This window comes from Sminthopsis crassicaudata, chromosome 2 (assembly GCF_048593235.1).
Source record: "Sminthopsis crassicaudata isolate SCR6 chromosome 2, ASM4859323v1, whole genome shotgun sequence".
Taxonomy (NCBI): domain Eukaryota; kingdom Metazoa; phylum Chordata; class Mammalia; order Dasyuromorphia; family Dasyuridae; genus Sminthopsis; species Sminthopsis crassicaudata.
The window spans coordinates 474169966-474400545 of NC_133618.1; the positions used below are offsets into that span (position 1 = coordinate 474169966).

At 38.5% G+C, this 230580-nt stretch overlaps 1 protein-coding gene and 1 non-coding gene across 4 annotated transcripts; both read right to left on the bottom strand.

The window, feature by feature from the left end:
• Positions 1–65007: 65007 nt before the first annotated feature.
• On the bottom strand, positions 65008–65081 carry TRNAT-AGU (transfer RNA threonine (anticodon AGU)). Its single transcript has one exon. It is a non-coding gene; the product is annotated as a tRNA-Thr (tRNA).
• Positions 65082–89602: 24521 nt separating this feature from the next.
• WDR88 (WD repeat domain 88) lies at positions 89603–230321 on the bottom strand. 3 transcript variants are annotated; one of them, XM_074293229.1, is made up of 11 exons: positions 230067–230321; positions 228929–229039; positions 212181–212269; positions 209441–209504; positions 207902–208040; positions 196506–196635; positions 111362–111549; positions 107929–108011; positions 99940–100008; positions 92895–92987; positions 89603–89925 (listed from the first exon to the last, which is right to left on the bottom strand). In XM_074293229.1, the coding sequence occupies exons 1-11, from the start codon at positions 230208–230210 to the stop codon at positions 89800–89802; spliced, it is 1236 nt and encodes a 411-aa protein (XP_074149330.1). In that variant the 5' UTR covers positions 230211–230321; the 3' UTR covers positions 89603–89799. The 3 variants fall into 3 exon arrangements, with proteins under 3 accessions (XP_074149330.1, XP_074149329.1, XP_074149331.1); XM_074293228.1 differs by having other exon boundaries at positions 212181–212332; positions 228914–229039; XM_074293230.1 differs by lacking the exon at positions 228929–229039.
• Between the last annotated feature and the right edge of the window lie 259 nt (positions 230322–230580).

Consider the following 230580-nt stretch of genomic DNA (forward strand, 5'->3'; position numbering starts at 1 on the left):
ATACTAATCTGAATGGTTTCTGCTAAATATGGCACCTAACAAACAAATCACATGGCTATTAACCAAACAGGGTTGAGAAAAGGTAAAAGAAATGGAAAACGATTCAGTACTATTAAGATATAACTGTTTAGCTAATCTGTGTTGGTTAAGATCAGAAAGCTTTATTCTAAATAAGTTCATGTTTCTAGGTTTCATACTTTTACTTTTGGTACTTCAAAACAATTATACTGAAATACGATGTTTTTTTTTTTTTTTTCTCAGATATGGCTGAACCTAAGGGAGATTGTCAAATGAAAAAGTTAGACTAGATAAACTCTGGAGTCCCTTCCAGCTCTAAACCTATGATTCTCTGGTTCATTTTCCCACATACTAGTTGTTAATAACATGATCAACCACCTTTCATATCTGAGTATAATGGTAGCAACCAGCTAAAGAAATAAAAAAGAAACAACAGATCTGATGCAGAAAAAAAAAGGAAATCCAGGAATGACATTCTCGCCTATATATCTTTTGCAGCAGAAATGTTTGCTTGTATTTTGATTTTCCATAGACAAGGCTGTTCTTCTATAGATTTGAATCATCTTAGGTTGGGAATCAATGAAGTAGCAAGTTTCTTGACTCCTTCCAAACCTTCTACCCTCAAAGAGTTACTCTTTGCTATTTAAGAATCATGATTATGGCAAGAAAGTAGATTGATTGCATGCATACAGCATGAGGCAAGCCATAGGCTATGGCAAAAGTTTGCAATTCACAAGAAACTTAGGAGCAGGAACTCAATATATCCATAAGAACTGAATCCACATACCACAACAATGGACATTATAGATATTTTAACATTACTCCTTACTGACCATGCACCTAATTAAGCCTGGACTCATGGCAACTCCATTTGGCAAGTCATTTTACCAGAGATATGCCAGAAGCTGGACACCCAAATAATATTCAACTCTGCTGCTACCTTAGCTTTGTGGCTGAACTAATTGCCAGAGAGTCTCTCTGCCAAACATTCTAAGGCACATAAGTTCTTTCCCCTGCTTCTCTGTTCCTGGCCCCATCTGCTGAATGCTATCCAGGGGACATACTTGCCAAAATTTGTTCACCTAACTGCTTTATAACATCCTATTTCAACTTTTTTTTTTCTATTTCAGTTTCTCAAAAGTTCTAGACTTGCCTGAGCCAAGAAGTTTTATTTAGATACAGACCATTTTCTAAAATACAATAGGCCTAAATTTGTTTATCAATGGGCTTATAAATCTATCTCTCCAATAGCACTTGTCTAGAAATCCTATCTCCAGAGTACCATGTAGCAAAATTTGGTCATTTGAAGGTCACTAGGAATTACTTCATTAGCTGTACAGAGAATCCTTGAAAATCAGCATGGGGAAAGAAAAAAGGAAACATAGTTTCTCAGGGAAAAGACCCAAGAAGAATTGTATAAACAGATGCAGGGTGAAATAAGCAGAATCAGGAAAACAATTTATACAATAACAAAACTATTGTAAATATAATCAATTTTGAAAGACTTAGGATTTTTTTTTATTTTTATTTTTTTTGCTGAGGCTATTGGGGTTAAGTGACTCACTCAGGGTCTCATAGCTAGGAAGTATTAAGTGTCTGAGGCCAAATTTGAACTCAGGTCCTGCTGACTTCAGGGCTAATGCTCTTCCACTATGAAATCTACCTGTCCCTAGACTTAGGAATTCTGATCAACATAAAGATCAGCCACAATTCCAAAGGACTTAGGATAAACCATCTTCAGACAAGATCTGATAGAGACAGAGTACAGATTGAAGCGTGATTTCTTAAATTTACTTCTCTTTTGGGGAGGAGGATTAGGGGATATGGCTAATATAGGAAGTTGTTTGGCATGATTATACATATTTTTAATAGTACACTTTAGAAAACTGGGAAACAGTTTTTACAGTGTTTCTGATAAAGGCCTTATTTCTAAAATATACAGAACTGAGTCAATAAAAAGTCATCCCTCAAAGTTGTTTTAATTTTCATTTCTCTAATCAATCTCATACCTAGCAGATTTACTAAGATGATGGGGAAAATGTTGGAGGGGACATGGGATTCAGCAGTGTCACTTCTGGATCTCTATGCCAAAGAAATCATAAAAGAGGTGAAAGGACAAAATGTGCAAAAATGTTTGCAACAGCTCTTTTTGTGGTGGGAAGGAATTGGAAATCAAGAAGATGCTGACCAATTTGGGAAATGACTGAATAAGTTATTCATATATCTATAGATAGCTTTAAGTTCTTTATCTGAAAATTGTCTGTTCATAACCATTGACCATTTATCAGTTGAGGAGTGATTTATATTTTTATGTTTGACTCCATATATTTTAGAAGTAAGGCCTTTATCAGAAATACTTGCTATAAAAATTGTTTCCCAGATTTCTGCTTCCCTTCTAATCTTGGATGCATTGATTTTGTTCATACAAAACCTTTTTAAATTTAATGTAATCAAAATTATTCATTTTGCATTTCATTATATTCTCTGTTTTATGTTTGGTCATTAATTCCTCCTTTCTCCAAAGATATGACAGATAAACTATGCCTTGCTTTTCTAATTTGCTTTACTATAAATATTATTCATGGATTTTGGTTTTTCTTGTTTTCTCAATGGATAGAAAAGGGGAAGAGACAGAATTCAGATTTTTAAAAAAAAAATTTTAAATAAAGAAAAGAGAAAAAGAATAAAGATACAATATAAAACTACACCCTCCTCCCTATTCTCCATGAATGGCTAGACCCACAAGGAAATATGAAGTTTCAAGTAGAGGCCTCATGGATATATTCCTAAGAACCAAGGAAATAGCATTTGCCCTTCTTCCCACAACTACCAAAATGACTGCAAGCCTAGCCTCTAGAGACTTCATCTAGGTAAAGAAATCTTTGTGAATACTATTAAATGCTTCTGAAAGTGCTACAATCCCTATTTCCTCAGGAACCACAACTACTAAATACCCAAAAAGGAAAGTTCTCATCGTTATAAGTCTTTGGCATTGTCAACTTGTTCAAAATCAGGAAGGAAAAAGACATGATTTTTCTCAAGGGAAACAACTTTAAAGAAGAAATATTATAATTTGCTTTGTCACTGCACCTTCAGGACTACCAAATGAGTTGCAACTGAAACATGGTATATGCATTGTCTTCCTTTCATGAATGTGAAATTCTAGAGTATGAACCGTCTGGATTTTCTATTTATATCTCCAGCACTAAACTTAGTGCTCTGCATATAGTAGTCACTTAAAAATGCCTTTTCATTCATTAATTCATTCACTCATCAATCTTTGCTTCTGCAATGTTTAAGTTTCTCAGCAATAATTTGTATAAAGGACATAAACATCAAACTAGAATATTGAACTAGAACAAATAAAATTTATTAGTGATAAATGTAGTCTAACATGAGTTCAAAAATCAACTTTACAAATAAAATGAGAGATACATAGCTAGTCAACAGTTCATATGGAAAAAATTCTAAGGGTAGTAGACTGAAAACTCAACATGAATCAACAATGCTATGTGGCAGTCCAAAAAGCTAATGTAATCTTAGGCTACATTAAGAAAAAAAAAGGTTGATTCATCAATCAGATTAGGTACACAACATACAGAAGTAAAGAAGTATAGTAATCTACTTTTGGATAAATCCAAAGATCCTAGCCACTGGGATAAGAACTCATTATTCAATAAAAATTGATGATAAAGCTACAAAGAAATCTGGCAGAAACTAGATACAGACCAACATTCTTCCACCATATATCAAAATAAGCTCCAAATGGATTCATGACATAAAAATAAAGGATGAAAATCATTTTTAAAAAATTAGAGGAGCGAAGAAGAAATAACCTGTCAGATCTCTGGATAGGGGGAAAATTAATTACCAAATAAACCACAGAGAAGATCGCAGATGGTTAAAAATGTATTTTGATCACATAACATTAAACATTTTTGCACAAACAAAACTAGTAGAGCTAAATTTAAAAGGGAAACAAGTTAATAATAAAAAAAATCTTTTAGCAATTTTCTCTAATAAGGTTTTCATTACTGATATGTATGTGTGTAACTGATTAAAATTTATGAAAGTAACAGCCATTTCCTAAGTGATAAATTGTAGAAAGATAAGAACAAGCAGTTTTCAGAGGAAGAAATCCAAACAAAAGCCAAATGAAAAAAAATGTTCCAAATCACTAATAATTAGAGAAATGAAAATTAAAACAAGTTTCAGGTTTCATTGCAAAGTAAATGTTGGCGGGACTATGGCAGAGGCAGGGAACCTTTTTTCTGCCAAAGGCCATTTGAATATTTATAACATCATTTGCAAACCATACAAAATTATCAACTTATAGAACTCAAGCAGTAGGAGTTAGTTGTGCCTACCTTTCAGTTCATCATCACTTGTGATTGCCTTAGCACATGATTTCACAAGCCCTATGTAGTCCACAGGCTGGACATTCCCCATCCCTGGACTATGGGAAAAGAGATACATTCATACACTATTGATGGAGCTGTGAACGGATCCAGCCATTCTGAAATAACAATTTGGAACTGTGATCCAAAAAACTATTAAATTGTGCATATCATTTGATCCAGAGATACTAGATCAACTACTAGGATTATACACCAAAGAGCTAAATCAACTGCTGAGTCAAAAGGTATGTATGCACAGTTTAATAGCCCTTTGGGCATAGTTGCAGATTGCTCTCCAGAATGGTTGGATCATTTCACAACTCTACCAACAATGCATTAGTGTCCCAGTTTTCCCACATCTCCTCCAATACTTATCTTTATCTTTTCCTGTCATTTTAGACAATCTGAGAGGTGTGAGGTGGTACTTCAGAGTTATTTTAATTTGCATTTTTCCAATCAATAGTGATTTAGAGCATTTTTCCATATAATTATAAATAGCTTTAATTTCATCATCTGAAAATTGTTCTTATCCTTTGACCATTTATCAATTGGGGAATTACTTGTTTTCTTATAAATTTGACATAGTTCTTTATATATTTTATAAATTTTAAAGATATTTATCAGAAATACAAGCTATAAAGATTTTTCCCAGCTTCATCTTTACTCTCTTTGTTATTAGTTATTATTTATTATTTATCCTGAATATCGTTTGTTTATATATATTTCTTTGTACAGTTTTGCTTGCTTTCTGTCTCTTCCATTAGATTGCAAGCTTCTTGAGGGCAGGGACTGCTTTTGTATATACCCAGTACATAGCATAATGGCATATAATAGGCATTTTATAAATTGACTAACTTGTTCTACTTAATCCCAGAGAGAAAAAACTGGAAGTAGTGAGTGGACGTTACAAAGATACAAATTAGGCATAATGGAAGGGGAAAATGTTCTAATATTCCTTGTGGAATGGCCTGTCTTGGAAGAAGTCATAGGGAGATCTTCGAGCAAAAGCTCAATGATTCTTACTCAGGTGTAAGTATAAATAGATAATCTCTGAAACACTTTCCAATTCTATGATTCCATTATTACATGAGGGAATGGAGATAGAAAAAGTATGGAAGTTGTCACTCAGAAGCTCCATAGATATTTGCTAATAACATTCCCAAACCATCTGATCTCCCCCACCAAAATATTCCTCCCAGTTGCTTATATCAAACACTATGATTTCCATGAAATAGTGCCATTGCTATGGAAGTAATGTGATAATAAAATTTTTTTCCTTGTACTGATGCTATTGTTCCCCTAATACATCATAGTAGACTCAAATATTAGATGCAAAAGAACAATAGGAATAGCTCAAGTAGAAATGTAATGCTTTTTCTCAATGTCAAAATATCAAAAATAAGTTGAGATCTTAAAGTTTTTAGTAACTAGTTAAGCATTAGTGAGAAGTATAAGAAGTTGGGTTTCAGATCCTGTTAGAACAGGATAAAGGGAAGGAGAGGTGAATTGTTAAACCGAAGAATTGAAGAATTGGTTAGACAACTAAGTTCTTAACAAAGGGGACTTAGAGTAAACTGGCCCAAACCAGCTATAGTCAATAATAAGGCATAAGACTTTTTGAGGGAACTGTAATCCAACTTAATTGCTATTCAGGATGGTGAATCTTACCAATTGTAACTTCGATTTTATTCAAACTAATTACTGTTAGGTACTATTAGCAAATTCAACCAATTGTAACCAATCCTTACTAAGTCTGACCAATCTAAAATGAAGGGAGGGATAAAGAACCAAGCTACTAGTATAAAGTTTGCTTCTTCAAAATACTCAGTGTGTCTCATCTATGAGTACACCTGCTTCTCATGAGAATTGCTGAGAAAAGGATTCTTCTCTCATTCTAAAGAGCCCTGATTATAACACTACTTCTAGACAGTTTGCAGTTGCAAGTGGGCAGTGACAGTTCATCCCAAAGGACGGAGTCCTTTGATAATCCATTCATTCAACAAGTATTTCTGAAGTATTTATTATGTGTCAGACCCTGTGTTTGACGCAGAGGGTATAAAGGCAAAAAACAAAATAGTACTCAAGAAGCTTGCATTCTATAATGCAATCTCCCAAAACACTAGAGAGGATGAAATACATAGGAAGAGGTTGTTAATGGCGTCAAATGCTGTGTTGAAGTCGAAAAGGATGAGGTTCAAAAACATCTTCATATTTGAAAATTAAGAAATCATTGAGGTATGGGATAAACTGAGTGAAGATTCTCTCATAAGGATGTGGCTTCAGGGCAGCTAGGTTGTACAATGGATAGAGCACTAACTCTGAATTCAGGAGGACCTGAGTTCAAATCTGGCCTCAGACACTTAATACTTCCTAGCTGTGTGACTGTGGGCAAGTCACTTAACCCCAATTGCCTCAGTTTAAAAAAAAAAAAAAGAAAAAAGGATGCTCTTAATTATGACTTGAGTGCTTTGTTTCTGACCACCCTCTCCCCACTTCTATCACTCACCCCTCTTCCTGGTATACATTTCCCCTCCTACTTTACTACAGAATAAGACATATTTCTATACCCATATTGAATGTTTGTTATTTCTTCTTTGAGTCAATTCTGATAAGAGTAAGATTCATTCACTCCCCCTTCCCTCCACTATAAAAGCTTTTTCTTGTCTCTTTTATGGCAGATAATTTACTTTAATCCTCCTCTTTCTCCTTTCCTTTTCTACCAGTACAATCCTTTCTCATCTCTTAATTTTATTTTTTTAGATATCATCCCTTCAAAAGGGACCTGTATGTGCCAAAATGTTTGTGGCAGCCCTTTTTGTAGTGGCTAGAAACTGGAAAATGAATGGATGCCCATCAATTGGAGAATGGTTGGGTAAATTATGGTATATGAATGTTATGGAATATTATTGTTCTGTGAGAAATGACCAGCAGGATGAATATAGAGAAGCTTGGAGAGACTTACATGAACTGATGCTGAGTGAAATGAGCAGAACCAGGAGATCATTATACACTTCAACAATGATACTGTATGAGGATGTATTCTGATGGAAGTAGATATTTTCAATATAGAGAAGAGCTAATTCAATTCCAATTGATCAATGATGGACAGAATCAGCTACACCCAGAAAAGGAACACTGGGAAATGAGTGTAAACTGTTAGCATTTTTTGTTTTTCTCCCCAGGTTATTTTTACCTTCCAAATCCAATTCTTCCTTTGCAAAAACAACAACAATAACATTCGGTTCTGTACATATATATATTGTATCTAGGTTATACTATAACATATTTAATATTTATAGGAAAGCCTGCCATCTAGGGGAGGGGCTGGAGGGAAAGAGGGGAAAATTCAGAACAGAAGGGAGTACACGGGATAATGTTGTAAAAAATTACCTATGCATATGTACTGTCAAAAAATGTTATAATTATAAAATTAATTTAAAAACTTAAAAAAAAGATATCATCCCTTCATATTCAACTCACAACTGTGCCTTCTGTCTATACACACACACACACACACACACACACACACACACACACACACACACACACACACACACACATTCCTTCTAACTGCCATAATAAAGAGAAAATTCTTATGAGTTACAGGTATTATCTTCCCATGTAGGAATATAAACAAATAAATTGTAAGTCATTATGGGGACTTCTATGGTCAGTATTTTCTTCTGTTGTTTGCTCATTTTCTCAACCTATTACTTGGCTTTTAACTTTGTTAAAGTAGTTAACTTTGTTAAACTATTTCCAGGGTGAAGAGTGAAATGTCCCAAGCTTCAGAGCTTTTGTGAGGCTGTTTTCAGAGATACATCTGGGGACTTTACTGTGAGCCAGCACTGTTACCCAGATCTGAATATGGGATAAGCAACAGAGTTGTTTTCTCAGGGTCAGCAAAGAAGCCCCTGCAATCTCCCTCTGACTAGCCGTTTGGCCTTTCCCTATCTATGGGCTAAAATCTCTGGAAGTAGCTACTGCTGTTGCTCCTTTTTCAGTGGCTCCCAAAGCCTGCCCCTGGTTTGCTGGAGTTCCCCTCATACCCTAATGTGACAAACTTTTCCTGCCAACCTTCCAAGTTGTCCTTGGAGAACATCTATATAAATGGTCATTTCAGTACTTTCTGAGTTTAGACAAAGAAAATATTCATGAAACACAAGTCTAATTCTACTAACAGAATGGAGAATAGGAGATCAACTGAGTTACATTTGGGAAATTGTATCATATTTTCAATGATACCAAACTATTTGTAACTGTAAGAACTTGTAGCTAATATGAGCGTTCTCTAGGCAATGTTATATTGTAAGGGCCCTTTAAATGGGCGGACACAGTGCATCAGGAGATTGAGGCCCAGAAATAATTTCTGTGGATATTAGGACTGCCCTTGGGCGGGATCCTGGCCATATTGAGATAGCTTTGTAATGGGTGACTCTCTCGCTGATTGGCTGTGTGTGTGACCTCACAGGCCCTATGTAAGCCCACTGCAGGCAGCAACCGCCCTCTTTAACCTCGTGCTGTTCACCCTGGCTCCTAGCCTGGGTGGCCAAGCCAAGATGGGTAGCCGAAAGAGGTAAGGATTTTGGTAGTGAACACGTGGGTCTTCTGACCAGGTGTTCACTTGGGAACCAACAAGTCAGGGCATCAGTTAGGGCATTATGTGAGTAGGTATAATAAAGGCTTTTAAGATTACACGTGGTTGTTCTTGAGTGCGCTACCGGTTACTAAGCTATAGATTCAAGAGATTGTGGCCAGAGACCTTAGAAGGCCTCAGAGGAGGCGAGCCGGGTAGAGCTCACACTGCAAAGGACAGTGGTCAAAGGTACTCTGGTGGGTCTAGGACAGACTAGTAATTGTAACTGCCAGGAGAGCACGTTACAAAATATGGCTACAAATCAAGAAATGCTATGATCTCTGAAGAATCAGAATTACAAATGATCCTGAGAGCAACTAAAAGATACATGGTAGGCACATTGGCTACAGCATAATACCCAATATGATGTGAGAATTGTCATAAAAAAGACATTATTGAGGATATTTTCACCCAACAGTTAACTGGGTCAGTCATGGAGTGAAAATGAGAGAAAATAGATATAAATTCCATATGCCACATTGGCACCCTAGAGATATGAAAAGATTGAGAAGAAGGCCTTCAGCACATTAGATCTATTCTCTATGTAAGGTTTATGAAAGCACATGGACAAAAATCACACAAGATAAGAAGGCATAGAGGGGTAGCGATCTTTACCTATGATAGTAGCAACTACATGGATAAGTTCAGAATCTCATCAGTGTATCAAAGTTAATCATCTGGGTAACCAATGAGACTAAATCCCGTATTGCTGGGACTTCTGGAGCTGAATCTAATGGAAGAGAGTTTTGTAACTAAGTGGATAAAGGAATAAAAAGGAAAATTAGGAAAGAAAGAGAGATAATCAAAGACATAGAAACAGAGGAGCCATGTGAGGAAACAGAACAGGGCTTCAGATGAAAAATATCTTAAGTTCCCCTATCACCATAAAAGAATAAAATAAACTTTTTAAAAAAGCATATAGTTGTAGATTTTCAATGCCATGTTAGACTAAAGATGCGTGTCAGGCAAATTTTTAATGGCTTGTTCCCACCCTAATACAAAAAATCTACCTTTCTCATCTATGCAGTACTTCAGTAGTTTACTCACAGGAGTATAGCATAATTCTATACAGTTCTTGATTCATAATAAAAGAAAAGAAACTAAAATTCCCAAAAGTATTCAGCATGTAGTAGGTGCCTAAAGCTATTTTCCAGACCAAGCAACTACCCCCGCCTTGATTCAGCAAGCAAACCAAAACTCAAGAGTAGGAATAAACATAATGATGGTACTCATATTCAAAACTCCACCATCAACTTCTACATAGAATCATACAATTTTAAAGTCACAGGGGACTTCAGAAGCTATCTAGTCCATCCTGTATCCAAAAATACTACTACTACAACATAAGTGGTCAAGTTTTTTGCTTAAAGACCTCCATAGAGGGGAAATACACTACCATCCATGGAAACCTATCTAATTTGGGGGGACTTTATCATGAAGTAATCCTAGATTCCAGACTGCAGTATTTCCATAAGACAGAATGATACCAGATGTTAGCATGAGGGAGAGAGTTAATATGAGTGACTGGGAAAGGAAAGACTTTCTTCCATCCTGCCTTGAGAGATTTCCAGAAGAAATCCAAAGAGATTAAAAAAAAAAAAACCTCTGGGAAGTGTCAGGCACATAGAGCAGCTAGTGCCTCAACGTGTCCTTGATTTCCAACTTGCCTTCATAAAGACTTAAGGGAATTTTCCCCTTGGGTGTAATCAAGGGAGTTTCACTTGGTTGAGCAAAAGTATCTTCTCCCCAGAGGAAAGGTTCAATCTCTCTATGTTTTTTGGAATATTCTTAACAGTGTAACTTCTCTGATTTCTGTTTGCTAACTGCGTAGATAAATGAGCTATTTGCTATACATAGCTTGTGATAGCTTTTTTATATAACTAGTATTTGATAAAAAGGTACAAGGACTGATGGCATAAGCTTTGCACATTCCTTTTCTTTTAAGGATTAGTGATTAGGAAAGTGTCTTGTTCCCAAAAATTATTATTCTGGACTAGCAATATTTAGGGGAGCAGATAATAACAATTCTAGTCTGGTCCTTCCTAGAACAGAGAAATTAGCCTTGTGGCCCCTTCTCCTGCTATCTTCCAAGAAGAAATCAGTCTGCTATGCAAAGGGGTGGACAAGGTTCCTACAATATCTATCAAAGCCTCCAGTGAGTCCATTCAAACATAATTCACTTCCATGTCTAATCTTTTTTAAGCTAAACCCCAGTTCTTTCAACCAATCATCATGACATGGACTTGTTTGTTCACCATCCTGTTGTGCTTTGTTGTTGTTCTTTGAATATACTCCAGCTCATTAACATCTTTTTAAAGGATAGTGCCAAGAACTAAAAAAAATTTTCTGATCAGGTCAAAAAATTGCTTAGAAATGCTTCACCCATTCATTGGATCTCCAAATTGAGCTGAATGCTGAAGATGCTGGCTAGCTCCTTCCTTTTTTATTTCTCCTCTAGATTTTTGCTTTGTTATGGTCATGTAGCATCTTGTTTTTTCATACAACATATATGCACTGCATACTCTTGAGTCTCTTCATGCCCAAAGAATTTGGCTTCACAGTTAAGATTTTATTTTATTTTACCTTTCCAGAAAGGATTTCAGGGAGAGGAGCAGCAAAAAAAAGTCAGCTGGTTCTGTTTTCCCTCATCCCTCTGTGTTCTTTCTCATTAAAAAGTATCTCCAATATCCTATAATCACTTGCTGCTTTGAGCATTACCTCTCTCAGGAAGTATAGTCATAGCTAACCCCAATATAATGAAACTTCTTTTTAATTAAATTTTATTTTACTTTCAGGTCTGCATTCTCTCAATCTCCCTTCCCATTTCCACCCCCAATTTAAAAAGCAAGACAAACAAAACCCTGTTATAAATATGTATAATCAAACAAAATGAATTTCCACATTGACCAATTCCATAAAACAATATGTCTTTTTCCATACTCTGAGACCATCACTTCCCTATCAGAAGGTGAGCAGCTTATTTCATCTGAATTCTCTGAAATTGTGATTGGTCATTTGATGATCATAATTCACAAATCTTTCAGAGCTATTTATCTTTAAAAATATTGTTCTTATTATACAGATTGTTGTCCTGGTTCAGCTCATATAATTTTCTGTCAGTTTATATAAGTCTTCTCTTGTTTTTATATAACCATCTTCACTATTTTATAGCAATATAGTATATAAAATGAAACTTCTTGAGGCCAACAATACAAGTGCCTGTCTTCCTATCTATAGAAAGTTCTCCTAAAACTCTACTCTGAACAAATAGATTTCTATATTTGGTTTCAGGGTAAAGAGTAAGACAGAGTAGAAGACAAGAGCATCACTAATCACTAGATAAAAGATGCCTCGTTTCATAAAAAGTCCAAAAGAGTCCCTGAGAGAAAAGGGAGTCTTGAGCAGAAAGCCTTGCTAGAACCACAAGGGACTGGAAAGTTAGGACTCCTTGTTGTTTTTTAAAGCATTGATTCATCTTGGGGGGGGGTGGGAATTAAGTTCAGTAAATGATAATGCATTTCAAAGCAGACACATTTTTCTTAATCTAACTAGCTAGTTTTTTTTCTAGCTAGTTCTTAAAATGTTAATGGGCCAATAGCTGTAAAATCATTTTCCTTTAGGTTTTAAGCTGTAATCTTTAAATTATAGGCCTAGTACAGCAATAATGGAGTATGTGATAAAAATACCATCCCTCTTCAAGACTATTATTGTACTAAAAAGATATGTGATATGTCACCTCTACAGACTGCATTAACCCTTTAAATGTAATTACTGGGCAATGAATACTTCCAGTTTGGTTCAAAAACATCTTTCCGTCATGTACTGAAGCAAGATATAATAAAATATATGAAGATTGAAATAATAATTATCTATTGATTTTAAGAGAATCAGTCTAGATTACTAAATTAAGACAATATGTAAAAGCAATTGGTGAAATCATGGATTCTGAGATATAGATGCAACGCAAAGACAAAAACCAAGGATAATGAAATTAAAGATTGCCACTCATTAAATCCTAGCACTATAAATTCCAATTCTTTTGAGCAATCATACATCTTTTCCATAGTACTTTATAGGGGGGAACTTGAAGAACGTTGGGTCCAGGACCAGCTGCTTTATTACCAACAGAAAATCCATATGGAGTAGATATTGATCAAACTTTAAAGACTGAAATATATTTCCTCAAGGTCTTAAAAACCATAATCTTTAGAACTGGAAATGAAAGGAAGAAGTAAAAGTCAAAAGTTTCTCCCTTCAGGGAGAAAGAAGTAGAAGAGAAGAAAAGGAGGAGGAGGGACAAAATTCTTGCTCAATTAGGCTGTACAACTAGCTTGTGCCAGGGTACTAGAGACATAGAATTTTTCCTCAAAACTCTTACAACTCACTGCTTTGTTTTGTTCTTGAATCCCTTTGCTGTCATATTACATTCATTTCCAAATATATCCTTCCCCTTTCACTTAAAAAAGAACTATTCATTGTTACAAAGAATTTAAAATGGAAGCAGAAAAAAGTAGTTCAGTAGGACCAACCAACACATTTCTTTGCAATATTCCACATCCATAACCCTCAAGGTTTGTGATAAAGGAAAATTGATACATTTTCTCAACTCTTCTTCAGGGTTAAATTTGGTCATTAAATTACACAGTGTTCAGGTTATGGTTATTGTTGTTATGATTCTGTTATCATTTTTCTAGGTATTATGTTTAATGTTTTCCTGAATCTGCTTACTTCCTTTTGCATCAGTCCATGTAAGATTTCCCATGATTTGAAATTTTTATACTAATCATTTCTTATAGCATAGTATTATTCCATTACATTAATGTACTATGATTTGTTCAGCCATTACCAAATCAATGGTTCTCTACTTAATGTCCAGTTCTTTGCTATCACAAAATGTGCTACCTCATAACTCTTTGCTTCTATGACCTTTTAAAATTCTTCTTGATATTATAGCTTTCTGTGTGATGCATGTAAACTTCTGTAATCTCTCCAGAAGAAAGTTGGAAGGGAGAAGATAAAAATAAATCCAAAAAAGTTTATGCAAGTCTGCTTACTCACTTTTATAGGCCAGCACAAAGGACAGTTGCTCCTGAAAGAATCCATCTTCTTAAGAATCTAAATCAACCAACCTGAGGGTAGTCCTGATCATTGAAACTCTCTGTTAGAAAGTATCAAGAGACAGTTCCAACCAACAGATTCTTTTTAGGGAAATGTCAGTCCCTGGGACTTAATCAGAATTTAACTTTTGTTCTATAATGAAATGTCATTGAATATGGCCATACCCAATGACTCACCTCTCAATGAGCTTATCAAATTGATTAGGAAACTCCCTTGACCAATACTCCTTAACCTTGAACATATTCATTATTCATATAAGACTGTAACCTTCTTGAAAGCAAAGACTGGGTCCTATTCATCTTTGTTTTTCAGCATCACCAAATACCAAGCTTTGTTCATAGTAGGCTATCAGCAAATCTTTATTGATGAATGGATGAATGAGTTATGGGTTGACCTCTCTTGAATGACTGTTTTCCTTCAGCAGTTCTAAACCTACCTAAGGACTAAGAATAAAAGAATTTTTCTGTAGACCAGGATTTTTTAATCTATTCTGTGTTACTTGGTGTTTTGTGAGCTTTGGTAATCTAGAGAAATCTATGGATTCCTTCTTAAGATAATGTACTTATTTTTAAAATTCATAATTGAAATAAATGTTAAATTTTAGTTAGAAGTTAGTGAAAATAAAGATGTGCTATTTTTTCCCATCCTGGTTTACAGATCTGTTGAAATTTATCTACCAACCCTCAGGTTTAAGCCTTTTTCCTTGCTAAAGTATTTAGCAATATTGACCCAAAATAGAATGTTGCCATTCTTTTTTATCCATGTTTCTTACACACACACAAAAAAAATCACTCCAAAAGAGACAGGGATGAAAAATTTTACAGAAGCATGTCTGAAATAATTTGGGTAAGGTTTCTTTTATCCTCCATCTAATTTTCCTGTGAACTACCTTTGTTGCTCAAACCAGATCAAAATTTCTCTATGTAATCCTGTTTCAACCCATGAAATCTCTGCTTTTAAATTCAGCCAAGTTTTCTAATAGTAAGAATCACTCCCATTTATGTAATCCTGTAATACTTGCAAAATGATTTAGCACATTATGCCATTTGAGTCCCATGACAACCCTGTGAAATAGGTCCATTTTACATATAAAGATACAAAATTTTGGAGAAGGCCAAGTCAACAAGCATTTAAGCACCTTTAATGTGACAACATTCTGCTAAGTTCTGGGGTTACAAAGAAAGGCAAAAGAAGATTAGAAGGGAAGCAGAAAGCTGGGAAAGAATTTTTACAGCAGGTGCTACTGATAAAGATTTAAGTCAAATTTGTAAGAATACAAGTCATTCCCCAGTTGATAAATGGTCTAAGGATATGAACAGACAATTTTCAGATGAAGAAATCTATAGTCATATAAAAAATGCTCTAATTCAATATTGATTAATGAAATGAAAACCAAAACACCTTTGAGATACCACCTCACACTTATCAGTTTGGCTAAGATGACAGGAAAATATAATGATAAATGTTGAAGGGGATGTGGGAAAACTGGGATAGTAATGTATCCATTGTTGGTGGAGATGTGAATTGATCCAGTCATTCTGAAGAGCAATTTGGAACTTATACCCAAAGGGCTATTAAACTATGCAAACCTTTTGATTCATCAGTATCACTACTGAGTTTGTATCCCAAAGAGATCATAAAAAAGGGGAAAGGATCCACATGTGCAGAAATGTTTGTAGCAGTTCTTTTTGTGGTGGCAAGGAATTGGAAATCGAATGGATATTCATCAGTTGGGGAATGACTGAATCAGAAAAGCGTGGAAAAACTTATATGAACTGACACTGAGTGAGGTAAGCAGAATCAGGATAATAACAAGTATAATAATAAGATTATGTGATGATCAACTATGATAGACTTAACTCTTCTCAACAATATAGTGATCCAAGACAATTCTAATAGACTTGGAATAAAAAAGATACCATCTATATCCAGGGAAATAACTGGGGATACTGAATGCAGACCACAGCCTACTATTTTCATGGTTTTTTTTTTCTTTGTTTTTTTCTTTCTTGTGTACATGTATAACCTATATCAGATTGCTTGCTGTATTGCAAGAGGTTAAGGGAAGGAAAGAGAAAAATTTGAAACTCAAAATTTCACAAAAATGAATCATCTTTACATGTAATTGGAAAAATAAAATACTACTGAATTATAACAACTAAAAAAAACAAACAAAGAAAAAACAGTTCCTGTTCTCAAGGAGCTCACAGTCTAATGCAGGAGACAATATGCAAATAAATATGTACAAACCAGATATACAGGGGACAAATTGGAGTCAATTTCAGAGGAAAGACATTAGTATTAATGCTCGATAACTTCCCAGATAGCCTTTTCCCGTGATAGTGCAATGAGCCTGGAGTCAGGAAGACATTCTAACTTCACCTGTGTTGTCTATGATTTGGGGGAAATCATTTAACCTGTCTGTTTTCTCAACTGTATAGTGCCAGGCACCTAGTAGACACTATTCAAATACCTAATCGGGGCAGTTATATGGTATTATGCTATATGGTACTATACTATATTATATGGTACTAGGATTGAAGTAAGGAAGACCTGAGTTCAAATTCAGATTCAGAAACTTCTTATTTATGTAACTTTGCAAGTCACTTAATCTCTGTTTGCCACTGGAGAAGGATATGGCAAACCACTTCACTATCTTTGTCAAGAAAACTCCACGGACAAAAGTCCACAGGGTCATAGAGAGTTGGACATGACCAAAACTCCTGAACAGAAACAAAAATGCCTATTTCCTCCCCTCTTTCAGTATTATATAGGTAGTAATTGAAGAAAGATTTAAAGCTAGATATTCCTGGCTTCAAGTCCAATGTGAATTGTTCCTTCACCGGCTTAAATCACAATCTTCCTATGACCAAGTGACTATAGCAAAAAAAAAAAAAAAATATATATATATATATATATATATATATATATATATATATATATATATATAATAAATTCATAACCCTCGTACTGACCTGATGGTCAGTCTCTCCAGATTTAGTCAAGAAAACAGACATAAGACAACAGACATAAAATCTGTCAAGGGACTTTTGAGCAAGAGCTTTCTACCTTATTAGGAAAAAAACCCTCAAAACTCTGGTTCACCTTCATAACTTGATAAAATATCAGAATAAGTTTTTAATGGAGAAGTCTGGATGCTAGACTTGATTTAGTAAAGCCTAAACAAGAATTAGCTTCTTTTGCAAGTCAAAGTACTCATTCATATTAAGCTCAATGCATTAAATGCACTAAAAGGCCAGATCTTTTTTTTTCTTTTTTTGTATGGATAACACAGTGCTTAGCCCAATATCTGACATATAGTTTGTCCACTAATTGACATAAACACAACATCCCATCCTGCATTTCTTTTTGTTGGATATTTTGAACCTAAACTCACAATTTCACATTTATCCTGGTCCAATTTTAGCACATTTTATTCAGTCCATTATCATTGGATCTACTGAAATCTTTCTAGATTCTGACTCTATCCCTCAATATATTGGCTATCCTTTCTGGCTTCCAATCTTCCTTAAATCTGATAAGAATGTCTTCTCATTGCCTCAATGCCTTGTACCCATCAATATAGTGAAGGTGCCTCAGAGTTCTCCCTTTAGTCAAAGGTTTACAGTATAGCTTGTAGATTCATATATGACTCAGTTGAACTCATCAGTGCCAGGTTGCTTATATGTTTCCTTCCAGCTCCCATTTCTGAAAGAAAAAAAGTCAGTTACCTGACCCCAGATTTGCAAATTCAAATAGCCCCATAGAATCAGGTAATGAAAAGTTGGCACTTAACATCTGTTGCAATGCAAAACAAATTATGTTTCATGAGGAGATTTCAGAAGAATTTGAGAGACACAAATAAGATCAATTATCAATGAAAATTTTGTGCAAAGAACAACAGTTAATTGGTTACTCCGAAGAGGTAACTAAAGGCAACTCAATGGATAGTGCTGGATGTGGAGTGAAGAAGACCGCAATTCAAATCTGGCTTTAGACATTTACTAATTGTGTGATCCTGAGCAAGACACTTAACCTTGGAAGTAGTGAACCACCGCAGTATCTTTGCCAAGAAAATCCCATGGACAATATGATCCACATGGTCACAAAGAATAGGATTCTGAACAACACAAAAAGAACTAGGGAAGGGTGATTAGAATTTTGATCCAGAGCATCGACAGCACTTGTAGTTATTCAATAGTGTAAAAGCAACTATAAGAATAATTAGTTAAAATAGGAAACTACCAGATGGTTCAACTCCTCTCCCTTGCAACTCTACCTGAAGTGAAATATTTTCCAGCCTGCTTCTGCCTACCTCTTCCTTATATCCTCTTAAAAGTCTCTTATTTTTATTTTTTAAATGCAATCTAATTTTTTTCAATGAACAAAAATCTATTTTCTCTTCCTCCATCCCCTCTCCTATTAGAAAACAAAACCAAAAACTGTACCACAAATATGCATAATCAAATACAATAAAATCCTTCATTTGTCATGTCTAAAAATGTATGTTTCACTATGCCTCTTGAATCCATCATCTCTCTGACAAGAAATGGATTAACACAATTCATCTTTGATCCTCTGGATGAATATACTCTTAGATTCCAAGTTCTTTGCTAATACAAAAAGGGCTGCCAAAAGCATTTTTAAACACAAACATTTATTTTTAGTGGTCTTTTTGAGATTTAGACCTAGTAATGCTATTACTTGATCAAAGGGCATGCACAGTTTACTTACTGTGCATATATCAATTAAACAGTGGCCATAATGGAAATACTTGATTTACCCTTAATCTTTCTAGAAATATCTCTATTTTATCTCACTATAAAATGTGTCTCTATATCTTAGATAGATATTACCTATATTTAGGAAAGATCTATTTATAACCATGATCTCCAGTGTTTTTAATAGGAATGAGTTTTTCATCTTGTCAAAAGCTTTTTCTGCATCTATATAATCATATGATCGATGTTATTATTAACATAGTTTACTATGCTTATAGCTTTCATAATATTGACCAGCTCTTTATTCCTGCAATAAATCCAACCTTGTCATAGTATACAATCTTTTGATATTTTGCTGTATCTCCTTATTAATACTTTATTTAAAATGTATGCATCAATGTTTACTAGGGATATTGGTCTATAGTTTTTCTTCTCTATTTTGACTCTCTTTGGTATCAAGACCATATTTGTATCATAAAAGAATTTGGCAGGATTCCTTCATTTTCTAATTCTGTAACAGTTTATATAATATTAAAATTAACTGTACTTTGAAGGTTTGTCAAATTCACTTATAAATCCATCTAGTCCCAGGGTTTTGTCTTCCCCCTTTGGGAGTTCATGTACAATTTATCCAATTGCCTTTTCTGATATCAGATTACTTTAAATCTCTATTTCTTGTTCTATTAATCTGAATATTTCATATTTTTATAAATATTCATCTATTTCATTTAGGTTATCAACTTTATTAGCATGTATAGGGAAAAATAGATTCCAATTATTTTATTATTTCTTCATTTGTTACAAATTCACTTCTTCTGGTTTATCTGTTTTAAAAATCAAATTAGGTTAAGGCTACTTATTTTATTTTCAAAAATAAAAACCCTGTTATGCTTTTTTAAAAAATGCTCCTAGTTATATATATTAGTTTAATAGAGGTTTTGTTAATCTCTACTTTGATTTCTAACATCTCTACTTTGGCATTTAATTGGGGTTTTTAAGTAGTTAGTTTTCTAGTTTCAATTTGTCTTACAAAGTTGGCATGTTTGTGGCACTTGGCACCAAAATTTGAGGCTATCCTCATGGAAGAAGAGCCAGAAATTTCTCCCTAGAGAACCTTATTAGATTCTATGGACTGAGGATACCATTTAATTTTAAGGGAATGTTAACTTTGAGAGCAAAATTAAAAGTCTAATTTAATCCCTCAGTATGGTCTCAAGTGGGTACAAAATATCAAGACAAGAATAATAATAACTCATATTTACATGTCTAGCATTTTAAAGTTTGCAAGGTACTTGACATATATTATCCCATTTAAGCTTTACATCAATCCTGGAAGATATGTATTACAGATGTTATAGTCCCTATCTTTATGAAAAAACTGAAATTGAAAAAGATTAAATGACTAGCTTATGATTACACAGTTATCAAGTGTTAGGGGCAAGATTTGAATTGAAGTATTACTGACTCCAAAAACATTATATATACCATGGCAAGAAACTGGGATACAAGAAGAGGGAAAAGAATCAGTAGATATTCTTTCTAGTACAATTCCCACATAAAGAAATATATCCACTTTTAAAAAATAAACTTAATTCAAATAAAATTTAACAAAAAGCAAAGTAACATGGTGAATTTGCTCTAACTGACAGTAAATGCAAGGCAAAGATTTTCAATACCATATGATCAAATGAGGTCAAATTTGAGGTGAGGCATGTCAAATTTCAAAAGGCTTGATTTGTCACCTTCTCCCTAAATTGTTATAGGCTCTTGACCCAGATAAGTTGTCATGTTGTTTACGAAGCATGTAAACTGAAAGTTAAGTGATCTTTATTTGGAAATTTTAAAAACCACAATATCTGATATATTTCTTAAAGTCATTTTGGTAAGTTGAATATAAAAAGTTAGTTTTAAAATCTGAAATTTTAAAGAAATGGCATAATTCCCAAATAGTAAAGACATACAAATTATAAAGAATTTTATAAATAGACATCTGTTTTGCATTATTTTATGGTATTTTAAGATTCATGTTATTATAAAAATTATAAATTATTTTATTTGGATAAAATATGAACTAAGAAAATAATTTGCATGTATTATATGAAAATGTATGGAAGAATCAGAAAATTTTTAAAGATCATCATTGCATAAAGTTTGAAAGCCACTGTTCTTCTCAACTGCCTCTTTGTCAGAAGGAAGTTATAAATAAATCTTGAAACCTTCAAAATGAACAGGGTCAATGGAAAACCCTCAAAAAACCAAATGTCACTTCTACTTCCTATGAGTCATAAAAATGACAAAAGCATTATCATCACCATTACATTTGGACCTATTTCATCCATCTTACCCTGTAATTCATTTACCTAGTGACCTATCCCTTATAAAAAAAAAGAGAGAAAAAAGCAGTTCAACAAGACCACTCAACACAACAATCATGTTTGATTGAGTATGCAGTAGTCCATATCTATGGTCCCTAATTTCCACCCCCCCCCAAAAAAAAAGACTTCAACTCTTAGCTGGGCTCAAACTTGGTCATACTAAATGAGTTCTTAATTGCTGAATCCAATGGCCTTTTCTAAGTCTTCATCCTTCTTGCTATCTCTACAACAGACTATTTTATGGAGAATTCACACAGCACAATACTTAAAAGATGGTGAGAAAAAACTATACAAGAACACTCTCAAATTCTCTCTTAAGGACTTTAGAATTGATTGTATGATGTGGGAGACACTGGCACAGGACTGCCCAGCATATCATGCATGCCCTCATCAGAGAAGGCTCTATGAACAAAGCAATATTAAATTAGTTCAGAAAAAAACTCAAAATGCATAAAATTAGAGAATCCACCCCAAATGTTCATAGGGACTATTTGTGCCCAACCTATGGCAGAGCATTCTGAGCTCATATTGGTCTGATCACAGTCTGACTTACTAACTTGATTCGTTTACACAGTGATGTCATTTGGTCCTCTTTGAGAACAAAGGATAACAACCAACCAACCACTGCTTACTACATTCTTCTGGCTATTCTTTGAGTTTTGCTGACATTGCTCCCTCTCGTTTTTCCTTCTATCTAGCTGGCAGATGAGTGTCAGTCTCCTTTATTGGATCATAATTCATATCTCACTTTCTAAATGTACATGTCCCAAGGCCCTGTGTTGATATCTTCCCTGAATCTATAGGCAGCTCAAACTCAACATGTCCTATATAGAATATATTCACTTTCTCCCCAAATTCACTTCCCTTTTAATGTCTCCATTTCTGTCCAGGTGACCATCATCCTTCCAATCACTCAAATTCCCAAATTCAGAGTAATACTTGGCTTTTCACTCTCCCTCACCCCTAATATCCAATTTGAACTGATAAATCTTGTCCATTATATCCCTACAACATCCCTCAAATCCCTCCCTTTCTCTCCACTAAAATAGCAAACACAATAGTTCAGACTCATATCACCTCTCATCTGAACTATGAAAACAGCTTTCAAATTGGTCTTCCTTCTCCCAATTTAATCTCTACTGCACACAATTACTAAAGTGATATTCCTATTGGGCAGAGCCCAACTCTTATTATATCACTCACCTAACGAAAAATCTCTAGGAGCTTTCTATTGTTCCTAGGATCAAACATAAATACATCTTTTTGGATTATATTGTACTGCTAGGGAATTAGAAGAGACCGCAAAAGTTTTTTAATTAAAACTCTTTTACTTTACAAATGAGGAAACTGAGGGACATGGAGGTTAAATGATTTATCTAAGATCAATCAAGTAATATCAAATGTAATACATCAAGGTCCTCTGACTCCAGGCTCAGTGCTCTTTTCTTTCTATCATTCTATCTCTCTTTCCATTGCCAGAACAACTACAAGGATCATAATGAAAGTTGAAAGGAATTCATCTTCTCTAGCCTATGAAGGTAGGAGCTAGGTGACATAATGGATCAAGTGGTGGATTGGAAGTCAGAGAGACTCATCTTCATGAATTCAAATCCGTCCTCAGAGATTTACTGACTGTATGACTCTGGGCAAGTCACTCATCTCTGCCTCAGTTTCCTTTTCTGTAAAATGAGCTAGAATAGGAAATGGCAAACTACTCCAGTATCTTTGCCAAGAAAACCTCAAATAGGATCACAAACAGTCAGAAACACTTGAAATGACTCAACAACTTATTAAAAGTTTGAGGATGAGTATCTTGAAATGAAGTAAAGTAGAGGGAAAGGTCCTGATAATTGCTTGTTGGACATTGTGCATATGTGTGTGTGTATGCACACACATGTGTGTTATCTAGGTTATTAGTTGTGGATCTGACTACCAAAGACCTTAAATTAGTGGTTAGCCTTCAGGCAGGATTGTCCTTTCCTTCTTTTTTGTATGAGAGTCATGTACTAACAGGAGGCTTTGTCTAGAATGGTTGTCCAATGATATTTCCTGGACAAATAGAGAGAAATTGATAGGACCAAAAAAAAAGGCCAATTTTTGAAAAGGAAACTCTTGAGTGACAGAGGAAACAGAAAAATCCATAGTTGTTCTTACAGTAAGCTATTTTCAGTCAACATTGCATTGCAGTAAGAAGCCTTCTCCCAGTCTAAAATTCAAGAAACTGACCTTTGAAAATGTTTCTCACTAATTCCAGAGAAATACTAATAATAGTTAACATTTAAGGTTTACAAAACATGTATGTGTATGTGTGTGTGTGTGTGTGTGTGTGTGTGTGTGTAATTTTACTTGCTTTTATCATCCCAAGAACCTCATGAGATGCTATTACAATTCTCATTTTATAGCTAGGAAAACAGAATAAGAAATTACTTACCCACATGCAGCCAGTGACTGAGGCAGAATTCAAACTCAAGTCTCCTAGACCCTAGGTCAGGCATTCTATCCATGATCCCACCTAGTTGTCTACTACCCTGGGCACCATCTTTAGAAGCCACATTATTAGATCAGGAACCAAGAACCAATAAAGACCTGACTTTATCTTCCCCATAGTTTAACTGAGATCCCATCAGGATAAAGTTGGATGAGAAGCTGGTGGTAAGACAGGTGCACTACCTGTGACACACAAAATAGTATTCCCCAAATCCTGTACAACTGCACAGAAGTGGTACAGCACAACACTCAGAAGCATGTTGGTCCGCACAAGAAGCTCAAAAAAATCCAGTATCTTATGATTTTGTTTCTCTGAGGAATGGATGGCATGACCATAAATTACCATTTGCTGCACTTACACCCTGGGTACTATGAATGACTATACTTGGTCTCTTCAGCTGTCAACCATTAATATGGTAATGATCATTCATTCATTCAACAAACATGGATTAAGCACTCCCTTTGTAATGAGTACTCCTCTAAGCAATGGAGAAAAGTACAAAGATTAGATGAGACACAGTTCCTGTCTCTCATAGTTAGACCAATAAGCATGTGAGACCAAAGAAATGACCCATGAAAAACCATAGAGAAAATGAATGACTTTATGTCCTCGAGAGAGAATAACTCCTAGAATGAAAATATATGAGGGTTTGTCAAAGGATCATAGCTGGCTGTGACCTTCCTGCAGGGCTAAAGTACAGGATAAAAGAAGTTTGATTCAGCATATATGGAGGGACTGCAATATATTAACTATCTAAAGAAGTCTTCCCACAATCAAATTTCTGGATTTCAGGAATCAAATAGAAACTGATGTAGAAAGAAAAAGATGATTCCAAGATGCAGCCTGTCTACCGAAATCAATGAGTCTCCAATAAAGCTATCTAATGTCTAAGCATATATGACTATATTTTCCAAGGAAAGAATTATGGCTTACTTTGACAATGCTTCTATTTTAGAGGGATGTCCATTTGTTAAGTTATTTACAATCACGAAAATGATTGTCTTCCTTCATCAAAACCTACCAGACTTTATAAATCAGCTATTAACCTTGGGTAGAGGCATTCAGAAATGATGTGATCCAAAGAAATGGCCACATCTCTATCAACTCAATTAACATAAGACTGATGCACTTGAATTTCATAATAAACATAAATGGAACTTTGAACAAAGCCTTCTCACCAATGAAAGTCAAAAATCTAGTGTATTCCTTATTCTAAGAATAGAGACAGGGACTGCACTTCTGATTTCAATGTTATACAGAGCTCCTGAAAGAAAAAATTCTCTCCATTGATGCACACTGCCCCTTCTCTGCAACATATAATTGTAGAGAGTTTCCTCTTAAAGCACTGAAAACTTAGGTGACTCACCCAGGGTTGCACAGCCACTAAGTTTTGCAATGCTTGGAATCCAAGTCTTTCTGGCTCCACTCTAGCTACTATGCCACTTCTTGTCACACTGTCTGTAAGATCTTTAAAAAAAGAAAAAGAAAAAGAAATCTTGCAAAACAGCCCTAAAAGGCTTTAGTACAAATTAAACCATAAAATGCTCAAACAATACCACTTTTCTATCTCCATTTTCAAAGTGATAGAAAAGCTCAAGCCAGAGAATCAAGAAATATACACTTGCTCTAACATGGCCCACAAAATGTAGGTGTCTTCATCTGCCTCAGGAGCCATCCTCAACAATACGTTCCCATCGATTAGTGTCCAAATGGCCTTTGCTGAAGCATGTTTTTTTCTTAGAGCATCTTTCGATGTTAGCTCAATTTCTAAAAGGTGCTGACAAACCATGTATTAAATGCATGTAAAGTTTCAAGGACAAGACAATTGCATGCATTTCATTTGCATTTGCTTTATTTTTCAGAATCACTTAGCCTATCCATATTGCCAAATGCAGAGTACTGAATTTGTTACTGCTGCTTCTAAAAGGCTGCTTTTAGCATGTCAATCGTTATTGTTTTAAAGACTTGTGCCATAACTAAGAGGTTAGCTAAAATCACATAGGAGATGCTGCCCTAATGTATATATACATTTCACTTTTTTGTGATTTTATGAAAGTTTCTTGAAGCCCAGCATGAAGTTTACATCCCTAGGGGGGTTGGAATGAGGAGGGTGAGAAAGGAGAATATACATGTTTATAAATCCAACATATGCTAATGACATGCTTGTTAATTTTAGAAAGTCAAGGATGGAGACTATTATGGTAATTACAGATTTCTTCATTAATCTAACTGAAATAACAGGCTTCAGCTTCTATTATGAAATGCTACAATCTAAAATGAATTTTTGGTTCAATAATAAGCATATTTTATAAACTTAAAAAATGTGGTCTAAGGAGACATTCATGTATTGAGATTGCTTTCCATTAGTCTATTTCTGTGCCACATTTTGTAGCAATCATAAACAAAATGCTATGCAAGTTCTTTATCCAGAGAATTCTGGGAAGAATGTAAACCAACCTTGCCCAGTCATCCATACAAAGGATCTAGATCATTCTTAGCAGCTAGACCCTTGCCAGTCTTTTATCTCACACAGCTATGGATTTCCTGAAAGTAATCCCATTTAGAAAATATTCCAGTCAAGTTACCCCTAGTGCAGTATCTACATGTAGCTCTATATCACTCCAGTGAACACATTGACAGTTCGCCCAATGCACTCTAGTATGAAATGTCTCTCTTGATAGACAACCCACAAACTCTAAAAACACAGAACTCATTAATAGAAAGTTCTCAAACTTTATTCATGCTACACAGTTCTGGTCAAAGGAAAGAGAGCATTTGACACATGATAACATAAGAAATCTAGCAGAAATACTTTTTATTTGATGGTTGTGAAGCATGCTGTTGTATTATATATTTCTTTCTTTCTTTCTTTCTTTTAATTTAATTTAATTTAATTTTTTTTTTTTTTGCTGAGGCAATTGGGGTTAAGTGACTTGCCCAGGGTCACACAGCTAGGAAGTGTTAAGTGTCTGAGATCACATTTGAACTCAGGTCCTGCTGACTTCAGGGCTGGTGCTCTATCTACTGCGCCACCTAGCTGCCCCTGTATTATATATATTTTTTCAAATCTTTTAAAATCATCTTTTCCATGTGACTAATAGTTGGCTTAAGGAAGTAAGTGGCAAAGGAAATTGCTCCCAGGATGAGAGGGCAACCAAAAACTAGCAACAGCATGTAGGTGCTAACATTTAAATATCCTTTTTTGCTCTCCAATTCTAAATTTTTTTAATATCCCCCATGTGTTCAAAGGCCACAAGAATACTTTTTTAATAACCAGCTGTTTTGTATCTTTGGGTTCAAAGATCATTGCAAACAATAACTAAAGCCATGAGCTTAAAAAACACTAGATCTTTGACGAGAAAGCTACAGAAAATCTGGACAACAAATCAAAAAGCAGAGACATCACTTTGCTGACAAAGGTCTATATAGTCAAAGCTATGGTTTTTCCCATAATATATGTCTGCAAGAATTAGACTATAAGAAAATCTGTGTGCCATAAAATTGACACTTTTAAGCTGTGGTGCTAGAGTTACTTTTTTTTCTTAATTACATAAAAATTTTTTAACATTTATTCTTAAAATTGTGATTTCCAGATTTTCTCTCTCTCCCTTCTCTCTTCCCTGAGACAATAAGCAATTTAATATAGCTTATACATGTGCAATCATGCAAAATATATCTCCATATTAGTTATGTTATGAAAGAAAATATAGATTGAAAAAACATAAAAAATAAAGTGAAAAATAGTATGCTTTGATCTACATTTCAACACCAGAGAAGACATTTTAGAATCCCTTGGAAAGCAAGGAGATCAAATCAGTCAATACTTAAAGAAATAATTCAGACTACTCACTGAAGGGTCAAACACTGAAGCTAAAACTTAAATACACATAATGAGAAGATGGAACTCATTAGAAAAGACCTGGTGTTGGGAAAGATTGAAGACAAAAAGAAAGGGAGATGGCAGAGAATGAGATAAATAGCTAGTGTCATGGAAGCAATGAACATGAGCTTGAACAGACTTTGGGAGACAGTAGAGGATAGAAAAGCCTGGTGTGCTATATAGTCTATGATGTCATAAAGAGTCAGACATAACTGAATGACTAAACAATAACAACCTTAGCCATTCACTTCTAGAAGGAAGAATAGTGCCAACAGAGATAAGTTAACTCACTGACTTGTAGGAAAGTTCCTTTGCTTAATATATGCCCATTGTCAACAAAACTATTACCAAGTTGACTCCCAACTCAGGCTTCCATCAAACTGAGAGAAATTGATTTGCTCAACTCTTCTTTCATTTCATTCTTTCATTCTCTCTCAGGGACATAAAGACATTGATTTTCTTTACCATCGCTCATAGGTTATTTCTTTAGTCTTCTATGCTGTTTGATCAAACTCTGAGAGTAAGAACCATTGCTCATCTAAATTTTGTCTTTTCTTCCAGTGTTGCTAGAAGTACTCAGCACAAACAAATGCTTAATACATGTTTGGTGAATGAATGAATGAATGAATGACCATCACCATATTGATTTTTACAACTGAAGAAAGCTGGTACAGTTATTTAAAAATCCCAGAGTGTAAATACAGCAAATGGTAATTTATGGTCATGTCATTTATTCAAAAGAAAAGCAACATTTTAAACTGCCTTAACTTTATTTTTTCTTGGGTTCTCCTTCCTATATGACTGCTCTCTCTCTGTCTCCTTTACGGTTTCATTGTCCTTCCCCTATCCCCTAAGAGTAGCTATCCCCCATGGCTCTGTCTTAATCTCTCTAGTCTGTTTCTGTTTCTCTGTTTGTCTGTCAGTCTCTATCTCTTACCTTCTTCACTTTCCCTCTCTCCTGTCTTCTCTTTCTCCTTCCCTCCCTTCTTCTCTCTCTCCTGTCTTCTATCTCTCTCTCTCTCTCTCTCTTTCTCTCTCTCTCTCTTTCTCTCTCTCTCTCTCTCTCTCTCTCTCTTTCTCTGTCTCTCTCTCTCTTTCTCTCTCTCTGTCTCTTTCTCTCTGTCTCTTCTCTTTCTCCCCCCTCTTCTTTCTTTCACTTGTGTCCCTCTCCCCTTTCCTACCTCCTGTCTCAATCTCTATTTAATTCAATTTTATTCTCTCTAGACAAATGATTCTCAAAACTATATATCCAGCCCTAACCTTTCCCCTTTCCTACAAGTCCATCCTCTATGCATAATCTTAACATCTTCTTCATTGCTACCTGTAAAAATCTACCTGGCAAGACTTTTTCAAAGCTCAGCTCAAGAGTCAACTTGTCTATACAGCCATTGATACTTTCAAATGATGTGTTCTCTCCTCCTCAAAGATTACCAGGTCGTTGTCTGAATCTTTTCTTTAACCCCATCATCCTCAATTTATCTATACAAGCATTATGCTTCACTGTCTCCCATTCCTGATAGAACAAAGTCTCATTGAGAGCAAGGACTATCTTTATGTCCCTAGCACAGAGAATGACACTTTATTTTTTCTCAGTAGTTTTTTATTTTTCCAAATACTTGTAAAGATGGTTTTCAGCATTCATTTTTGTAAGACGTTATGTTACTAATTTTTCTCTTCCTTTCTTATATTCCCTTCCTCAATCTGATATAGATTAAATATGTATAACTCTTTAAACCTATTTCCACATTTTTCATGTTGTGCAAGAAAAATCAGACCAAAGTGGGGAAAAAATACAAGAAAAAAAAGCTGAAAATACTATTTTTCAATTCATATTCAGCTTCCATAGTTCTCTAGCTGGATGCAATTGACATTTTCCATCCCAGTCTATTAGAATTGTCTACAATATTGAGAAGAACCAAGTCCATCACAGCTGTTCACATAATCTTCTTGTTACTATTTACAGTGTTCTCTTAGTTCTGCTCACTTCACTCAGTATCAGTTTGTTTAGGTCTTTCCATGCTTTTCTAGAACCATCCTGTTCATCATTTCTTGTAGAACAATAATGATCCATTACATTCATATACCATAATTTAATTCAACTATTCTCCAATTGATAAGTACCCACTCAACTTACAATTCATTGCCAATACAAAAAGAGATGCTAAAAATATTTTTGCACATATTGGTTCTTTTTCTATGATAAGAATTCTCTCTTTGGAATACAAACCTAGTAGTGAGACTGCTGGATCAAAGGATATACATAGTTTTATAGCCCTTTATTCTCCAAAATGGTTGAATCATTTCACAACAAAATGAGCAGAACCAGGAGATCATTATACACTTCAACAATGCTGTATGAAGATGTATTCTGATTGAAGTGGATATCTTCAACATAAAGAAGATCCAATTCACTTCCAGTTGATCAATGATGGATAGAAACAACTACACCCAGAGAAGGAACACTGGGAAATGAATGTAAACTGTTTGCACTACTGTCTTTCTACCAAGGTTACGTATACCTTTGGAATCCAATTCTTACCGTGCAACAAGAAAATTGGATTTACACACATATATTGTATTTAGGTTATACTGTAACACATTTAATATGTATGGGATTGCCTGTTATCTAGGGGAGGGAGTAAAAGTAGGGAGGGGAAAATTTGGAAAAATGAATACAAGGGATAATGTTGTAAAAAAAAATACTCATGTATATGTACTGTCAAAAAATTATAATTATAAAATTAATAATAAAAAGAATCATTTCACAACCCTACTAACAATGTATAAACATTCCATTTTTCCCACATCCCCTCCAAGAGGGATTAACACTTTAAAAAAAAATAGAACCCTTGATTCCACTGGCATAAGAAATTCCTGATGAGAGACTCCATCTACCAATGAAGATCTATAATTTAAAATCTTAGAGAGCTGCCCAAAGCACTGAGAAATTAAGTAATTGGGCCCTTAATATTTGTGGAATTGTTCTGAATTAGATGGCAGCGATTGCTTCTCTCTAGTCCACCCTCCATAAATTTGTCAGATTGATATTCCTAAAACATCTGTCCATGTCTCCCCCCTACTCAAAATTCTCAATCATTCCTTCTAGTCTCCAAGATAAAACACAAAATTCTTGACTTGACATTTATTAACTACTACCACCACTAAATCTAGATCCCATATGCCTTCTGAGTCTGATTTTGTATTACTCCTCTCAACTCATTCAACATTCTAGTCAATAGCCAGCTGGCTCTTCCCCAGAAAGGACATTCTAACTCCTGGCTCTGTTGAATGCACTTCCATCTCAGCTTCCCTTCATAGAATCCTCAATTTCCTTAAAAGCCCAACACATATGCCACTTCTTAAATGAAGTCATCCTTGATCCTTCCTCCCTGCCCCTCCTCAATTGTTAAATGTTTTCCTGTATATAGTATAGTTTGCATGTGCTGATCTATGTCTCCATACCAGAAAATAAGATCTTTGATATCAGGAATGATTTCCTTTTTCTCTATATATCCACAGCATTTAATATTGTGCATTGAACAAAGTAGTCGCTTAATAAATATGTGTTGGCATGTGCAAAAATGTTTGTGGCAGCTCTTTTTGTAATGTCAGCTAACTGGAAGCTGAGTGGATGCCCATCAGTTGATAATGGTTGAATAAGTTGTGGTATATGAATATTATGGAATATTATTGTTCTATAAGAGATGACCAGCAAGATGAATATCAAGAGGCTTGGAGAGACTTACATGAACTGATGCTGAGTGAAATGAGCAGAACCAGGAGATCATTGTACATGGCAATAACAAGATTATACAATGATCAATTCTGATGTACGTGGCTCTCTTCAGAAATGAGATGATTCAGTTCCAATGGTCGTGTGATGGAGAAAGCCATCTACACCCAGAGAGAGGACTGTGGGAACTGAGTGTGGTTCACAACACAGCATTTTCACTCTTTTTTTGTTTGCTTGCATTTTATTTTCTTTCTCATTTTTTCCTGTTTGATTTCATTTTCCTTGTGCAGCAAGATAATTGTATAAATATGTATACATATATTGGATTTAATATGTATTTCTACCATGTTTTATATATATATTGGATTACTTGCCATATATGGGAGAAGATAGGAGGAGGAGGGAAAATTGGAACACAAGGTTTTGCAAGGGCTAATGTTGAAAAACTATCCATGCATATGTTTTGAAAATAAAAAGCTTTAATAAAAAAAAATAATAAATGTGTTGGATTAGTTGGAAGTGAATGTTGACTTAATTGATGCTTCCAAAACAACTTTTCTACTATACTTTAAGGCAGCACTAACAAGTTCTAATATCTCCCTGGATGCTCTGTAGTCTCTTTAAAAATTAAAAAAAAAAGAAGACACCTAATTCTCATTGATGTTCCAATCCTAGCTTTGCCACTAAATAATTGGGTGAACCTACGAGTGAACTGCCCTTTCTGAACTTGTTTTCTTGTTGACAAAATGAGTATATGTAAGAATAGCTGCATCACCCTCACTGGTTTCAAGTGTCAAGGATCTGGGATTTGATTTTTCTAGTGCTATGATAAAGAAGAAATGAGAGAAGAAAATTAAACGAGCTTTAAAAATAAAACAAGTTTTGTAAATGTAAGGTAATTTATGTTGAAAGGCCATCAGGACTGTGCTAAAATATATGATGATACAAAGAAGTTCAGAAAGATATAAATGAATTAATGCAAAAAGAAGGAAACAATATATACAATGATTATAACAATGTAAATAGGAAGAACATCCACAAAACAAATACAAATGTTACAAAATGACAAAGAACAACCGTGTCTCAAAAGAAGAGATATGAGAAGACACCTCTACCCAACACCACTGCAGAGATATTGTTATATATTGGCCTATAATTGTTATATATTGGATATCTTTTTGATGTGATCAGTAATGCTGTTTTTTTCCTTCAGGTTTTTTCTTTTTCTTTTCATTTTTCTTCTTCTTCTTTTTTTTTTTTTGAGCTTTAAAGAATATCAGTTGTTATATGGAATGGCTCTCTGGAAGGGATAATGGGGGATATTATGGTGATATAAAAATAATGAAATACATTAATAAAAATATGTTTTTAATGAAAAATCATCAGGGAGACAGGGTCGTACAATAGAAAGAGCACTGACTTTGTAGACAGAGGGACCTTCCTTTGATTCTTATTACCTGTGTAACACTAAAGTCACAAACTCTTTAAGTTTCAATTTCATAATCTATAAATTCAAGAGAATCCATCAGATAGCCTTGGTGATCCCTTCTAGCACTACAGCAATGAACTGTTTGTTATTCATGCCATTTGGGCTTCCTTCCTGCTTTCCTTTATTTTTTCTCTCTTTCTTTACCTCTCTTTCTTTTTCTTCCTTTCTTCATTTCTTTCTTCCTTCTTCCCTCCCTCCTTCTGTCTCTTTTTTCTTTCTCTTCTTTCTTTTTCTTCCTTCCTTCCTTTCTTTTGTTCTTTCTTCCTTTCTAAATACAAAAAGCAAAAAAAATGATCTGCCTGCCTGCTTTGTTTCTCTAACGTAGAAGCTGTGGCTCTTCCAGACTGAGCCAAATCAACACAGTGGGTGGAACTTATTTTTCCTGACTGTTGTCATCTTCTCCCTCACCCCAGTCATTCTAAGAGACCCTATCATCAGCAGCAGTTTCCCTGGCTACAGATGCTTTCAGCAGGAGATAACCCTGAGGGCCCAATCCTGCAGTCTCTGAGCAGGCACATCTCCCAGCCCACGCAATCAGCCCAGAAACAGGGGCTGGTGCAAATCTCTGGGTGAACTAGAGATCATAGACTGTGAGATGGAAAAGCTCTCAAAGGTTGTCTGCTCCAGCCCCCTCATTTCACAGACATGAAAACTATGACCCAGAAAAGTAAAAAGACTTCTCTTAGGATAACAAGTAGCAGAGTCCACATTGGAACCCGGGTTCTCTGGATATAGATTCAATGCCCCATAGGGCCTCTCCTAAAAATCATCCCCTCAGCCTATTGATTACATTCAACCACTTTATCTTGCAAACAACTACCTAATGCACAAATCAGAATGTCTATGAGCTCTTTGGTTGGGCAATGGAACAGGCTTCTTGTGTTGGGTGAGAAGAAAAATCTGAAAAACAACACTTAATGTAGCTGAGTAATGAAATGAATCCCAATCATTCTCAGGGTGGAAGAAGCTGTTTTTCAAAATTGTAATTGTATTTTTATTGATATTTTTTGTTTTTATATTACTCCAATTTCCAAATAGATTTCTCCCCTCTCTCCTTCCAAGCAAACTATCCTTTATAACCAAAAGTAGAGAAGAGGGAAGGGGAGAAGAAATCAGTTCAGCAAAACTGACCAACACTCCAGTCTGCCAGTGTATGAGATGTTCCATACACATAGGTCCCCATCTCTCCAAAAGAGGAAGGGAAAGAATGCCACTGTTTTCACATTTTACAAAACAAAAATATCATTTAAAAATGGAGGCTTCTGGTCTGTAAATGTGTACCATACACAGAGCCTTAGTCCCTTGGCAGAATGGAAAGAGTGCTGGGCCTGGAGTCAGAAGACTTAAATCCAAATCTGACCTCAGATACTAACTACCTGTGTGACCCTGGGCAAATTACTTAACCCAATTTGCTTCAATATCCTCATCTGTAAAATGAGCCAGAGAAGGAATTGGAGAACCATTTCAGTATCTTTGCCAAGAAAACCCCAAATGGGATCACAGAGTCAGACTCAACTGAAATGACTGCTAAAGCCAATATAACCTGGGACTACATCGAGCTTACTACCATGAGAGTCACAGAACCAGAAACATGAGTTATTTTTTTCCACCAAAGCCCCTTCTGTGGTCTCTATGACAGTGAGTAAATGAGAAAAGAATGAAAGACTAAGCAAAATTTGTACACAAGGAGTGTACACACATTCCCTACTATTAAAGGCTATCAGGCCATACTGTTCTCTCTTGAAAATCCTCTCCAAGGAAAATATATGCAGGGACCATATAGGGAGAAGCTGGCTCTTGAGGCATTTTTGTTCAGTACAATTTGTGAGTGGGAGAAAAGAGAGAAAGAGAAGATTAAATGGAGGGAAGTATTATATTTAAGAATATCCGGGAACTAGATGTGCTCAGCTCAATGCTGAGAGGCAATTGTCACAGAATTGAGAAATACTTTTTAAATCATACTGCTACTTAAAACAGACACCATGCAGAGCAAACTAAATATTCATTTATTTCTGACCCTATGCAATCTGGGGGAAGGAGACTGACAAATAACTAAATAAAGCAGGACAGTTCCTGAGAATCTCATTTCCTGAAGTTCTCACACTGTTTCCCAGGCCCTATTCTAGCTGAGTTCTGCCCTTGGATACATGAACAGACACTCAAACATACACATACCACTTAAAGAACCATCTGTCCTCTTTTCTCACAGAATCTCAGATTCAGAAGCTGATGCCACCTAGCTGGGTGAACAGTAGCTATAATATTAAATTCGAAGTCAAGAAGAATGGAGTTCAAATCCTCCCACACATACTTACTAGCTAGGTGATTCTGGAGAAATTACATTATCTTCTCCCATTCTCAATTCTCTTTATCTATAAAACGAAGATAATAATAGCATCTACATCACAGGATTGTAAGGATTAGAATCAATGAAATGTGTAAAGCACTTTGCAAACCTCAGAGCATTCTATCACTGCTAGCTATGAGATCTGGATTCTACCTTAGACATTTACAAGGAACAAATCACTTCATTTCTCTCAATTCTTGTTTCCTTGTGTCTGAAATGAGGGAAGTGTATTCATTGACCTCTGAGGTTCATTTCATTCTAACTCAATGATCCTACGAATCTCCAGAAATGATCCAATCTCACACATATAAGAACAGGAGCAAAAAAAAATCCTTGAAAATTGGTAATCCAGTTTCCCCTGAAAGATTCCCAGCTAAACTGAACCCATTTTTCCATTAGCAAGTCCGTTCTAGAAGTCAACTTCTCTGAATATGTGTATCTTATAGGAACATTGCAATCAAATACCACAATCTAACTTTCTATTTTATATATACACATATATGTATTTATGTATACATACACACACATACTTTAAACATACCTGTGATTTCATTGACATATACAACAAATGATTGTGTTTTTTAAAGCACCTACTATGTGCCAGGCACTATGTTAACTTTACCAAAAAAGTACTTTACAAACATGATCTCTTTTGATCCTCACAACAATCTTGGAATGCAGTTGCTATTGCTAGTCTCATTTTACAGATAAGGAAACTGAGGCAAATATCGGTCATGCACGTCACACAGCAAGCTTTGAAACATTGCCACTGGTCATCTTCCAGACTTGGAACATACTCACTTTTTACCTTTACCTCACAGAGTCCTCTTCCTCTAAATGGAGCTCAGATACTATCTTTTGCATGATACCTTTCCTGATCCTTTCAAATGCTGGTGCCCTCCTTCCCTAGCTAACTTCTATTTTATTACTCTGTATATTTGTATTTATCAACTTTATGCTATATATGCTTTCTATGTACACTTGTTATCTCTTCCATCAGATTGCAAATTCTTGGTGAGCAGGAATTGTTTCATTCAGCGTCTAGCACAGTGCCTGACTCATAAACATATAACAAAGACTTGTTACTTGATTTGTCAAAGGCAGGATCAGAACCCTAGTAGTCTAATTTTCTATACTATAGACCATAAACCACTAAAATGAACATGGAACATTCTGTGGTTGCACAACAATATGAGAGAATCCCCTGAAGTGACCCATAGAGAAATGGGTTACGCTAATAGAACTTTATCATTTGACCTCCTCATCCTAAAGAAAGTTAAAAGAAAAAGAAAATCAAAGATTGTTCAGGGTTCAAAACAGCTCATAATAAAAATCAGCTGAACTAAGGACCTAAAGAAAAGAGGTGGAATATAAATTCAAATAAATGCAATGCCTCTTATTACTCAATCCATCTCATAGCAGCCTTGCCTAAGCCACACAGAGAGGAAGGTTCTACTGGCCCAAAAAAGGGGGTTTCTTCAGGGTGCAAGCCTGCATTTGCTCAGCACACAAATAGAGAAGCACAGACATGGCAATACACTCTGACACCATGTCTGTTCAAACCCATCAGTCTTCGTAAATGAAGTTTATTCTCCTCACTCTCTCCCCTCCACAGGGCTCTTCTATGCTTCAAGCTCCCTCTGACTTCAAAAGCGGCTTTGAAAAAGGCAGCTTGGCTAACCACCAGTGAAAGGGGAATGGAGATTAGTTTGCCAGCTCATGGAAGGGTCGGCCAGAGGGAGGAAAGAGTGGAGGTGGGTAGATCCCTCAGGAGGTGACTATCCTAGTCTGTGGAGGTGGTAATGAGAGCCTGCTCTAGGTTCCCCCCAACACTGAGAAGTTAAAAAAAAATCTTCTGACTTTCAACTTTCTCTAGTCTGGCTTGCCTAAGGTGCTGAAAATGACTTCTATGACTATGCAGGGAGGCAGCAAGGTTTTATGTTGGAAACAGTCCAGTATACAAGCCAAGTCTTTTGTTTTTGGTAAATAGACACAATAAAGGCAGGAATGTGGGCAGGAAGGGTAGAAGGCAATTATCTTGCCTTGTTCACTTACCTGTAGCTTTGCTCACTGTCATTTGTATGCCAATCAAATAAGACAGGAAAATAACATAGACAAAGGCCTAATAACCAAAATGGAAAAGAAATGATTCAAATACAGAGTGCTTAAAGCTTAAAGCTTTCTATACTATATATCACAAGCCACAAGGATGAACTACTAAAGCTTAAATGGCATTAAGATTTTGGGGGTGCCTTGTATATATGAATAAGTCTCCCCAACAGATAAATGATCAAACAAGATGAATGGGCAATTCTCAAAAGAAAGAAATCCAAATGATCAATGGCTATGTGAACAAAAGTTCCAAATCACTAACTGTTAGGGAAATGCAAATTTATCCAACTCTGAAGTTTCTCCTTACTGGTAAAGATGGCCAAAAAAAAAAAGGGGGGGGGAATGATGAATATTGGAGGTGTTGGGAGAAATAAACAGAAAGAAGCTGCGAAATGATCCAGCCACTTTGGGTACAAAATATAAAAACAAAATTGTAGCAGCTCTTTTTGTTGTAGCAAAGAAAAAGGGATGTCCATCAACTGAGATATGAATGTACAAGAATATGTGCATGCAATGAAATATTATTACTATGCTGTAAGAAATTATTAAAAGCATAGATTCAGAGAGACTTGGAGAAGCTTGTGTAGAATGATGCAGAGTAAAGCAAGTAGAATTAGGACAACTTATATCAAAGTTGTTTTAAAGAAAGATAACTTTGAAAATTTTGAGAATTTTGATGAATTCAATGATGATGAAACTGGTGAGGTATACTACACACTTGCTAACAGAAAAGTAATAGACTCAGGATAAAGAAAGAGATATATTGTTAAACATGGCAAACTGGGGATTTGTTTTTATTTGATTAGGTATATTTGTTACAAGTTATGTCTGCTTTTTTCTATTGAAGTAGGTTAGGAGGATAGAAGCATGAACATGCGCTAGTGTTAGTTCCCCCTACCAAAAGAAAAGGTTATTGAAGCATGTTTTTAAACTCACAGAAGAGAATAGAAAGAATTTAAAGAGAAAACAGATAAGCAAGATACCTTTGGAAGTAATATGTTGATTAAAAAAAAAAAAAAAGGAAAAGGACTCATGTGTGAAAATATTTAGAGTAGTCCTTTTTGTAGTGGCAAGGAACTGGAAACTGAGTGGATAGCCAATACTTAGGGAATGAATAAATAAGTTATAGTATGTGAATGTAATGAAATATTATTGTTCTATAAAAAATGATCAGGGCAGCTAATTGGTTTAATAGATAGAGCACCAGCCCTGAAGTCAAGAAGACCTGAGTTCAAATGTGACCTCTGACACTTAACACTTCTTGACTGCATGACCCTGGGCAAGTCACTTAACCCCAATTGCCTCAGGAAAAAGAAAAAGAAAAGAAACAATCAGAAAGATAAATTCAGAAAGGCTTGGAAAGACTTACATGAATTAATACTAAGTGAGGTGAGTAGAAACAAAAGAGTATTGTACACAATAGCAAGAAGATTATGTGATGATCAACTGTGATGAACTTGGCTTTTTTCAACAGTGAGGTGATTCAGGCCAGTTCCAATAGACTTGTGATGGAGAGAGCCAACTAACTGCCAGACAAGACTGTGGGGACTGAATGTGGGTCACAACATAGTATTTTCACTTTTTATTGCTGTTGTTGTTGTTTGCTTGCTTGTTTGTTTTTCTTTCATTTTTTCCCTTTTGATTTTATTCTTCTTGTGCAGCATGATAAATGTGGAAAAATGTTAAGAAGAATTGCACATGTTTAACCTATATTGGATTACTTGCTCTCTAAGGGAGGCGGGGAATTGGGGAGGAAGGGAGAAACATTTGGAACACAAGTTTTACAAGAGTGAATGCTGAAAACTATCTTTGCATGTATTTTGAAAAATAAAAATCTGTTTTATAAGAAGAAAGTAACATGTTGAATTTATTATATGCTCCCAAAAAAAGTAAGTTATATAGAATATTTAATGATTTCACACATTATTCTCTTTTTTTGTTGTTGTTGTTTTATTTTGGATGTGGAAATGTTCTCTCTTGAATGTTCTTTTAAAAGTGATTTTTTTTTTAATTTCACAAGATTGAACCCACTCAGCCAAAATCAGAAAAATCTAGGAATTCCACTGGACACATAAATGATTTAGTCACTATGCTGCTTAGGACTCCTGCTCACCAAAGTCCCCTATATTCTTGAATTTTCAACTAACTGTTCTTCTTCCTCTTAATTTTAAAATAAACTTGGATTCCCTCCACAATGCTATGAAAACCACAGGATCAAAAGATAGTTGGAACCTTAGAAATCATCTGAGTCTAGTCTAAATCCCTCATTTCATAGAAGAGGAAACTGTTCTAGAGAAGTTAACTCAATTGTCCAAGAGCACATAAGGAATAAGAAACAGAATTATGATTCAAAGGCAGATCTCTTAACTATAGAACTAGTATCCTTTCCACTATGCCATTTTGTTTTCATATATAAAGCAGTTCTCTCCATTGGAAACCATTCTTTTCCCTATCCCTTAATATTTTCAGGACCAAAAAAAAAAAAAATAGCCATATTTCTTGTTCCCACTTTCACTTCCAGAACCTTATTCCATCTTCCAATAATCTTTCCTCTCTTGAAGTCTATTTAACCATTTTTCTTTCATCCTTACTATCATCATTTACCATCATGTACTTTCTCAAAATCTTTGGCACCTCGCTCACTCAAGGTCTTAGTTGTCATCCCAACCCATTATTCTCATGCAGGTTTCTACATTTCTGCAGATGACTCAAATAATATAATAATCACACAATTCTTCAACCCCCTTGACTCCAACAATCAACTTGTCCACCACTATATGTCAGCATGGTCACATTTTACACCATTTCAAAATTCTACTCTCAGACTGTACTCTATTATCTTTTATACTTCCCCACTCTTAGTGCCATACAAAATCTTCTCTTTACATTCATCATTACTGCTAATTCCTTGACTCTTCCCAGTTCTCCTAGTCCATCTTCCCTGGGAGGTTTCATTTGCTTCTATTAACAGTCCTGATATTTTAGTGCTTCAGTAGACACCACCCTAGTGTCTTCCCTATTAGGTAAGACTTTACCCCACGCCACATGATTAAAGGCCTCCTCTCTAGAGCAGTTCAGAAAATACTATCTCTATATCTCATGTCTCATGAAGACCACCCTGCCAGTGTTTCACAGTCTTCCTCCGGTTTGTATCACACCACATAAATGATCAGATTCTTTTGCCTGGTCCCAGCTTCAAGGTCCTGGCACTATGCAAAAAAAAAACAAAACCCACAAAACTTCACCTAATTTCACCCACAAGGTGTATTGCCATAATGAAGGCCTGCCTTCTTCCCCAAGCTGCCAAGAACAATGCCCTCTAGTAAATGAGCCTCCCCTTCTTCCAATGTATCTGAATCCAGAGTTTGATTGTTCTTTACATCATGACTACTTTCACCCATCCTAGAAACTTCCTCTATGCTCCTCATTCCCACTATTATTTGAGGACACCACTTACCTACAATTCTACCTTCTCTTACTTCCAAGTTGCTGATTCAATTCAAATCAACCAATATTAATCATTTATTAATGCAAAGTAGCTAATCAAAGGAGTTGTATGGCCTACCTGAGGAGTTTACAGGAAGATGAGACTTTGGGAAGAGCACCTTCTTGTGCAGTGTAAGGTCATGTCTTGGCACTTAATTGGGAGACCTAAGGCTATTGAATTACTCTTCAGTGACTGAAGCTATCCCCAAGATGAACTGATTGGCTGGTACAGCTATGAGATGGACATTGAGGGAGGAACAACCCTTTATGGAAGTTGCTCTATAAAAAGGAGTCTTCATGGACTCTTCCTTTTTTTGTATAGAACACAAAGGAATAATGAGTAAGGACCAGTAGCAGTTGAGGAAGATAGAGAATTCTGGATAGCCCAAGTAATTAAGGAGGAGACTCCATAATTCTAGCCTTGGAGAAATAATGGTATTTTAAAAATATTTTTATTGATGTCTTTTGGGAGTTTTTACATCACATCATCACTTCCCTATTCCCAATTCCTTCAATGAGCTATCTCGCAGAACAAATACTATTTTTTTAAGTGAGAGAGACACATACACACAGAGAATAAACCAGTAATTCATTAATACATCCAAAAAAGTTTGAAAATGTGTGCAATGAATACTTGTGGACCTCCCACTTCTATGAAGGGATGGAGTGATAGTGTCTTTACATGTCTCTTCTTTCAAGATATGCTAATGCTTTATAATTTTAAGACAAAAACTTTTTTTCTTGATTGTTCTTTTAATTGACATTGTTTTCTTGGCTATGCTCACTTTACTCTATATCACTTCATATAGATCTTTCTATGCTTCTCCATATCCATCATTTCTAACATCACAATATGTCCTCAATTCACTTCATTTCTTTAGTTTCAGATTTTTGATATCACAACGTCTTGCTATATTCTTTGTATATTTGGAAACAAACATACTAAGACACTGAGAGTGGTATTTTGGTGGAGTAGCTTCCAAAGAGTGTCCATGTGAGTTCATGTTCAGCACAGAACTGGAATGTGGATTACTTTAAGCAGCTGTGAAAGGAGCCCAAATTCTCATTTCAGAGAAATCCCCAGCATTTGATTATCTGCTAGTACTGCTGAACAACACTGTGATAGAGACCCACTCACATGCACATTGTGATAGTGAGTCACACAAAGGGCAGGCCCTTTGGGGACTCTTTTTTTACATGTGGAAGATGACTCACATACAAAAATTACAATTGTAGTCCTATTCTCAGTACAGGTACAACAATTGTTCCACTGCTGAAAACTCCCAATGGCTAATTTACCAGCCATAGTTACTTCACCAGTTATCAATGTAAGGAAAATAAAAATATCCTGCCTGCCTTGGAGGAATTGCTGACATCTACTCAAATACTGAGTCTTCCACATACTGATGTCTGGCTTCCGCCAAGATCCTAAACTCCCTCATAATGACAAAAGTCACAAAATCAAGCCATTTTCACATACCATTCCCATCCCACCAGACCCATTAATGGTCACTTTAGTTGCTACTAAGCAGTTCTTTTACTCAACTCTTATGAATTCCCTATCTCATGGTTGACAATGACTATTCCCTAACCTTTCCTCTTCTCATCCTCTTAATTTATAGAAGATAACTTTGCCTCCATTTTTCCCTAATAAGACTTAGCCTACTACTGACAAGTATTGCCTTCACTTTACTACTGGAAACTTCTCAGAAGCATCACACACTCTCTTCTTGCTTTTGATCACAAAGTAATATGTATCCCCTATTCACTAAAGAGAACTTAACTTACCCCATCCCTTCTGAATTCTTCTACTATTTTTCTCCAGATGTCACTTCTCTCTTATTTACCTTCAACCTCTTCTCTGCTAGTTCATTCTCAGCTCCCTAAAAACATATTGATTAAAGTTTTATTTAGAGGTAGCTAGTGGTACAATGGATAGAGCCCTGGACGCAGAATCAGGAAGTGTGAGTTCAAATACAATCTCAGATACTTACTAGCCATACAATTCTTTGAAAACAACTTAACCTCTATTTTTCTTCAGTTTCCTCAATTGTAAATAATAATTTCACATGGTTATGAGTGTAAAATGAGGTAATAATTCTAAGGCACTTAGTACATAGTAGGGTTATCTAAATGCATTTTCTCTCTTTATATATCTTCTCTGAGTGCTGTGCCATCCCACCCTATCCCCTTGGACTAGCAAAATGCTTTTGAAAACTGAATTGAATTATGCCAACTTCAGTTAAGTTCCTATATCCTTGAATAATTTTAAACTGTCTAAATTTCAGGCTATTAAAACAACAAAATAATATTTAAAGAGTTTCAAATCTCTTTGGAAATAGGGTTTTGTACCTGATGTGGCCTTTTGGGTTTTTTGTATATTTTTGTATTAATTATTGTTTTCTTATTAAATATAATGACAAAAACTGACAACCTTTCTCAGTTTTGTGTTGCTTTGTAGTTTATAAAGAACTTTCCCATCCATTACCTCCTTTGATTCTCACAGTAATTTTGTGAGAAAGGTTATCAAGGCAGTCACATAAATGTCATTTATTGATGAATTTGACAGATTTCTTGCATTAAAGCCTGGCCCATTTTCTAGAATCCATCCCCAACTGTGGCATCAAATTAAAATAGGTGCTTGACTTTTATTTCTACATCATTTAGCTTATTAAGCTGTATCATGGTCTTATCCATCAAATTTGGTACAATTGCATGTCTGTTTTCTGAAGAATAGCCTAGTGGAATTCATAGAGGCTTTTTGCCAGACAAGTTGTTGCTGTAACAGCCCTTGAAAACCACTCAGTAACTTGTGGAGAGATGACAACCTATACTAGGGACAGAGTACTCTCGCCAGGGAAATCATAGATTCTTGAAATACTGACATCCAATGACAATAAAGAACATAAGGTCAGGTTTTTGACTTAGAGAAGCAACTGCAGAGCTGGGGAAAGGAAAAAGAATAAAAGATAATAAGCACACAAAAAATTCACCCCTTAGATCTCTGGAATGTGTAGCTATCTCTACATTCAACCAGTCATTCAATATATTTATTAAACACTTTCTAAAATCCAGACATTGTTAAGTACTGGAAAAGCAAAGGTAAAAAACAATCTCTGTTTTCAAGGAGTCTACAATCTAACAGGAGATACAACATGTAAAAAAGTTTGTACAGATAAACCATATATATATACAAGATAAATTATCAACAGAAAAAAGGCACTAGAATTAAGGCAGATGTGAAAAGACAACCCTACCTATGCTGGCTTCCAAGGCAAAAAACAAAGTGATCAGAATCCAGTTTCTCTCCTTACAAGACCTTCCACCAGCTATAATATTTCCTGATGTAAAAATTAGTTTGCTTGCTGCATCCATAAACATACACAGACACACTTACTCCTTCCTAGTCCTGGATAATATCCCTCTCTTAATATAATCTAATACTGAATTACATGTCACAGCAGGAAGAGTTAAGTCAGATTGTGGGTACCCCAACCTTTTACACAGTCATCAAGGAACCTTCCCCTCACTTCATTCAGTTCACCTAAACTGATGGATTAAATAAGAGCCCATGTATACTCTCTGGAAATATTTCTGTCAAAACAAATGTTTGCATCTGAAAATTACATCTAATACTTTAGAAAAAGTCTACCAGAAAAGTCTTCAATCAAGTATTCTTGGTAGTCCCATAACCTTTATTAGTTTAACAGGCCCAGATGAATCCACCTTGGGTACTGAACAAACTGCTAAGTGTAACTGAGAGCCATTGTCAGTGATACCTGAAAGTTTATGGAGAAACAAGAAAGATAGCACAGGATTGGAAAAGGGCAAATGATGACCCAATTTTCCAAAGAAGAAGAAAATGGAGTCTGAAAACTATAGGCCAAGTAGCTTAACTTCTTAGGATCATAGACAGGGTCACTGATTTAGAATTAGAGGGGACCATAAGGTTCATCTACTCAAACTCCTTTATTTTACAAATAAGAAAAAAAACAGCTTCACAAATATAGGATAGTTAGCCATAAGCTAGAAGTTCATCTGAAAAATCTAGGGGTTTTAGTAGACTGAAAAGTTAAGTCAACAGGATGATATGGCAGCTAAAGAATGCTAATGTGATGTTAGGGGAGGTACAGGAGTAGGGAAGTCATATCTTGCTATACTCTGCCCCCATCAAATGACATGTAGAGTATCGTGTTCAGTTCTGGGTATCAAATTTGAAGAAAGCTATTAATAAACTGGAGAGGAAGCAGAGGAGTATGACCAAAATGGTAAAGGGCCATGAGTTCATGTCATGTGAAAATTGCTTGAAGAAACAAGGAACACTTAACCTAGAGAAGGAAAAAAGAAAACCTTAAATAGAGCATTCTAGTTGTCTTCAACATGTCTAGTTGTCTTCAATTTGGAGATTGTCATATGGAAAAAGAATTCTATTTGTTCTGCTTGACCCAGTGTCAGATTTAGGAGCAATGGGTAAAATTTAACAAGAGGCAAATTAGGCATGATATGAGGAAAAAAACATGATTGATACCATTATCCAAAAGTAAGATGGGCTAAGATGGGCTACCTCAACACCTAGCAGGTCCCACTTGCTGAACATATTTGAGCAAAGATCGGATGAACATTTGTTAAATAAGTTGGAGAGGGAATTCTTATGCAAGGATAGGTTAGATTAGATAGCTACTAAGACTCCTTCTAACTCAGACATTATGTGATTCTGCCAAAGGAACTTCAGCCTTGAGACACAATCCTTAGAATCTGCTGGGAAACCCCCTTTAGTGAAACTAAACCACAAGTCTGACATAAAGAATGAAGCAAGCTTTCAAAATCACTCACAAACAGGCATGGGATTTCACTCAAAACTTCAATGACTTCTAAAAAACCACATATAAAAACAATATTGAGAATGGAACTAGAGTATAGATTTCTGAAAACTCAGCAGACAGCAAAACTATTCATTGTTTTTGAATTGAGATCAAGTTTTCTAAACCAGAGTGTAGAGACAGAATAATGAGAGAAATACAAGAAAAAGAAATTCCAAAGAATCTTTAGCTGCATTTGTTGTTGTTATTCTGTCATTTTAGTCATGTGTGACTGTGACTCTTTTTTGGGGTTTTCTTAACAAAGATACTAGAATGGTTTTCCATTTTCTTCTCCAGCTCAATTTTACAAATGAGGAATTGAGGCAAACAAGATTAAGTGACTTGAACAGAATCACACAGCTAGTAGATCTGAACTCACAAAGATAAGTCTTCTTGACTCTAAGCTCAGCACTCTATATCCTATGCCATTAACTACTTGCGTAGTTATAGCTAGTCAAACTGAAAAAAGACCACAGATTCACTCAATAAAGTGATACTTTACAAAATCAATTAATTTCTTTATTGATTAAACAATTTTTGTTCAAAGGAAAATTTTAAAAGGCATCTAAATTTTATATATTATCGATATTATACATTGATATTATAAAGTAATAATAATCAAAATTATTTGATAGTGGCTAAAAATTGAAAAGTAGATCAATAAAAATAGATTAGATTAGCCAGAAGCAATCAAAAAAAAGTAACCCATTATTTGACAAATCCCAGAATACAAATTACTAAAAGAACAACTCCTATTTGACAGAACAGCTCAGAAAATTGAAAAACAGTTTGGCAGAAATTGAATTTAGACTAGTGTTTATACCATATACCATAATAAGTTTGAAATAGATATGCAACCTGAATGCAGATAATTACATCACAAAAAAATAATTAGAGAGGAATAGATCATAAAATCACAGACCCAGAAATGGAAAATATTTTAAGCATAGTCTTTTACAACGAGGGTTAGAAGAAAACTCTTAATCAAATAAAGAATAAAGGTGATTCTAAAAGATAAAACAAAAAAATTTAATTACATAAATGTTTTCTCACATACAAAATCAATACAAATTTTAGACTATAAATAGAAACTGATAAGTATGGGGAGGGAATCTTTCCATCAAATATTTCATCAAATATTACTGATAAAAGTCTGATATCCACGTAGTTAAGGAATTGACATAAATATTTAATATAAAGTGCCATTACTCAACAGAGACATGGTAAAAGAGCATGAGAAAAATGTTTTAAAACTTATTTTCATTGATAGCTCTTGTTTTTATATCATTGTTATTTCTAAATATAATACTATCCCAACTCTACCTAGGAATTCATCCCTTCTAATAAAAAAAATTTTAAAAAAAGAAGGAAAGAAATCATTTCAACAAAATCAACCAACACACCTATGGTGCCCCATTTCCAAAAAAGAAAACAGGAATGCATATTTTCTCATCTTTTTTCTTCACCATTAGCATTATATAGGCTTCTTTTTTATGGCTATTTAGATTTTCATCATTTTCTGCATTGTAATTCTATTTGCTTCACTCGCATTGTTCCAGGTGTCTTCACAAGCTTCTCTTTACATTGACATTATATAACATTAAATCTACATGCCACCATTTATTTAATCATTTCATCAATTGATGTAATCCTACTTTTTTTCCCTCCAGTTCTTTATTACCACACAAAGTTCTGCTCAGAATATTCTGGTATGTGAAGAATTTTTTTCTGTTTTTTTAAAATTGCATTTTACAGATTTTTTAACCTCCTAAGCTTATCTATCTAGCAGACGGATAATTACATAAAAAGCTGTGGACACTTTAGATATTTTTATTTTGCATAATTACAATTATGTACTGGTAAGACTGCACCAATCTATAGTTCCACCTGTGGTTTATTGTATACCTATCTTTCTGTAGGCCCTCCAATATTAACTATTTGCATTTTTCAACAATTTTTCCAATTTACCGGTTGTTACTTGAAACTTCAGGGTCTTTCTAATTTACATTTCCTTTATTATTCATGATTTGGAACAATTTTTCACATTATTAATATTTTGTGATTCTTACTGAAGACTACTTAGATAAGTTCTCAAAAAAAGAATTGTACATTATCAATAATAACATAAAAATATGCTCTAGATCATTGATAATAACAGAAATGCAAATTAAAATAACCCTAAGGTTTCACTTCATAGTTTGCAAATGGGTAAAAATTATTTTTAAATGGAAACAATCTACATTAGGGAGCTATGGGATGACAGGCACACTGATATTAATGAGTTATAAATTGGTCCAACTATTCCAGAAAGTAATTTGCAATTTGGAAAAGAGTGAATAACCTGTTTATTCCCTTTCATCCCATAATCACATTACTAGGCACATATTCCAATGAAATTTTTTAAAAATAGAAAATTCCAACATATACAAAAACACTCAAAGCAGCACTTTTATTGGCAGCAACAAAATGAAATAAAGACAATGTGGGTGTCCATTCATTGGAGAAGAGTTGAACAAGTTGTAGTCTATGAGTATAATTTAACAATAAGAAATGACAAGTCCTAATGGATTAGGAACCAGCTTCAGATCCACAAAGTCCTGGGTACAAGACCCAACTTCAACATATTATCTTTCTGAACCTGGGCAAGTCATTAAGCTCTCTTCATTCCCTAGGAAACACTCTTAAGACTATGGGTTGCAGAGTAGTTGTTATCTGCATTGGCTAAGTTCAATAGAAGTTGATGAATTCCATAATCAGGGATTTCCTACAACAATAAAATCTTAGGTCAAAAAAAGAAAAAAAGAAAGAAAGAAAAAATATGGGAATTCAGAGAAAAATGAGAAGATTATAGGAATTAATAGTAAAATAATCAGAAACAGAAAAATGCATTAATCAATAAACTAGCATTTGTAAAGCATTTACACTACATTAGGAGCTTAAGATACAAACACAAAGAATTAAATAATCCCTACTCACAAGGAATTTGTGTTCTAAAGAGAAATACGTGTATTAAATAAACATAAAAGATGAATATTTTAAAGTAGTTTGGATGCTAAGAAGACACATTTTCTTAAGTTCAAATTTAAGCCCAGACACTTACCTAGCCATGTAACCCTAAGCAAGTCACCTCACCTAGTTTGTCTCAGCAATTCATGGGATCATGAGGAATTAGACGCAACTGAAATTACTGAACAACAATAGATGAGAGGAGAACTTCATAATGTAGTTCTTAGGATTCATTTTCACGGAAGAGTCTAATAGGAGAAGAAAGTAAGGAATCCATTCTAAACATGGAGGAAGGTATGGAATCAGTAATGTGTGAAGAACAGAGAGACTCCTCACAACCCCATTTGGGGTTTCTTGGCAAAGACACTGGAGTGAATTTCCATTTCCTTCTCCAACTCGACTGAAGAAAACTGAGGCAGACAGTGTTAAATGACTTGCCCAGAGTCACATGGCTAGTCAGTGTCTGAGGCTGGACTGACACCTCACAGCTCTGGAAGAGGGAGATTAATCTTCATTGAATCTGGAAATATAGGTCGGAGTAGCTTGTGAAGGGTTTTTAAACCTATCCAGAGAAGCTGCTATTCTATCTTAGCAAAGGGGAGCCACTGGAGACTATTGAATAGGGGACTGACGTGATCATAAATTCTCTTAAGAAAGATCACTTTGTCAGCAGTGTGTGGGATGAATCACATTAGTGAGAGACTAAGAGGTTATTACAATCATCTAAACAAAAGTCAATGAAATGGTACCTGTGTGAGTAGAGAGAAGTGAGAAATATATTGTGGAAGAAAAAAAAGGAAAGAATTGTAAACTGAATGGATATATGGGATGAATGGGAGTGAGAGATAATGCCAAGGTTAGGAACATTAGGAAAAAATTTAAAGTCTAGAAGAGGGTTGTCTTTGGGGGGGAAAGAGAATAGTTTCATTTTAGATAGGTTGAGTTTGGAATATCACTAGAACACCCAATTTGAAGTGTTCAATAGGCAATTAGTGATGCGAGGCTGCAATTTAAGGGGAAATTGGGGCATATGCACAATAACAACAAAAATGTAACCAAGAAGGCCATTAAAAGAAACTTCTGGGTAAATGAAAAATCAATAAAGGTCTTATGGTAAACAAAATAATGAAACCCTGTTTCTTGTGTAGAATACACTTGGCAGAAAGTTGAGGACTAAAAGAACAAAATGTTTTCTGCATACACACTGCATCAGTTGTCTTTGCTTAATTGTGTGACAAAAAAAGGACTCAATTCCATAAGGAAGGGGAAAAGGAGAAGAAGATCATGGAATATATCCAAAATAATTTTTTTTAAATTTAAACAGATAAATAAGATGGATTTTGTTTCCAAATTGCTATTTTTTTTTGCCACAATATAGATAATATAGATGAGCTGGATTATACAAGACAAAGTATGTGGTTTTTCCTCCTTCCCCCTTTTTTTCAGTATATCTATAAGCATTTTGATCAACTTGTCCAACATGATAACTTACATGGCGCTAAAGTTAGAATTTTGAGTGAATGACCAAGGACATTTGGTGTCATGTAGATATTGACAGCCAACAATATGTCCAATCAGGTCAACAAGCAATTATTAAGCTCTTACTAAATACTGGGTACTGAACTAATTCCCAATAATAGAGAAAGGCAAAAATAAACCCTCCCTTAAAAAGCACACATTCTAATGGAGACAAACAAGTAAGTTGGTGAAGGATAAATTGAAGATAATTACAGAAGGCTAATCCAAGATGGTAGAGTAGCAGAAAGCAATACAATGAGTTTTCTTCTTTCCCTTCCTCAAAAGATCCAATCAGATCCATCAGATCAAATCCTGATGGGACAGATCTAAGAAAAAAATTCAGAGTGAGTGATTTTTCCAGATTGCGTCAGCATGGGAAGACAGACAGGGAAGTTTGAGAACATTGGGATTGTGATCCGGCCAGCTAGAAAACATATATATTTATATGTGTGTGTGTGTGTGTGTGTGTGTGTGTGTGTGTGTATGGCTATATATATAAGGCTACATACATAAAGCAAAAAAGGGGCACTGATCCTATGCCAGGGCACCAATAATAGGGCTCATGAACAAGTGTCAAATGGCAATTTTGTAGCTCACTACACATTTCTGGCTCACAGATCCAGGGTGGACAGAGAGGGATGGAGGTGGAGGCTGCCATTTAGGAGTATCATTGCAAGCCTTAGGCTATATACTAAGAAAATAACAAGAGCAGAAGCAAATAGCAATGATACAGCTCAGATTCTGCCTCCTTTCCACACCTAAGAACAGAACAGGTCTCAGTTCCATTTTCCAGTTCCATCTGAAGCCTGAGGCAGAATAACTAGGGAAGGAATCCCAGATGAAAGCAAAGCCTATAATTCTGTCGCTGTGAATCAACAGAGCTTTTTTGATTCCTGATTATGACTGAGTCCAGCAGCATCTCTGTTGATCTGACCCAAACCCAAGTTAGAAACTTACAGTTCTTGGATTAGGTGGAAGCAATCAGACTTTGCCACAAATCAGACCACTTTGAGAACGATAAAAATTTGCAAGTCCCCAACATGAGCTGCCCCTGCTGGAATAACAATACTCAGTACCTGAAGAAAAGCAGGACCAGCGCAGACTTTCTCTCTAGAAGTGTGCAGAGCCAGGTCTTAACAACAAGTCTGACATCAGGATATAGATTGAAAAAATTAGCAAAAAAAAAAAAAAAAAAGAACCCCATCATAAAAGGATATTATGATAAAAGGGATACTTAAAACATAAATCCAGAAGAAGAGAAAGCTTCCAAAATAACCACATAAAATTTAAAGCATAGCTTAGGCACAAATGTGGCTAGCATTCCCAGAAGAAATAAAAGTCTTTAAAACGAGATTTTAAAAAGAGATTGTGTTTTATAAGTGAAATGAGAATCCTAGAGGTAAAAATCAGGGTGGGGGAAGAGAGAAAATGAAATCTACAGAAGAATGAATTAGAAAGGCCCAGGAGAAGTTTACTATATCTTGATGATCTTGAGGAAAAAATGAAAAGAGAAGGGAAGAGAAATACACGGAGAAGGAAAGGAAAGGAATTTTAGGGGAAATTGTCTCATGATCAGAGCACACAAATAGACACCTATCTATATAAACAAGAAGAATAGAGTGGATTGGAGCAGTTGACATTTGAACTTCACTCTCATTTGAACTGGTCAAAGGAAGAAAGATTACACATACATGAACCCACATATGGCTATGTACAAAAATGTATTTCATTCAACAGGGAAATAGGAGGGGAAAGGAAGAAGACAAAGGAGCAATTGAAGGGAAGATAAATTAAGGGAAGGGCAGCTAAGTGGATAGAATGCAATGCCTGGAATAAGGAAGACTAGACTCATCTGAGTTCAAATCTAGCCTCAAACACTTACTATGTGCTTAATTTCTTGATCTATAAAATGAGTTGGAGAAGGATATGGCAAACTTTGGCAAACAGTTAACTTTGCCAAGAAAATTCGAAATGGGTCTGAAGAGTCAGAAACAACTGAACAAGATAAAGACAGGTGGGGCAGCTAGGTGATGCAGTTGATAGAGCACCAGCCCTGAAATCAGGAGGACCTGAATTCAAATCTGACCTCAGACACTTTCTAGCTGTGTGACCCTTGGCAAGTCACTTAACTCCAATTGCCTCAGGAAAATAAAAAAAAATTTTTTTAAGGCAGGGATTAGTCTAAAACAAATAAAAACCTCTAACTAAAGAAGTACAAAAATATTTATAGCTCTATTTGAAGTGACAAAGAACAAGAATCTAAAAGAGGGACCAAAAATTGAGTAATGGTTAAACAAGTTTTGGTATATAAATGTAATAAAATAAAATATTATTATACTCTAAGAAATGATGACAGGGACAGCCTCAGAGAAACTTGAGAAAATTGTATGAACTGATTCAGAATAAAATAAACAGTAGCAGAGAATAATTTATATAACAAGAGGTAAAGACAAACAACTTTGAAAGATTTAGGATCTCTGAGCAGCTTAAGTACCAATCACAACTGCACTAATAAAGAAGCATGGTACCTACTTCCTGAAAGAGAAGTAAAAGATTCAAAGCATAGAAGGACATGTGTTTTTTGCACACTGAAGAAATTAATTTTGCTTCACTATAAATGTTTGTAACAAGATTTTAATTTTGTTTTCAGAGGATGGGGTGTTAGGATAAGAAAGAAATAAGGCAGGTTTTTGATCAATGAAAACTAAAACATATTTAAAATATTTATAGCACCTCTTTTTGCAGTAGCCCAAAACTGGAAATTTAAAAGTTCATTCTCTTATTGAGGAATGATTAAACAAATGATGATACAGTAATATGATGAAAGATTATCGTGTCATAAGAAATAGTGAAATGGACAGTTTCAAAGGGAACTAATGCTGAGCAAAGGGAGCAGAACAAAGAGGAAAAAATATTAGAGAGGAAAAAAAAAAACAACTATGAAAGACTTTCAGAATTCTAATGCAGTGGTAAAGCACAGTACATACAATCCAGACAACTGAAGATGAAGATGAACTCTTGCCAGAGAAGTGATAGACTTAAAAAACAGAGAGCCATGTACAAATGTAAGCTTAGCCAATGTGGGAATTTGCTTTGCTGGACTATGCAGATTTATACTTAGGGTTTTGTTTTTCAATTTGTTGTTGTTGTTCAATGTTGTTCAATGTTCAGTGGGGAGAGGACCTGCAATAGAATAAGCAGATTACAAATGCATGTAGAAAGAAAAAAGAAATTTTTTAAAAAATTTAAAGGAAATCTAAAAATTAAACTACCCAAGGATAACATTCATGAAAAAGGTCAGGAACAGTCACTTTGGAAATCATATAAGTTTACTTCTTCCAATTCAACCTGAAAAGGCAAATGGATTTAAGACACCCCTTTCCCCACCACCACCTAAGAAAAACAAAGAAATTCTTTTTTTTTTTTTAATTGAAGCTTTTTATTTTCAAAAGATATGCAAGGATAATTTTTCAATAATTGCAAAACCTTGTGTTCCAACCCCCCCAGGTGGCAAGTAATAACAATATATGTTAAACATGGTAAAAAAAAAAAAAAAAAAAAATATATATATATATATATATATATGTAACTGCAACAATTAGCTTGCTGCACAAGAAAAATCAGATCAAAAAGGAAAAAAATGAGAAAGAAAATAAAATTCAAGCAAACAACAACAAAAAAAGTGAAAAATACTATGTTGTGATCCACACTCAGTTCCCACAGTCCTCTCTCTGGGTATAGATGGTTCTCTTCATCACAAGAGCACTGGAATTGTCCTGAATCTCATTGTTGAGAAGAGCCATGTCCATTAGAATTGATCATCATATAATCTTGTTATCATGTACAATGATCTCCTGGTTCTGCTCATTTCATTCAGTATCAGTTCAGGTTAAGTCTCTCTAGGCCTCTCTGAAATCATCCTCCTGATTGTTTCTTATAGAACAATAATTTTCCATAACATTCATATACCACAATTTATTCAGCCATTCTCCAATTGATGGGCATCCACTCAGTTTCCAGCTTCTGGCCACTACAAAGAAGGCTGCCACAAACATTTTTGCACATATGGGTCCCTTTCCCTCCTTTAAGATCTCTTTGGGATACAAACCCACTAGAAATACTGCTAGATCAAAGGATATGCAGTTTGACAAAGAAATTCTTACACATTTTTTCTTCTTCTTCTGAAGACTTACAGATCTGACTATTTTTGCTCCCCTCGGGTGATTTTTAATGTTTCATGGAGATTCTTGGAAGTGTTGCTGTGGCTCTGGCAAAACCCCAAGCTATGGAGATGTTAGCCAGAATCAATATTCATTACTGTTGTCCTTTATTCATTATTTTCTGTCAAAGAAGCAACCTGCACAGCTAAAGGATTGCAAATTTAAAGCTGGAAGGGACCTTTTTCGTTATTAGATGCCATCTAGCTCATCCTCCTTATTTTGTAGATGAAGGAACTAAACCCCAGAGAGTTTCAGTGACTTGCCCAGTGTTATACAAGCAACATTCTAAGGAAGAATTAGAACTCAAATCTCTCTGATTGTAAATCCACACTGTTCCCTAGTCCATGTTTCATCTTTTATTGCCCTAAGAAGATAAATCTGGAGCTGGATTGGCCCCTAAGCATCACTGACTTTTGACATAAAATAAAATAAACTAGTGAGTAATTTCTATTTTTTAAAAATTGATTTTCAACTGGGACACTAATGCATTGTTGGTGGAATTGTGAAAGATCTAACCATTCTAGAGAACAATTTGGAACTATGTCCAAAGGATTATCAAACAGTGCAAACCCTTCGATCCAGCAGTGTCGTTTTGGGTCTGTATTCCAAAAAGATCTTAAAAAAAGAAAAAGGACCCACATGTACAAAATATTTATAGCAAAAAACTGGAAATTGATTATCCCACAGTTAGGGAATGACTGAATAAGTTAGGGTATATGAATGTAATGGAATATTTTTGATCTATAAGAAATGATGAGCAGGCTGATATCAGAAAAGTCTGAAAAGAGATAAACTGATGCTAAGCGAAGTGAGTAGAACCAAAAGAACCCTGGACACAGGAACAAGAAGATTATGTGATGATAACTGTAATGGACTTGGTTTGTTTCAACAATGAGGTCATTCAAGCAAATTTCAATAGACTTATGATGAAAAATGCCAGAAAGAAAATTATGGAGACTGAATGTGAATGAAAACATAATATTTTCACCTTTTTGCTGTTGTTGTTTGCTTAGTGTTTTTTTTCTTGTGTGTGTGTGTGTGTGTGTGTGTGTGTGTGTGTGTGTGTGTGTTTCCTTTTGATCAGATTTTTCTTGTGTGACATGCAAATATGGAAATACAGAAAAACTGCACATGTTTAACCCATATGGGATTGCTTGCTGTGTTGGGGAGGGGGGCAGAGAAGAAGGGAGAAAAATATGGAACACAAGGTTTTGCAAAGGTAAATGTTGAAAACTATCTTTGTATGTATTTGGAAAAATAAAATACTATTGAAAATGAAAAAACTGTTTTTCATCAAATCTTCCTAAAAGCAGGCTAAAGTAATAGCTAATTTTCTCATTTTGTCTATATTTCAGAGGCTGAGAATATTTCAGGTGGGATTTGTTTATCACAGACTAGCCTACAAATCTACAAAATGCTTTTACTCTTTCCTGTCATTAGCCTCAGAGGTCTGAATGATGGAAAGTTCAAGAGAGAGTCCCTGTGACTACCTCCATATTGGCTCTGTCTATGATGGGTTTCCAAATGAAGGATATTACACTTTTATTTTGCTAGGAGATCTGTGAAGAGGGAAACACATTTCAGGAGCTCTTCCTGCTGAAACTTGCTTTTGACAATCTCATATCTAACCTTGGTAAATGACCTCTAAAGCACTCAAGAATGGATGGGGCTTAAGGCAAAGAAAGGCCAGTTGAGAGCAGAGGAATCATTTTTTCAGCCAGTGAGAAAGGGAAATAAGAGTCCAAAGGCACAGTTCTGCTTAGTGAAATCAGTTGACTAAAGAATTGCCAAATACCAAAAGTATTTTTCAATAGGAGTAAAATGAAGGATCCCTGTCATTGGCTCTTAGGCTTTGGAACTCGAGTGCAATGCACTCCATCATTTCTCTACTTAGGAACCCATGCAGCATCAATGACTTACTTCTCTTGTCTGACCTTTAACAATGAATCCTGAAAGATGAAAATTCTCCAATTTACTCAAAAAATATGACCTATTAGAGAAAACCATAATCTGAACTTGCTCTGCCTTCTTTCCTTTTGTTATCAAATCTAGTTTAACTATCATTGCTGCCTTTCTAACTGGCCAAAGCGTATTTAAATCAAAAGTCAAATCTGGTTAGTTAGCATTTATGAAGTGCTTACTATATGCCAAACACTGTACTAAGCTCAGGGGATAAAAAAGAAAGTTGAATGAGAGAAACATCAAGCAACCAACTGTATCGCAAATAAAATATTTCAGAGGGAAGGCACTAATATCAAGTTGTAAGGGAGACTTTGAAAATGTTCTCTAAGAGAGAGCATTCAAGATCTGGAGGGAAATCATTGAAAAGATATCTAAATGGATATGCCCCAAGGGTTAACAAACTGTACATATCTTTTGATCCAGCAGTATCTCTACTGGGTCTATATCCCAAAGGGATCATAAAAAAGCGAAAAGGACTTACAGGGGCAAAAATGTTTGTAGCGGCCCTTTTCATAATGGCAAGGAACTAGAAATTGAGTTGGGGAATGGCTAAATAAGTTATGGTATATGGAGGTAATGGAATATTATTTGTTCTATAAGAAATGATGGGCAGGTTAATTTCAGAAATGCATGGAAAGACTTACATAAACTGATGCTAATTGAAATGAGTAGAACCAAGAAAACTTTGTACACAGCAATAACAAAATGATGTGATGATCACCTGTGGTGGATTTGACTCTTTTCAATAATGAGGTAATCCTAGACAATTTTAAAAGACTTGTGAGGGAAAGTGCTATCTGCATCCAGAGAGAGAACTAGGAAAATTAAATGTGGATCAAAGCACAGTATTTTCACCTTTTTTTAACTGTTGTTTGCTTGTATTTTTTTCTTCTTGAGTTTTTCCTCTTTTGATCAGATCTCTCTTGTGCAGATGACAAATATGAAAATATGTTTAAAAGAATTGCACATGTTTAACTTATATTAGATATCTTGTTGTCTTGGGAAGGGGAAGGGAGAGGAAAGGGAGGGAGAAAATTTTGGAACACAAGGTTTTGCAAAGGTGAGTGATGAAAACTATCTTTGCATATATTTGGAAAAAATACTATTTATAAATTGCAAAAAAAGAATGTTAAAATTGCTTTCATATTGAATTGAAAAGATGAAATATTAAAATTTCAAAAAAATATGCAGGTAGAAAATGTAGTGTTTTATGAGAGGAACAGTGAGGAAGACATTTTCACTAAAATAAGGAATACAAAGAGGGGAGTAAGGTATAAGAAGAGTGGAAAGGTTAGAGGGATCCAAGTTATAAAAGAATTTAAAAATCAAACAGAAATTGAGTTTATTGAATAGGGAAATGACAATGTCAGACCTGAACTTTAAAAAAATCACTTTGGTAATTGAACGTAGTATAAACTGGAGTGAGGAAGAGACTTGAGCATTGAGGCTAAACAGAAAACCATTGCAATAGTTCATGTGTTAGGTGAAGAAGAGTACCACCAAGATGGCAATATATTAAAGGACAGGGAAAGAAGTTTACAAAGGTAAGGATGAAATCTAGACTATCAACCTGGAAGACTGGGGAGGATGATGAAAACTTCAACAATGGGGAAATTAGAAAGAAAAGAGAAATTTAAAGGAAGGATAATGAGTTCAGGTTTAAACTTGAAGAGTTAAAAATATATATAAACCCATCCAGTTGGAGACGTTTATTAGGATGTTGGAGATTCCAGACTTAAGTTCAAGAGAGAAGTTAGGACTGGATAATTAAATCTGAGAATCATCTGCATAGAAATGATCATTGAATCCATGGGAGCTAAGGAGATTACCGAGTAAAATAATATGTAGAGGGAAAAGGGCCCAGGACAGAGTCATGGAGACAAACATAGAGGATATGACATGAATGAAAATTCAGCTTAAGCAACCGAGAAGGTGTTCAAAAAGAAAAGGAGAAAAGCAGGTGAGAGTATTTGTCATAACCCAGAGCATGAAGCAATGCCAAGAGGTTGAGGTAGAGAGGTCAAGAAGGTTGAGGACTGAAAAAAGTGACTAGAACATTATTACACAGATCATTTCTACCCTTTCTACATATTCTACCTCAGATAAACAGATAAAAAGAGGAAAGAAACAGCTGAAATGGAGCCAATACTAAAGAAAATTCAAATAGAAAAGGGAAGAAGTCATTAAACAAAATGTTTCAAAGGATCAAAGATTAGGTCATCTATTCTAAGCCCTTCATTTTACAGGCTGAGAGAAGTTAAGTTGTCTACAGTTATGCAGGTAGTAAAGAGAAGGGATTTTAATCCAAATCAGCCACTCCAAAATCTAGCTCTCTTCCCAATGGATCAAGCTTTACTAATTTTCATATGTCAAATTTCCCTAGCAAACATCCATCTGTGATTTATTCCACAGTGTAACTTGTATAATTATTTGGAACCAATTAACACAAATAATGTTACAAACTTTTTTCAAAGAAACTGTCTCATTATCTTAGTAGCAACAGATACTAATACTGAGGGAAAACGATATCTCAATATAAATATGGAGTAGAACTGAATCTCATTTTTTGAAAAACAAAAACCAACTGCTACCTTTTCAAAAATCCTATAAAACAATCATTTTCTACACATCTGCAATGGTTTTTACTCATCCTGAATTTTAATTTGTGAACTGAACTTAACAAGGCCTATTCTTTACTTCAGCAAATGAGGTCCAAGAATAGTAATCAATTCCCCCAGGATCTCTAAAGGACTATCTAGAAAATACCATCTTCACTATACTGAATGGTCCCTAATAACCTCAAAAGAAAGAACGGCAGTTTCCAACAAAGAATAATTGGAACCTATGAATTAGTTTGCACACTAGGAGAATGATGACTTTATATAGTCCAAATGACAGACACAAGCAATTATTAGGCTCTGCCCACAGTAGTCACATCATCCTTTTAACCCTGGGCAGTGCACAAAAGGTTATGGGTCACAAAACAGACATTCTCCTCTCTTCTCCCACAAGGTAATTTCCATTTACTATATCATACTTTCATGACAAAGGATAGTTGTGTTGTATAAGGGGAAAGGAAGGTGAAGGGGAGATTATAAAAATAACCTCTAAACAATTTTACTAACTCAAAAAAAGAAAGAAAAATGATAATTTTTATAGTTGTTTGAATAATTTGTTCTTCTTCCATGGTATTCATTTCCATATCCAAGTCAGGGGATGGGGGAAGTCAGTTGTGTTATTGCTTAATTTGGTGTTACTTGAGCAAGTCCACGTGCAAAGCAATCCAGGCAACTAGCCCATTTCATCAATGAGCTGTTGTTTTTGAGAAGCACTATCTTTGAAATAAGCAGATTGTAAATCATGGTTTGTTTCCTCGCTAACGTAACAGATGTACCAAGTTCAGAGGATGGGCAAAAATAGTGTTATATCTTCTGCTTTCTGATAAAATTTACTCAGGAAACACTGAAACTTAATGAATCCAGCCAAGTCTGGCCCACACTGGTAACTGTTTGTACTCTAACCCACAGCCTCAAAAGAGCCCACCCTTTTCATACTGCTCATCTGCCAATATGTCCTTGTTGACCCTCCCTGAACCAGCCTGACCAGTTTCCTGTGCCATTCCTGTAGAGATCATAAGGGATAAAGGACCGGAAACACTTCATTAATGAGCTTTTAGAGCTCTAAAAAAACACAAAGGCCCATGCTTAAATAAAACTTAGCAAATACATAGAAAGAAAAGAGATCAGGAGGTGACACAGAATAAATAAGTTACAATTAACATCATATTAAAGCTCAAATTGTTTTATTTTATCAATATATAAATACACATTCCATTTTGCATTTTAGCCATTATTTTGTTTTCCTTTGTTGGGATTATTACTACTTATAAACTGTTTTTTTTTTTTTTTTTTTTAATCAACAATGAACTATGCTAAAGATAGAGCTGGAGTGAAAATCTGGCTCAGTCATATCTTCTTATCTTCACAAAAGGAAGAATACATACAAAGGTAAGGGTTCACAACTGGGACATTGGGCTATTGTAAACCCTCAGAGAAGCAAATATCTTGCTTCTCTTTCCCTTCTATACCCTTCCCCAAAATTATGAATATAGTCTGCTGAGGCATTGATTGTAGGCTCAACTGAAGCCCTGATGAGGATATCTTTTTTTTAAACTTTTTATTTTCAAAACATATGCACATATAATCTTCAACATTCACTCTTGCAAAACTCTGTGTTCCAAATTTTTTTTCTCCCTTCCTTCCCACCAACTCCTTCCTCAGATGGCAAGCAAAACAATATATGTTAAACATGTGCAATTCTTCAGTACATATTTCTACACAACCATCATGATGCACAAGAAAAATCAGATCAAAAAGGGAAAAATGAGAAAGAAAACAAAATGCAAGCAAAAAAAAAAAAAAGGTGAAAATACTATGTTGTGATCCATATTCAGTTCCCACAGTCCATTCTCTGGGTGTGGATGGCTCCCATCACAAGACCATTGGAACAGGTCTAAATTACTTATTGTTGAAAAGAACTATGTCCTGGATGAGGATATTCTGAGAAGAGACCATAAAAGCCTTTTTCAACTCAAAGAAGAGGGCCTCATTTTACAGAGTGGGACACTGAGACAAACGGGATTAAGTGACTTACCCATCACACAACTATTAAGTGCCTAGGGCTAGATTTGAACTCAGAAGTCTTCTTGACTGCAACCCTGACACTCTACCACCTAGCTGCCGCACATAATAGATGCCTGGTACATAGTAGGTACTTTATAAATGTTTCTTGATTAACTAAAGGTAAAACAAATATTTGCAACAGAAGATCCCCCCCAAAAAAAATCACATCTTAATGAGCCCCTTGCTAAATCAGTAGATCTTTTCCTCAAACTTTTCTGGTTTCTATTTGAACATGCCTGAAAATGAATTTAGAAGGTTGAGAAGTTCCCAGAAGTGAAAGTAATGGGAACACTGTGAAGGTGGCACCAGGCTCTTTTAAAACTACAGACCAGACTGGATTGTTTGGTGTAGCTGGAGCCACACTGGATCACCACAAGGCATCCCCATGAGAAAAAGGTCATTAGCTCACCTTAGCTGGAGGAGAACTCCTTTTCCATGTCTTGCATCTGGGGGACCTGGAGGGCATCAAGGCAAAGGAAGGCCTCCAGGTCTTGACTCTGTGTTTTTGTATCACCTGGCCATTTTCACATTTTCCTCCTCCCCTCTTTACTTATTGCTCACTTTCATCCTTTAGACCCTGGTTTCCTTCAAAAATCAATTCAACACCCCCTTCTATTTTTAACACCCCCTTCTAAAGGAATCTTTTCCTATTCCCCAAAAGAGCTAATGACTTCCTTCAAGAAAACTACTTCAAATTCATTTTGTATATAGTTACATATATATATATATATGTGTATATATATATATATATATATATATATATATATATATATATATATACATTGTCTCCCTTAAGGACAGAGTCCTGAGGACAACAACTGTTTCATTTTTATCCTTAGTGTATCTTCTAGCACAATGGCTGGAAAAAGACAAAGTAGGAGTAGCCAGGAAGTAGCTTCTGTACACAGACTACATGTCTGTGACAGAAAGGCATTTGTGGGACCCTTGGGAGAGATTGGAAAAAGGGATCCTCTTTTAGATCAGAAAAAATAAATCTTCCTGACTCAGTTACAAATTTGTCTCCGACAACCCTCAGTCACGTCAATAGCTGCATTATCCTATCAAAGAACATATCCCCAAGAGGTCCAGAAGAATAATACATTAATTAAAACATTAGCTAATAATAAAATGCATTAATTATAAATAAGCATTAATAATCACATGAATAACAAAAAGTTAGGAAAAATAGGCTGTGGTACAGATGAAAGACTATTGACTGGAGACAAAGGTACATGGTTCAAATCTTGCCTGTAACAACCTCCATTGTATTTCCTCAGGAGATGCTAACTTCCTTGAGCCTTAGTTTCTTCCTCTGAAAAATGTGGATGGCTTCTATGGCCTCTTCTGGCTCTAAGACTAAGATCTTCTAATTATCTTTAAAATTGACAAAGAAATCCCTGGAAATATAAGAGAAGGCTTTCTATGCATCAATGGGTAGATTTTAAGCTAAAAGTGTTTGATTACAACTTTGTACTATACATTTGAAATTCCAGCTTTCTCAAAAAAAAAAATCTGGGAACAATATTTCCTGATGTCTATGTGTGATATAAGAACAAACATATACACTTTCTAATTCTACTTGCCAGTGGTACAGTGGGAAGGGTTTGGCATCCAGGGACTGGGTTCAAATCCTAACTCTGTGATTTTAGGCGAGGCCCTTAATCCCTCTAGCCCTAAAAAGTAAAAGGAAGAGTTTGAACCAAATGATTCTTCCAACTCTAAGTCTGTAGTCCTTTGACTTCAGGCATAATTCTTCCCCGATATAACCTGCTTAAACAGCTTTTTAAAATAAGAGAAATCATGTATCATTTCTTAACTAATATACCATTTTCAAAACCTGATTAATCTTGTATTCACTGGAAACTAGAGGCCCCAAATAGCAGCAGCAGTTTCCTTTCAAATTAAATGAAAACACCAAAACAACTATCAATTGGTAGTTCATAGCCAAATGACAGTACATATTAAGCCTCTGAATGGCATTGAAATAGGGGCTGAACAATAGTGCCCCCAAAGAGCTAGAAACACAAAGCAGTCTACGCGGCTGTTCACGGAACAAAAAGCTTCATTTCAGTCAACTGCCCAAGGCTCCAATGCTTCTCAATTGTCAGCCATGATATGTTTAGTTAGGAAATAGATCTATAAACAGTCAAACATTGAGACGGGTGGGGTGGGGAGACAAGCTATCCTTGAGGAATTTCTACCCTTTCTCTGAGTCATTGGTTTGGGGGGATCTTCCCTGCGAGGAGTCTTATTTCAAAAGAAAACAGAAATAGCCCAGTTTTGGAGCTGCCAACGGGAATGTCAGTGCTCTGTGGGAGCGCTCTTACTGTGGGTGCTTCCCGAGCGGTGTGGGTGAGAAGCCACTAGCAGCCTGAGGCGCACCGGTCTCAAGTGCGAACCTGGCACTCCCCGGGCTCTGTTACTAATTGAGGTCATTACCGGCCACACTTCAGGAGGAAGGACGGGGGCAGCTAGCAGAGTGAGAAGGTAAACGGGTGGTTGCTGTTCCTTCCCAAGAGAACCAAAGTGACGCCCTATTCCAGGGAGGTTTGTCCTGCCGGGGCGAGGACTGGGCCGGCTGAAGGCTCTGCTGTAACGGAGCACAAATGAACAGCCTGCGTGCCGAAGGCAGGGATGGGCAGCGACGCGGCTCAGGCCCAGGGGCTGGGAGATCTCCGCGGCTCCCCGTCAGCCGCTGCAGCACACCTGGGCACAAATGCACCTTTCAAGTGCCTGCGTTGGCCAGCTCCGGGAGCTCAGTACACGAGGCGGCACTGGTCGGGGAAGAACCAAGCTCTTCCTCTGCTAAAGTACAAAAATCCACTCAGGTCAGTCAAGCAAAACAGGCCTCTCCCGCGCAGGAGCTTCTCGGGAGGCGTGGAAGTTAAAGGCGGCCCGCGAGGACCGCACAACGGCCGGTAAGGGAAAGGGGCATGCGGAGGCCCGCCCCCTCATATGCATTTCCAGCGAGCACTGCACCGCCCTTTCATTTCTCTGCAGTTCCCCAAATTACTAAACCACTGGGGAGTGAGAGCGGACTGGGGGCTAGGACCTGAGTTTGGGCTCTCCTTCACCAACTTGACACCAGTTTCTTTAAATGTAAAAGCGATGGTTTCTAAGACTGCTTGGCATCTTTCAGGGTTGCCCAGCTCTTTCCCACTCTCCCTTCCCTGTAGTTCCCGGCTCATCAGTCCCCAAATTGCCCTCAGTTCCTGTCCCAATAGCCCCGATAACCCCTGACCCTGCCGTGCATCCCACCACACACGTCTCCCGGGCAGAAGCTTCCATGTCCTGCCTTACTCGGGGTCCCAAGTGTGCTCTCCCCCGAGTCCCAAAGTCTCCTCCCTCCCAGGCTGCCTCACGCCCGAACTCCTCCCAGAGCCCCCTCCCCTGAGCCTCTGGCCCCCCATCCTCGGACGCTCCCTTTATGCCCGATGGTTCCCAGCCCCCAGACAGCTCCCCCTCAGTTCTTCCCAGGACCCCCGAGTCCTCTCCCTCATGTCACTCCTTCATCCGCACACGTTCTCGACTGTTCCCCAACACTTTGGGGGCCCAAAGACTCGTCCCTCCCCCCTGGGAAGCCCACTTTGTGCCCGTCTCTCCCCACCCACAGGGGCTCCCGCACTCCCCCTTTCCGGGCCCACCGGGGGCGCAGGTAACAGCCCTCCCCCCGCCGCCGCCGCCGCGCTGCCCTCACCTTGGCTCGGGATTTTGGACTCGGGGCGCGAAGATCCCCGTGGGCTTAAGGTTCGGGGCCCCGCTCGGACACAGGGTGCAGCGGCTAATGAGAGGGAGCGGTGCGAAAGCCGGCACCCCGACCCTAGCCCTACCTGCCCGCTCCTGCGGAGCTCCCTATCTCCGGGAGGCATAAAGCGAAGATTTTGTGTGTGTGCGTGTGTGTGCGTGTTTGTATGTACGCAGGGAGAAGAGAAAAGGAAAAAGAGAGACTACGAGGTCCTCAGGCACCGCTGGGATTCGAACCCAGGATCTCCTGTTTACTAGACAGGCGCTTTAACCAACTAAGCCACGGCGCCGCCCGCACAGGCAGCGCGAGAATCTCCTCCCCATCGCTGTTGCCCTCGCAGGGCCTCGGTCGCCCCGCCCCGCCCCGCCCCGCCTAGCCCCGCCCCGCCTCGCCTAGCCCCGCTCAACTCAGCTCTACCCAGCCCAGCCCAGCCGCTCTCCCCGCGGCCCGAGGACTAGCAGAGGAGTCTCTCACCCAGGCTGGCCTCCTGCATCCTGACCACGAGCTGAGAGCGCCGCGGAAACGAGTTCCTTTGCAACGCGGAGCAGCGCAGCCCGGGTCCTACCGTGAAAAACTTGCGAAATCGACCTCCAGGCCCAAGCGAGGGTGCATCGTGCATTCATGCGCGCATGTACGAATGGGGACTGGGGCTGTGCGGGTGTCCGGAGCTAGTCAGGCTTTACGCGAGCTGGCGGGGAGAAGAATGGCGTGGGAGGGATGCCATTCAGCACCAATTAAGCGCTTACTGTATGCCAGACTAAGTACCCGGGATACCCAGAAAGGCAAAAGTCAGTCTCTGCCCCTCAGAAGCCCACGGTCTTATGAGCATAGACAGCACACAGCCATGTACGAGCAAACTCTATACACAGGATAAATGAAAAGAGGGCACTAAGAGGGCTGGAAAAGGCTCCCTAGAGAAAGTGAGATTTTAACTTGAAGGCAGGGGAAGGTGAGATGTCCAGACCCAGGACAGCGGCTGTGAGAACTGCAGGGGAAGCAGGCCATGCACGCACTATTCGTAGCCTGAAGGATGCTCAAAAATGTGCTGCATCTATTTCTATATACACGTATCTATTCACGGCCCGTGTTCGCGGTGCGGCATGCACATGTACAGTGCGCGGCCTTGCAATGCGTGGATTTGGGGGGTGTGGGGTGCCCATCCAGAGCTGCGGCCTCAATAGGCTTAATGCAGCCCGGAAGAGTTTTTGGTGGATAAATGGGTTAAGAAAAAACAAAAAGGAATTACATGGAAGACGAGACCTCTCCCTGGGGAATCTCTCAACCTTTACAATGAACTACCATTAGATCACTTTCCTTCCTAGAATCAGTTACATATAAACTTATATCTCCTATCCCTAATCCTCCTTAGAATTTAAAGATTTTTAGACCCCTAACCTGGGTGTGATTCTCCCTCTTAGCACTTAGCACGATCCTGAATGATGTAAACAGTAAAAGGCCTTTATAAAAATTAGCTATATAACATTACATACTCAGGTTGAGGTAGCTTGGTATTTTAATTCCAAATAAACTTTAAATGGGCAAATTGTTTAGAAATAACTGAGCTGTCCTCATATATTTAAAAGTTTGCTTTTTCTATTGACTGGGAAGACCCCTGCTTGCCTTGAAAGCCTCCTCCTTCGGAAAGCAAAGCTTAGACAGATATCTCTGATTCCTTCCAACTGAAAAATCAATGATCCTAGAAGCTTAGATAGGTGTGGAGCAGCATCCTTAAAAGCGGGTCCCCTTGTGCTCAATCACGTGCCAAGCAAATCCACCAGCATCATCGCCTTAAGCACCATGTCTCCTCATATGGAGAAGAGCCCAGGCCCCTGAGTCCAATAAGTGTCCTGTTCAAACTCTGGGGCCTGCTTCCAGGCCTTGCCCCCACTGAGGGGTGGAATCATTATGGAGAAAGGGCCTATGTCTTCTTCACCACCCGCAGCAACTGCTGACCACCCGCATGCAGATAAGCGGGTGAGCCCTGAGAGCAGCAGCATCTCCCAGACATCTCGTCCTGCTTCTAGGTCAATTTCACAGCCAACCTCCTATGGAGAAGAAGCAGCTTTCCCTCCTAAGTGCTGCTCACCGGTGGGCTAACTTATCTGCTTAAAGTAGCAAGGCACCTTGGGGGAAAGATAGAAAACAACAGGTGCTGGGAAGGTCGGGTTTCCAACATCAGCACCTTGACCACCACCTTCCCTCACAGCCTTATGGAGACAGACCAGGACCCTGAACCCAAGAGCCTTGGAAATGTCAATGCTTCCTAGGCCCAATACCCACAAGCCATCATCCTGAGAAACAAACCTGTGGAAATAAAAACTGGCAACTGTTCCTACAGTCGCATCTCTTGAAGACCCAGAAAAGAAAGCTCTTGTCACCAAAGTGACAAAGGAAATGTCAGATGGCTCATCATCAGAAACTGACATATTAGTGGAAATGACATTTGCAAAAAGAGAAGCTTTATTATCTGCTTTCCCACTGAGCCCTAAAGATATGACCATTCCAATTGACACCTCCTATCTGTTGTCTCCTTCATTAGAAGGTGAGCTCCTTGAGCAGAGACTGTCTTGCTTCCCTAGCAGTGAACATCTTACTTTGCACATAGTAAACACTTAATGATTCATTCATTCGTGGTGATGATGGTGGCCATGACAGACCTTACAGGCAGGACCTTTTTTGGCCTATTCTGAAATCTGATATGCCAAGGTACTCATGTCCTGGAACTGTCTGGATAGGAGTGTTATGAAGGACAAATGGCAACAAGAGAAATGATGTGACATTTCAAAGTCATTGGTCAATAAACCAAACTACAGTTTCTGTCTCTATTCCTCTTTGTCTTTTCTCTGCCTCTGTATTTATCCCTGTATCTCTGTGTCTCTGTCCTCTGTCTCTGTCTCTCAGAAACACTCATATTTTCTCTCTCTCTCTCTCTCTCTCTCTCTCTCTCTCTCTCTCTCTCTCTCTCTCTCTCTCTCTCTCTCTCTCTCTCTCTCTCTCTTTCATCTTTTCTAGGAGCCTTAGCTCAGTCATGCTCTCCTTTAGTCATAATAGGGTTTAGAGCTGAAAAAAAAGAAAAAAGAAAAAAAAAAAAGACTTTAGAGATCAGATGAATTAACTGTGTGTGAGACTGTATGGTTTGTCCTTTGTCTCATGACATCTAGGAGGTGATGCTGTAACATTCAAGTGGAGTTGGAATTAAGCAAGAGAGGGTTATGTAAAGTCACCCACTTGATTTTCCTCTCCAGAGTCATCTGGGTCCAGTGGTAAGATACAGATCAAGATAACTGGAGATGGCTCTGAATGCAATGGGAAACCTTGGCCATTTTAAGCTAAGGTCTTCAACAGGTCTCACTGTGACCGAGGCCACACCCATTCAATGATTAAAGCTAGGTAGCAATTGAAACAAAGAATCTCCTCTTTCACCTAGTCAAAAAAATTAAATCCAAATAAATCAATTAATCTGGGTGGGGGGGAGGAAATTTCAGAGTTTCTGACCAAAGGATAAATGCTTGCTATTTACTTTTTTTTTTTTTCCTGTGTAAAATTTCAGGCTAGCTCCCTAGATGCCTCAGAATCAGCCAAAGTCAGGATAAGCAAAAGTCCTTGGTCTTTAGGGGGAGAGGTGAAGGGGATGGACAAAACTGCCACAAGCTCTCCACCAACCTCCCTTCTCCTTGTCCTCCTCCAAACTGAGTCTGACTTGTCTCACTCTACCCTCTAAATCCCTCCTACGATTATCTGTACACACCAAAAGATGGAGCCAGCACAGAACAGTGAGAAGGGCCATTTTTCCAAGCATATGATAATAGAGTTATTGTCCAATACATAATAAGCCTTAACTGTGCAGTTGTCTGATTCAAGCACACCTTTTAAGAGTTTCAGCCCTTTACATTTTGGGGTTGAGGCAGCAAAGTTTTGAATAGAGAGTTTGATTTGAATACATGTTGACCTGAGTTAATCTTTTCTCAGACACTTCAGTATATGTTAAGTCAAGAAGTCAACAAGCAATGGGAAATATAGATACAAGCAATTCTTTCTCTTAAGGAGCCTGAATTCTAAGGGAAGAACATTTTTGAAAAAGCAGGCATCCTCTGATTGTATTCATTCTGTACTGCTCTTTTAAAACATAGGGAAGTTAAAAAAAAAAAAAAGTGAGGAGGGAGAAGAAAGATGGGGGAGGGGAGTGTTTAAGGATAGTGAGATCTAGAAAGGCATTTATTTTCTTTCTATATGTGAGATTTGATAATATTTTAAGTAGAGAGGAAAGAACCAGTGGAGAGAGGGGGGAGAATAAAGATTGCCACAAAAGAGGTATGATTGAGAAAGATCCCTAGGGATATGGTTGGCAATGGGTTAGAAAGCACATACAAAATGAGGAATTAGAAATATGCCCTTCTCTTTCCCCTTCAGAGCAAGCAAGAAGATACCAAGAATTTCTGAGATAAGGGTTAATAGATTTGGGTCTGGAGGAGACCTGTATAGTCATCTAGTCCTGTATACTGGTCAGGAAACAGAGATGCAGATTAAGCAATCTGTACAAAATCAGTGGTAGAGTTGGTATTGGAACTGGGGTCATCCTTTGCTTCTAGTCTATTGCAACATGACACTGCTCAGACTGAGGTTCATAGAAAAGCTAGAATTGTATAGAATTTGCATAGAATTGTAAAGACACTAGGAAATAGCCTGTTTTCCATAACTAAGGTCCAAGAAGCAAGGTACCCAGAGTTTGGCATAACAACAATCCTTTGCATTCAGCCTCTGAATGATTTCACCCTCTGGCAAAATTACATAATTATTATATAGCTTTGATCAACATCAGGTGTTCTCTAAGCTTGGACAAGCTTGAATAAGTACCCATGTGCTAGTCATAAAGCCCTGCTATGAATCAAACTTGTTTCATTATTGCTATAACCCCTTATTGTATAGGGCTATAAGCATTGAGATCTCCCCACACTGTCTCAGATCCCCCTATATTCATGCGTCCTTGTAAGCCATTTCTCTCACTTTGAAATTAAATTTCTATTTGATTCTTGGCTCTCCTATCTCTCACCTGCTCTGTTCATAGCTCTGGCTATCCAAAGGTTAGAGGCTGGTTCAATTTGGTTGACATTTATTGGTGTCAGAAGTGGAATTGAACATGGCAATAGGACTTTTGTACCAGTGGGAATGGACAGAGATTTATTTCCTCAATCTGACCCTTCCCTCTTCTGGTGAGTCCTATCTGTGTCCTTTTCCCTGTTCCGAATCCCCAAGCTCCTGTCTTGGTTAAGTTTAGCATTTTTTGTGAAGAAAACTAGAGCCAGATCACTCTAGTAGAGATATCCTTTCTTAAATTACACACCTCTGTTAATTGGTTATTGTGCATGCCTCTGTTGTTGTGTTGTTTTTTTAAAACCGCAGATTTCAGTTTGTGTGCTACTTAAAAACCAGGAAATTTGGGATTAACTGCATGCCTTGTTAAAACTGGGTCTGCTTGTATCTGTTTTGTTTGTTTTTGTGTCTTTGTAAAATATAAAATACCTGTGTTGTATTGTTGTGAATTATATTCTGTTACCTTGAAAAATATAAAATATTGCCAACTAGAAAAACTTCTAAGGGTTATAGCCAAAGAGTTTGGAACACTGGGAAAGATCAATAAATTTTCATATTTGAAATAACAATTGTCCCAATAAGTGGGACTAACTTTCACTCTAGGCTTTCCATAGGAGATTAAATTAAAAGAAAAGAGAAAAAGAAAAAAAAATCTGTGAGACTTTTTTTTCTGACATTTAAGCTTTGGTTATGTTGGAATTACAGAAATAGAGTGAGATAATCGAAGTTTGTAGAACTACTAGAAACATTTTAGCAGATTAAGGAATTTGAAGATTAATCATATTAAGATTTCAGGAGAGAATTGCTGAGACTGAGATAATCCAAGTAACTCACTCCCTTCTGAATATTTTAGTAAGTTTTAGGGTGCCATTCTTTAGAAATTGTTTTAAAGAAAAATAAGGACTAAATTTTATATGTTTAAAAAGTAAATAGCAAGATTAATAGCTACATTGTTCTAGGGCAATGAAGGAAGGCAGTTAGTTTGGAAGTTATACCAGAGTGAAGAAAGAAAAGATTAGGTAAATGATTTGCACTTTATAGCAACTTCTTGTTAGCCCTTTCTTGAACAATTGTTTAAATCTGAAATCCTCTATGATTCCCCCAGTTCAAAGATCTCCTCTCTCTCTCTCTCTTTCTTTCTTTCTCTCTCTCCTGGTTAACCTTTCTCATCTCAAATCAGATTCCTAAGTAGAGGGATTTTTTTAAAGGCTGAAAAATACAGCGAAACTTGAATTACTTTCTGATTGTAGAAATTCATTAGCTGTGTAATCTTACACAAATTATCTTTGTCCCACTCTCCTGATTTGTGAAGAGAAAAATAATGATACCCATCCCCATGGGTATGTGTGATACCCATCACAACAATCTCCTATAGTTGTTGTGAGGATCAAAATAATATAATGATTATAAAGTGCTTAAAACACTGATTGATTTATACTGAGCAGTATATTATTATTTTGTGAGGTAATCAGGGTTAAGTGACCTGCCCAAGGTCACACAGCTAGTATCAAGCATCCGAAGTCAGGTATTCTATCTACTGCACTACTAGCTTCCTTATTATTTCTTTATTTGAATGTAATTGTCCCATGTTTGATAACTCTAAAAATGGGTTTAAATGTAAAATTATTTTTATATGGGATAATTTGGAAATGTAATTGATGTCATCTAAGATTTTTTTTCATTTCTTAATACATGATATTGCTTATGTTATTGTTGTATTTCTAAATTCTCTTATGTGATAGAGACCATTATAATAAAAATGTTGTTGCTATTTGAGGTAAAAATTTTGGGGATAATTTACTATTATTTTGAGCTCTGATTACAGGGATAATTGTTTAAATTGTCATAAAGTCAAAAGTAGAAAATGGCATGCACTGCATTCTGGAAACTGCTAGAAGCAGATGTCTGTGCCTGGAAAAATCTTTGGGAATGATTTTGGCACAGTCTATGTAGGATAATCCTAACTCTATTTCTCTATTGTGCTATTTCCTTTTTGAAAAGGAAATTTCTCCACATGGTTAATCCTGAGCCTTGCTTTTAATACCCTGTGACTACATAATTGCCTATCAAATAATTCCAGGCATGAGTCATAGCTGATAGATTCATGCTTGGAATTAAATAAAGCTAAAGGAGTTTTCTCCCTGTTGTGATATATGACATCATTATAACTATGTCCCTCTTTTTCCTGTTATAGCAAGAAGTTCTGTAAGTACAATACTAAATCTATTAAATATAGATTGATACTAAAACATCTCTGAGTTGCTATATTAGGATGCAAGTATGAATATCTTATAATTTTAACCAGTATTTGTGGTTAAATTATAATATAGGGACAATATCCTCCTAAGGGGAAAATGATTAGACAAAGTAATAAAGACAAAGATGCAATGTAAAATGTTTTCTAAACAAATGAAATCATAAATTTTGATTAAGCAACAGCATTAGACTATTTTCTTTAAGAACTACATACATATGTATTGATTGGCTTCCAAATTTATGTGTCATGGAAATTCAAAGTATGCTTTAGTAATAAATTCTTAAAATGGATTAAGATTTTACACATAAATTGTATGGATAATGGTAAAAAAAAAAAAAGTTAATTTTTCCCCATTATTTAAGTATATGGTAATTTTAAAAGACAGAAGAGCATTTTATGGTTGAAGTTTCATAAATTTTTTAAAGATTCTTATATCAAATACAGGATTTAGGTAAGCAAATGATATATAAACTGAAATTATCTGAAATTTCAAAACTGGAGAACCAATTTTAAGTGATTGTACTAAATTATAAGTCAAAATTACTTAGGAAACTCTAGATTTAGAACCAGAGAAGCAGAACTCTCTTTAGAGGAGTCTTGAGAATAAAGTATATTGTCCAAGAAAAGATATCTAAGCACCAGATAACTACATGAGACTTCTGGGATTCAAAAAATTTGATTAAATGGACTGATCAAATGGATAGTTAATTGAGAATGGATAACCAGACTACAAAAAGATTTGATATTAGTTAACGTTGGTACTAATTATTGTATTGTTTTGCATAGTTTATGTTTAAGTTTTCTTGGTTAACTTGGTGACATATAAATCTTTTTCAAAATTAGTCCTTTTGAGCCTTCTAAGTAGTTTGATTTGTTCTTGACATAATGTAATTACTCAATTATGAGAATTTTGAGAAACTTCATTGCATTGTTTGAGGCCAGCTCTGCAAAGCTGGGAAAGTGAACCATTTCTGTGTGCCTTTAATAAAGAATCTATATATGTAAGTTTATATCTTCTTTGTATTTTATAATTGTAGAGAGTTGCTAAGAGCACTGAAAGGTTAAGTAACTAGCCCAGTGTCATACAGTCAGGATATCAGATGCACATCTTGAATCCAAGTCCTCCTGACTCCAACACCAGTTCACTATCCAGTAGGCTAAAGCTTCTTCAACTCTAGATCACAACCCTATACAGGGTCACATAACTGAATGTAGGGGTTGGGGGAAAATTTGGCAATGGTAAAAGGTGTGAAATATTCTTCCAAGATTTAATTCTTTATGTAAAAATAAACAGACACATCCAGCTCATTAGTATGTAATGTTTTCATCTTTAATAAATGGTAAAATTATATGTATATCAAAGAATTGTTTTAAAATAAATTTCTTTATTAAGAAAAATAAAAGAATTTAGGTATGCTGACCAGAAACTCGTATACAAAGATTGATACAGGAGTTTTTGCATAATTATCAACCCACATATCTTCTAAAGGCCCCTATCAGGTCCTTCTGACTATACCCATACCTATCAAGCTTGTGGGTGTGTACCCCTGAATCATCTGAAGAAAGCCCTTCTCCTGTATGGAAGCCTCCAGAAACCCCAAAGTATGGACCCAGAAGCAGTTGATATTCAGATAAGAGAGCTTTCCCAAGATTCCAGGTAAGGCCGAGTATACTGTCCCAGTTTTTTTTTCCTCCTTCTTTTTGTTATGTGTCCAGCCATCAAGGCCCTGTTCAAGCATGTGTTGGTATCTTCTTCCCCTTCATTGAAGGCCCCTTTCCTTGCCTTTTACCTGGAATACATTTTCTCAATAGGAACTAATATCCTGGACATCTTGACCTGGCCTAAATGGCCTCTCATAGCATCCTGGCTTTTACTTTTTTGGCCTCTCATTTATTGACCAGAAGGGTAGGAATTCTTTCAGATTCCCTCCATTTGGCCAAAAGGAGGACATGTCAAGACAGTAGGAGACAGTGTTTTCCAGGGCGAAGCCTCAGCAAGCAAGCTCCCCTGAGCTTGCCATAACCACAATCCTTTGCACTCACCCTCTGGCAAAATCACGTAATTATTGCTTTGACCAGCACCAAATGTTCTCTGAGCTGGGACAAGCACTAGACAAGCACTGAACAAGCACCCATTTTGCAGTCATGAAGCCTGCTATGAATCAAATTTGTCTCATTATTGCTGTTAGCCCTCATTGTCAGGGCTACAATTCACTGTATAACCAATGCTAAAAGTATTGAGATGTCTCCGCTCTGTTTCAGGTCCCCTCACCTCTAGAGACAGGACCCTGGTATCTGTGTTATTGTTTGCAAACCATTTCCCTCACTTTGAAATTAAACTTTTTTGATTCCTAATTCTGTCTCTAGCCTGCTCCATTTAGCTCTGGGTCAGTTTGATCCATTGACAGAACTCAGGTCTTCCAGTTCCAAATACATGCTTTTCCTACTATTAGGTTAAAGTAGTCCCTCTTTATCCCCACAGACACATCTCAAACCCTGCCTCAATAAGGACTTTTTATCGGATCCTTCAAAAAACTCCCTTCAAAAATCAGGATCTCCTCATCTCAAGAAGCAGGTTGGTAGAGCATAAATCAGGTTAGCTTTGGGGTTGGGGCATCTGATTCAAACTTTGGTCCTATTTTACTTCCAGAGCAGTTTTGGCTGTTACAAGAAAAACTTCCCATAATCTCATTTCTGAGCAAGGTTGACTAGACCAGGGACCAAGAGTTCTTAACCTAAGACCCATAACATTGCTTTTAAAATAGTTTGATAACTTATTTCTAATTAGTTTCCTTCATAATCCTGTGCCTTTTATGCATTAAAAACACTCTTAGAAGAGGTCCATAGACTTTGCCATAAAAGAAGAGGAACAAAAGAAGACCTAAAGGAAAGGCTCTCCTGTGAACTTTGTAGACTGTCCCCAATGCATGGCTTAGGGGAGAAATGGGAAAGTATGGATGGCATTCCATCATTACTATGACAGTGAGTGCTCACCTGAGGAGATCATAGATCCATCAAAGCATCCAATGGGAAGCAGGCACAATTTGCCTGCTTTGGCTTTCTATATTTCTGTAAAACAGGGACAAGCAGAAATCTGTGTGACCCATCTGTTGCTGAAAGTTTTTCTGTTCTTTAAACACTAAAGTTGTGATACCTTGATAAGAGATCCCCCAGACAAATGCCAGAATTTCTGTGTTTCTCATGCTGTACATCCTTTCTTCACTTTTCCTCATAATAGCATTTCCTACACTGTCCTCCTCTTCATAGCCAGACCGAACCTTCCCAAAGGCATGCCTTTCTTTCCCTTACAAATTAATGTAAGCAATGTATTTTTATCTGAATCGCTGTCTTGTATAATGTCTACCATTGGAAGCCTTCCTATCTAATACTAGCCTCTTTTTCCTCAGTCTTACCTAATATTACAACCCTTCACATACTCAACCTACGCTCTCCTCCGCCATCTTTACTTCTCTTGTTCCCTTGTCCTAGTAACAATGACACGTTGACAAGCCCCAGCCCTGAATTACTCCCACTAACTGCCTCCTTCTCTACTTATGGCTGGAAAAAAAAAACTGGTGGAAATTAAGAAACTGTGTTAATTGGATGCACCACAAATTCATGATCTAATTTTGACCGGGATCTCCTTGCAACTAGATAAACATTCTAATTCTTTCAAATTGATTTTCTAACCCACTGTTTCATATCTTATATCTCCTCAAACCTAACCCCTCTAACCCTCTCAAGGAGTGTCTCCCTGTATACTTCGCTGATAAAATTGAGACCTTTCACAGAATTCCCCCTTCTATACTCCTCTTCATCTCCACATTTCACTATCCACTGTCTTCTTTCACTCTGGTCTCAGATGAAGAGGTGGCCCTTCTTGCTAAGTGTATATATATGTGTGTGTGTGTGTGTGTATGTGTGTATGTGTGTGTGTGTGTGTGTGTGTGTGTGTACTCGATCTCATTCCCTCCCAATTCTCCAACAAATTGCCCCCATTATCATCCCTCTTATCAGTCTCTTGACTCCCTGACTACTGCCTACAAACATGCCTCTATTTCTCCAACCTTGGAATCATCCTTTGATCCTACCATCCCACTGGTTATCCTATATCTTTCTTTACATTCCTTTACTGAGAAAGTCATCTACAAATGGTACTTCTTTTTCTCTCATTCTCTTCTAAATCCTCTGCAGTCTGACTTCCACCATCATCATTCAGTGGAAACCACCCTCTCCAAAAATTACCATTGATCTCTTGATTGCAAAATACAATTGCCTTTTTTCAATATTGAAATTCCTTGATCTTTCCACAGTATTTGACACTGTAAATTATTATTTCTAGATATTCTCCCCTCTCTAGATTTTCATGACACTGCTTAGTTTCCTCCTATTTGTCACACTGCTCTTTCTCCTTTACTAGATCTTCTCCAGGTCATGCCCACTAACCATGAGTGTCCTTTAAGGATCTGTCCTAGTCCCCCTTCTCTTTTTACTTTACACTATCCTACAAATCCCACAGGCTCAGATTTCTGTCGTTGATTCTTTCTACCGAGCTCCAGTCAAACTGAGGCAAATGCCTCTTTGACATCTCAAACTGAATGCTCTGGAGATATCTCAAACTTAACATATCCAAAACAAAACATATTTCCCCCCAAATCCTGCTCCCCTCTTCTGAACATTACTATTATCAAGGTCACCACTATTTTCCCAGTATCTAGGTTTACATCCTTGTTATCATGCTCAATTCTTTGTCCTTACTAACTCCATAAATTCAATCTATCACCAAATCTTGTTTCTACTTTCACAACATCTTATATCCTCTTCTCTACACTCATACACAGCCTTAGTTCTGGCTCCTATCACTTACTGAAATAGCCGCCTATAAGCTGCCTCATTTCTCTCATATTCATTTTCCACTCATCTGCCAAAGTGATTTTTCTAAAGCATGGGTCTGTTCCTATCACTTTCCTGCTCAGTAGACTCCAGTATTTCCTTATTCTCTTTTTTAGTCTTTAAAGTGCTATATAAGGTGATCCCCCTCTACCTTTTCAGACTTTTTACACTTTACAATCTAATTACACTGGTCAACTTGCTATTCACACTGGCTATTAATCCCATGCCTGGATTAGTCTGCCCTCACATCTCAGCCTTCTGGCTTCCTTGGCTTTCTTCAAGGCTCAGCTCAGTCAACTTTCTGAAGGACACCTTTCCTCTAGGAACCAAGTTCTCTACATTCTAATGCCTTCCCCTTTCCACTTACCTACCCTTATCTATTCTGAATATATTCTCTATGTATTCTCTCCAGCTGAAACTAGTCCTTGAAAGAAGAAACTTGACCTTTGAAACCCCACCCCTTACTTAGCCTAAAGGCCCACCATCAAAGGGCACATAGTAAGGGTTTCTTTCATAAATATTCACTGGCTGAACATTTCCAAGAAAACAGTACTTTCTCTCACTCTATTTATGCCCTGCCCTCTCCTGTCTACCTATGCTCTTACCATCCCCTATGACTGAAAACTCCTTTTTATCCCCATCTTCATCACTTGATGTCTCTCCCCTTCACCAAGATCCAACTTAGATGCCATTTATAATTTTCTTGAAGTCAAATCTTGGGTCCTTTTGATTTTTGTATCCCAAGCACAGCAAACTTTGGATGAATTTAGCTGAATTTCTCTACAATGTATTTTTTGACCAGCTGCTCCATTAATCTTGTTAAATCCAATTACAGCTTCATCTCAAAAAGGTCCTACCTTTAGTTATGGCTCTCAAGGGAGATGATGGATAGAATATGTCCACAGTATTGGAATATATAGCACAGGAGAAGCATATTCAACATGGACAGGAGATAGCTAAAATGTTTTTCTTGAAGAAAATGACTGTGTCTTGGCTCTTAGAATATAATGTGGTGAAGGAAAGAGGAGAAATATCGGATTTTGAATCAGCAGAGAATGCTGGGTCAAATCCTATTTGTATCACAAGTTGTATGATCTTATGTAGCTTCAGTTTTCTCAAGTGAAAACTGAGAGGAGTTGAACCAGAGGTCCCCTAAAATCCGTTCCAGCTTTGAATCTATGATCCAGTGAATACAGGATTCTTTTTACTTTCCAGTGGATAGAACACAATAGCATAATCATAGGTGGTCTACTGAGATTTGTATTGATAAAATTCACCCCTTAAATTGTCTATTATTGTTCTATAAGAAACCATTAACAGGTTGTTTTCAGAAAGGTCTTGTTTTACATTAACTGATGCTAAGTGAAGTAAGTAGAGCCAAGATTACATAGTACACAGCAACAACAAGATTATGTGATGAACTCTGATGGACTTGGCTCTTTTTAACAATGAGGTGATTCAGGTCAATTCTAATAAACTTGTAATGGGGAGAGCTGTCTGCATCCAGAGAGAGGACTATGGAGACTGAATATGAATCATAACATAGTATTTTCACCTTTTATGGTTGTTTTGCTCAGCTTATTTTTTCTTTCTCGTTTTTTCTCCTTTTGATCTGATTTTTCTTGTGCAGAATGATAAATGTAGAAACATATTTAGAAGAATTGCATACGTTTAACCTGTATTAGATTACTTACTGTCTAGGGAAGGGAGGAGAGAGAAGGAAGGGAGAAAAATTTGTAACACAGCATTTTGCAAGATTTAATGTTGAAAATTATCTTTGCAAGTATTTTGAAAAATAAAAATCTATTATAATAGCTTTTTTATTTAAAAAAGAAAAAGAAAAAAGCAGATTGCCTTACATACTTATTCCTAGAATATTTTGTCTCTGTTTGGGGTTCCTTCCAGTTCTTGTTTCAGAAGATGTCTTCCAAGAAAGAATATAAGCCCAATCTTTTCTCTATCACTGAAAAATATGCCTGCAAAGAAACAGGGAATTGAGGCTCTACTACCTCATTCATTTTTTCTGCTGTTTTCTAGATTGGCTTACTGTTTTTTATAGTACTCTGATAAGGCAAAAAGCAGGTTCTATCTAATTGATCTTTCTGAATTTAAACCCTCGTTCAGAGGAAATTTTGTGTATTTATTTTTTTTTGTGTGTGAATTTATTTATGTATGAACTAACATTACATAAATCAGGACTTCAGACAACAATGGGTTCCTGTCCTCCCGTCACTGACCCCAACAGCTCAATTCTAAGAGCATAACCAGGAGAAGAACCTGCAGCCCAGTATCAGTTATAACAATGTTCCTTGCCTCATGTCCATAACTCAAGCATCTCATGACAGATGATATCACTGTCCAAAATTGCCAAAGGTCACTGATGAGCATTATATATATTCATGCCTGCTATGGAAGGATGTTATCAACATTACATGGTTGATGTTTACCTTCAAGTTTTTAGATGAAAGTAATTAAAAATCCCTATGGAAATGTTCTATTTTCATCATTAATGGTCAAGGAGATTGAGGCCATTAGACTTCGCAATTAAGAGATCATTAGTAACTTTGAAGAGAGAAGTTTGAGTTGAAGAATAAGATAGCGAATCAGATTGAGGAAGGTTTAGAGGAGATGAGGGAGAGGAAGTGGAGGTACACAGTATAGATGACTCATTCAAAGAGTTTACCCAAGAAGGGAAAGAGGTAGATTAAGGACAAAAGCTAGTGGAGATGGTAGGCTCAAATAAAGGTTAATGATGGGTAGAAGTGGATGTTTTTGTAAAGCAGCAGGGAAGTTACCAATAGAAGGAAAAAGACCAAGAATTAGAGAAAAGGGTTAATAGAGGTGGCCATATAATAAATAAGACAGGAAGTAAGATTAATGGTACAGATTGAGAGATTGGATTTAGCAAGGAATAGAGCTACCTCTTTATCGGAGATTAAAGGAAAAGATTAATGGGGATGATGTTGGGGGAATAAGAGATAAGAATCTGAGTAGAGAGATTCTCTATAAAATGCCACTTACCTACTCAAAAAACTCTGGTCCAACTCTCTGAGATAAAATATAAATTTCTCTTCTAGGCATTTGAAGTCCTTCATAATCTAGTTCTAGCCAACCCTTCCAAGCATACAATATACTCTTCCTTCTCACCCCCAATTCAAAGCTGGCCCACTGTTTTATGTATACAGCAATCATCTCATGTCTCTTTGCCTTTGAACAAGTTGGTTCTCATACCTGTGCTAATCTTCCTCTTCACCTCCACATCTTAGAATTCTCAGCTCTCTTCAAAAGTCATTTTCATTGCCCCTGTCTATAAGAGGGCCTTTCTGAAACTCCTTACTTTGGTGCTTGTAGCAAGCTGTCGTCTCCAGAAGCTGCTGTATTGCTCTCTGGGAAGAGATCTGCTGTGTCAACTCAAATCTCTTGGACAGATTCTTCTTCCTGTAGTGAACCGTTGTCTTCAGGCACTTGCTGTTAACTCTTGTCCAGAGAAGTGACTTCCCTTCCTGCAGAGAGCCCCGTCAAGCCTGATGCAATGCAGAGTCTTCTCCTCTTCCTGGAGTGCTGTCCTCTTTATCCTCCCAGAGAATGGGCGTGGGATAATGCAAGGGCTTCTGGGAAGAACCACTTCAGCCAATGGGCTTGCTCCTTCTATCAAGTCAACCTGAGTTCTCACCTTGTAATCCTAACATCTCCCCCTTTCTTTTGATTTAGAACATAGGACAGTCATGACCTTGAAACATAAATCCATCAATATGGGAAGTATTACAGATAATTACATAAATGACCTTGAAACATAAATCCATCAATATGGGAAGTATTACAGATAATTACATAAATTACATAAGCACATAGTAACATAGTAACATAACACATGCTAGAAGTATATAACATAATCATAAATTGAAAATTTATAAATGTCCATAAGTCCATTGTCCATTAGTCTCATCTTGTGTGAGGAAGTCCAATGATTCCTGCTGGTTTTAAAGTTCTTTAACAGTCTTCTTATTATCCATGCTCTTTCAGTGTCAGATGTTTCTTAGATCTCCTTTATTTTGAGGTCTTTCTCTTTTTCTGTCTCTCTCTGATGGATAAGGCGAATATGACTCGTTGGCACCCATCTGATTCCTTTTCCTGCTGAAGAAATACAAGCAAACCCTCTCTCCCAGGCAGTTAACCTATCTAATTTCCTTCTATTTACCACTTTCTAAATCTCTTCTCATCATCTGACAATTACATTGGAGTTGTTTGCACTGGGCACAGCCCTGTTGGTTTAAAAGGCCTGTATTCTCCCCAAGTGTAATCCATTTTTTCAATCTGATTGGCTTTTGACTCACTTATCAGGTAATCCCTTTCTGCCATGTGATTGCTTTTCTGCTGGTTGATTAAATCAGAGTCCTGGCCTTCTAAAGGTTCTTTGGGTGTAACATCAGCTGCCATCATGCCCCAAGTCTTTTTTGCCTGGGGCCCTGGATCTGGGCCCCTCATCCCATTTTCCTGAATTATTCTACACTCTGATGCCCAATGGAGTCCTCTGTTGCATTTTGGACATGGGGTTTTAGGTCTTCTTTCACCCTGTCTTCTCACTGTATCTCCATACCTACACTGAGCTCTTAGATGTCCAATTTTTCCACATTGAAAACATCGCCGAGTTTCTCTAGAAGGCCCTTGCCAGGAGGGACCCTGTCTTTCCACATTCATCATTGTCCGGGTGTAAAAAGCATTTGTTCCCACTGTAGCACAGCGTCTTATGATCTCCTCTAAAGGAGCATCTTTGTCTAATCCCCATATAATTCTTTTGCAAATCTCGTTGGCATTTTCCTTAGCCAGATGTCTGGTCATTATTTCTGTAGCTGCATTTTCTCCAATAGTTCTTTTGACAGCAGTTTGCAAACGTCCCACAAAATCTGCAAAAGGTTCATTGGGACCTTGCTGTATTTTAGTGAAAGCCTCTCCACGATCTTTCTGTCCAGGAAGGACACCCCAAGCTTTTATTGCAGCCTTAGCAATTTGTTCATATATTGTCATGGTATAATTAATCTGTTCCGAATTCTCTCCATATCGACCTTCACCAGCCAAGTGCTCAAAAGTGAATTGTGTGTTAACTCCTATTTCCAAATTGCATCTGACTTGAATTTTACATAATTCATGAAATTCCGCAAGCCATAATAAATTTTCTCCAGGTTCCAGGCATATCCTTGCTATGGATTTCCAATCATTTGGGGTTAGGACTTCATAAGACAAACCATCTAGTAACATTTTAACATAAGCTGATGTAGCCCCATAAAGGGTACAACCTTTTTTCAAATCCTTAATTTTATTCAAATCTAAAGGTGCATATCTTCTCCTTTTTTTACCTACAGAGTCAGTATTTTCAATCACAGGATATGCATGTATAAAATCACTTATATCCTGTCCTTCTCTCTTAGCTTTAACCAATGCTTTTTCTAATCTTATCATAGGCTTAGGCTGCTTCACAGGCAATTCTGTTTGTGTTTCTGCCTCTTCCTCTCCTCCTTCTTGCTCCACCCATGAAGGGTTAATTGAGGGAGGAGATGGGAGGTGCTCCTGTTGCTGTTGCTCAGAATTGTACTTAACTTCATTGTTATCTGATTCATCCTTTTCACCTAGTTTAGTTGACACTTCCCCATTTTGCTCCTTCATCTCTTCCTTTAGAATAACATTTTTTAAAGCCATTTGGATTAAATTGTAGGTATGAATTGTATCTTTGGAAACTGAGTTTGGTCTGGAACCAAAGGGTAAAATGTCACAAAGGTAATTGTACTGTTCACCTAATTGCTCTCCTACTAATTTCCACTCATCTGGATCCAATTCTTCTTCCAGAGAAAAAGAAGGACATATGACCTTCACAGTTCTTAAAAGTTCAGTAATCTCCTCTAAAATTATAATCAAGCCTTGGCTTTTCATAACCTTGATGATGCTCTCTAAACATTTTCCTTGAACAGAAGGTGTTTGCCCCATTTCACTATAAGAGATTGCTGGTTTAGCCCTTAACAAGTTCCTTATTTATCTATTAGCACGCTCACTTAATCTTTAACAAAGTTTCCTCGTTACTCACGGTTCTGGGTCAGAGAGACTGAGATCTAGATTGGAAGCTTTTCCACTGGAATCAGGACTGTGTCTGTCCCTGTTCGGGCGCCAAATTGCGAAGGTCTGGTCTAGCTCCTCTTGTCAGAATAAGCAAAAGTCCTTGCCCCACGTTGGGCGCCAATTGTAGCGAGCTGTCGTCTCCAGAAGCTGCTGTATTGCTCTCTGGGAAGAGATCTGCTGTGTCAACTCAAATCTCTTGGACAGATTCTTCTTCCTGTAGTGAACCGTTGTCTTCAGGCACTTGCTGTTAACTCTTGTCCAGAGAAGTGACTTCCCTTCCTGCAGAGAGCCCCGTCAAGCCTGATGCAATGCAGAGTCTTCTCCTCTTCCTGGAGTGCTGTCCTCTTTATCCTCCCAGAGAATGGGCGTGGGATAATGCAAGGGCTTCTGGGAAGAACCACTTCAGCCAATGGGCTTGCTCCTTCTATCAAGTCAACCTGAGTTCTCACCTTGTAATCCTAACAGGTGCTAGCATCTCCTACACTTATTTTGTGTTTATTTTATAATCAGGAAGACCTGAGTTCAAATTCCACCTCATACCCTTACTAGCTATATGACCCTGGGCAAGTCAATAAACCACTTGTTTGCCTACTTTCCTCATCTATAAAAATAGCACCTACCTCACAGGGTTGTTGTAAAGATAAAATGTTATACATTTCAACAACAATACTGTATGAGGATGTATTCTGATGGAAGTGGATATCTTCAACATAGAGAAGAGCTAATCCAATTCCAATTGATCAATGATGGACAGAATTAGCTATACCCAGAAAAGGAACACTGGGAAATGAGTGTAAACTGTGAGCATTTTTTGTTTTTCTCCTAGGTTATTTTTACCTCCTGAATCCAATTCTTCCTGTGCAACAAGAAATTCGGTTCTGAACACATATATTGTATCTAGGATATGCTATAACATATTTAACATGTATAAGACTGCCTGTCATCTAGTGGAAGGGGTGGAAGGGAAAAATCGGAACAGAAGTGAGTGCAAGGGATAATCTTGTAAAAAATTACCCATGCATATATACTATCCAAAAAAAGTTATAATTATAAAATAAAAATAAAAAAATAAAAAAGATAAAATGTTATACTATTTTTAAAGTGTTTAGCAGAGTGCCTGACATAAAATGATATGATTTATTTGCCATTCTATATTTTTATTAACTATTTTATGTAATTGATATTTATTCCTATAGAAAATAAGATTTTGAAAACATTGACTATTCTGGTTTTGAATTTTTATACCTAGCCCCTCATATAGTCAGATACATGATATGTGATAAATGACTTTTCAATGAAAAAATTCAAAAAGTTAGCTAAACCAAAAATATGCACAAAGTAGGCCAAAGGCAATACAATTTTAAAGGCACTCCAAGATCAATTTCAAGGTATCTCAAAGAGGAAATTATTTCAAGAATGGCTAGGAAAGCACAGGTAATAACAATATAAAAAAATTTCCCAGAGAAATCTCATAAACTACCCAACCCATCTGCCACCTTTCTTATTTCTATAAAATCTTTATGAGAAAGTTATACTATGCACTATTAAAGAGATGAAAAGGCAACAGGTAGGCTTGTGTAACTATGGCAGACCCCATTTCCACCAGTGTTGAAAATACAAGATAAAAAGATATTGGGCTTTTTTAATTCTAAAAAAGGATTTCAGCAAATGCAGTCTTAAGAAGAAAAGTATCTTTCATGTATCTGTTAAGAATTGTTTGACAATTCTTTGACTATAAATCAAAGCAAAAAAACAAGAAAAAAAATTATGCTTGCTAAAGGTGATAGTTACTGTTATGAAAATTCAAAGAGGAAAAGATTACCCTATCAATAATGAAGAGCTCTAAGTGCTTCTATTTGTAATGAATGACATTTTGCTTATGTCAAGCTCAAGTCACAGGCCTTTCTCAATGAGATGCATGGTCATTGTCTTAGTTTTACACACAGGAAAAACAAGTGGATGAATAGTCTATAGAGCACAGGTTCTAGAATGGGCACTCCACTGAGGTGGCCCAAAGGGACTATATTAAATCTCTAATAGATACTATAGATAGATAAATTTAATGGATGCAGATTTTAAGAAGAGTAGAATGCTTCTGAGAATACTGCAACACTTTCACTAACTCCAAGTTGTTCTCTGCCAATAAAAAGTACATTAGGGGTAGCTAGGTGTCGCAGTGACTTCAGGAGGACCTGAGTTCAAATATGGTCTCAGACACTTAACACTTCCTAGCTGTGTGACCCTGGGCAAGTCACTTAACCCCAGCCTCAGGGGAAAAAAAAATTTTCCTAAAAACTAGTGACTATGAATCAAGAATATAACAATCTCTAAAATATCAAAATTATCGGTGATTCAAAGGCCAATTGAAAAATACATACTTGATACAATTATATTCAAGCATATTATAAATAATGATTTTAAAGCAAGCAATAATCTAAGCATTAAGTTGTTCATACTTTGACTTAGAAGTCTCATGGGTAGGACTAAACCCTAAGGAAATTACTGACAGAAAGAAAAATTCTACATGTTAAATGTATATACATAGCAGTATTGTTTGAAATAAAAAAGTAGAAGCAAAATGTTTGATTCAATTCAAAAAATGTTAAATGACTAATTGCAAGGCACAATACCAGTTTCTACCCTCAAAAAGCTTATATTAGCTTAAAGTGATAGAGTATATGTCCAATGATTACAGGGTGATTAAACAAAGGAGTATATGATAGAACACAAAGTTTTGCAAAGTTGAATGTTGAAAACTGTCTTTATGCGTATTTTGAAAAATAAAAAGCTATTTTTAAATTCATATTTTGTATATGAAATCTAATATAATGTTACTGAACCATCCAGAATGATAAACATGAAGAATTCTGAGAAACAAAAGAAGATTTGCATTAAATAGTATGGAGTAATGAAAGATGAGCCAGAAGAATAATTCTTATGACTATAATCCTGTAAAAAAAATTAAAAGAAAAAATAAAATTCAAGTCAAAGATAACAGCCAATGATGATACCATACCATCATCATTAATATTTTTTTAAAAAAGAGAAAAATGACATATCAGTTTTAAGCATGCAGTCAGATACCTTTTTTTAACTGTTTTGGGGAAATGTGTTCAAAGGCAATATTTAGGGGTTATGAAACATCTATTGTAAAGTCTATATTTTTTTTAAAAATTGTGATCAAAGGTACTATCTAATACAACTACCTCTAGATAAGAAGATTGGCCAACCAGAGAGCAAGATTAAGGGCTAACAGATGTATAGCTTTAGCATTGCACATTAGTGCAGTCACAAAATATTAAAAGGTCTGGAGAAAAGCCTGCAGCATGTTGTATAAATTCCCTAAAATTTATGGAAAAACAGAGACAAGAGTTACAAACGATGTAAATTCATCAGTGCACAGAAATCTCCACCAGTCGAGGGAATATCCACACTGATGAGTGGAGGGAATATCCACCCTGAGGAGATTATAAATCCATCAAATAATCAACTTCAAAATATAAGGGATAGGAAGGAGAAGCATGACTAGAAAATAATTTATTTGGGAAAGAACTGGGAGATTTAATGGATTTAGAGATCAAAATGAATTTTCAGTGTGAAATGGCAGTCAAAAAATTTAATATCTCCCCAGGATATAGTATGAGACAGGTTCCTAAGTGGTATTTTCTTTGCTGTCCAAACCACATATAAAAAAACGTGTTTGGGGCATCACATTTTAAGAAAGCCATTGATATATGTGTATCATTAGAAAGGAAACAAGGATGATGAGGGACTGAGACAATATTGTGGAAGGATTTATTAAAAAGAACTGAAAAATTAAGCCTAAAGAGATTTAAGAGAAATAGTAGTTATCTTGAAGTATTTAAAGGAATAGCAAGTAAAAGAAGAATTAAGAAGATGGATTCGTTCTTTTTAACCCTAGAGAATGGATAGATGTTTCAGAAAGGCAGATATTGATTCTATGTAAAGAAAAATTTTTTCATAATTAAAGTTATCCCAGACTAGAGTAAGCTGGCTGGGAAAGCACTGTATTCCCCACATGGATGGTGACTTTTTAGGGATGTTGGAGAAAAGATCATAGTTTGAGAATAGATGAGATTAGACTTCTGAAATGCTGTTATTCTACAAAATACCAAAATACCTAAAAGAAAGAATTTGAGGATGGGGTCAAGGCAGGAGTTTCTGTTTCTCAAAGGGGGGATGGAAATGAAAAGATCTATTTTTAACCTAAGTAATTCCATTAAACTCAGGCAAATCCATTGCCTCTGGCTAATTCAGTCTTCATACCTAATCAACCAATTTGTTTAGCAATAGTAATTTTATAAATCAGGGCTAACTTTTTATCTGGAAACCAAAAGAAAAAAAAAAAAAATACTAATCTCTTACTTCCCCATCAATACTTTCACACTAACTAAGGTAATTTTGTTCAGTCACGTCTGACTCTTTTATGATCTCATTTGGGGTTTTCTTGGCAAAGATATTAGTTTGTATTTCCTTCTCTAGCTCATTTTACAGGTGAGAAAACTAAGGCAAACAGGGTTAAATGACTTCCCCACATTGGTAATGTCAGAGGCCAGATTTGAATTCAATAAAGATAAGACTACAAACCCAGCACTTATCCACTAAACCACCTAGCTGCCCCTGAATAAGATAAGGGAGAATAATAAATAAAATTTGATCAACACAGTCACCATGTTAGGTCCATTTACTTTTAAATCATTGCCTGATTGGGATAGAATCAAGGGCTACCAAAATTGTATAGGCTGCATTAGATTGTTTGAAGACAATATACTCTGTATAATCTTACAAAACAAGGTAAATTTCTCTCTTTAGCTAAGTTAAATCTCATTCACAGTTGAGTCATAACTACATCAAATGCCGTTATCACCTGCCTCATCTTACAAAGAAAACGGCTACATTTTTATGGACTGAGGTGTCATCCTGGAATTCATCTTTTATTAGTTGATATTTCATAGTCTTATATACAGAACTATTTCCAATACTTGATTATTAGCTATATACATATAAATCTTATAACAAAAATCTTAAAGACACTATAGAGAATGGCATGTTAATCAAGTTAAACAGAAATTTTAGAAGTTATTCTTAAAAAGTAAAACATGTACCTTTCAGGTATTGAGTTCAAAATTTTCCGAAGAATTTTATTCTTTTTTTCATATTTATTTTAAGTTCCATCATGAAACTATAAACTAATATATAATGCATGCATAGAATATAACTATGTATTTCTAATTATATGTATGTTAACTGTATGCTAACTATAGTATGCACACATGCATAACACATGCATGTCTATTCTGAAACACTGGAAATTCTAGTGTACAGAATAATGAAATACATTGTGATATGGAAACATAATGAAACCTCTTATAACAATATTCACTTAAGAATAAAGTCTTATATGACGAATCACTTTATCTTTATCTAAAGAAACTTATTTATAAATATGCCCAAATACCTCATAATAATATGTCTTAATTCTAAATCAATCTCTGGATCCCAAAGGTAGCATTATGATGAACAAAGTGTCTTATGAACATTTAGGAGTATAAACCGTATGGATCTCCTAACCAAAATAATAAAATAGAATCCTTGAGCTACTCATAAAGGCAGTAACATGATTCTGCAAAAGTCCTTAGCTGTGAGGGAATTGTGAGAATTGAATGAACCACATTGACTCCATCTTGTGACTCAATTCATTTCCCTTTCTATTCAGTTACAGGTCTAATACAATTTCTATCTTATGAGAAATTTTTATTCAGTTATGGGAATTTTCAAAAAAAATATTGTTGCATTGTGTGAATCTAGCCCTACATGGCTGAGTCCTAGAACATCTCTATCTGTTGCTTAGAGACCCTTAACTACAAACCTAGGTTATATTGACCAGAAAATCAGTCAGATCTGAAGATTGATGCAGAGTTTTCTCATTGTTATATATATTGAGCAACCCATATGTCTTATCTGAAAATTAGTCTCATAATGGTCAATTATCGTTTTCATGTTCCTTTGATTGAATACAGATACTGGACTAAGATATCTCTTTTTCTGATTTCAAGAAAGTGCACCTGCTTACTCTATCACTTCCAATTTTGGAAAGCCCCTAATCTTTCCTATAATTTCCTACAATAAGAATATGTAATGTTTCATCTTGGTTGTTTTCTTTAATTAATTGGTCTTATTTGATTGTTTTAATGAATTAAAATCTGCCCCCCCTCCCTATTCAGGGTCCAGTGCCAAAGCTGTGGAGGCCTGATCCTGATTTGTTATATAATTGGCATGTGTTGCTTAATAAACCTTTATGCTTGGAAGCTCAGACCTTTGTTTCCTCAGTTATTTCATCTTTTACCGGTAATAGTTAAAATGTCCATAATCAAAATATAGTAACATTTTCAGAGTTCATATTCAATTTTTCCCTCAAAGAAATCTAGTTATTATATCTGTGCACTTAAATAAGCCATTTATTCCAGAAGAGGGTCATCACTGTTCTCTTCTGTCATTCACCCAAGACTAGCCTGTCCTGTTTACTTATTCAGGACTCATGTGGAAGCTGGGTTTTACAAATCACATGCATACCCCCAGAGTGGTACAGACAGAAACATCACATCTTTTATTTCTTCTAGACATCTTCCTCCTTTTCCTAAAGGTCAGGTGATCTTGGCAAAGAATATTTTGAAGAAGCCAATCGACAGAATACACATTGGGTTGGTGGTTCAAATTCTTCATCAGCTTGTGGGAGTGAGAAAGGCCGTTTACATTTTTCACACTGTTATAAAATATTTGAATAGTAGAGAGGACATATCAATCAGAGGTAACAAACAAGTATATCTCTTAACTGCTGAATTTGAATGTATTTTTACAATCTAATCACTTTTGGAGATCAAGTCTCAGGAGTATGCTGGAACCAGCTTGAAGAAGGCTCAAAATTCTAATTGTTAAACTTTCAGTTTAACCAACCTCAGAAACCAACAAAGAATACAAATCATGGCTTGAATTATCATTTTGTTAATTGTTTAAGCTTAAGAAATAGAAAAAGAAAACATTTATAATGTAGATTAAACTTGAACGTGTGTCATGCATACTATTTTTTTCAGAGAGCCAGTTGTTAAACATTTCCAATACACTACTGCCAGAACAATGACTTTTTGTTCCCAGATTATTAGAGCTATTAGCACTGCCCAAAACATACTAGAAAATTTCCAAGACAACCTTTATTTGGTACTGTGTGGTGTGACCCAAGACTACATGATGGGAACTGAATCTCCCATAATCCCGATTAATTTGATATTTGTGTATGGGACAATTCTACACTCTTCCAAATTGCTACTGCACCTGGAAACTACTTAATGGGCTAACATCAAAGAAACATGTCTGACTTATTCCAAATAGCCACTACTATATAATAGAAAGGGACCTCGTATGTCAATTAGGAGATGAAAATTATAATTCTGGCGCTGCCATGAATTTATAATGGAAATAGTAGCAATAACCTTGACCTACTTCACAAGTACTTCAAGGTATATACTTTTCCCCATTATAGAGCTCTGTGAGTTAAGTAGCATGGTAATATTATCCCCATTTTATGGATGAAAAAATGGGCTCAAAGAGAGAGGGTGGTTTTTTTTGTTTGTTTTTTGTTTTTTTGTTTTTGCCCAAAGTATTGAGTCAGAATTTAAACACAAGTCTTTTTATCCCAATACCTCAGCTCTTTTCAAACCATCACATACTTCCTAGACCTCAGTTTCCTCATCTGCAAAATGAAGCTAAGGCGAACTAAATAATCTATTAGATTTCTCCAGAATTCTATAATTTCCTCTTATTTTGAACTTAATTTGAATCAATTTGGGAAAATTTTTGTAGAAAATACTAGTTCTAGAGCAGGGGTTCTTAACTTTTTTTGTGCTATGAACCCCTCTGGCTATCAGTCTGGTGAAACATATGGATGGAACCCTTCTCAGGATAATATTAATTGCTATATATAGAATAACAGTTATATTGAAATAGTTATCTTTGAAAGACTTGGGAATTCCAGTCAAGACGATGGCTAATTACAATTCCAGAGGACTCATGCGGCCCACCTATGATAGGGAAGTGATATGATCAGAGTATAGATTAAGATATTTGGGGGGATATGGCCAATGCTGAAATTTATTTTGTTTGACTAGACATATGTGTAATAGGGGTTCTGTTTTTTTATAATTTCTGAGTGGAAGGGATTAGGAGGGGGTAGTGAGAGGGAAAGAAGGCAGATCTTCATTTGAAAATAAAATGTAATTAGAATTGTCCATTTTTTTTAAAGGTCATAAATGTCAGGGTAAGAACTCCAGCTTTACACAGATTTTCCTTACAATGAGTTAAATTGTGTACACTAAACTTAAGCTTTGGGTAGGTGATACCTTTTTACCTTGTAAAATTTACACATATGTGTAATAGGGGGAGGGAGAAACACACAATTATGTACACATATTGTACATAATTGTATTTCCTGGTTTTGTATTTTTCTAACTTCTACAGGCATTCATAAGAAATAAACATTTTTTCTAGCTTTAATCATTATAAACCAAGTCACACAAATATTGTTTAAACAACTTAGTCCTAGATGTGCTAGCTATCATTTCTAGCACTTTACTTCCAAATCCAAAACCCTATTCTGTCCCTATGAAAGGAAATAAACACCTAATTAACTTTCAAGAAAAACAGAGATTTGGAAACTAAGAGGCAGCTGTTCGGCATGTTGTAAAGTCTGCTCTTGGCTCCTGATCAGGAGGCCCTACTTCTGCACGGCTGGCTGGCTCTGGGATGGCAGAGGATGCCATCAGTCTTGGCTTATCAGAAGTGCTAACCAGCTGATACCAGAAATCACCAGATGGACTACTTTCTCCCTTCCACCCACACCTGAAGAGGTGCTCCAGAGAAGCAAGGTTTCATAGGAAGAGCAGATATGCATCAGTCAAGTGGTTTGGTAACTCTAATAGGTCTGGAGAGGGAAAAGGCTGCATTAAAAAAGTTTTATTGACAATGGCAAAGACACCTTTAACAGGATGTTGAAGGATCACCGACCTCAATCTCAATATGACCCTGGAGACATGACTGTGGGTGTAAATTGTCTGGTTAATTCCTTGGATGTAAACATACACACACACACACACACACTGATCCATATAATTGGAGACTGAGACTGTTTACAAGGATAATGAAGTCATAGCCTCATACAACTAGAGCTGGAAAGGACTTCTGAGGCTCTAATTCAACTCTTTCAGTCACCATATAGTAATCATGGATCAGAATTTTAATCCAGGTCCTCTGACTCCAGAACCACTGCTCTTTTTAGAGAGAAGAGAAAGAAATGTCACCTGGCAATCAGAGGGAAAACTTTTTTAAAAATCACTATAAATCAGGGAAATATGTTTTAAAGGATTGTACATATTTAACCTATATCAGATTGCTTGCTATCTTGGGGAGGAGGGAGGTGAGGGAGGGAAGGAGAAAAAACTGGAACACAAAGTCTTACAAAAATGAATGCTGAAAACTTTCTTTACATGTATTTGGAAAAATAAAATATTTAAAAAGAAAAAGAAAAAAAGAAAGAACAGAGATGTCAGCATTAAATAAATAATATCACTATAGATCTAGGTTATCCTGGTTTTTGTAAATTCTAGTTGTGCCTCTTTTTAAGATGATTTATAAAACCAAAAAATGGGAGACAACATTAGCTTCATTTCCTTTGATACTAACCTGAACTCTATAGAAACCATGGGATTTCCTATATTCCACAAACAAAGGAATATGATCAACATTTTCAATGTTCCATAGTCTTAGGCTAGCGTCCTGAAATTACAAAAACAATATTCATCACATAGCAGAAACCATCCTGTTTTAAGAAAATAAACATTTCACAGATAAAGAAAATGAGTAAGTCCCAAGAATGGTAGTAATATATCCTAGGTCACATAGATAATTACTGGTGAAACTAAGGTTAGGACCCAGTTCTTCTAACCCCTAAGCCTGTTCACTTTCACTATAGCATAGGAATTTCCAAATAATTAAAGAATGGTCAAAAGATATGGTAGGATTGCTTTTCTAGTGTACACCTGTGTGAAGACATAAGTATATACTCTGGGTACTATTCATTTTGGAAAACAGAATCATTCTATGTGAAGTTGAACACTTTGGACATCAAAGACCATGAACATGATGGTAGGGATACCTCAGGAGGTGCTATCTGTAGGGGCTGCAAGGGAAGGGGCTTTCAGTTTCCTACTTCTTTGCCATTGCCAGAAATGACTTCCAAAAGAATTTTATTGTGGTTAATTGGGGACACTTTGTGGATCCACGGTTTTGGTTGATCCAAGAATCCAAGTGACATTGATTGGATGGCACTCTAGCCAAGCTGGTATCAAAATGATGTTTTAAACTATACCTAACCTAAGGAATCCCTGCTTCTGGTGCACAGCTATATCTATGACCATACTAAAAGGTTTACTTTGGCTAACCAAGTTCTGATTCCAATTTACAGCATTCCCAACGATATATTAGATATTTAGTGTGTTACTAGTGGTGTTTGTTGTTCTCTCCAGAAAGCAATGAAGTTTTCCATAAAATTTTGGCAATAAAAATAGCCAATAACAACAAAAAGAAAGAAAAAAGAATTGTTGTTATAAGGAAATAACTTCCTAACTAAAAGTCTACTAACAAGCCAAAAAAATAATGCTACTGGCTCAAAAAGCACTTTACTGAGTTTTATCTATAGAATTATATTAAGTTCTTCAGTCTTAAGGATGAAATACTAAAAAAAATCCTCAAACCATTCTAGATTAGACTTAAATTTTATTTTTAAATTTTTTTATTATAGCCTTTTATTTACAAGATATATACATGGATAATTTTCAGCATTGACAATTACAAAACCTTTTGTTCCATTTTTTTTTTCTCCTCCTTCCTCCCACCCCCTCCCCCAGATGGCAGATTGACCAATACATGTTAAATTTGTTAAAGTATATGTTAAATACAATATATGTATACATGTCTGTACAGTTGTTTTGCTGAACAAAAAGAATCGGGCTTTGAAACAATGTACAATTAACCTGTGAAGGAAATCAAACATGCAGGTGGACAAAAATAGAGGGATTGGGAACTCTATGTAGTGATTCATAATCATCTCCCAGAGTTCTTTTGCTGGGCGTAGCTGGTTCAGTTCATTACTGCTCTATTGTAACTGATTTGGTTCATTTCATTGTTGGAGAGGGCCACATCCATCAGAACTGATCATCGTATAGTACTGTTGTTGAAGTATATAAAGATCTCCTGGTCCTGCTCATTTCACTCAGCATCAGTTCATGTAAGTCTCTCCAGGCCTTTCTGAAATCATCCTGTTTGTCATTTCTTACAGAACAATAACATTCTGTAACATTCATATACCACAATTTATTCAGCCATTCTCCAGTTGATGGGCATCCATGTAGTTTCCAGTTTCTGGCCACTACAAAGAGGGCTGCCACAAACATTTTTGTTCATGTGGGTCCCTTTCCCTTCTTTAACATCTCTTGGGATATAAGCCCAATAGTAGCACTGCTGGATCAAAGAGTATGCACAGGTTTTTTTGGTTGCTTTTTTTTCCCCCTGAGGATGGGGTTAAGTGACTTGCCCAGGGTCACACAGCTAGGAAGTGTTAAGTGACCGAGGCCAGATTTGAACTCTGGTCCTCCCGAATTCAAGGCTGGTGCTCTATCCACTGTGCCACCTAGCCGCTCTGAGTATGCAGTTTGATAACTTTTTGAGCATAGTTCCAAACTGCTCTTCAGAATGACCGGATGTATTTACACTTCCACCAACAATTTATCAGTTAGACTTAAATTTTAAGAAGAAAAAAATCCCAGAACTTGCTACATTATTGTTCATAAGTGATTCTCAGTCAACTTCTAATGATTTAATTATATCGTTATCAATTCAATTCAAACTCTCCCATCATAACCTGAGGGTTTTGCATATTGGTAAGGATGAAATAATCAGCTGTTTTTGGATAGTAAAGAAAGTCCCTTTCCCCTTGCTTCAAATCTCTGAGTGTTGCCCTGTACTAAGATGACAACTAAAAACTCTGGTCCTCTTGTTATAATTTTCTACCCCTTCATTACCATCCATCTTAGATCTACCCATCTCAATATTTTGTTCTACTCCCTTCCAAAATGCCTTATAGAAGATCTATATTGTGTTTTAACAAACTTCCTTTCATATTAGATCTCTTCCTCTCATACTCATTATATTTTCTTGTAATCTTCCTCCCACAGGAATCCTTGACTACTCTCCCTAGTTCTGGATATACTTTTTATCATGTCCATCAACACACTAAGCTAGGATGATGAGTCTTGTTTTACTTCACTAATCATTGTCATTTATATATATCCTTCCTTTGCCACATTTCTGAGTAACTTTCTGCCTATGAAGTTTATTCTAATCATCTATCTTACTCTACTGAAATCTCATTTGCTATTTTTATTGGTACCACAATCATTCTCTCTCCTTTCCCAAGGAGGTCAGCACTGGGTTCACAATCTTCCTTATCATCCCATCCCCTGCCTTTACACTTGGGTACTTCAATATGCCAAAAATATCTACTTTCCATGATCCAGAAATCTGAAATTTCTATGACTATAATCTCCTATTCATCAATCTTTCCCTCTGCTGCCCTCTTTCTCAACCTGTTCTTCAGTAGCACATCCAGTCACATTCTACCCCCTTCTCAGTCTACCACCCCCCTGTTCTATACTTACTTTTCTCTATTTATGTAGGGTATCTAAGCCCAATTATTTCTTCATTTGCCTCTAGGTTGCCTTCTTCCAGACTTCTTCATCATGGCCCTGACTGAATATCTTCCCTCCTCCCCCTCCATCTTTTTAGCTTATTTTAGCTTTATTTATTTTTTAGCTTCTAACATAAGTTCCTTGAGGGCAGGGACTATTCTTTGCTTATCTGTTTATCACAAGCACTTAGTCCAGTGCCCCAAACATAGTAGGTATTTAATAATTTTTGTTTTGTTTTGTTTTTCCCTGAGGCTGGGGTTAAGTGACTTGCCCAGGGTCACACAGCTAGGAAGTGTTAAGTGTCTGAGACCACATTTGAACTCCGGTTCTCCTGAATTCAAGGCTGGTGCCCTATCCACTGCGCCACCTAGCTGTCCCAATAAATGTTTATTGAATAATTGATTTTCCTGCCTTCAGAATCTTGACCCCACACTTAATTCAATTTTATACAGTGTTCTACCACATAAATCTTTTATTCCCTTATCCTATTGATGTTTATATTTTTCCAAACCCCAATCTTGATTACCTCTACAATCCATCTTAACATTAATTTGGATGCTAGAAAAAAATCACAAGATGAAGCTACATATTTTTATTGTCTTATTTCAATTGGACCCTCACTGATACATAGCAATCCTTTTATTCTTCCCAAATAGACTCACGTTATCCACAACAACTGTTATAAACTTCTTTTCTCCTCAAACTATCTGTGCAATTCCTTCCCATCTCTCTCTCAGCAAAGGACCTTATCGGGGAAAAAAGCCAGATAGTTTAAATTCCCTCTTCTTTCCAAAGTCTAGACCTTGAAATTCCTTTATATCATCCTTATTTCCTACTCCTTATTCCCTTGAAATATAGTTGATAATGCTCTTGCCCTTGGTAGAACTTGTTCTCTTTTAAGGTTACCAACAATCTCAATTGCTAAATCAATCAAACAAGCCTTTATTAAATGCTTACAATGTTCTGACAACTATAAAAAGCCCTAAAAAAAAGTTTTTTCTCTTCCTTGCGCTCTCTGCAGCTTTTGAGATTATTGCACATCCCTCTTAAATATTCTTTCCTTTCTTGGGTTTTATGACATCACTGTCTCTTGATCCTCTTCTTCACTGTCTGAATTCTTCTTTGTCTTCTTTGTGGAATTCTCTATCTCATTTGTGGGATTATCATCTATACCATACCTCTTAAGTTTGGGATATATGTTGTTCTATTTGAGACGTCAGTAATCTCATGAGTTCACATTGGATCAATTATCATTTCTCAGGTGATGACTCCCAAATCTACATAACCAGCTTTCCTCTGTTTCCTGAGCTCATTTTTATATGCCTGTCAGATGGCTACTAATATATACCTTATAGGCATTGCAAAATTAACATGATCAAAATGGGATTCGTTATCTTTGCTCCTCTTACCTTCCAAATTTCTCTTAAAGATATACTATCCTAGTCAACCAGAATTGCAAACTAAGAGTTATCCTTAACTCTTCCTCATTCTCTATAAGCAATAGTTGTTTATGGATTCTACCTTACAGCCTCTCCATTCATAAGAACGCCACCTTTCCTTAAGGCTCTCATCACTTCTCCCCTGAAACACTGCAGCATTCTCCTTTATTGGTCTCTTGTCTTTCAATCTTTCTCTTCTCCTTCCAACTTCCACACAATTTCACACAATTCCACACAAATCACAAAATTAAATTCCTAAAGCACAATTCTGAGCATGTCATTCCTCTATTTTTGCAGAAATTTCCCATTACTCTCTCTCATGTCTATTACATTGCAGTCAAGCTTACTTACTTGCTAATTTCTATACCCAGTATTCTATCCTTCACAAAAGATGTCTCCTGTACTAGAATGTCCCCTTCCCTTCCCTTCATCTCTTAAAAGTCAATAAACTCAGCCCACCTCCCACTGACAAACCTCATAAATCACCACAATTATTAGTGTTACTTCCCCTCTAGAAACTACTTTGCATATACTTTATATTTGGTTATGTACACGTTGTATACCTCCCAGATTGTCTTTTTTAATTGACACTATTTATAGCTATTTGATTTTGCTCTATAACTGCCTAAGTCATGATTCCTTGTCTCAGAACCTAAGTCAGAAATTTAGCTGACCTATAATGATTAAGTTTAGAAATTAAATTCTGTTAATCACTGCTCTATTCTTATGTCAGGGAAATCTGCAACCCTTGGAAGGACACAGACAAGACACCAGGGAGTATGATCGAGTATCTTTATACTAACCAAGCTACCCTTCAAAGATGTCTGGTTTGTTAATCAAAGAAATCTGGTTTACTTTCTCTGTCCTTGCATATTTAGCTGGACTCAAACAAGAAGAAAAGAAGGATGTTGTTGCTGTCCCTCATTCCCAACTTCTATTCAATCATATTTTCTCCCATCCATGATGCTATCCTTGCTGTTTTTCTATACTACCAAAAATTATAAAAGAGAGCTGTTTCCCTCATTCAGAGTCTTAGATTTGCTGGAGAAGCTGAAATTCTATTTATTGGCAAATTCTACTTTATTAAGAAATTGATCATATATTAAAGAAGGGAAAGGGACCCATATGTCAAAAATGTTTGTGGCAGCCCTTTTATAATGGCTAGAAACTGGTAATTGAATGGATGTCCATCAGTTGAAGAATGGCTGAATAAATTATGGTATATGTGTTATGGAATATTATTATTCTATAAGAAATGGCCAACAGGATGAATACAGAAAGGATTGGAGAGACATACATGAACTGATGCTGAGTGAAATGAGCAGAACCAGGAGATCATTATACATTTTAACAGCAATACTATATGATGATCAATTCTGATGGACATGGCTCTTTTCAACAATGAGAGGATCCAAATCAGTTCTAAGTGATTTGTAATGAATAGAACCAGCTATACCCAGAGAAAGAACACTGGAATATGAGTATGGACCAAAACATAACATTTATACTCTTTGTTATTGTTTGCTTACATTTTTGTTTTTTCTTCTCAGGTTATTTTTACCCTCTTTCTAAATCTGATCTTTCTTGTGCAACAACAAGATAACTGTGTAAATATGTATACATATATTGTATTTAACATATACTTTAACATATTTAACATGAATGGGATTACCTGCCATATAGGGGAGGGGTGGAGGGAAGGAAGGGAAAGATTGAACAGAAGTTTTTGCAAGGGTCAATATTGAAAAATTATCCATGTATATGCTTTGTATATAAAAAGCTATAATAAAAATAAATAAATAAATGAAAATTGATCATACTCAGAATTTTGTATCTCAGTCTATCTTAATTTTAACTGTTACAAGAGAAAAGGACTATTTTACTGCTTTTGTCTTTGTTTCCCCAGTGCCAACTCAGTACAATCCTTTGTACATAGTAAGTGTTTAATAAATACTTGCTGAGTTTAATTGAATTGAATCCTTCCTTTTGCCCTCTGTGGATTACTTTACCAAGAAGAAGAGACGATACAGAGACTAGGCTTGTTGAGTAATTAAGAAAACTACTGAATTCTCCAGAAAATGACTGAATCTTTCCAAGAATCTTTGCAATGGGGAAAATTCCAAGAAATTGATTTATGTCTGTACAAACATTTCTTTCCAAATCACTAAAGCAAAAATGACCTCTAAGTTCCTTCTTTCCTTTACTTTCTATGATTTTAAATGAAAGTATCTACATGAAAGCCAGCTAATGTCATTAATATAGCCTAAAAATGAATAAATCTGGATTGAATTTGTAGGTACAAAGAGATTTAGAGTTCTCCCCTGAATCTCTACAGTGGGTTTTCACAACCAAAAAAGCTCATTTGCTCTCTTCCCACTCATCTATATTAAAACTGACTCTCTGTATTAGTTATCCTACTTGCTATGAAAGAAATTTCCCTACACACACACACACACACACACACACACACACACACACACACACACACACACTTACTTTTGGCTAATAGAGGTTTGAAATCAATGAAATATTTGTAAATTTTACCTTTGAAGCAGAAATAATCCATTTTTGGCTTTTGCTAATTTCAACATCCATCACCCAGTCTGCATGTCCCTGCAGGAAAGTGAAACATAACTGGACCCCAAAGTAAAAATGTTCTTACTTTTATAACAGAATAAAATCAGTATCAGTAACTCTCATAATGACCTTATACTTGAAATGAAAGCAATGAATTCTACTTCTCTTGCTTAATCAAAGCTATTTTTTATGATTCAGAAACATTAAAGGCTTAAAAGAAATATTAAAATTATACTTCTTGAATTTTTTTTTGAAAATGCTACATACTAATTCTGAAAAATAGATGAAGGGGAAAGGAGTGTTTAACCAACATTTCTGTAAACCTGCCTTTTTAAAAGAAACTTGCAAAAACCCTGCAATTGTCATTCATGCTAACATTCAAATTATCTAAAGGCTGATACAGTGTAGGAGGAAAGGATTTACAATTATAATCACAGAATCTCAGAAACAGAAACCACTTAGCCCAACCAGTAGTTAAACAAGAATTTTCCTTAAACAGCCCAGATAAATGATCCTATAACCTTGGGTTGAAGACTTCCAAGGAGAGGTAATGAACCACTTCCACCAAATTAATATATTATTAGAAGTTCTTCTAGAAACAAAAGTGACTAAGACTACTTAGCCTATTAAGCTTAATACTGCACTCCTGATTTTGAAATATCCAATTCTTCATCCAACAACTTCATCCATTTTAGCTCTTAAGATTATTATATCTCAATCTTTATTTCTGCCTCACAGTTTGCTAAAAGTTCAGTTGCAAGAAGAATTTTTAGCTTGAGTTGCTAGGTATAATTAATGTTCATTTTTTAAAAATATATTTCTTATGTTTAATGTTGAAATTAAAATAGTGAAGGGAATGGTTTCAGAGAAACCTGGGAAGACTTGCATAAATTGATACAAAGTGAAGTGAGCAGAACCCGGAGAATAATTTATACAATAACATAACTATAAAGACAACTTTTGGAAAAACTTAGAAACTCTGATCAACACAATGACCAACTATGACTTCAGACAACTCAAAGTTATACATGCTACACATCTCTTGATAGAGAAGTTGTATAGTTCAATTCAACAAAATTTTTGAAACATTTATCAGATGCCAGATCCTGAAAGATGAAAGCAGATGCAAACCTTTCTCTCAAAGAAACTTACAATTTAATAGGGAAGATGTGACAAGTACACAAATAAGGTGAATTGATTTGTGTCTCCTTGATCTTTGTGGAGGGTGGGCCACCTGGCCTGGGGAAATTCTTGGAAATGATCTCCATCCACCTGAATCTCCCTTGGGAAAGCTACCTGGTTTCCCATGGGAATTTCCCATCTCCAATTGATCTGATCATTACTTTGGTCTGGGAAATAATCACCACCCTTTATTGAATTGAAAATTAGCCTTTAATCTTCCTAGCCTCAAACCTTAGAAGGCTAATAAAAAAATGACTGCATCCCAAATCTTTGCTAAAATTCCTTTCAGGGTTTGGTCCACTGAAGAAGTTATTTTTCAGTGTAAACCCATCTTTGCCAAAAATCTATCTTTGCTAAATTCCTTTTGGAAGAGCCTGCTAAGAATTTGTTTCTCAGTGTAATAAAATCATTTTTTCCCACAAATGTTGCCTACAGTTCAGGACTGCGAATTCTTTTGTAAAAAACCTGCAACACTGGTGATCTCTCACATCTCATTTATCACATTTGGTAGCCCTTACAGAAATCCCTGAAATTTTGATCAAGGTAAGCTTTCTCTTGCTGTTGTCTATTCTATAGCTGGGACACCCAAATACTCAGGAAGGTTTGGGAGCTTTACACTCAGCACACTTCCTTGACTGGGCATGCCCAGACTTGGAGTTCCTGGGTCTTTTAACAGAAGTATCCTTAATCAATCTCTCTATAGGGATACTGAGAGGATGGGGCATATAGAATCCAGGAAAATCTAAGACTTGTGGCAAAAAAAAAAAAAAAAAAAAAAAGATTCTTCCTTAAGCTGTCTCTTAAACAGAGAAAAAATTGGCTTAAAAGATCTCAAAGATAAAAAGCTTAAATTAAAACAGCACTGCACAATCCTGCTAAAATTTACTGGAGAGAAATCAAAATTAGATACTAATCTTTTAAATAACCCCCCCTTCCTACTCCTCTGGGGGACAGAGGATCCCTCTGAATCCTTTTCAAAACTACCTCCTTACCAAAGACAGGACCTTATATCCGACAATATTTCTTTAATTCTGTCCCCTCACCTCTTGAACCAGATTCTGAGATTTCCCAAGCCCCACTCCTCAATCCCTCTGATACAAGGAGTGGGACCCCTTTTTCTCCTCATCAGGATCCCAATTCAGCTATCCCTTCTAACCTCTGCCCCCTGAGAAAAGCAGCAAACTCTCAGGGAAGAACACTCAAGAGGAACCTGAGAGTACAAGTGCCTTTTTCAATGACAAATTTCTCCCAGACTAAGGGAAAACCTGGCCATTACTCTGAGGACCCCACCCAGTTTACTGAGGGGTCTAAAGCCAATGCCCTCCAATTTGATCTTTCCTGGAGAGATGTTAATATTAAACAATCTGCCCCAGATATACAGAGGAAGCTGCAGCAGCCAGCTTTGGATCCTCAAACTTTTTCAATTCAGCTGTTAGAAATAGCTTTTGGAGTCTTTATTAATAGGGACCAAACTGCAGCAGAGGAGAAGAACGCAGAGTTAAAAGCGAGAAATGGAGAACAGGCCCACATTTTAGCTGCTGTCATATCTGGGAACCATAGGAGTGTGTGCTTCAGGTCATGGACAGGGCCATCAGGCCCAAAACTCTCCTTGGAGGAAACTTCCTGGTTGTTGCCCCAAGTGCAACCAGGAGGGGCACTGGAAGAGAGACTGCCTATAAGCTGTCCCCCCAATGTCCTGCTCTCCAGCAGGATTCTGGAGCTTGGACAGGCTCCTCCACACTCCACCAGGACAGCCAAACTCCATGTATCCTTGGGTGTGTCTGGTAAGACTATGGAATTTCTTTTTGATATGGGAGCTTCTCTTTCTGCCTTGCTCTAGCACTCTGGTCTCACCCCCCCCCCCTTCTCCCCATATAATGGGCATTGAAGGGAAACTTAAGAATTGTTTTGAGACCTTCCTTCTGCCTTGCCAGTTTGGTGACCTCTTATTTAAACCCTCATTTCTTATTAATCCTTCCTATTCTGCTCCCTTATTGGGGCGTGATTTAATGGTGAAATTGGGGACCCAATTTTCTCTTCTCAGACCTCCAGGTGTCCTGCTTTCAAAGCCCTCCCATATTGCCTGTGAAATCTGGGAGAAAATAGATTCCTCTCTCTGGGACCAAGGAATCCCTGGGTGAGCTAAAGATTTAAGAGATTTGGAGCTGTTTAACAGCAGTCTCATTCAGTATGTGGGTGGTATCTTGATCTACAGCCCTACACAAGAGGCTTCCTTAGACACAGCCATAAAAACTCTTTAATTTTCTGACTTCTAGGGGCTAGAGGGTCTCTTTATCCAAAGCCCACATTGCCTACTAGTCTGTCAAATATTTGGGCCATAACCTAAGTCCTGTTCAAGGCCCTGATCAGGCCAAAGCTTTTAAGACCCTGAAAGCCAAAGCGACTTCTGCCTCTAGGCTCTACCTAATTTAGAAAAGCCTTTCAACTGTGTATATAGATGAAAGGCTGGGTCAGGCTCTAGGGGTCTTAACTCAGGTTCTTGGATCCGATCCTACTTCTCAAAGAAACTGGACTCAGTTTCCCTAAAATGGCCTTACAGCAGTGGCTGCCACAGCCATTCTAATTGAAGAAGCCTCAAAACTCACCTAGGGCACCAGAGCATTTTAGAAGCCAAAGGGCATCAGTGGCCTGCTAGTGGGAGGCTTACTAGGTATCAGGCTCTCCTACTAGACACCCCTGACCTAACTCTCCAGTGTGTCACACTCTCAATCCTGGCCCCCGGCTCCCTGATAACACTTGGTCAGGAGACATCATTCATAATTGTGAGGAAGCTTTAGATTCTGTCTACTCCAGCTGATCTGACTTGAGGAACATTTCTCTTGACAACCCAGATGGTGAATGTTTTACAGATGGGTCGAATTTTCTTGAAAACGAGGAAAGAAAGGCAGGTTATTCTGTGATAACTCTCAATGGCCCTCTAGAAGTTAAGCCACTATCTCCTGGGACTTCTGCCCAGAAAGCTGAACTCATTGCCCTGACCAGAGCTTCGGAACTGGGGAAGGGAATGAGAGTGAACATTTCTACCGACTCCAAATATGCTTTTCATATTTTGCATGCTCATGGGGCTATATGGAAAGAAAGGGGATATACCCTTTCTCCTTCGGGCTGAAGCAAGTCAGTGGAAACTTATTTTTGTTCTTCAATAAGCTACCCACTTAGGAAGAAATGCTCTTCAACTCCTTGTGAAACTCATTTTTAATGGTCACAAACTGGAAGAAATGATCAGGCAGGTCTGCCAGGCTGGCCCAGTTTGTGCCCAAGTAAATCCTGAAGGCACAGTTAAGCCTCTCCCTCCTCTGAAGCCTGTTCTGAGGAGCACATACACAGGGGAAGATTGGCAAGAAGACTTTATACATATGCCCCCTGGCAGAGCTTTCAAGTTGCTTTTGGTCTTTGTTGACACTTTTAAGCTGAGCCCCTTTGAACTCCTGTATGGGAGGCCCTTCTTAACCTCTGATATTCTTATAGATCCAGAACAGCATCTAGTCACTGAATTTGCCACACAACTTGGTGCAGTCCAGAAATACAAACAAGCATCTTCCTAAACCTACAGATATTCAATAGAAAATTAAAAGGACTGTATAAGGCCATTCTGACTACTTCAATGTCAGTCAAACTGGAAGAGTTCCCCAGCTGGACTCATATTTCTAGGAAGCTACTCTTCTACAGGACCCCTGAAAACACTCTGAAGAAAGAAGGGTGAAATTGTCTGTGTCCTTTCTTTCACTCTAGTCTTCTTTTTTTTTGCCATTTTCCACTCCAAGGATGAGAACTTTGCTCCTAGCATTTTCTCTCCAGCTTTTCTTGATGTCATTCTGTTGCCCCTGTCAATAGGGTGTTAACTCCTCCTTAGCCTTTCAGCTAGGGAGTGAGACACCAGCCTGGGAATCTCTCATCCCTCATTTCTCATACCTCAACAATACCAGTTAGAATGAAACAGAAAGATTTCAGGGCTTTGGGAAATTTTGAGCATACAGAGATCTTCCTCATCATACTACAGATGGAGACATAGTTTTTTGGTTTGGGTTTTTTTTTTTTTTTTTTTTGCATGGCCAGTCTGGAAATTTGTTTTGTTTGACCATACATGTCCTAACAGAAATTTTTCTTTTCTTTTTCTTTTTTCTTTTTTTTTTTTATTTTTATTTTTTATTTATTTTTTTTTTTTTTTGGCAAGGATGGGGAGGTAGATAAAGAGAAGAAGGTATAAGGAAGAGAAAGTAGATTTTTGGTTTTTTTATTTTTAAAAACTTTTTTTTTTTTTTTTTTTTTTTTTTTTTTTTTTTTTTTAAGGCTGGGGTTAAGTGACTTGCCCAGGGTCACACCTCTAGGAAGTGTTAAGTGTCTGAGATCAAATTTGAACTCTGGTCCTCCTGAATTCAAGGCTGGTGCTCTATCCACTGCGCCACCTAGCTGCCCCTAAAAACTAAAATTTTCCAAAAGAAGTCTTCTTCACTTATTACATTGCAGATTATTTAGAGGAAAATAGGCTATTTTTCATATCAGGTTTAAGTATTTCCTTTGCTTCTGATGGTCAGACTTTACCTATGGGTTAATAAACCATTATAAAAATATATGTAACCTATTAAACTACAGTTTTCATAATTCACAAAATCCTAGGAACACAGATTCTTAGTTGAAAGGGACCTTTATTTAGAAGAAGCTGTCTCTGTTTTTACAGATGAGGAAATTGAGGTTGAGGGGAATCAAATTCTTCGTTATCAAAGAAGATTCTCATTATTCTCTGAAAACATAGAGAGTCTAGACAGTTTGCTTTCCAATCTCTACTACATGTAACGTCTAGCTCACAAGACTTAGTTCTAATCTGAAATCAAGTTTGAGCTAAATAGAACCCACAATATACAATAAACTCCAGTTAGCTGCCATCCAGCATTTACTTTCTAAGGTACTAACAGTACAGCTTGAGTGAAGCGTACAAGTTCTGATTCTCAGAAAAGAATAAACTCTACCAGAAAAGATCATTCTCTTTACCTCTTCGGAAAAAAAAGTAGACAGTGGGACAATTATCCTGTTCTCTGAGAACCAGACTCACCTGAATAAAAGCCTAGGATTATAGTATTTAAGCAGCCTACCTCCAGTCTTCCACCATATCTCCCATTGGTCATCTACAACCAATCCAGTCTCCTCAGTTACTTTGTTGCTAGTTTGACTCTGCTCATATTATTGCCCCATCTGGAATGTCTTCTATCTTCTCCTCTGTTTAATCAAATGCTCAACATCTTTTAAATTCCAATTCAGGTCCCAGTTCTTTTATAAAACCTTACATAATAATTTCAGTGCACAATAATCTCTCTCCAACTGTTTTATTTACTTACCCTCTTTGAAATCTCTCTCCCTTCAAAACCCTGCTCATTTCATATCATTCATGATGCCTTTCCCTCCACCCTGAGCTCCAAATTGGAAAGATCTCTTCCTCCTGAAATTTTCCAAAATCCCTATGTTCTTTCCTCTTATTTCATTCTGATATCACCCTTTTTAAGATACTTGCCACATGTTTCTTATTAAACTATAAGTTCTATGAGAGAAAAGATTGCATCTGCTTTTTTATCTTTCTATCCTATTTTCAAAAAATTTGCTAAATATACTTTGAATCAGTAGTATCACTCCTGAATTTGTATCCCAAAAAGTTCATAAAAGAGGGAAAAGAATCTACATGTGCAAAACTTTTTGTAGCCATACTTTTTGTAGGGGCAAGGAACTGGAAACTGAGTGGATGCCCATCAGTTGGGAAATGGCTGAATAAGTTATGGCATATGAATGTAATGGAATATTATTGTTCTATAAGAAATGATGAGTAGACTGAGTTCAGAAAAGCCTGGATGTATATGAACTGATGCTGAGTGAAGTGAGCAGAACCAAGAAAACATTGTACACAGTAAAAAGATTATGTGATCAACTTTGATGGATTTGGCTCTTCTTAACAATGTGCTGATTCAAGGTAATTCCAATAGACTTGGGATGGGAAAATGCCATCTTCATCCAGAGAAAGAACTATGGAGATTGAATGCAGATCAAAGCATGTATTTTCACCTTTTTTGTTTGCTTGCTTTCTCTTGTGATTTTTCCTTTTTTGGTCTGATTTTTCTTGCATAACATGACAAATATGGAAATATGTTTAAAAGAATTACAATATTTAACCTGTATCAGATTGTTTGCTCTCTTGGAAAGGGAGGACAGAAGGGAGAGAGGGAGAGAAATTTGGAACACAATATCTTATAAAAATGAATGCCAAAAACTATCTTTATGTGTATTGGGGATAAATACTATTGAAATTAAAAATAATAATAAAGTTAAATAAAATAAAAAGTGTTGCTGAATTGAACCAAATCATCTATACTTCTCATCTGATGATTGCTCCTTTGTAACTCTTCATGTCCTGGCATGTTACAAAATTGATTCTTATCCTTGAATACTAGCTCAGTGAGGATTAACGATGTCTGATTCTTCTCTGTATCCCCTAGAACATTTAGCATGCAATAAATATGGTTGGCTAATTGTATGCTTAAAACCAGAAATTAGCTTGGGCAGAGTTAAACCAACTACATGTATTATAGAAAAAAGCAAGTTTACTGTAGTTCATCCCCCTCATTCTGAGATAAGGAAACTGAGTACCCAGGAGGACACAATTCAAACTGTAATGCAGTATTTCCACCCTGAAATTCTGCTTCAGTTTCTTAATCCATTATTAGTCATTTGTACAAGGCTTTTTTCTATCTCATATCAGTAAATCAATACCTTTAATGTACACTTTCTGTATCCTCCAGCCACATCCCAGACAGTAACCATTTTGTCATATGATCCAGACACAACAAGTGAAGCTGAAACACAAAATTGGAAATTCATAGGATTTTTCATGGAATCCTCCCTTCTCCAGTAAGTCAAACGAGCTGAATGACCTTTCATGACAGGCCATTATTAGTTGCACTTCAAAAAGATGTTTAAACCCCTGTCTGGTTTGGCTGAATGATTCACATCTCTATTAACATGACCACAGATGACATAATCAAAAAGTACTAGGAAGAAAGTTCTGACTTTGTGATTTAATGTCTTATTTTAAGTAGTAAAAATAGTAAACCAGTCCTTAGCTATTCTAAGACTTCCTTTTGGAAACCTAAGCCCATTTATTTGTACCTCCATTTTTTTTCATTGACAAACATTGTGCCTGTAGTGGTTGAGAATTTGTGAGTCACTGGAGCTTTTGCAGAAGCTTTATGATAATCAGTGAAAGGTTTCTTGGCCCCTAGTAAATGGGAGAAAGTCTTTCCTGAAAAGCTTTTTTAATTAGCCTCTGATCAAGAGAAACTACATCCATAAATATGAGCAAAAGAAATCTGATCGATGAGAATAACATTTAAACACTAGTTTTCAGGAAATCTCATTAAGCTATTGTTATTTCTGAGGAACTCTTTGCTTCCAAATTTATGTCCTTAGAAGTAAAAGATACATGCTATGTTACAGTAATTAGTAATGACTTTCCCTTAAATTTCACATGGCCCTTTGGTAACTCTCTAGAAGATGTATGTAAATGGTATGCATTATTGTGATCTGTATTTGTATCTCATTTTTCTTCTAGATGCTGAGTTCCATAAGATCAGGGACTGAATCTTACCTAAATTTTGCATCTTGCCAGTACCTGGCATAATATTTAATAAAGAGCAGACTTTTGATAAATGGGTATTAAATGAATGAATTCTGTTTAAGAAAACGTATTTTAAATAGTGATGTAATTACTACTGTTTCATTACTATATTACTTCCAAAATGGTAATAATGGTCTTTGGAATTCCACCTATTTGATTTAAAGACATTATTCACTCCAGAAAAAAAGCAAATTTGAGTTCTACTCTATAATCTAAGCCCAGAATTGTTTCTAAGAAGAATAATCTACAATGTGTGGAAGACATTTTGACTTAACTTCCTCATGTTATTACAGGGAAGGCAGCAGTTTTGCTGCTGGCAGAAAGGCTAGATAATGTATTGCCATCCCTTTCTGTCTTCAGTGGAGACAGGGGAATTTACAGAAGATGAAAGAATATTCTCAACTTAGCCAAATAGAAGGCTGGAGTCTGAGAATGGCTACTAAGACAGAAGCAGCCTCAAAAAGAGTCCAAAAAAATCATATTCAGTCTAACAATAACATCTTCCGTTGTCTGGCTGGAAAGGTAGGTGGTGGGCCTGATTCAAATCACAGCTGGAATAGCTCAAGAGCTTGAGGCTATGTGGCAATTGTAATTCATAAGAAGACCAGCAGGTGGAGGCTGAGAGCCACCTACTAGAACCATGCCTTTTAGATGGCCACAAGTCCAACTAGCATTCCAGCCAGTAGACTGCAGCCTCAACTCGTCACCCAAGCAGCTGGTTCCATGGGTCCAAAAGGAATGCTGGGCGTGTTTAGTGTTGGAGCAGCTGGATGGCTCAGGGGACAGAGCACTGGGTCTGGTGTCAGGAAAACCTGAGTTCAAATCCGGCCTCCAACATCCCTATGGGACTCTAGGTGAGTCACTTAACCTGCCTTTCTCTGTTCCCCATCTGCAAAAATAAAAGGATCATAATAACACTTCCTATCTCTGGAGTTTCGTAAGGCTCAAATGCGATAATAAACGCCTGCCACAGTAAGCACCATATGAATGTCAGTCCTTGTTATTATCCCCTAGCAATGTTAATTGTCTTGGGCACATGTGCTTCCAGGCCATGGTACTCTCTCCATGTGTCCTCTTCACATATATATATATTTCTTGGCCATATGTATATTCTCTATACATATTCCCTTTCTTACATATGTTCCTTGTGTGTGTGTATTCTCATCAGGGATATAGAAATCTGCAGGAGTATGTGTTTTATGGAAATTGTCCTTTTTTATATGTTAGGTTAGATGGCTTTTGCTTTGAACTACATGTTCTCTTGTTGATGTGACAGATGAATCAATACAGGCTGATAAGCTCTTGGTTTGAGTGGAGGTTGACTTGATACATATCCTGAAAGAGGGATAGCTGATAGGAGGCCCACATATGAGTCACACGATATACTGTATTTGTTAGATCATCCTCAATTAAATTAAAATTTAACAGGCATTTATGAAGCACTTTACCATATATAAAATATTGGACCAATAAGATACAAAAATAAAAGCCAAATAATCCCTACTCTTAAGGAGTTTACATTCTACTGGTGGCATGCAACAAAATCCAAATAAGGAGATATAAAGTAATTTCTAGAGAAATGGGGACACAAGCAACTGGGTAGACCAGGAGGAATCTTTTATAGGAAATGTCTCTTAAATTATGCCTGAAGAGAACTGCCTGAAGAAATCCAAGGGGAAGAGATAAAGGGGAGGAAAATTCCATAAATGGAAGAAAGTTTGTCCAAAAGACAACGGTACATGGCAGGCAACAAGTAGGCCAGTTTGACTAGGACATAGAATGTTTTGGGGAAATAATAAGCAACACATCTAGAAAAATAAATTAGGGGCAGCTAGGTAGAGCAGTGGATAGAGCACCAGCCCTGAATTCAGGAGGACCTGAGTTCAAATCCTGCCTCAGACACTCAATACTTCCTAGCTGTGTGACCCTAGGCAAGTCACTTAACCCAATTGCCTTAGCAAAAAAAAAAAAAAACAAGAGTGGAAAGGGCTTTTAATACTAATTAGATGAGTTCTTATTTTATTCTAGATGAGGAAAGGGGCCCCTGAAGTTCTTGAGCAGGGGAATAATATGGCTAGTCCTGTGGTTTAATATTAATTAGGTAACTATATGGATAATAGGTTAGAAAATGTAGAGAATAGATGCAGAGAGATAAAGTTGGAGGCTACTGCAATAGTTCAGGTGAGAAGTGGTGAGGTCCTGAACTAGATTAGTGGCCATTGGTAGAGAAAAGGGAAAGGATGAAAGAAATCAGCAGATTTTAATGATAAGATTACTATGGGGATATAACCCTTCCTCTTAGCTCCTTTGTCTCATAGTATATAGGATACTCTCTATTTTCCTTATGGGAAATCATCATCCTTGTTTATTATAGATAATAAAGTTATTGGAGATTTAGAGCCTTTCAAGGATGGGTTCACATTGTACTATGTAAAATATAATTGTACCAAAGAGATCATGTATTTATTGAATATTAAAAGAAAAAAATTTCACTCTAATATTGAATTCAAAAACATGTAAATAGCTTACCATCTCTGGTAAAAAAACAGGAACTGACAGAACCTTCATGACCTTCCATCAGAGTTACACATGCTCCCTCATTTCGAAATCCTCCTGTATTTACATCCCAGATTTTTAAGGTTTTGTCCCAAGCAGCTGTACATAAGAAATGGCCACTGAAGGTAAAACAGCAATCCGCAATAATATTGGAATGTGCACTAAAACACATGTAAAAAACACAGAGTTTTCTATTCTAGTTAAAGCTATTACATTAATGAAGATCTTCAGATAAATAGCAATGAAAAGCTGTGAAGAATAGTTACTTTCAGAACCTATTGAACTCTTCCCCTTTTTCTCTCCCTCTCTTTCAATTGTTGTGTATATGTAAATAAAAATCTTCAACATTTATTCAATATCTACTACTATATGTAAAGCAATATTCATAAGACTGAAAAAAATATAAAAATAAATAAGTCATAGTCCCTCCCTTTGGCACCTTAAATGGCTGGCAGATGGATAGCTCAATGGATAGAGATCTAATACTAAAGTCAGAAAGACCTGAACTCAAATTTAGCCTTAGAAATTTACTAGTTGTGTGAGCCTGGGCAAGTCATGAAACTGTAAAGGGCTGAAACTTTGAACTGATGCACTGAGGTTGGGCGACCGAGAAAATGGCCCTTCCCACTATTCTGTGCTGGTTCAATAATTGGTGTATACAGAGAATTGTAGGAGGGACTAAGGAGTGGAATAAGACTAGCCAGAATCACTTTCTGGATCACTTTCTGGTAGTAGAGGAAGGGAGGAGAGGTTGTGAAAATCCTGTATGCATTCCCTTCACTTCTACACCTAAAGACCAAGAATAAAGACTAAGGACTTTTGCTTATCCTGACTCCAGCTGATTCTAAGGTATCCAGGGTGCTAATTCGGTCTTCACATGAAACCTCTATTTACCTTAATCCCCTGGAGAAGGAAATGGCAAACCACTCCAGTGTCTTTGCCAAGAAAATCCCATGGACAGTATGGTCCACAAGGTTATGAAAAGTAGAACATGACTGAACAACAATAAACAAAAAATATGTTTAAGGAACATATACAGCCAGGTTCTGAATAATATGAATAATAAATTCTGCTAAATGATTGCCTTAATAAAAAATAGTAATTGGTTCCAGCCCAATGGAAATATGCAAATAAATTTTTACAATAAGTTGATTATCTGTTTATTAATGTAAAATAAGAGCAAAAGATAAGAAAAATGTATTTCTAATGTAAATTTATTACAAAGTAATAGAATACTTCCAGAAAGAAAAAATTTTAAATTAGAAATTTACTGAATATATCTAAAGATAAGCCTATACTGACAATATACGGAAAACATCATTATTGTTGTTTAAAATATTTAAGAGTGTAAATTGAATTGTCTTTCATACATATGCCAATAGGTACAAAGAGCTTTATCTCCATATCCTGGCAAATTTGCCTGTTCATTTTCTCATACAATGAACTAAGTGTAGAGAGATGACCGAAAACATTTTCTAAAATCAGTAAAGCTTTAAATATGTGATATTATTATCTTTGCAATATTTTTTAATTGCTAAATAAAACAACTTGAAAACCAGCTATAATTTCTTGATGGTTGTAGATTCTCAGTACAAAAATTTTGAGACAAATAAACAGGCATTATTTTTCATTTTAATACCATTCTATGTTGGCTCCCAATAAAAGGGTTAGCTGATTCTTAGACACCATTTAAGTTGAATTTTTTCTTATTAGAAATGTACATTCTAAAAAGTATCTTTTCCAGAATAAATTTATTCCATCCACATTAAAAATTTGTTGATCAGTAAATCTACCTTCTTTATTTTCTTCAATATGTCAGAATATTTACCTGCCATGTCTTCACAGGCACTGGTTGCCTCTATAATAATTTTAATATGATGCAATTGAACTCAAATTTTAAAGTGATTAAACCAATGAACACTTGCAGTAAAAGTTTCTCTAGCCACTTCATTTTTCTTTTTCCTTTCATTGTCTTAAATAAACTTTAAGCTATTGTTTGTAAAGAGCAATGTGTTCCCCCCCTCCCCCCCCCCCAGGCTGGGGTTAAGTGACTTGCCCAGTGTCACACAGCTAGGAAGTGTTAAGTGCCTGAGATCAGATTTGAACTCTAGTCCTCCTTCATTCAAGGCTGGTGCTCAATCCACTGCACCACCTAGCTGCCCCTATCAATGTGTTTTTAATTGAAGTCTTCAATCTATCCATTTCTATAATTGTGGTATTTCTCTTCCTTGAAGTTATTTGCAAACCACAAAAAGCTATTTTAGCTTTGCCTTTTTCTTTTAGCCTTTGTGTTTTGGAATATTCTGTACCATAGAGTCAGGCATCTCAACATCTTTCCTGTTTTAAAGTTATAACCCCATTCATGAATTAAATTATATCAAATTCATGTTTTAATGAAAGAACAAGCCTTTTCATTTTGGTTTTGCATATGTTTCCATGCAAAATATTCTCCCTTTTGTCCATTTTGTTAGGGGCTTTTAAAAAAAAAATTTAACTCAATAGAGAATTATATTTATACTTAATAATAAAAAAAATGAGCCCAAACAAGTAGTATTGTGTCAAAACCATCAGCTAACTTAAATGAATTAAAAGTCAGGCTTTAATTATTTTTGTCCGATTTAACTAGCTAAATCATTATGCAAAAGATATAAGGTGTAATCTTTGCTTTTTATTGCTTGCAGGTTTTTTTTGAGGATCTTTCAAAGTTTCCTCATGGTACTCTCGTTATCATGCCTATAAGATATCTGTTCTATCGCCTATACTAGGATTAATTAATGTTTTGAAAATTAAGTAATGTAGTTTGATTGCTTGTACTTTAGGACTAGGTCTCGCTCAAAATGGTCAGGGTTAGCTGAAATCTTTTAGATGTAGGCTAAATGCTTTAGTTAAGCTACATTTTGATATTCCAAGTGCACCTTCCAGTACACTTACCATGTTACGACTTTTCTCCTCTTTTTGACGTATTCTTATTAGTTATGGATAAGTTAATTGAATTTTGGTTTATATCAAATGTGACCTAGGATTGATGGGGATGAACCCTGAAACCATCCAAACTCTACTCTGAAAGAGGCCCAAGGGGGGGAATGATATAAACTGAGATTTTGGGGGGATTGGATGTATATCCCCTTCTGGGGAGCGCCCAGACCTTAGGGAAAGCCTGCAAATTCCCAGTTAAATGGTTTCACTCAATTGGAGATCTTGGCCAATCACCCTCCATTAAATTGCCACAAAAAACACTCATTGGCTCAAAACTACCAGGTAAGTAATCTCATTCAATTTTAAATTAAATTAAAAATTAGTCTCTCAGAAGTTGGTCTCCTATCTCTAGGCCAAAGATCAAAGCAAGCCTCAATGTATCTAGGGCTACATGCCCAGATATCTTTTTTTTATATATATATATTTTTTATAATATTATCCCTTGTATTCATTTTTCCAAATTATCCCCCCCTCCCTCTATTCCCTCCCCCCGATGACAGGCAATCCCATACATTTTACATGTGTTACAATATAGTCTATATACAATACATGTGTGTGAATATCATTTTCTTGTTGCACAATAAACATTAGAATCCGAAGGTACATGTAACCTGGGCAGACAGATATTAGTGCTAACAATTTACATTCACTTCCCAGTGCTACTTCTCTGGGTGTAGTTATTTCTGTCCATCATTGATCAACTGGAAGTGAGTTGGCTCTTCTTTATGTTGAAGATTTCCACTTCCATCAGAATACATCCTCATACAGTATTGTTGTTGAAGTGTACAGTGATCTTCTGGTTCTGCTCATTTCACTCAGCATCAGTTGATTTAAGTCTCTCCAGGCCTCTCTGTATTCCTCCTGCTGGTCATTTCTTACCGAGCAATAATATTCCATAACCTTCATATACCACAATTTACCCAACCATTCTCCAACTGATGGACATCCATTCATCTTCCAGTTTCTAGCTACAACAAAAAGAGCTGCCACAAACATTTTGGCACATATATGTCTCTTTCCGACTCTTTAGTATTTCTTTGGGATATAAGCCCAGTAGTAGCACTGCTGGGTCAAAGGGTATGCACAGTTTGATAACTTTTTGATGCCCAGATATCTTTGCAGATGTCCTAAAACAAGGCCTTGCCCACTGTTAAGATATATTCTTCTCAATGTTAGCCTTTGCTATCTTCCTAACAAGACCTTGTCACTAAGAAGTCTGTCTTCCTAACAAAAACTGGCTTCTCAGTGCAAATAAATCCTTTTTGCCATTTGGTTTAGAGAGAAACTTCTCTCACCTGATTGAAAAGTGGGAGGGGAAAAACAAAAAGGGAAAGGGTAGGATAAATAGAAGAGAATACAGCAATAGTAGGGGAAAAGTCTGAGAAAAGGGGAGGGCTGCTTGAGGCAAGTGGTGCCCAAAAGTTAAATACTGGGGAGAGGGGTAAGGGGAAAAAGAGAAAGAAAAGTATAATCTGGGGATAATAAGAATTAGTAGTTTTAACTATAAATGTGAATGGGGTGAACTTTCCCATAAAGAGGAGATGGATAGCAGACTGGATTAAAAGCCAGAATCCTACTATATGTTGTTTACAGGAAACACATTTAAAGCAAAGTGATACCTACAGAGCAGAGGTAAAAGGCTGGAGGAAAATCTATTATGCTTCAGGTGAAATAAAAATAGCAGGGGTAGCCATCCTGATTTCAGATCAAGCAAAAGCAAAAATTAATCTAATTAAAAGAGATAAATAAGGAAACTATATCTTGCTAACAAGTACCATAGATAATGAAGCATTAGCAATACTAAACATATATGCACCAACTGGTATAGCATCTAAATTCCTAAAGGAGAAGTTAAGGGAGCTGCAAGAAGGAATAGACAGAAAAAATATATAATAGTAGGATATTTCAACCTTGCCTCTCAGAACTAGATAAATCAAACCACAAAATAAATAAGAAAGAAGTTAAAGAGGTAAATAGAATACTAGAAAAGTTAGGTATGATAGATCTTTGAAGAAAACTGAATGGAGACAGAAAGGAATATACTTTCTTCTCAGCAGTTCATGGAACCTATACAAAAACTGACCATATATTAGGACATAAAGACCTCAAAATCAATTGCAGAAAGGCAGAAATAGTAAAAAAAAAAAAAAAATCTTTTCAGATCATGATGCAAGAAAAACTACATTGAATAAAAATCCAGGGAAAAATAGACCAAAAAGTAATTGGAAACTAAATAAACTCATCCTAAAAAATGAATGGGTGAAACAGCAAAGCATAGACACAATTGATAATTTCAACCAAGAGAATGACAATAATGAGACAACATACCAAAATTTGTGGGATGCAGCCAAAGGGGCAATAAGGGAAAATTTTATATCTGTAGAGGCTTACTTACATAAAATAGAGAAAGGGACAATGAATTGGGCTTGCAACTAAAAAAGCTAGAAAAAGAGTAAATTAAAAACCTACAATCAAATACTAACCTTGAAATTCTAAAAATAAAAGGAGAGATTAATAAAATTGAAAATTAAAAAAACTATTGAATTAATAAATAAAAGTAAGAGTTGGTTTTACAAAAAAACAACAACAAAAAAAATAGATAAAGTTTTGGTAAATTTGATTAGAAAAAGGAAAGAGGAAAATCAAATTGTTAGTCTTAAAAATTAAAAGGGAGAACTTTCCACTAATGAAGAGGAAATTAGAGCAATAATTAGGAGTTACTTTGCCCAACTTTATGCCAATAAATTTGATAACCTAAGTGAAATGGATGAATACCTACAAAAATATAGGTTGCCCAGATTAACAGAGGAGGAAGTAAATTGCTTAAATACTCCTGTTTCAGAAAAAGAAATAGAACAAGATATTAATCAAATCCCTAAGAAAAAATTCCCAAGACTAGATGAATTTACATGTGAATTCTACCAAACATTTAAAGAACTATTAACCTCAATTCTATATAAACTATTTGAAAAAATAGGGAATGAAGGAGTCCTACCAAATTCCTTTTATGACACAGACATGGTACTAATACCTAAACCAGGTAGCACGAAAACTGGGAAAGAAAATTATAGACCAATCTCCCTAATGAATATTGATGCAAAAATCTTAAATAAAATATTAGCAAAGAGATCACAGATAATCATCCCCAGGATAATACACCATGACCAAGTAGGATTTATACCAGGAATGCAGGGCTGGTTTAATATTAGGAAAACTATTACTATAATTGACCATGTTAATAATCAAATTAACAAAAACCATCATCTCAATCATCTCGTATCATCTCAATAGATGCAGAAAAAGCATTTGATAAATCCAACACCCATTCCTATTAAAAACACTAAAGAGTATAGGAATAAATGGGCTTTTCCTTAAATAGTCAGGAGCATCTATTTAAAACCATCAGTAAGTATCATATGTAATGGGAATAAACTGGAACCATTCCCAATAAGATCAGAAGTGAAACAAGGTTGCCCGTTATTACCATTACTATTCAATGTTGTGTTAGAAATGATAGCTTTGGCAATAAGATATGAAAAAGAGATTAAAGGAATTAGAGTGGGTAATGAGGAAACCAAATTATTACTCTTTGCAGATGATATGATGATATACTTAGAGAACCCCAGAGAATCTACTAAAAAGCTATTGGAAATAATCCACAACTTTAGCAAAGTTGCAGGATACAAAATAAATCCACATAAATCATCAGCATTTTTATACATCACTAACAAAATCCAACTGCAAGAGAAAAAAAAGAGAAATTCCATTTAAAGTAACTGCCAACAGTATAAAATATTTGGGAATCTATCTCCCAAGGGAAAGTCAGGAACTATATGAGCAAATCTACAAGACACTTTCCACACAAATAAAGTCAGATCTAAACAACTGGAAAAATATTAAGTACTCTTGGATAGGTCGAGTGAATTTAATAAAGATGGCAATACTCCCTAAACTAATCTATTTATTTAGTGCCATACCAATCAGACGCCCAAGAAACTATTTTACTGACTTAGAAAAGATATCAACAAAATTCATCTGGAAGAACAAAAGGTCAAGAATTTCAAGGGAACTAATGAAAAAAAAAAAATCAAATGAAGGTGGCCTAGCTGAACCTGATCTAAAACTATATAATAAAGCAGCAGTCACCAAAATCATTTGATACTGGCTAAGAAGTAGACTAGTTCACCAACAAAATCCAACAACAAGAAATACAAAGAGAAATTCCATTCAAAGTAACTGTCGATAGCATAAAATATTTGGGAATCTATCTACCAAAGGAAAGTCAGGAATTATATAAGCAAAATTACAAAACACTTTCCACACAAATAAAGTCAGATTTAAATAATTGGAAAAATATTAAGTGCTCTTGGATAGGCTGAGCCAATATAATAAAGATGACAATACTCCCTAAAATAATCTATTTATTTAGTGCTATGCCAATCAGACTCCCAAGAAACTATTTTAATGACCTAGGAAAAATAACAACAAAATTCATATGGAAGAATAAAAGGTCGAGAATTTCAAGGGAATGAATGAAAAAAAAATTAAATGAAGGTGGCCTAGCTATACCTGATCTAAAACTATATAATAAAGCAGCAGTCACCAAAACCATTTGGTATTGGCTAAGAAATAGATTAGTTGATCAATGGAATAGGTTAGCTTCACAAGACAAAACAGTCAATAGCTATAGCAATCTAGTATTTGACAAACTCAGAGATCTAACTTTTGGGATAAGAATTCACTATTTGAGAAAAACTGCTGGGAAAACTGGAAATTAGTATGGCAGAAATTAGATATGGACCCACACTTAACACCATATACCAAGGTAAGACCAAAATAGGTCCATGATTTAGGCATAAAGAACGAGATCATAAATAAATTAGAAGAACATAGGATAGTTTACCTCTCAGACTTGTGAAGGAGGAAGGAATTTGTGACCAAAGGAGAACTAGAGATCATTATTTATCACAAATAGATGATTTTGATTATATCAAATTTAAAAGCATTTGTACACACAAAACTACTACAAACAAAATTAGAAGGGAAGCAACAAACTGGGAAAACATTTTTACAGTTAAAGGTTCAGATAAAGGCCTCATTTCCAAAATATATAGAGAATTGACTCTAATTTATAGGAAAGCAAGCCAATCTCCAATTAATAAATGGTCAAAGGATATGAACAAACAATTTTCAGATGATGAAATTGAAACTATCTCCATTCATATGAAAGAATGTTCCAAATCACTATTGATCAGAGAAATTCAAATTAAGACAACTCTGAGATACCACTACACACCTGTCAGATTGGCTAAGATGACAGGAAAAAATAATGATGAATACTGGAGGGGATGGGGAAAACTGGGACACTGATGCATTGCTGGTGGAGTTGTGAACGAATCCAACTATTCTGTAGAACAATCTGGAATTATGCCCCAAAAGTTTCATATCCATTGATCCAGCAGTGCTACTACTGGGCTTATATCCCAAAGAAATACTGAAGAAGAGAAAGGGACTTGTATGTGCCAAAATGTTTGTGGCAGCCCTTTTCGAAGTGGCTAGAAACTTGACTCCAGAGAAGCCGAAACTGAGGCCTAAATCTGTAAGTTCTTCACCCTTTTCCTACACAAACTGATGCTAAGTGAAATGAGCAGAACCAGGAGATCATTATATATGGCAACAAGAAGACTATATGATGATCAATTCTAATGGATGTGACTCTCTTCAACAAAGAGAGGATTCAAACTAGTTCCAGTGACGAACAGAACCAACTACACTCAGAGAGAGAATTATGGGAAATTAGTGTGGACTACAACATAGCATTTACACTCTTTCTGTTATTGTTTGCTTGCATTTTTGTTTTCCTTCTGCTTTTTTCTACTTTTTTTTTCTACTTTCTTTCTAGATCTGATTTTTCTTGTACAGCAAGATAACTGTATAAATATGTATACATATATTGGATTTAACATATACTTTATCATATTTAACATGTATTGGACTATATGCCATCTAGGGGAGGGACTGGGGGGGAAGAAAAGGAAAAGTGGAACACAAAGTTTTGCAAGGGTCAATGTTGGAAAAATTACCAATGCATATGTTTTGTAAATAAAAAGCTATAATAAAAAAAATTGCCACACAGATTTCCTGTTTGTGAATTCTTTTGCATAGGAACTGCAGCTCCAACCAGAGGGGATTTCCCACCCCAATTCTCACACCTCATCACAACTACCACTAACCTCATCATTTGTACCTCATTAGTATCATATCATGTAAATTGAATTTTACATTATTCAAACTCATGTAAATTGTGATGTAAATGTATTTTAGATCCCAAATTATTTTTTTTCTTTTAGCAAGGCAATTGAGATTAAGTGATTTGCCTATGGTCACACAAGTAGTAGGTGTTAAATGTCTGAGGCTGAATTTGAACTCAGGTCCTCTTAACTTGAAGACTGGTACTTTATCCTCAGTTTCTTAAACTATGGTTCATGACGCTATGTAGGATCTCATAACTGAATGTAGGAAGAACAGAGCCAAGATAGAGTGAACTCTCCCCCAAACCCCTCCAAATGCCTTTAAATAATGACTAAACACATTTTACAGCATCAGAATCTACAAAAAGATAGAGTAAGGCAGGATTCTGGGAAGATGGCAGAGTAGGTTGGTAAATTTCAAACTCTCCAGATTTCTCCCACAAATAGAATAAATTTGCATCTCAGGGTGAACATAGACTGGTGAAAGATCAAGAGGGATTTGGGGCAGAACAGAAAGACTACAACCTGTGATTAACCCATGTAAAGTGCAAACATCTCTGGGATAGCTCCACAGAAATACAAAGTTGGGAGCCCTACGGCTAGCTGGATATAGCTAGAGACTCAACAGGAAACAGAAATTTTTACCTCCTGGACAGCATGTGAAGTTGAGGTCTGAGTCTGGGAAGCCTGAGGGAACTTCCACTGATTAAGAACACCAGTCCCAACTATGCTGCAGGGATAGGTAAAAAGGAACCAGCACCTGGTGAGTGCATCAGCAACGGGGCAGGAGCACTGTTGACTGTGTGCACTTGTTGAAAGATGGAGTTCTTGATTTGGGGTTTTAGGTCAGAGGGGAGAGCTGAGGTAAAGCCAAATGCACCATTGCCACCCCACTTCCAGGATTAGAGGTGCTTACACTAATACTTTTTATTAAAAAAAAAATGAACTGGCAAAGAAGAAAGAACCCCACCTTTTTTTTTTAAATTGGGCTTGTATTTTATTTTATTTTATTTTATTTTTTTAATAATAGTTTTTATTTACCAGATATTTGCATGGGTAATTTTACAAAATTGACAATTGCCAAAACTTTTGTTCCAATTTCCGCCCCCCCCCCCAGAGGGCAGGTCAACCAATACATGTTTAATATGTTAGAGTATAAATTATATGTATATATGACCAAACAGTTGTTTTGCTGAACAAAAAGAATCGGACTTTGAAACAATGTACAATTAACCTGTGAAGGAAATCCAAAATGCGGGCAGACAAAATTAGAGGGATTGGAAATTCTATGTAGTGATTTATAGTCATCTCCCAGAGTTCTTTCACTGGATATAGCTGATTCAGTTCATTACTGCTCTATTGGAACTGATTTGGTTCATCTCATTGTTGAAGAGGGCCACATCCATCAGAATTGATCAACATGAAGATGGCGGAGAAGAAACACACGACTCTGTGAACGTCCTTACTCCCTCACAACCAATTAGATAAATCAGCCTCAGAAATAGAGCTGGACTGATAGATACCACAAGGACAGGAAGCACGACTTACCAGCTGAAGAGAATCAGGAGTTTCAACAGAAAATGTCAGTTCCCAGGGGAGGAAGAAGAGAGGCCAGCACAGATGGCTGGGTGCTAGCATACTGCACCGATTGCGCTGGGAAGGGCTCTGGGATCAGAGAAGCCACTGAGATAAAGAAATCTGGCACAGGCTGTTAGCTCTTCTCTGCTTATAATATAGCAGTTCAGAAGAGAAATCTAAACTACTTTTAAAAATTCAGATAGATTAGATTTTCCTGGATCCTGGGGGTGACTCAGCAGATCTCGGCACCAGGGGGTGTGGCCTCAGCTCCCACCTGAGACTAGTTAAAGAGATTGACAAGTGGGCGGATACGGCCCAAGGCAACACACACTGCCTAGCTTAGCTGGAGGGTGTGGAACTCAGCTCCGGAAGTCCCAGAGAAGTGGAACCTTTGAACTAAGGACCACGGTTTCTGGCAGACACTTCCAGTTTGAGAGCAGGGGCTTTTCACGTCACCTGTTGCAGACATCCACGCCCCACCGGGAAGCATAGGCTGGGCTTTGTGCCTTCTTTACTGTTCAATCTCAAACCTCAGGGAAGCAGCTAGAACACAACGCCCTCAAGGCACAGCAGTGCTAGTCACCTCTGAGGCACTTCCAGGGAGGGGGTGGGGAACTCTCTCCCAGAGCTCTATCTTAGCTCAGGTGCAAGAGCCACTGCATCCATCCAGTCTGGGAGGAAGCTGGTAAAGAAGTAAATAAATAATTTCCTACCCCAGGGACAGACCCCAAAAGATTTTTTAAGTATGAACAAAAAAGCCAGAAAAACTATAGATTCCTTCTACACAGAGAAAGAGTGGGTATCCAACCCCGAGGAAGTTAACAGCAGAGAGTCAGCAGATAACAACCTAAAGGGGAACATCACATAACTCTCTCCTAGAAGAGACTATTAAAAAGTTAAGAGAGTTTGAAGAAAAATGGGGAAAGGAAAGGGAAGCTATGATAGAGAATAACAACGTCCTGAAATTGAAGTTGGAAAAAATAAAGAATTCACAGGAGATGCAGGGAAACAAAATTTGTGAATTAGAAAAGGTTAAAAAATCACAGGAAAGTAGGATTTCTGAATTGGAAAAGATAAAAAAGTCTCAAGAAAATAGAATTTCTGAATTGGAAAAAGAAAATAATTCTCAAAAAAAATAGGGAAATGGAAAAAAATTCAATAGAGCAAAATAATTCATTTAAAAACGAAATTGGGCATTTACAAAAAGAACTAAAAACTGTGAAAGAAGAAAATAACTCCTTAAAAGTCAGGATTGAACAAATAGAAATGAATGATTCACAGAGAACCCAAGAATCAGTCAAACAAAACCAAAAAAAATGAGAAGCTGGAGAACAACGTCAAATACTTACTGGGAAAATCTATAGACCTGGAAAATAGATCTAGGAGAGATAATCTGCGGATCATTGGACTTCCAGAAAACTATGACCAAAAAAAGAGCCTAGATTCTATTTTACAGGAAATTATTAAAGAGAACTGTCCAGAGATAATAGAAACAGAAGGGAAAGTAGATGTGGAAAGAATTCATTGAACTCCTTCTGAAATAGACCCTAAAAAAAGAACACCACGGAATATTGTGGCTAAGCTGCAGAATTACCACACAAAGGAGAAAATCCTGCAAGCAGCTAGAAAAAAACAATTTAAATACCAAGGTGCCACAATAAGTGTCACTCAAGATCTGGCTGCCTCCACATTAAAAGATAGAAGGGCCTGGAACCTGATATTCCATAAGGCAAAAGATCAAGGACTGCAACCAAGAATGAACTACCCAGCTAAGTTTAGCATCTTTTTCCATGGAAGAAGATGGTCATTCAATGAAATAGAGGAATTCTATATGTTTCTAAGAAAAAAACCAGACTTAAACAAAAAATTTGATCTACATCCACAAGACTGAAGAGAAACAGAAAAAGGTACACAGAACCCTTGAGAACTGTAACTCTGTTGTGGGTATATAAAAAGTACTCAAGGATAATTTGATTTTACTGATATAAAAGAAAAAAAGGGGGTGTAGTAAAGGGAAGGAGGTCGTTTCAGAAAAAGGGGAAGGAATGATAAAAAGAGGGAAACTACATCCCAGGAAGAGGCATAGAAAATACACCATATCTGAGGGAATTTAGTGAGGGGGAGAATCATTGTGTGAATCTTACTCTCATCAGGAGAGGCTCAAAGAGTAAATAATTAACATATTTGTTTTTCAGAGAATTTTCTCTCACCTCATTAAAAGGGGGGAGAGGAAAAGGGAAAAGGAAAAGGAGAATAAGTGAAGGGACTTGGAGGGAGGGGGGAGGGATACTAAAAAAAAAAAGGGAGGGTTGAGCATCACAAGGGGGGTCTGTAAATTAAATATCGGGGAGGGGGATCAGGAGGGTCAAGGGAAAAAGCATAATCTGGGGATAATATGATGGCAGGAAATACAGAATTAGTCATTTTAACTGTAAATGTGAATGGGATGAACGCTCCCATCAAACAGAGACGGATAGCAGATTGGATCAAAAATCAGAACCCTACAATATGTTGTCTGCAGGAAACACACTTAAAGCAGGGAGATACATACAGAGTAAAGGTAAAAGGTTGGAACAGAGCCTATTATGCTTCAGGAAAAGCCAAAAAAGCAAGGGTAGCTATCCTTATCTCAGATCAAGCAAAAGCAGAAGTAGATCTAGTTAAAAAAGATAAGGAAGGAAACTATATCCTGCTGAAAGGTAGCATAAATAATGAAGCCATATCAATACTAAACATATATGCACCAAGTGGTATAGCATCTAACTTTCTAAAGGAAAAAGTTAAGAGAATTGCAAGAAGAAATAGACAGTAAAACTATAATAGTGGGAGATCTCAACCTTGCACTCTCAGATTTAGATAAATCAAACCACAAAACAAATAAGAAAGAAATTTAAAAAGTAAATAGAACATTAGAAAAACTAGGTATGATAGACCTTTGGAGAAAACTGAATGGCAATAGAAAGGAATATACTTTCTTCTCAGCAGTTCATGGATCCTATACAAAAATAGACCATATATTAGGACATAAAGATCTCAAAATTAAATGTAGGAAGGCAGAAATAATAAATGCCTTCTTCTCAGATCACAATGCAATAAAAGCTACATTCAGTAAAAAGTTAGGGGTAAATAGACCAAAAAGTAATCGGAAAATGAACAATCTCATCTTAAAGAATGACTGGGTGAAACAGCAAATTATAGAAACAATTAATAATTTCACCCAAGATAATGACAATGATGAGACATCATACCAAAATCTGTGGGATGCAGCTAAAGCAGTAATAAGGGGAAATTTTATATCTTTAGAGGCTTATTTGAAGAAAATAGAGAAAGAGAAGATTAACAAATTGGGCTTACAACTTAAAAGGCTAGAAAAAGACCAAATTATAAACCCCCCAACCAAAAATTAAACTTGAAATACAAAAATTAAAAGGAGAAATCAATAATATTGAAAGTAAAAAAGCTATTGAATTAATAAATAAAACCAAGAGTTGGTTTTAAGAAAAAGCCAATAAAATAGATAAACCTTTGGTAAATTTGATCAGAAAAAAGAAAGAGGAAAATCAAATTGTTAGTCTTACAAATGAAAAGGGGGATCTTTCCACCAATGAAGAGGAAATTAGAGAAATAATAAGGAGTTACTTTGCCCAACTTTATGCCAATAAATTTGATAACTTAAGTGAAATGGATGACTTTCTCCAAAAATATAAGCTCCCTAGATTAACAGAGGAGGAGATAAATTGCTTAAATAGTCCCATTTCAGAAAAAGAAATAGAACAAGCTATTAATCAACTCCCCAGGAAAAAATCCCCAGGACCAGATGGATTCACATATGAATTCTACCAAACATTTAAAGAACAATTAGCCCCAATGTTATATAAATTATTTGAAAAAATAGGGGATGAAGAAGTCCTACCAAACTCCTTTTATGACACAGACATGGTACTGATACCTAAACCAGGTAGATCGAAAACTGAGAAAGAAAATTATAGACCAATTTCCTTAATGAATATTGATGCTAAAATCTTAAATAAGATATTAGCAAAAAGACTTCAGAAAATCATCTCCAGGATAATACACTATGATGAAGTAGGATTTATTCCAGGAATGCAGGGCTGGTTCAATATTAGGAAAACTATTAATATAATTGACCATATTAATAATAAAATTAATAAGAACCATATGATCATCTCAATAGATGCATAAAAAGCATTTGACAAAATCCAACATCCATTCCTACTAAAAACTCTTGAGAGTATAGGAATAAATGGACTATTCCTTAGAATAATCAGGAGCATATATTTAAGACCGTCAGTAAGCATAATATGCAATAGAAATAAACTACAACCTTTCCCAGTAAGATCAGGAGTGAAACAAGGTTGCCCACTATCACCATTACTATACAGTATAGTACTAGAAAAGCTAACCTCGGCAATAAGAGCGGAGAAAGAGATTCAAGGAATTAGAGTAGGAAATGAGGAAATCAAACTATCACTTTTTGCAGATGACATGATGGTATACTTAGAGAACCCCAAAGACTCTGCTAAAAAGCTACTAGAAATAATTCAAAATTTCAGCAAAGTGGCAGGATACAAAATAAATCCACATAAATCCTCAGCATTTTTATATATCACTAACAAAATGCAACAGCAAGAGATACAAAGAGAAATTCCATTCCAAACAAATGTTAAGAGTATAAAGTATTTGGGAATCCATCTACCAAAGAAAAGTCAGGAATTATATGAGAAAAATTACAAAACACTTGCCACAAAAATAAAGTCAGATTTAAATAATTGGAAAGACATTCAGTGCTCTTGGATAGGCCGAGCGAATATAATAAAGATGACAATACTCCCCAAACTAATCTATTTATTTAGTGCTATACCAATCAGACTCCCAAGAAACTATTTCAATGACCTAGAAAAAATAACAACAAAATTCATATGGAAGAATAAAATGTCGAGAATTGCAAGGGAACTAATGAAAAAAAACTCAGAGGAAGGTGGTCTAAGTGTACCTGATCTAAAGCTATATTATATAGAAGCAGTCACAAAAACCATTTGGTATTGGCCAAAGAAATAGACCAGTCAATAAGTGGAACAGATTAGATACAAAGGACAAAAAGGGTACATCTATAGCAATCTAATTTTTGACAAACCCACTCTTTTTTTTTTTTTTTTTCCCTGAGGCTGGGGTTAAGTGACTTGCCCAGGGTCACACAGCTAGGAAGTGTTAAGTGTCTGAGACCAGATTTGAACTCAGGTCCTCCTGAATTCAAGGCTGGTGCTCTATCCACTGCGCCACCTAGCTGCCCCTAATTTTTGACAAACCCAAAGATACCAACATTAGGGATAAAAATTCATTATTTGGAAAAAACTGTTGGGAAAACTGGAAATTAATATGGCAGAAATTAGATATGGATCCATACTTAACACCATATACCAAGATAAGATCAAAATGGGTCCATGATTTAGGCATAAAGAATGAAATCATAAACAGATTAGAGGAACAGAGGATAGTCTACCTCTCAGACCTGTGGAGGAGGAAGGAATTTATGACCAGAGGAGAACTAGAGATCATTATTGATCACAAAATAGAAGATTTTGATTACATCAAACTAAAAAGTTTCTGTACAAATAATACTAATGCAAACAAGATTAGAAGGAAAGTAACAAATTGGGAAAATATTTTTAAAAGCAAAGGTTCTGACAAAGGTCTCATTTCCAAAATATATAGAGAACTGACCCTAATTTATAAGAAACCAAACCATTCTCTAATTGATAAATGGTCAAAGGATATGAACAGACAATTCTCAGATGAAGAAATTGAAACTATATCCACTCACATGAAAGAGTGTTCCAAATCACTACTGATCAGAGAAATGCAAATTAAGACAACTCTGAGATACCACTACACACCTGTCAGATTGGCTAAGATGACAGGAACAAATAATGATGAATGTTGGAGGGGATGTGGGAAAACTGGGACACTAATACATTGGTGGTGGAGTTGTGAAAGAATCCAGCCAGTCTGGAGAGCAATTTGGAACTATGCATACCCTTTGACCCAGCAGTGCTACTACTGGGCTTATATCCCAAAGAAATACTAAAGAGTGGAAAGAGACATATATGTGCCAAAATGTTTGTGGCAGCTCTTTTTGTTGTAGCTAGAAACTAGAAGATGAATGGATGTCCATCAGTTCGAGAATGGTTGGGTAAATTATGGTATATGAAGGTTATGGAATATTATTGCTCAGTAAGAAATGACCAGCAGGAGGAATACAGAGAGGCCTGGAGAGACTTACATCAATTGATGCTGAGTGAAATGAGCAGAACCAGAAGATCACTGTACACTTCAACAACAATACTGTATGAGGATATATTCTGATGGTAGTGGAAATCTTCAACATAAAGAAGAGCCAACTCACTTCCAGTTGATCAATGATGGACAGAGGTAGCTACACCCAGAGAAGAAACACTGGGAAGCGAATGTAAATTGTTAGCACTAATATCTGTCTGCCCAGGTTACATGTACCTTCGGAATCTAATGCTTATTGTGCAACAAGAAAATGGTATTTACACACATGTATTGTATCTAGGTTATATTGTAACACATGTAAAATGTATGGGATTGCCTGTCATCGGGGGGAGGGAATAGAGGGAGGGGGGAGATAATTTGGAAAAATGAATACAAGGGATATTATAAAAAATATATAATAAAAATTATTTAAAAAAAAAAGAATTGATCATCATATAGTATTGTTGAAGTATATAATGATTTCCTGGTCCTGCTCATTTTTATCAGCATCATTTCCTTTAAGTCTCTCCAGGCCTTTCTGAAAGCATCCTGTTGGTCATTTCTTATACAATAATAATATTCCATAATATTCATATGCCATAATTTATTCAACGAATCTCTAATTGATGGGCATCCATGTAGTTTCCAGTTTCTGGTCACCACAAAGAGGGCTGCCACAAACATTATTGCACATACAGGTCCCTTTCCCTTCTTTAAAATCTCTTTGGTATATAAGTCCAATAGCAACACTGCTGGATCAAAGGGTATGCACAGTTTGATAACTTTTTGAGCATAATCCAAATTGCTCCCCAGAATGGCTGGAGATATTCACAGTTCCACCAACAATACATCAGTAGAACCCCACCTTTGAAACATTATAGGAACAGGGAAGACCAGAGTTCATCTTCAAAGAAGGACACTTTAGTAAAACAAAAACAAAAAAATTTTTTTAAACTTCTACCCCAAAGAGTATAATGTAAAATGGCTTCCTACTCAGAGAGAATTTATATAAGAATTCAAAAAAGAATTAAAAAATCAAATGAGAGACTGAGAAAAAAGTTTAAAAAAAATCATCCAAGAAAAACAAGAAGATTATGAAAAAAATTGACTAGAAAAGATCTTAAAGATCTAAAAGGAGTCTTAAAAATGAAAATAACTCTTTGAAAATTAGAATTGGGCAAGGGGAAGGTGGAGGCAAGATGGCAGAGATGATACATGCAAATTTCTAAGCTCCCTTTTACCCTCAATACCAATTAGTTAAATCTGCCTTAAAAATCATGCTGGCCTGATAAAAACAACAAGGATTAGAAGCACAACTTACCAGCTGAAAAGAATCTGGAATTTCATCGGAAAAGGTCGGTTCCAAGGGGAGGAAAAAAAGACCAGCACAGACAGGGTTGGACTAGGGGCTAGCACATTGTGCCAAATGGGTTGGGGAGAACTCTGGGATCAGAGAAGCCACTGAGATAGAGGAATCTGGCATAGGCTGATAGCTCTACTGTGCTTGAAAAACAGCAGATCAGAAGAAAAATCAAAGTGACTTAAAAAAAAAAAAAAAAAAAACTCCAGATCCTATAAGTACCCTAATCTAGAAGTGACCTAACACCTGTCCAGAGCTTTTCCTTGGGGCAGTTAAGAACCTTAAAAACCAGAACTGAGTAAATGGAAACTAATGACTTTATGAGAAATCAACAAACGATAAAACAAAACCAAAAGAATGAAAAAATTAATGTGGATGTCATGTAATTATGATTTGTCATAAGTAAATATTTAATTTGAATACATTTTTATATTCCTATATAACTAGGATTACATAAAAATTGCTTGGGTGAAAAGGGGTAACAAGTGGAAAAAGTTTAAGAAGCCCTGCTCTAGGAAAGAAGCCTGTATGTACAAGAATGTTTGTGGCAGCCCTCTTTGTGGTGGCCAGAAACTGGAAACTACCTGGATGACCATCAACTGGGGATTGGCTGAACAAATTGTGTTATAGGAATATTATGGAATATTATTATTCTCTAAGAAATGACCAATGGGATGATTTCAGAGAGGCCTGGAGAGACTTAAATGAAATGATGCTGATAAAAATGAGCTGGACCAGGAGATCATTATATAATTCAAAAACAATACTATATGATGATCAATTCTGATGGACGGGGACATCTTCAACAAGGAGATGAACCAAATCGGTTCCAAGAGAGCAGTGATAAACTGAACGAGCTACACACAGGAAAAGAAATCTAGGAGATGACTTTGAACAACGACATACAATAACCAATCCCTCTATTTTTGGCCACCTGAATTTTTTATTTCCTTCACAGGTCAATCATGCACTATTTCAAAGTCCAGTTCTTTTTGTACAGCAACATGACTGTATGGACATGTACACAAACATTATAATTTAACATATTTAACATGTATTGGTCCAACTGGCATCAGGGAAAAGGGATGGTGAAAAAGAGGGGGAAAATTGGAACAAAAAGTTTTGTAATTGCCAAAGCTGAAAAATTACTTATGCATATATCTTGTAAATAAAAAGCTTGATTAAAAAAAAAAAAGCCCTCTTCTAGGTAGCGTGGGGTGGGATGGAGTTAACAAGTCTATAAATAACTATAATAACTATAATGTAAACTAAAAGATGATAAAGGCATGATAGATGCAAAGTGACATGTATCTTTGGGCTTGTCTCCCTCACTTTGTTTTTTTTTTTTTTTTCCCTACACCCTCTACCTATATTTCTCTCCCTATCCTTTTCCCTCACATTCCTTTTCCCTCTACATCTGGCTTCTCTTATTATCCCTACATTTCCCTTCTCCCTCAAGTATCTCTAATATTCCTTTTTAAAATGTATCTCTGAAGAAATCCAACTCAATGAAATGGCTTGTTATTTATGTGTAAGCCTTGACACAAAATGTTTGTTGCAGAGAGGGAAGATAGATTGAAGCAGGTTGTGGTCCCTTTAAGAAACTGTATTTTCTATTGATCTGTGATTCCTTTCAGATTGATCTGTGATTCCCAGCCCCTCCTGGCTGAAGCGTATTAGTCCAGGAAGCCAGGAGCTTTGATTCACAAATCCTGGTCAAAAGCACCCTTTTGAATTCCAAAAGGAGACCCCGGCTTGTCCCAGCCCCCTTTGGATCTGAGCCAACTTGGGCTCTCCCAGTCCCCACTGGTCTGATGTGCTCTGGTTGTCCCAGCCCCCATTCTGATATGCTTGGGCCACCCAGCTTGGGCTTCCCAAGCCCCAGCAAGACAAGCAATATGAGTTCCATCAATTAAGGTCTTTGCAAATGGACCTTGGTGGCTGACTCGGCTAGCAGGACTTTCTGCCCACTGAGAACTGCATTCTCCGTGTACAACTCCGTGTTCCATAGATCTGCCCCCTAGTTTTATCAAACTAGGGTTTTGGGTCTGTAAATTCCTCTGCACCGCCAGAAGGGATTCCCCCAAACCCCTTAACCTTGTGCCCAAGGGGTTGCCGGGGAGCCAATCCATTCCATTTGGTTCCTTGTACCCCTCACCTGCCACTAGATCTTCTCATTTAACTCTCTGATCACCAGAAATCCTAGTTTCATTTTGGTTCCCTTCATCTAAACCTCATCAAGAGGTCATGAGTCTTAGGAAACTTTCCATTCCTTCCTCCAAATAAACTTTTCCAAAGAATCATTAAGAATAATGAAAACCTTTAAATTCTGTCGAACTCAACACGATTCACCCAAAAAAAAAAAAAAATGGTAAATCTGTAAAAGGAACTGAAAAAAAATCTATAAAATGAACTGAAAAAGGAAATGGCAACACTCTCCAGTTTCTCTCCCAAGAAACCCCAAATGGAGCTTTTAATGAAAGGACTTCATAATCACCACAGCAACAGTAAGGTGAGAAGTCAGAAAGTGAGGGTTAACACCTCTCCTCCTGCCCCCTCCCTCCCAGGCTCCACCCCCTAAAGCTCTCTGTATAAAAGGAGTTAACAAGCACAGCAGCAGCAGCAGCAAGGTGACAACTCCGAAACTGAGGGTTACCACCTCCGGGGCCAGTTTCCACTCTCGAAAACTCTCTATAAAAGCACCAACACAGACAACAGGAGCACAGCTAAGTCAAGCTTCGCCTGACAAGCCCCTTGGAGTTACCTGACGCTCTAAAAGTCCTACATTCTGACTCCAGGGCAAAGGAGCTAGCTGAACTTAATACCCCCACCAATATAACGAATCCTGAGCTTATCATCATGGAAAAGCAGCCAGGAATCATCTCTCAGGATAAAACTCCCTCAAAAGTCCGGGGCCAGGTCTTCATCTCGGAATCAGGGAGTCCTGAGCTTATCATCGTGGAAAAGCAGCCAGAGATCATCTATGAAGATAAATCTCTCTCAGGGGTCCGGGGCCAGGTCTTCATCTCGGAATCAGGCAGTCCTGAGCTTATCATCGTGGAAAAGCAGCCAGACCTCCCAGGCCACGAGGACCTCTCACAACCAGTGAATCCTGAGATCATCCTCATCAAAGATCAGCCAGCAGTCTGCAACTATCATGCTGACCCTCCCTCAGACGTCCAGGGTCACATGGACCTCTCAGGTGAAAGTCCTTTGCAACGAATCCATCAGGGTAATGCCCTGATTCCCCCAAGAGACTGCAGCAGGCACTTCTCAGCCAGGAAAAACACCGACGGTGCTGTGACACTGCAAGATTCTGAGAATAAGAATTCAGACGACGGAGAGACAGTCTTCCAGAGCCTGAACCAAAGATTTGCCTCCTTAATAGGACGTCGAAAGCGGCGTTTCAATGGGCTCTCATCCAAAACCAGAAGAAAACTCACCTATGACCCTTGATCTGCTGAAGCAGTCTGACCCAATAGTGGCTGCCTCTGCCCATGAATGATTATGGCCCCCACACTTAGACCCTTCCTATTCTTTGATCTCTATTCCCTCTCTCCCTAAAATGAGAGCATTCTACTGTTGATCAGAGAAATGCCAATTCAGACAGCTCTGAGATACATACCACTACACACCTGTCAGATTGGCTAAGATGACAGGAACAAATAATGATGAATGTGGGAGGGGATGTGGGAAAACTGGCACACTGATACATAGTTGGTGGAGTTGGGAAAGCATCCGGACATTCTGAAGAGCCATCTGGAATTATGCCCAAAAAAGTTATCCAAATGTGCATACCCTTGGACCCAGCAGTGCTACTACTGGGCTTACATCCCGACGAAATACTGAGGAAGGGAAAGGGACCTGCATGTGCCAAAATGTTTGTGGCAGCTCTTTTGGTGCTGGCCAAAAACTGGAAAATGAATGGATGCCCATCAATTGCAAATCCACCAAGTACCGCTTCAAAGAAACACTTTGGGGAAAATACATAGGAATAGTATTGCCAAATTTTGAAACTCCCAGATCAAAGAGAAAATTTTTCAAAAAAAAAAAAAAAAAAAAAAAGCCCTCTTCTAGGTAGCGTGGGGTGGGATGGAGTTAACAAGTCTATAAATAACTATAATGTAAACTAAAAGATGATAAAGGCATGATAGATGCAAAGTGACATGTATCTTTGGGCTTGTCTCCCTCACTTTGTTTTTGTTTTTTTTTTTTTTTTCCCTACACCCTCTACCTATATTTCTCTCCCTATCCTTTTCCCTCACATTCCTTTTCCCTCTACATCTGGCTTCTCTTATTATCCCTACATTTCCCTTCTCCCTCAAGTATCTCTAATATTCCTTTTTAAAATGTATCTCTGAAGAAATCCAACTCAATGAAATGGCTTGTTACTTATGTGTAAGCCTTGACACAAAATGTTTGTTGCAGAGAGGGAAGATAGATTGAAGCAGGTTGTGGTCCCTTTAAGAAACTGTATTTCCTATTGATCTGTGATTCCTTTCAGATTGATCTGTGATTCCCAGCCCCTCCTGGCTGAAGCGTATTAGTCCAGGAAGCCAGGAGCTTTGATTCACAAATCCTGGTCAAAAGCACCCTTTTGAATTCCAAAAGGAGACCCCGGCTTGTCCCAGCCCCCTTTAGATCTGAGCCAACTTGGGCTCTCCCAGTCCCCACTGGTCTGATGTGCTCTGGTTGTCCCAGCCCCCATTCTGATATGCTTGGGCCACCCAGCTTGGGCTTCCCAAGCCCCAGCAAGACAAGCAATATGAGTTCCATCAATTAAGGTCTTTGCAAATGGACCTTGGTGGCTGACTCGGCTAGCAGGACTTTCTGCCCACTGAGAACTGCATTCTCCGTGTACAACTCCGTGTTCCATAGATCTGCCCCCTAGTTTTATCAAACTAGGGTTTTGGGTCTGTAAATTCCTCTGCACCGCCAGAAGGGATTCCCCCAAACCCCTTAACCTTGTGCCCAAGGGGTTGCCGGGGAGCCAATCCATTCCATTTGGTTCCTTGTACCCCTCACCCGCCACTAGACCTTCTCATTTAACTCTCTGATCACCAGAAATCCTAGTTTCATTTTGGTTCCCTTCGTCTAAACCTCATCAAGAGGGCATGAGTCTTAGGAAACTTTCCATTCCTTCCTCCAAATAAACTTTTCCAAAGAATCATTAAGAATAATGAAAACCTTTAAATTCTGTCGAACTCAACACGATTCACCAAAAAAAAAAAAAAAAAAAAAAAAAAAAAAAAAAAAAAATGGTAAATCTGTAAAAGGAACTGAAAAAAAATCTATAAAATGAACTGAAAAAGGAAATGGCAACACTCTCCAGTTTCTCTCCCAAGAAACCCCAAATGGAGCTTTTAATGAAAGGACTTCATAATCACCACAGCAACAGTAAGGTGAGAAGTCAGAAAGTGAGGGTTAACACCTCTCCTCCTGCCCCCTCCCTCCCAGGCTCCACCCCCTAAAGCTCTCTGTATAAAAGGAGTTAACAAGCACAGCAGCAGCAGCAGCAAGGTGACAACTCCGAAACTGAGGGTTACCACCTCCGGGGCCAGTTTCCACTCCCGAAAACTCTCTATAAAAGCACCAACACAGACAACAGGAGCACAGCTAAGTCAAGCTTCGCCTGACAAGCCCCTTGGAGTTACCTGACGCTCTAAAAGTCCTACATTCTGACTCCAGGGCAAAGGAGCTAGCTGAACTTAATACCCCCACCAATATAACGAATCCTGAGCTTATCATCATGGAAAAGCAGCCAGGAATCATCTCTCAGGATAAAACTCCCTCAAAAGTCCGGGGCCAGGTCTTCATCTCGGAATCAGGGAGTCCTGAGCTTATCATCGTGGAAAAGCAGCCAGAGATCATCTATGAAGATAAATCTCTCTCAGGGGTCCGGGGCCAGGTCTTCATCTCGGAATCAGGCAGTCCTGAGCTTATCATCGTGGAAAAGCAGCCAGACCTCCCAGGCCACGAGGACCTCTCACAACCAGTGAATCCTGAGATCATCCTCATCAAAGATCAGCCAGCAGTCTGCAACTATCATGCTGACCCTCCCTCAGACGTCCAGGGTCACATGGACCTCTCAGGTGAAAGTCCTTTGCAACGAATCCATCAGGGTAATGCCCTGATTCCCCCAAGAGACTGCAGCAGGCACTTCTCAGCCAGGAAAAACACCGACGGTGCTGTGACACTGCAAGATTCTGAGAATAAGAATTCAGACGACGGAGAGACAGTCTTCCAGAGCCTGAACCAAAGATTTGCCTCCTTAATAGGACGTCGAAAGCGGCGTTTCAATGGGCTCTCATCCAAAACCAGAAGAAAACTCACCTATGACCCTTGATCTGCTGAAGCAGTCTGACCCAATAGTGGCTGCCTCTGCCCATGAATGATTATGGCCCCCACACTTAGACCCTTCCTATTCTTTGATCTCTATTCCCTCTCTCCCTAAAATGAGAGCATTCTACTGTTGATCAGAGAAATGCCAATTCAGACAGCTCTGAGATACATACCACTACACACCTGTCAGATTGGCTAAGATGACAGGAACAAATAATGATGAATGTGGGAGGGGATGTGGGAAAACTGGCACACTGATACATAGTTGGTGGAGTTGGGAAAGCATCCGGACATTCTGAAGAGCCATCTGGAATTATGCCCAAAAAAGTTATCCAAATGTGCATACCCTTGGACCCAGAAGTGCTACTACTGGGCTTACATCCCGACGAAATACTGAGGAAGGGAAAGGGACCTGCATGTGCCAAAATGTTTGTGGCAGCTCTTTTGGTGCTGGCCAAAAACTGGAAAATGAATGGATGCCCATCAATTGCAAATCCACCAAGTACCGCTTCAAAGAAACACTTTGGGGAAAATACATAGGAATAGTATTGCCAAATTTTGAAACTCCCAGATCAAAGAGAAAATTTTTCAAAAAAAAAAAAAAAAAAAAAAAAAAAAAAAAAAAAAAAAGCCCTCTTCTAGGTAGCGTGGGGTGGGATGGAGTTAACAAGTCTATAAATAACTATAATGTAAACTAAAAGATGATCAAGGCATGATAGATGCAAAGTGACATGTATCTTTGGGCTTGTCTCCCTCACTTTGTTTTTGTTTTTTTTTTTTTTTCCCTACACCCTCTACCTATATTTCTCTCCCTATCCTTTTCCCTCACATTCCTTTTCCCTCTACATCTGGCTTCTCTTATTATCCCTACATTTCCCTTCTCCCTCAAGTATCTCTAATATTCCTTTTTAAAATGTATCTCTGAAGAAATCCAACTCAATGAAATGGCTTGTTACTTATGTGTAAGCCTTGACACAAAATGTTTGTTGCAGAGAGGGAAGATAGATTGAAGCAGGTTGTGGTCCCTTTAAGAAACTGTATTTTCTATTGATCTGTGATTCCTTTCAGATTGATCTGTGATTCCCAGCCCCTCCTGGCTGAAGCGTATTAGTCCAGGAAGCCAGGAGCTTTGATTCACAAATCCTGGTCAAAAGCACCCTTTTGAATTCTAAAAGGAGACCCCGGCTTGTCCCAGCCCCCTTTAGATCTGAGCCAACTTGGGCTCTCCCAGTCCCCACTGGTCTGATGTGCTCTGGTTGTCCCAGCCCCCATTCTGATATGCTTGGGCCACCCAGCTTGGGCTTCCCAAGCCCCAGCAAGACAAGCAATATGAGTTCCATCAATTAAGGTCTTTGCAAATGGACCTTGGTGGCTGACTCGGCTAGCAGGACTTTCTGCCCACTGAGAACTGCATTCTCCGTGTACAACTCCGTGTTCCATAGATCTGCCCCCTAGTTTTATCAAACTAGGGTTTTGGGTCTGTAAATTCCTCTGCACCGCCAGAAGGGAGTCCCCCAAACCCCTTAACCTTGTGCCCAAGGGGTTGCCGGGGAGCCAATCCATTCCATTTGGTTCCTTGTACCCCTCACCTGCCACTAGATCTTCTCATTTAACTCTCTGATCACCAGAAATCCTAGTTTCATTTTGGTTCCCTTCATCTAAACCTCATCAAGAGGGCATGAGTCTTAGGAAACTTTCCATTCCTTCCTCCAAATAAACTTTTCCAAAGAATCATTAAGAATAATGAAAACCTTTAAATTCTGTCGAACTCAACACGATTCACCAAAAAAAAAAAAAAAAAAAAAAAAAAAAAAAAAAAATGGTAAATCTGTAAAAGGAACTGAAAAAAAATCTATAAAATGAACTGAAAAAGGAAATGGCAACACTCTCCAGTTTCTCTCCCAAGAAACCCCAAATGGAGCTTTTAATGAAAGGACTTCATAATCACCACAGCAACAGTAAGGTGAGAAGTCAGAAAGTGAGGGTTAACACCTCTCCTCCTGCCCCCTCCCTCCCAGGCTCCACCCCCTAAAGCTCTCTGTATAAAAGGAGTTAACAAGCACAGCAGCAGCAGCAGCAAGGTGACAACTCCGAAACTGAGGGTTACCACCTCCGGGGCCAGTTTCCACTCCCGAAAACTCTCTATAAAAGCACCAACACAGACAACAGGAGCACAGCTAAGTCAAGCTTCGCCTGACAAGCCCCTTGGAGTTACCTGACGCTCTAAAAGTCCTACATTCTGACTCCAGGGCAAAGGAGCTAGCTGAACTTAATACCCCCACCAATATAACGAATCCTGAGCTTATCATCATGGAAAAGCAGCCAGGAATCATCTCTCAGGATAAAACTCCCTCAAAAGTCCGGGGCCAGGTCTTCATCTCGGAATCAGGGAGTCCTGAGCTTATCATCGTGGAAAAGCAGCCAGAGATCATCTATGAAGATAAATCTCTCTCAGGGGTCCGGGGCCAGGTCTTCATCTCGGAATCAGGCAGTCCTGAGCTTATCATCGTGGAAAAGCAGCCAGACCTCCCAGGCCACGAGGACCTCTCACAACCAGTGAATCCTGAGATCATCCTCATCAAAGATCAGCCAGCAGTCTGCAACTATCATGCTGACCCTCCCTCAGACGTCCAGGGTCACATGGACCTCTCAGGTGAAAGTCCTTTGCAACGAATCCATCAGGGTAATGCCCTGATTCCCCCAAGAGACTGCAGCAGGCACTTCTCAGCCAGGAAAAACACCGACGGTGCTGTGACACTGCAAGATTCTGAGAATAAGAATTCAGACGACGGAGAGACAGTCTTCCAGAGCCTGAACCAAAGATTTGCCTCCTTAATAGGACGTCGAAAGCGGCGTTTCAATGGGCTCTCATCCAAAACCAGAAGAAAACTCACCTATGACCCTTGATCTGCTGAAGCAGTCTGACCCAATAGTGGCTGCCTCTGCCCATGAATGATTATGGCCCCCACACTTAGACCCTTCCTATTCTTTGATCTCTATTCCCTCTCTCCCTAAAATGAGAGCATTCTACTGTTGATCAGAGAAATGCCAATTCAGACAGCTCTGAGATACATACCACTACACACCTGTCAGATTGGCTAAGATGACAGGAACAAATAATGATGAATGTGGGAGGGGATGTGGGAAAACTGGCACACTGATACATAGTTGGTGGAGTTGGGAAAGCATCCGGACATTCTGAAGAGCCATCTGGAATTATGCCCAAAAAAGTTATCCAAATGTGCATACCCTTGGACCCAGCAGTGCTACTACTGGGCTTACATCCCGACGAAATACTGAGGAAGGGAAAGGGACCTGCATGTGCCAAAATGTTTGTGGCAGCTCTTTTGGTGCTGGCCAAAAACTGGAAAATGAATGGATGCCCATCAATTGCAAATCCACCAAGTACCGCTTCAAAGAAACACTTTGGGGAAAATACATAGGAATAGTATTGCCAAATTTTGAAACTCCCAGATCAAAGAGAAAATTTTTCAAAAAAAAAAAAAAAAAAAAAAAGCCCTCTTCTAGGTAGCGTGGGGTGGGATGGAGTTAACAAGTCTATAAATAACTATAATGTAAACTAAAAGATGATAAAGGCATGATAGATGCAAAGTGACATGTATCTTTGGGCTTGTCTCCCTCACTTTGTTTTTTTTTTTTTTTTTCCCTACACCCTCTACCTATATTTCTCTCCCTATCCTTTTCCCTCACATTCCTTTTCCCTCTACATCTGGCTTCTCTTATTATCCCTACATTTCCCTTCTCCCTCAAGTATCTCTAATATTCCTTTTTAAAATGTATCTCTGAAGAAATCCAACTCAATGAAATGGCTTGTTACTTATGTGTAAGCCTTGACACAAAATGTTTGTTGCAGAGAGGGAAGATAGATTGAAGCAGGTTGTGGTCCCTTTAAGAAACTGTATTTCCTATTGATCTGTGATTCCTTTCAGATTGATCTGTGATTCCCAGCCCCTCCTGGCTGAAGCGTATTAGTCCAGGAAGCCAGGAGCTTTGATTCACAAATCCTGGTCAAAAGCACCCTTTTGAATTCCAAAAGGAGACCCCGGCTTGTCCCAGCCCCCTTTGGATCTGAGCCAACTTGGGCTCTCCCAGTCCCCACTGGTCTGATGTGCTCTGGTTGTCCCAGCCCCCATTCTGATATGCTTGGGCCACCCAGCTTGGGCTTCCCAAGCCCCAGCAAGACAAGCAATATGAGTTCCATCAATTAAGGTCTTTGCAAATGGACCTTGGTGGCTGACTCGGCTAGCAGGACTTTCTGCCCACTGAGAACTGCATTCTCCGTGTACAACTCCGTGTTCCATAGATCTGCCCCCTAGTTTTATCAAACTAGGGTTTTGGGTCTGTAAATTCCTCTGCACCGCCAGAAGGGAGTCCCCCAAACCCCTTAACCTTGTGCCCAAGGGGTTGCCGGGGAGCCAATCCATTCCATTTGGTTCCTTGTACCCCTCACCTGCCACTAGATCTTCTCATTTAACTCTCTGATCACCAGAAATCCTAGTTTCATTTTGGTTCCCTTCATCTAAACCTCATCAAGAGGGCATGAGTCTTAGGAAACTTTCCATTCCTTCCTCCAAATAAACTTTTCCAAAGAATCATTAAGAAGAATGAAAACCTTTAAATTCTGTCGAACTCAACACGATTCACCAAAAAAAAAAAAAAAAAAAAAAAAAAAAAAAAAAAAAAAAAATGGTAAATCTGTAAAAGGAACTGAAAAAAAATCTATAAAATGAACTGAAAAAGGAAATGGCAACACTCTCCAGTTTCTCTCCCAAGAAACCCCAAATGGAGCTTTTAATGAAAGGACTTCATAATCACCACAGCAACAGTAAGGTGAGAAGTCAGAAAGTGAGGGTTAACACCTCTCCTCCTGCCCCCTCCCTCCCAGGCTCCACCCCCTAAAGCTCTCTGTATAAAAGGAGTTAACAAGCACAGCAGCAGCAGCAGCAAGGTGACAACTCCGAAACTGAGGGTTACCACCTCCGGGGCCAGTTTCCACTCCCGAAAACTCTCTATAAAAGCACCAACACAGACAACAGGAGCACAGCTAAGTCAAGCTTCGCCTGACAAGCCCCTTGGAGTTACCTGACGCTCTAAAAGTCCTACATTCTGACTCCAGGGCAAAGGAGCTAGCTGAACTTAATACCCCCACCAATATAACGAATCCTGAGCTTATCATCATGGAAAAGCAGCCAGGAATCATCTCTCAGGATAAAACTCCCTCAAAAGTCCGGGGCCAGGTCTTCATCTCGGAATCAGGGAGTCCTGAGCTTATCATCGTGGAAAAGCAGCCAGAGATCATCTATGAAGATAAATCTCTCTCAGGGGTCCGGGGCCAGGTCTTCATCTCGGAATCAGGCAGTCCTGAGCTTATCATCGTGGAAAAGCAGCCAGACCTCCCAGGCCACGAGGACCTCTCACAACCAGTGAATCCTGAGATCATCCTCATCAAAGATCAGCCAGCAGTCTGCAACTATCATGCTGACCCTCCCTCAGACGTCCAGGGTCACATGGACCTCTCAGGTGAAAGTCCTTTGCAACGAATCCATCAGGGTAATGCCCTGATTCCCCCAAGAGACTGCAGCAGGCACTTCTCAGCCAGGAAAAACACCGACGGTGCTGTGACACTGCAAGATTCTGAGAATAAGAATTCAGACGACGGAGAGACAGTCTTCCAGAGCCTGAACCAAAGATTTGCCTCCTTAATAGGACGTCGAAAGCGGCGTTTCAATGGGCTCTCATCCAAAACCAGAAGAAAACTCACCTATGACCCTTGATCTGCTGAAGCAGTCTGACCCAATAGTGGCTGCCTCTGCCCATGAATGATTATGGCCCCCACACTTAGACCCTTCCTATTCTTTGATCTCTATTCCCTCTCTCCCTAAAATGAGAGCATTCTACTGTTGATCAGAGAAATGCCAATTCAGACAGCTCTGAGATACATACCACTACACACCTGTCAGATTGGCTAAGATGACAGGAACAAATAATGATGAATGTGGGAGGGGATGTGGGAAAACTGGCACACTGATACATAGTTGGTGGAGTTGGGAAAGCATCCGGACATTCTGAAGAGCCATCTGGAATTATGCCCAAAAAAGTTATCCAAATGTGCATACCCTTGGACCCAGCAGTGCTACTACTGGGCTTACATCCCGACGAAATACTGAGGAAGGGAAAGGGACCTGCATGTGCCAAAATCTTTTTGGCAGCTCTTTTGGTGCTGGCCAAAAACTGGAAAATGAATGGATGCCCATCAATTGCAAATCCACCAAGTACCGCTTCAAAGAAACACTTTGGGGAAAATACATAGGAATAGTATTGCCAAATTTTGAAACTCCCAGATCAAAGAGAAAATTTTTCAAAAAAAAAAAAAAAAAAAAAAAAAAAAAAAAAAAAAAAAAAAGCCCTCTTCTAGGTAGCGTGGGGTGGGATGGAGTTAACAAGTCTATAAATAACTATAATGTAAACTAAAAGATGATAAAGGCATGATAGATGCAAAGTGACATGTATCTTTGGGCTTGTCTCCCTCACTTTGTTTTTTTTTTTTTTTTTCCCTACACCCTCTACCTATATTTCTCTCCCTATCCTTTTCCCTCACATTCCTTTTCCCTCTACATCTGGCTTCTCTTATTATCCCTACATTTCCCTTCTCCCTCAAGTATCTCTAATATTCCTTTTTAAAATGTATCTCTGAAGAAATCCAACTCAATGAAATGGCTTGTTACTTATGTGTAAGCCTTGACACAAAATGTTTGTTGCAGAGAGGGAAGATAGATTGAAGCAGGTTGTGGTCCCTTTAAGAAACTGTATTTCCTATTGATCTGTGATTCCTTTCAGATTGATCTGTGATTCCCAGCCCCTCCTGGCTGAAGCGTATTAGTCCAGGAAGCCAGGAGCTTTGATTCACAAATCCTGGTCAAAAGCACCCTTTTGAATTCCAAAAGGAGACCCCGGCTTGTCCCAGCCCCCTTTGGATCTGAGCCAACTTGGGCTCTCCCAGTCCCCACTGGTCTGATGTGCTCTGGTTGTCCCAGCCCCCATTCTGATATGCTTGGGCCACCCAGCTTGGGCTTCCCAAGCCCCAGCAAGACAAGCAATATGAGTTCCATCAATTAAGGTCTTTGCAAATGGACCTTGGTGGCTGACTCGGCTAGCAGGACTTTCTGCCCACTGAGAACTGCATTCTCCGTGTACAACTCCGTGTTCCATAGATCTGCCCCCTAGTTTTATCAAACTAGGGTTTTGGGTCTGTAAATTCCTCTGCACCGCCAGAAGGGAGTCCCCCAAACCCCTTAACCTTGTGCCCAAGGGGTTGCCGGGGAGCCAATCCATTCCATTTGGTTCCTTGTACCCCTCACCTGCCACTAGATCTTCTCATTTAACTCTCTGATCACCAGAAATCCTAGTTTCATTTTGGTTCCCTTCATCTAAACCTCATCAAGAGGGCATGAGTCTTAGGAAACTTTCCATTCCTTCCTCCAAATAAACTTTTCCAAAGAATCATTAAGAAGAATGAAAACCTTTAAATTCTGTCGAACTCAACACGATTCACCAAAAAAAAAAAAAAAAAAAAAAAAAAAAAAAAAAAAAAAAAAAAAAATGGTAAATCTGTAAAAGGAACTGAAAAAAAATCTATAAAATGAACTGAAAAAGGAAATGGCAACACTCTCCAGTTTCTCTCCCAAGAAACCCCAAATGGAGCTTTTAATGAAAGGACTTCATAATCACCACAGCAACAGTAAGGTGAGAAGTCAGAAAGTGAGGGTTAACACCTCTCCTCCTGCCCCCTCCCTCCCAGGCTCCACCCCCTAAAGCTCTCTGTATAAAAGGAGTTAACAAGCACAGCAGCAGCAGCAGCAAGGTGACAACTCCGAAACTGAGGGTTACCACCTCCGGGGCCAGTTTCCACTCCCGAAAACTCTCTATAAAAGCACCAACACAGACAACAGGAGCACAGCTAAGTCAAGCTTCGCCTGACAAGCCCCTTGGAGTTACCTGACGCTCTAAAAGTCCTACATTCTGACTCCAGGGCAAAGGAGCTAGCTGAACTTAATACCCCCACCAATATAACGAATCCTGAGCTTATCATCATGGAAAAGCAGCCAGGAATCATCTCTCAGGATAAAACTCCCTCAAAAGTCCGGGGCCAGGTCTTCATCTCGGAATCAGGGAGTCCTGAGCTTATCATCGTGGAAAAGCAGCCAGAGATCATCTATGAAGATAAATCTCTCTCAGGGGTCCGGGGCCAGGTCTTCATCTCGGAATCAGGCAGTCCTGAGCTTATCATCGTGGAAAAGCAGCCAGACCTCCCAGGCCACGAGGACCTCTCACAACCAGTGAATCCTGAGATCATCCTCATCAAAGATCAGCCAGCAGTCTGCAACTATCATGCTGACCCTCCCTCAGACGTCCAGGGTCACATGGACCTCTCAGGTGAAAGTCCTTTGCAACGAATCCATCAGGGTAATGCCCTGATTCCCCCAAGAGACTGCAGCAGGCACTTCTCAGCCAGGAAAAACACCGACGGTGCTGTGACACTGCAAGATTCTGAGAATAAGAATTCAGACGACGGAGAGACAGTCTTCCAGAGCCTGAACCAAAGATTTGCCTCCTTAATAGGACGTCGAAAGCGGCGTTTCAATGGGCTCTCATCCAAAACCAGAAGAAAACTCACCTATGACCCTTGATCTGCTGAAGCAGTCTGACCCAATAGTGGCTGCCTCTGCCCATGAATGATTATGGCCCCCACACTTAGACCCTTCCTATTCTTTGATCTCTATTCCCTCTCTCCCTAAAATGAGAGCATTCTACTGTTGATCAGAGAAATGCCAATTCAGACAGCTCTGAGATACATACCACTACACACCTGTCAGATTGGCTAAGATGACAGGAACAAATAATGATGAATGTGGGAGGGGATGTGGGAAAACTGGCACACTGATACATAGTTGGTGGAGTTGGGAAAGCATCCGGACATTCTGAAGAGCCATCTGGAATTATGCCCAAAAAAGTTATCCAAATGTGCATACCCTTGGACCCAGCAGTGCTACTACTGGGCTTACATCCCGACGAAATACTGAGGAAGGGAAAGGGACCTGCATGTGCCAAAATCTTTTTGGCAGCTCTTTTGGTGCTGGCCAAAAACTGGAAAATGAATGGATGCCCATCAATTGCAAATCCACCAAGTACCGCTTCAAAGAAACACTTTGGGGAAAATACATAGGAATAGTATTGCCAAATTTTGAAACTCCCAGATCAAAGAGAAAATTTTTCAAAAAAAAAAAAAAAAAAAAAAAAAAGCCCTCTTCTAGGTAGCGTGGGGTGGGATGGAGTTAACAAGTCTATAAATAACTATAATGTAAACTAAAAGATGATAAAGGCATGATAGATGCAAAGTGACATGTATCTTTGGGCTTGTCTCCCTCACTTTGTTTTTTTTTTTTTTTTCCCCTACACCCTCTACCTATATTTCTCTCCCTATCCTTTTCCCTCACATTCCTTTTCCCTCTACATCTGGCTTCTCTTATTATCCCTACATTTCCCTTCTCCCTCAAGTATCTCTAATATTCCTTTTTAAAATGTATCTCTGAAGAAATCCAACTCAATGAAATGGCTTGTTACTTATGTGTAAGCCTTGACACAAAATGTTTGTTGCAGAGAGGGAAGATAGATTGAAGCAGGTTGTGGTCCCTTTAAGAAACTGTATTTTCTATTGATCTGTGATTCCTTTCAGATTGATCTGTGATTCCCAGCCCCTCCTGGCTGAAGCGTATTAGTCCAGGAAGCCAGGAGCTTTGATTCACAAATCCTGGTCAAAAGCACCCTTTTGAATTCCAAAAGGAGACCCCGGCTTGTCCCAGCCCCCTTTGGATCTGAGCCAACTTGGGCTCTCCCAGTCCCCACTGGTCTGATGTGCTCTGGTTGTCCCAGCCCCCATTCTGATATGCTTGGGCCACCCAGCTTGGGCTTCCCAAGCCCCAGCAAGACAAGCAATATGAGTTCCATCAATTAAGGTCTTTGCAAATGGACCTTGGTGGCTGACTCGGCTAGCAGGACTTTCTGCCCACTGAGAACTGCATTCTCCGTGTACAACTCCGTGTTCCATAGATCTGCCCCCTAGTTTTATCAAACTAGGGTTTTGGGTCTGTAAATTCCTCTGCACCGCCAGAAGGGAGTCCCCCAAACCCCTTAACCTTGTGCCCAAGGGGTTGCCGGGGAGCCAATCCATTCCATTTGGTTCCTTGTACCCCTCACCTGCCACTAGATCTTCTCATTTAACTCTCTGATCACCAGAAATCCTAGTTTCATTTTGGTTCCCTTCATCTAAACCTCATCAAGAGGGCATGAGTCTTAGGAAACTTTCCATTCCTTCCTCCAAATAAACTTTTCCAAAGAATCATTAAGAAGAATGAAAACCTTTAAATTCTGTCGAACTCAACACGATTCACCAAAAAAAAAAAAAAAAAAAAAAAAAAAAAAAAAAAAAAAAAAAAAATGGTAAATCTGTAAAAGGAACTGAAAAAAAATCTATAAAATGAACTGAAAAAGGAAATGGCAACACTCTCCAGTTTCTCTCCCAAGAAACCCCAAATGGAGCTTTTAATGAAAGGACTTCATAATCACCACAGCAACAGTAAGGTGAGAAGTCAGAAAGTGAGGGTTAACACCTCTCCTCCTGCCCCCTCCCTCCCAGGCTCCACCCCCTAAAGCTCTCTGTATAAAAGGAGTTAACAAGCACAGCAGCAGCAGCAGCAAGGTGACAACTCCGAAACTGAGGGTTACCACCTCCGGGGCCAGTTTCCACTCCCGAAAACTCTCTATAAAAGCACCAACACAGACAACAGGAGCACAGCTAAGTCAAGCTTCGCCTGACAAGCCCCTTGGAGTTACCTGACGCTCTAAAAGTCCTACATTCTGACTCCAGGGCAAAGGAGCTAGCTGAACTTAATACCCCCACCAATATAACGAATCCTGAGCTTATCATCATGGAAAAGCAGCCAGGAATCATCTCTCAGGATAAAACTCCCTCAAAAGTCCGGGGCCAGGTCTTCATCTCGGAATCAGGGAGTCCTGAGCTTATCATCGTGGAAAAGCAGCCAGAGATCATCTATGAAGATAAATCTCTCTCAGGGGTCCGGGGCCAGGTCTTCATCTCGGAATCAGGCAGTCCTGAGCTTATCATCGTGGAAAAGCAGCCAGACCTCCCAGGCCACGAGGACCTCTCACAACCAGTGAATCCTGAGATCATCCTCATCAAGATCAGCCAGCAGTCTGCAACTATCATGCTGACCCTCCCTCAGACGTCCAGGGTCACATGGACCTCTCAGGTGAAAGTCCTTTGCAACGAATCCATCAGGGTAATGCCCTGATTCCCCCAAGAGACTGCAGCAGGCACTTCTCAGCCAGGAAAAACACCGACGGTGCTGTGACACTGCAAGATTCTGAGAATAAGAATTCAGACGACGGAGAGACAGTCTTCCAGAGCCTGAACCAAAGATTTGCCTCCTTAATAGGACGTCGAAAGCGGCGTTTCAATGGGCTCTCATCCAAAACCAGAAGAAAACTCACCTATGACCCTTGATCTGCTGAAGCAGTCTGACCCAATAGTGGCTGCCTCTGCCCATGAATGATTATGGCCCCCACACTTAGACCCTTCCTATTCTTTGATCTCTATTCCCTCTCTCCCTAAAATGAGAGCATTCTACTGTTGATCAGAGAAATGCCAATTCAGACAGCTCTGAGATACATACCACTACACACCTGTCAGATTGGCTAAGATGACAGGAACAAATAATGATGAATGTGGGAGGGGATGTGGGAAAACTGGCACACTGATACATAGTTGGTGGAGTTGGGAAAGCATCCGGACATTCTGAAGAGCCATCTGGAATTATGCCCAAAAAAGTTATCCAAATGTGCATACCCTTGGACCCAGCAGTGCTACTACTGGGCTTACATCCCGACGAAATACTGAGGAAGGGAAAGGGACCTGCATGTGCCAAAATCTTTTTGGCAGCTCTTTTGGTGCTGGCCAAAAACTGGAAAATGAATGGATGCCCATCAATTGCAAATCCACCAAGTACCGCTTCAAAGAAACACTTTGGGGAAAATACATAGGAATAGTATTGCCAAATTTTGAAACTCCCAGATCAAAGAGAAAATTTTTCAAAAAAAAAAAAAAAAAAAAAAGCCCTCTTCTAGGTAGCGTGGGGTGGGATGGAGTTAACAAGTCTATAAATAACTATAATGTAAACTAAAAGATGATAAAGGCATGATAGATGCAAAGTGACATGTATCTTTGGGCTTGTCTCCCTCACTTTGTTTTTTTTTTTTTTTTTCCCTACACCCTCTACCTATATTTCTCTCCCTATCCTTTTCCCTCACATTCCTTTTCCCTCTACATCTGGCTTCTCTTATTATCCCTACATTTCCCTTCTCCCTCAAGTATCTCTAATATTCCTTTTTAAAATGTATCTCTGAAGAAATCCAACTCAATGAAATGGCTTGTTACTTATGTGTAAGCCTTGACACAAAATGTTTGTTGCAGAGAGGGAAGATAGATTGAAGCAGGTTGTGGTCCCTTTAAGAAACTGTATTTCCTATTGATCTGTGATTCCTTTCAGATTGATCTGTGATTCCCAGCCCCTCCTGGCTGAAGCGTATTAGTCCAGGAAGCCAGGAGCTTTGATTCACAAATCCTGGTCAAAAGCACCCTTTTGAATTCCAAAAGGAGACCCCGGCTTGTCCCAGCCCCCTTTGGATCTGAGCCAACTTGGGCTCTCCCAGTCCCCACTGGTCTGATGTGCTCTGGTTGTCCCAGCCCCCATTCTGATATGCTTGGGCCACCCAGCTTGGGCTTCCCAAGCCCCAGCAAGACAAGCAATATGAGTTCCATCAATTAAGGTCTTTGCAAATGGACCTTGGTGGCTGACTCGGCTAGCAGGACTTTCTGCCCACTGAGAACTGCATTCTCCGTGTACAACTCCGTGTTCCATAGATCTGCCCCCTAGTTTTATCAAACTAGGGTTTTGGGTCTGTAAATTCCTCTGCACCGCCAGAAGGGAGTCCCCCAAACCCCTTAACCTTGTGCCCAAGGGGTTGCCGGGGAGCCAATCCATTCCATTTGGTTCCTTGTACCCCTCACCTGCCACTAGATCTTCTCATTTAACTCTCTGATCACCAGAAATCCTAGTTTCATTTTGGTTCCCTTCATCTAAACCTCATCAAGAGGGCATGAGTCTTAGGAAACTTTCCATTCCTTCCTCCAAATAAACTTTTCCAAAGAATCATTAAGAATAATGAAAACCTTTAAATTCTGTCGAACTCAACACGATTCACCAAAAAAAAAAAAAAAAAAAAAAAAAAAAAAAAAAAAAAAAAAAAAAAAAAAAAAAATGGTAAATCTGTAAAAGGAACTGAAAAAAAATCTATAAAATGAACTGAAAAAGGAAATGGCAACACTCTCCAGTTTCTCTCCCAAGAAACCCCAAATGGAGCTTTTAATGAAAGGACTTCATAATCACCACAGCAACAGTAAGGTGAGAAGTCAGAAAGTGAGGGTTAACACCTCTCCTCCTGCCCCCTCCCTCCCAGGCTCCACCCCCTAAAGCTCTCTGTATAAAAGGAGTTAACAAGCACAGCAGCAGCAGCAGCAAGGTGACAACTCCGAAACTGAGGGTTACCACCTCCGGGGCCAGTTTCCACTCCCGAAAACTCTCTATAAAAGCACCAACACAGACAACAGGAGCACAGCTAAGTCAAGCTTCGCCTGACAAGCCCCTTGGAGTTACCTGACGCTCTAAAAGTCCTACATTCTGACTCCAGGGCAAAGGAGCTAGCTGAACTTAATACCCCCACCAATATAACGAATCCTGAGCTTATCATCATGGAAAAGCAGCCAGGAATCATCTCTCAGGATAAAACTCCCTCAAAAGTCCGGGGCCAGGTCTTCATCTCGGAATCAGGGAGTCCTGAGCTTATCATCGTGGAAAAGCAGCCAGAGATCATCTATGAAGATAAATCTCTCTCAGGGGTCCGGGGCCAGGTCTTCATCTCGGAATCAGGCAGTCCTGAGCTTATCATCGTGGAAAAGCAGCCAGACCTCCCAGGCCACGAGGACCTCTCACAACCAGTGAATCCTGAGATCATCCTCATCAAAGATCAGCCAGCAGTCTGCAACTATCATGCTGACCCTCCCTCAGACGTCCAGGGTCACATGGACCTCTCAGGTGAAAGTCCTTTGCAACGAATCCATCAGGGTAATGCCCTGATTCCCCCAAGAGACTGCAGCAGGCACTTCTCAGCCAGGAAAAACACCGACGGTGCTGTGACACTGCAAGATTCTGAGAATAAGAATTCAGACGACGGAGAGACAGTCTTCCAGAGCCTGAACCAAAGATTTGCCTCCTTAATAGGACGTCGAAAGCGGCGTTTCAATGGGCTCTCATCCAAAACCAGAAGAAAACTCACCTATGACCCTTGATCTGCTGAAGCAGTCTGACCCAATAGTGGCTGCCTCTGCCCATGAATGATTATGGCCCCCACACTTAGACCCTTCCTATTCTTTGATCTCTATTCCCTCTCTCCCTAAAATGAGAGCATTCTACTGTTGATCAGAGAAATGCCAATTCAGACAGCTCTGAGATACATACCACTACACACCTGTCAGATTGGCTAAGATGACAGGAACAAATAATGATGAATGTGGGAGGGGATGTGGGAAAACTGGCACACTGATACATAGTTGGTGGAGTTGGGAAAGCATCCGGACATTCTGAAGAGCCATCTGGAATTATGCCCAAAAAAGTTATCCAAATGTGCATACCCTTGGACCCAGCAGTGCTACTACTGGGCTTACATCCCGACGAAATACTGAGGAAGGGAAAGGGACCTGCATGTGCCAAAATCTTTTTGGCAGCTCTTTTGGTGCTGGCCAAAAACTGGAAAATGAATGGATGCCCATCAATTGCAAATCCACCAAGTACCGCTTCAAAGAAACACTTTGGGGAAAATACATAGGAATAGTATTGCCAAATTTTGAAACTCCCAGATCAAAGAGAAAATTTTTCAAAAAAAAAAAAAAAAAAAAAAAAAAAAAAAAAAAAAAAAAGCCCTCTTCTAGGTAGCGTGGGGTGGGATGGAGTTAACAAGTCTATAAATAACTATAATGTAAACTAAAAGATGATCAAGGCATGATAGATGCAAAGTGACATGTATCTTTGGGCTTGTCTCCCTCACTTTGTTTTTTTTTTTTTTTTCCCTACACCCTCTACCTATATTTCTCTCCCTATCCTTTTCCCTCACATTCCTTTTCCCTCTACATCTGGCTTCTCTTATTATCCCTACATTTCCCTTCTCCCTCAAGTATCTCTAATATTCCTTTTTAAAATGTATCTCTGAAGAAATCCAACTCAATGAAATGGCTTGTTACTTATGTGTAAGCCTTGACACAAAATGTTTGTTGCAGAGAGGGAAGATAGATTGAAGCAGGTTGTGGTCCCTTTAAGAAACTGTATTTCCTATTGATCTGTGATTCCTTTCAGATTGATCTGTGATTCCCAGCCCCTCCTGGCTGAAGCGTATTAGTCCAGGAAGCCAGGAGCTTTGATTCACAAATCCTGGTCAAAAGCACCCTTTTGAATTCCAAAAGGAGACCCCGGCTTGTCCCAGCCCCCTTTGGATCTGAGCCAACTTGGGCTCTCCCAGTCCCCACTGGTCTGATGTGCTCTGGTTGTCCCAGCCCCCATTCTGATATGCTTGGGCCACCCAGCTTGGGCTTCCCAAGCCCCAGCAAGACAAGCAATATGAGTTCCATCAATTAAGGTCTTTGCAAATGGACCTTGGTGGCTGACTCGGCTAGCAGGACTTTCTGCCCACTGAGAACTGCATTCTCCGTGTACAACTCCGTGTTCCATAGATCTGCCCCCTAGTTTTATCAAACTAGGGTTTTGGGTCTGTAAATTCCTCTGCACCGCCAGAAGGGAGTCCCCCAAACCCCTTAACCTTGTGCCCAAGGGGTTGCCGGGGAGCCAATCCATTCCATTTGGTTCCTTGTACCCCTCACCTGCCACTAGATCTTCTCATTTAACTCTCTGATCACCAGAAATCCTAGTTTCATTTTGGTTCCCTTCATCTAAACCTCATCAAGAGGGCATGAGTCTTAGGAAACTTTCCATTCCTTCCTCCAAATAAACTTTTCCAAAGAATCATTAAGAAGAATGAAAACCTTTAAATTCTGTCGAACTCAACACGATTCACCCAAAAAAAAAAAAAAATGGTAAATCTGTAAAAGGAACTGAAAAAAAATCTATAAAATGAACTGAAAAAGGAAATGGCAACACTCTCCAGTTTCTCTCCCAAGAAACCCCAAATGGAGCTTTTAATGAAAGGACTTCATAATCACCACAGCAACAGTAAGGTGAGAAGTCAGAAAGTGAGGGTTAACACCTCTCCTCCTGCCCCCTCCCTCCCAGGCTCCACCCCCTAAAGCTCTCTGTATAAAAGGAGTTAACAAGCACAGCAGCAGCAGCAGCAAGGTGACAACTCCGAAACTGAGGGTTACCACCTCCGGGGCCAGTTTCCACTCCCGAAAACTCTCTATAAAAGCACCAACACAGACAACAGGAGCACAGCTAAGTCAAGCTTCGCCTGACAAGCCCCTTGGAGTTACCTGACGCTCTAAAAGTCCTACATTCTGACTCCAGGGCAAAGGAGCTAGCTGAACTTAATACCCCCACCAATATAACGAATCCTGAGCTTATCATCATGGAAAAGCAGCCAGGAATCATCTCTCAGGATAAAACTCCCTCAAAAGTCCGGGGCCAGGTCTTCATCTCGGAATCAGGGAGTCCTGAGCTTATCATCGTGGAAAAGCAGCCAGAGATCATCTATGAAGATAAATCTCTCTCAGGGGTCCGGGGCCAGGTCTTCATCTCGGAATCAGGCAGTCCTGAGCTTATCATCGTGGAAAAGCAGCCAGACCTCCCAGGCCACGAGGACCTCTCACAACCAGTGAATCCTGAGATCATCCTCATCAAAGATCAGCCAGCAGTCTGCAACTATCATGCTGACCCTCCCTCAGACGTCCAGGGTCACATGGACCTCTCAGGTGAAAGTCCTTTGCAACGAATCCATCAGGGTAATGCCCTGATTCCCCCAAGAGACTGCAGCAGGCACTTCTCAGCCAGGAAAAACACCGACGGTGCTGTGACACTGCAAGATTCTGAGAATAAGAATTCAGACGACGGAGAGACAGTCTTCCAGAGCCTGAACCAAAGATTTGCCTCCTTAATAGGGACGTCGAAAGCGGCGTTTCAATGGGCTCTCATCCAAAACCAGAAGAAAACTCACCTATGACCCTTGATCTGCTGAAGCAGTCTGACCCAATAGTGGCTGCCTCTGCCCATGAATGATTATGGCCCCCACACTTAGACCCTTCCTATTCTTTGATCTCTATTCCCTCTCTCCCTAAAATGAGAGCATTCTACTGTTGATCAGAGAAATGCCAATTCAGACAGCTCTGAGATACATACCACTACACACCTGTCAGATTGGCTAAGATGACAGGAACAAATAATGATGAATGTGGGAGGGGATGTGGGAAAACTGGCACACTGATACATAGTTGGTGGAGTTGGGAAAGCATCCGGACATTCTGAAGAGCCATCTGGAATTATGCCCAAAAAAGTTATCCAAATGTGCATACCCTTGGACCCAGCAGTGCTACTACTGGGCTTACATCCCGACGAAATACTGAGGAAGGGAAAGGGACCTGCATGTGCCAAAATCTTTGTGGCAGCTCTTTTGGTGCTGGCCAAAAACTGGAAAATGAATGGATGCCCATCAATTGCAAATCCACCAAGTACCGCTTCAAAGAAACACTTTGGGGAAAATACATAGGAATAGTATTGCCAAATTTTGAAACTCCCAGATCAAAGAGAAAATTTTTCAAAAAAAAAAAAAAAAAAAAAAAAGCCCTCTTCTAGGTAGCGTGGGGTGGGATGGAGTTAACAAGTCTATAAATAACTATAATGTAAACTAAAAGATGATAAAGGCATGATAGATGCAAAGTGACATGTATCTTTGGGCTTGTCTCCCTCACTTTGTTTTTTTTTTTTTTTTTTCCCTACACCCTCTACCTATATTTCTCTCCCTATCCTTTTCCCTCACATTCCTTTTCCCTCTACATCTGGCTTCTCTTATTATCCCTACATTTCCCTTCTCCCTCAAGTATCTCTAATATTCCTTTTTAAAATGTATCTCTGAAGAAATCCAACTCAATGAAATGGCTTGTTACTTATGTGTAAGCCTTGACACAAAATGTTTGTTGCAGAGAGGGAAGATAGATTGAAGCAGGTTGTGGTCCCTTTAAGAAACTGTATTTCCTATTGATCTGTGATTCCTTTCAGATTGATCTGTGATTCCCAGCCCCTCCTGGCTGAAGCGTATTAGTCCAGGAAGCCAGGAGCTTTGATTCACAAATCCTGGTCAAAAGCACCCTTTTGAATTCCAAAAGGAGACCCCGGCTTGTCCCAGCCCCCTTTGGATCTGAGCCAACTTGGGCTCTCCCAGTCCCCACTGGTCTGATGTGCTCTGGTTGTCCCAGCCCCCATTCTGATATGCTTGGGCCACCCAGCTTGGGCTTCCCAAGCCCCAGCAAGACAAGCAATATGAGTTCCATCAATTAAGGTCTTTGCAAATGGACCTTGGTGGCTGACTCGGCTAGCAGGACTTTCTGCCCACTGAGAACTGCATTCTCCGTGTACAACTCCGTGTTCCATAGATCTGCCCCCTAGTTTTATCAAACTAGGGTTTTGGGTCTGTAAATTCCTCTGCACCGCCAGAAGGGAGTCCCCCAAACCCCTTAACCTTGTGCCCAAGGGGTTGCCGGGGAGCCAATCCATTCCATTTGGTTCCTTGTACCCCTCACCTGCCACTAGATCTTCTCATTTAACTCTCTGATCACCAGAAATCCTAGTTTCATTTTGGTTCCCTTCATCTAAACCTCATCAAGAGGGCATGAGTCTTAGGAAACTTTCCATTCCTTCCTCCAAATAAACTTTTCCAAAGAATCATTAAGAATAATGAAAACCTTTAAATTCTGTCGAACTCAACACGATTCACCAAAAAAAAAAAAAAAAAAAAAAAAAAAAAAAAAAAAAAAAAAAAAAAAAATGGTAAATCTGTAAAAGGAACTGAAAAAAAATCTATAAAATGAACTGAAAAAGGAAATGGCAACACTCTCCAGTTTCTCTCCCAAGAAACCCCAAATGGAGCTTTTAATGAAAGGACTTCATAATCACCACAGCAACAGTAAGGTGAGAAGTCAGAAAGTGAGGGTTAACACCTCTCCTCCTGCCCCCTCCCTCCCAGGCTCCACCCCCTAAAGCTCTCTGTATAAAAGGAGTTAACAAGCACAGCAGCAGCAGCAGCAAGGTGACAACTCCGAAACTGAGGGTTACCACCTCCGGGGCCAGTTTCCACTCCCGAAAACTCTCTATAAAAGCACCAACACAGACAACAGGAGCACAGCTAAGTCAAGCTTCGCCTGACAAGCCCCTTGGAGTTACCTGACGCTCTAAAAGTCCTACATTCTGACTCCAGGGCAAAGGAGCTAGCTGAACTTAATACCCCCACCAATATAACGAATCCTGAGCTTATCATCATGGAAAAGCAGCCAGGAATCATCTCTCAGGATAAAACTCCCTCAAAAGTCCGGGGCCAGGTCTTCATCTCGGAATCAGGGAGTCCTGAGCTTATCATCGTGGAAAAGCAGCCAGAGATCATCTATGAAGATAAATCTCTCTCAGGGGTCCGGGGCCAGGTCTTCATCTCGGAATCAGGCAGTCCTGAGCTTATCATCGTGGAAAAGCAGCCAGACCTCCCAGGCCACGAGGACCTCTCACAACCAGTGAATCCTGAGATCATCCTCATCAAAGATCAGCCAGCAGTCTGCAACTATCATGCTGACCCTCCCTCAGACGTCCAGGGTCACATGGACCTCTCAGGTGAAAGTCCTTTGCAACGAATCCATCAGGGTAATGCCCTGATTCCCCCAAGAGACTGCAGCAGGCACTTCTCAGCCAGGAAAAACACCGACGGTGCTGTGACACTGCAAGATTCTGAGAATAAGAATTCAGACGACGGAGAGACAGTCTTCCAGAGCCTGAACCAAAGATTTGCCTCCTTAATAGGACGTCGAAAGCGGCGTTTCAATGGGCTCTCATCCAAAACCAGAAGAAAACTCACCTATGACCCTTGATCTGCTGAAGCAGTCTGACCCAATAGTGGCTGCCTCTGCCCATGAATGATTATGGCCCCCACACTTAGACCCTTCCTATTCTTTGATCTCTATTCCCTCTCTCCCTAAAATGAGAGCATTCTACTGTTGATCAGAGAAATGCCAATTCAGACAGCTCTGAGATACATACCACTACACACCTGTCAGATTGGCTAAGATGACAGGAACAAATAATGATGAATGTGGGAGGGGATGTGGGAAAACTGGCACACTGATACATAGTTGGTGGAGTTGGGAAAGCATCCGGACATTCTGAAGAGCCATCTGGAATTATGCCCAAAAAAGTTATCCAAATGTGCATACCCTTGGACCCAGCAGTGCTACTACTGGGCTTACATCCCGACGAAATACTGAGGAAGGGAAAGGGACCTGCATGTGCCAAAATGTTTGTGGCAGCTCTTTTGGTGCTGGCCAAAACCTGGAAAATGAATGGATGCCCATCAATTGCAAATCCACCAAGTACCGGTTCAAAGAAACACTTTGGGGAAAATACATAGGAATAGTATTGCCAAATTTTGAAACTCCCAGATCAAAGAGAAAATTTTTCAAAAAAAAAAAAAAAAAAGCCCTCTTCTAGGTAGCGTGGGGTGGGATGGAGTTAACAAGTCTATAAATAACTATAATGTAAACTAAAAGATGATAAAGGCATGATAGATGCAAAGTGACATGTATCTTTGGGCTTGTCTCCCTCACTTTGTTTTTTTTTTTTTTTTTTCCCTACACCCTCTACCTATATTTCTCTCCCTATCCTTTTCCCTCACATTCCTTTTCCCTCTACATCTGGCTTCTCTTATTATCCCTACATTTCCCTTCTCCGTCAAGTATCTCTAATATTCCTTTTTAAAATGTATCTCTGAAGAAATCCAACTCAATGAAATGGCTTGTTACTTATGTGTAAGCCTTGACACAAAATGTTTGTTGCAGAGAGGGAAGATAGATTGAAGCAGGTTGTGGTCCCTTTAAGAAACTGTATTTCCTATTGATCTGTGATTCCTTTCAGATTGATCTGTGATTCCCAGCCCCTCCTGGCTGAAGCGTATTAGTCCAGGAAGCCAGGAGCTTTGATTCACAAATCCTGGTCAAAAGCACCCTTTTGAATTCCAAAAGGAGACCCCGGCTTGTCCCAGCCCCCTTTGGATCTGAGCCAACTTGGGCTCTCCCAGTCCCCACTGGTCTGATGTGCTCTGGTTGTCCCAGCCCCCATTCTGATATGCTTGGGCCACCCAGCTTGGGCTTCCCAAGCCCCAGCAAGACAAGCAATATGAGTTCCATCAATTAAGGTCTTTGCAAATGGACCTTGGTGGCTGACTCGGCTAGCAGGACTTTCTGCCCACTGAGAACTGCATTCTCCGTGTACAACTCCGTGTTCCATAGATCTGCCCCCTAGTTTTATCAAACTAGGGTTTTGGGTCTGTAAATTCCTCTGCACCGCCAGAAGGGAGTCCCCCAAACCCCTTAACCTTGTGCCCAAGGGGTTGCCGGGGAGCCAATCCATTCCATTTGGTTCCTTGTACCCCTCACCTGCCACTAGATCTTCTCATTTAACTCTCTGATCACCAGAAATCCTAGTTTCATTTTGGTTCCCTTCATCTAAACCTCATCAAGAGGGCATGAGTCTTAGGAAACTTTCCATTCCTTCCTCCAAATAAACTTTTCCAAAGAATCATTAAGAAGAATGAAAACCTTTAAATTCTGTCGAACTCAACACGATTCACCCAAAAAAAAAAAAAATGGTAAATCTGTAAAAGGAACTGAAAAAAAATCTATAAAATGAACTGAAAAAGGAAATGGCAACACTCTCCAGTTTCTCTCCCAAGAAACCCCAAATGGAGCTTTTAATGAAAGGACTTCATAATCACCACAGCAACAGTAAGGTGAGAAGTCAGAAAGTGAGGGTTAACACCTCTCCTCCTGCCCCCTCCCTCCCAGGCTCCACCCCCTAAAGCTCTCTGTATAAAAGGAGTTAACAAGCACAGCAGCAGCAGCAGCAAGGTGACAACTCCGAAACTGAGGGTTACCACCTCCGGGGCCAGTTTCCACTCCCGAAAACTCTCTATAAAAGCACCAACACAGACAACAGGAGCACAGCTAAGTCAAGCTTCGCCTGACAAGCCCCTTGGAGTTACCTGACGCTCTAAAAGTCCTACATTCTGACTCCAGGGCAAAGGAGCTAGCTGAACTTAATACCCCCCACCAATATAACGAATCCTGAGCTTATCATCATGGAAAAGCAGCCAGGAATCATCTCTCAGGATAAAACTCCCTCAAAAGTCCGGGGCCAGGTCTTCATCTCGGAATCAGGGAGTCCTGAGCTTATCATCGTGGAAAAGCAGCCAGAGATCATCTATGAAGATAAATCTCTCTCAGGGGTCCGGGGCCAGGTCTTCATCTCGGAATCAGGCAGTCCTGAGCTTATCATCGTGGAAAAGCAGCCAGACCTCCCAGGCCACGAGGACCTCTCACAACCAGTGAATCCTGAGATCATCCTCATCAAAGATCAGCCAGCAGTCTGCAACTATCATGCTGACCCTCCCTCAGACGTCCAGGGTCACATGGACCTCTCAGGTGAAAGTCCTTTGCAACGAATCCATCAGGGTAATGCCCTGATTCCCCCAAGAGACTGCAGCAGGCACTTCTCAGCCAGGAAAAACACCGACGGTGCTGTGACACTGCAAGATTCTGAGAATAAGAATTCAGACGACGGAGAGACAGTCTTCCAGAGCCTGAACCAAAGATTTGCCTCCTTAATAGGACGTCGAAAGCGGCGTTTCAATGGGCTCTCATCCAAAACCAGAAGAAAACTCACCTATGACCCTTGATCTGCTGAAGCAGTCTGACCCAATAGTGGCTGCCTCTGCCCATGAATGATTATGGCCCCCACACTTAGACCCTTCCTATTCTTTGATCTCTATTCCCTCTCTCCCTAAAATGAGAGCATTCTACTGTTGATCAGAGAAATGCCAATTCAGACAGCTCTGAGATACATACCACTACACACCTGTCAGATTGGCTAAGATGACAGGAACAAATAATGATGAATGTGGGAGGGGATGTGGGAAAACTGGCACACTGATACATAGTTGGTGGAGTTGGGAAAGCATCCGGACATTCTGAAGAGCCATCTGGAATTATGCCCAAAAAAGTTATCCAAATGTGCATACCCTTGGACCCAGCAGTGCTACTACTGGGCTTACATCCCGACGAAATACTGAGGAAGGGAAAGGGACCTGCATGTGCCAAAATGTTTGTGGCAGCTCTTTTGGTGCTGGCCAAAAACTGGAAAATGAATGGATGCCCATCAATTGCAAATCCACCAAGTACCGCTTCAAAGAAACACTTTGGGGAAAATACATAGGAATAGTATTGCCAAATTTTGAAACTCCCAGATCAAAGAGAAAATTTTTCAAAAAAAAAAAAAAAAAAAAAAAAAAAAAAAGCCCTCTTCTAGGTAGCGTGGGGTGGGATGGAGTTAACAAGTCTATAAATAACTATAATGTAAACTAAAAGATGATAAAGGCATGATAGATGCAAAGTGACATGTATCTTTGGGCTTGTCTCCCTCACTTTGTTTTTTTTTTTTTTTTTCCCTACACCCTCTACCTATATTTCTCTCCCTATCCTTTTCCCTCACATTCCTTTTCCCTCTACATCTGGCTTCTCTTATTATCCCTACATTTCCCTTCTCCCTCAAGTATCTCTAATATTCCTTTTTAAAATGTATCTCTGAAGAAATCCAACTCAATGAAATGGCTTGTTACTTATGTGTAAGCCTTGACACAAAATGTTTGTTGCAGAGAGGGAAGATAGATTGAAGCAGGTTGTGGTCCCTTTAAGAAACTGTATTTCCTATTGATCTGTGATTCCTTTCAGATTGATCTGTGATTCCCAGCCCCTCCTGGCTGAAGCGTATTAGTCCAGGAAGCCAGGAGCTTTGATTCACAAATCCTGGTCAAAAGCACCCTTTTGAATTCCAAAAGGAGACCCCGGCTTGTCCCAGCCCCCTTTGGATCTGAGCCAACTTGGGCTCTCCCAGTCCCCACTGGTCTGATGTGCTCTGGTTGTCCCAGCCCCCATTCTGATATGCTTGGGCCACCCAGCTTGGGCTTCCCAAGCCCCAGCAAGACAAGCAATATGAGTTCCATCAATTAAGGTCTTTGCAAATGGACCTTGGTGGCTGACTCGGCTAGCAGGACTTTCTGCCCACTGAGAACTGCATTCTCCGTGTACAACTCCGTGTTCCATAGATCTGCCCCCTAGTTTTATCAAACTAGGGTTTTGGGTCTGTAAATTCCTCTGCACCGCCAGAAGGGAGTCCCCCAAACCCCTTAACCTTGTGCCCAAGGGGTTGCCGGGGAGCCAATCCATTCCATTTGGTTCCTTGTACCCCTCACCTGCCACTAGATCTTCTCATTTAACTCTCTGATCACCAGAAATCCTAGTTTCATTTTGGTTCCCTTCATCTAAACCTCATCAAGAGGGCATGAGTCTTAGGAAACTTTCCATTCCTTCCTCCAAATAAACTTTTCCAAAGAATCATTAAGAAGAATGAAAACCTTTAAATTCTGTCGAACTCAACACGATTCACCAAAAAAAAAAAAAAAAAAAAAAAAAAAAAAAAAAAAATGGTAAATCTGTAAAAGGAACTGAAAAAAAATCTATAAAATGAACTGAAAAAGGAAATGGCAACACTCTCCAGTTTCTCTCCCAAGAAACCCCAAATGGAGCTTTTAATGAAAGGACTTCATAATCACCACAGCAACAGTAAGGTGAGAAGTCAGAAAGTGAGGGTTAACACCTCTCCTCCTGCCCCCTCCCTCCCAGGCTCCACCCCCTAAAGCTCTCTGTATAAAAGGAGTTAACAAGCACAGCAGCAGCAGCAGCAAGGTGACAACTCCGAAACTGAGGGTTACCACCTCCGGGGCCAGTTTCCACTCCCGAAAACTCTCTATAAAAGCACCAACACAGACAACAGGAGCACAGCTAAGTCAAGCTTCGCCTGACAAGCCCCTTGGAGTTACCTGACGCTCTAAAAGTCCTACATTCTGACTCCAGGGCAAAGGAGCTAGCTGAACTTAATACCCCCACCAATATAACGAATCCTGAGCTTATCATCATGGAAAAGCAGCCAGGAATCATCTCTCAGGATAAAACTCCCTCAAAAGTCCGGGGCCAGGTCTTCATCTCGGAATCAGGGAGTCCTGAGCTTATCATCGTGGAAAAGCAGCCAGAGATCATCTATGAAGATAAATCTCTCTCAGGGGTCCGGGGCCAGGTCTTCATCTCGGAATCAGGCAGTCCTGAGCTTATCATCGTGGAAAAGCAGCCAGACCTCCCAGGCCACGAGGACCTCTCACAACCAGTGAATCCTGAGATCATCCTCATCAAAGATCAGCCAGCAGTCTGCAACTATCATGCTGACCCTCCCTCAGACGTCCAGGGTCACATGGACCTCTCAGGTGAAAGTCCTTTGCAACGAATCCATCAGGGTAATGCCCTGATTCCCCCAAGAGACTGCAGCAGGCACTTCTCAGCCAGGAAAAACACCGACGGTGCTGTGACACTGCAAGATTCTGAGAATAAGAATTCAGACGACGGAGAGACAGTCTTCCAGAGCCTGAACCAAAGATTTGCCTCCTTAATAGGACGTCGAAAGCGGCGTTTCAATGGGCTCTCATCCAAAACCAGAAGAAAACTCACCTATGACCCTTGATCTGCTGAAGCAGTCTGACCCAATAGTGGCTGCCTCTGCCCATGAATGATTATGGCCCCCACACTTAGACCCTTCCTATTCTTTGATCTCTATTCCCTCTCTCCCTAAAATGAGAGCATTCTACTGTTGATCAGAGAAATGCCAATTCAGACAGCTCTGAGATACATACCACTACACACCTGTCAGATTGGCTAAGATGACAGGAACAAATAATGATGAATGTGGGAGGGGATGTGGGAAAACTGGCACACTGATACATAGTTGGTGGAGTTGGGAAAGCATCCGGACATTCTGAAGAGCCATCTGGAATTATGCCCAAAAAAGTTATCCAAATGTGCATACCCTTGGACCCAGCAGTGCTACTACTGGGCTTACATCCCGACGAAATACTGAGGAAGGGAAAGGGACCTGCATGTGCCAAAATCTTTTTGGCAGCTCTTTTGGTGCTGGCCAAAAACTGGAAAATGAATGGATGCCCATCAATTGCAAATCCACCAAGTACCGCTTCAAAGAAACACTTTGGGGAAAATACATAGGAATAGTATTGCCAAATTTTGAAACTCCCAGATCAAAGAGAAAATTTTTCAAAAAAAAAAAAAAAAAAAAAAAAAAAAGCCCTCTTCTAGGTAGCGTGGGGTGGGATGGAGTTAACAAGTCTATAAATAACTATAATGTAAACTAAAAGATGATAAAGGCATGATAGATGCAAAGTGACATGTATCTTTGGGCTTGTCTCCCTCACTTTGTTTTTTTTTTTTTTTTTCCCTACACCCTCTACCTATATTTCTCTCCCTATCCTTTTCCCTCACATTCCTTTTCCCTCTACATCTGGCTTCTCTTATTATCCCTACATTTCCCTTCTCCCTCAAGTATCTCTAATATTCCTTTTTAAAATGTATCTCTGAAGAAATCCAACTCAATGAAATGGCTTGTTACTTATGTGTAAGCCTTGACACAAAATGTTTGTTGCAGAGAGGGAAGATAGATTGAAGCAGGTTGTGGTCCCTTTAAGAAACTGTATTTCCTATTGATCTGTGATTCCTTTCAGATTGATCTGTGATTCCCAGCCCCTCCTGGCTGAAGCGTATTAGTCCAGGAAGCCAGGAGCTTTGATTCACAAATCCTGGTCAAAAGCACCCTTTTGAATTCCAAAAGGAGACCCCGGCTTGTCCCAGCCCCCTTTGGATCTGAGCCAACTTGGGCTCTCCCAGTCCCCACTGGTCTGATGTGCTCTGGTTGTCCCAGCCCCCATTCTGATATGCTTGGGCCACCCAGCTTGGGCTTCCCAAGCCCCAGCAAGACAAGCAATATGAGTTCCATCAATTAAGGTCTTTGCAAATGGACCTTGGTGGCTGACTCGGCTAGCAGGACTTTCTGCCCACTGAGAACTGCATTCTCCGTGTACAACTCCGTGTTCCATAGATCTGCCCCCTAGTTTTATCAAACTAGGGTTTTGGGTCTGTAAATTCCTCTGCACCGCCAGAAGGGAGTCCCCCAAACCCCTTAACCTTGTGCCCAAGGGGTTGCCGGGGAGCCAATCCATTCCATTTGGTTCCTTGTACCCCTCACCTGCCACTAGATCTTCTCATTTAACTCTCTGATCACCAGAAATCCTAGTTTCATTTTGGTTCCCTTCATCTAAACCTCATCAAGAGGGCATGAGTCTTAGGAAACTTTCCATTCCTTCCTCCAAATAAACTTTTCCAAAGAATCATTAAGAAGAATGAAAACCTTTAAATTCTGTCGAACTCAACACGATTCACCCAAAAAAAAAAAAAAAAATGGTAAATCTGTAAAAGGAACTGAAAAAAAATCTATAAAATGAACTGAAAAAGGAAATGGCAACACTCTCCAGTTTCTCTCCCAAGAAACCCCAAATGGAGCTTTTAATGAAAGGACTTCATAATCACCACAGCAACAGTAAGGTGAGAAGTCAGAAAGTGAGGGTTAACACCTCTCCTCCTGCCCCCTCCCTCCCAGGCTCCACCCCCTAAAGCTCTCTGTATAAAAGGAGTTAACAAGCACAGCAGCAGCAGCAGCAAGGTGACAACTCCGAAACTGAGGGTTACCACCTCCGGGGCCAGTTTCCACTCCCGAAAACTCTCTATAAAAGCACCAACACAGACAACAGGAGCACAGCTAAGTCAAGCTTCGCCTGACAAGCCCCTTGGAGTTACCTGACGCTCTAAAAGTCCTACATTCTGACTCCAGGGCAAAGGAGCTAGCTGAACTTAATACCCCCACCAATATAACGAATCCTGAGCTTATCATCATGGAAAAGCAGCCAGGAATCATCTCTCAGGATAAAACTCCCTCAAAAGTCCGGGGCCAGGTCTTCATCTCGGAATCAGGGAGTCCTGAGCTTATCATCGTGGAAAAGCAGCCAGAGATCATCTATGAAGATAAATCTCTCTCAGGGGTCCGGGGCCAGGTCTTCATCTCGGAATCAGGCAGTCCTGAGCTTATCATCGTGGAAAAGCAGCCAGACCTCCCAGGCCACGAGGACCTCTCACAACCAGTGAATCCTGAGATCATCCTCATCAAAGATCAGCCAGCAGTCTGCAACTATCATGCTGACCCTCCCTCAGACGTCCAGGGTCACATGGACCTCTCAGGTGAAAGTCCTTTGCAACGAATCCATCAGGGTAATGCCCTGATTCCCCCAAGAGACTGCAGCAGGCACTTCTCAGCCAGGAAAAACACCGACGGTGCTGTGACACTGCAAGATTCTGAGAATAAGAATTCAGACGACGGAGAGACAGTCTTCCAGAGCCTGAACCAAAGATTTGCCTCCTTAATAGGACGTCGAAAGCGGCGTTTCAATGGGCTCTCATCCAAAACCAGAAGAAAACTCACCTATGACCCTTGATCTGCTGAAGCAGTCTGACCCAATAGTGGCTGCCTCTGCCCATGAATGATTATGGCCCCCACACTTAGACCCTTCCTATTCTTTGATCTCTATTCCCTCTCTCCCTAAAATGAGAGCATTCTACTGTTGATCAGAGAAATGCCAATTCAGACAGCTCTGAGATACATACCACTACACACCTGTCAGATTGGCTAAGATGACAGGAACAAATAATGATGAATGTGGGAGGGGATGTGGGAAAACTGGCACACTGATACATAGTTGGTGGAGTTGGGAAAGCATCCGGACATTCTGAAGAGCCATCTGGAATTATGCCCAAAAAAGTTATCCAAATGTGCATACCCTTGGACCCAGCAGTGCTACTACTGGGCTTACATCCCGACGAAATACTGAGGAAGGGAAAGGGACCTGCATGTGCCAAAATGTTTGTGGCAGCTCTTTTGGTGCTGGCCAAAACCTGGAAAATGAATGGATGCCCATCAATTGCAAATCCACCAAGTACCGGTTCAAAGAAACACTTTGGGGAAAATACATAGGAATAGTATTGCCAAATTTTGAAACTCCCAGATCAAAGAGAAAATTTTTCAAAAAAAAAAAAAAAAAAGCCCTCTTCTAGGTAGCGTGGGGTGGGATGGAGTTAACAAGTCTATAAATAACTATAATGTAAACTAAAAGATGATAAAGGCATGATAGATGCAAAGTGACATGTATCTTTGGGCTTGTCTCCCTCACTTTGTTTTTTTTTTTTTTTTTTCCCTACACCCTCTACCTATATTTCTCTCCCTATCCTTTTCCCTCACATTCCTTTTCCCTCTACATCTGGCTTCTCTTATTATCCCTACATTTCCCTTCTCCGTCAAGTATCTCTAATATTCCTTTTTAAAATGTATCTCTGAAGAAATCCAACTCAATGAAATGGCTTGTTACTTATGTGTAAGCCTTGACACAAAATGTTTGTTGCAGAGAGGGAAGATAGATTGAAGCAGGTTGTGGTCCCTTTAAGAAACTGTATTTCCTATTGATCTGTGATTCCTTTCAGATTGATCTGTGATTCCCAGCCCCTCCTGGCTGAAGCGTATTAGTCCAGGAAGCCAGGAGCTTTGATTCACAAATCCTGGTCAAAAGCACCCTTTTGAATTCCAAAAGGAGACCCCGGCTTGTCCCAGCCCCCTTTGGATCTGAGCCAACTTGGGCTCTCCCAGTCCCCACTGGTCTGATGTGCTCTGGTTGTCCCAGCCCCCATTCTGATATGCTTGGGCCACCCAGCTTGGGCTTCCCAAGCCCCAGCAAGACAAGCAATATGAGTTCCATCAATTAAGGTCTTTGCAAATGGACCTTGGTGGCTGACTCGGCTAGCAGGACTTTCTGCCCACTGAGAACTGCATTCTCCGTGTACAACTCCGTGTTCCATAGATCTGCCCCCTAGTTTTATCAAACTAGGGTTTTGGGTCTGTAAATTCCTCTGCACCGCCAGAAGGGAGTCCCCCAAACCCCTTAACCTTGTGCCCAAGGGGTTGCCGGGGAGCCAATCCATTCCATTTGGTTCCTTGTACCCCTCACCTGCCACTAGATCTTCTCATTTAACTCTCTGATCACCAGAAATCCTAGTTTCATTTTGGTTCCCTTCATCTAAACCTCATCAAGAGGGCATGAGTCTTAGGAAACTTTCCATTCCTTCCTCCAAATAAACTTTTCCAAAGAATCATTAAGAATAATGAAAACCTTTAAATTCTGTCGAACTCAACACGATTCACCCAAAAAAAAAAAAAAAAAATGGTAAATCTGTAAAAGGAACTGAAAAAAAATCTATAAAATGAACTGAAAAAGGAAATGGCAACACTCTCCAGTTTCTCTCCCAAGAAACCCCAAATGGAGCTTTTAATGAAAGGACTTCATAATCACCACAGCAACAGTAAGGTGAGAAGTCAGAAAGTGAGGGTTAACACCTCTCCTCCTGCCCCCTCCCTCCCAGGCTCCACCCCCTAAAGCTCTCTGTATAAAAGGAGTTAACAAGCACAGCAGCAGCAGCAGCAAGGTGACAACTCCGAAACTGAGGGTTACCACCTCCGGGGCCAGTTTCCACTCCCGAAAACTCTCTATAAAAGCACCAACACAGACAACAGGAGCACAGCTAAGTCAAGCTTCGCCTGACAAGCCCCTTGGAGTTACCTGACGCTCTAAAAGTCCTACATTCTGACTCCAGGGCAAAGGAGCTAGCTGAACTTAATACCCCCACCAATATAACGAATCCTGAGCTTATCATCATGGAAAAGCAGCCAGGAATCATCTCTCAGGATAAAACTCCCTCAAAAGTCCGGGGCCAGGTCTTCATCTCGGAATCAGGGAGTCCTGAGCTTATCATCGTGGAAAAGCAGCCAGAGATCATCTATGAAGATAAATCTCTCTCAGGGGTCCGGGGCCAGGTCTTCATCTCGGAATCAGGCAGTCCTGAGCTTATCATCGTGGAAAAGCAGCCAGACCTCCCAGGCCACGAGGACCTCTCACAACCAGTGAATCCTGAGATCATCCTCATCAAAGATCAGCCAGCAGTCTGCAACTATCATGCTGACCCTCCCTCAGACGTCCAGGGTCACATGGACCTCTCAGGTGAAAGTCCTTTGCAACGAATCCATCAGGGTAATGCCCTGATTCCCCCAAGAGACTGCAGCAGGCACTTCTCAGCCAGGAAAAACACCGACGGTGCTGTGACACTGCAAGATTCTGAGAATAAGAATTCAGACGACGGAGAGACAGTCTTCCAGAGCCTGAACCAAAGATTTGCCTCCTTAATAGGACGTCGAAAGCGGCGTTTCAATGGGCTCTCATCCAAAACCAGAAGAAAACTCACCTATGACCCTTGATCTGCTGAAGCAGTCTGACCCAATAGTGGCTGCCTCTGCCCATGAATGATTATGGCCCCCACACTTAGACCCTTCCTATTCTTTGATCTCTATTCCCTCTCTCCCTAAAATGAGAGCATTCTACTGTTGATCAGAGAAATGCCAATTCAGACAGCTCTGAGATACATACCACTACACACCTGTCAGATTGGCTAAGATGACAGGAACAAATAATGATGAATGTGGGAGGGGATGTGGGAAAACTGGCACACTGATACATAGTTGGTGGAGTTGGGAAAGCATCCGGACATTCTGAAGAGCCATCTGGAATTATGCCCAAAAAAGTTATCCAAATGTGCATACCCTTGGACCCAGCAGTGCTACTACTGGGCTTACATCCCGACGAAATACTGAGGAAGGGAAAGGGACCTGCATGTGCCAAAATCTTTGTGGCAGCTCTTTTGGTGCTGGCCAAAAACTGGAAAATGAATGGATGCCCATCAATTGCAAATCCACCAAGTACCGCTTCAAAGAAACACTTTGGGGAAAATACATAGGAATAGTATTGCCAAATTTTGAAACTCCCAGATCAAAGAGAAAATTTTTCAAAAAAAAAAAAAAAAAAAAAAAAAAGCCCTCTTCTAGGTAGCGTGGGGTGGGATGGAGTTAACAAGTCTATAAATAACTATAATGTAAACTAAAAGATGATAAAGGCATGATAGATGCAAAGTGACATGTATCTTTGGGCTTGTCTCCCTCACTTTGTTTTTTTTTTTTTTTTTCCCTACACCCTCTACCTATATTTCTCTCCCTATCCTTTTCCCTCACATTCCTTTTCCCTCTACATCTGGCTTCTCTTATTATCCCTACATTTCCCTTCTCCCTCAAGTATCTCTAATATTCCTTTTTAAAATGTATCTCTGAAGAAATCCAACTCAATGAAATGGCTTGTTACTTATGTGTAAGCCTTGACACAAAATGTTTGTTGCAGAGAGGGAAGATAGATTGAAGCAGGTTGTGGTCCCTTTAAGAAACTGTATTTCCTATTGATCTGTGATTCCTTTCAGATTGATCTGTGATTCCCAGCCCCTCCTGGCTGAAGCGTATTAGTCCAGGAAGCCAGGAGCTTTGATTCACAAATCCTGGTCAAAAGCACCCTTTTGAATTCCAAAAGGAGACCCCGGCTTGTCCCAGCCCCCTTTGGATCTGAGCCAACTTGGGCTCTCCCAGTCCCCACTGGTCTGATGTGCTCTGGTTGTCCCAGCCCCCATTCTGATATGCTTGGGCCACCCAGCTTGGGCTTCCCAAGCCCCAGCAAGACAAGCAATATGAGTTCCATCAATTAAGGTCTTTGCAAATGGACCTTGGTGGCTGACTCGGCTAGCAGGACTTTCTGCCCACTGAGAACTGCATTCTCCGTGTACAACTCCGTGTTCCATAGATCTGCCCCCTAGTTTTATCAAACTAGGGTTTTGGGTCTGTAAATTCCTCTGCACCGCCAGAAGGGAGTCCCCCAAACCCCTTAACCTTGTGCCCAAGGGGTTGCCGGGGAGCCAATCCATTCCATTTGGTTCCTTGTACCCCTCACCTGCCACTAGATCTTCTCATTTAACTCTCTGATCACCAGAAATCCTAGTTTCATTTTGGTTCCCTTCATCTAAACCTCATCAAGAGGGCATGAGTCTTAGGAAACTTTCCATTCCTTCCTCCAAATAAACTTTTCCAAAGAATCATTAAGAAGAATGAAAACCTTTAAATTCTGTCGAACTCAACACGATTCACCCAAAAAAAAAAAAAAATGGTAAATCTGTAAAAGGAACTGAAAAAAAATCTATAAAATGAACTGAAAAAGGAAATGGCAACACTCTCCAGTTTCTCTCCCAAGAAACCCCAAATGGAGCTTTTAATGAAAGGACTTCATAATCACCACAGCAACAGTAAGGTGAGAAGTCAGAAAGTGAGGGTTAACACCTCTCCTCCTGCCCCCTCCCTCCCAGGCTCCACCCCCTAAAGCTCTCTGTATAAAAGGAGTTAACAAGCACAGCAGCAGCAGCAGCAAGGTGACAACTCCGAAACTGAGGGTTACCACCTCCGGGGCCAGTTTCCACTCCCGAAAACTCTCTATAAAAGCACCAACACAGACAACAGGAGCACAGCTAAGTCAAGCTTCGCCTGACAAGCCCCTTGGAGTTACCTGACGCTCTAAAAGTCCTACATTCTGACTCCAGGGCAAAGGAGCTAGCTGAACTTAATACCCCCACCAATATAACGAATCCTGAGCTTATCATCATGGAAAAGCAGCCAGGAATCATCTCTCAGGATAAAACTCCCTCAAAAGTCCGGGGCCAGGTCTTCATCTCGGAATCAGGGAGTCCTGAGCTTATCATCGTGGAAAAGCAGCCAGAGATCATCTATGAAGATAAATCTCTCTCAGGGGTCCGGGGCCAGGTCTTCATCTCGGAATCAGGCAGTCCTGAGCTTATCATCGTGGAAAAGCAGCCAGACCTCCCAGGCCACGAGGACCTCTCACAACCAGTGAATCCTGAGATCATCCTCATCAAAGATCAGCCAGCAGTCTGCAACTATCATGCTGACCCTCCCTCAGACGTCCAGGGTCACATGGACCTCTCAGGTGAAAGTCCTTTGCAACGAATCCATCAGGGTAATGCCCTGATTCCCCCAAGAGACTGCAGCAGGCACTTCTCAGCCAGGAAAAACACCGACGGTGCTGTGACACTGCAAGATTCTGAGAATAAGAATTCAGACGACGGAGAGACAGTCTTCCAGAGCCTGAACCAAAGATTTGCCTCCTTAATAGGACGTCGAAAGCGGCGTTTCAATGGGCTCTCATCCAAAACCAGAAGAAAACTCACCTATGACCCTTGATCTGCTGAAGCAGTCTGACCCAATAGTGGCTGCCTCTGCCCATGAATGATTATGGCCCCCACACTTAGACCCTTCCTATTCTTTGATCTCTATTCCCTCTCTCCCTAAAATGAGAGCATTCTACTGTTGATCAGAGAAATGCCAATTCAGACAGCTCTGAGATACATACCACTACACACCTGTCAGATTGGCTAAGATGACAGGAACAAATAATGATGAATGTGGGAGGGGATGTGGGAAAACTGGCACACTGATACATAGTTGGTGGAGTTGGGAAAGCATCCGGACATTCTGAAGAGCCATCTGGAATTATGCCCAAAAAAGTTATCCAAATGTGCATACCCTTGGACCCAGCAGTGCTACTACTGGGCTTACATCCCGACGAAATACTGAGGAAGGGAAAGGGACCTGCATGTGCCAAAATCTTTTTGGCAGCTCTTTTGGTGCTGGCCAAAAACTGGAAAATGAATGGATGCCCATCAATTGCAAATCCACCAAGTACCGCTTCAAAGAAACACTTTGGGGAAAATACATAGGAATAGTATTGCCAAATTTTGAAACTCCCAGATCAAAGAGAAAATTTTTCAAAAAAAAAAAAAAAAAAAAAAAAAAGCCCTCTTCTAGGTAGCGTGGGGTGGGATGGAGTTAACAAGTCTATAAATAACTATAATGTAAACTAAAAGATGATAAAGGCATGATAGATGCAAAGTGACATGTATCTTTGGGCTTGTCTCCCTCACTTTGTTTTTTTTTTTTTTTTTCCCTACACCCTCTACCTATATTTCTCTCCCTATCCTTTTCCCTCACATTCCTTTTCCCTCTACATCTGGCTTCTCTTATTATCCCTACATTTCCCTTCTCCCTCAAGTATCTCTAATATTCCTTTTTAAAATGTATCTCTGAAGAAATCCAACTCAATGAAATGGCTTGTTACTTATGTGTAAGCCTTGACACAAAATGTTTGTTGCAGAGAGGGAAGATAGATTGAAGCAGGTTGTGGTCCCTTTAAGAAACTGTATTTCCTATTGATCTGTGATTCCTTTCAGATTGATCTGTGATTCCCAGCCCCTCCTGGCTGAAGCGTATTAGTCCAGGAAGCCAGGAGCTTTGATTCACAAATCCTGGTCAAAAGCACCCTTTTGAATTCCAAAAGGAGACCCCGGCTTGTCCCAGCCCCCTTTGGATCTGAGCCAACTTGGGCTCTCCCAGTCCCCACTGGTCTGATGTGCTCTGGTTGTCCCAGCCCCCATTCTGATATGCTTGGGCCACCCAGCTTGGGCTTCCCAAGCCCCAGCAAGACAAGCAATATGAGTTCCATCAATTAAGGTCTTTGCAAATGGACCTTGGTGGCTGACTCGGCTAGCAGGACTTTCTGCCCACTGAGAACTGCATTCTCCGTGTACAACTCCGTGTTCCATAGATCTGCCCCCTAGTTTTATCAAACTAGGGTTTTGGGTCTGTAAATTCCTCTGCACCGCCAGAAGGGAGTCCCCCAAACCCCTTAACCTTGTGCCCAAGGGGTTGCCGGGGAGCCAATCCATTCCATTTGGTTCCTTGTACCCCTCACCTGCCACTAGATCTTCTCATTTAACTCTCTGATCACCAGAAATCCTAGTTTCATTTTGGTTCCCTTCATCTAAACCTCATCAAGAGGGCATGAGTCTTAGGAAACTTTCCATTCCTTCCTCCAAATAAACTTTTCCAAAGAATCATTAAGAAGAATGAAAACCTTTAAATTCTGTCGAACTCAACACGATTCACCAAAAAAAAAAAAAAAAAAAAAAAAAAAAAAAAAAAAAAAAAAAATGGTAAATCTGTAAAAGGAACTGAAAAAAAATCTATAAAATGAACTGAAAAAGGAAATGGCAACACTCTCCAGTTTCTCTCCCAAGAAACCCCAAATGGAGCTTTTAATGAAAGGACTTCATAATCACCACAGCAACAGTAAGGTGAGAAGTCAGAAAGTGAGGGTTAACACCTCTCCTCCTGCCCCCTCCCTCCCAGGCTCCACCCCCTAAAGCTCTCTGTATAAAAGGAGTTAACAAGCACAGCAGCAGCAGCAGCAAGGTGACAACTCCGAAACTGAGGGTTACCACCTCCGGGGCCAGTTTCCACTCCCGAAAACTCTCTATAAAAGCACCAACACAGACAACAGGAGCACAGCTAAGTCAAGCTTCGCCTGACAAGCCCCTTGGAGTTACCTGACGCTCTAAAAGTCCTACATTCTGACTCCAGGGCAAAGGAGCTAGCTGAACTTAATACCCCCACCAATATAACGAATCCTGAGCTTATCATCATGGAAAAGCAGCCAGGAATCATCTCTCAGGATAAAACTCCCTCAAAAGTCCGGGGCCAGGTCTTCATCTCGGAATCAGGGAGTCCTGAGCTTATCATCGTGGAAAAGCAGCCAGAGATCATCTATGAAGATAAATCTCTCTCAGGGGTCCGGGGCCAGGTCTTCATCTCGGAATCAGGCAGTCCTGAGCTTATCATCGTGGAAAAGCAGCCAGACCTCCCAGGCCACGAGGACCTCTCACAACCAGTGAATCCTGAGATCATCCTCATCAAAGATCAGCCAGCAGTCTGCAACTATCATGCTGACCCTCCCTCAGACGTCCAGGGTCACATGGACCTCTCAGGTGAAAGTCCTTTGCAACGAATCCATCAGGGTAATGCCCTGATTCCCCCAAGAGACTGCAGCAGGCACTTCTCAGCCAGGAAAAACACCGACGGTGCTGTGACACTGCAAGATTCTGAGAATAAGAATTCAGACGACGGAGAGACAGTCTTCCAGAGCCTGAACCAAAGATTTGCCTCCTTAATAGGACGTCGAAAGCGGCGTTTCAATGGGCTCTCATCCAAAACCAGAAGAAAACTCACCTATGACCCTTGATCTGCTGAAGCAGTCTGACCCAATAGTGGCTGCCTCTGCCCATGAATGATTATGGCCCCCACACTTAGACCCTTCCTATTCTTTGATCTCTATTCCCTCTCTCCCTAAAATGAGAGCATTCTACTGTTGATCAGAGAAATGCCAATTCAGACAGCTCTGAGATACATACCACTACACACCTGTCAGATTGGCTAAGATGACAGGAACAAATAATGATGAATGTGGGAGGGGATGTGGGAAAACTGGCACACTGATACATAGTTGGTGGAGTTGGGAAAGCATCCGGACATTCTGAAGAGCCATCTGGAATTATGCCCAAAAAAGTTATCCAAATGTGCATACCCTTGGACCCAGCAGTGCTACTACTGGGCTTACATCCCGACGAAATACTGAGGAAGGGAAAGGGACCTGCATGTGCCAAAATGTTTGTGGCAGCTCTTTTGGTGCTGGCCAAAACCTGGAAAATGAATGGATGCCCATCAATTGCAAATCCACCAAGTACCGGTTCAAAGAAACACTTTGGGGAAAATACATAGGAATAGTATTGCCAAATTTTGAAACTCCCAGATCAAAGAGAAAATTTTTCAAAAAAAAAAAAAAAAAAGCCCTCTTCTAGGTAGCGTGGGGTGGGATGGAGTTAACAAGTCTATAAATAACTATAATGTAAACTAAAAGATGATAAAGGCATGATAGATGCAAAGTGACATGTATCTTTGGGCTTGTCTCCCTCACTTTGTTTTTTTTTTTTTTTTTTTCCCTACACCCTCTACCTATATTTCTCTCCCTATCCTTTTCCCTCACATTCCTTTTCCCTCTACATCTGGCTTCTCTTATTATCCCTACATTTCCCTTCTCCGTCAAGTATCTCTAATATTCCTTTTTAAAATGTATCTCTGAAGAAATCCAACTCAATGAAATGGCTTGTTACTTATGTGTAAGCCTTGACACAAAATGTTTGTTGCAGAGAGGGAAGATAGATTGAAGCAGGTTGTGGTCCCTTTAAGAAACTGTATTTTCTATTGATCTGTGATTCCTTTCAGATTGATCTGTGATTCCCAGCCCCTCCTGGCTGAAGCGTATTAGTCCAGGAAGCCAGGAGCTTTGATTCACAAATCCTGGTCAAAAGCACCCTTTTGAATTCCAAAAGGAGACCCCGGCTTGTCCCAGCCCCCTTTGGATCTGAGCCAACTTGGGCTCTCCCAGTCCCCACTGGTCTGATGTGCTCTGGTTGTCCCAGCCCCCATTCTGATATGCTTGGGCCACCCAGCTTGGGCTTCCCAAGCCCCAGCAAGACAAGCAATATGAGTTCCATCAATTAAGGTCTTTGCAAATGGACCTTGGTGGCTGACTCGGCTAGCAGGACTTTCTGCCCACTGAGAACTGCATTCTCCGTGTACAACTCCGTGTTCCATAGATCTGCCCCCTAGTTTTATCAAACTAGGGTTTTGGGTCTGTAAATTCCTCTGCACCGCCAGAAGGGAGTCCCCCAAACCCCTTAACCTTGGGCCCAAGGGGTTGCCGGGGAGCCAATCCATTCCATTTGGTTCCTTGTACCCCTCACCCGCCACTAGATCTTCTCATTTAACTCTCTGATCACCAGAAATCCTAGTTTCATTTTGGTTCCCTTCATCTAAACCTCATCAAGAGGGCATGAGTCTTAGGAAACTTTCCATTCCTTCCTCCAAATAAACTTTTCCAAAGAATCATTAAGAAGAATGAAAACCTTTAAATTCTGTCGAACTCAACACGATTCACCAAAAAAAAAAAAAAAAAAAAATGGTAAATCTGTAAAAGGAACTGAAAAAAAATCTATAAAATGAACTGAAAAAGGAAATGGCAACACTCTCCAGTTTCTCTCCCAAGAAACCCCAAATGGAGCTTTTAATGAAAGGACTTCATAATCACCACAGCAACAGTAAGGTGAGAAGTCAGAAAGTGAGGGTTAACACCTCTCCTCCTGCCCCCTCCCTCCCAGGCTCCACCCCCTAAAGCTCTCTGTATAAAAGGAGTTAACAAGCACAGCAGCAGCAGCAGCAAGGTGACAACTCCGAAACTGAGGGTTACCACCTCCGGGGCCAGTTTCCACTCCCGAAAACTCTCTATAAAAGCACCAACACAGACAACAGGAGCACAGCTAAGTCAAGCTTCGCCTGACAAGCCCCTTGGAGTTACCTGACGCTCTAAAAGTCCTACATTCTGACTCCAGGGCAAAGGAGCTAGCTGAACTTAATACCCCCACCAATATAACGAATCCTGAGCTTATCATCATGGAAAAGCAGCCAGGAATCATCTCTCAGGATAAAACTCCCTCAAAAGTCCGGGGCCAGGTCTTCATCTCGGAATCAGGGAGTCCTGAGCTTATCATCGTGGAAAAGCAGCCAGAGATCATCTATGAAGATAAATCTCTCTCAGGGGTCCGGGGCCAGGTCTTCATCTCGGAATCAGGCAGTCCTGAGCTTATCATCGTGGAAAAGCAGCCAGACCTCCCAGGCCACGAGGACCTCTCACAACCAGTGAATCCTGAGATCATCCTCATCAAAGATCAGCCAGCAGTCTGCAACTATCATGCTGACCCTCCCTCAGACGTCCAGGGTCACATGGACCTCTCAGGTGAAAGTCCTTTGCAACGAATCCATCAGGGTAATGCCCTGATTCCCCCAAGAGACTGCAGCAGGCACTTCTCAGCCAGGAAAAACACCGACGGTGCTGTGACACTGCAAGATTCTGAGAATAAGAATTCAGACGACGGAGAGACAGTCTTCCAGAGCCTGAACCAAAGATTTGCCTCCTTAATAGGACGTCGAAAGCGGCGTTTCAATGGGCTCTCATCCAAAACCAGAAGAAAACTCACCTATGACCCTTGATCTGCTGAAGCAGTCTGACCCAATAGTGGCTGCCTCTGCCCATGAATGATTATGGCCCCCACACTTAGACCCTTCCTATTCTTTGATCTCTATTCCCTCTCTCCCTAAAATGAGAGCATTCTACTGTTGATCAGAGAAATGCCAATTCAGACAGCTCTGAGATACATACCACTACACACCTGTCAGATTGGCTAAGATGACAGGAACAAATAATGATGAATGTGGGAGGGGATGTGGGAAAACTGGCACACTGATACATAGTTGGTGGAGTTGGGAAAGCATCCGGACATTCTGAAAAGCCATCTGGAATTATGCCCAAAAAAGTTATGCAAATGTGCATACCCTTGGACCCAGCAGTGCTACTACTGGGCTTACATCCCGACGAAATACTGAGGAAGGGAAAGGGACCTGCATGTGCCAAAATCTTTGTGGCAGCTCTTTTGGTGCTGGCCAAAAACTGGAAAATGAATGGATGCCCATCAATTGCAAATCCACCAAGTACCGCTTCAAAGAAACACTTTGGGGAAAATACATAGGAATAGTATTGCCAAATTTTGAAACTCCCAGATCAAAGAGAAAATTTTTCAAAAAAAAAAAAAAAAAAAAAGCCCTCTTCTAGGTAGCGTGGGGTGGGATGGAGTTAACAAGTCTATAAATAACTATAATGTAAACTAAAAGATGATCAAGGCATGATAGATGCAAAGTGACATGTATCTTTGGGCTTGTCTCCCTCACTTTGTTTTTTTTTTTTTTTTTTCCCTACACCCTCTACCTATATTTCTCTCCCTATCCTTTTCCCTCACATTCCTTTTCCCTCTACATCTGGCTTCTCTTATTATCCCTACATTTCCCTTCTCCCTCAAGTATCTCTAATATTCCTTTTTAAAATGTATCTCTGAAGAAATCCAACTCAATGAAATGGCTTGTTACTTATGTGTAAGCCTTGACACAAAATGTTTGTTGCAGAGAGGGAAGATAGATTGAAGCAGGTTGTGGTCCCTTTAAGAAACTGTATTTTCTATTGATCTGTGATTCCTTTCAGATTGATCTGTGATTCCCAGCCCCTCCTGGCTGAAGCGTATTAGTCCAGGAAGCCAGGAGCTTTGATTCACAAATCCTGGTCAAAAGCACCCTTTTGAATTCCAAAAGGAGACCCCGGCTTGTCCCAGCCCCCTTTGGATCTGAGCCAACTTGGGCTCTCCCAGTCCCCACTGGTCTGATGTGCTCTGGTTGTCCCAGCCCCCATTCTGATATGCTTGGGCCACCCAGCTTGGGCTTCCCAAGCCCCAGCAAGACAAGCAATATGAGTTCCATCAATTAAGGTCTTTGCAAATGGACCTTGGTGGCTGACTCGGCTAGCAGGACTTTCTGCCCACTGAGAACTGCATTCTCCGTGTACAACTCCGTGTTCCATAGATCTGCCCCCTAGTTTTATCAAACTAGGGTTTTGGGTCTGTAAATTCCTCTGCACCGCCAGAAGGGAGTCCCCCAAACCCCTTAACCTTGTGCCCAAGGGGTTGCCGGGGAGCCAATCCATTCCATTTGGTTCCTTGTACCCCTCACCTGCCACTAGATCTTCTCATTTAACTCTCTGATCACCAGAAATCCTAGTTTCATTTTGGTTCCCTTCATCTAAACCTCATCAAGAGGGCATGAGTCTTAGGAAACTTTCCATTCCTTCCTCCAAATAAACTTTTCCAAAGAATCATTAAGAAGAATGAAAACCTTTAAATTCTGTCGAACTCAACACGATTCACCAAAAAAAAAAAAAAAAAAAAAATGGTAAATCTGTAAAAGGAACTGAAAAAAAATCTATAAAATGAACTGAAAAAGGAAATGGCAACACTCTCCAGTTTCTCTCCCAAGAAACCCCAAATGGAGCTTTTAATGAAAGGACTTCATAATCACCACAGCAACAGTAAGGTGAGAAGTCAGAAAGTGAGGGTTAACACCTCTCCTCCTGCCCCCTCCCTCCCAGGCTCCACCCCCTAAAGCTCTCTGTATAAAAGGAGTTAACAAGCACAGCAGCAGCAGCAGCAAGGTGACAACTCCGAAACTGAGGGTTACCACCTCCGGGGCCAGTTTCCACTCCCGAAAACTCTCTATAAAAGCACCAACACAGACAACAGGAGCACAGCTAAGTCAAGCTTCGCCTGACAAGCCCCTTGGAGTTACCTGACGCTCTAAAAGTCCTACATTCTGACTCCAGGGCAAAGGAGCTAGCTGAACTTAATACCCCCACCAATATAACGAATCCTGAGCTTATCATCATGGAAAAGCAGCCAGGAATCATCTCTCAGGATAAAACTCCCTCAAAAGTCCGGGGCCAGGTCTTCATCTCGGAATCAGGCAGTCCTGAGCTTATCATCGTGGAAAAGCAGCCAGAGATCATCTATGAAGATAAATCTCTCTCAGGGGTCCGGGGCCAGGTCTTCATCTCGGAATCAGGCAGTCCTGAGCTTATCATCGTGGAAAAGCAGCCAGACCTCCCAGGCCACGAGGACCTCTCACAACCAGTGAATCCTGAGATCATCCTCATCAAAGATCAGCCAGCAGTCTGCAACTATCATGCTGACCCTCCCTCAGACGTCCAGGGTCACATGGACCTCTCAGGTGAAAGTCCTTTGCAACGAATCCATCAGGGTAATGCCCTGATTCCCCCAAGAGACTGCAGCAGGCACTTCTCAGCCAGGAAAAACACCGACGGTGCTGTGACACTGCAAGATTCTGAGAATAAGAATTCAGACGACGGAGAGACAGTCTTCCAGAGCCTGAACCAAAGATTTGCCTCCTTAATAGGACGTCGAAAGCGGCGTTTCAATGGGCTCTCATCCAAAACCAGAAGAAAACTCACCTATGACCCTTGATCTGCTGAAGCAGTCTGACCCAATAGTGGCTGCCTCTGCCCATGAATGATTATGGCCCCCACACTTAGACCCTTCCTATTCTTTGATCTCTATTCCCTCTCTCCCTAAAATGAGAGCATTCTACTGTTGATCAGAGAAATGCCAATTCAGACAGCTCTGAGATACATACCACTACACACCTGTCAGATTGGCTAAGATGACAGGAACAAATAATGATGAATGTGGGAGGGGATGTGGGAAAACTGGCACACTGATACATAGTTGGTGGAGTTGGGAAAGCATCCGGACATTCTGAAGAGCCATCTGGAATTATGCCCAAAAAAGTTATCCAAATGTGCATACCCTTGGACCCAGCAGTGCTACTACTGGGCTTACATCCCGACGAAATACTGAGGAAGGGAAAGGGACCTGCATGTGCCAAAATCTTTTTGGCAGCTCTTTTGGTGCTGGCCAAAAACTGGAAAATGAATGGATGCCCATCAATTGCAAATCCACCAAGTACCGCTTCAAAGAAACACTTTGGGGAAAATACATAGGAATAGTATTGCCAAATTTTGAAACTCCCAGATCAAAGAGAAAATTTTTCAAAAAAAAAAAAAGCCCTCTTCTAGGTAGCGTGGGGTGGGATGGAGTTAACAAGTCTATAAATAACTATAATGTAAACTAAAAGATGATCAAGGCATGATAGATGCAAAGTGACATGTATCTTTGGGCTTGTCTCCCTCACTTTGTTTTTTTTTTTTTTTTTTTTTTTCCCTACACCCTCTACCTATATTTCTCTCCCTATCCTTTTCCCTCACATTCCTTTTCCCTCTACATCTGGCTTCTCTTATTATCCCTACATTTCCCTTCTCCGTCAAGTATCTCTAATATTCCTTTTTAAAATGTATCTCTGAAGAAATCCAACTCAATGAAATGGCTTGTTACTTATGTGTAAGCCTTGACACAAAATGTTTGTTGCAGAGAGGGAAGATAGATTGAAGCAGGTTGTGGTCCCTTTAAGAAACTGTATTTTCTATTGATCTGTGATTCCTTTCAGATTGATCTGTGATTCCCAGCCCCTCCTGGCTGAAGCGTATTAGTCCAGGAAGCCAGGAGCTTTGATTCACAAATCCTGGTCAAAAGCACCCTTTTGAATTCCAAAAGGAGACCCCGGCTTGTCCCAGCCCCCTTTGGATCTGAGCCAACTTGGGCTCTCCCAGTCCCCACTGGTCTGATGTGCTCTGGTTGTCCCAGCCCCCATTCTGATATGCTTGGGCCACCCAGCTTGGGCTTCCCAAGCCCCAGCAAGACAAGCAATATGAGTTCCATCAATTAAGGTCTTTGCAAATGGACCTTGGTGGCTGACTCGGCTAGCAGGACTTTCTGCCCACTGAGAACTGCATTCTCCGTGTACAACTCCGTGTTCCATAGATCTGCCCCCTAGTTTTATCAAACTAGGGTTTTGGGTCTGTAAATTCCTCTGCACCGCCAGAAGGGAGTCCCCCAAACCCCTTAACCTTGGGCCCAAGGGGTTGCCGGGGAGCCAATCCATTCCATTTGGTTCCTTGTACCCCTCACCCGCCACTAGATCTTCTCATTTAACTCTCTGATCACCAGAAATCCTAGTTTCATTTTGGTTCCCTTCATCTAAACCTCATCAAGAGGGCATGAGTCTTAGGAAACTTTCCATTCCTTCCTCCAAATAAACTTTTCCAAAGAATCATTAAGAAGAATGAAAACCTTTAAATTCTGTCGAACTCAACACGATTCACCAAAAAAAAAAAAAAAAAAAAATGGTAAATCTGTAAAAGGAACTGAAAAAAAATCTATAAAATGAACTGAAAAAGGAAATGGCAACACTCTCCAGTTTCTCTCCCAAGAAACCCCAAATGGAGCTTTTAATGAAAGGACTTCATAATCACCACAGCAACAGTAAGGTGAGAAGTCAGAAAGTGAGGGTTAACACCTCTCCTCCTGCCCCCTCCCTCCCAGGCTCCACCCCCTAAAGCTCTCTGTATAAAAGGAGTTAACAAGCACAGCAGCAGCAGCAGCAAGGTGACAACTCCGAAACTGAGGGTTACCACCTCCGGGGCCAGTTTCCACTCCCGAAAACTCTCTATAAAAGCACCAACACAGACAACAGGAGCACAGCTAAGTCAAGCTTCGCCTGACAAGCCCCTTGGAGTTACCTGACGCTCTAAAAGTCCTACATTCTGACTCCAGGGCAAAGGAGCTAGCTGAACTTAATACCCCCACCAATATAACGAATCCTGAGCTTATCATCATGGAAAAGCAGCCAGGAATCATCTCTCAGGATAAAACTCCCTCAAAAGTCCGGGGCCAGGTCTTCATCTCGGAATCAGGCAGTCCTGAGCTTATCATCGTGGAAAAGCAGCCAGAGATCATCTATGAAGATAAATCTCTCTCAGGGGTCCGGGGCCAGGTCTTCATCTCGGAATCAGGCAGTCCTGAGCTTATCATCGTGGAAAAGCAGCCAGACCTCCCAGGCCACGAGGACCTCTCACAACCAGTGAATCCTGAGATCATCCTCATCAAAGATCAGCCAGCAGTCTGCAACTATCATGCTGACCCTCCCTCAGACGTCCAGGGTCACATGGACCTCTCAGGTGAAAGTCCTTTGCAACGAATCCATCAGGGTAATGCCCTGATTCCCCCAAGAGACTGCAGCAGGCACTTCTCAGCCAGGAAAAACACCGACGGTGCTGTGACACTGCAAGATTCTGAGAATAAGAATTCAGACGACGGAGAGACAGTCTTCCAGAGCCTGAACCAAAGATTTGCCTCCTTAATAGGACGTCGAAAGCGGCGTTTCAATGGGCTCTCATCCAAAACCAGAAGAAAACTCACCTATGACCCTTGATCTGCTGAAGCAGTCTGACCCAATAGTGGCTGCCTCTGCCCATGAATGATTATGGCCCCCACACTTAGACCCTTCCTATTCTTTGATCTCTATTCCCTCTCTCCCTAAAATGAGAGCATTCTACTGTTGATCAGAGAAATGCCAATTCAGACAGCTCTGAGATACATACCACTACACACCTGTCAGATTGGCTAAGATGACAGGAACAAATAATGATGAATGTGGGAGGGGATGTGGGAAAACTGGCACACTGATACATAGTTGGTGGAGTTGGGAAAGCATCCGGACATTCTGAAGAGCCATCTGGAATTATGCCCAAAAAAGTTATCCAAATGTGCATACCCTTGGACCCAGCAGTGCTACTACTGGGCTTACATCCCGACGAAATACTGAGGAAGGGAAAGGGACCTGCATGTGCCAAAATGTTTGTGGCAGCTCTTTTGGTGCTGGCCAAAAACTGGAAAATGAATGGATGCCCATCAATTGCAAATCCACCAAGTACCGCTTCAAAGAAACACTTTGGGGAAAATACATAGGAATAGTATTGCCAAATTTTGAAACTCCCAGATCAAAGAGAAAATTTTTCAAAAAAAAAAAAAGCCCTCTTCTAGGTAGCGTGGGGTGGGATGGAGTTAACAAGTCTATAAATAACTATAATGTAAACTAAAAGATGATCAAGGCATGATAGATGCAAAGTGACATGTATCTTTGGGCTTGTCTCCCTCACTTTGTTTTTTTTTTTTTTTTTTTTTTCCCTACACCCTCTACCTATATTTCTCTCCCTATCCTTTTCCCTCACATTCCTTTTCCCTCTACATCTGGCTTCTCTTATTATCCCTACATTTCCCTTCTCCGTCAAGTATCTCTAATATTCCTTTTTAAAATGTATCTCTGAAGAAATCCAACTCAATGAAATGGCTTGTTACTTATGTGTAAGCCTTGACACAAAATGTTTGTTGCAGAGAGGGAAGATAGATTGAAGCAGGTTGTGGTCCCTTTAAGAAACTGTATTTTCTATTGATCTGTGATTCCTTTCAGATTGATCTGTGATTCCCAGCCCCTCCTGGCTGAAGCGTATTAGTCCAGGAAGCCAGGAGCTTTGATTCACAAATCCTGGTCAAAAGCACCCTTTTGAATTCCAAAAGGAGACCCCGGCTTGTCCCAGCCCCCTTTGGATCTGAGCCAACTTGGGCTCTCCCAGTCCCCACTGGTCTGATGTGCTCTGGTTGTCCCAGCCCCCATTCTGATATGCTTGGGCCACCCAGCTTGGGCTTCCCAAGCCCCAGCAAGACAAGCAATATGAGTTCCATCAATTAAGGTCTTTGCAAATGGACCTTGGTGGCTGACTCGGCTAGCAGGACTTTCTGCCCACTGAGAACTGCATTCTCCGTGTACAACTCCGTGTTCCATAGATCTGCCCCCTAGTTTTATCAAACTAGGGTTTTGGGTCTGTAAATTCCTCTGCACCGCCAGAAGGGAGTCCCCCAAACCCCTTAACCTTGGGCCCAAGGGGTTGCCGGGGAGCCAATCCATTCCATTTGGTTCCTTGTACCCCTCACCCGCCACTAGATCTTCTCATTTAACTCTCTGATCACCAGAAATCCTAGTTTCATTTTGGTTCCCTTCATCTAAACCTCATCAAGAGGGCATGAGTCTTAGGAAACTTTCCATTCCTTCCTCCAAATAAACTTTTCCAAAGAATCATTAAGAAGAATGAAAACCTTTAAATTCTGTCGAACTCAACACGATTCACCAAAAAAAAAAAAAAAAAAAAAATGGTAAATCTGTAAAAGGAACTGAAAAAAAATCTATAAAATGAACTGAAAAAGGAAATGGCAACACTCTCCAGTTTCTCTCCCAAGAAACCCCAAATGGAGCTTTTAATGAAAGGACTTCATAATCACCACAGCAACAGTAAGGTGAGAAGTCAGAAAGTGAGGGTTAACACCTCTCCTCCTGCCCCCTCCCTCCCAGGCTCCACCCCCTAAAGCTCTCTGTATAAAAGGAGTTAACAAGCACAGCAGCAGCAGCAGCAAGGTGACAACTCCGAAACTGAGGGTTACCACCTCCGGGGCCAGTTTCCACTCCCGAAAACTCTCTATAAAAGCACCAACACAGACAACAGGAGCACAGCTAAGTCAAGCTTCGCCTGACAAGCCCCTTGGAGTTACCTGACGCTCTAAAAGTCCTACATTCTGACTCCAGGGCAAAGGAGCTAGCTGAACTTAATACCCCCACCAATATAACGAATCCTGAGCTTATCATCATGGAAAAGCAGCCAGGAATCATCTCTCAGGATAAAACTCCCTCAAAAGTCCGGGGCCAGGTCTTCATCTCGGAATCAGGCAGTCCTGAGCTTATCATCGTGGAAAAGCAGCCAGAGATCATCTATGAAGATAAATCTCTCTCAGGGGTCCGGGGCCAGGTCTTCATCTCGGAATCAGGCAGTCCTGAGCTTATCATCGTGGAAAAGCAGCCAGACCTCCCAGGCCACGAGGACCTCTCACAACCAGTGAATCCTGAGATCATCCTCATCAAAGATCAGCCAGCAGTCTGCAACTATCATGCTGACCCTCCCTCAGACGTCCAGGGTCACATGGACCTCTCAGGTGAAAGTCCTTTGCAACGAATCCATCAGGGTAATGCCCTGATTCCCCCAAGAGACTGCAGCAGGCACTTCTCAGCCAGGAAAAACACCGACGGTGCTGTGACACTGCAAGATTCTGAGAATAAGAATTCAGACGACGGAGAGACAGTCTTCCAGAGCCTGAACCAAAGATTTGCCTCCTTAATAGGACGTCGAAAGCGGCGTTTCAATGGGCTCTCATCCAAAACCAGAAGAAAACTCACCTATGACCCTTGATCTGCTGAAGCAGTCTGACCCAATAGTGGCTGCCTCTGCCCATGAATGATTATGGCCCCCACACTTAGACCCTTCCTATTCTTTGATCTCTATTCCCTCTCTCCCTAAAATGAGAGCATTCTACTGTTGATCAGAGAAATGCCAATTCAGACAGCTCTGAGATACATACCACTACACACCTGTCAGATTGGCTAAGATGACAGGAACAAATAATGATGAATGTGGGAGGGGATGTGGGAAAACTGGCACACTGATACATAGTTGGTGGAGTTGGGAAAGCATCCGGACATTCTGAAGAGCCATCTGGAATTATGCCCAAAAAAGTTATCCAAATGTGCATACCCTTGGACCCAGCAGTGCTACTACTGGGCTTACATCCCGACGAAATACTGAGGAAGGGAAAGGGACCTGCATGTGCCAAAATGTTTGTGGCAGCTCTTTTGGTGCTGGCCAAAAACTGGAAAATGAATGGATGCCCATCAATTGCAAATCCACCAAGTACCGCTTCAAAGAAACACTTTGGGGAAAATACATAGGAATAGTATTGCCAAATTTTGAAACTCCCAGATCAAAGAGAAAATTTTTCAAAAAAAAAAAAAGCCCTCTTCTAGGTAGCGTGGGGTGGGATGGAGTTAACAAGTCTATAAATAACTATAATGTAAACTAAAAGATGATCAAGGCATGATAGATGCAAAGTGACATGTATCTTTGGGCTTGTCTCCCTCACTTTGTTTTTTTTTTTTTTTTTTTTTCCCTACACCCTCTACCTATATTTCTCTCCCTATCCTTTTCCCTCACATTCCTTTTCCCTCTACATCTGGCTTCTCTTATTATCCCTACATTTCCCTTCTCCGTCAAGTATCTCTAATATTCCTTTTTAAAATGTATCTCTGAAGAAATCCAACTCAATGAAATGGCTTGTTACTTATGTGTAAGCCTTGACACAAAATGTTTGTTGCAGAGTGGGAAGATAGATTGAAGCAATTGTGGTCCCTTTAAGAAACTGTATTTTCTATTGATCTGTGATTCCTTTCAGATTGATCTGTGATTCCCAGCCCCTCCTGGCTGAAGCGTATTAGTCCAGGAAGCCAGGAGCTTTGATTCACAAATCCTGGTCAAAAGCACCCTTTTGAATTCCAAAAGGAGACCCCGGCTTGTCCCAGCCCCCTTTGGATCTGAGCCAACTTGGGCTCTCCCAGTCCCCACTGGTCTGATGTGCTCTGGTTGTCCCAGCCCCCATTCTGATATGCTTGGGCCACCCAGCTTGGGCTTCCCAAGCCCCAGCAAGACAAGCAATATGAGTTCCATCAATTAAGGTCTTTGCAAATGGACCTTGGTGGCTGACTCGGCTAGCAGGACTTTCTGCCCACTGAGAACTGCATTCTCCGTGTACAACTCCGTGTTCCATAGATCTGCCCCCTAGTTTTATCAAACTAGGGTTTTGGGTCTGTAAATTCCTCTGCACCGCCAGAAGGGAGTCCCCCAAACCCCTTAACCTTGGGCCCAAGGGGTTGCCGGGGAGCCAATCCATTCCATTTGGTTCCTTGTACCCCTCACCTGCCACTAGATCTTCTCATTTAACTCTCTGATCACCAGAAATCCTAGTTTCATTTTGGTTCCCTTCATCTAAACCTCATCAAGAGGGCATGAGTCTTAGGAAACTTTCCATTCCTTCCTCCAAATAAACTTTTCCAAAGAATCATTAAGAAGAATGAAAACCTTTAAATTCTGTCGAACTCAACACGATTCAACCAAAAAAAAAAAAAAAATGGTAAATCTGTAAAAGGAACTGAAAAAAAATCTATAAAATGAACTGAAAAAGGAAATGGCAACACTCTCCAGTTTCTCTCCCAAGAAACCCCAAATGGAGCTTTTAATGAAAGGACTTCATAATCACCACAGCAACAGTAAGGTGAGAAGTCAGAAAGTGAGGGTTAACACCTCTCCTCCTGCCCCCTCCCTCCCAGGCTCCACCCCCTAAAGCTCTCTGTATAAAAGGAGTTAACAAGCACAGCAGCAGCAGCAGCAAGGTGACAACTCCGAAACTGAGGGTTACCACCTCCGGGGCCAGTTTCCACTCCCGAAAACTCTCTATAAAAGCACCAACACAGACAACAGGAGCACAGCTAAGTCAAGCTTCGCCTGACAAGCCCCTTGGAGTTACCTGACGCTCTAAAAGTCCTACATTCTGACTCCAGGGCAAAGGAGCTAGCTGAACTTAATACCCCCACCAATATAACGAATCCTGAGCTTATCATCATGGAAAAGCAGCCAGGAATCATCTCTCAGGATAAAACTCCCTCAAAAGTCCGGGGCCAGGTCTTCATCTCGGAATCAGGGAGTCCTGAGCTTATCATCGTGGAAAAGCAGCCAGAGATCATCTATGAAGATAAATCTCTCTCAGGGGTCCGGGGCCAGGTCTTCATCTCGGAATCAGGCAGTCCTGAGCTTATCATCGTGGAAAAGCAGCCAGACCTCCCAGGCCACGAGGACCTCTCACAACCAGTGAATCCTGAGATCATCCTCATCAAAGATCAGCCAGCAGTCTGCAACTATCATGCTGACCCTCCCTCAGACGTCCAGGGTCACATGGACCTCTCAGGTGAAAGTCCTTTGCAACGAATCCATCAGGGTAATGCCCTGATTCCCCCAAGAGACTGCAGCAGGCACTTCTCAGCCAGGAAAAACACCGACGGTGCTGTGACACTGCAAGATTCTGAGAATAAGAATTCAGACGACGGAGAGACAGTCTTCCAGAGCCTGAACCAAAGATTTGCCTCCTTAATAGGACGTCGAAAGCGGCGTTTCAATGGGCTCTCATCCAAAACCAGAAGAAAACTCACCTATGACCCTTGATCTGCTGAAGCAGTCTGACCCAATAGTGGCTGCCTCTGCCCATGAATGATTATGGCCCCCACACTTAGACCCTTCCTATTCTTTGATCTCTATTCCCTCTCTCCCTAAAATGAGAGCATTCTACTGTTGATCAGAGAAATGCCAATTCAGACAGCTCTGAGATACATACCACTACACACCTGTCAGATTGGCTAAGATGACAGGAACAAATAATGATGAATGTGGGAGGGGATGTGGGAAAACTGGCACACTGATACATAGTTGGTGGAGTTGGGAAAGCATCCGGACATTCTGAAGAGCCATCTGGAATTATGCCCAAAAAAGTTATCCAAATGTGCATACCCTTGGACCCAGCAGTGCTACTACTGGGCTTACATCCCGACGAAATACTGAGGAAGGGAAAGGGACCTGCATGTGCCAAAATGTTTGTGGCAGCTCTTTTGGTGCTGGCCAAAAACTGGAAAATGAATGGATGCCCATCAATTGCAAATCCACCAAGTACCGCTTCAAAGAAACACTTTGGGGAAAATACATAGGAATAGTATTGCCAAATTTTGAAACTCCCAGATCAAAGAGAAAATTTTTCAAAAAAAAAAAAAAAAAAAAGCCCTCTTCTAGGTAGCGTGGGGTGGGATGGAGTTAACAAGTCTATAAATAACTATAATGTAAACTAAAAGATGATAAAGGCATGATAGATGCAAAGTGACATGTATCTTTGGACTTGTCTCCCTCACTTTGTTTTTTTTTTTTTTTCCCTACACCCTCTACCTATATTTCTCTCCCTATCCTTTTCCCTCACATTCCTTTTCCCTCTACATCTGGCTTCTCTTATTATCCCTACATTTCCCTTCTCCCTCAAGTATCTCTAATATTCCTTTTTAAAATGTATCTCTGAAGAAATCCAACTCAATGAAATGGCTTGTTACTTATGTGTAAGCCTTGACACAAAATGTTTGTTGCAGAGTGGGAAGATAGATTGAAGCAATTGTGGTCCCTTTAAGAAACTGTATTTTCTATTGATCTGTGATTCCTTTCAGATTGATCTGTGATTCCCAGCCCCTCCTGGCTGAAGCGTATTAGTCCAGGAAGCCAGGAGCTTTGATTCACAAATCCTGGTCAAAAGCACCCTTTTGAATTCCAAAAGGAGACCCCGGCTTGTCCCAGCCCCCTTTGGATCTGAGCCAACTTGGGCTCTCCCAGTCCCCACTGGTCTGATGTGCTCTGGTTGTCCCAGCCCCCATTCTGATATGCTTGGGCCACCCAGCTTGGGCTTCCCAAGCCCCAGCAAGACAAGCAATATGAGTTCCATCAATTAAGGTCTTTGCAAATGGACCTTGGTGGCTGACTCGGCTAGCAGGACTTTCTGCCCACTGAGAACTGCATTCTCCGTGTACAACTCCGTGTTCCATAGATCTGCCCCCTAGTTTTATCAAACTAGGGTTTTGGGTCTGTAAATTCCTCTGCACCGCCAGAAGGGAGTCCCCCAAACCCCTTAACCTTGGGCCCAAGGGGTTGCCGGGGAGCCAATCCATTCCATTTGGTTCCTTGTACCCCTCACCTGCCACTAGATCTTCTCATTTAACTCTCTGATCACCAGAAATCCTAGTTTCATTTTGGTTCCCTTCATCTAAACCTCATCAAGAGGTCATGAGTCTTAGGAAACTTTCCATTCCTTCCTCCAAATAAACTTTTCCAAAGAATCATTAAGAATAATGAAAACCTTTAAATTCTGTCGAACTCAACACGATTCACCCAAAAAAAAAAAAAAAATGGTAAATCTGTAAAAGGAACTGAAAAAAAATCTATAAAATGAACTGAAAAAGGAAATGGCAACACTCTCCAGTTTCTCTCCCAAGAAACCCCAAATGGAGCTTTTAATGAAAGGACTTCATAATCACCACAGCAATAGTAAGGTGAGAAGTCAGAAAGTGAGGGTTAACACCTCTCCTCCTGCCCCCTCCCTCCCAGGCTCCACCCCCTAAAGCTCTCTGTATAAAAGGAGTTAACAAGCACAGCAGCAGCAGCAGCAAGGTGACAACTCCGAAACTGAGGGTTACCACCTCCGGGGCCAGTTTCCACTCCCGAAAACTCTCTATAAAAGCACCAACACAGACAACAGGAGCACAGCTAAGTCAAGCTTCGCCTGACAAGCCCCTTGGAGTTACCTGACGCTCTAAAAGTCCTACATTCTGACTCCAGGGCAAAGGAGCTAGCTGAACTTAATACCCCCACCAATATAACGAATCCTGAGCTTATCATCATGGAAAAGCAGCCAGGAATCATCTCTCAGGATAAAACTCCCTCAAAAGTCCGGGGCCAGGTCTTCATCTCGGAATCAGGGAGTCCTGAGCTTATCATCGTGGAAAAGCAGCCAGAGATCATCTATGAAGATAAATCTCTCTCAGGGGTCCGGGGCCAGGTCTTCATCTCGGAATCAGGCAGTCCTGAGCTTATCATCGTGGAAAAGCAGCCAGACCTCCCAGGCCACGAGGACCTCTCACAACCAGTGAATCCTGAGATCATCCTCATCAAAGATCAGCCAGCAGTCTGCAACTATCATGCTGACCCTCCCTCAGACGTCCAGGGTCACATGGACCTCTCAGGTGAAAGTCCTTTGCAACGAATCCATCAGGGTAATGCCCTGATTCCCCCAAGAGACTGCAGCAGGCACTTCTCAGCCAGGAAAAACACCGACGGTGCTGTGACACTGCAAGATTCTGAGAATAAGAATTCAGACGACGGAGAGACAGTCTTCCAGAGCCTGAACCAAAGATTTGCCTCCTTAATAGGACGTCGAAAGCGGCGTTTCAATGGGCTCTCATCCAAAACCAGAAGAAAACTCACCTATGACCCTTGATCTGCTGAAGCAGTCTGACCCAATAGTGGCTGCCTCTGCCCATGAATGATTATGGCCCCCACACTTAGACCCTTCCTATTCTTTGATCTCTATTCCCTCTCTCCCTAAAATGAGAGCATTCTACTGTTGATCAGAGAAATGCCAATTCAGACAGCTCTGAGATACATACCACTACACACCTGTCAGATTGGCTAAGATGACAGGAACAAATAATGATGAATGTGGGAGGGGATGTGGGAAAACTGGCACACTGATACATAGTTGGTGGAGTTGGGAAAGCATCCGGACATTCTGAAGAGCCATCTGGAATTATGCCCAAAAAAGTTATCCAAATGTGCATACCCTTGGACCCAGCAGTGCTACTACTGGGCTTACATCCCGACGAAATACTGAGGAAGGGAAAGGGACCTGCATGTGCCAAAATCTTTGTGGCAGCTCTTTTGGTGGTGGCCAAAAACTGGAAAATGAATGCATGCCCATCAATTGGAGAATGGTTGTGTAAATTATGGTATATGAATGTTATGTAACATTGCTGTTCTGTAGGAAATAACCAACAGGATGAATACAAAGAGGTTTCAAGTGACACATGGACTGATGCTGCCTGAAATGAGCATAAACCGGAGATCACTATACACATCAGCAAAGATACTGTATGAAGATATATTCTGATTGAAGTGTATATCTTAAACATTGGGAAGATATAATTTAGTTCCATTAGATCAATGTTTGACAGAAACAGCTATACCCAAAGAAGGAACACTGGGCAAATAGTGTAACGTGTGTGCACCATTGTCTTTCTACCCTAGTTACTTATACTTTCCGAATCCAATTCTTCCTTTGCAACAGCAACAACCAAAAAATTTGGTACTGCACCCATATATTGTACCTAGGATATACTATAACATATTTAATATGTATGGGAATGCCTGCCATCTAGGGGAGGGGGTGGAGGGAAGGAGGGGAAAAATTCAGAAGAGAAGGGAGTACAAGGTATAATGTTGTAAATAAAATTACAGATGCATATGTACTGTCCAAAAATTTTATAATTATAAAATTAATAAAAAAATGAGAGAATTTCACTCAATATTCCTTGAGCATATAATCTGTCCTCTGATGAGGTATATATCTAATGATAAGGTTTATACCTCAATAAAATTAGGATTGTGGTTTAGTGGCAGGTTTCGGGTACAGGGAGTCAAATGGAGCTCCCCTGCATCCCTTTTGGATTTGGCAGAAGGACACAAAGTTAAATGAAGTCTAGTGGCGGCGAGAGTCCCCTGTAAATGAATTTACAGGCCTGAAAACTTAGATTGGTAAAAACGAGATTTATTGCAGGGTTTGGAAGTAAGGTAAAAGTCTCGTTAGTAAAAGGCATTAGATAGAGGAAGAAATATACCAAAGCTAAGGGACAGAGAGTCTGTAATGCAAGGCATATGGCTGGCATTTTTCAACTCTCCACCAAGGGATGATTCCCACTTGGCTCTTTTATCTGCTTGAAGGGGCATATGGGTGGCACCTAGGTCGATTCCTTGATAGCCAGAACCCACCAGGTGTGGTTTGGGCTACCTGAGTAGATAGTGAGGGGGTTGAGAAAATCCAAGCCAGCTCAGATCTGGTGGGGGCTGGGTACAAGCCCAAACTGGTTCAGATAAGAATCTCTCCCCTTGGAATATAAAAGGGTGGTTTTGACCAGATCTTGAAAATCAAAGGTGAGTCCCAGAGGAAGTTTGAGATCAGAATCTTAAAAGGGGGCTACGCCAGCATCATCCCCAATTTCTGATTCTTTGTATGCTCACATTTGAACATTGAACTTACTAGCTGCATGACTCTGGGCAAGTTATTCAATCTTTGCCTTAATCAATTTAAGAAGGAAATAACAAACCACTCCGGTATTTTTGCCAAGGAACCATTATTTAAGAAATGTACAGAAAATGTAAGCAAGAATAGTTAGCAGGACAAACAGAATAGCCAGTCATATTAATGCTTGAAATGAAGTAATGCTGGCAAAAAAAAAAAAAAAAAGACAAAAAAGGCTAGATTTGTTTTTTAGTTGTATTGCAAATACAACTAAATGAGGACAAAGAAGAGATAAGCCTGCTTGGAATGCTGATAACTCATAATAGAGAGAAGGCAGAGCTGTTCAATTCGATTGGCTTTTATTTTTACTGCTAAGGAAAAGGAGCTCTGGACTAGAAAGGACTGAACAAAAATGGGTAACAGGGAGCTGATAGTCAAGATAAGCACAGAGAGAGAAGGATCCCTTCATTGATTCTGGATAATTCAAGCCATGACACCTATATGAATTCTTCAGCTATTGAAAGAGTTAATAAATGTGATCACTAAGCTCCTGTGAGCAATCCTTAAAAAATCATGGTGAATAGGCACGTTACCATAGTAATAAAAGAGAGCAAATGTTATACCAATTTTTTAAAGAGAAAAAAAGAAAAAGGTCTGAAAAATCTTGATTAGAAAGCTTGACTTTGATTCCTAACAAACATCTATTAACGAGATAGCTAATCAACATCTAGGAAAGTGAATAGTAATCACAGCTGCTAAGGCTTCCTTAAGGACTGACTGGTCATGCAGGCTAATCTTATTTCATCTTTTTTGACAAGCTTGCTAAACTAGTAGATAAGGAGAATGCTATGGTTTACCTAAATCTTAGCTAAACACTTAACAAGATCTGTCATGTTAATCTCATGGAAAAAATGGAAAGATTAGCATGGCTTTAATTAATCAGTAAAGTGATATTTTAGATAGAATTGTCTGAAAACATTTCCTGAAAATTGTCTTAGAATTAGGAAAAGTTGAGTTCAAATACTTCCTTAGACACTTAATATATGACAAGTTACTTAATCTCTTTCAGCCTTAGTTTTCTCAAATATAAAATGGTGCTAATGATAATACCTTCCTCACAGAGTTGTTTTGAGGACAAAGTGAGACAATAGATATGTAAAGTGATTTCATATGCTATAAAAATGATTGGCATCATTATTATTAATTTTAATACTATAGTACAATTAAATTAATTTGGAATTAGTTGGATGACCAAACTAAACTTTGCTTTATAATCTTTAAGACTACCAAAAAATTATCATTAAGTTCTATATGAGAAATATGGTTAGAAGAATTGCACATGTTTAACCTATATTGGATTGCTTGCTGTCTTGGAAAGGGGGGAGGAGGAGAAGAGATGGAGAAAAATTTGGAACATGAGGTTTTGCAAAGGTGAATGTTGAAAACTATCTTTGCATGTTTTTGTGTTAGGATTACAAGGTGATAACTCAGGTTATCTAAAACAATTCTCTAGCTCAGAGTTCACACCTTTAGAAGTTTACACCTTTAGACTTCTGAAAAGGAGTTTACACAACCTTTAAAAGGAGCAAGTTCATTGGCTGTGAGAGTTCCCACAGGCGCCTAGGAGTTCTCAGGGGCTCATTCTCTTCTAGGATAAAAGAGGGCAGCATTGGGGAGAGTCAGTCTGGATTGGGGAAGGACAAGAGCTGGAGGAGAGTCACAGAGGAAAAGATTTTACAGAAAAGAAACCTCCTCCCAGAGAAGGATTACAATTGAGAGACTATCAGAACATTACTTTTTTGGAAAAATAAAATACTATAATAAAAAAATTTTAAATTAAAAAAAATATATCAACTTGGAAGGCGGTTTCTAGTGGAGTACCCCACAGATCTGTGCTTCTACTTGTGTTTTCTCACATTTTAGTCAACTATTTGGATAAAGATATAGACAGTATAATTATCAAATTTTAAGATGACAAAATGATGACAAAAACCATGTGGAGAAAGCAAAATATCTAAAATATCAAAGGAAATGGTGAAAAGAAGTAAGGATACAGGTGAAATAGCACTTTCAAGCCTCAAATTATATTGTAAAGCATCAATCATCAAAGCTCTCACTGGTATTGGTTAATAACAGAAAGATATATTAGTGGAACAAGCTAGTTAGAAACAATAGAATTCGAGAATCCAATGTTTGATGAAATGTAAAGCATAAATAATCTAGGGGAAAAAAATCTTATTTGAAGAACTGTTGAGAAAAACTGAAAACAGGTTTAGACCAACATCTTATGTCATATTCCACAATATATTATAAATAGATACACAACCTTAATAATTTTAGTTTATGCTATACAACATTTAGAAGAGAAACAGAATATTTGCATCTCACAGTTATGTATAGGAAATATATTCTTAACCAAATGAGATAGAAGCAATTACAAAAGATAAGTAACTTTATTTATTTGAAACCAAAGTTTATCTACAGACAACATTAATTAACAGGATAAAAAGGGAAGTGATCAAATGGGAAAAACATCAAATTTCTTTGCATAAATTTCTCTGATAAGGATTTGGCATCCAAGATAGATAAAGAGATATAGATATAAATAGTAGACATTCCCCAATAAGTAAATGGATAAAGGATACAAAGAAATAGTTTTCAAAAGAACTGCAATATATTCACAATCAAATGAAAAAAAGTTCCAAATAACTAAAAAAAAGAGAAATACAAAAATGCCAACAGTCAGTGTTGAAGGGATTGTAGAAAGATAGGCACACTAACATATTGTTGGTGGACTATGAAGTGGTACAGTCATTTTAGATAGCAATTGGTATAGCCAATTTAGACAGCAATACAAATAATTAAAATGTCAATACTTTTTAAAATGTAATAGTTTTTATTTCCAAATAATTGCAAAGATAGTTTTCAACATTCATTTTTGCAAAACTTTGTGTTCTAAATTTTTCTCCTTTACTCCCCTACACTCCCCTTTACAAGACAGCAAGCAATCCAATATAGGTAAACATGTGCAATTCTTCTAAATATATTCCTGTGTGGGACAAGACTATTAGCTCAAATAAATCAAATAAATTAAGGAGATTTCTCAAGGTAAAAGCAGAAAGATATTTTATTATGATTTCACAAGAAAGGGTGTCTCCCTTCCAATAAGCAGTTAGGCCCAGTTAAGAGACAAGAATTATATAATATATAATAATTTATTATTATAATTATTAATATATTATTAGGCCCTTATATAATACTCCTTATTGGCTGGATCTTTGCCCTTTTTAGCTAAGACAAAAGACCTCACATTCAAGTCTTAAATGAGGAAAACCTTCTAATCATTAGGATTACTAAATTACCTTATATGGGAGTTTCAATGCCAAGGCGGCCCTAACTTAAGTCTCACAAAACAAAGGTCCTATTTCTTGTAAACCATGTGATCTCTGGAGAAAGAAACCTGGCCCCAGGGCACAGCCAACATTCATTCAAGGGATAAAAGTGCATGTAGAGGATTTGGCCTTGGCTGTATGAAGGACCATTTCTTCATCAGAGTCAAAACAAAAGCAGAGAAATAATGGAGAAAAATATTAGTAATTAGAAGGAAGAGAGGGGAAGGAACTCTCTTAAAATGGTCTTGTTTTATAGTCATATAGAAGCAAAAGAACAAAAAAAAAAAAAAAAAACTCATGGAAGTAGGACTAAATTGAAGGATGTAATGTCCAAGAATAAAGAAATAATAGTCCTGTTATACTCTGGTATTTATGTTCAGCTGAGGGAGTCACCCTAACAACTGCTTATTGACTAATAAATTGATGGATTATTTCTTACTTATGAATTGTTAGAAGTGTAGCTTTGGCTGATATATCCCAAATCTTCATGTCAAGATTAGATGATCCTGAAGCTACTCGCAGGCTGTCAGGATTAAAACAGCAAGTAGTTATTGGTTTAAGATGGTGATCTAAGACAAGAGAAAAATGATTTTGTTGAAACATACTTCAAATTTATCTTGGGATAATATTTTTTGACATACACTAAACACAATAGTTTCACTAATTAGGACATTTAAATAATACTTTAACATTTACAAAGTATTGGTATATGTATCATTTGATCCTCACAATAACTCTTTAAGCTATGTGCTATTATTAGTCCTATTTTACAGTAGAGAAAGTGAGGCTGAGAGAAAGTGGCTTCTTAAGGTAAGACAATTAGTAAGTGGTTGGAACAAGAATCAAATTCAAGTCTTTAACACTAAATTCAATGTTGTGCCACTGAACTGCCTAATTGTTTGAAAATATGTTCTTGGTCCTGTTATATGAAGTGCCATGCCAATTTTATTAAACTATCCATATACACATACCTACATGAAATGAGAGAACAAGTTGTTCAGAAAAAAGGTTGTTCAGAGCAGGGAAAATATTTGCAAACAGGAAGTATACCAAATAAGCAAATACAAGCTTGAACTCAGTAAATGTTCATGTTGCAGAGAAAGCCTTTTTTAAAAAAATTAGCCTTTCCTAGCCTCTGGTTTTAGGCATCAGGTAAAAAAAAAAAAAAAAAAAAAAAAAAAAAAGCTTAAATTTAAACCTAGTCATGCAATATATTTTAAAAATAGTACCAGAAAGGGATATTATATATTGATATAATTGTGTTTAAAAACTGCTTTCTTATGCTTATATGTGTTTAAAAGAAAAAGCTTGATACTTTTAAGAATGGCTATGATAGAAGTAGGTGAGGAGTTACCATTCCTAGCTCCTGTGATTCTGTGATCATTCCTCAGAAGCCAATCCCCTCAATTAATTGTAAAGAAAGTAATGTCCAGGGACACAAAAGTAGTGTCATAAGTGGAAACTAAATGCAGGTCTTCTAATTTTAGAATAGCCAGCAAACCTTTTAATTTCAAGAAAAGATGCAGGATAAGTTTTACTTGATCTTGAAGAACAATAGAGCTTTTGTTAAACAATTGAGAGTAGAGAGAAAATAGTGACTTTTGCCTAATGTTTGTGGAAAGTAAACTCCTTAAGAGCAAATATTTCCTTTTTGCCTTCAGAATTTCATATATATTTTTAACAACAATATTATTCTGTTGATGCCAGATATCTGCTAATTCATGGCATACCACAATCTCCAAAAAATTAAAGTTGTGTACTACCCAAAGAATCATAAAGTAACACATGTGGGTACAATATGTTACCAGTGAAGAATTCTCTCACCTGAATTATCACAATGGTCCCCTAATGATGCTCAGTCTCAGATCTCTCAAATCTCTCACCACTCCAGATGATCCTACACATTGCTGCCAAAGTAATAATCCTTAAATACAGATCTGACCACAGCACTCTTTTACTCAAGAAACTCCACTGGGTTATCAATTGCCTTTAGGGTAAAATACAAACTTCTCTGTTAAGCTTTGAAAGGCCTTCACAACCTAATTCCAATCTATCTATCCAGCCTCACTAAACAGTACTTCCCCCTCCTGCATTCATAGTTACCCAAACTGGCCTTTTATTTATTTATTTCTCATATATCACACTGCCTTAATCCCACCACATGCCTGGGATACATTCATCTTACTTCTCCTCTACCTCATGGAATATCTCCCTTCCTTCAACAGGCAACCCAAAAACATCTTCCTGATTTAGGAAGACTGAGTTCAGTCTTTCCTGATTCTTTCCCACACCCCTCCCCAACTGCTAGTTGTTCCCCTCCAGAACTAATTTTAAAAATTTATTCTTTTTTATATTTCTGCTATATATATTCTAATTTGTTCTTGCTATCTTCTCTCATTACAATGTAAGTTCTTTGGCAATAGGGATTGCTTCATTTTATGGTTATCTCCTGGCTCTAATATTTTTTGCTATTCAAGTCATGTCCTGTTCTTCATGACTTTGTGGACCATACTATCCACAGGATTTTCTTAGCAAAGATGCTGAAGTGTTTTATGATGTCCTTCTCCAGGGGGTAAAGGCAAAACAAGATTCAGTGCTTTGGCCAGGCTCACACATTTAGTAAGTGTCCGAGGCTAATACTTAAACTGGAGTTTTTCTGACTCCAGGCCCAGCTCTCTATCCATTGAGCTATCTGCCTCCTACCATAACGTCTACCAAGTGCACAGAGTTGGCACTTAATAAATGCTTATTGATTGATTCTTATCTAAATTGTCTCAATTGTAGTCTCAGTGTTTATAAGTTTCCTTTTTAGGACCACCAGGAATATAACCAATTTTCTGCAAGTCAGTGGAAAGCTGCCCTTCTAATTCTATCACTAATATGGGCAGACATAACATATTTTCTGTTACCTTCTCTTCTGTAAGTTCATAAACTGGACTGGGAAGTAAATCAGCTGAAAGTCCCTTCCCACAAGTTGATTTTTTGCCCATTTAAGCAATATTTATTAAGATTTATTACATATTAACTTTGATATTCTGAGGGTGGGAATGGGAATAGAATCTATAAGTTCTTTGTGCTAACTACATTTCCTTCAAAGACTTCGTATATTCCCTTTTAAGTTTTACTCCAATTCAATTAAGCAAACATTTAGTAAGCACTCAGTATGTTTAAGATACTACATTAGTGATAGGGATACAAAGACAAAAATAAAATACTCCAGGTTTTATCACTCTTATTTTTCTTTTTTCTTTATTGGCCATATGTGATATATGTCTACCATCTGTTAAATTTACCCACCTATCTTTTCCTGTGTCAATTTTTAGTTCAAACTCTTGAGTCATCATGAATCTCATTTAAATCTGCAATACTGGGAATGTAATGAAATGTATCAACCAATCCACTTACCTACTTACTAAGTACTTACTAATCACCTATTTTGTAAATAATACCATGCTATCAGAGATGAAGAACAAACAATTGAAAAAAATGCCTGCTTTCAAGGAGCTTACATTCAGCATACGATCTAAAGATTCATTATCTATGGGAAATTTATTCTCCATTTGCATGGATGAATCTGTATTCATTCTGTATACCCTCTACAACGTAGACAAATGTAGCCATGTCTCCTTTTGTATGTCTCATTCCCCCACAAATAAGACTAAATAGTGCCTCAGTGTGAACATTGAGAGATAAAAAATTAACAAGAGTTGGAGCAGAACAATGGTCTTCCTGGGACAAGTGGAGATCTGAAGATACCAGGACAGAGGTTTGGTCCATGTGAAGTATAAAACACTGGCGAACTCCATTGAAACAGCAAGCAGTTAGCTCTGAGACTACCTGGGTTAGGTGACAGCCCCAGCTAGATGAATTTTCACCTCCTGGACAAGTATAGAAAGTCAAAGATCTTCGTGGGAATATTGAGGGAGCCTCTACTGATAAGGAACATTAGGTCCAGCTGTGCTGTCACAGATAATAGCCTTGAACTGAGACTCCCTGGGAGACACAGCCCAGTGAGTGAAGAAACAGTGGGGCAGAGACACTGCTAGCTGCAAGCACTTAGGTAGACAGTAGAGTTCTAGATTTGAGTTCCAGGTTAGAGGAGGATATTCATTTACTCTTTTTCTAGGACTAGAGATGATTAAATAACAAGCTTTTTTATATATATATATATATATATATATATATATATATATATATAGAGAGAGAGAGAGAGAGAGAGAGAGAGAGAGAGAGAGAGAGAGAGAGAGAGAGAGAGAGAGAGAGAAAATTTAATCATCAAGAGTTACTATGGGAATAGAGAAGACCAGGGTTTATCTTCAGAGAGTATACTGAAGCAAAAAAAAAAAAAAAAAAAACAAACAAACAAAAAAAAAAAACCCTCCGTAACCCAAAAAGATTTCAAAATTAAATAAGAGAAACTGAGGAATTTTTTTTTTTTTATTCAAGAACAGGGCTGGATTCTTAGAGATGATAGTCTCATTCAGCCCTGGAAGCAAATCATGGATCCATTTGGTCCCAAAAAATCTCTCCCTTTCAAATAAAATATTAAATTGTTCTCTAATCTCTATCTTGCCTCAGTTTCTGCAGCATTACATTTTGGAGGTCAAACCAAGATGTTAGAAAATAAGCAGGATTAGAGATAAGAGACTCCCCCTTGGGCCTCAGGGTAGCTGGGGATCTGAATTCTTGGCCTGGAGAGGCCAGCCCCTGGATTTTTTTCCCAGAGCCTCCAGGAAAGAGAGCAGTTTCCAGACACAATTGCCTGATGATGGACATCTCCATTTTGGTCACAGAAGAGTAAGTCTGTCTGAGTTCCCTTTGGGTGTTATCTGGTTAAGTTTTAAGACCTGTTCTGTTCTATCTGTGCTAACATTTGGATTCCCAGAATTATGAAATGCTGATGGGCATAAATTCTGGGAGTGGTGTCCCTGGATGCAGGGGACACTAGCTGGTGTCTCCTAAGACACATCTGGTTCTGTGTGCCAGTTGGCACAACTCTGAACTTTTTAAAGACACCATTTGGCTAAAAAAAAAAAAAAAAAAAAAAAAAAAAGGGGGGGGTGCTCCTTTTGGATTATGGGAGGGAAGACTTGGAGCTGATTCTTTCCAGATAGCCCCTGGTGTGTTAAATGTTTTGACTGCACAGTCTATGTGTGTTCTGAGTTCTGTGTGATTTGTTTGTTTTGTTAATTTTTAAGTTTAAGAATAATGATCAAGAAATTTGGGAATTGTTTATTTCAATGTTGCAACTGTACTTAGTGTAATTACTTCTGAACTCCAGCTGGAGAAAACATTTGATTAGTAATTTTAGGATGATTCTAAATTTGGGAAATGCTTTAGCATTCCAGATTTGTTCTGAGTATTCTTTTGGTTAGTTTTTAAATTGTGGGAAATAATTTTCCTGTTGCCTATGCAGGCTAGATTTAGTTATCTTTAAGTATAAGATCTTAAAAGAAGAATAGCTTGTTAAAGAAGTTCAGTTAACTTGCTTGAAAGGGGTCATATGCCTCTAATTAGGTAGCAAAAAGAATCTGACTTTTCTGAAGGTTTCAACTTTGGCCAAGTTGGAGCTTAGAAGAAGTCCATTGAGAATATGGTCACATGGAGCCAGAGGGAGAGAAATAAAAACTATGCTGTTTCATTATTTGAAATATGATAGGAAAAGCAGTTTTATATTATTGGGAATTTAAAGCTGTATTTTGGTTCAGAGTTTGTTACCTATATTACAACATTGTAAGTTATGCTTTAAATCCAGCTCTGCTGGACATGTGGGTTTTATGGAATCTTCCCCCTTCCCTCCCCACCCCCATTTCTGCTACTTTAAAGGTTGGGTGGAGTAGGGATCTTTTGTCTTCAAAGGTGAAGATTTAAATTCACCCCAATACCGCTCTCTGCTACTTTAGGTATGGAGCATCTAGTTAGCTTGGGCTGAAGTTTAGTTCATCTTTCCTCCCCCTGCCTCTTTGGAGGTGGAGTGGGGGAAAGGACAGCCACGTGGAATTTTCTCCTCCCCCCTCCCTCTAAACTGTGTTCCAGCCATTTTTTTTATCAAGTTGTAGCCACCTGATTCTTGACTAAAAGGAGCAAACTGATTTGTATGAATATAAGGTTTGGTAAATATCTGTTTAGGATTTATCTGAAACTTTGGTTATTGGGATTTGTTATTGGAGGTAAAATTTCTTGGGCTTGTAGTTAACGTGTCCCCGAATTTTTCCCTCTTGTGACTGATTTCTGTGATCAAAGCAATGGTCAATAAGAAACTGTTAATGCAATTCAATTATGTCATACCTTGCTGTTTCCAATCTCGTTATCTGTAATCATTATATCCTAAATATTTGAGCAAATAAATATTTAGTCTGGTCATCTATCTGTTACTAGATATCGTGTCTGGATATTCAAGTTTTTTTTTGTTTTTTTTTGTTTTGTTTTTTTAAGATTTCTAAAGAAACCTTATTTGTTAGATTTGTGGGGGATTTTTATTTTGTTTGTTTCTAGATTTGGTCAAATTATAGATATACTGATTTGCTTCCAGGACCTAGATCAGCTTTGATTGTCAGCACGACACACTACACCCATCCCCCTCCCTGGACTAAGCATCTCTGCCCATCTTCAGCAGAAAGCAGTTTTTGAAAACATCATTGCCCCTGCTCTTGATGTATTTGGACTGATATAGGGGAGTGGTAAAGTGGTTGAATTATTGTTAAAATTTCAACTTGGGATGGAAACTGTTAAACGTCTATAACTATTGTTTTGTTTGAGGGATTTTTAATCTGTTATGTATATGTATATGTATATGTATATGTATATGTATATGTATATGTATATGTATATGTATATGTATATGTATATGTATATGTATATGATTTATATGTGGGATGGTTATTTGATAATTCCTTTCCATGAGAAAAAAAAGGAAGAGATAGGAAATTGGGGAAACTACTGCCCTACTCCCTATTTTACTAGTTCAGATTTAATTGGAAGTGCTCTTTTCATTTTTTACTCTTTGCCTAAATTTACTGGAGTATGATTTGCTGGTTATGCTTTAACTTTGAAATCCCTTATTCTGTTGGAACTGCCCTGGCAGACTCAGTTTTGGGGATTATTTTTTAGAAACAACCAGAAATCAGACACCTGTCTTGGGCCTGGCAGTCTCTCTGATCTGTTTCTCCACTCCTGAAACCCCAGTTCCTTAATTAGTATTTCAGCATTCTTAAAGGACCTTGTAGTTTGGTATAAGGCCTCTAAAAGTTCAGGGTTTGCCTTCTGTGGTCTAACTGTGCATAATCTGCTCAGAAATCTGATCCTTTCTGCAGCCCAGTCTGTTTCTCTGGGTGGGGAAGATGGAGCTACTCCAAGCCTCACCCTTCTCCCCCCTGGAGTGGGTTGCCCCCCTGAATGGGCAGCACAACTATCTTGAGCCCTGCTGTTCTATAAGCTCCATAAGCAGAGGCTGAGTTAAATGCACAAATGACCACAGACCTAACTCATAGTGACCTGTCCATCTCAAATTAGATTCTCTTGCTAAGATGCTCCCCAACTATAGAGGACTTGTCATGATTGCAATAGGGAGCTTTGAATATTGTTGATTAACTCTGAGGTTATCAGGTTATCACTTGTCCTTGCATTGTTCTAGCTTTATTTTGGTTTTTATTTGGTTTATTTACTTTACATAGGGTTGGTCAAAATTATGGTGCTAAGACCTTCTAGAGGAAGGTAATTCAATGATTTGAATAGTTAAAAGAGACTGTGGAATGTTGTGCCACAGTTCCCTTTTAATGTCCTGACCCAGTTTCCCTAATTGTCCTATTCAGTTACTCTGCCTCTTAATGTTAGGATAAAGGTATTATATCTTAGACCTTAGGCTATAATCATTCCCTCTTAATGTTTGATGGGATAATCATTAGAATATCAGGAGCCTCTCTGGTACCTCCCTCCATTATGATATCCTAGGTACCTGCCTCCATTATGTCATCCTAGGTGCCTACCTTCATTATGTCATCCTCATCCTAGGTACCTCCCCCATTATGTCACCACCACCCCACCCCACCCCCGCCGCCGCCCCATTATGTCACTGTTCTTGTTACCCTATAAAAGAATCTTGTATTTGACATTCATTGCTTGATTCTTCTTCAGCCCTGGGACCAAACTATGGATCCATTTGGTCCCAGTAAATCTCTCCCTTTTAAATAAATTATTAAATTGTTCTTCTTTAAAAATAAATAAATAGATAAGCATAAAAATTCAAGAACAAGAAGATTACTGAGGGGGCAGAGAGGAGAAGGGAATTCATATAACTAAACAAGGAGATCCATAAACTTAAGGAATAAAACTTTTTCTTAAAAATTGAGAGTTAGACAAAGGAAAACTAGTGAAGTTATAAGAGACCAAGAAATATAAAACAAGATATAAAGAATGAAAAAAATAGAAGAGAATGTGAAACATCTTAAAAAGAAAAAACAACTGGTCTTAAGAACAGATCAAGAGGAGAAAATATAAGAATAATTGGACTATCTAAAAGCTTTGATCAAAAAAAGAATCTTGATACAATAATTAAATAATAATTAAAGAAAATTGCCACACTTTCAGAATTTTGTTGCAAAAATACCTAAACTTAATAGAAAACTTGATATATAAAATCCAATGGAAATATAAAATAAGCATGAAAAACTAAATTACAAGGAACTCATTAATGACAAACTGTTTACTTTTTATACATGGAAATGTAAGATAGTCATTAGTAACTGAATTGTTTGAAAGAAAGATTGGAGTAGAGTTAAGTGCAATATGATTTTAAAAAGCAAAACTGTGTAAGAAAAGGTAAAAAGAGTAATTATATAAGATGAACAGGCAGATTTCAGAAAAACCTGAAAAGACTTCTATGAACTGATGCAAAGTAAAGTGAGCAGAACCAGAAAACATTGTATACAGTATCAGCAACATTGTGTAACAATCAACTATGACTGACTCAAGCTCTTCTCAGCAATGCAATGTTCCAAAGCAAGTACAAAGGACTCACAAAGGAAAATTCTATTCATAACCAGATAAAGAACTGATACACTCAGAATGTAGATCAATGAATTTTATTTTTTCACTGACTATTCTTTCCCATGGGTTTCTTTTTGTTTGTTTGTTTTTTGCTTTCGATCTATTTCTTCTTTCACAACCATGATAAATTTGAAAATATGTTTTACTTGATAGCACCTGTATAAACTAGATCAAACTGCCCACCTTCTTTAGAAGAAAGGAGGGAATATTGTACATGTATTGGTCTACCTACCATCTGGGGGAAGGGGGAGAAGGAAGGAGAGGAAAAATTAGAACAAAAGGTTTTGCACTTGTCAATACTGAAAAATTACCCATGCATATATCTTATAAATAAAAAGCTATAATAAAAAAAGAATGTTGTAAATTTTGTTGTCATGTATCAAGGGGAGAATAAAATATTTTATGAAATTTATAAAGAATAAGAGGGTAAGAGAATAGAATAAGTGGGGGGGTATTATAGAAGTGTGTAGATGAATGGAAATAGGATAAGAATGGAATAAAGAAGAATGGACAAGAGAAAATAAGGGAGGGACTTCTGAAGGGGATAGGTTAAAGTAATAGGAGAACAAGGTATTGGTTAAAGTAAAGTAGAAAAGTCAGAAGGGATAGGAAATAAGAGATAAACACAAATGTAAAATAAAGATCAAAAGTAGAATTTATTTGATAAGAACAGCAGAGTTAGTAATCAAGATCTCAAAGATTAAGCAAAAATGGATTTAATCAAAAGAGAAAATTAGGGAAACTATACTATATGTCAGTCATATTAATGAATATTGCTTTGTACTATTTAAAATAACCACAGTATAAGGTTGGAATATTGCTGTGGTGTAGAAAATAATGAGTTGGTGGACTTGGAAAAATTGGGAAAACTTGAACTTTATGAAGGAAGAGGTTATCCACCTTCAGAGAAGCAGAGGACAAACAAGTACAGTACAATCTTACATAGATGTATATGAATGTACATGTGAATGATTATAGCTAAATATATATCTCTTTTATGTATATGGGCGTATGTGCACATGTAAGTGTATATATGTGTGTGTGTGTGTGTGTGTGTGTGTGTGTGTGTGTGTGTATCTTTAGACATAGATATATAAATATCCACACATAATTATAGCCTTGGGGAGGGGCAGGAAAGGGGAAAAAAGAATAAAGTAAAAAGTATACAATAGAAAACAAAAGAAAATCTACAAAGAAAGCCAAGACAGACAAGTCTAAACACAATGCATAGTATTTATTATATAGGCTTATTTGAAATGGAAATTTATCTTTTTATATTTTGAATTTTCTTATGTTCTACTGTGCAATAACAACTTTTTTTCTTATTTTTTACTTAAGTTTAAAATAAATATATAAACTAAAAAGGCTAAGTAAATAAATTGTGGTGTTGCTAGTAAAGAATAGCATAGAAGAAATTATTGCTAGGCCACATGACTGGAAAATTGTATAGCAATCAATATAAATTAGTCATTTAGCAAGAATAAGGGACAGAATTGTAACTACAGTGGGTTAATAGGGTTTTTCCTCTAAGGTACCAAATTTAAAGGGTACTGACATCTTTTTGTGCTTTATCCTTCAGGTGTACTTGGATGAGATCTCTCTCTCACTTACCACAGCAATTTCTCCAATAGTGTTCTCACATAGATGTCCCGGATTTGTTCTCTCTCTCAGTCTCCTCTCTCTCTATCTCTGCTTCTGTCTCTGTCCCTCTCACCTCCCTGTCCCTGTCCCTTTTTCTCTCTTTCTTTCTCTCTTTCTCTCTCAATCTTTCTTTCTCTTTGTGTCTCTCTGTCTGTCTGTCTCTCCCACCCTCCTTCTCTGTTTCTGCCTCTCTCTGTTTCTTTGTCTCTGTCACTCTGTCTCTCTTTTTCTGTGTCTGTCTGTCTCTCTTTCTCACTCTCTTCCATAAAAGGCTAATGTTCATATACCCCTCTCCAACTGAAAACCGGAAAGAAAAGGATAAAGGAGTACCAGTTCTTCTCATAAAAGTATCCACATCAGTGAGGCAACTAGGTAGTATAATAGAGTGCCATGTCTATCCCTAGGAAAGCCTGAATTCACAGCCAGTTCCAGACAGCTGTTGACCTTGAGCAAAATCACTTAACTTTTGTTTGACTTGTTACTTCTAAAATAAAGATAATAATAGCACCATTTATTATTCCAAAACCCAGATTGTTGTGAAGATCAAATGAGATCATTGCAAAACATTTACCACTGTGGCTTGACACACAGAAGAAACTTAATAAATGCTAAAATAACAAAATAAATGCTACCATGAAATTATTATTATTAGTGAAGTACAGATGACCCATACCATGATGTTTGAAGCAACATATTCAACCATTTCTATGAACTGTGGCAATTCCAAGACAAGCAGAATTTCTTATTTATCATATTCTGGAGAAGATGAAAAATATCTCAAAATTATCTTATGTTTATGGCACTAGTTGACTCAAACAAACAAGGTCAAAATTAAGCCTGAGCTTTCAATGCTCTAAGAAGCTAGGATATTTCTTCTGTGATAGAGAGTAAATGATGACACCTATTTCAGTTTGAATGAACAAATGATTGTATTAAAAAACTCAATTGTATAATGGGTAAATAAGTGTCAATTTTGTCTTTCCTTTGCTTTTCTTGATAAACATTTCAGGCTTTAAAGGTGGTCAAGATTCTTTTTCTTCTTGTGAATGTTTCATTATACAAAGCAATCAAAACTCATTAACAACCAAATAAGTTATAATGCAAACAAATAATGGAATAAAATATCCCCTTTGCATAAAGTATTCTTACCTCTGACATATGTGATGATGTTCCCATTTTTTGCATCAATGACACAGAGTGCATTTTCTACATCCAAACCACAGATCACATATTTACCATCAAAAGAAATCTTACATGAAAGTATAATACTGTCATGGTTGAAAGACCACTGGAAAAGAACAGATAATGGATATTCAGATTCAATCAGCTTCTTGTCAGACTACCTTACATCAAGAGAAATCAAAGTAAAAATGCAGAATTTTTTTCTCTATGATTTTGGTTATAAAAATCATCATGGTCCCTGAACTGAGCAGAAGCCAAAAATATTGATCCAATTATGTTAGAAAGTATCATCTTATGTTCATTCTCTCATTCAGTTGTCTCATCTACAAAACATATCTCAAATAGCCTACTTCTTTTAAGTTCTTTTTTTACAGTCTATAATAGAGATTTTAAACTCAGAATACAATGGATTAATGCCACTCATCTTTGCTATTCAATCACCTGTTTCTGTCAATGGCTTCAACACCTCCCAGTTATAATCTTCAATCCTGAGTCGTCTTTCCTGTTTCCCTGTAGCTCATTCCACCACATCCAAAGAGTTAGTACATCCTGACTATTCTTCCATCATAATTTCTTTAAGATGTATTTTATCCTCTTCATTCTTGCAACCAACCATCGCTATGGTCAGGACCCCCATCAACACATCAGGATCACTACTTGATTTTTTTCTATCTGATCTGCCAGACTCCAATTTTTTCCTTCTTTATCCATTCATTACATGACTATCAAACTCATGAACATTATTATTATCATTTTTACTTTCCTCCTCATTGGCCCCTTTGTTTCCTACAATAGCAAATATAAACTCTACCTAGATTTTAAGACCCTCCACAATATTGTACCATCTGATTTAATTTCCCATTAGTCCTCAACAAATGCTTCATTTAAGTTGTCAGTTTCCTCACTGTCCAGTATGTATATATCTTGCCATTGGACCCAAATGGCTCTGGAGGGGGAAATGAGTCAGGTGATCTTGAATAACCCTTCCTCACTTAAGTCCAATTCACTTTTATGTCATGGCATCATCCGTCCCTAGTTTCCTCTGCTCATCCAAAATTTTCTCATCCTTTAAAGCCTATTTCAAGTGCTATCTCCTCTATGAATCCTTCCCTGATTATTCCAAGACCTATTATTATTCTCTTTTTTTGAAGTACAGCATTTGAAACCTGTTTAGCACTTAGGTCTTTATATTGTCTTTATATTATAATTGTTTTACTGTTTCATATATGAATGTCATATCTTCCTATTTACCTTGTGAGATCTTAGAGAATTGAAACATGTTTGATACTTCTGTTTTCCCCAATGCATAGTTGGGGGATTTAGCATTTATTCAACAAATCTTTACTGATTGCTTGGTCAATATTTATGTTACTATAAAAATAAACATCACAATCATTATAATGATTATATATATATATATATATATATATATATATATATATATTCAAATGTCCAGAGATAAACAGCGTGTTCCTGAACAAAAATAATAAAAATAGCAATACAGACCAGAACTTCTCCGCTTTCCATATCCCAAAGCTTTATTGTTTTATCATAGGATGATGTAATAAATCTGAAAACAAAAATAAAATTACATTACAAAATTATTAGATATATTAAATATCATATTCTTTTGTTTTATAAATAGGTTCTTAAAGAAACATTTTAATTTTTTATTAAGGGTTTTCATTTTTCAGAAAACAAGTTTGACTTCTTAAATTATCTGTTTAATATTGAAGACCATTAGAAACTGTCAAAACAATAAAGCCAATTAAGTTTTTATTATATGTTCTAAAAAAACTCACTTACAAAATACCATAGCAATTCATTTTTTAACAAATCTGTGAGGGAACTTCCAGTGAGGAAGCCCCTACTTATTAATACAGGTAAATAGCTGCTTCAGCTACTTTACAATTTATGATCTTGGAAAGTTACCTGAGGCAATGAGAGATAAAGGTATTTGCTTAGAATCACTGGGCTTGTATGCGTCAGGCAGGACTTAAACCCAAATTTTTCTGAATCTTAAAATGGCTCTTGATCCACTACCCCATTCTTTATCTCTAACTCATGAGATTTAAACGCCTCAGTAATCACTAACTTATCAACAGTCTTTCAGCAGTCTTGATATTTGCCATTCCCCATATGAATTCTCCCAACTATTTCTTTGCCATTCCAATTGCTGATATTGCTCAAAAATTTTTCTCACTGAAGGTTGAGTATACCACTGAAAGTGGTATACAATTACAAATTCTATTAATTACCCAATAAACCATTACAAATTAGCATGTTTCTGGTAACAGGAAATCCATACAAACATTTTTCTCATACAGCTTTTCTAAAGGGTACTTTGAGTTCTAGTCCAGTCTTTTCCTTTCATAGATGGGGATAATAAGGCCCAGAGACATAGACTGATTTTCCCATTTAAAACCCACTTAGCTGTTGTTGTTGTCGTTGGGTTTTTTTTTGCAGAATCATAATGACTTTATGTTCGTAATGTGGAAACATTGTTTATGATATATGCTAAAGCAGTTGTCATTTTATAATTTCTTGATTCAGAGGACTTTATTTTGTAACACATTATAAACAAATTAATCTCAAAGGCAACATAGTAATGCTCTCATTCTCTAGTCTGGCAGCAGCCTGACTTTGTGATTTTATAATTATGACCTTTTCTTGAATCATGTTGGTTTGTTATAATTTGTTATCTACTCTGAAATGGATGCTTATTATGCAAAACCATTATTTCTTTCTCTACTCATATGTCTGTAAGTTTTTTTTTATTGGGGAGTAATTGAACAGATGGCTCCTTTTTTCTGACTTTTGTTCTTATTGTATATTTCAAATTGGATGTCCTGTAGGCATCTCAAACTCAACATTGCCAAAGCAGAACTCATTTTCTTTCTCTCCAAACTTACCACTCCTTCAGCTTCCCTTTTACTACTCAGAGTATCACCAGAGGTGATCTCCAGTCACCCAAATTCCCATCCTCAGTATCAAAATCTCTCATCTTGATTTCCACAATCTCTTTAAAAATGTCCTTTTCTCTCTATTCAGATAGCCAATACTATAATAATGGCAAGAAAGGAGAGAGAAAGAAAGAGGGAGGGAGGGAAGGAAGGAGGGAAAGAGGTAAACATTTGCTTTCTTTTATGCCAATAAATTAACTCTAGTTTTTGTTTTTTTAAGATCCATTTCAGCACAGTCATAAATATGTCCCAGAATTCACTAAATCTTCTTTTGAAAATAAATTTTAGAAGAATGAGTTCTAATCCTAGCTCAGTCATTAAATAGCTATATGACATACCCCTTCTCAATAAACTCCAATGCATCCCTATCATCTCTAAGATCAAGTATCAGGTTCTCTCCTTGAAAGTTAAACTCTTCTTAATTTGGCTTCTTGTTACCTTTCTGGTCTTCTTACATTTTATTCCACACACTCTAAAATCCAGCTGTCTTGGCCTTATTTCTATTCTTTGTGCATTCCATCTCTTTCTCTGTTTCTTCAATATGAATGTCTCCCATACCTAGAATACTCTCCCTCCTCAACTCCCACCTCTTGGCTCCCCTGCCTTCCTGTAAGACTCTCTCAAATCCCACTTTCTGTAAGATGTCTTGTCCAGTTCCCTCTACTACTAGTCTCTTACCTCTGAGATTATGCCCTACCTACACCACAGGTGTCTTGCAAGTATTTAATTATTGACCTAGTCTTCATTAGGATGTGAATTCTTCGATGATGGCAAGAGTTCTTTTTACCTTTGTCTTTGTTTCCTCAGCATTTAGCACAGCCCTGAAATATGTTAAGTGCTTAATAAATATTTTTTGACTGATTGATCATGGGCAAGTATCTTTGCTCCTCTGGATCTCAGCTTCCATCTCTATAAAATGAGGTAATTGGATTAAAAGGTCACTAAGGGCTCTTCCAACTCTAATCTTTATATGGAATCAAAAAGAAAATAATATTCAAAGATACTTTAGAATGGCTATTTGTTTATAACCATAAACAATAACAATTCCTCAAAGATTGATAGAGTATTAACTATTCAAAATATTTTTACAGCTATCATCTCCTTTGATTCTCATTAACAACAACAATCCATAGGGAAATACAGTAAAAAGGAAAATCAGTAAAGCTCCAGTAGAAGGAAACCAAATTGTCCTCTCCCCATTTGTAGAAAAATTTCTGTAACATTAATGTGCATCATTTTCTTTGATGTATTTTACTGACCCATAAAATGCAAGTAAAAGTCACCTCGTGCTATCTGCTGTCACGCTGCATTCTGAAATAGGAGCCAGATGACAGTTTTCAAAATTATGAATATTAGTTCCTGTGACAGCATCCTCAAATAAATGAAAGGAAGTATCATTAGAAAGTGCTTTACTGAAGCTGTTAAAAAGAAAATGCTGCATACATTAAACATCCCAACTTTAGTTATTTAAATTAAGTTAGTGCCAGAATTGGATTGTGGAGATTCATTTAACTCTTTAAGAGGTGAAATAATTTTTTAAATTTCTAATGAGAGTAAGAATAAAAAAGAGAGTGTAAAGGAAATTAAAACAATTAGTACTGTTCACAGAAAACACTTTGTCACAAATAAGAAATTTTGATAACATATGACTAAAGATCATCTGGATTCTCTTGTAGAAAAGAGATCACATTTGTAATTGTATCTTCTGTTTCAATCATTTAAAAAGATATTTTGATTTCCAAACAGTATTTCTTTTATGTATTCCACAGAAGTTTCACTTTGGAATCTGATAACTTTTCCAGTTAGGCAAGAATTGTCTGTCCTAACTAAAACTATGTGTGATTTGAGAAGGGGTGGATGGAAGTGGGAGTGAATTGATGCACAACCTTATCCACTCTCCCTGAAAGAGCTTCAGAGCTTCTATGAATCCATCAAATCATTTTGGCTGCTCACATGAATTTTGCAGAAGGAAATATATTCAAAAGCACTCTACATGGTCTACCTAGAGGCAACTCTTAAGTCCAGTCTAAACTGATCGCTAGGTAAAAATATGGCTACTTTCCACTCTGCAGTAAGAGAAAGCACTTTCTCAGGAAAGAACTGAGCTTAGTTATTTGGCTACAAAATGATGAATAAAAAAAGAGCAATTATTATTTAATAAAAAGAGTTACTGTTCCAACATGAAGAATGAGGTCAAAATACAGCACAGATAAAACAGTAAAGTAAAAATATCATGTCTTCTAAATTTATTTTGGAAACATCTGCCAAAATGTATTTTCAGGAAAAAAATGTGACTAACTCTGGTTTAAAAACCATGTGATATTGATGGCACTTTATACTTCAATAGGACTTTTAACTTTTTAAAGCTAACTTTCAACAATTACATAAGGAATGAAGAACAGGTTTTGTAATCTTCATTTTAACTAAATTCAATAAATATTTATTAAATGCCTACTATGTACAATGTTCATACCGGACACTGAGGACACAAAGACAAAAACAAAACAGCTCCTATTCTCAAGTAGCTTACATTTTTCTCAAGGATCTAACATGTACACAAGTAAGGAAGGGATGGAATTTTAATATGCTTTGTTGAGTAATGATCCTATGCCTTGGGGCTATTCTTTTATGCAGGCCCTCATGCCTGGATTATTGCAAAAGACTGCTGGTGGGTCTGTCTACTCTTCCCCACTTCAATCCATTCTTCATTCAGTCAGCAAAGTGATTTTCCAAAAATGCAGATTTGATCATATCATTGTTTTATTCAACAAACTCGAGTATCTTTCTCTTAGCTGTGTCCAAGAGCAAATGCGAAGAGTTCTTTTTGACATATCAAAGTCCTTTATAATCTAGCCCCCTCCTACCTTTCCAATCTTCTTAAATTTTACTTCCCAATATCTATTCTTTGATCCACTGAACCAATGATATTCGCCTCCTGGCTCCACAGCATGGTTCCACAAACAAGAGACTCCATTTCTCAGCTTCAGGCATTTTCTCTGGCTTTCCTCCATTCTTAGAACACTCTCCTTCTTCCACTCTGAATACTGATCTCTCTCTGGCTTTCTTTAAGTCTTATTTTAAATCCCACCTTCTCCAGGAAGCCTTCTATAAATCCTCTTAATTCCACTGCTTTCCCTCATAACTTATTTTAAGTCATTTTTCAGTTTCTTTGTGATCCCATTTGAGATTATTTTAACAAAGACACTGGGGTGTTTGCATTTCCTTCTACAGTTCATTTTACAATAAGAAACTTAGATAGTAATCAGGGTAAAATGGCTTGTCTGGGATCATTGAGCCAATAAGCGTCTGAGGTCAGATTTGAACTGAAGATGACTCATCTTCTTGATTCTAAGCTCAGCACTTTACCACTGCACTTGTAGGACAATTACTCCTTACAGCTTGCTTTGCATGTATTTATTTGCATGTTATCTTCCCCATTTGATTGTAAACTCCTTGAGGACAGATTGTCTTTTGTCTCTTTTTGTATCCCCGGTGCCCAGAACATAGTAGGTATTTAATAAATGTTTATTGATTGATTTAAAAACCTGCTGATATTGATAAATGTGGAAATATGTTTAGAAGAATTGCACATGTTTAACCTATATTAGATTACTTGCGGTCTAGGGGAGGGGGAAGAGAAGGTGGGGAGGAGAAAAATTTGGAACACAAGGTTTAGCAAATTTTTTTCAAAAACTATCTTTGCATGTATTTAGAAAAGTAAAAAGTTATTTTTTTTAAAGGAAGAAAATTAATTCAGAAAGCCAAGGAAAAAAACCTGCTGATATTGATATTGAATTGTTCTATTTTGCTGATTATATACATATTTGTTTGTATGAATATGCATATATTGTTAGGATAAGTGCATATAATATATTGCATGTATTTTAAATCTAGTTATTAAAAAGCTATTCAGAACTTGAGAATATAAGTAAATCTGTCCAAATGTGCTCCAATTAATTTGTAAGGACAACAAATGTTTAATTGGGGAAAGAATGTAAGGGAATTGTATTTAAAAGCCCAGGTTCTAATTATAGAAGAGGAGTAAATAGAGGTGTGCTAAACTAAGTGTAAAATTGTGGCCATACAAAATGTGAACACCCCTCCCTGATGGAATTCTAGAAAGTATGGCCAAATAGAAAAGCAGAAAGTTGGCCATGCCCCTGAAGTCCTTTAAACTGTATATATAGTATATATACTATATACCAGTCTGTATATGGTATATAGTATATAGTGTATAATACTATAGGAATACAAGCTGGTAGCCAGGAATGGAAGAAGTCAGATCCTGACGAGACAGTAGTACCTGTGGAGTTGAAGGGGGGAGGACAAAAGATGTCAGATAGAGCCGGGAGAAGAGAAGTATAAAGGAAGTTGTGGCAAGTAAAGGGGGCAGAATTATGTGAGTGAGGCATGGAGGAATGTCAGGACAGGATCTGTGCTGCTTCAAAGTAATTTGAAGGACAAACCACTAAGACAGAAAAGGCTTCCTAGAAAAGGCAACATTTAATCAGCATCCTGGAAAAAAATCAGTGATTCAAAAAGGCAGAGATGAGGAAAACATAACTTAGTAAAGTCGAGTTGGCTGAAATATAGTGTTCATGAAGGTGAAATGTGAAATAAAATTCAGGAGATAAGTGAGAACCAAATTCTGGAGGGACTCCAATGCCAGACAAATAAGTTTGGATGTTATTCTAGAGATAATTAGGAACTCCTGAAGATTGTTCAGCAAGGGAGTGTCACTGATATACCTGTGCTTTAGAAAAATTATTTTGGCAGCTATGTACAAAAGAGAGAAGAATTTGGAAGGAGGATGATCTATTAAAAAAACTATTTTAATAGTTTAAGGAAAAGGCAGCAAGGGCTAAACCAAGAAGATAGAGCTATATGAGAAGAAAAGGATATGGGGAAGGGGTTATGAAAAGACATCCACAAGACTTGGTCATTGACATAATGGGAGGAGACAAAATTCAAGAATGACTCAAAGGTTGTGAATTTGGTGACTAGAAAGATTGTGGAATGAGAGATAATGAATTAAATTTTGGATATGTCGAGTTTGAGATAGAAACATTCAGCAAGCAACTGGATCCTAGGAGAAAGATAGGGGCTAGATGTATAGCTTTCAGAGTCTTCTTTACTTACTTTACTATCCAATCAAATTAGCTTTCTCATTATTCTTGACAAACCACACTATCACCTGTCTTCAGATCTCTTGCACTGGCTTTCCCTCATAGCTGGAATACATTGCCCCCTCACTACTATCAGTTCCTTAATATGAACCCTATTCCTGATTCCCCCCAGCTACTAGTAGTGGTTTCCTTTCAAAATACCTTAAATTTATTTTGCGTATATTTACATATGTAAATATTATATACCTCAATAGAGTATATCTTTCTTGAGGAAAAAAGGTTTTTTCACTTTTAGTCATTGAATCCCCAGAGTTTATTACAGTGCTTGGCACATAGTAGGCTACCTGACTGATTGATTGATTGATTGATTGATTTACCTAATGATGATCATTGAATCAATGAGAATTTATGAAATCACCAAGACAAAAACTGTGGAGAAAGTGAAGCACTCAATTGGAACACTTGAACACTCTTGGGTGAAAAACATACTGAAGAAGGAAATTGATATTAATTTTTCAAAGAATACTGATATATCCTCAGACAATCATGGGCTCATGGAACCAAGGAAGAAAAGATTATCCAAGACGAAGGAATAGTCAACAGTGTCAAAAATTGTAAGTAGAATAAGGTCTGAAAACCAATTAGATTTAGCAGTGAAATACTACTGGTATCCTGTTAGGATTACAAGGTGAGAACTCAAGTTGTCTGGACAGTGACAAGGTGAGAACTCAAATTGTCTGGACAGTGACAAGGTGAGAACTCAAGTTGTCTGGACAGTGACAAGGTGAGAACTCAGGTTGACTTGACAGTTCTCTGGCTCAGACTTTTGGTTCGGGCCTTTAAAGGGAGTTTACACCTTAGGAATTCTAAGAGGAGCAAGTTCATTGGTGGAAGTATTTCCCCACGCCCCATTGAGTTCTCACATGCCTATTCTCTAGACAACCTGAGTCCTCATCTTGTAATCCTAACAGTATCCCTGGAGAGAATGATTTTATTCCAGGTTTGGAATTATAAAACAAATTGCTAAGAGTTGAGGAGAGACAAAGGAATGGAGACCTCAAGGCACTCAAATATGATTATGTAGGAATTTTGCTGTGAGGGGATAGCAAGGTCAAGTAAAAGTTGGTTTTTTAAATGAGGGAGAGTTAATTGGAGGGGAAAAAATGTTTGAATGAAATATTTCCATCAGATTTCATCTATAAAATATATAGTGAATTAACACATATTTATATAACCAAGAGCCATTTCCCCAAAGATCAAAAGATATAAACAACTTTCAAAAGAATTGCAAACTACTAACAACCAAATGAAAGAACATTCTAACTCATTAGTATTAAGAGAAATGCAAATTAAAATTTAAATTACTGAGGTTTCCTGTCTCAGCATATTTAAAAAGATAAAAAAAGAGAAAAATAGTTGATGTAGGTGGTGAGATGGGGATACAGACACTCCAGTGTGTCTGTATCTCCATCTCCCCACCTACATCAACTATTTTGTATCCAGCATTGCTGGAGCTTTGAATTAATCCAACTTTTCTGGAAAACAATTTGAAATTATACTTGAAAAAGTGACTAAAATGTGCATATGCTTTGATTCAGAGATCTTATTGCTAAGTATTTGCTCAAAGAAATCAGAAAGATAAAAAGTTATACTGCAAAATATTCACAGTATTTCTGTTGGAATAAAAAAACTTGAAATAGAGTAGGTATCCATCTATTGAGTATAGAAATTTGGCAAATTTGGGATGTAAATGTAATGGCATATTATTGTGCCTCAAGACATAATAAATAAAACAAATTCAGGGAAAAAATGGAAAGATACGTGAACTGATGCAGAATGAAGTAAGCAAAACCAGGAAAACAATATACAAAGAGTCACAACAATGTAAACTGAAACTACAATAAAATGAAACTGAACATTATGTAATTAATATGATGTCTTTGGTATAGCAAGCTCCCTAATGAGAAAATCCCTTCTGTCAATGGAAATCAACCACTATTCTGCAACTTAGTCTTGGAACACTGAGTTTTAAGAGATTTTTCCCTCCTATCTACTATAGTAGGCTGCTTCTCTCTTCACTGTGTAATTATAACCAAGCCCCGAGATGTGAAAGTCTACTGATCTCCCTTCTTTGGAGAGTTTAGAGATTGTGATTATGGAATGTTGCATGTACTGTCAGATGAAACTAATGTGTTGGGTTTTTTCTGACATTTTAAAAATCTTTATTACAAAAGAAAGCTTTCTGGGGAAGAGTGAGGAGGAATAGGAACACATTTGGAAATTAATGTGATATAAAACCAAGTCATCAATTTTTTAAAAAGATAGGGAAGATATAGGGACCTTTGTAGACAATAGGATAAAACAGTAGCTAAAGATTGCTGAGGGTAGTAAGGAAGAATATCAATAGCGCAACCTCCCAGAAGAAATAAAGTCAAAGGCAAAAATAGAAGGATTAGCGTTGTGGAGGAGAAAACCACCTATTTCTCAGAGACTATAGAAATGGAGTAGACAAAGAGAAATGATGAAGATGGCTTTTGAGATGTAGCATGTGGGAGGAGCTTACAGAAGTTGACATTAATTTTCTTAGTAAATTTGAAAATGAGATCCTCTCCTAAAGAATGAGAGAAAGATGACATAAGGGGCTTAAGGAATGAGAAGACTAGAATAACTTTTATAAGGAGTGTATGAGACAATCTATAAGAAAAAGGAAAAAAAATTGCTGTTCAGCAGTAAGAACCCCAATGAGACTGGGTGGTATATGATAGTAGACCTTGACAGTATGATTGAATGAATAACTCCATCAGCATTCAGCAACATCTGAGTAGTAGCAAAGGAAGATAGATGGTAATGGTAACTTCGAATTGGGAAATGGCAAAGCATGAATGGAAACAGGACAAGGGAAAAAGATAGTCAAAGATGTACAGAAAAATCTTTAAATATGGCCATGCATGGGTCCAGACCTTAAGAAGCAAATAAAGCCAGAACAGAGGATATAGTCTAAGAAAACAGAGGGGATATAAGCAAGTGGGGGTTGCAGAGGAGTGAAACAGAATAAATGATTAACTTCAGAAGGGAATTTCAAAAATCAAGATCCTGGAGAAATCACAGTTTCACATATCTTTGGGACAGAGCAATGTGGGGAAGGGACTGACTTTGAGGAAGAAAGCCATGCAAGCTCTGAGAGAGAAATCATGGCATGGCCTGTCGGGAGATCTGGACTAACCCCTCGTGGGAGCTGGAGCAGGCTTTGTGTGCCTCCTCTCCCAGAGAAGCCAGGGATCCATAGATCTAAGGTGATAAGAGCAACCCTAAGAGAGCAGTCTGATCTAAGCCTATCTATTTCCTAATGAAGTCACTTTTTTCTTTCCCAAATTATCTAAGGGTGTTTTTGCTCTGTGTATGCTGCTTTCAATTTAGATCTAATTTATAAAGCCCTGTTGGCCAGGAGAAATGAGAGGAGAAATGATAACTTACAAATAGAAGATATCGGACAGTTTGGTCCTTATTCTAGGAAAGCAAAAGATTTGGTCAGTGGGAACTGATGAGCAGGCTTGGAGCCATTAAAGACAAATTAGGAGAATAGTATTGGACTGTATAAGTCTGGCATATGAATTTGGGATTCAGCCACTCCTAGAAAGAAATCACTGGCTAGTGAGAGTGGCAGGCTACAAGGGAGCTTTTCGTGGGTGAATGTACATTCATTTTCAAACTCCTAGGCAGGCTGCCAATAGCAGATGGGTGAAAGGAGAGAAGAGAAAGCTAGACTTTTCTGAGTACACTAGAAATTTAACCTGGCCTTTCTTACTAGCACCACCTGCTGCCTAAAACAATAACAAGCAATGAGAAAATCGAAATTATGAGTGTAGTAAGAGCAGAAGGTAGGTGGTGGGAGGCACCCAGAAATGGAGATTGGCAAAGTATGAATGACATCAGGACAAAAGGAAAAATATTTAAGAATATAGGTCATTATGAACATGAGGATTATAGAGATGGAGCAAAATAAAGGCCATGGAGATTTAAAAGGCTGATGAATTTGGAGGCCTGGTAATTCTAGGAAACATCAAGATAAACATAAATCCTGAAAATAAGGGGAAAAAAGACAGTTGTGAGATACTCAGTCTTCTTGTAAAAGAAGAGAAAACTATCTGGAAGACGATTATAATAGCTTACATTACCGGTGTGTGCCCAAGGTCACATATCAAATTGGTAAAGATAGGATCAGAAGCCAGTTTTCCTGTCATTTTATGGATAAGGATCAGCAAATACACTAAAGAGCTGAGTTAGATGAGGCATGGTAAGAAGGTATAAAGTGAGAATCAACAGGGAGGCACATTTTGGATTGGTTAGAGCTGCCTGGAAATGGAATAGGCTGATTGGTGAGGTAGGAATGATTCATCATGGAAGGTGCTCATGCAGAAAATGAACTGCAATTTCACAAGGATGTTGCTGAGGAAATTCACACATTTGTCAGAAGAGTTGGACTGCATCAATTCTAAAATCTCCTTTTATCCTGAGATTTTTTTATTAAAGCTTTTTATTTTCAAAACACATGCATGGATAATTTTCAATATTCATCCTTGCAAAACCTTGTGTTCCAAATGTTTTCCTCACACTTCCCTCCAACTCCTCCCCTAGATAGCAAGTAATCCAACATATAATAAACATGTGCAATTCTGCTATATCTATTTCTACAATGATCATGCTGCACAAAAAAAAAAAAAATCAGATCAAAAAGTAAAAAATAAGAAAGAAAACAAAATGCAAGCAAACAACAAAAAGAGTGAAAATTCTTCGTTGTGATCCACGCTCAGTTCCCACAGTCCTGTCTCTGGCTCTCTTCATCATAAGACCATTGGAACTGGCTTGAATCATCTCATTGTTGAAAAGAGCTGCGTACATCAGAATTGATCATCGTATCATCTTGTTGCTGTGTAATGATCTCCTGGTTCTGCTCATTTCACTTAGCATCAGTTCATGTAACTTTCTCCAGGCTTCTTTGAAATCATCCTGATTGTTTCTTATAGAACAATAATATTCTATAACATTCATATACCATAATTTATTCAGCCATTTTTGCACATGTGGATCCTCTTCCCTCCTTTAGGATCTCTGGGATATAACTCCAGTAGAAACACTGTTGGATCAAAGGGTATGCACAGTTTGATAGTCCTTTGGGCATAGTTCCAAATTGCATTCCAGAATGGTTGGATCAGTTCACAACTCCACCAACAATGTATTAGTGTTCTAGTTTTCCCCCATATGCTCCAACATTTGTCATTATATTTTATTGTCATCTTAGCCAATGTGAGAGGTGTACTGTTGAGTTGTCTTAGAGTGTCCTCAGAGTTGTCTTAATTTGCATTGCTCTAATCAATAATGATTTAGAGCATCTTTTCATATGACTAGAAATGATTTCAATTCATCTTAAATTGTCTATAACATACATATCCTTTGACCATTTATCAATTGGAGAATGGCTTAAATTCTTATAAATTTGAATCAATTCTCTAAATATTTTATTTTTATTTATTTAATTTATTTATCTTTTTGCTGAGGCAATTGTGGTTAAGTGATTTGCCCAGGGCCATACAGCTAGGAAGGGTTAAGTGTCTTCAGGGCTGATGCTCTATTTACTGCACCACTTAACTGCCCCCAATTCTCTATATATTTTAGAAATGAGGTCTTTATCAGAACCCTTGAATGTAAAAAAATTTTTTCCCAGCTTATTGCTTCCCTTCTAATCTTGTCTGCAGTGGTTTTATTTGTATAAAAACTTTTTAACTTAATATAATAAAAATTATCCATTTTGTATTCAATAATATACTCCAGTTTTTCTTTGACTATAAATTCCTTCTTTTTTCCACAGATCTGAGAGGTAAAGTATCCTTTGTTCTTCTAATTTGCTTATAATATCACTCTTTAAATCTAAATCATGAACCCATTTTGACCTTATCTTGGTATTCCACCCTAAGATTTTTAAATGCCCATGATTTTTTTTTAAAAGATAGGTATAACAGCAACAAGAAGAATATACGGATGATCAATTCTGATGGACGTGGCTCTCTTCAACAGTGAGATGATTCAAACCCATTCCAATTGTTCAGTAATGAAGAGAGCCATATACATCCAAAGAGAGGACTATGGGAAGTGAATGTGGACCACAACATAGCATTTTCACTCTTTCTGTTATTATTTGCTTCCATTTTTGTTTTCTTTCTCGGGTTTCTCAGGTTTCTCTGTTGTTGTTTTTTTTCTTTATAGATCCTATTTTTCTTGTACAGAAGATAACTGTATAAATATGTAAACATATATTGGATTTAATATATAATTTAACGTATTGAACATGTATTAGACTACCTGCCATCTAGGGAGGAGGTGGGAGGAAGGAGGGGAAAATTTGGAACAGAAGGTTTTGCAAGGGTCAATCTTGAAAAAATTACCCATGCATATATCTTGTAAATAAAAAGCTATAATAATTTTTAAAGATAGCAGGAGAAATATTTTTAAATATGAAAAAAAGGCAAAAAATAAAAATAAAAAGCTATGTATTTAAGGCATTCCACCCCAACAATGGATGCTGGCCAAAAGATAAATGCCAACTGCTGACAAATTTTTTCATAATATTGGCATTTGGTGATATAAAGCAATCTTTACAAGAAAGCTGGACTTTTAAAAACATTTGTTAATGGTGTTTGTTTGTTTTAGAAAATATACTGATTGATGACTTTCGTTGTTTTATTTCTGCCTTTTCCCAACACACCTGACAGATTTATAATTAAAAAAAAAAATGAACACATCTAATACCAGGAGCACATCCCACAATGTATGCTGTATTCTTCCCTTAGTTGTCTCTCATCTCAGTCAGAGGAGGAAGATGGCATGTTTTATAATAGCTTTTCCAGGATTTTCATTGGCTTTTCAGGTCTCAAAGAATAATATCCATTTAGGAATCTTTTCAGGTATCTATTATGTATATTATTTTACACAAATCTTCCCATATTTTTATGTATCCCTCATATTTTAAGTTTCTTCAGGGGCTCTTGCCAATGTCTATCTATCAGGCCTGAAGAGTCAGGAGAAGCTGAATCTGAATTCAGACTTGGACGTTTACTATTTGTGTGATTCTGAGCAAGTCACCTCACCTCCATTCGCCTCAGTTTCCTCATTTGTTAAATGAATATCATAACAGTATCTTACCTCCCAGGGTTGTGTTAAGGATCAAATGAAATATTTGTAAAGCACTTATTAACACAGTGCCTGGAATATAGTAAGCACAATATGTCATTTTTTTTCCCAACCATTCCTGAATTAATGAGCATTCATTTAAGTTTCCATTTCTCTTGCTAAGATAAAGAGTTGTATAACAATGTGGTGAGTCAAGACAATTTCTATGGACTTGGAGTGGAAAATGCCATTCACATCTAGAGAAAGAACTATAGAGACTGAATGTAGATTTTCATCTGTTTTTGTTAGTTTGTTTTTTCTTTCTCATGGTTTTTTTCCTCTTTTGGTCTGATTTTTCTTATACAACATGACAAAGTCACCTTTGTCAATTTGCATGGTATGAAATGACAACCTCAGGGCTGATCTAGCATGCATTTCTCTTACCTCTAATGATTTGGAGTGTGTTTTTATATAGTTCTTTTATTTTGCAATTCTCTTTTTGAAAAAATGTTCATAATCTTCAAGTACTTATCTATAAGAGAAAAGCAGTTCTCATAGATTTGTGCCATTTCCCTCTATATTTTAACTGCCCAGTAATATTTGATATTACCATGTTTCATACTCAACGTCTCTTCTAATTATCTTCATTGAACTTTTACAATTTTATGTTAATGACTTTGAGAGGCAAGTTGGTATAGAAAGATTTTGAAGTCAGAGGACAGAGGGCAAAATCTCACCTCTACTACCAGCACTGCCTCAGTGACCCTGGTTATTTAAACTCTTTGAATCTATCTCTTAAGACTCTATATGTCCTTTGGTAAAGAATTGTTTTCCTTCCTAGCCTTAGTTGTGAAAGGTCCCTGATCAGATTTCTTTTTATTTTATTTTTTTAAAGATGTGTCCTTTTATATTCAAGTCATATATCCATTCTTTAGTTAATGCAGTAAGATAATGCTCTAATTTCTGTCAAACAGCTTTCTGGTTTTCCCAACCACTCTTAGCAGAAAGGGAGTCTTCCTTAGTAGCTTGACTCCCTATTTCATTAAAAGGAATCCTTCAACTGTTTGACAGTGTCACATGACAACCCATCTTAACCTCATAGCTGAGTGTCACTGTTATCTAGACACAAGCTTCATTCCTGTTTTCCTTTGTTTTTTTTTGTTCAACTCAACTTATTATATTACTGCCTCATATTAAATATTGAGGGGGGGAATGTTGGGGGAGAAAATGGAATCCTTCTCTTAGTAATTTATGTTCTTAGATTTATCAAACATTAGGCTACCATTTTCATTAATTGCTTATCTAACCTGTTCTACTAACCAGTCTTTCTATTTATTTGTTTTCTTTAACCAAGGCCAAAGAGTTTTGATGATTACTTCTTTATAACAGATTTTGAGTTCTGGCAATACTATAGTCCTTTTATTTATACTTTTTTCTCATTCTCTCTTCAGATTCTAGAACTTTTGTTCTTCCAATTTAATTATTTTGCTAATTCTTAAAAATATCCCCTTATTAATGGGATTAGCAAAGTGTTAAATCTATAACTAATTTGATCTATCACACAAATTTAGAGTAGCTGATGTCATTTTGAAGCAGGTTGTGGTCCCTTTAAGAAACTGTATTTCCTTTTGATCTGTGATCCCTTTCAGATTCTCAGCTTCTATTAGGGAAGGCATATCCTCCCTAGATAAGTTGTCTTTCCAGGATGCCAGGGCCTTTGAGTCAATTAGAAATCCTGATAAAAAAGCACCCTTTTGAAGTGTTGTTAATTCCAATAGGAGATCTGGGCTGTCTCAGGCCCCCCACCTGGTCTGACCAGCTTGGCCTGTCCCAGCCCCACTAAAGATATCCAATATAACAGCTTCCCTCAACCAAAGTCTTTGCAGATGGACCTAGGTAGCTCACTCAGCTGCCAGGACCTTCTGTCCACTGAGAAAGCATTCTCAGTGCAAAACTCAATTTTCCCATAGATCTGCCACTACAGAAGTCAGTCTCTTGGTAAATTGATTTCTATCCAACAATAAACTTTAATTTTGCAATTAATAATTAGGGAATGAGTGAATTATTTCACTCCTAAAACCTGTGGCCAACTTAATGGGGATTCTTAACAGGTCTCTTATTGCCACTAACCTCTAGACCCCCAGGAATTGAGACCACTCAAACCGAATCATTTCAAATGAATGAAAGGACTACATCCTCCAAATTCAAGAAATTATAGTTGTGTTATGGTGATCCATATTGTAGACACACCTCAACTTTTGAGATTCAACTTTTAAACGAATGAGACACATTATGAGTCAAAAGTGGAGCTGAGATTTCTTCTGATTTTTCAGGAAGTATAAATGCTTCAGCCTTTTTTAGTGAAGGAAAATGAATGAAGGAAAATCAGATTTGTTTCTTTAGAGCAGAAATTACCAAGATCAATAAGCCATTGTCTCTTTATCAGGAAGCTCTTAAAATGAAGTCATTTTTCAGAACATTCAGGAAGATCAGCAAGGCCTCCAAATAGTCATTTTCTGTGTGTTCTGGCAAATACTTGCAGACAACCCCAGACAAACTCCAAGACATACCTTGATAGATCACATCTTCTTTAAGTGACTAAGGCAAATGAAAGTCAGATGGCATTATACCAACTCAGGAAAGTCCCCTGACCTACAAAGGGCAAGTGGTTCAAAATGTTCTCTTTTTAAGGAATCATGAATAATTAAATCACTACCAATTTCCTGTTTGTTTTTGTTTGCCCCATTTTAATTTAAGTTTTATTTCATTAAGTAGATTCTATAGTTGATTTCTCCCTCTGGCAATCTGAAGGAACCATAAAAACTCAATTTGGGTTTTCATTCCCACAGCACACACAAAATTGTCCTATGCTTCTGAAAAACACAATGGCAAACTTTAACCCACAATCTCTGGTTGAATTACATTAGTCTGGGAGTTCCTTATCTGAGTTTGCCTTTTAGTCCCTTCCCAAGGTTTCAATATTTCTCCATGACTCCCCAAGATTTCACACCCTCTAACCAAGCAACAAGATACTGTAAAGGGATGGTTAGTTCACAGCATTGTAGCTATGCAATTAGCTCATAAGATTAAAGCAGGTCCAGATCCTAACAAACATTGAAATCCAAAGGGCCTGAAAACAAAAGATACAAGAATATAAAAAAGGAGACCAAATGTCACCCCAGGAAAAGACAATTCTATAAGTTACTTTCTATTCTGGCAAGAATAAAGGATAACAAAGTATAAGGTTCAGAGTTAACTTCCTTTCTTGGTTAAGGTACCCATTTGCATTCTGGCACAAAAATAATATATGTTATAATTTAGGATTTAAACTAATTTCCAGGATATAAGGCACAAGTATTAGCAAAGTCACTTAATCAGTATTTCACTGGTTATTTTATCATGAATTAAAATCATTTGTTAGTAAATCAGGCTTAGAATCTGTAACTAACTATTAACAAAGTTCAAAATGTTTAAATCATGTATATTTTTGACATCCAAGTATTTTATCTTTTCCTACAACAATGACTATAAAAAGGGAAGGGGACTCACAGAGCAACTAAATAATTGCCATCAGCAATGTAAAGATAGTCCAATTTCTTGGTTTGTTTTCCTTTTTTTAATAATAGCTTTTTATTTTCAAAATACATGCCAAGATAGTTTTCAACATTCACCCTTGCAAAATCTTGTATTCCAAAATTTTTTTCCATCCCTTTGCCTCATTCCTCCCCTAGACAGCAAGTAATCCAATATATGTTAAACATGTACAGTTCTTCTATACATATTTCTACATTTATGATGCTGCACAAGAAAAATCAGATCATAAAGGGAAAAAAATGAAAAAAGCAAGCAAACAACAAAAAATGTGAAAATACTATATGTTGTGATCCACATTCAGTACCCAGTCTAGTTTTCCTTAAAAAAGATATTAGTCCGGGGCAGCTAGGTGGTACAGTGGATAGAGCACCAACCTTGAATTCAGGAGGACCCGAGTTCAAATCTGGCCTCAGACACTTAACACTTCCTAGCTGTGTGACCCTGGGCAAGTCACTTAACCCCTGCCTCAGAAAAAAAAAGATATTAATCCAAGTTTTGCCTTAAGTCAAAAGATACATCCCTCAGAAATTCATTCAATTAACTCAGAATGTAAAAGTAGAAATGAAGGATAAGGGAGACTAAAGATTACAGGCTTATTCCATATCAAGTGTTATTGCTTGGAAAATGGAAATATCAGAATCCCTTGAAACATCATGGTGATAAAGAAATTCCTCTAAGTTTTCAGTGACATTTAGAAGAAAAGAGATGGTGAGGTCATAGTGAAAATTACAACTCCCAAAGAAATTCACATGTTCTCCAAGTCTTTGTTTTGTCATTCAGTGGGCTATAAAAGCAATTTATGGAAATATTTTAAACTCTTCAAGATAGGACTCTACCAAGATTATTGTTTTTGCTTTTGAATCCTGTCTGACTCTCTATTGTGGGGAGTGAAAAGATAAGGTGAAGAACTTACAGGAATGTATGAATTCTTTTTCTGTATTTTGTTATTCATTATTTCTATGTCTCTGTGACCTGCTTAAGTATGTCGCATTAGCCAATATTTACTTAAACGTTAGATATATTTATTTGACTTGAAATGATGACATTTATGACTATTCAATGTTATCAATATTTAGACTATTAGTTGAGTGCTGTTAGCTTAGTAATATAAATTTTGAAGATTTTTTGGGTTAGCACCCATTTCTCAATGCTCCCCAACTTATGATGTAATCCTTTGTAAGAGAAACCTTCCATTCCAATCTCTCCAAATAGCAACAACCAGTTAGATGCCTCCCCCTCCCCTTCTCAATGCTGTCTTACTGGTGATGTAATCTCTTGTATAAAAGCTGTGTATCTTTACTACTTCTTGAGCCTTCCTACTTCGAGCTTTCTCTTTCTTATCTCTCCTTGGAACGGCTTATCCTCTGGAGGTTTTCAATAAACAACTTTGCTGCCTTCTACTGAGTGATCTCTGAGTAGTCATTTTGGGTATGGGTTTTCTACATGCCTCACACCAAGACCCTATTTTTGGGGTTGTCTTGGCAAATACTGGAATGGTTTATCATTTCCTTCTCCAGCTCATTTTACATATTGTTGTTTATGTCCTTCCCTCAAAGATAAGAAAAGGAGACAAATGGGGTTAAGTGACTTGTCCAGAGTCTCATAGTTAGTAAGAATGGGAAGCTTCAAATTTGAACTAGGGGCTTTCTAACAGCAGGGCTCTTGCTATCAAAGTGCCCTACAGGCCAAGACAATTAAAATGTGGAAAAATTTCAACATTTAGTTCATTTTGGTTTTCCCTTTTTAATCTATTTAATTTTTGCTTTGAAGAATCTTTGGTTTTCAGTTTATATAATTTTAGTTTCATTCCTCAAGTTTCCAATTCTCCTTCACATATGAGTCCTGGAAAAACAAGTTCAAACCACCAACATGAACCATATTGTCATGAAGACAGTTTATGGATATAAGGGAAAGATAAGTACAAAGAAAGCAGGAAATTGTTATTCCACCTTCATACACATCTAGCCTTGGCAAGATGTTCTACAAACTAAGGGCTTGTGTTTTTAAAGCGAGAGAATCATGGAATATCGGTTAGAGAATAGGGCTTGTCCACAGACGCTCCGGAAGATTGTTGGCAACTCCTCTGGACCCTGGTCTTCTGATTCCAAATTACCAGGCTCTTTTCAGTACACCATGGAACCTCTTACCCAGATTTTCACAGTTTTGTCGTAGGAACTAGAGATAATCTTAGTGTCCTCAGAGCAGAAATGGCAGGAACTCACGGCTTGATTATGTCCTTTCAGCATCTTAAAGGGAATCTATAAAATGAAGGGGCCACAGAGAAAGAATGAGTTGGCCACGCCTGCTGTCAAAGGCAGAACTTTGCGGAACCGGGGGAAAATCCGGAAAGGTGCTCAGTACCTGAGAGGAGGAGGCTAAAGAGAGTGCGGAGGTGCTGTGTGGAATGGAGGCTACCTTCACTGCCTCGGGGACTTCACCGCTGGCCCATCCCACAATAGTTAAAAGACCATTCTTTGTGGCCCCAAGGTCTCTGCAGATTGAAGTGTCGGTCCCGTGCCTCTGTCCTTTCTCCCCCATCCCGCCCCTTCCCCAGAGACAAAGGAGTCTCTGAAGTGAAGGGATTCCCAACTTTTGCGGGACTCAGAACCCTAGTCTCCTCCCCACCCCCAGCACTGGGACGCAGGCATAGCCCTACACACGAGTAACAAGACCCCTGCACACATTGCACACAGAGGGCTGCCCGCGGTGCAGTACGCACTCCAGGCCCAGGACACCCGCGCACTCTTCATACAAAGCGCTGCACGCCCCGTACTCACTAACCGACACTTGCACACACCTCCCACAAAGCGCGGCACCCCTCGCATGCACGAGCAAAGATACTCTCACACAAAAAGACTGAACGCCTGGCACGCATTGCGCACTCAAGGATCTGGACACCCGCGCACAGCTGACATAACGCGCTGCACATCCCCCATGCGGGAGCAAAGGCACTTGCACACAGTTCATACAAAACGTTGCAAGCCCCGCACGCAATACGCACCCAGGGTCCGGGACAGCTGCACACATCTCACCCCCTAGCACATCTCGAACTCCTTCGAGACACGATCAACCCAGGCCACTCAGCACGCCCCGTATACAAGACGCACTTGTGCCGGACTCCACTCACCGGCAACATCCAAGCATCCCAGCCTACACCGCCACAAGCCTCCTGGGCACAACGCCCAGCCTCCGGGCCCCACCCCCCCCCCAACTCCAGGTGCAGACTCTCGGGTTCTGTTAGGCCAGAGCAAGAGCTAGAAGCCCAGTCTAGGGCGGGCCCCTGACCTTGGACTGCCTCTCCTGGTCGCCCCACCGCTGGTACTCCGGCCTCGAAGGCCCTGCTGTTGGCTCATTGGGATCCCTCAGAGCCAAGGGGTCGCTGGGACTCTCGCTTTCGCTGAATTTCTCAGTCTGTGAGTCTTCCTCCATGGCAACTGCTACTATGGGGGCCCATGGAGGCCAGAGCGTGGCCACCTACCACCGTGGGGGTGGGGAGAGCAACGAGGTGTGTTGAAGCCTTTGGGATGGCAAACATTCGGATTAGATCTCTCCAGCTTTCTACATCACCTCTGGCCACAGCAGCTGGGAACTTCAGAAAAGGTGAACTTGGAAAAGGAATCTCAAATCCAACCCTTTCACTTTATAAATAAGGTTCAAAGGGATGTGTGGACATAAAAGACCCTTACCCAAAATGACTACTCAGAGATCACTCAAAGTAGAAACAGAAAAATGTTTATTATAGAATCTCATGAGAATGGGGCAGTCAGTGAATACATACAGCTTTCATAGATTTTGTTAC

Excerpts from the sequence above, each read along its gene's own strand:
- WDR88 (XM_074293228.1), bottom strand. The coding sequence starts at position 230,210 with ATGGAGGAAGACTCACAGACTGAGAAATTCAGCGAAAGCGAGAGTCCC. Across the intron at positions 209,505-212,180 it reads GTGACAGCAGATAGCACGAG|ATTTATTACATCATCCTATG; the intron begins GTGACTTTTACT and ends TTTTGTTTTCAG. Across the intron at positions 196,636-207,901 it reads CATCATCACATATGTCAGAG|ATCACCATCTTAAACCAATA; the intron begins GTAAGAATACTT and ends CTCTTGTCTTAG.